The following is a 288,358-nucleotide window of genomic DNA, read 5'->3' on the forward strand; positions in this document are numbered from 1 at the left end:
TTGGGGAAAAAGTAAACAGTAAATAAAAATATTTTATATATATATAGGCCCGGTTTCACAAACAGGGCTTAGACTAAGCCAGGATTAGACCATAGATCAATTAGGACATTTAAGTAATTTTTATAAACATGCTTAGAAAAAAACATTACCGATGTGCATCTTAAAACTAAAAAGGCACTGATATATTTTTAAGATCAGTCAGTGCAAGTTTATTTCAGTGGAAACAGCTCAGACTTACATTTTAGTCTAGGACTAGTCTTAAGCCCTGTCTGTGAAACCAGGGGTTAGTCTCAACTACTGCAGTACTTTTCGTATTTCTGTTTACACCAGCGGCCCAATAATATTTGCATATAAGGGTGTGTCCCTTTTATATGCATAATTTAATCAATTACAGTGTTTGAATGTGTATGTATTTTAGACCAAATCCCACGGTTTCAAGCCAGTAGATGACATGTAAAGCTAGCTCAGATCCATTAGGTCCTGATTCTTAGTGTTATGTTGCTATGCATAAACACTTCTTAGCTGACAGTAATATCAGATAGGCTGCAGTTTGCTAAAACAAGAAAATTGTTGAAATACATTTATATGTGTTTTGTAATGTTACATGATTAAAATGTTTTGCAACATAACAGAGGGACGTTTACAAAAAGAGATACAAAGAGCAGAATTTTTATACTTTGTCTTGTATTGTTTGTTCTCTCTCAGGTGAGCTATTTTAACGTACTAACTGATTCATAAGAATGCCTGTTTGAACACCAAGGAGTGAGTATGGATTGATAATGGATTCCCAAAGGAAATACATTTTAGTAAAAAACAATCATAATTTCTTTTTCTGAAAACTGTATGCCATAATGTGCTCTAAATCTAATGTTTAACTGTTGTGGTTTAGTAATCATTAGATATTCCAAAGATATCTCAAATGCAGAGCAAAATGGATTGAAAGTAGATTAATGGCAAGTGAGTCCAATTCTTTCCAGGAAGTTTCATTAGTTTGTTCTAGATAACTAAGCATAAATGAACATCATAGTCTGAATCATTTATAGAATTTACAGGATTTCTTTCATGTTTAGGACATGTTTAAATCTTACTATATGGCACACATTTCTGCATTTAGAGAATCCTAGTAGAGAGTGATTTCTTTGGTAATTGGACTCGAGGGGAACTGTAGCCGGGAGCTGTCCACATGCATGTGGTGCTGAAACAAACTCTTATTTCTCACATAGAGAGACACTGGAGAAAGGCAACTGATACAGCGATACCTGCAGTGTTACTTTGTTTACATTACTTTTTTATTTTTATTTTGTTTGCCCGCAAACATTAAAGAGACTTCCCTTGTCTACAAATGACTGTTGTCAACCAGAGGAATGACCATATTCATATATAATGAATCTTTAATAGTAATGGTACCACTATTTTATTCAACGTTTCTTTGTTTTGTCTTCTGTGTGATCCATATAATAGATTTACATTTGGAAACTTTTACACCAGGACGTTTGTATCTCAGCAAACGTTTTGTCATTCAACAGGCAATATTTAAATATATATATTTATACATGATGTATGTAAAAGCCAAATGCATTTTACGTTAACACAAATAACCGTGTGTATACACGGTAGACTAAAATGTGCAGTTGAAGATGAAATATTTTACTTTGATTACTCGTAGCGTTGACCACTCATATCACATCATCGTTTGTGTAAATTAATCACGTGCCGGGGCTCATTCATCGTGACGTACTTTGCAAGTCGATTTACGAAGAGGGTGTAGCTCCGAGAGTTCATAATGTTTGGCTGGCAAGTCAGACGGAGAAAGCACCACAAGAACCGTCGCAAACTGCCTGACTGACGCGCACGAGACGAGAGCATGAGGAACAGCAGTCAGTGTGAACGCGAAGCAGCTCAGAGCGCGATGAGCCCAGCACACAACTCCACCCTGATGTTCGCGGTCCTCTTCATCTCCTTCATACCCATCACCACAAGTAAGTCTTCCACATACATCTCTCCTTTTACTTATTTAGTGATGTTAGAATAACTTAGTTGAAGAAGTTTGGTGGCCTAGTACTTTATCTCTCCAATTAGAAAGATTATTCAGTTGAGCAATTCTCTCCCCCCAAAACTAAACCATCTAAATGAATGCTTGTTCCCAGCAGCAACATGATGATGATAATTAAAATAATATAATATGAATGAACTCACTTTATTGAAAAATGTAGTCTTATAAGTTTATCTGCTAAAATGCTTTTTTTTATCATTATCATGCTTTTATATCTTTATATCTTTTTTAGCATCATAATCTTTTGTATATATATATATATGAAGAGTTCAAAAGCCTCTAAGTGCCATTTGAAATTTTCTTCTAGAATGATCTTTTTATAAAGCTTGCGTATTTAAGGTAAGTAATTTCACTTAAATGACAATTAATAGGTAATTTGCATTGCCATTTAAGTGAAATTACTGAACTTAATTATACGAGCTTGATAAAAATGATCATTCTAGAAGAAAATTTCAGATGGCACTTAGAGGCTTTTGCATCTGAACTCTTCATATATATATATATATATATATATATATATATATATATATATATATATATATAATTTACCAAATCAAGGGGATTTTTTACAGCTATACAGTTGTACAGAGAGGTACAGTGTTGTTATATTACTGAAGGATCAAAACAAGAGTCAGAATACTCTCGTATTTATTTAATATCTCAAACAGTGCTTTAAAAAACAACAACTGTTGCCTCAAAATAGTTGATAAAAGTTTGATAAATATGTGAAGCCAAGGAGGATGTTTTGATGTATATATATATATATATATATATATATATATATATATATATATATATATATATATATATATATATATATATATATATATACATACATACAATTATATAAACAAAATATATAAATCAAATTAAGAACAATTGACAGACTCTACTGTGACAAATTAAATAGATGGAATACAAATAAATATTGCTACAGGTATTAAAAAACAAGTGCTTTGCTGTCCTCATCTAAAACTTCTGTCTTTACCTTGCCTTTGGATTGACTGATTTCATTCTTGTATAGAATTTTGATCTATACTGAAGGCTTAGTTCTCAAACTTAGTTCTCTTGCTTATGGTTCACAACGTGCTGCATTAGTTTTTTAGTAGATATTGAGCAGGAATGCGTCATTGTGACGCATTAACTAAAGGGCTTGTTCTGTTAGGCAGGGCAGTGAATTCTGTTAAAGTGCATTCACTGTAAAAAAGATTATATGATCAATAAGTTATGAAAGCATGTTTTTACATTGCTTTAACACATCGAAATAGGTTAAGCAATTTTCAACTTTTTACTTTTTAAGGTATACAAGATTCAACTCTTTTTTTAAGTTTTAAGTTGAAATGACTTAAACATCCAAGTTGATTGTACATACAAATTTAAGGCAGCAACATTTTTTTTATTACAGCTTTGTTAGTTCGAGACCAATTATTAGAACAGTACAAATGTTGTATGTTTTTCAATAAACCTGGAAAATGATGCTGGAGTAAACAGTGTTATGTACCAGATTCATTTTGTTAATTATAATCATAACACCACAAGGATAAATATGATCATTTTCTTGATCATCTCCAAGCAATAAAGCATTCACTCTTTATACCAAGAGCTATTTACCGTCAAATTGGATTCAGTCATGTAACTGCTAATTATGATGTCACTGAGAAAAAAAAGTGTTATTGTACAGCAGAGAGCTTGACAATTTTGACAGCAGTGATGTCACAAGCATCTGAATAATATAATGGCAGTATAAGAAATGCCACGAGAGATGTTGTCAGATTAGACAAATGTGACTCATTCACTGATACACAGATAGAATTATGTCATCACAACTGATTGTTAAATGTCATAAGAGATGGATGAAAGTTTACAATAACAAACTTTTAACTGCACAAGTATTTTCTTTTTGGTACTGTATTGGTTTCTTCCCTAAACTACTACTGTTTTTTTTTTTTTTTTTTTTTTTTGACTAGGAATATGTAATTACAGCCTAATGATTAACCTATTCTAAGACTTAAATCAGACACAAATAAGACCACAAAATCAATCATGGAAAACACTTTTTGACAGCAATGGTTTATAAAGAAAATCCAGATTGAAAGACCCAAACAGTAGATCAATAAACAAACTCAATTAGACTCAACTAACTTAACAACTCAGCCAAATTAGAGCTTATTCCATTGAGGGAAGAGGGCAAAATCACCAAAACAAGAAAATCAACAAGCATGAGTATTAATTTCCGAACCAAACCTCACAAGGATTACAGATGATTGATTTCATTGGCAATTTTGTGATGCAACTGCAAGAAACCTCTTGACAATGAAGATTGCTTTAGAATATAGACAGGTAGATATCATAATAAGATTTGAGATTTACCAAATAATTGTGAGTCGTGATCAATTGAAACTCTGTAATCACTAAAAGTGGACAAAACCACAGTATGCTGTGTAGAACTCAATGTGTCAATATAACAATTATTTCTCTGTCATATTCCAATCAAAATTCATACAATGTTTTCATATGATTAAAATTAACTTTGCTTGTAACACTAAAAAGTAGTGGAATATATGTAATAATGATTTCTGCATAAATTGCAGGTGCTCCAGTGCTCTTGAATCCATCTTCAATAGAGCATGAGCAGTTACTAACCCAGGTGTGTATGATTTACTAAGTGTCAATACTTATGGGTCCTTTCCTTTTTACTCTTCCAACAAATCACTTATAATGCATCCAGTTATATAGAAATTTCCTCAGAGACAAAAGTTCATCACAAATGACTTATCCCATATTCGTTCAGTTTCAGTACATGTTAACTTAAGTGATGATTTCACCTCTGCTTTGTTTACATGTTCTAACTGTGTGTACATGAGCAATTACATGGGTAAAGCATGGGGATCTAGAGGCTGGGATATGAAAGCACAGAATAATATGTGTTTTGGGGCATTTGGAGAAATGATAAACAAAACATCAAAAAAAGAGATTAATTTAATTTTGATTAATATGAGATTAATTTAATAATGATTAATTTTGAGTTGGAACTTTTTATTAGTTCTTTGAATCTCGTTTATACAAGCTGCCAAATTGCAACTGCATTTTTGTCTTTTTCTTAGATAACTGATCTTTGCTCATTCTACCTCTACGCAGACCCATCCTTTAGAGTGAGTAATGGGGCCTTATCTTGCACCCAGCGCAAATGACTTTGTACACCGACGCATGTATAATTTCCCTCCACAGACGCATGTCGGTAAATTAGGGAATGAACTTGCGGTCCCGGGGGCGGTTCAGCGAAAAGAGGAGGCGTAGTTCCGGCGCAAACGTTCCCTGGCGCTATTTAGCAGTTTCAGAAAACAATTCTGTCACAGACCAGTCTAAAGTCAGTGGCGCGTTATTCAGATGCTATTTTAAGGGCGCATGCTTGGTCATAATGTAGCGTGTGCACAACGCGCATACACTTTGCCTCTCTCATCTACACAGATGCAGGCAGCAGTTCCCATTTTTGCAAACCATACATAATTACAAGGAAAGATATTACCACACGAGGGAAATCATTGTGGTGTCCATGAAGATTTGAAAAAAAGGCATAAAATCTAGCTTACACATTTACCCAAATAATTATACGCCTGTTTAACCGAAGCTAATTTGAGTGGGTTTCTCCGTCCCCATACAATGTCACTTCTCTGCTTTTTACGGCCCTGACGAGAACGTCGCTTTCCTCGGCTGTGAACCGCTCCTGGCGTGCGCTAATAGCAATCCGCCATGGAACAAGCACGTCTGCTTTTAAAGGGAATGTGAGATGTCGCTCTGATTGGTTTATTTCACGTTACACCCAAACCACACCTATGAGTAATGAAGCTACTTCAGACCAACCCATTTTAGATTTGCGTCGGGCGCAAGAGTCATTTATCCCGCCGGTATAAAAGCAACAGCGCACGAGATCCGCCCACAAAGTTACTTGCGTTTCCAGTTTGATACTTGCGTTTCAGATTGTTAAAATACCGCCCATTGAGTGTTGTTGCCATTTGCAATACAGCTACTTATGTGTGTGTTTTTGAAGCAAACCGTAAGTGAATTATGGTATGTTAAATTATAGAGACATATAAAAAACAGTCGGTTTACTACGCTGTGAACCCCCAATTAATTGTGCTCTTAACATTTCCTGTAGAAATTCACTTGAAAATGGACACTTCCAGCACATCATTTAGTTACTTGACTCATTTGGCTCAGGCTTAGACATTTAAACTGTCCATAATCCATTTTGTTTTCTTTTCTTTTAACCTTTGCCAGACATCTGATGTCCTGGAGGACCTGTGTTTCCTAATGCTGGGATCACTGCAAAAATCGAAGGTGAATTTTATTCATGCCCACACGGAATCAGCATGCATAAACTATGAAGATATTCTACACATCGCTGCCAACCTTTGCATGTTTGTTTATTAAAGAGGCCTAGTCTCAGCTACCAGCAAGCATGTAGCACTCTCCACTCTCGATGCATTTAATCCATTCCACAGATTTCCCCCGTAAAATCACTGCATTATATATATATATATATATATATATATATATATATATATATATATATATATATATATATATATATATATATATATATATATATATATATATATAAACATCCACAGATTTGGTCTGGGTCTCAGCTACTGAACCAATTTTAATGTATTCTAATACACACACAAAAAAATTAAAGTTATTTGTAAAGCCTGTAATTTATAGATTAATTTTTAATAATAGATTATGATTTTTTAATGTTTGCTTTTTGTATATGCAGGAGATCACAGCTCGAGAGATCAGCAAAAGGGTGAGCATGTGACATTTGAGGTCTAATTTGAGGTCGCTTTTTCAGACACATTCAATGCAATGACAATTCAATGACATCATAACATCATGATGTCTTTTTATGGATTATGGTGTTATTATTTATTTTATGAATGTTTTTCATGTTTTTGCTTGTTTTGATTTTGGTGTCTTTGTGTTTGCCTTTCTGTGTATATGTTCTGTGTTTGTGTATATGGTTTTGTATTTGTGTGTCTGTACATGTATCTATAGTTCTTATTTCATTACACTAAACCGAATGGTGCAGGATTTACAGATGGGACGGTAGGTTTCCTCAAGAGTTGTTTAGTGTCTGTTGCTTTCAGCACTCAGCCACTGTTGCTACGCTGCACTGTCTTCAGTAACACTCGACTGCAAATTGCAATCTGTGATTTAATACTCGGGAATTAAATAAAGCTCACGTAAATTAAATCAATTTTAGGCCACTGCACGGTTCCCTTTTGGGCCAATGTTGTGCAAAAGCTTAATCTTAGCTACATTCCCATAAAGGATAATGCACAGTCAATGCGAGAAATGAACTAAAATAAAATAAAATAACCAAAGTCTTACTTGCAAAAAACCTTGACTGGATGATCAGAACTTATTACACGGCTACACACCAAATAAATAAATGTGTGAAAATAAAATCTTGATTTTATTATTTTACCTATGTATTATCTTCAAAATGCTTCCACTAAGTCTAACCTATAGTATTCAGATGATTTACTCTTACTACATATAAATCTATCTACTCATTAGTTCCCATTGCATGCATTCAACCTCTGACATCATGATTCCTCCTTGATAGCATCCACACATAGGAAAAGAACATTAATTATCTCCTATATTATAATTTGCACTAGATTGACTTTTTTGGTGAATTAATATCTGAATTTTGGCTCAGACTCAAACCAGAAGAGAACCTGATTTTATCTTAACATTTTCCAAATTTAATTTACATGCAGTTTTGTGTTGATGCCATCAGAGGAACTATTTAGTTTCTTCCTACTGTCCATTCTTTGCATGTCCACCACATTACAGAAGCAATGTTTTGTGATGTGTTTCAAATATGGAATCAGGTGTACATATTCATAACATAATTGTTATGTAACACTCACAAACAGACAAAAAAACACTACCCCCTTATGTTGACATCATAACTTCACATTCCCCCACATGTGCTCTGGCATGGCCTGCATGCCTGTGATTTTACTGAACATCAGTGCACCATGTGTGCCAAATGAACACTGAGCCGCACTGAGGACAGATAAGTGCGCGAGAGAACGCACAAGAGTCCTCTCTGCGACCCCTGGCCAATCCCAGGAGCAGATGTTCATGGTTTTCATATCTCTCCACATCTGTCTTCATGATATCTCTCTATATATGTGTATGTGTCAGTCTTCTGTGTTGCACCCTCTTCTGGAGCTCATACCCCAGCTTGCCAGAAGAAGAAGCAGGAGAATGAAATTAAGTGTATGTATCCTGCATGCTTACCTTCATTCAAACTACATTAGCACTGTGAGTATGATCACTAAAATGACAACATGCAAGTTTTAGTTTTGGGTAAGTTCCAAGACACCAAATATATATATATATTCAAAAGTCAGTTTAAAGTTTATGAAATCTAGCTGTACTAAATATAAAAAAATAATAATTTTTTGTCCCCTAATTATCTATTTAAATAGTGCATAAGTTTATTATTATTATTATTATTATTATTATTATTACTGAGGAATTATGCTCTTGAGTTTTTTTTCCTTGTCTTGATACTAAATAGGGTCCATGACCATTAAATATTAAATTCTGTGGTAAATGCATGAATAGTTGATAAAAAACAATGTAACTTTAGAGGGATGTTCATGGAGACTGACTGAAGTGTCTGTTCCTCTCAATCCTCGGTGCTGCTTGATGAAAGGCCATATGCTGTTTGATAATATCTCATCACGACTTAGCTCTAGGGCTTCTCTTTTGACCATCAGTGATTGTTGATTTAATTAAGTGTTAAGTGTTAAAGTGTTAAGTGTTAATTATTATTAAAACAGACAGTGTGTGTATACACAACAAATGTGACAACCTCTCTCTTTCTCTGGTTGATGATGGAAACATTCATGTTGACATAAAAGTCAAACTACCTTATTCAATCCATATATATTTACATTACATTTACATTAATTCATTTAGCAGACACTTTTATCCAAAGCGGCTTACAAATTAGAACAATAGAAGCAGTTAAATTAACAATAGGACAACAATATGCAAGTGTTATGACCCTTTCCAGTTTAATCTAACGCAGTACATGTACTTTTTATATATATATATATATATATATATATATATATATATATATATATATATATATATGAATAGATATAGAATAGAATAAAATAGAATAGAATATATATGTTATCTTATATAATATTCGATAGAATAGAATAGATATATGTGGAACTTGTAAATATATTATCAGTTTTAATATATTAATTTATGTCATATACTATAAGAATTACACTTATGTTTCAAGGTTTAAGGATAATACGATTTTTGGAAGAATATCAAGGCTTAATTTATTTGTTAAAAAATACAGTAAAACAGTAGCCTGGCAAGCCAGACCTACATCAAGATGTTAGGTCTGGAAACTCACCACAGACACGGCTCACTCCGAGGGGCGGGATAAACGGCTGTCTTTCAAATTCCCTCTGCACGCAATAGGACAGCGCTTCAACCAACCAGAGCGTTTTCCCAACAGCGGAGCTTAGTTGATAGATTCAACTTTTGCCATATCTGGCCGGCAAAACGACGAACACATCTTCCTTTTTTTAAGAATGACTTAAGTGCCGTTCTTCGCTCTTTTCTCAAAGAAAAACTTAACTCCAAGTCCTCCAAAGTTGCGGCCAAAGCCGATTCGAAAGACCGTTGTTCGACAGCTGCAGCCGCCATTCTTTAGGCTTGTTCGACTTCATGTAGCTCTGCGCAGACCGATCGGCGGCTGACTTGAAGCAGTGCATGCCGGTTAGAAATTTTGTCCGACTTGATACAGCGCCGACGCCACGTGACTGTGACGTATGCCATCAAAGTACCGCGCGAGCAATTCGAGAGTAGCCGGAGAACTCAGCCAGCGCAACTTCTCAAGAGCGGCTGCACTGGGCTGCAGGAGGGCTGATGACGACACAGCTGTTCCACGATTGGCCGGATTCACCGCATGACAACGATCACGTGTGTTTCGTGTTTATTTCGAACACCTTTAGTTCCTCTAAAGCTCTCAAATCAGTTTATTATAACAGTGAAAACTCTTTTCGTGTCGTTGTCATGTTATATTGTGTCATGTTTTTTAAATTAAAACTGCTTAAAAAACGTAGACTCCACTTCATTGATATAGCTTATGTTGAACTTTATTCTTGTTCAAACAGACGCTGTGTGAAGCAGTACATAAAAGTATTGAATGAAAATGTCTCTGAAACATCTGCGTATTATTTGGCAAATATTGCATTTATTTCACTGCAGCTGTGGTAAAGTATGCGAACACCACGTGAGCGGTCACTACGGGAACCAGAAAGTGTCCGACTTCACGTCTCCGTTTGCAGCTCCTCTCCGCCTGCACGCGGCTACTCTCGCCGATCGGTTGCATCCAGCCGCAGCCGATGTCGAACACACCTTTTGTTTTCAAGTGGCAGCCGTTGCAACTCTCTGTCGTCACATGTTAAGCCCGCCCCGCCTGCTCTATACACGACGTGATTGGCCTGACCCAATCTGGGTTTTTGCTGCTAGAAGGTGTATTGAGAGTTGCTAGACTGTACTCTAGGCTGCGAAATACATTTTGCTGCCGCTAGGGTGCGTCTAGATTTCTAGGCTAGTAAAACAGTAATATTGTGAAAAAATTTTTTTTTCTATTTTAAAATAATTGTTATCTTTCAATATGGTTCACTCGCTTATGTGGAAAACCGAATACTGAGGCCTGATTGGTTCATGTCTGTGCACCTGTACAAACAAATGGCTTTTCAGCCCGCCTAAACGGGCAGGGCCGACAGCCTATTTAAAGGAGAACTCCGGTCAATTTTAACATTGAGCTCATTTTTTTGTAAATTTGGAGTGCTGTCAGTACAGAGAACAACGGAAAAAATCGGTGTTGCCTACACCGTGTTATCCTCTTTTTAAAATTTGCGTTTTAAACCTAAAGTTTTAAACCTTCTTTTAGCCTCTTAACATCCTTGATGTGTCAGTACAAGTGCCCAGCCATGTGAGTGATTCCTTTAGAATCAACATGCGGTGAATCTGACTGCAGTAGATGTGAAAGATATGAATAAAAATGATGTTATTTCAGCCAGCGCACATACCTGTATTTACATCCTGTTTTCGGTCGAAGTCCATAGTAATCGATTGTCGAGTTCGGGCACATGATCGTACGTACTAAACCTATGCACGTGAACTCGACAATCGATTACTGTGGACTTCGACCGAAAACAGGATGTAAATACAGGTATGTGCGCTGGCTGAATAAACATAATTTTTATTCATATCTTTCACATCTACTGCAGTCAGATTCACCCGTGATCACTCTGAAGGAATCACTCACATTAGCTGTGCACTTGTAATGACACATCAAGGATGTTACCCCATTGAAGTCAACAGGGTGCAAATTTCGAAAATAGGATAACACGGTGTAGGCAACACCGATTTTTGTCGTTGTTCTCTGTACTGACATCACTCCAAATTTACAAAAAAATTAGCTCAATGTTAAAGCGACCGGAGTTCTCCGTTAAGCGCTGAAAGCCATTTCAGAATTTCAGAATTTTTCTCCTTCAAGCTCGAAGATCATCTCCTCGTTGACTCCACAGAGAAGATAAATAGCCTTTCTATTCACCGTCGAATTAAGCCCCAGCATCGGATTAACGGCACTTCGCAGCTGCAGCTGATCCAACGCTTCTCCCCTGCGGCTATCTGGCGATAATCTCAAAGAGCAATTTTCCTTCTAAAAGAGCAAGTTACAGAGGCATTTGTTGCAAAATGTCACACCATGAATGTGGCTCATGCAGGGCTCCCCTGCTTCCCTCGGACGAGCACACCGAGTGCATCGCATGCCTGGGAGACGCCCAAGCCAAGGCTGCTCTCACTGAGACCAGCTGCTCGCACTGCGGGAGCATGAATCTCGCACTGTTGCACTCACGCATCGCTTTCTTTAAAGAGAGCGATCCTGCCTCGCACGCTCTCCCTTTCTCTTCCCCTCTCGAGCCGAGGCGAAAGAAGCCACGGGGTGGAGCAGCAGGGCTGTAGGGAGCTCACGTCGGCCCAGTGAGCATATACCTCGCCCTCCCTTCGCTTGTGTTCTTCACCTGCGATGACCAGCGCCCCTCATCTGGTGTGAGATGGTTTCAATTGGTTTTATTTGGCGGCGATTGTGATGACTCGATGTCTCTGGCTGCATCTGAAGAGGAGGACTGGGCGAACTCCAACGATGACTCCACCTCATCCGCCAACTAAGAAGACGAACTCAGCAGGACTCAGAGCTCATCTGTGTGCTTACCAAGGCCATTAACGAGTTGGGCTTCGATTGGTCGGCCTCCAGCCTCCAGCCGGCTCGATGAGTAGTTCCTGCAGCCGTGCGCCGCCAGTAGGCCCCCCGCCAGAGACCCCCCGCCAGAGACCAGCCCCGTTCTTCCTGGAAGTCCATAAAGAACTAACGAAATCAAGGCGTGCCCCCTATTCAGCACACATCCATTATTCTTCTTCAGCTGCCCTCACCATGGTTGATGGCGTGAAGGAAAAAGGTTATATTAAGCTTCCCCCGCTAGAAGAGGCCGTCGCTGCGCATCTCTGCCCACCCGCGGCCTGCGGCTGGAAGACTAAAGCTGCCCACCCGGCTAAGCCGTGCAGAGCGACATCTGCACTCGTGGCCAGAGCATATGCCATGAGTGACCAGGCTGGTTCCATTCTTCACACTACAGCTTCTCTGTGCCATGGAAGAGAGTGGTCCTGACCCGGCGGTCATGTCATGGACAATTTGGTGGTTCTCGAGCACCACCTTTGGTTAAACATAATGGAGGTCAAGGACGCTGACAAGACAGCCCTCCTGGACTCCCCTGTCTCTCCCTCGGGTTTGTTTGGTTCCACAGTCGACCATATTGCTGAGCATTTTACAACGGCACAGAAGACATCAAAAGCGATGCGCCACTTCCTGCCGGCAAGTTTCTCTGCTGCTACGAGTCGCCCTAAGTTGTCGACGAACTCAGCAGCATGCCAAGCCGGCTTCTACACATGCTCAGTCCCAGCAAAAGGTGGAACCAGAGGTGAAGAAGCGCTTCCATCCAGCTAACCGCTACCCATTTCCCAAGCACCAAGGACCCTGTCCTAAGCTAGTGCTGGACCCCGATCCGCCCAAGCATCCCTGAAGCCTCGGGCACAAGGAGGAGGAGGCTAAGTCCTGCCGAGGCTGGACCACCCCCAAAGCTTCTCTGTGTTCACCTCCCAAACCCTGTTCAGTTCCGGGAATTGGAGGCGTTGTGTTTGCTGTCAGTACTGGGTCCTCTCCACCAGTGGTATGTGCGCCCAGACCAGCCTCCATCTGTGAGCCTTCACATCTTTCCACGGTGGTCATGAACACGATCTCAGGGGCTAGGGTGCCTTCTACCAGGCCTCGCACCCAAAAATGGTCTATTTTTTCCAGCTGTTGCTCAGCTCGGAATGTAGACCCACTGTCTTGTGAGATCGCTTCTATTCTCTCATTCCTACAGGTGCTGTTGGATGGTGGACGCACCCCATCCACACTCAAGGTATACACGGCAGCTATTGCAGCGTACCACGCTCATATGTGATGCGGTCTGGGAAAACCCACCACATGGTGAAATTTTACCTATTACAGCTGCTTTCAAGCCCTTTCCAAATCTGTTTTTATGTCTTTCATTGTTTGTCTGTAACAAAAGTTATAGTTATCTTAAGTCGGCTGATCGCTATGGTTTTCAGGAACGGAATTTTGAGAAAAAACAGGTTTAATTAACACGTCCTGCTAGCTAGACGATTGCCGCTCTTTTTATTATTATTCATATCGCCTATCTGAGTAATCATCATAGATTAGGTATCATTCGAAAGCTTGCAAACTCAAAATTCATCTTGTGAAAACCGTTTTGAAATTGGACGATTGAGAGGCGAGCAAGATCTTTTTGAGAAGCGAGCAGCTACTTCAGACTCCGTTGTTCTCTTGTGCTCCACTCCGCATCTCACAATAAGGTTGGATAAAAAAACTAAAAAACAAACTTGCGTGCCATTGTTTACACAGGAATGGCGGGAAATGGACATTGATATACCTTTATTCTGTTATGTGGTTTATTTTGATAGGTGAACTGTCTTTGTAGTGTTAAGAGAAGGAGAGCTATGGGACCCTTTTCAGCTTGCCACTATAAATTGCTATTTTTCTGCACTAAACTAGTGAATTTTGCCAAGATATATTCAGAGATGATAGACAAGATGTTATAGAATACTAATTTAACGAAAACCCAATTTGGACCAAAAAAAACTCACATTCTATCTATTTTTAGATGAAAACGTACCAGCGTGACATCCGACAGGTTTTCCCAGATCGCATCACATGTAGCTGGCTAGTCGGTTGGGAAACACGACCTGGTGGTCAGATTTCTCAGGGGGACCAGGAAGCTAAACCCGCCTCACCCCAACACGCTTGCTTCCTGGAACCTGTCTATTGTCCTGAGGATACTTTGTTGCCCTCCGTTTGAGCTGCTCAGGACAGCCGACTTTCGACCTCTCTTGCTAAAGACCACCCTTCTGCTGGCTCTGGCATCGGTCAAGTGAATTGGTGATCTGCAGGCTCTTTCAGTAGATGATCCCTGCCTCAAGTTTGGGCCCAACGACAGTAAAGTTGTCCTTAGGCCCAGACGAGGCTATGTGCCTAAGAAGCTTTTTACAACCCTTTAGAGCACAAGTCATTTCACTCTGTGTTCTCCCCTCTGCTGAGGGCGAATAGATGCCACACCCACTTTGCCTGGTTCAGGCCTTTTGGGTGTACATTGAGTGTTCCTCAACTGCTACTTACAAAACAAAGACTATCCCACTGGATAGTGGGTGCAATAGCACCAGCTTACAAGTCATTGGACTTGCAGTGCCCTATCAGGGTGAGGGCCCACACCACCTGGGAAATGGCCTCTTCTTGGGCTTGGTCTAGCGGAGTGTTCCGGTTACTAATGTAACCTTGATTCCCTGGTTCCATTGCGTATCTTGCCATGCTACGGCACCTACGCACTAGTCAACGCTGCCACTTCACAGTTGAAAAATTCTGACAAAAATGGCTTTCAGCGCGACTTAAATAGGCAGTCGGCTCCACCCGTTTCTGTGGGCTGAAAAGCCTTTTGTCTGACGTGAACCAATCAGGCTTCAGTATTCAGAGAAAAAGCGGTAAGCGATAAGCGGAACCAAGGTTACATTGGTTACATCCAGTAACTGGAAAGTTTTCTATGAATATATTTTAAAAAGTAATTTATTAATATTTAATCAAAGCTGAATTTTCAGCATCATTCCTCTAGTCTTCAATGTCTAATTTGCTGATTTGCTGCTCAAGAAATATTTCTTATTATTATCAATGTTGAAAACAGTTGAGCTGCCTAATATTTTTGTGGAAACGTGATACATTCTGTTCAGGATTTTTTGACAATTAAATTAAATGTAATATATTTATTTATTATATTAATTTATTTTACATTCCCAATGTAAGGTTAAATATTTTTTATATTTAACTTTAAAAAATATATATATATATTTTTTTTAAGTATGCATTTCTACACGCTTGTACACATACACGGTTGCACGAGGCTGACATGTGCATGCATGAGTTTGAGTCCATCTAATTAAATGTACAGGATGTGAAATGGCTCAACCTTAGTTTGATTAACTGCTTCTGTCCATTTGAGAGGTAATTGTACGCTAAAAGTGTTATTGTGCTATAAGGGTAAAACACAAAACTGAACAAGAACAAATGATGACTGCCTCACTCTCACAAAGGAAATGGTCCTGATGGATTTTGTTGGGTAGATAAATTGTTTTTCCCTCTTACCAACACTGCCTTCATAAGACCTTTGATTCACCGTCGATTCAGTTAGAAACAGTTAAACAATGTTCAGTAGCAGCATCAGAAAGTGTGGTCTGATATTTGAGCATAACTACAGTATAACAATTCCTTCTGTGTGCAGGATGATCGTCAAGGGCCTGGACGGATCCAGAGCAGAGGATACTTCCTTTATCGGGTAGGGTAGGCCTACAGTATATATGACAGCTGTTTATTGTCCAACACAATAAGGAATATCTTATTTACTTTGATTTAGGTTTTGAGTTAAACCTCTTAACTGTCACCGTCTCGCAAGCGGGATGCTTGGCGCTCTTTTTTATTGCCTTTTTTCCCTATCACATATTTTAGTAATCATCATAAATTAGGTATCATTCGAAAGCTTATTTTTTTTTTTTTCTTCTCTGCAGCCACGAAATGGAAGAAGATCTGCTGAATATGTGTAAAACAACAAAGAATGGAAAAATCAGGTATTTCATGATGAACTGAGATAATCATTTAAAACTGCTTCAACAATACAGAAAAACAAATTCAGAAACTGTACATTTAAATATACAACAATACAATATACATTTTCATATACTGATATAGAACAGGGCATTGGTCTGCATTAGAGAGTGAGCTTAAACAAAAACATATTTGAGCTATACTAATGTCTCTGTATATTTAAAACTAAAATAAAAACAGTCTCTTCTTCATTAACAATTTCAGTAGGACCAGACCCCTTACCACAGATGTGATGATCCAGAGCCAGTCAACCTGAAACATCGCATAACTCGTTCCAAGAAAACACCCTCCTGTTAAATTGTGATGTTGAATGTACAGAATCCAAATAAAGTCTTTTATCTGTCCAAATGTCCTGTTTGTGTAACTGTGCTGTGCCTTTTGAATTAAAAGCATTATAAAATGTTTCCTCATCGTGCCAGTGTGATTTTGACCAAATTGACTGTACGTGTTTTTCCCACCAAAAACAAAGAAATAAAATCTTTTTTTTCTGTTCAGTTATTTCTTGAAAGCACTAGTGGGACTCTGGCTGCTCATTCCCTCTTTCTCTTGATGAATGTGTGTGTTTTTGTTATCGTGCTATCTACAACAATTAGTCAAAAAGCATTAATCAAACTTCACTTCCGATCACTTCCATTTTAATTAGATTTGACCATCCAAACAGCATGTTTCAAGAACTGCATCCTTTTTGATAAACGTCTCTTTTCAGTCCTTTATCGGTTTAGCTGAATCTTGCTCATGGTCTATTGTTCTCATAAATAATGTGTTTATTAAGATGTTGTCATACTGTGAGGACGAACAGGGGCCTGAAATAATGAAGTAGGTTACGTCATGGATCGTGACTGCATTTCCTTTAAGAAACTTGGGTGTGTAGATGTGGAAGATCACTTGACCGGTTCTAGACAGACCTGAGGGTACAACTCGAAACACATTAGTCCTGTAGTGGGTGTTTTGTATAGTGGGCTGGGTGTGAAAACGGAAGCTTTCTGGGTTGTGAAAAGACGTCGAACGCAATTAATCTGAGGGTATGAGAAAAATACACAAATGAAACACACACACAGAACCTGCTGAAGATCTCATTTGTCTAGTCTTGTTAAGAGCTAATTTGGGTTACAAACACAAACACTTCTGGTTTATTGGTGACCAATGACCCAGGAACTGAGATTACTTGCCCCCTCTGATATTTTTATGCCCTTGAGTAAGATATATTTTTATAATAGAAGATTAATTAGCTTAATTTACAATCTTATAATGAACCACTTTCTCCAACCTGCATTTTAAGTGTTTAATTTGCAGTATTTACCTGACAAATGACTGTAACCCATACATCTACAATCAAGATTATAAAGGAAAACAATTCTAGTGTTTTTAATTTCATTTTGTGCATGGTTGTATTTGCAAAATTTAATTATTAAACATGGCTAAAACAATAACTGAAACTAATTGTATTCTGCTGCCCTATGGACCCTTATAAAAAAAGAAGTGTGCTTAATTGCATCAAATGTGCACTTAGTGTACTTCAAATCTTAAAAGGTACTTTTTTTTGCAGATTAGATAATAATAATTATGAAATTAAAGGCCACTTAAGTGTACTTAAAGAGCATACACTTTGTAGAAATGTTCAATTAAAAGTTTTACTTCAAAGTACATTTCAAATCATTGTGTTTTAATCATTTTTGGCGTACTTTAAATACAGTGCTATGCATAAGTTTAGACACCCATGCTAAAGTTGACTAAAAAGAGGAGTAAAATATCATCTTTTGGAAATTGAATTTAATGCCTTAATTTAAAATTTTTGGAAAAATCCAACCTTTAAGGACACCAATTTTCTTTGTGAATGAATAATGTATCGTAAATAAATAAATGTTCTTCCTTAAAATACAGGGTGCATAAGTTTGGACACCCCTATGTTAAATTCCCATAGAGGCAGGCAGATTTTTATTTTTAAGTATTTTTTTTAGGATACTATGCATCCTGATAAAGTTCCCTTGGCCTTTGGAATTAAAATAGCCCCACATCATCACATAGCCTTCACCATACCTAGAGATTGGCATGGTTTTATTTCAGTTAGCCTAATAGCTAGTTTGATTTGCATTGAGAGATGATCCTATGGAAAGTACTCCATGCCAATCTCTAGGTATGGTGAAGGCTATGTGATGATGTGGGGCTATTTTAATTCCAAAGGCCAAGGGAACTTTATCAGGATGCATAGTATCCTGGATCCATGAAGTAACTGGCCTTTAAAAATAAAAATCTGCCTGCCTCTATGGGAATTTAACATAGGGGTGTCCAAACTTATGCACCCTGTATTTTAAGGAAGAACATTTATTTATTTACGATACATTATTCATTCACAAAGAAAATTGGTGTCCTTAAAGGTTGGATTTTTCCTAATTTTTTTAATTAAGGCATTAAGTTCAATTTCCAAAAGATGATTTTTTATTCCTCTTTTTAGTAAACTTTAGCATGGGTGTCTAAACTTATGCATAGCACTGTAAGTACACTTCACTGTAAAACAAAATTCTATTTTATTTTGAAATGGCTTATAGTCAAGTTGATTGTACTTTGAAAATTTTTTGTGTTGATTTGATGCCTTGACTAACGTGTAAAGTAACTACTTGATTATAGTAGCCTAGTGTGTTGTTCATCATTACATTTAAAGTTAATACATTTTCATTATTACAAATGTGTAATTACAAACATATTTATATAGGCTATATATGACACAATTTTCAATAGAAATGACATTAAAGTATTTCAGTTTACCATAATGCTTGTCATTCAGCAGTAGGCCTACACTTTAACCATATTTCAAAGACAATTGAAGTAGGCTAATTATGAAATTTCTTATAAAGTAGGCTACTACTTAAGTGGGTCAAACAACAACAACAACAACAACAACAACAACAACAACAACAACAACAACAACAACAACAACAACAAAACATTAATATTAAACATTTAAAATATAGGCTATAAAAAAAATAAAATAATTTAATTAACATGTTAATGTCCAAAAACATTGCATTCAGTTCGCACTTAAGTAGCCTATTCTTTAATGTATTTTTTAAGTAGGCCTATGAAAAATTGTTCTTCTACCACAGAAAAATAATAAAAGCATAATTAAAAGATTACAGATAATTTCTTGGTGAGAGTTCAACTATTAAATCTGAATTGTTCAGGTGCCCATTGTTTGCAGAACCACTGCATCCAAACCTCAGCAACTGAGCCCGCTCTCCCCTGGATAAGTTTGAGGCAAGAGTAAATTTATAGCGCAAAAATCAAGCCAACTCCACTTTAAGTTCAATATAATGAATTTAATATGATAACAGCACCACCGTGTGGTTATTTTGTCACTGCATTATAGTGGCTCGATGTCTGAAGCTTTGCGCCACTGGGTGTCACGAGATCTCCACTCATAGAAACAGTGCGTGACAAACAGTCAGATGTTTTTTTTTTTTTTTTTTTTTTTTTTTTTATTAAAATAAATACTATGTTTTCATTTTCCGTCATGAAAAAGTAGTGGGCTAAACAAGTTGATGTCTATCGTTACTATTTACAACAATAGCTGTAGGCCTAATAATCAGCCTATTGCTTTACACAAGTTTAGCATAGCTATTTTAAATCAGGTGTTTTCATCTTTTAGATGCCATGGACCCCCAAATATGATCATCCTCGAGTGAGGGCCCCTATTTAAAAGGCGTCCATCTTTTATAAACACTCAATTTACATAGCTTATATAAATATAAAAAATATTGAAAAATGTATAAATCTAAAATTATTTATATTAATCATTTTTATTTATTTTAATCTAATTAAATATATTTAATAGATTAATAACTAATACTTTTTAAACACTTTTTAAAAATTGAATCACGTTTTTATTTATTTATTTTAATCAAATTTATTTTAATATTAATCATCTTAATATTTATTTATTTATTTACCTCTCTAGACTTTTTCACGGACCCCCTGTCACTCATTTAAATAATAATTAGCAGAAAAAAAAAAAAAAAAAACATTGTGCAAATCATACGAATGAATAGGCCGATAATTTTTTTTTTCTTTTACCATAAATAATATAATTGTATGGTCTACATCAAGCTGAGTTAGATTTAAACACGAACAGTCAGACACTAATTTCCACACGTCTGTGCGTGCTGCTCTCGACCCCACTGATTTGTATGTCACTGAAGCATTTACATGTTTTCACTAAGAAAATTAGTATAGGCCTACTATGGACTTAATGCAAATCAAGTAAAGGTTTTTAAATCTTTAAAACAACAACATAGAAATTCCCTTGGTTCTCGTTTAAAATGAGCAATAGGCCAATTATAATTAATATATAATTGTACCTGGCTTCCATTAACAGATTCGCAGCATGTCGCGCACTCGCATCATCTTTCTATTGGACAAGACAAATGTCATTCAATACGTCGTGCACTAAAATTTTCGCGCGCGCTGTGCCACATTCAAGATTGGTTGACGTGCGTATTTGACCTAATTGGCATACGGCCAAGCGAGAGAGAGCGACACATGTGGGCCAAAGATTAGGAACGTTTGTATAACATAAAAATTCACACCAACACACAATCATTAAAAGATAGCAAGGTATTGTCTTTTTGAAATAGCCTAACTGAAATTTTAAAACCGCTACGGAAGCAGTGAAATGTAGGCTAATAACTTCAAACAGAAAGGCTAAACCGCTGCATGCATTTCGTGAAAGACCAAGCAATCGCTAAATATGATTTGATGCATTTTAGTGATACATTTCGTGTATACATTTTATAGTTGATTATTCCAAAGGCTGATTCATTTTTTCTTATTTTAGCCTATTTATGCGGTTTCTTATGTGTTAAAGCTCTTTTCTTCACTTTAAAACTCATAGATTATTAGTAGAATATAAAAAAATTAGGATTTTTTTCCAACTTTATTTATGGTTTGATTTTGTCAAATGTTAAAATGTATATATATATATATATATATATATAGGTTGGCAAAACCTAAAATGCATGATCAAATCTTAGTGTATATATTTTTTGTGCCTATTTCTATTATTTATTTATTTAAACTATTAAATGTTTCATTTTTATTATTTCTATAAAGGTGGACAGTTTTATCCTTTCTTTATCTGTTATAAATAGCTTAAGGCGTTTTAGGCACTCTATGATCTGCTTGGCTACATATTTTATGATTTAATTCCCTTGGCGCTAATTAACCTTTCTGTTTATTGTTTATGAAATGTCGGTTGTATGTTCCCAGTTGTGCCTATTTTTCATTTAATGTATGCAATGTATTTTTTAATTCGTGTATTTTTCGTCATTTCAATACAGAGTTTCTCCTTTCTCTGGGATTCGTTTTGGGAACTCCCCATGATCTGCTATATTTCTATATTTAATTTCCTTCCTGAATTACCTGTCCGTTTCTTGTTTATGAATTGTACTCTAATCTATACAATGACAAGTAATTAAAAAACTCGCATACAAACTCGAAGCCAGGTCTTGCTGTGTGTTGCCAGGTTGTGTGGGATTCAGCTTTGGTCCGTACTGCGCATGCGCGTGGGAAGCCTAGGGTAGGCCCTGCTGTTTTTCTAACTCTAGTTCAATCCTACACTGCCGTCTCAACCAAAACAAGGCGCAAGAAAATCCCCCTCCTGGACGGCAAATAACCGAGGTAAGGGCACATGCGGGTTTGAAAGATAGCATTATTTTGAGAAGGAGCAGTGGAGCTCTAGTGTCTTATTCGTGTCGGATTTGTTTCAAGCGTACTTGCGGTGAAAATACGGTGATGTGTTTGTTAATGCTTGCCTGGGAAGAATCCGAAGGCCCGGTGACCCACATTTGTTCTACCCTAGTGAGACAAGGGGAGTGTACGATGTTGCGCTGCCAAATGTTCGCAACCGATTTAAAGCCCGGACACCTCTTATGCATCGCATGATTTAGTCCCTGCAGACGCTGTATCTCTGTGGTTTCGCATTTTTAAACTTTGCTACTATATTTATCAGTTATGCACGCATAACCCCTGTTTATACTGATGATGACGCGCATTTGTCAGACTGTAAACTCGCGCTTCTCCAGGTCATATTTTAATCTGTATTTCAGTGAACCAAGGGCGTAGATTTGGTTTGAACATTGGGGGGGTTGAAGTTTGGGTTCTGCATATTTTTCATGTGATCATGGTATACATTTTGAGGGGGTTGTAATGCATAGATTTAAATATTGGGGGGGTTATCTCCCCCCTAACCCCCCCACAAATTACGCCCCTGCAGTGAACATATTGATCAAATAAATCGCTCTGAACGGTTAAATGAGTATTTAATTGATCGTGAATCGGCTGTTTATTGTAGTACCATGCAGTCGGACGCTTTCGCTGGGATTGCGACTCAGAGGATGGGAATTAAATCCAATTTAAGCTGACCATTTTATCGTGGCTCGAGCAGAGCAACCTGTAGCGAGCTCGGTTGAATATATATCCTTTTAGTAACAACAGCGTGGAATAACCAGCCACACACAGGATTAGTTAACATCTCGGAGACTTCGGTATTTATTTCAGCCTAGCATGTCGTTCGACTGTTGAACTATCATGCGTCCGGGGAGTGAAGCGACAAAAAACGGAAGATAGTACCGGTAATTAAATTGCATTGATTTAAACTGGTCGTAGTGCACATTTTGCGTGCATGTTTCTGTTAGGGCTTTGAGTTTTACGAGAATATAAAGGTAAAATCTAGATATCCACTGACAGCATTCAAGACAAGAGGTGTTTCGGTTTCTACGTGAAGGTGAATTAGGGTTATTTGGTGTTGAAGATGTAGGCTATCTCTTATGGACGGTCACGGTAGCCTAACATAGTGGAACTGATTACCCACGTTTCATTTTATACTTGGTGTATGACATGTCTATAAGCGAATATAATTTTTGTAACATAAAAGCGCCTTGCTGTGTGTCATAACGGCGCGTGCCTAAATGTCTAAAATGTTGTCTTGGTTGCCAGCTGTCTAGATTTGGTCTATTTCACTTATTTCCGCTCACAACTCTCACTAATGAACTGATTAATGATTTTTAAATTGAATTAAGCTTTTTCGACTTCCTCAGTTGTAATGTCTGTCATAGGCTACACGTTGATTGTGACGTCGTGAAATTAAGTCTTAGGCTAGTTCTTGAATATTAATTAGGTAGGCTAAAGCACAAAATGTATGCAATTGTAATGTAAAACCAAAAATTGCTGTTATGATATATAAATAAATAGTGATAAATAGCAGAATATTTGCACGTTGCTATTAAAATTAGATATTGCATTAAGCATAACCCTTGTTTATAGGATGAGGGGGTTATTCCTAATGTTATGTGACAGTGCAAATGGCCAGAAATGCATTTCTTAATTTAGTTGCTTTTTTTTCTTCCCAATGTAAAATAATTCTTATCATCTCATCACTGAGTAATTTAGATTTTTTTTTTTTTTGTTTTTTTTTTGTGTGACTTATTTCCCATATTTCCCACTGTTGGTCCTGGGATTTTGTAGATCAGTGGATACATCCATGGCTCAGTTAAAGACAAAATATGATTTACTGACCATTTTCCCTTTGAGTTCAAGAGGTTTGATGTTCTAATACTTCCTTATTTAACTTTTTATTTGAATAAATCAAAAGTGCCACTGTACGTCAGTGCTTATGAGCATGGACACAAATGCAATGTTAAAAATTGCATATTGCATCTGGATTTTAACATAAGATGTATATCCCACCTGGCACTGATTGCGCCTTTGTTTTTAGGTTAGCTCTGGATATGGCGTGTTAGTTTATCACCCAGCATTTCTTATCTAAAAAGCTTGTGTGTACACGTGAGTTATGAATAACACTCTGTAAATAAATGCAACGACCACATGATCCCAATAAAAAGAATCCCAGAAAACAGGTTGTTTTTCACCTTCACAATGTTGTTCAACAGTCATTCACTTTAAGACTGTGGTGGAGAAAGTGTTTTTCTTTGGTGTTATTTTCATGGTGGTGGCACGTTATTCCCCTTATTGCACCTTAGTAACCAAGCATACTACAATTTTTACTGTCATGAGAAATTAATATCAGATCTCCTTCAAACTGTGTAAGAGAAATGTATTTGTTATGCCAGTGGTGGCTAATACCAAGCACAGTTTCATTCTAGTAACTATTGTGTTTTGTGTGAAACTATGGGATGCCTTGTTGTTATGCTATTGAGAAAATCAAAAACCTGCTTCCTATGACTTTTTCAGTGACTTTTTGGTTTATTTGATTTGTTTGTACTGTATATCCCCATAAGAACCTTTACATTTTTCTAACAAGTTTAGTCAGTAATTGAACTGGTCATGAAGTTGGTGTCACTGAGGGCATTCAGAAACAAGTCACCTGCACTAACACCGCAGCAAAGTCATGCCCATCTGACTTAACAGGTTTGGCCGATATTACTTTTGGCAGCATGTGCAAATCTCTTATAACCTTGCACATTACTTTTATCATCTGCAAGTGTGTTCGCTTTGGCTGAATTGCTAGTTTACAAAACCAAACCAGTCTCTGGGTTTTGTTTTTATGTATTAAAGGTATGTCACTCAAAGTGTAAGGTCAAGAATATTAACAAGAAATAAATGAGGTGTGTGTGTGTGTGTTTTATGTTTAGTAAATAAACTGTAATTTAGGAAGGAAAGGCAGGAGGGCACAGGAGATGCAGCTCATTGAGTGCATAATTCGTATTAAGACCTTTCAATGGTTTGCCATACTGTACTGGATTCTTGTATCGTTTGACACTATTTGCTGATATTACTACTGTGGTTTTCAAGGATTCAAAGTGGTCTTTGAGGTGATTGGCTTACAAAAAAAAAAAAAGACCCAATAAGCAGCAAGATTGAGTTGATCAACTCATAACGACTTAAAGCGATCATTTACCCAATAAAATAATAATAAAAAAACACGAAAATATTGTCATCATTTACACACCCTTGTGTCGTTCCAGTGATTGTATAAGTCGTGTACTACTTAAAATGTTGTATTTGAGGTGAATTCCTCACAGAATTCCTCAAAATGGTCTTCTACAGTTTGAGAGCTGGTCTAGAACGATAGAAATCATTCACCATTCTTGATTATGTTTATAGTCTGAAGTCTGAAGAGGTAACTTGTAATCAAACCTAATTATTTAAAAAAAATATGAGTGTATAATTTGGCCTAAATGAAAGTAAAAAATTTTTGTTTATTAAAGAAGAAAATTACATTGAGAGCGCTTCACAAGTGGAAGTTTTGATCAGAATCATTTCTGTCACTCATTATGAAAAACTTCTCAAAGAAATGAGACTTTGTAAACCCTAACGCTCAAAATAATTAATTGGTTTGAGTAGGACAAACTTAAATTGAACTAATTAGTTCAGTCAAATTAATTTTTATGAGTATTTAGCACTTTCTTTTTCTTTCAAGTTCACAGAACTGATATATTTTAAGTAAACTAAACTGTTTCATTGTTTTGAGTTTTATGAAATGATTTATTTTAATTTAAACAAACTTAAGTTTAACTGAAACGGCTGGGATGTCGATTTCCCAGCATGCTTTGCTGATGGCACTTGAATGGGAGAATAAATGCTAAAATTAAGTGTAATATGTTTTTTTGTGCAAGATTAATGTTAAGTGGGAGATTTAGTAGTGATTGATGTTTTATTATGCTAATTTAGAAGAATTTCTGTTAATGTTGGTTTTAGGATAGTTACCATCATGGTGACAAGTGGTGCATGCGGCTTCATTTGAGAGCAAATAAAATCTTTATATTGTTGTACTCAATATCAAGTGCTGTATAACATACTAATGTTAGCATGATAACTTAATAGTATGTTAGCAAACTAGCTTGTTTAAACTATAAGTTAATACTAATGAAAGTGTTCACATTGAGATTGCATGAAGGTTTTAAGTTAAATGTATGAAATAGTGTACTCTGATTTTAATTGTTCTTAACTTGAATTTTTTAAGTACAAACTTAAAATCTTAAGTTCTGCTTACTTAAAACTTTGAATTTCAATACTTAAAAAAATTGAGGCAATCGATTGCCTTAAATTTTTTGAGTTCTGCGAACTTATTTGGGTTTACAGTGATAGGTAGTCCTGTACACAATGGCGATCAAAGTTTTCCTGTTGCATTATTGTTATAAATGCCCCCCAAATCATAGTTAATGTTTAGCTTTTGTGAGTAAGTCTTTATAATACAGGGAAAATTGTTATGGGTGATGAACTCTGTGGTTTGGGATATGGAGCCTGGGCATAAAAGCAACCATTGTAGTAGCAGAAGTAAACCAAAGCCATCCATACGGAGGGTCAGTGTGCCCTGGCAGGACTCTTAAAGCCTTGTTGTTCTGGTCAGTTGGTCTTGAGGCCAGGGTCATGCTTGCTGACGTCTAAGGAATATCTCATTGGTTAAATGTTCACACGTAAGGAATAATCTACAAACTGTTGTCTAAAACACTCTTGGGATATCATGTGATTTTGATTTTTTTTTTTTATCACGGTTTCCGCAAAAATATTATGCAGCACAATTGCTTTCAGCATTGATGATAAGAAATGTTTCTGGAATAAATTAAGGTTTAAAATGCATTAAAATACTAAAAAAACAAACAAACAAACAAACAGTTATTTAAAAATCAAATAAATGCACCCTTGATGAGTATGAGAGACTTATAAAATCTTACTGACCCCAAATTTTGAACGGTAGTTTATCTAGTGAGATGCTGTGGTTTGATTTCTCTTTTCCAAACCTGAAACATAAGTTCCTTAAAAATATAATCTTCTGGCCACCCAACAAGAGAACAAAAACAGATCTTGATGAACCTATTTGATCTGCAAAGATACGCAGCCGTGACACAATACCTTTCTGATCTTGTTGTCAGGTCTATTCAAACACACGATTCAGGCATTTGGTTAAATGTTTATGAAGCTGTTAATATCTGGACAGCACTGTGTTCAGTAATAAAATAGGAATGTATCAGAAAATGTAGTTTTACAGTAAGATTTGATTAACATTAGTTTATCATTAGGTATCATAAACTAGTAATGAACAATTTATTACTGCATTTTTTTAAAAATATGTTAATTTTAATTGTTCTTTCATTTTTTTATAGCTATTGATATACTTTTATAATTTGTATTTTTTTTCATGTTTGTTCTTAATACATTCATGTTAACCTATACAACTTATAATGGTAAATTTATTAATATGTGTTGAAATTTACATTACACTAGATGAATAAATGCTGTAAAGTATTGTCCAATACACATAATACAAGCTAACTAAGGTTTAAAAAGTTGCGGTGATTGGCTTGCAAAAAAAAGACCCAATAAGCACCAAGATTGAGTTGATCAACTCATAACAATGACTTAAAGGGATAGTTTACCCAATAAGAAAAAAATAAAAAAAGAACCTTAAAATGTATAGTGTTGCCAAAATGTCTGGAAATAGATTACAGGTTTTTTTTTTTATTATTGCTTACACACTAAAAGTGGTACACGAGGCCCACTCAGTGAAACCATTCACTCATCATGTTTTCAAAACTTTTTTCGGAAATAAATCATGTTTACCCTCTTGAATTTCTGTTTATAGTGTACATATACCTAATTTGATCATGTAGAAATCAAAACTCAATGTTGAAAATTTTCCCCCTTGCATTTCTGTTTATTTTGTAAATATATGCTGACTACATTCTACATATAAGTCATCACCTTTATTTCTATAGCTCTATACAATACAGATTGTTTCAAAGCAGCTCTAACAAGCCAATAGTGTCATTATTCAGCTCCGTTCAATAACTGTGGGGCAACCAATGGCAATAATAACATTACATATCTTATGTTTTTCCCTCTCTTTTCTGTCTTATCTTTATAATGTCTTTAGTCATTGTTCCTAAACTTACCTTGAAGCTTTTTTCTCTCTGTGCCTTCAGTTTATTTATAGTCGGATTTGTTTGTGTACTTTGGCCACTTGTTAACATTGTCAATTGTGTTGTATTAATGACATTTTTAAAACCATATGCTTGTGAGGTCATTAACCGGCAGCTCTCAGATGTTTTCTTTTCTTTTTGAGAATGATTTTGGGTCAAGAGGCCTTCTGAGCTCTTGTTCTCTAGCATGCCCGCCATTTCATAAGACTCTCTGAGATTGTCTTTCCTGCAGTGCCAACCAAATTACATTTGCTTCAGCCCACATAGATGCCAAACCCTCAAAGAAAAATTAACTTTCCATTTACAGATCTTCAAATGTCTAGTGTCCATGTCCTATCAACTTGTGTCAGTCAGAGAGCAAAGGGAGTGATAGTTTCCATTCAGCTTTTTGTGTTTTGATGACATGTGATAGTAACGCAGGAGGCTTGTTTTCCGTACGGCTTCCCATTCCCTGGCAGATGATGAGTTTAATTTCCGATCTGTTCAGAAAAGTAAAACTTCCACTCGCACTGTAATTTTATTGGGTGGTCCAGGGCAGGCTTTTCCACAATTATCCTACATTTCTCTCTCTGTGCTTTAAGGGATAAAACTGGAGTCGATATCGGTTCAGTTTGGCTGTCTCAGGGGGACGCTAAGACCCGATGCTGGTTACCAACCTTGTGGCCAGAGGGACATGTGACTGCATTGTGGGAGAGTGGGTTGGAGTGACGAGTCCTTTTGGATGCCCAGAGCTCTAAACATCCACCCACTCCACCAAACCCGCATGTATGCATGCCTCCATCTGCTCGCTCTGCGTTTCACATCGGACTCTGCTTCAGAAGACTGTGTTGTGTGTAAGATCAGAAGCATGTTATGCTTAAAGGCACCATGAAATCACAATTCTTATTTTTTATGGAATATTGCAGTATTTAATATAAATGATTTATCCATGCAAATCATTATTTATTTTTAATTCATGTCTCCTCGTAATCTGGAACCAAAATTACTTCTATGTTTTTTGGCATGTTTACAACCTGCCACTCACATGAGATCACAACAATAGCAAACGACAATGATCCAATCAATTCCCGATGGATAAAACCAAGTCCCGCCCTACATTTTTTTTCTTGTTCTAGAAGTTGTTTTCATATACGTCACAGGAGGGAAAAGGGCTGTTTCATGCCAATTTAAATGTTGACAATCAAGCCAGTTTTGTTTAAAAGTTGCGATGTAATTGAAGTAGCGATAAATCCTTTCTTTCGTATTGTGACTGACATCTGAGTGAAACGGATTATTGAAAAGAAAAAAAGAGTTTGGCTCGGACACTTCATCAATTGTTGATTAAGCCGGGGACACACTTAAAGACTGTAAGGCTGATTATGAATGTAATTTGATACGTCTGATCTTGCCCAAACGCGGTGTTCAAAGTCAGCGTTTAAAACCTGCTCCAGTCGTTAGTGTGTTCAGTTCAGTCTTAGCTTGTCGGTTAGTGTGTCCCCGGCATTAGATGGAGGCAGATCTGAATGCGAGCTTGCAGTTGATTGTAAGAAAGGCAGGTTTATGTGGCCAAATTGTGTGTCATAGTCTGTCAATGATTTCTTTCTTTTTAATTTTATATCTCGGTTACATTTGAATTATCTTCGTGTCAATGGCTCAATAAAGCAGTTCTATCTTTGCCATTCTGAATTTGATGTATGACTGCTTTTTTGGTTCCCTATAAGCAGTTGTTTGAATTATCAGATGCATGGAGTTGAATGCTGTAAACCAGTTGGCAAGGATCCATCACACAAAGCCTATATGCTTGTAAATCAAAGATGGTATATTGCAGAGGAATATGAGTCATGTTTTTATCCATTTGGGTCATTGTTGTTTTCCCATCTAGGGTTTGGCTTTTTGTCATTTGAAGACAAACATTTTTTTTTTGATTATGGGAATATTGCAAGCATTTAGCTTTCACACATATTGATGTTAGGAATTCATGAGCTGAAAATTAATTGTGAGTTACTTCCCTGTTGCTGTGAAGCTTAATTGCTGTGTGAGTGTAAACATGAGTTAAACCACCTGGGTCCATATAATAGCAGTGTTGTTACAATTAGCAAAGTCTTTAACTTAAAATTCACTTAAAAAGATATAAGTCGACTAGATGTTTACATTTTCAGTCAAATCAAGTTTATTTGAATGGAGCTTTTCAAAATATAGCTTTTAAAGCAGCTTTACAGAAATGTATGTCTCATTGTTTCTTAAGGCCCTAGTGAATAGCTTTAAACTATTTTTATTGACCGCTTTCACAGTAGTTGCTAAGCTATTGCTAATGTGTTCACAGAGGTTTCCTAGGCCATACATCTTGTTACAGTGTTGCTAGGTGGTTTCTGAGGTGTTGCGAGTGGTTGCTGGATAGTCACTAATTATGACTAAATGGCAAAAGGCCTGGTCTACATAGATTTTTTTTTTTCTGGTCAAGAAATGCCTACTTTAAAGATCAAACATACAGTTCTTTTTTACATGGGGTGTCTTCTAAAATAGATTGTACCACAATAATTGATGGGCATGGGGAAAAAAAACGTAAATAATAGCACAGTTATTATCTGGTGTTTTTAGTGTCTCAGAGCAACTCTGTTCGCAGCACATGCTGCTTCAAGCAAACTCGTCTCTGCATCTGCTCTGAGTTTGGGTCGCTTTGGAACGCAACATGTTCCAACTATCTTTCTATAATTGTAATGCGAAGCGCTTATAAACCTGCTATCGTCAACAAAAGAGAAACTTTAAAGGCTAATTCACACTGCATTGATGCCGGCCAACGGCAATGGAGATGTTTGTCGGATCAGTGTGTTACCCCTGTCTGCGTCAGTTGCCGTTTGTTGGCGCCTGTTTTTGATAAACTCGAAATCTTTAATTAAAAACGTTAACCTCCCCTCCACCTCAAAATGATGTTCTCTTCATGATGATGTTCTCTCGGTAGAGTTTGGGACTAAATATTCGCCACAACTGAACTGACTGCTAACCCGCATTTAGATCTGCCTTCATAGTTAGCAACACCCAACTTACTGCTATCCAATACATTCCAGAAGGACAAAATCCCGCCCTACATAATTTTTTTCACGTTTTTTGGGAAATGTCCTGCCCCTCCATAACTGCAAGTGTAAATATTGAGGATGGCGTCAATTTCAAAACCAATTCAAGCCCGATTCAGACCCTGACAATGTTAACGAACAAGAGGATCGTCCAGAACGGATTTCATGCATAGACTTTGCAAGCACTACAAGGTGCAAGCACTACAAGGTAATACAAACCTCAATCGGTAAAAAAAAAAGATAAACGGTGGGGTTATAATGTTCAGAAACGGTGTTTTAAATAAGTTCTAACCACTCTAAGTTTGTCAGCCTTAGGAAGGTCAAACAAATGAGTTTTGGAAAAAGCAGTGTCTCTTTGACACAGTGTCTTCTCTAATGCAGCTCAACCAGGCCTCGTCCCCCTTTTTGCTTATTCTGTGGGTGGGGATTATTTAAATGAGTACCATTGTGACTTTATAAGATCCAGAAAAATCGCATTGTAGCCCAAACAAGTCGTTTGTTGTAGTTCCTGGAAAGTGGATTCTGTTAAATAAAATATCTCCCTTTGGAGTGGACTTTGATCTTTGTAACCTTGCAGATCTTTTTATGCTCAAACAGCAACATTACAGACTAACTAAAGTTTAAAAAGTGAAAAAACATGATAGGACACCTTTAATGGCTCCCTGCTGTTTTCCACCAAAATAAAAGTTAAATGGTTTAATGATTGAAATTTGTAAGAAATTAAGTTAGCCATAAATATTTTATTTTACAGTAGTTCTGTAAAGTATTATTATTATTATTATTATTATTATTATTATATTTGTTATTTTGTAGTGAAATATGACAATAATAAACTTTCTCATTTACATTTTTTTAAATTATTATTATATAGTCGTGATAGTCTCAGTTATTGAGACATAGGCCTAATCACAAATTTTTTGTCCAAATTGTGCAGCCCTACAAACAAGCACAGCAAACCTGGAGCTTTTTTTTTTTTTAAATCTCATTTTAAACCACAATAATTTTTTATCAGAAAAATCACAATTAGATTTTTGCCTTGTTAACTTGTTAGTAAGTCCTTCAAACAAAACTCTGATGCCACTAATTTGGTAATCTGGCAAATTTAGTGATTATTTCATCCTCAAAAGTGCTGATTGTGTAAACCAGTTCAATTTACTCTCACCTTTTTTCTGTCCTTGTTACCGTCTCCCTAGGACAAATGGATTTTGTTGTAGTATTCGGATAAAAACTGAAAAAGGAATAAATGTACTTGGGGGTGAACCTGATCCTTCTGTTTTACCAGCCAGTTGTCAGCTCTTGTTCTTCAGCGCTAAGAATTCCCTTTTGGGTTGGACTCAATTTATGTTTAGAGGCAAAAGGAGTAACAGCAAGATGTTTGCATGGAGGGACAGTAATTTCTCAGTGCAACGGGAGCCCCATGATGTGTGTGTGTGTGTGTGTGTGTGTGTGTGTGTGTGTGTGTGTGTGTGTGTGTGTGTGTGTGAAGACTCAGAATGACCCAGATGTTTTAGTTGTGATTTCATCTCTAATCAGAACCTCTGGGACGTGTGGAGAAGCTAGCGGGTGGACGCAGAACTTTTCTTAGAACTAGACACAAGCTCTGTTCACTTACACAGCAGCACACCGCATATATAACCCGTGACCTGGTTTGTTGACATTTCGCTGCAGAAATAATAGTCAGCAAATTGTGATAGGACGCATTTAAATATTCTTAAAGCTAACATTCACAAACACCCAAAATCTCGCAGAGAGTGTGCTGTGGTTAAAGTTGCATGCATTCAAACAGTTTCTTTTGTTCTTTTTGCTGTTGATATAGTAATTTATTTCTAAATGTCAGAATAAGGTATTGGATACACCTGATGTAAGCTCACCTTAAGGAAAGAGTGCGTAACAATTTATTTTTGCCTTTGCAGGGTTGGATTGCCATTGCCATTGGATTGGAGTTACTTTGTTTGGAATTAAAACGCTCAATGACAATCTACAAGAGCCCTTCTGCAACTTTTCCAACCTAAAGAAGGTAAGGTGGAAAATGGTGAAATATTCTTTTAAAAACAGTTTGACAGTCCCTAAATGAAGGTAATTCAAAGACATTTGTTGTTTTTGGCCATTGCATCACGTCCATGGTATGTTAGAAAGAGTTCACGTGTCCTCTGTGAATGGCTTCTTAGTCATTTTGTGCTACCTTTATTTTGTTATTATGATATGACTGGCTGTGTGCTTATGATAGTGTTGTGATTTTCATGTTGACTGCACTCCAATATTGCTAAGGGTCTGACTCACTTAATAGCTTAATACCCTGCAAGCCCCAGAGATGAAACTACAAATGGCTGAACTGGAGATGGAGCATAGCGTTGATTTGAAAGGAGGATGTGTTATTCGGTTAGATATACACGGTTCGGCTTTGAACGAGAATGTCAACCATTCTTTAACTGAAGTGAAGAGCAAAAGAGTTTTATTTTTAATGTGTGATTAATCTAGGTCATTTTTTTAATCGATTGACAGCACTAATGTATATATGTTGCAAACAGTTGCTTAATATTTTTGTGGAAACCCTGATCTTTTTAAGGATACTTTAATGAACATTTAATAGAAAGCTAAAAAGAACAGCATTTATTTGAAATATGAATCTTTTGTAACAATGTTAAAGTCTTTTACTGTCACATTTGACCAATGTAATGCATTCTTGCTGTATAAAAATATGAATTACTTGATAAAGATATTGTACTGCACTGAAAAAAACAATAAGTAAAATTTACTTAATTTTTTTTGGCAAGTTTTTGCATGCATATTTTTTACGTAAATTTCACATATGGAATTAAGTAAACTCTACTAACCTAAGTTAAGTGAAAGTAACAAAGAAAATAAGTAATTTTAACCTGGCTAGTAAAAATGTTGAGTAATTTATATTTAGTTTAAGATTCCTTTTCTCTCAAACAATATAACATTGAACACTAGTATCAGGAAGGTTGAGTCATTTTACCTAATTTTATAACGTTGATATTTACGCTTTCATTTCTACAATATACTTGAATTAAGTACTAATATAGATTTTACTTAGTTTTTTTAATTAAATTTTTCATATAAAAAAAAAAAAAAATTCTGTAGTATTTACTTCACCACTAAATAATTATCAGTGTGACTTCAGACTTTATCAGTAGTACCAAACATTCCTCTGGCATAAAAAAATAAAATAATAATAATAATATTATATACTTATGTAAAAGATTTTTTAGTGTAAACTTAGTGAATTAAAGTAAAAAATTAAAGTAAAGTACATGTATGGATGATGTTACATTTAAAAAAAATAATATTTGGTTATAGCCAATTGAAAATTGTCCATATGCAAACGAGTATCCATTTGTATCCATTGTACAAATTTTAATTGATTGCACACAATTAACTTAAAACTGTGACAAAATGTACAAGAATTATTACATTCGTCCATTTAATAAGTTAAATCAAACATACAGCAGAAATGTATTTTTTTTTTGGAGTGTACCAGTCAAAAGGATCAAACTTGCCTGCATTACAAACCTCATGAAAGAACTGAAATCATTGTGGTTAACAAACTTAATTCAGCAACATGCTTTACAAGGAAACATTGTAAAGGTCCATTTACATCCCAGTGCTGCTGCAGTGGGAATGCTTTTCTCATTATTATTCAAATTTCGCACAGCTTTTTTGTTTTTGTATTGTTTTTTCAGACCTGCAGTGTAATTTGCATGAAGATGCCATGCTTGCATTTGTAAGTGATGTGTATTGCACTTAGCACTGCTTCTGTATTTTCATGTGGATTGATGTGGCTGCAGGCTACAGTCCTGATTTGGGATTCGGAACTGAGAAAAAAAAACTTCCCTGGAGATCCCACATACACACACAGTTTCCTGTGATCTCAGTGTCTAGGCTTCAGCCCATCTCACGTCACACTTATTTTTGTGTTTTTCTCTCACTAAGAGAAAAAGGGGTGATTGTGCACTCGGGAAAAGTGAGGAATTGGAGAGGCCGTATGACTCGGCAGAAATCGACTGCAGCGTGTCGTTTTTGAAGCAACAACACTGTACTTTAGCTCTGAGGATGGCATGGCTTTGCTGACGTCAGCCCTTCATGTCTGTGGCAAGCCTGTCAGCTGTATGCTAATTTTATATTCTGGCCACTAAAGACCTGCAGGATATTTACACATAATGTAAGTTTAGCCTGGGTTGGGTATACAGTATGCTAATGTTTCTCTGAACGGTTCTGACCACTGTGTGGGAAAACAAAGGCTTTTTACTCTACAGTTTCCTTCATTTTTATCGGGAAACTGATGAGAAATTCTGAAGATTTGACAAATATTCCTAAATATTTGGTAATAAAAAGCACACAAAAGATTTTTTTCACCTAACAATTAAATTAAGAGCTAAAAGAAGACTGTAGTATATATAGAAAATAAATAAATAACCCGGGGCAATAAGAGCTAATCACACTCCTATAGAACCAGTTCACACAACTTTTTTGTGTGGGGTTCCGGGTTCCCGACATTCTTCAAAATGTCTTCTTTTGTGTTCAGCAGAAGAAAGAAAGTCATACAGGTTTGGAACAACTCGAGGGTGATTAAAATGATTTACAGAATTTTCATTTTTGGGTGAACTATCCCTTTAATGTCTGAAAGTATAAGCCGTATGAGTAAATGTAAATGTTCAGATTCAGTGTATTGGTTCACTGTCTCATTTTTGTGATTCTGCTCCCTGTATGTGTATTTCCTTGCATGTAAAGAATAAAATAAGTATTTTAGAGCTCTTTAGCAGGAGACTGATATCATTTTTTTTAATTTGGAGTATTTTTTTGGTTTTGGAAAAACTTGGATAAACAACATTTTAATCAAGCTCAGTAGTCTTGGATCCTCAAGTTTTTACTACTTTGAAATTTCAGTTAGTTAAGATATTCACTTGCATTTCTTTAGCTCTTTTTGCATAATTTAATTATTAATCATTTAATTACACATTTTAATTGAAGTACTTAACGTTTGTTTCATTTAGTTGATGCTCTTTCCCAAAGCAACTTTTAAATGAGGAATGCTTTTGCCTGTGTTTTTGCTTTCATGTTTTATGCTGAAATTCTGAAATTTTGTTCCTTTGAGCCATTTCCGTTATGAAACTAGGTCGCGTTTTTGAGAAAAGTCTAATTCGGAAGATTTGACTGGAGATAAAACTGCTTGATTCTGCTAGTGATTGTTTTATTCTTAATTATTAATAACATAAAGCGACTAGTAGCTGAATCAAGCAGTTTTCTTTCCATTCAGATCTTGTGTGTGTTTTTGTAGGATGTTATATGGTGTGTGTGTGTACATACCATAGTTATATTATAGTTAATCCTGAGAAAAGTGCGAGGAGAACATAATGGATTACAACTGTAAAGCTGGTGCTTGTAAATCTTTATGATGTTTGTTTTCAAGCGTTTGTGCTGGCAAATTGTGCATCAATCATTATTTTGCTTGATTTTTGATGTCTTAAATATGCCAGTTATAAATGATTAGTGGATTATTCGGCTCCCCTTGATGCCTATTGTTTATGTATTTGCATGATTGTGCAGTTTTTGTGTGTCATTCAGGCGTAACAGGTGAGCAAGGGAGAGGAAATAGGATGTTTGTCTGCGTTTGACCTGTGGACACAATCAGCCGCCTTTAGACTGGGAGAGGTTGGCTATAACAATATACAGAAGCAAACAGGTACACACGTGAGGCCTTTAACCTGAATCACACAATGACTATGTTATTTTAGTATTTATGTACTATTAAAGTATCAAATTGATATATTTTTTATTTTTATTGTTAGTTTTCATTTTCATTTTATTTGAAGGTTTAGTCATTTTAGTACTTAAACATACTTATTTCAGTTGGTTGCGAAGACATTTCTTATTTTTAAAAGGGAACTGTGACAATCCGTAAACATTAAAATTCTCACTTATTTTCAAAAGTATAGGCACAAGACTAGCCTGGCAAGCCAGACCTACATCAAGATGTTAGGTCTGGAAACTCACCATAGTCACGGCTCAATCCGAGGGGCGGGATAAACGGCTGTCTTTCAAATTCCCTCTGCACGCAATAGGACAGCGCTTCAACCAACCAGAGCGTTTTCCCAACAGCGGAGCTTAGTTGATAGATTCAACTTTTGCCATATCTGGCCGGCAAAACGACGAACACATCTTCCTTTTTTTAAGAATGTCTTAAGTGCCGTTCTTTGCTCTTTTCTCAAAGAAAAAATTAACTCCAAGTCCTCCAGAGTCGCGGCCAAAGCCGATTCGAAAGACCGTTGTTCTCCATCAGCAGCCGTCATTCTTTGTTTTCAAGTAGCAGCCAGGTAACCGTCACAACTCTGTCGTGTATGTTAAGCCCGCCCCCGCCTACTCTATACACAACGTGATTGGCCTGACCCAATCTGGGTTTTTGCAGCGAGAAGGTTTATTGAGAGTTGCTAGACGTACCTGGCTGCGAAATACATTTTGCTGCCGCTAGGGTGCGTCTAGATTTCTAGGCTAGCACAAGACATAAGAGTTAACATGATTTTAGTGTGAAAAAAAAACAAAAAACGCTTAAATATTCATGTAAAAGCATTTCTGAAATTATAAGCCTGGCATTTTTTTAAATCCTTCAGAAAAATGGCCCAATCACTTCCATTATAGGTGCCTCACCATAACCTTAATTTTCTAAAACTTCTACAGCTTTCTACAATGCTCCACATTTACGAATAAATTTTTAAGATCCAAAGTTGTTGTTGTTGTTAACATTAGTTAATGCACTGTGAACTAACATAAACATGGATATTTTTATTAACTAACATTAACAAAGATTGATAAATTCATTGTTATTCCATGTTAGTTAATGCATTAACTAATGTTAACAAATGAACCCTTATTGTAAAGAATTATCAGATAATTTTTTGGGGGCAATCAATATAATGCCTCAAATGCTGCTGGTTGAGCTGATTCATGTACTAAACTAGGAATATTCCTTTACTATTTTTGTTTTGTTGATTTAACAATACATTCGTTAGTTGATCTACCTGAAAAGTGTAAACTTTGTGACAATATCAAATCATTGCCATTTTCGAGTATCACAACCAGCTCAACGCTTCATTGCTCAACCAATGGTGTGAGATTGGAGCGGGACTATCTCTTTGACCGACCAATGGCAGATGGGGGGAATGTTCGGGAAACCTGTTTTCGATTCTGTTTTGGAGGCATTAGCTTTCCTTAGTATGCCGGTCCATATGTTCATAGAGGTGAATAAATCTATCACCTGCACAAACAGACCCAGATTTTCTTTGTAAGTTCTAGCAAATCTGTTTTAATGAACAATTTTGACATCTTTAGAAGTCACCTTATTTTGCCTCTAATCCTCCTTCCATTCTCCCGTGCTCTCTGCCTCCCTCTGGCTGGGATCATGGCTGACCCACTTGGCGTCAGTGCCAGCGGCTGGCTCCTCGCCGTTCCTCTGAAAGACCAGACCAACAGCCGCAGCAACTTCACCGTGGGGCCTCCTGCCAGTGGCGGTGTGAGACCCTGCCAGTGGAAAGCAGTATTGCTCAGACATTTTCCTGTCTGCAGACTGCTGGACATTCACACTAACAAAGGGCGCTTTTGTGAGATCCAGGCACAGGGGCTTGAGGTTGACTGCAAGCCCACAGAAGGGACTCTAACCCTGGGAAATCAGGGTGTGGTGTAATAAAGTGTCCTGGAGGAAACAAAAATGACCTTTACTTGGTGATTATCGGCACAGAGATAAGAGATGGCCACGAGTACATGGACATAACTACAATAATTGATAATGAAAAACACATCCCAACTTATTTTTGTTGAGATTGAAAACGTTTCAGCAAAAAGTCCAGCATCTATACACAGTGTATGGAGCCTTATTTAATTATATTTTTAATTAAATTTGATTTTTTTTTATTCATTTTATTATGATTTTTTTTTTTTTGGCATAGTAGTACATGAAAATAACAAAAATGCTTGATAATGAAAAAGACATCCCAACTTGTTTTTAATAAGCTTGAAAACGTTTCAGCAAAAAGTCTAGCATCTATACACAGTCAAATGGAGCCTGATTTTATTATTATTTTTTTAATTTATTTTTTTGTGGCATCGTACTTTGCAATTCGGATGGGTTAGAGCCTGGGGAGTGGCAATTTGTGTCTGAACAGAAGACACAAGTCTTCACTATCTTTAAGATGCAATGTTCAAAGATGTGCATATGATGCATAGACCAAAAATAGTGCATCGAGAAAGTTTTTTTTGGTAAGCCTGTATTGATGCATTGACAGCATTAAAGTATCAATAGCTAACACACCAATAAGCCAATAACTATTTTCATGGCGATTAACGTGATAAATAGGTGCACGCGGAGGCTCTGCCTTCTTTCACGTGGAAATCTTTTCCGCTTAATCACAATCCGTGGAGATCAGACTTGACCCACGAATGAAAACATTCTGGAGAGCTGCTTTAGGTAGATAATGAGGTTGTACTTCAGATGAAATGAGACACTGACACTGTTTATGGTAAAGCTGCTTGATTTTAAGCAATCTTATCGTATAAAGTGCTCTAAATAAACGTGACATGACTTTGCAGAGCTCGTGCAAATTTATTGCAAACCACATTGCCATATATCCAGATGCTTTTTCTTATGCTTTATTTAAAAGAATGCTTGTTGTTTTCTCAAATTTGTTGTTTGCTTATTTTGTTATTGAGAGGAAAGTGCACAGCACATATTTACATATCTAAACGCTGCTCTCAGCAGTTTGAGCGCCGTCAGATGTTCGATAACAGTATATCGCGGATTCGAACTTTGTTTTACCGCAAGACGAAGAACGAAAAAGAACTTTGCCGTGAGTATATCGGGGCGTTAAATAATGACAGAATTTTCATTTTTAAGGGTTATTTAAGGCTTTTTATCTTTGTCTTACCTATACGTGATAATGTGGTTAGTTAAAGGAGAACTCCGGTCAATTTTAACATTGAGCTAATTTTTTTTTGTAAATTTGGAGTGCTGTCAATACAGAGAACAACGACAAAAATCGTTGTTGCCTACACCGTGTTATCCTCTTTTTAAAATTTGCACCCTGTTGACTTCAATGGGGCAATATTTAATAAAGATATGAATAAAAATTATGTTATTTCAGCCAGCGCACATACCTGTATTTACTTCCTGTTTTCGGTCGAAGTCCATAGTAATCGATTGTCGAGTTCACGCGCGTGATCATAGGTAACTAAACCTATGCGTGTGAACTCGACAATCGATTACTATGGACTTCGACCGAAAAACAGGAAGAAAATACAGGTAAGTGCGCTGCCTGAAATAACATAATTTTTATTAATATCTTTCACATCTACTGCTGTCAGATTCACCCGTGATCACTCTAAAGGAATCACTCACATTGGCTGTGCACTTGTAATGACACATCAAGGATGTTAAGAGGCTAAAAGCAGGTTTAAAACTTGCCCCATTGAAGTCAACAGGGTGCAAATTTTAAAAAGAGGATAACATGGTGTAGGCAACACCGATTTTTGTCGTTGTTCTCTGTACTGACAGCACTCCAAATTTACAAAAAAATGAGCTCAATGTTAAAATTGACCGGAGTTCTGCTTTAAAAAACAATTTATTTGCCTTCAGCATTTTTTTTCTGCAACCCAATCAGAAGAGACATGTGACCCATTAATATTTCTTATTTATTGAATGCAGTGTGGAAAAGTTGTGCAGAGGTTTCTGGGAATGACAGTGAATTTTTTATGGCTGAAGTGTTGGCACTGTTTATATAAACACCTCTCTGCTGTGTTTGGATTTTAGAGAACTCATTAAATAGATGTGTTTACTGCTTGCATCTACTGAACCATCTGATTACTTTACTGTCACCCTGATATGTCTGTTTGTGTGTGTGTATTTATGGCTGTGGGACCAATAGTAAGCGTGATTCCCCACCATCAAATGTACTGTTAGTTTGTTTCTGCTTAAACTGTGTCATTTCTCTTGTGTGCATTATTTGGGCATGATGAGCATTATTTGATTTAGATTTTTGAACATTTTTTTTTTTGGGATTGTACAGTATGTAAATGTTTTGTCACTAAACTAGACTAAAATTGGTTTGTGTTTGGGTCCTCACTTCCCAGTGTGTGCATCTAAGCCATGGCTGGTTTTAAATGTCGGCCGTGGTTGCTTATGGACTGATCGTCATGGTTACGGTGTTACAGTCATCCCCGCTCCCGCCCTGTGAGAGCGTTCGACAGAGACGGCAATCCCAGCCTGTCTCTGAAGTGCCACTTTTGCTCTGTCATAATCACCATCTCAACCACCAACCACACCCATCAACATGTTAGTGGAAACTGTCGATATGAAAGCTTCATATATTTCCTATAGGGGTGAGAATCTTTATGCACCTCATGATTCCATTTGATCTTGATTCACAATCTGATTCCAAATGCAATTCTCGGTGCATCTCAAGTTTTCAGCAACAGTGAGGGGATACATAATTTTTGCAGAAATTTGGCTTCTTGCTAATTTTGTGTAAAGATTCTACATTAAATTGTGTTTGCTCTGACTAGCCACTTTAGATAAAAATACAGGGGTATAATAATTAAAATGATTTAATATCAAAATGATTTAACGCCCCAGAACTACGAAGGTCTTACATTTCATACAGTTGATTGGTGATGAACATGAATGCAGGACAACAACTTGCTGTGTGATGTAGCCTATAGATTGCAGATAGAATAACCCTAAAATTCAAGATATCAGGGCAAACATGCCCCTGTATGAGTCTTTGTCTCCTATTTATATCATACAGTTTAGCAATATCACACGATTGCAAATGTGATATTGATTTTATACAACAGTTCAATAAATAAAGTTAATATTGTGTTCTTTTAGATATATATCGTCTGTTTTTACACGATTTTTACACCTTTAAAGTCAGACCAGAACTGTTGTGTCTCCAAGCAGCACACAGCAGTGTTCGTTTCATTTTTCGTTTCTGAAAGAATCTGCGTTTTGAACGAATCAGTCGGGTGAACCAATGATTCAGTTGCCAATTTATAAAGAGAGCCATTTACTCAGACTATTTATATAGAAAGACGGTTCACTCCTATTACTTATGAATGGGAGAAACTGCAACGCACAATATGGCGGAATACTTAAAAAATAAATACGGCCTTCCAAATAAAAAAGTCATTGCGCATAGGACTGCACAGGCGCATTGGCTGGTCTAGCCTAAAAAGTACGCTTTTTAACGCTATTTGAGCATAAGAAACAACATTTATGGGACAGTTCATGTCAGATTTTGTTGCAGATTTGAAATATGTTATTTAATTGTGAGCTCTGCAAGCAGTTTTTGAGATTTCAGGATTCCCCTTCAAGTAGATATGGCTTGATCTTGGATGCCTGAAATAGCTGCCCGGAGGTGTTGCAAATATGGCTGCCGAGTAAACAGACTTTCTTTAGGGGGGGTCTTTTTAAAGAATTGAATGAATGAATTAATTAATTGACTCAATAACTTAATGACTTAATCAACCTATACTGGCAGTTTTAGTTTCTTATTTAGAGTATCATTTCATTAAAAATAATTGGGTATAGTTTGCCCGGAAATTAAAATTCTGTTTATTCTTACCCTCATGTCGTTTCAAACCTGTATGACCTGTATGTCTTTCTTTTGCAGAACATACTTTTTTTTTTTTTTTTTTGCTCTATAATAGGGTTGCAAAGGGGCAGAAAGTTTCCGGTAAATTTCCATGGGAAATTAAGCTGGGGAATTTGGAACATTTTAAAAAATTTACACATTTAAACTTGTTTTTATTATTCAGTTTGGGTAAAAGTACTATATGGTGTTTTATAAAAAATAAATAAAAATAAATGAGTAAACCAGTCAGAATATACAGTATAAGCTTTCTTTAAGTTTAATTTTAATTAACTTTTAATTTCCCACACCAGGAGTAATTTGTATAGTTCCATTTTATAGCGATTATCTGTTCAAATTTTTTTTCTATGTTCTATGCAAAATGTTCTATTAAAGACAAGATAGATAATAAATATTTGTGGTACTGTAAAGTGGTTAAAAAAAAAAATCTGAATCGGTTAAAATCGGTATCGGCAGGTCAAACACAATGAAAAATCGGAAATCGGAATCGGGCAAGAAAATTGTAATCGGTGCATGTCTAGTAGCTAGCATCTGCCTTATGTGGTAAATAAAGTTATGCTAGCTTATTTAGCATCTAACTTATCAGCTTGCTATCTACTAGATGAATACATTTGTATGTGATATTTGCAATTTAAACATTTAATAAATGTATTTCCCCATAATATCATCAGAACTTACTTCACTTTGTTTAGTCCACAGGCTCAAATGTGTGCCTTCAATAGTCTTGTGCTTTGGGCTTCTGTACATGGAATGGCATGGATATTCAAGTGTATTTGAATGGCATCTGTTTGTTTTAGTCAAGATTATGCTAAAATATACTTTCCTCAACTATATTTAAGTTTCCTAAGAAGAGCCAACCTTCAACTTTGAAAATTCCCAGTTTATTCCCGTTTATTCCCATAAATTCCTGTTAATTCCCTTAAATTCCCATTAATTCCCATGGAAAGTTTCCATCTTTGAAAATTCCCAGAATTTTGCAACCCTACTCTTTAATTATATCTAAATAACAATTCAGATGCAGCTCCTGGAAAAAAAAATCATGGCCATTGTAGCCTAAAAATTGTATGATAAATTCTGTTGAATAAAAAAAAAAAAAATGTTCTAAAGCTACTTTTTGTAATGTCTGTTTAATGCTTTTCTAATTTAACACAATAATGATTTCAAAAGATCATTTGGGGCCAAATTTGATGATGATTGATTGATTTATTAACCGGCATATCATAAAAGATTAAAAGACTCAAAACTCAAAAGTTTTATTTAATTTATTTGATTTGATCATTTGAATAATGTATGTGTTTAACAGTCTTAGGTTTACTACTAAGAGTTGGCTCACAAAAGAGAAGAGTTCTTCTCCACTTAAATAAATACCATCCATTTCAGTTCATGTTCTCTTGCCATTTTCTAAAAGATGTGCAGAGGTGTGACATGTGAATGGAGTTGTGAGTGAGTGAGTGAGTGAGTGAGAAATCCTGCCTTTCTAGACTTAAATGGGAGGAATGTAATTTTAGGTTGATAAGGAGAAATATGGCTTACATACTGCTCTGTATTGACAATTTAACCAATGTTATCTTAACGGTAACTACACCTAAAGATAACACGATGTCCCTAGAAAAGAACAATTGCATGTTTTCAGGGAAAATGGTGTTGACGTGGAATGTATAAAGGTAAGAGGAGAGCAATGCTATAAATGGAAACCTCTTCATACCTTTGCATGGGAATCACTGCGCTGCAGATTTGGCCATAAGAGTTTCCCTTATGATTTTCAGTGCACATTAATTCTTTTTCAGCTGTGGTCATATTTTTGTGAGGATAAGTATACATTTAACCAATATCTGTGTTTCAGCTGGTTGCGTGTTGTATTTTTGTGATTTATCCAGGTAGAAATAAATAGCGAAGAACCTCTCTTGAAGAGCGTTTCTAGACGATTGTGTAGATTGCCGCATGAGTAATGGAGAAAATGCTGAGAGAGAGAATATGAGAGGGAAACTCTGCTATGGAGGAATTCAGTACATCTATTTTTACCCCGCTTGGTGAGAGTGGTTGCTATGGCATTGCCGATGGACACCGTTTGTCATGCCGGCGTCTCCGTGCGTGCAGAGCTGCACCGAAGATCCATGCTGGAGTGACTCACATCCTCAGAGCTTTACTGACCTACATCTTAGAGAACACACGCACGCAAACACACAGCGAGCCTGTAGAGACTCGATCTGACTGAGAGAGTGAGAATGTGTGTAGGCACCTTGCATGAATTTATTAAAAATGGAAAGCAGACTGTGCGGTGAAAAAAAATGAATGTGGACAGGAACGGAACAGGAAAAGCCATGTTTGGTTATCTCGACTGTATGGATACAGTTAGTAATGGTGGTGATTAAGTTGAAATTAGACATTTTTTCAGAGAGTTTAAAGAAAAACTTAGATTTGAATGTAATTTGACTAATCATTTAACCAAAAATGTCTTTGTGAATTTGAAACATTTCATTTACATTTTTGTGCATTTGGATAGACGCTTTTATCCAAAGAGACTTGAATTGTATTCAAGAATACATTTTATCAGTTCATGAATTTCCTAGAAATTGAATCCATGAGCTTTACATTGCTTGCGCCATGCTCTGTTGAGTTGCAGGAATATGCCACCTGTGGTGTAAACTAAACTAAAACTAAAACTATAATAAACATTTTAAGTAAAACTGAATAAAAAAATAGATAGATAGATAGATAGATAGATAGATAGATAGATAGATAGATAGATAGATAGATAGATAGATAGATAGATAGATAGATAGATAGATAGATAGATAGATAGATAGATAGATAGATAGATAGATAGATAGATAGATATTAATGAAATTAATGAAAATTATAAATTAATTAATGTTCCCTCATCAACTTGACATAAAACTGAAATAAAACAATTTAGAAATATTTTCAAAATGCAAAAGCTAATAAAAATGTCAAAAGCACATAACAATATTAAAATCAAATGAAAATGGAAAATATATAAATAAGAACTAATTCAAAATATGAATAGAGATGAATAGAGATAAATGATTCAATTTAGGGATGCACCGATATGAAATTTTTTACTGATACTGATAACTGATAATCTTTATATTTGAAAGCGATAACCTATAGATTGGCCGATAACTCTATCTCTAAATTTAAATCCAAACTTTGGTATAAATTTTGATAAAAACAAAAGGCCACTAAAAGCCACGTCTTACGCACTTCAACATAAATCAAACATATACAGTACAGTAGCCTAGTTTGAACCAGTGTACATTTTAAAATTAATTTTACACTCCTATGGCCAACTTTCTTTATCAAAAAAAAGAAAAGAAAAAATCTGTTGCCTTACAAAGAAATAAAATAATGCCTAAATAATGCAGACAAATCATTTGACATCATTACTTGCATATAAAGAATCAAAATGCATGTGTCATAGACTCATAAATAAATTGGATTAGCTTCCGCACAGATTTCGATATACATCACTGTATATGTGTATATATACAGTGATGTATATCGAAATAGGTACAGTACGTTTTTTCCCATACAAATAAATCATGATCATATAATGAAAATGAATGCTGACCACAGAGAGCAGCTTGGACATAAATATCTCCTTTATGTTTTACACAAGAAAAAACACGAGGATGAGTAAATAATGACAGAATACATTTTTTTGAGTGAGTTGTCCCTTTAAGAGCTAAAATAAAAAGCAAATGGCGGCGCAGTGGAATCCTTACACGCAATTACACAGTTGAAATATATATCGTCCATCTGTGACTGTTTTAATACGGTAATTCAAGATAATGCGCTATTGTGTGAAAATATTCAAGAAATAGGGCGGTTTATAGTGTACAGAGCACCTAAGGGTAGTTGTGGGTGTGTGTGTGATATAAAAGAGACCTCATTTGTTTGAGTGAGAGAGCGGAGGAAGAATTTGTTTGTTTGTCGTGCTTGTTATCTGGCTTTAACCTAGTGCTTTAGGCAGATCTGGTTTGGCTGACTTTGGTCCAATAGGTAAATGTCACTGTCGCAGGAGAAGCCTGAAAGATGTGGTTTTGTTAGCCTGTTTCCTTCTGCAATTTCTTCCTTTCTTGTTCGCTTTTTATTCTGCTTGCTGTTGGTTAGCCAAGAGTTTGTAGACTCTGCGTCTGATTGGCTGGAAACTCCTTTTATTTCTACCTCAGCATATGATTGGCTGCTGTTTGTCAGTGGTGAGCTACTCCTGATTTCCTGATTTGCTGGTGGTGAGTGTGTGGTGACTCAGCCTGCCGCATGATTGGCTGCAGCTGCCTGTTGAGCTGTGCTTAAGTCGCAGTAGAAGAGAGGAACAGTGAGCGAGCGAAGCAAAAGTAGGTCACTAGGTCAGCAGGTCAGTGAAGCATCTACTGACATCACAGTTACAAAACCATTGCTCAGCCTACTGTTAACGCCACAACCGCTCTGCAAGAAATGCTGGGGACTGCCTTACTTCCTATTTCTTCTGCTCTTTCGCTTTTATGTCTTGTTTTATCCTTTTTCACCATGATGTTGTTTTTTTCACAAGCCTTCCCCCTCATTTTTTTCTTCTTGCATGCCTTCTTATCCCTTTTTCTCTCGTACCCTCTTTCATGGCTTTACATGCCTTGCTTTTTCTTGCGAAATTCACTCCATATTTAGGTGAACAGAAAATATTTGACTCTATCCATACTTCTTTTTCCAGTTCTTCATCGCCTCTCCACATGTGCCCTTCTCTTGTTTTTCCCAGAATACTCCCTGTCCCTCTCCCTTTCTGTGTTCTCCCCCATTCTAAGAAATCCTTTGGATATCTATTTTTGTATGTGCAAATGACATGTTTTATGTGTTAAGGAAATATCTGTGGCACAGAGTCGGAGGATTCCTCTTCCTTATTTCCCCTGTAGTTTAGCAATTGTTTTCATATTGGAATCCAACTCCACCATCATTTTAAGTTATTGTGACTCATATCTGGAAAGCATCTAAATGCCAGATATCTTTATTTCACAGCCCACAAACATCAAAAAGATTTCAATGAAAACTGTCGGGATTTTTTGTGTGCCTTGTCAAACAATCCTGAATCCAATTTTGAGCATTCCTGTCATAATTTGGAACCGATCCTAAATGATCCTAATGGAATCCAAAATGATCCCCCTGGATTAACTGAAATTCCCATAGGATATATATATATATTTTGTCCTCTATGTATTAGTAGTCTTTGTAGAGTAAAAACTCTACTTTTATTGTTTTGGAATCATGTATTACTCAGGACAGTTATATTTATACTCCTTTTGATATTCTACAAGGATATTTTATTATATTGCTGCTCATAATAGTCGTGAATGTGTTCTAGAAAATGTGATTTTTATGTTGTAATCCTGTTAGAAAATTCCCATTTTGGTTTTGTTTGTGTTCATTTGTTTTTAATTCTTTCTTAGAACTCCATGTACATTGTATTGGAATAATGTTTCGCTTTGGACAGTTAAAGGAAATCTCAAGAGGAGCTGTGGGTGTTTTAAAATTATGAAGGATTTATTTTAAATCCCTTTTGATGTTCTACAGGGATATTTTATGCTATTGGTTTCATAATAGTCCTACTGGGAATATGTGCTGGAAAGATCTAGTTTTATTTTGTGTTTATTTGGAATCCTATACACCAACTTACAAAATATGTTCACCAAGGCTGCATATTTGATCAAAAATACAGTAAAATCATTACAGTTTAAAACAGCTGTTTTCCCCTTGTGAGGGCAAAGCTGAATTTACAGCATCATTACTCCAGTCATTAGTGTCACATGATCCTTCAGAAAGCATTCTAATATGCAGATCTGCTGCTCAAGAAACATTTCTTATTATTATCAATGTTGAAAACAGTTGTGGTGCTTAATAATGTTGGGGAAATCATGTTACTTTTCTTCAGGATCCTTGATGTACAAAAGTATTCATTTGTTATGGTATTTCGTACCATAATTCCATGTTCTGCTTTAATTTAATTTAATTGTTTTTCTTCATTTACACACTGTAATTTAGTATTCTATTAGTTTGTGTCTTATGTTTCTTGTTTGCGGTTGTTTGTGTCGGCTTTGTTTTTCTATTCCTAAATGTTGCAGGAGTGGCTGAATTGGGTGTGATCTGAGTCGGTATGCCGTTCTTTATTTTGTTTTTGTGTGTTATCTGGGTCAGTAGTCACATGTTGTGATCAGTAGGGGGACATAGCTGGTGTGCAGCGTGCCGTGACCGGAGCTCCAGACCTGCATGTGACACTCATAGTAAAACTGAGACCTTGAAAGTGACATTTCCAATTATTACCAGTGTTATCAGTAGCACACTTGTCAAACACCTCCGAGGAGGACCATGGACCATAGTGCATTATAGCGATCATCATGAGTTAGTGTGTCTCCACTGCATCTGTGCATTTGAGCTAAAGGAATGTGGCTATGTTAGCAGCTAATTAAACTCATCCAACCAACTAAATAAACCTCCTTCCCAGAGGTTTCATTGTTGTCAACCCAGCTTTATAGAATTTGATGAGACTTATATACAAACCATTCAAATGCAATTAGTAAATTTATATCTAGATATCTTTAATTACATTTCTGGTGTAAATTTGTTTGACATTTGTTGTACAATATTTCTTTTGGAAGCCGGATTTAATAGGCAGTTGGGTCATTCTTTGTTTGAGGTGGCAAGTGGTGTCCCTCTACTTTGCAACTGTCGAAATAAACTTTAAATGGCAATAAATCATAACGAGTTTGCATATTGGTATGATCTAAGGTTAAAAGAATTTGTGAACTCTTAAAAGTTGAATTTTTGTTTTAAAATATAATTAAGTTGGAGAGATTTCACGTGTAATAAAATCTGCCTGTTCCCAGTATACATCAAAGAGTTATCCTGGGCTTTAATTGCAATACACAAATAAAGGGGTTATATTGTGGATATAGATTTTGTTTACCATGTACAATTTAATGAAATTGTAAAAAATGTTGCAAAATTCCAGACAGTTTCATGTTTTAGAGTCTGTGATGTTACCTGGGTGGTGCACACGTATTTGACTAAAATTATAAATCAAGATGTCACATGACACAACACAATTTAAATTGTGCAATTCAAACATAGCCATACATTTTATTATAAAAAATTACAGTCATTTTGTTTTTCAAATCTTGTCTCTCATCACTCCAATTGAAGCATGACCCAGTTGCATGTGCTTTTTTTTCTTCTTCTTTGAGCTCATAAGAATCTGTGGGTGTGTTTAGGTATGCGTGTCCGTTCTGCGTGTGAATGTCATACGAAAATGAACTGACGCCACTCCAGAACTGTTGCTCAATCTGTGTGGTAGCTGATAAGTCACGCTAACTTCTAGCATTACGCCATACTCTTTGCTGTTATCCTTTTTATAGACCATTGAAATGCCCATAAAGTACAAGCTTGTAAACAAGAACAACTGACTGTTTCTGACAGGGGGACAAATACAGTAATGGGTTCTATCATTATGCTGTATTTGAGCACTAATGGGAGGTGAGGTGTTGTGTGACTGACTGACAGAAGGCTTTTCTCTGCAGTATGCAAAAAAGAAATATCTTTAAGAGTGTCTTGTGTTGGGAGCTTTCACACTAGAGAGGACTCTGCGTCTGTTTGACGTCAGAGCTCGTTTCATTTGGTTGGTGTGAAAGTGGTTTTCTGAATCTGAAGTTGGGTGAGCACTAGCGAATCATAAAGGTGCAAAGGCTTGGAAAGGTGGTCTGAGGTTTATGGGAAGCAATCCCAGATTATATATTTTTTTACACTGAATTTTTTTTACATTTTTTTTTATTGTATTTTTTGTATTTTTTATTATTTCATTTTCACTGTGCTTTTCGTGCTTCATATTGCATTTTATTTGTAGTTTCTAATTATTTGTATTTTTCTGTTTGATCTATTTGATTAAAAAAATTGCCTTTTTAATGTTTGATCTTGACTATTTTTGTGTTTCTTTACAGTAACCATCTTGGCCAGGACATTCTTGTAAAAACATATTTTAAAAGATTCTTAATAATAATAATATGCAGAGTTGTTAGCTAGTTACAGTGTTTAACAGCTGCTGCAGTTTTTCTTAGTGATGGTTTCTTAGTACGTATCACCCAAATAATTTGGACCCAAATTATTCAGTGTAAAAAGAGACTTGTGGCGGAAACAGGATCGAATCAAACTCTGGTTCAGACTAGACAATCAAACCATGCATGAAAATAGCCTAAATGTTAAGTATTTGAGAGAATTAGCCAAAATACAGTCTGTAACCTGTATTCTGATAGTAGTAATCTTGAAAAGCACATGCACTTTGACCCAACTTTTATCACAAACCTAATGCTTATTAAAGAACTGAACTGGGTCAAGGCGGCTACTTTTGTTTGTGAAGTTGTGTAAATTTTTACTTGAACGTCACATGCTTTTTTTTTTTTTTTTGCATAATGAAGTTTATAATAAAGAGAACAGGATGCTGTCGTCTCTATTCAGAAGATGCTCATTGATTACTGCAGTCTGCCTGTTCAAGACATGGAAACCTAATATGAGTGATGTGAAGGCAATACCGCACCACCACTGCTATATATAGACTGCCCTCAGGGGTGTGTGCCTTTGACACATGCACTTCCCTGGACACGTCTTCCAGCTTGTCAACGTACTACAGCTTCTTCTCGTCTCACCCAGCTCACTCTCACGGCTTCTTTCATGCTGGGTGATTTCCATAGAGAACGAATGCCTGTTCTCATTTTACCAGAGTTGTATACAGGAGTACAAAGAGTTATGCACTCCCACATGAAGGGAGGCACTCATACATTTTATTTATTTAATACATTTATAATTTTTTATTATTATTATTATTATTATTATTATCATTTTGATATTTTATATATATATATGTGTGTGTGTGTGTGTGTGTGTGTGTGTGTGTGTGTGTGTGTGTGTGTGTGTGTGTGTGTATATGTATATGTGTATGTGTGTGTGTGTGTGTGTGTCATTTGTTATATCATTTTTTATATATTTGATGTTTTTAATTTAATTTAATTTTATATCTTATTTTTATTTTATTTTATCCTTTTAATTTTTTTTTTTCATGCAAACAACAAAAGGACACATTTAAAAGAGAACAACATTACAAACCTATATGCATGCTTCTTCTGTGGAACACAAGCAACGATTTTTTTTATTTTTTCCCCCTTCGTACAATGAAAGTAAATGTAAAGTAAATTAAGTAAATTATTTCTAGGTGAACTATCAATTTTTTTTTTATTTTTTTTTTAGCATGTGAATGTGAATGACTACTGTGATTAGTACAGTGCACATCAGACTGCAGTCAACTGGTAATGACAGTGAATTCTGTATGTTCTTATGAACGTTTGAACTTCGGCTCTGCTTTTACTGTATTAAGTGTTTATCTTTGGTGGAGAAAGTCTTGCCAAGTCGTCTATCAAGCTTGGCAGTACATCACAACATCTGTGGCCTTGCAAAATATCCTGCAGGGTTAGGCTGAATAGTTTATTTTGGGATGGACAGAACTGTTAGTCCAGGGTGAAATGTTAAATGTCAGTTCATCATTTAGGGTATAGCGGTAATTATGCTTTTCTCCTCTGCGTTGTTTACCAGTTTAACTTTCAAGGTCATGACTCTTCCTAGGCTTACTGAGTCAAAGTGATGTTTTTATCTTGAAACCTGAACGCCTAGTTTTATGAAATCAGATGTTTTTATTTAATGTTATTTTGGTTATAAACTCCTTAGCACCAGTTATACTAATGTATTAGTAGTTCCTCTAATGTAATTGAAGCAGTTTTCTCAGGAGCCTGATGTTTATATGACTAATTTCTGTTTCTGTTTCAGATTTAAGAGCAGATTTACCGTGGTTCAGGAGCGTTGCTGCTATTACAGAAATAATGACATGAGTGAGTGTATTTCTTCCCAAATTATTTCATAAATTACAATTCAGTCTTTAAAATCACAACATATTTTATTTCTTGCCAGCTATGCTTGCATATTTATTCACAATGGAACGATTTAAAATTTAATTTTGGCTTTTTTATTTCATGTCTGGACAGTTATTTCATGTGACATATATTTTCTTAAATTAAGCATCATCTCTTCTAAACCTAAAATGATTTAAGGAATATATATTTAACATGCTACCTTCATTACATACAGTATAAAATGTGTAATCATAATGCAGATTGTTTCTGGTTTTTCTTAGGTAGAGCTAACATGTGGTGCTTCCAGTCTCACACCCGACTGAAAGCACATACACCCCACAGGGACCCACAGCAGGCCTTTCTACCTTGACCTCAGAATCCTCTGATTGACCCTGCACACGAAAACATTCATATTCACACGCACCTTCTGTCTTGCCCACCGATTGTCCTCATCCTACATCCTGTGGCAAGCTTCTCTCTTCCTTCCTTAGAGCAAGCACGCCTGAAGGTTAGTTTGCTTTTGAATGAATTACCGTATTTAGTTGTTGTTTATTCCACATGGGTCATTGTTGCATTTTAATTGAATAACTTCGTGGACGCTTTTATATAAAATAAATTACAAATGAGGAAAAACACAAGCAATTCATCTTACAAGAGATGCTCATATCAGGAGCAGCAATATTGTAACCACATTAGTGAAAAATAAGGACGTCAAAAGTACCAGAACTTCACTACAAGGTAGTGTATTAGTAAAATAAAAAAAGTATTAGTGAAAAAAAAAAAAAGATTGGCATAGTAAAACAAAATACTATGCCATTCTTTCTGCTGTATAAACACAGTCATTTTGTCTTATGTTAAAGTCGGCATAGAAAGGAAGTTTCATCTTTTTTCCTTATTGTGACGTATATATTCGAGTGAAACAGCTTCTTGTTCTCAAGGAAAAATTTTGGTCGGGACTTGATTTTGAGTGACAGGTTGTCCCGCCCTCACGCCAGAAAACATGTCATCAGAGAAAAGAAGAGATCATGTTGCTGCAAGAGGGAGAAGTTATTTTGATTAAAGATTACAAGGGGATTTTTTAAAAAAAATGCCGTGCACTGATACATTATTTATAATAAATACTGCAATATTTCATAAAAAAAATAAGAATTGTCCATTTTGATTTTAAACAGATGTAAAAAAAACCACACAAAAAAACAGATGTGTGTCAAAGTATGAGATCTTTACATTTACACCTTGCAGTCTAAATGCAACTTAATAGATCTTGTTTTTTTTTATTTTTTATTATGAATGTTTTCTAATTAATTCTGAGACTTTTATGCTGTTAGATACCTGAAAAATGTCAAGCATTATCTACTTTGTCTTTATTCAATTGTGTTTCTTGAAAAACTGGAAGCACTTACTACTACATTTAATTTTTGCAGTAGTAAATAACTGGTATTTGTATTGACTGCTGAATGTTTGGTATCATGACATCCCTAATAAAACAGTAGAAGTAGAGAAGATTTTTTTAAAATGTATTTTAAGGAGTTCCTTTTAAATAAACACATTTAAATTGCATTAAATAAAAAAAAATGTGTTGTTGTCATTTTGTTACCCAGGTTAATGTACAAATGTCTACCTCACGCTTAAAGATCCTCTCTCTACAACTGCGACCCTGAACACACTACAAAAATGACCTCCAGCATAGACCGGTAAGTCCTTGGTCGACCCCAAACCATCCTTTAAAGAATCGATTAAAGGGATAGTTCACCCAAAAATGAAACTTCTGTCATCATTTACTCTCCCTAAAGTTGTTCCAAACCTGTATGAGTTTCTTTCTTCTGCTGAACACAGAAGAAGTTATTTAGAAGAATATGGGTAACCAAACAGTTGATGCTCCCCATAGTATTTTTTGTCAATAGGGCCCATAAACTGTTTGGTTACCCATATTCTTCAAAATATCATCTTTTGTGTTCAACAGAAGAAAGAAATTCATCAATTTGAGGGTAAATGATAAAATAATTTGTATTTTTGGGTGAACTATCCCTTTAACAATAGTCAAAATCTACAAAAAACATGTATCAGAAAAACACAGAACATCTATAAAATGGCTAATAAACATCTCCAATTATTATTTTCATTCAAACCAAGACAGTTCCTGCCCTGCACCGCATAACAGCATCTTTTGCCTGACACCGTTACCATGGTTACAGTTACGGTGCAGCAGAGATGAAGCGCTCCTATTAAACAATCTTAATATCCATGTTCGTAAACAGCTTTCCTTCCCTCTAAAATGCAAATGTAACACACCCATGGCCGGTTGCTATAGAGACAGCAGTGAATGGAATGACATTAAACATGCCCACTCTGGCCGGCGTCGAAGCACCCGGCTTTTTTCTAACTGGTCGAGCCTGTTGAGTGACAGTGAGATGGGCCGTTGTGTGGCAGCGGTGTGGAATTTTTCAGGCTAATCTCTGGATTACCGCCACGCTGAATAGAGCAGCAGCTCCATTTTCCTCTCTCAAAGGTTTCCTGGTGAAGTAACTGGAGATGGCACCTACGGTCGAAAACAGAGACTTAAAACCATCACCATATGGCGCTTAAACAATCTGTATTTTCTTACCTTATTCAGTGAAATCCTCTCGTCTCTCAGACCCTCGTGAGCTCTAAGTGGCCCTTCACACAGGACACGTTCTAGGCAGAACACTGGGGGATTTCATATGCATTTTACACAGTCGGTTTAACTTGTACGTATTTTGCTCATGGTTTGTGTTGATTGATTTGAGTGAGAGGAAAAAAAGGCAACATGTGAGAATGAAGCCCCACACCTCTGACATGGGATAAGAAGTAGTTGTTTTTATTTTCCAATTTTTGTTTATTTGTTATTCTTAACAATTTTGAATATTTGATGTTCAGCATACTGAGTTGCATCTTTATTACATGCATTGCATGTTAATATAATTACAATAGAACTAATAGCAATGTATAAGCTGCTTAAGAAAATAATTGCATATTAAATATTTATTTTAGTAGTTTATTTCGTTTATCATAATGTAGAAATTACAAACTAATATACACGTATTATTAATTATTATTTAGCTAATATTATATCTGATGCCAGATAAATAACACAATAAATGTGCTCTTTGCTGTTTATTTTTATTTATCAGATTTCATGCGTTTTCAAATCCAGATGTCCAATATCCCGGTACTGGATAATAAATATTATATGATTCCGCTCAATCGAAAGAAGTTATTGCATTTTGATATTTAATATGCAGCAGTTAACATTATTCTTAATATAATATATAAAAAAAACATACCCCACTGGAGCTATTAATTCTTTTTTTAATTATGGTAAATCTTTCATTTTCGTGATAGCGCTTTTTGTTAACTTTGGTAACACATTACAATAGGTTTCATTTGTTAACGTTAGTTAATGTATTAAATAACATGAATTAACAATGGGCAATACATTTGTTACTGTATATTAATCTTTGTTAATGTTATAAAAATACAACTGTTCATTGTTTGTTCATGTTAGTTAACAGTGCATTAACTAATATTGACTAATAAAGCTTTAGATTTTTATAATGTAGTAGTAAATGTTGAAATTGACATAAACTAAGATTAATAAATGCTGTAGAAGTGCAGTTCATTATTAGTTCATGTTGACTAATTTCCATCCATCCATCCATCCATCTTCTACCGCTTATCCGGGGCCGGGTCGCGGGGGCAGCAGTCTAAGCAGGGATGCCCAGACTTCCCTCTCCCCAGACACTTCCTCCAGCTCTTCCGGGGGGACACCGAGGCGTTCCCAGGCCAGCCGGGAGACATAGTCTCTCCAGCGTGTCCTAGGTCTTCCCCGGGGTCTCCTCCCGGTGGGACATGCCCGGAACACCTTCCCGGGAAGGCGTCCAGGAGGCATCCGGAAAAGATGCCCGAGCCACCTCAACTGACCCCTCTCGATGTGGAGGAGCAGCGGCTCTACTCTGAGCTCCTCCCGAGTGACCGAGCTTCTCACCCTATCTCTAAGGGATCGCCCAGCCACCCTGCGGAGAAAGCTAATTTCGGCCGCTTGTATCCGGGATCTTGTCCTTTCGGTCATGACCCACAGCTCATGACCATAGGTGAGAGTAGGAACGTAGATTGACTGGTAAATCGAGAGCTTCGCCTTGCGGCTCATCTCCTCCTTCACCACGACAGACCGGTACAGGGACCGCATTACTGCAGAAGCTGCACCGATCCGCCTGTCAATCTCCCGTTCAATCCTTCCCTCACTCGTGAACAAGACCCCAAGATACTTGAACTCCTCCACTTGAGGCAGGGACTCTCCACCAACCTGAAGCGGGCAAACCACCCTTTTCCGACTGAGAACCATGGCCTCGGATTTGGAGGTGCTGATTTTCATCCCAGCCGCTTCACACTCGGCTGCAAACCGTCCCAGTGCATGCTGGAGGTCCTGGTTTGATGAGGCCAACACGACAACATCATCCGCAAAGAGCAGAGATGAAATCATGTGGTCCCCAAACCTGACCCCCTCCGGCCCCTGGCTGCGCCTAGAAATTCTGTCCATAAAAATTATGAACAGAACCGGCGACAAAGGGCAGCCCTGCCGGAGTCCAACACGCACCGGGAACAAGTCTGACTTACTGCTGGCAATACGAACCAATCTCCTGCTCCGGTCGTACAGGGACCGGATAGCCCTTAGCAAAGGGCCCCGGACCCCATACTCCCGGAGCACCCTCCACAGGCTGCCGCGAGGGACACAGTCGAATGCCTTCTCCAAATCCACAAAGCACATGTGGATTGGTTGGGCAAACTCCCATGAGCCCTCCAGCACCCTGTAGAGGGTATAGAGCTGGTCCAGTGTTCCACGACCGGGACGAAAACCACACTGTTCCTCCTGTATCCGAGGTTCTACTATCGGCCGGATTCTCCTCCAGTACCCTGGCATAGACTTTCCCAGGGAGGCTGAGAAGTGCAGCCCGGGTGGTTGTGGAGGCAAAAACTCGGGCCTGGGAGGAGTTCGGTGAGGCCATGGAGAAGGACTATCGGTTGGCCTCGAAGAGATTCTGGCAAACCGTCCGGCGCCTCAGGAGGGGGAAGCAGTGCCCTACCAATGCTGTTTACAGTGGAGGTGGGCAGCTGTTGACCTCGACTGGGGATATCGCCGGACGGTGGAAGGAATACTTCGAGGATCTCCTCAATCCCGCCGTCACGTCTTCCATTGAGGAAGCAGAGGCTGAGGGCTCGGAGGCGGACTCGTCCGTCACCCAAGCTGAAGTCACCGAGGTAGTCAAGAAACTCCTCGGTGGCAAGGCACCGGGGGTGGATGAGATCCGCCCTGAGTACCTCAAGTCTCTGGATGTTGTAGGGCTGTCTTGGCTGACACGCCTCTGCAACATCGCGTGGCGGTCGGGGACAGTACCTTTGGACTGGCAGACCGGGGTGGTGGTCCCTCTTTTCAAGAAGGGGGATCGGAGGGTGTGCTCCAACTATAGGGGGATCACACTAATTTAGTTTATTAATTTAGTTTACTAATATCAACTAATGAAACCTAAAGTGTTACCTTAACTTTTTTAATGTGGTAAGCTGTTATGCACTCATATTCGCTCATCCTGAAGTGATGGGACTGGTCCTGCTGTACAGTTAAGCCTAAGTGAAAAAGTGCAAACGGATACATTTAGAATTCACCATGCAGTGACATCTATCATGATTGAATTTGTTAACGTCTACACATTTTACCCTCTATGACGTTGGGACACGTCACAGTTTGTTAGTCAAGGTTCTCTGGTTTTTATCTGTCATTAATTCTCAAGCCGTTCATGTCACATCTCATGTTGTAGAGTTTATGTCAGGTTTAAGTTTTAAATATGCTAAAATATAAATATGCACATAAGTGGGGCAAGTAAAACATAAAAGTAAAGCAACACATGTCAGATTAAATTTGACTAAAAACTTCAGCATTACTTGTTTAACATCCAGCGGGCTCGATGATGTACATTCCAGCATTATGACACATTTTCTTGTTGATACAACCAAATTTGTTCAGACATGGTTCTTTGGGATGTCTGATGAAGTTAATGATGATTTTTTTTGAATGGTCATACCTGATATTTTTCTTCCGCACACGTATTTGACACTTTCCAAACACTGTCTGACAGAAACTTGGGTGAAATTCAGTCACAACTTCTTGTGATTGTCTAAACTGGCAAATGTTAGTTTTAAGGATTGTAATGTTTGCCAGGTCAAGCAATAGGACTTGAGTTTAAGTCAGGAGTCTCAAGTCCACATCTCTGATATCCACTGATAAACATTTCATCTAGCAAATCTAGGTCAAATGTGTGTTGAACAGTTCTGGGCTGCATTAAAAACTCTTGAGGAAAATTTACGATTAAGGTGAATACAGATAAAGTGGGACACTTAAGCTTTATTGAGAAATTATGTGTACGTTACTTACTTAATTTATTCCTGTGATAGCAAAGCTGAATTTTCAGCATCATTTTGTTTTTAACCCTAAACTTACGAACAGTGTTGTAAATGATGACAGCATTTTCATTTTTGGATGAACTATTATCTTAATTTGATCTTATTTTTATCTTTAATTTAAATGAGCATGGGGCATTGACATTGCCATTTGGATCTCATTTGAAAAACAATGTCCAATCAGGAAGTCCACTTTACGTGGCCAACACTGCTAAATTATGTTTTCCTTTTGGCTTCTAGTTAAATATTGGCTCTTAATATTTGCCAGTAATTTATGCCTTTTGGTAAACATGCAGCACTATAACACATACTCCTCTTTTTCCAGTCCTTAGCAAAATTTACATTTGATAATAAACATCATGGTTAATTGACCCTTCGCAAAGAACTTTGAAATAAACATGAATAAACATCAAGAATGTATGTTGTTTCAACCGCGGAAATACGTCAATACACACCATTTTTCAAGTTCAAGTCCACCGACGACAGTCTACTAACTCTCCTGTCTGGTTAGCTTGTCGGACACAATGGCGGATTCGGCGTTATGAAACTCCTGGCGAAGAGTGAATAGAGTGGTGCAGGTATGACAACACTTTGTAGGCCGATCGGCAGTTAGCATCACACTGGTTCCCTCTCCAAAAACCCAATAGGATTTTCCCATAGGCTTTTGGATTTTCTCTACAAACAAGCTCTGTGATCAACAAAAGTTTATGGTACTTGCACGTTTTGTCCATCAAGATAATTATCACAAATGAACACAACCTTTATGAATTTTGAAGCCTAAATGCAGTCGCCAGAAGTAAAAAGCTAAAGGTAGGCTATAACGACTTCAACGTCACCATCACTAAGCTTCCGACAACTCTTTCAGTTATCTAAAAAAAAAAAAAATTCACAGAAAGTTTGAGTTAGAATCGTTTATAAGAGCACAATTATAAGCATAACAAGGCTGTAAAATCGAACTTTTCAGCGTGATGACGTTTACTCTCCTCGACAGCCTCTCTAGTCTCATTTAGCCACTTGTTAGCCACCGCCCTTTTCAAGACATGTAACAGCTTCAAAAATAGTACTGATGTAGAATAAAACGTGAAACTGTCTTGAGCTTGTGTTCACCACAGACCTTATTTCAGCCATTTAACCAAAACCCCATAAAAAAACATAAAAAAAAAACATTGTGACTTCAAGACGATGGAACCAGAAGTGCTAAAATCCTAACTCGTTTCCGTGTTTTGGCCTACAAAGTGATGTCATTCCTGCACTCTACCACTCTATTCAGGGCACGTCGAGCCTCTGTGAATGCATTGTGATCAATGCTGTGCTTTGAAACTAGATCTCTGGCATCAGTTGACATCTTTATTGCATTGTTGTGGTCAACTGTTGGTGTGTTTGCTTTTCAGGCATCAGGAAGATAGCAGTTAAAACGGTCACTCTGTCTCTCTCACGACACAAACACTATTAAAGTTAATAATCAGCCATCCACATCCTCTAAGTGCGTGTTCGAGAGGGAACTGTGAAATTAATACACAAGCACTGCATTGTTTTTGTAGTATAAATGTAGGTCATCACATTTTTCTACTTCTAATTGGTCATATTAGCTTAATTTCAGTATACTTAAATGAGGTGCATGTTGAAAACAAGTCGTTCGAAGGGTAGTTGCCTAGTCGGATAGATTGTGTGTGAAAGAAAATGCCACACAATGAGCGTGCACAGTGACTAATGGACTTGTTTGTGTCTTCAAAACAATTACAGCTCTCCTCTCACTTTAATTTGTGTGTGTGTGTGTCCTGTCACTGTGTGGAGGGTCTTTTATATACAGCAACTTTAAGCCTAAAGACAGGTGTGGAATGAGGTCAGTCATGAGCCGATACACAATCTCTAATGCTGGCTGTGTGTCACGCACGAGGCTGTAGTGGCAGACGCAGTGACGCATTTGGAAGTGAACGATGAATGTTGAGTGTGTGGCTTTAAATGCAACCGAAGCATTCAATTGCAATTCATACATAATGTGATGGTCCTATGGCTCCAAGGCTGGAAACGTACTAAATGCATCTTATGTTCAACGAATATGTGTCCTCTCTTTTGTGATGGAAAGTAGCCAATCATGGTTTGTGGCTATGGTTTTACACTAATGTTCAAAAGTTTGGGGTCAGTAAGGATGTTTTTTAGAAAGAAATTAATAATTTCATTCAGCAAGGACACATTAAATTGATTGAAAGTGACAATAAAGACATTTATATTTCAGATCAATTCTGTTCTTTTCAGCTTTCAACATCAAAGAATCCTGAAAACAAGAAATGTTTCTTGAGCAGCAAATCGGCATATCAGAATGATGTCTGATGGATAATGTGACATTGAAGACTGAAGCAATGATGCTGAAAATTCAGCTCTGCCATCACAGGAATACGTTTCATTTTAAAATATATTAAAATAGAAAACCGTTATTTCCAATTGAAATCATTACTATATATTTTTTTATAAAATAAATGCAGCTTTAAAGGAGAACTCCGGTCAATTTTAACATTGAGCTCATTTTTTTGTACATTTGGAGTGCTGTCAATACGGAGAACAATGACAAAAATCGGTGTTGCCTACACCGAGTTATTCTATTTTAAAAATTTGCACCCTATTGACTTCAATGGGGCAAGTAGTAAGCCTGCTTTTTAGCCTCTTAACATCCTTGATGTGTCATTACAAGTGCACAGAAAATGTGAGTGATTCCTTCCGAGTGAACACGGGTGGATCTGACTGCAGTAGATGTTAGAGATATTAATAAAAATGAAGTTAATTCAGCCAGCGCTCATACCTCTGTTTACATCCTGTTTTCGGTGGAAGGCCATAGTAATCGATTGTCGAGTTCACGCGCGTGATCATAGGCACTAAACCTATGCGCGTGAACTCGACAATCGATTACTATGGCCTTCCACCGAAAACAGGATGTAAACAGAGGTATGAGCGCTGGCTGAATTAACTTCATTTTTATTAATATCTCTAACATTTACTGCAGTCAGATCCACCCGTGTTCACTCGGAAGGAATCACTCACATTTTCTGTGCACTTGTAATGACACTTAAAGGATGTTAAGAGGCTAAAAAGCAGGCTTACTACTTGCCCCATTGAAGTCAATAGGGTGCAAATTTTAAAAATAGAATAACTCGGTGTAGGCAACACCGATTTTTGTCGTTGTTCTCTGTATTGACAGCACTCCAAATGTACAAAAAAATGAGCTCAATGTTAAAATTGACCGGAGTTCTCCTTTAATGAGCATAAGAGACTTTTTTCAAAAACGTTAAGAAATCTTACCAAACCTAAAGTTTTGAATGGTAGTGCCGACTAAAACAAAGTGGCTATTTTTATTTTTAAATAAAAGACAAGGCATTTGTAAGCCGTTTGCAAGCCACTAATTAGAAAAATAAATCAATACAGGAAAAACTGCTCAGCAAGCCATTTTATGGGCTTTTTTTACACTTGTTTTTCTGTGTTCACAATGTAAACTGAAATTAGGTGAAAATAATTTAGCTTTTTCTGACTCTACTACTTGTACTTGTTTCACCAATGTTACTAATTGTTTCGTTTAAATTTTCTTAGTCAATCTTACCTCTTCGTATTATATGCGGCCACCATTTTAAGCACGTAGCTTTGTATTCACAGAGCTGATATAAATATTTTAGTTTGGCAGCCAAATGACGTCAGTGTATTTTTAGAATCACTATTAGATGTTAGACATTATTTGCATATTTTTTTCCTTTATTTTCTTTTTCTGTTTCCTGCAAAACTGCATATCTGTAATCTAAATTGAAAATGCAGTTTTCACATGCAGCAATAATATTGAATATATTATGTGGCATTGTTAGAGCAGTGGCTGCTTCCTCACTCAAACACACATTCACACACCCACAACCATTAATGCAAATGTACTGGGGCAAACTCTGGATTGTTTGTGTAAGAATGTTGGTAATGGACACCCAGCGGCAGAGCAAAATGCACATTGGTTTATTTACCCAGCCTGTTGTTTGCACTCATTAATTTGTAACTTTGCAAATACACAAACTCAAATTCACTTGTGTACACGCATCACTCTACCTAAACACAATAAATGAAAGGTCATTATGATCTCTTCAGTTCCAGAGATAGACACACATTTGAACACCTTGTGCAAAAGACCAATTATCTCAAAGCTGAAAAAGACAGAGTGACTGTTGTCGTGTTGAGATGACCTTTAAAAGATCATACATAAACTGTCATTTACTCACTCGACCTCATGTCTTCCCAAACCCATACTGTTACAAACTGTTCTCAGATCCTCTGCCATGACCAGCTGGTCTTGCTTTCTGTCTTGTGCTCACAAAGCAGCTGAGTCAGAGAACACTGGGTATCTAAATATATACTGACACACACACACACACACACACAGCGCCCCTACAGACCTTTATGTCCGCCTCTCACTGCCACCTCCACTGCTGACCTACTGCCTGTTTTATCAATGATTTATGTCCTGATCTGATTATGATGGAATATTGTGGGGCATCAAAAGAAATGGCTTAAACATTTTCTCGGTTTAGTCGTTTTGATATTTCCTCATTAACTCATCACTCATGTACCCACCATCATGTCCTTCCAAACCTGTATGATTGTTTTTTTTCCCAGTGAAACAGAAAAGAGGACATGTTGAAGATTGTTCTGGCTGCTCTTTTCCACACAATTACAATGAACAGGGACAGAAAGAATGTCAAGATAATGATTCAAGCATCAGCAACATTAAACTTAATAACTACCTTGCAAACATTAATAAACCATATTTAGGAGTTTATTGAGGCAAAAGTCGTAGTTAATAGTAAGCTAATAGTGAGAACTGGACCCTAATCTAAAGTGTGACCGATATTTTTAATAAAACATGATAGATTTTTGTCCCTCTAGTGACAGGCCATTCCACAAAAACATTGATGCTTCAAAAATTTCATAAAATTTCGTAGAAGATATCTAAGCATGTTTGAGCTTCTGATACCATATCTGATGTGCCCTATGAATTAGCGTTGATCAGTGTTTATATGTGAATAAAAGCCTAAATTAAATCTGTTCATCATATAAGTGATCATGTCTCTTCAGAAGACTTTGATTAAAAAGTAAGACCAACGTTTTGGTCTTATGGTAATAATTGGCAGAATATTCATTTTTTGGTGAATATTTGAACAATGAAAAATGATTTTAATTTCAGTCTGTTCCTCACACAGAGCTATCATATGACTTCTGAAGACTTATTGTGCCCTGTTTGAAATCTTGAAAGCTTTAGTTCCTCATTATTAATTTTTGGGGAACAATCCCACTAACATTGGGATGGGTGAAGAATGAAGCTGTCTTTGATGTAGCTAGGTAGAGCTCACTTTGGTCAAGCTGGTCTAACCGCTTTTACTATTGGTCTCATTTCAGGGATGACAGCAGTATCTTTGATGGGTTGATGGAAGAAGATGAGAAGGACAAAGCAAAAAGGTGATTATACAAACAAAACATTATTATTATGGTTGCTCAATGGGAATTTCTTTCTCTTAACCAAGGCAAACTTCTATTGTGATCCAACCCCTCATTCCATTATCTCATGGAAGAATGGATTAAGCATGATTCATTACAGTTTTTATGTAGACAAGTCCTTTTCCACGTTAGTATATCTAAAGTGGTTTTGTATCAGGAATAGAAACTTAAGTGTGACCTAGTTATGACTGTTTAGACCTGAGTGCACAGATTCACCCTCATCTTCTGTACACAATCACAGAACCGTGAAATGGTTTCTCTCAGCATTGCAAGATTTTTCTCAGATCAGATAGTGTCCCATTATCACTTCTAGGGGTAAATTGAAGAATTTATGATAATTAATAGGTAGTTACATGACGTGCAGTTTAGAGCTCAACTGTGACTTTGAAAGCTTCTGAAATACTAATGAAATTATGTCATTATCTTATTATCTTAAAGTCAACGATCGATTTCCACTGTGGAATTTTCCACCTCTTGTTTTTCCACCTACAGAGTATCTAGGAACAAGTCGGAAAAGAAGAGGCGAGACCAGTTCAATGTGCTCATCAAGGAACTGGGCACCATGTTGCCGGGAAACACCCGCAAGATGGACAAGTCTACCATCCTACAAAAGAGCATCGACTTCCTGCGCAAGCACAAAGGTTGCTGCAGTTTCATACCAATTATTAGTTACCAGATATTCCTCATGGAAGGATTGCTTTTGGTATTATTTTTGGGGATGAGACCATTTTTTGAAAGAGATTCAAAACTATAAAAACCCTGTATTACGGTGCTAATATTGATAAGTACATAATAATTATGCTCTATGAGTTCATTCTGTTATAAATAAAGTAAACATTTAATAATTAATCATACTAGTTTATTAACCTTATGAAAATAAGCTTGTATTGTAAAGTTTGTCCTCCTGTATTTGAAACCGAACTCTTGTTGTTTGTATTGTCTTACCATCAGAAATTGCTGCGCAGTCTGAGTCAAGTGAAATCCGTCAGGACTGGAAGCCGCCCTTCCTTAGCAATGAGGAGTTCACACAGCTGATGCTGGAGGTGAGGACTTTCTCTTACTGGTACACACACTTGCCTAAAGCCCCTACTCATGTGTATTAATTCAGTAAACGCTAAAACGACAGTATTATGGATATTCTTCATTGCTTTATTCTTTTAGGCGTTAGATGGCTTCTTTCTGGCCATCATGACGGACGGCAACATAATCTACGTCTCAGAAAGCGTTACGTCTTTATTAGAACATCTACCTGTGAGTATGAACACACTTCATTTATTCGATCAAAAATACTGTGAAACAGTCATATTGTGGAAATGTTATTACAATTTTAATATATTTAAAAATGTAATTTATTCTTGTGATGGCAAAGCTGGATTTTCAGCCTCGTTACTCGAGTCTTCAGTGTCACATGATTCTTCATAAATCATTGTAGTGTGTGTGAGATGTGAAGGCGTAGTATGGTAACCCATACTCGGAATTTGTCCTCTGCATTTAACCCATCTAAGATAGTGCACACACATTAGGAGCAGTGAGTAGTGAAGACACACACACTGCAAACCGTGGACATACACACCCGGAGCAGTGGGCAGCCATTCACTGCGGTGCCCGGGGAGCGATTGGGGGTATGGGAGCTATTGGTATTGACATGATGATTCGCCGCTCAAGAAATGTTTCTGATTGTCAGTGTTGAAAACAGTTGTGCTGCTTAATATTTATGTGTAAATAAATGTTTTGAGGATTCTTTGGTAAATACAAAGTTCAAAAGAACAGCATTTATTTGAAATAGAATTTTTGTAACATTAAATGCAAATGAGCAGTGACACAATGCGGCGACCACTAAAGGTTATGCAATTGTCCGTCACCTGATCAGTTATGAATACAATGGTTGATACAGAATGTTTGCTAGAAAAAAATAACTCTGCAACCTCCAGCAATTTAAACACTGTCCACGTGAATGCAGCTTTACTGTGCAAGTATGAGAGACACTGACAAAGTCTGTTGTTGTGTTTTCAGTCTGATCTTGTGGATCAGAATCTGTTGAATTTCCTCCCACTTGGTGAGCATTCGGAGGTGTATAAAGCCCTGTCCACACACATGCTGGAAGGAGAGACCCTCACCCCAGACTACCTAAAGAGTAAGAATCGCTCTCATACATGTTTATCATCTCCTCATGACCAAATCATTGGTTTCATTCTCATTCCGTTTCCTCTGTTCTCTCTTTCTCTCTGTTATTGTCTTATTTCTGAGACTAGACTATAGCTTATTAATGCTGTTTTCTTGTTTTGTTTTGTTTTGTTTGCTTCCCTGCAGCAAAGAACCAGTTAGAGTTCTGTTGTCACATGCTCCGGGGCACGATCGACCCGAAAGAGCCGCCCGTTTATGAGTATGTCAAGTTCATCGGAAACTTTAAGTCCCTCAACACTGGTGAGTGTCAGAACGAGCACCCGCGGCATCAGCAGAGTCTTTCATATGGATCCATTTATTGAATTACCCAGCCAAGTGCTTGATTGCTTGTGCTTCTTATGAAAGAAGATGGAGCAAGGATCATTATTTCAATAGGAAGTGTTGTGTAAAGCCAGTGTGCCAGAGAAACAGGCTTCTGACCCAGATTTTAAGACAGAAAGTTTACCATTTGTGGTTAGAGGTGTGTGTGTGTGTGTGTGTGTGTGTGTGTGTGTGTGTGTGTGTGTGTGTGTGTGTGTGTGTGTGTGTGTGTGTGTGTGTGTGTGTGTGTGTGTGTGTGTGTGTGTGTGTGTGTGTGTGTGTGTGTGTGTGTGTGTGTGTGTGTGTGTGTGTGTGTGTGTGTGTGTGTGTGTGTGTGTGTGTGTGTGTGTTTGTGTGTGTGTGTGTACAAATTTTTGTTGTTCTTGAAAACAGATAGCCTCGTCCTAAAATCACACCATTGGTGGAGACAATATTGGTTAAGATGATCAAACGAGAGTGTTGTTTCCCCACAGAGCCGCTGTGTTCACACTTTTTCCCCCAGGGGGAATCAACCTGGAATAAAAGTGGAATAAAGTCAACAATAAAGATAAGACAAAAAAGAACATCCACAATGACAATTAAATAATTTTAATTAAAATTTTCATAAGGTTTTATATTTTATGTTAAGAAATATGTTATATGCTTAATGCTTGACACAATAATAAATTTTTATACATTTTTTAAATCATGGAAAAACTTGTGTGTCACAGTTTAATGTGTTACTTTTGCTAAAATATTTTTATGAATTATTATCCTTCAGAAATGGTTCTAATTGACTGATTTGGTGATCAAGAAACATTTCTGATTATCAGTGTTGAAAAAGTTGTGCTCATTAATATTTTGAAGAGACCGATACTTTTTATTTTTATTTTATGTTAAAATTATTAAAATAATTTTTGTAACATTTTTAGATGTCTTGCTGAAAAAAAAATAGTATTTCTTTAAATATTTGTTTCTTAAATCTTACTGCCCCCAAACATTTGAATGGTAACTTGTCAGAGAGATACCATGACAGTTTTGTATATGTGCATGTGTGTGTGTGGGTGGCCTGGTAAACCTTAGATTTTTACTAGAACAAAATGTTCCCACAAAGATGGCAATATCCAAAATCCTTGTCCTTGTGGGGAATTTTTTTGGAAAACAGCTTATAAATCATAGTAAGTGAGGTTGTGAAAATGTAAAAATGCAGAAAGTTTTGTGTGATGAGTAGGTTTAGGGGTAGAGTTAGTGTAAGGGGATAGAATATACAGTTTGTATAGTATAAAAATTATTATGACTATGGAAAGTCCCCTTAAAACATGAAAACGTGTGTGTGCGCACATTTCCCATTTTAGTGAGAGTAAAATGAATGAATATGATAATGAAATATTGACTAAATGTAACAGACATTTTCATAAAAAAAAACATTAACTACATGTTAAAATGAACACTGCAGGAGCTTGCCGTTTTAAATACAAAAAGTGTTTGACGTTTCCTCACAGTTTGCTGCCCCCTAGTGATAGGCTGAAGAAAATAAGCTTACTGTTCATTATTTCTTTTAAAAAACTTCCATTTATAAAGATTCGCTTGTCTTTTTGTCCTTAGTGCCTAACTCAACACGTAACGGCTTTGAGGGAGTGATCCAGCGATCGCTGAGGCCCACTTTTGAAGACAGAGTGTGTTTCATAGCAACTGTGAGGTTAGCCAAACCTCAGTTTATCAAGGTGGGTTGAGCAAAAGCCGACTTGGCACCTTCTCATTGGTCCTGTGACTTCTAACGTTTGCCTGACAGACAGTGACAACCTCAGTGAGATCTGCTGTGTACATGCTCATCATGACAAAAGATGAATATGTGTGGGGGTGTGTTGATAGACACTGTACATGTTTGTGCAAGAATTAGCTTTGTTTGTGAAGACACTGATAAATGACCAGCATACAAAACACTCAGTGTGAGAAGTAGGTCACTTGGTTTCTGTTCTCGTTTTTTTGTCTGCTAGACGTGCTCATAAGTTCGAATGGTCCTGTTTATAATCTCTGTTTCGACAGGAAATGTGTACTGTAGAGGAGCCCAATGAGGAATTCACCTCCAGACACAGTTTAGAGTGGAAATTCCTCTTCTTGGACCACAGGTACAAACCTCATCTGTTCTCACGACTGGTTTTGTGTTGCTATGAGCTCATTGTCAAGAGCACGCATCACCTTCCCCCTCCAGTAATACTAAAGAGTACCTCTGCTAGTTTGTTGTTCCACTTAGGCCTTGCTTACACCGGATGTTAAGATCTGTCTCAGGTGATATGATCACTAGAGGTCAGACGAGGACAGGGTCTATGATTTCAGGACTAAATAACTATAGATAGATAGATAGATAGATAGATAGATAGATAGATAGATAGATAGATAGATAGATAGATAGATAGATAGATAGATAGATAGATAGATAGATAGATAGATAGATAGATAGATAGATACAATTAAACAAGGAAGGGAAGAAAATAATTAGGAAAGATGGAAGTAAGGAAGGAAATAAAAAAGAAAATGAGAAAGAAAGGAGAAAGAAGCAAATCATGTGACTGATCTTAACACGTGCGTGCTTTAAAGGTGTGTCTTTGAAGGTTTTTTGTTTTGTTTCCAAGCTGTGCGTAACCATCAATGTTTCAAACCCCATTTTTTTAGCACAATGGTTGATTGACAGTTGAGTTGGTGACAGATTAACATTGACACTACAATGCAGATCTTAATGCCAGGCGTAGTTAAGACAGTGCAGTGGTTCTCAATTAGGGGGCCTCGGCAAACTTTCAAAAGGGCCTCAAGATGACTTAAAATGATTTAAAACAAGACAAACCAAGCATTAAAATATGGCCAAGCAACTAAGAATCAAGTAAGGCATAATCTACGGCTTTAACCGATTTGAATGCACTACGTTTAGGCAAAGAACCACCCGACTCGAAGCACCGAGCCATGATTTATCCCGCTTATACCATGGTCATTTGCCAGCAATGACAACTTAAAGATGTTATTGATATTTGCAGCATAATAGTTGACTGGAAGGGTAAAAATGATGGTTAGTCAGTTACTGCTCTTTAGATGTAGCATTCTGCCTGCTTTGAATAAGACTAAAGTAAAGTACTGTGTATGATTACATTTATTTGAGTAAATGAATTAAAAAATGTATTTTTAATTAATTACAGAGAGAGAGAGAAAGATACCTTCCTCTATTAACAACAAAAATGAGTTTAATTACTTCAAAACCAGCAATGTTACGCCCTCATTGCTGAGAAATATAATGTAGCAATTCGGTAGCGAAGTTAACTTATTATTAAAGGTCGCAGGGCAGTTTCTGTGCTCCTGTATGTCTATGTGTGTGAGGCGCAGCATGATCTCCGAGTGACGTTTGCGTGCATGTTTCAATGTAAACAGCACATTAATGTTATAGAACGGTGCTAAAACTGACTTTGAACTACCCGTGGATTAAACGGTTTTATTGTACACCTTCCAGCCAATCAGAATAGAGTATTCAGAGAGACTAAAGTATATATGATATTTTTAATTCACCCTCGCAACAACTGTTTGTTTCCTTTGAAGAACCACACTATTTTGGAAAACCTTCAAAAAAGAGGTTGCCCATTTTAGGTACCCTAATTTTATTTTTATTTTATTAATGTAAATGTAACGTAAATTAATAAAATCATAAAATTTTTATAATGAATATACATTTTTCTAGTAATGCCAAGCTCTAAATAATACAAATTGTGAGTACAAAATATGTTTATAATTAAGTCTTTATAAATAAATCACTGTCCACGTGCAGCCTAATTTTTGTGTCTATGCAGACGGTGCGCATACAACAGCGTTCACTAGACAGCAAAGTCCACTAGATAGTGCGCACGCTCCGAACGAGTCTTTCCGTGCTCACGGCCAAAGGAGTATACTGGAGATGGAGGGGAACGCGGAAAACCAAGTATACCCAGGCCTTGATGCTTCCTTTTAAGATTTTTCTCAGTTTTTGGGCATGTGTTTATTGTACATGCTTACATTTAGTTAGCGTACAGTATATCTCAGAATTATCAAAAGCTCACATTCATCCCACAGGCTCAAAGACTTGTACATCTGGAATAGCATGAACATAATTTTCTCTATAAAATCTAATACTGTTATGCTTGGAAAGGTTTATACTGAATTTAGTCGAGTCGTTTTGGAATAATAGCTGCTGGCGCTGCTGCTACTCTATATATAGTTCAAATAAAGGAATCAGTTTAATCGGCACAGATGCTAGATATTAAAGCGATTGAATAAGATTTTCCACATTATCGGTTGTTTAGCAGAGGCTATTAACGCTTCAGATCTTTTTATCTCAAAACATTTGCATGTGACTCAAGGAATGCCTAAAAATCTGTTCAGTTTAGCATTTTCTCCTGTAAAACATCTTTACATTTCTAGTCAAAAAGTACAACTTGGCATTTGTGCTTTTTATTGTTTTATTTTATTTCACAAAAGAAGACACTGATAATATATATATATATTTTTTAAGATGGGGTGTCAGTATAATCTCAAAACAAATACCGGTGAATAAAAGATGAGTAATCAGATTAAAATCAATAAATTATCATATTTAAAACTTCATTACAATATTTACATTTCAATGTTAATCTTTCACAATGACACATTTACATGAACACAAATATATTTAAATGTAAATTAATAACTTTATTAACTGGGAAAATGACCATGTGCAGCTTCTTTGAAGTCTGAGATTTGACCTCGAAAATAATTTTACAATAATTATTTTAAAACATGTTTTTAACATTGATATCACCAATGACAAGAAATAAATGGTTCCAGGGTATTCATTAACAAGGGTATTAATGAAACTTATTTTGTTAGTTTTGTTCTAACAAAAAAAATTAAATACTTTGCACTAATGTTTAACCTGGAAAAAAAATTAATAAATAATTAAATGTCATAGAAGTGGTATACCGGATGAAGCGCACGATGAAGATGAAGGGTTTTTTTCAGGCACTTGACAAATTCAAATAATTTTGAAGGATTTTTTTTTTTCTGTGTTGTTGAAATGGGTACAACACAAAAGAGTCACACAGTTTCATATTATTTAACAAGCAGTTAGGTTATAGAATTATGTTTTTTATATAGAGTTTCTTGACTATTTGAAATCTTTTTCATGATTGATTCAGTGAACATGTTTTTGACCCTACTGAATACATGCATGCGGATGATGTGAAGTTGTTTGTGTTATGTTTTGCAGGGCTCCTCCCATCATAGGTTACCTACCCTTTGAGGTTCTGGGTACTTCAGGGTACGACTACTATCACGTGGATGACCTGGAGACTCTGGCCAAGTGCCATGAACACTGTGAGTTGAACTATTGTTTGTATTTGTGTGTACCTGTGTCTCCCTTCTTCTAAAGTTAGAAAATTATGTATGAATGACATTGTCTTGAGTTTTGATTTTGTACCAATAAGAGGTCTCTCTCTCTCTCTCTCTCTCTCTCTCTCTCTCTCTCTCTCTCTCTCTCTCTCTCTCTCTCTCGCTCTCTCTCTCTCTCTCTCTCTCTCTCTCTCTGCAGTGATGCAGTATGGTAAGGGCAAGTCGTGCTATTACCGTTTTCTGACTAAAGGTCAGCAGTGGATCTGGCTTCAGACTCACTACTATATCACCTACCACCAGTGGAACTCGCGGCCGGAGTTCATCGTCTGCACACACACTGTGGTCAGGTGAGACTTTCAGAATATGTAAAGTTTGATTGGATATCTACTAACAAGAAAGGAACAACTGTCATTTTGTGGTTTTACACTGAATCCTAACTAGGCACAGCACTATAAAGCGTAAAGCAGAACATGGTGCTACTGTTTATAGAGAATTTCTTAATTTTATTTATTTTTTGTCTTAGTTATGCTGAAGTGAGGGCTGAACAGCGCAGGGAGTTGGGCATTGAGGAATCGCCTCCTGAGATCTCAGCAGACAAGGTGAGACACTTTCAGTTCACTTCAGTTATGAGGCCAGTAGGTGCCGCGGTGCTCACCCTGTGGTATGTGTGGGTCCTGACCAAGCGGCAACCTTCCTGTCTTTCTCTTGAAACCAATAAGGAAGTGACTAAAACCGCAATTCATCGACTGGCCGCTAGAGACAGGCTGCAAAAGAGAGTCAATCCCATATACCCCCCCATCTTAAATTGCCCAACTTTACAGCAGAAAAAAATTTTTACAGCCTGGTGCAAAAAGTGGTTTTGGTCTAGTAAGCTAATTTTGCCCTTCATGACACTGTGAGTTTTTTTTTATAACTCATCCGTTTAAATTGTATTAAGCCTTAAAGTTCTGCATAATTAAGGGGCGTGGCCACTTGAGTGACAGGTGGATTGGCGCTGCTGTTTGTCTGCTGTTGGTTAACCGTCACGTCACCTCAACTAATCCCACCTTTTTGCCCATTTTCGTTTATCTGGGAGTGTCGTGCGGTGACTCGCTAACAAGTTTGCGACGGCCGGCTCCGCCCACTTTGGGCTTCAAAAATACTCTTCAGAAACCTACGGGTGATGTCATGGACACCTCGTCCATATTTTTTTACAGTCTATGGTCCTAACGCCCTTAGTATAGTGACGGGGACACTATACTGTCAAAAAGCACCGTCCTTCGATTGAGATGTTAAACCGAGGTCCCGACTCTCTGTGGTCCCAGGATGTCTTTCGAAAAAAGAACAGGGGTGTAACCTCGGCATCCTGTACAAATGTGCCCATTGGCCTCCGTCCATCATGGCCTCCTAACAATCATCATCCAGGTGGATGTTGCACATTGGTCTTTGGTCTATAAGACATTTATTTTGTTCCTGTTTTATTAATTATTTATTCAATTCTGAATTCCCATTCATCCACAAAATATAACAGACAAATATGAAAAATAATATTAATAAGTAAATATATTATACAAATTTACATTTATACATTTCATTTGGGACAGGGCTTAGATTAAGCCAGGATTAGGCCTTAGTTCAATTAGGGCATTTAAGTGGCTTTTATGAATGTGCCTTGGAAAAAAAAACATTACTGGTGTGCATCTAGAGACAAAACAATGGCACTGACATATTTTAAGATATGCCAATGCAAGTTCCTTTCAGTTAAAACAGCTCAAGCATGCATTTTAGTCTGGGACTAGGCTTAAGACTTGTCTGTGAAACGGGGGGTTGATATATTAATGTATTATTATATTTAACATGTATATGTTTGTGTGTGTGTGTGTGTGTGTGTGTGTGTGTGTGTGTGTGTGTGTGTGTGTGTGTGTGTGTGTGTGTGTGTGTGTGTGTGTGTGTGTGTGTGTGTGTGTGTGTTTGTATGTCTGTGTGTGTATATATATATTTTTTATTATATTAATAAAAAATGTCATTACCCTTTTTATTTTTAAGGGATGTTTTTCCCCATAATTATTTTCTGTGGTAAGCAACATTATTGCACAAATGTTGTTGATAGATCTTAACTTGTGTTGAACCCAGAACTATCCTTTAAAGGTGCTATAAGCGATGCCGGGAGTCGTAACTTCTTGTAGACATTCGAATTGTTGTCATACAAAACGGAGGCTAGCTAGACCCTCCCTCCTTCTCATCCCGTCTCCTCCCTCCTCCCCTCCCTTCCGGCATAAAGGAAAGTCAAAGTAGTCACTACAAACACAGTTAAGTTTTACTGATACTTCATTCAATGTGTAATGTCGCCAAGTTAGATAAATGCTTTTATATATTGCAGAACAGAATGCAGAAAAAGAGAAACATTATCTTAAAATCGTTTCGCCACCTGAGGATATAACTATAGCTCCCATACAAGGACGCAGTAATAGCATGATAAGGTTAGCTTCGCGTTTCCCAGTGAGCATAAACAACGGCGGCGGCGTAAACAAATTTAGTCAAAGTTGTCAATAGCTTATAAATGAACATTCAAATTCATAAACAGTGGATGAAAACAATCATTCACACAAATTGTCGCCCTACTGTGAATTTGCTTGATCATTTACAATAGAGATTGATCGTTAGAGCTAGAAACATACATGTATGTATTCACCAAGTTAACACTGACTGCATAGTTCTAGCTAATTTCATCCTTGTGTTGGTTTGGCGAACATGAACGTCAGTTTAGAAAGAAAAATGGATTTACCTGTTCAGCAAAAACAGAGCAACTGAATGTCGGATTGGAAGCCCTTCTGCCGGCGGAGTTCTCGCCACCTTTCAAAGGTTTTTCCGATTTAAATTCGGACTTCACGCGTTCCTTATCCTTGTCGCTCTTCTTTGCAATTTGTTCATCGGAACGTCGTCTCTTTGGTGTGTCGGCCATAATTCAAACTTCCCTCTTCATGCTTCTCTCTCCTCCACACCCCCTTCATGTGTACGCGCACTAACCCCCCAGACCCCGCCCTCAAATACTTCTTGCCAGTGATTGGCTGGAACTCTGTTTATTATGTTTCGTGGTGCGGGTGAGCCCAGTTTGTTTTTGTTGCCGTTTGTGGAGCCTGTGGTGTCTAGAGAGACCGCGTTTTTTTACAGCGTGTTCAGGGGACAGGCAGCTAGCGGATAGTGAGGAGATGTTTTCTGTATGTGACAAAAAATGTTTTGGCCTAAAAAACGTGTGACATCGCTTACAGCACCTTTAACCTCACTCCGTTTCACTCTGCTCAGTCTCAAGACTCCGGCTCGGAGTCCCAATTAAACACCTCCAGCCTGAAGGAGGCACTAGAGCGATTCGATCGCAGCCGCACACCCTCTGCCTCATCACGGAGCTCCCGAAAGTCCTCCACACACACCGCCGTCTCGGACCCCACATGTACGTATTCCATACCAAAGAGAGACAGTGTTGGTAAGCAACACAGCCACTGCATGTTAAGATGTTTACACATATTTCAGTAGTGTGACTGGCCCTTGTATGTTTGTGTGTCTGTAGCCACACAGACAAAGCTGCAGACAGACCATAGCACACCGCCCCGCCAATCAGTGTCTGCCATTGAGATGACATCACAGCGGAGGTCCTCCATTAGCAGTCAGGTTGGTACATGTCATCATCATCAGAAATACTGTGGAGCCGACACACAAAACCCAATTTAACATGGAAATAAACAAAAATTTTGGATTACAAAGTAAAAAGAAAATTTAAAAATAAAATGAAATTGTCACCCCTTATGTATGTGGGAGTTTTGACCTTGTGTGTCATCCCTCTTCAGTCGATGAGTTCTCAGAACACAGGACAGACAATGGCAACATCTCTTGTGTCTCAGCCTCAGCAGCCTCAACCACTTCAGCCCACTGTGCAGGTAATTCAACATATTACTGCATTCACTAGTATCACTCTTGCAAATCAGTGTTCGACTGATATGGGTCTTTCATTTCCTGGTGTCACTATAGCGAGTGCGGTGGTCGATGTATGTACATATCTAATGAACCTTTGACACGTAATCAATGAGGTGTACATTACTCTTTGGTCGTCCACTGACCCAGAGAAAGGGTCTGAATAAGCAGTTGAAACAGCTACTAAAGCAGTCTTTTCAACCACATTTTCACAATAAACAATGGTAAATAATGATAAATAATCACAGTATTAAAGTTTATAGTTTGCACGCTAATGTCAGTGGTGGTTAGGTTTGGGAATTAAAAATCAATTCCGGTTCTGGAATCAGATAATTGTTATAAAACAAAAAATTCGATTCAGCTTATCAGTTACTGTCTGCGCATTTTAATGTGGTTTTAAACCATTCAAGTGCAAGAAGACGCGAACGAGAACTCAATTTGGCACTCGCACGCTGTTTTCTGTGCTGGACACATCCAGAGCCTGTGCACAAAAAGCCACCTCTCATTTAGTGCACAATTCACAAATACTGAATTGAGTTCTCTTTCGCATCCTCTTGCGCTTGAATGGACAAATACACTCAAAATGATATGTCAAAATAGCCTCGTAAACACAGACGGTTATGTCTTAAGTGAACTTAAACAGTCGATGGGGAAAACGCATGTGTATATTGGATCCGTGCATTCGATCTTGTGACAGTAGCCTAATCAACATGCTGCCATCTGTGTCGTTAATGTTAATTAAAGAACAAAAGAAAAAAAATCAATTACTGATCTTGACTGAATAATTTTTGTAAGATTAAGGATTAATCTATTTTTTTTATAAAAAGAAAACCATGCAGTGTTATTTTACATTTGATTTCAATTTCTGAACTTTCAGTTGTATTTATTTGTGCTATTGCTAATTTGCTTATTTATTCTTATTGTATTACTGACTGTGTACTTGTCTTTAATACTGTTTGAAATTTATATTAGTTAGTTAATACTGTTTGAAATTTATATTAGTTAGTTTATTAGTTAGTCTAGTTTATTACTTGTTCTTTCGGCTGTTGATTTATTTATTTTTTTTCTTCATGGTATTCAGCTGCAACAGAATGTTTTGCAAAAATACAGAATAAATGTTTTATTTGATATCTAAATGTTTGACTTCTTTTTTATTTATTTTTTTACCATATTGGAATCAAAACTAGGAATCGATAAGAATCAGAATTGATAAGCAGAATCAGAATTGGAATTGTAACGCTAAAACACCCAACCCTAGTGTTAATCACCATAAATCATTTACAATTTACATTTACCAAGTGTAAATATACTCTACCATTTTTTTTTTTTAAGAAATATTTGTATTCAGCAAGGATGCATTCAATTAATCATATGCGACAGTAAATACATTTATAATGCTACAAAAGATTTCTGCTTCAAATAAATTCTCTTCTTTTGAACTTTCTATTTATCAAAGAATCTTGAAAAAATACGCATCACGGTTATTGTAAATTGTAATCATATAAACTCTTAAGGCCTATTCAAATTATTATTATATTATACCTGGTGCTGTTTATTGTTTTGTAGCCAGTTATCCAGTTTTCCACACAGATGGATGCAATGCAGCATCTTAAGGAGCAGCTGGAACAGCGAACACGCATGATTGAGGCTAACATCCACAGACAACAAGAAGAACTGCGGCAAATCCAGGACGAGCTGCAAAGGGTTCAAGGGCAGGGCTTACAGGTGAGAGCGTCTCCTAGCTTTTGTTTAAATGTGCACTCTCTGCCTCAAATTGACACCCTTGTGTTTGGGTATGTAGATGTTCCTACAGCCAGGAGGCGGCAGTCTCAGCCTCGGCTCAGTACAGCTGACGCAGGGATCGTCCGTGCAGCAAGGGGGCGCTCTGTCCATGCAGGGGGCGGTGGTGCCGGCGGGGAGCCTACAAAGCGGCCTGCAATCCACACACACGGGGACACAACACGCTGTCACACAGCATCCTCAGCAGGCTCTGCCACAGCAACAGAACCTTCTCAGAGATCAGAGCTCCACCCTAACTCAGGTGATCGAGAAGAATAGTACTGTAAGCTTTGACAATTTTTCATAAAAAAGTGAAACTGTCAGAGTACAAAAAAATTGTACTAGACATTCATATTTACTCGTAAAATTTTAAGATCATGCATATGCACTCATCAAAACAATGTTTTTCCAAAAAAAAAAATTGTTTTAATTTTACCAGAATTGAAATCCTTTAGGTAACACAAGTCATAATATGTTTCTATCTAAGTTTATATTAAATTCTATGTTCAGCATATTTAAATGCACATATGAAGTTTCAATGGAGATGACCATCACAGTACTTAATGACAGAAAAACTAATTTCAGTGCTGCATTACAAGGTTATTATCATTAACTAAAACTAAAACAAATATTTTATTTTCTGTTCATTTAAATAAAACTATGATAAAATATATAAATATTATATGTGTATTAGAAATGTTGTCTTGGCAAATAACTGAAAAAAAGTTACCCTAAATAAATAAAAACTAAATTAAACCTAAATAGTAAATAAATAAATAAAAATGACAAAAGCACATCAATTTATTAAAACTTAGACTATAATTAAACAGTTAATTAAAAAATTTATATAATTTTTTACATTTTAAATCCAAAAATATCAAAGACTGATCTGTAAACAAAGTCTGGTATGTTCAGATAAAACATCATCCCTCTATCAAATGCGAAAGTAAATATATAGTATTAGATTGTATGTACATCCTACTATAATCTAATATCAAGTCTTTCTATCTCTGTCTTTTCTTAGCAGTCTCAGAGGTCGTCTCACACATTGCAGTCTCCTCAGGGAGCACTGCCGGCATCTTTGTATAATACCATGATGATCTCTCAGCCGACGCAGGCCAATGTTGTGCAGATCGCCACAAGCCTGGCCCAGAACAGCAGCCCGAGCGGAGCCGCGGTGGCCACCTTCTCACAAGACCGGCAGATACGGTACATGTAGCACTATTACAAACACACACTGACACTTTGACTCATAAACATGAAGCGCACATATACGGTTAAATTTGCACATTAGAATACTAGACTAACTTAAGAGTATATATACATATATGACATTAACTTTTAACTTTTACCTTTTTTTCTGACTGGCCACAATTTTGAGGGGAAAAACTGACATATAGATAATTTTTATATTATCTCATTATTTGGAAACCGGTATATTAGTCTGCTGTCACTTTAAGACCTGACACACGCATCCATTATACTTTTACACATGCATTTTCTTTCTCAACTTTACGTTCACTTAAAACATAACTGGCTGTTTACATGAATACTCGCCAAGACCGGCATTTTGACATTATTTTGTGTGTATTTGACTGTTTAAGGTCAAAAAGCAGTGAAAAATCACTCAATTTAGTACTGAGAGGAGGCTTTATGTGCATGCACTTTGGGTGTTTCGGGAATGTGTAAAATTATGCGCGATACACAAATTCAGGCCCTGTAACACCAACAATATTCATCTGGAGCTAATGAAAAGTGTTTTAGGGGAGGCGGGTTTGTGTGTCAACTCGCTGTTAGAGAGATCATGAGAGAGTGAGAAAGCACAGCTGGTATCGTGTACCTATTCTGCGGAAATGAGTATTGGAAGCGTTTCAGATATTTCAGTATCAATATATATCCAAAAATCTATATTTTTGACAACAGTAGTTTATTCTTTCAGATGCCTTTTTAAAAGACTACAATTGAAAAATGTGTATATTATATATAAAATTCAACCTGCCAAAGAGGCTAGTAGGAGTGACTGCGTTACGTGTGTGTGTGTGTGTGTGTGTGTGTGTGTGTATATTTCTCCTTTGGAGGCTATAGAAACCTACTGGGTAATTTCTGATGAACAATAAAACATTCTGGGGGACCCCCGACCGTGTCGCAGTAAAACTGGTCCCAACATTTGAAAAGAAACTTCTAACTAAGATCCTGTCCTCCTGCCTCACACAGGTTCCCTGCTGCCCAACAGCTCCTCACTAAGCTAGTAACTGGCCCAATGGCGTGTGGTGCAGTTATGGTGCCTACCACCATGTTTATGGGGCAGGTGGTGACTGCCTTTGCCCCGCAGCAGGGCCAGCCTCAAACAATCAGCATCACCCAGCAGCCGCCTGCACAGACGCCGGAGCAGCAGGCTCAGACGCAGTCACAGACGACTACAGCAACAGCCCAACAGCAAGGACAGGCCCAGGCTCAGCTCGCCCAGCAGCAAACACAATTCCTACAGGTACCACGCAGAGAACTGAGAACCTCTTAGCATCGATGACTCCTTCACTGTAGCATATGTTTGGTCAGCTTACTGATTAAACTGACTGTTTACTGAGTACAGCTTACAGATATAGTTCAGCCATAAATGTAAACCATTTACTGTCATCAGTTACTCACCCTCACTTCACAAAAAGTGAAATTTGGAAGAATGTGTTGGTTGTTTTTTCCAGACAGTTGCGATGAATGAGGACTTGGATGCGAAAGCACTGTAGAAACAATCAAAAGTGGATCACATGACACATTCCTATTCATTCAAGAGAGGAGTAGTGATGTCTGATTTGTGAAAGAATCATTCTTTGGAGTCAGATCTTTTAAAGGAACCTAATAATGTGGTTCACAAAAGCGGTGTGAAAGATTCTTTCACAAATCAGACAATACTACCTTTTTTATTAGTCACCAATCACAATGTAATCAAAATTCACTCATTTTTTCTATTGAATGTTGCAGTTTTAATGATGAATGATTTGTCAGAGCACATCATTCTTTAAAAAAAAAATATATATATGCCTCTGTAATCTTTACTCTTTAAAAAGTTACCAGCCAGCTCCACCATTATTGATCATTTTCACAAATTTCATGGCCCTCAGAATGTTTTGTTGTATGAATATCTGAACATACAATATATCAAATGAAGAACAGAGACTCTGATTTTAAAAAAACAACAAAAAACATCAAACAACTTCATACATTCTTTTTTTATCAACACTTGAATGCGGGTAAGTTTCATAAAAAAAGCAACATTTTGAATAAAAAGCTGAGAAAATAACATTTTTGTCAAAGACTATGTATGGATCGGATTCAGAATGATGATTAAAACATATTGAATAGATCACGTCCATCAACACCCCCAAAGCTTCACAGTCCTATACCTCTTTGTGGGTTCGATATTTCATTTAGTAATGTTAGGTAGATGCGTAAGAGCACCCCTACCTTATAACAGTGAAAACATGGATTGCTGGAAAAATCTGTCTGTGGCAAGGAAGCGTTGTTTCATAAATGATGGAAAATTCTATCAATGGCAGGAAATCATTGTGTCATTAATGATAGGAAATTCTATCAATGACAGGGAAAGAGTCATTGAAAAAAAATGAATGTCCCCCTCGCTATGTCATCTCTTCTCTTATCACCGGCAATCGTCCATTTAGTTTCTGGATCACTTCAAGGATCAATTCCAGATGGACAAACATATCAATTCCAAATGGACAATATCATGTCCCGTCCTAATTTTCTTTTTTCGTGATGTATATCACGATAGTGAAGTAAACCTCGGGCACAATTTTGTTTCAAATTGACTTGAACTTTGATGAAAATGGAGAGCTGGGGTGGCTGACAAGATTTTTAGTGAATAATGACCTAAATCTCTGTCTGTTCCACACATGTATGGCTTATATGGCTCTAGAAGACTTGGAATACAGCAAACATGTTCAGCAGACTACTTTTATGGTGCTTTTTGTATCTTGATTTGAAGCTTAAAAATTGACTGAAAGCCTATTTATTCCAAAAATGTTTAAAATCTTATTTTAAAAAGAGATGAAAATTTTTGAGAGAGCTATTCCTTAAAGGGCACCTATTATGTCCCTCTTCACAAGATGTAAAATAAGTCTCTGATGTCCCCAGAGTGTGAATGTGCTCAAAATAGTTTTAGTTCAAAATATTTTCATTTCATTTTTTACAGCATGTTTAAATTGTCACTTTTTGGGGCTGAGAAAAATGCGCCGTTTTAGTTTGTATCCCTTTAAATGCAAATGAGCTGCAGCTCTCGGCGCAGAGGGCGGAGCCTCACGAGCTCGCTCTCAGTCAGGACAATCTCATCTCACAGAATGAACATCAAAACAGAAACCCTCAGTAGCGGTGTTCATTTCTAGGCTAAAACTGCAGTGTCAGTCAACAGTCGTGGGAGGGGCTTGTGCAAAAGTACGTCACATTGGCGCGAATCTGAGAACGGGTTGTTCTGAAACAGTGCTTATGATTTATGGGGACTAAAAAAAACTGGGTGGATTTTTATCATTATAGGGTGGTTGTGTACACACACTGCCAACGCACATTTATGTTCAAACACCATGTAAAAGTGAATTTTGCATAATAGGTGCCCTTTAAGATAAGCACGTTTTGCTTATATATTCAGCTGAGCACTTTTTTGATTCAAAATATATTTATTCATATTTCATAATGGTACATTATCACTAGTCTTGTTTTTTGTTTTTTTGTCTTATCGTGTTATCAGTAGGATTTGAATATCGCTACCACATGTATATTTATGTTGTGCGTTTCCTCCTGCAGGCCCCTCGGCTTTTGCATGGCAACCAGTCTACCCAGCTGATCCTTCAGGCAGCGTTTCCTCTGCAGCAGCAAGGCACCTTTGCAGCTGCAACACAACAGCAGCAGCAACTGCAACAGCAGCAGCAACAGCTGCAGCAGCAGCATCAACAACAACAGCAGCAGCTGCAGCAACAACATCAACAACAGCAGCAGCAGCTGCAGCAACAACAGCAGCAACAGCTGCAACAGCAACAGCAGCAGCAGCAGCAGCTACAGCAGCAACTGGCAGCTCATCGCTCAGACAGCATGACGGACCGCTCCAACGCGCCACCTCAGTAGCTGACCGCACGTCAGGGACACAACCAAATCTCCACTGAGCAGTCTTGCATGCTGGGGGGCTTCTGAGGGGGGTGTTTGAAGCTAAAAAAATAACAGTATTTGTACTGTACCCTCTCAGATACCCTTCCACTGCTTATAGGTGAAGGGCCAGACCTAAATGGGCGTCGTTTTTTCACCCCATGCCCTATTCTACCTATAGGCAGTTGATCAACGGCTGCTTGCACTGAATTCTGGGAGAGGTCCGACCACGAACGCCGAACTTATCTGCTGGCTGGCAAAGGGAGCAGCGGCGCCTGGTTTTCCGCAAGCTGTCGCCATCACATCCCCTTCGTCTCGTATGCCCAGTGTGTGCCGTCATCCCTCTTTCACAGGTTTAATTTATGCAGAACGAGTGCTTCGAGACTTCGAAGAAGTCCCGCAGGACAAACAGCACCTCTCTCTTTCTCTCCCTCTTTCCTCCTCATTTTACTTGTCGAAGTAATTATGGGTCAGAAAATATTTTTAAGAATGTCGTGTGGATTCCACTTTTATTGTACAGTTCACCTGTAAAATAATGTGTAAATATATGGACAAAAGGAAAGAGAAACTAATATTTTATATGATGCATGAGATGAAAAGCGTAGTCTGTTATTTGTAGCTTTGAATATACTTTTTTTTCTAATATTCAAAGGAAAAAAAAGCTAAACTTAATACACATAATGGCTGATCTCTTCACAGACTTCCTTTTTCCAGTGGGATGGGGGTGAGTGTGTGTATGTGCTTGCGCACGTGTTCGTATGTATGTGTGTCTGCCAAGCAGGCAATGCTGGATCCTCAGATTGTGTCACAGTTTGTTAAAAAACGAACTTCATATTTTTAGTAAAACTGTTAAAGGAACAGGCAATCTTTAGATGTTTTGCATCTTATGCAGTAACACCTTAGTAATTGCAAAATATAGATATGAATATTTTAGAGAGATGTTTTACATTTGTAAATACTGTAAAGAGAAGGCTTCAGATTTAGTATATCTTGCAGTTAGTCAAAAATATTGAAATGGGGCTTTGACTGTTTAGCGCAGAATCATCACAGCTGGAACTCACGTAACTCTTACGGTACTCTGCTAAACTGGAACTGACGCTTAAAACAGCAGGGTTATGATGGGGAAAAATATATTCACATAGCGTGTTTGATCTTAAACAATACAGGTAAATGAGCTTAAGGCTAAGCCATAGCTTCATCTAGTTTTACAATGGTTTACATGGTTGCTAACACTGTTATATAGTGTTTTCGGTATTATTCACTATGTAGGTTTGAATAACCATAAGTATAAACAACCAAACCTGTTTATCATTTAGAGATTTTCACATATTTGCACAGCTTTAATGCAGGAGTTCTTTCACTTGCCTTTTCGGGTTTCCGCTCATCGTCAAACGATGACATTTCAATGATAACGACTTGACTTTGCAAACTTCTTCCGTACTGATAGACACTCTTGAAAATCAGGAATGTATAGGTTCCCTAGTACCTCTGTAATGCTGACATAGTCACTAGCAACCTCTAGCTCTTTGCCCAAAGCACAGAACACAAGCCTAGGGTTGACAATCTGATTCTGTTTATTGACCCCAGTGGTGTTACAATTAAAATATGCCAGATTGTAGTTGATTAATTTGATATTTAAACTGTTTAACTGTGTCTTCAGGATCTTGAGATTTATATTTATGCATTTTTTGACAAGACAGTCATTGTTAGAATTGCAGTCTCCTCAAAGTTGCTCGATAAGACATTAGCACTTAGGCATCAGCACTTAGCCATCATGAATGTTCAGAAGTAAAAGTTATGTTTTCCTGTAGGGTCAACATAAATTAAAATTATATAAATAAATAATAATATATTTAATTTGTCACCAAAAAAATTTATAGTTTTTATTTTTTTAATAACATATTGACATATTTTTGGTCTCACTTTATATTGTGTTTTTAACTACTATTCACTCATTTTTAAATGAACAATATAAAACAAGGAACTTATTTGTGTACCTACATGTTTTACATTGCACTTGTATTTAAAAAGAAATGCATGCATGTAATTACAGCTGTAGTTAATTTCTGTAATTATATCTATGATTACACTGTTGACCCTTCCCTTACCACTTAACCCAAAATTTAAATTAACCATAGTACCAAACCAGTCTCTAACCTTTCCCGTATCTCTCCTCAATAGCAGAAAAAAATACAACATAAACACAATAAGTACATTTTACAATAAACATTTTGGTAACACTTTATTTTACAGTGTCATTGTTACATACTGCGTATTTACTTTTGTAATAACTATAAATAATGCAGAATTACATGCAACTAAACCAAACCCTAACCCTATAGTAAGTACATGTACACTGTAAACCAAAAAAAATTGTTTCAACTTAAAATAGTAAGTGTTCGTACTGCATTACATTTTTAAGTTTAGTCAACTCAAATATCCAAGTTGTCACTTACACATACTTCACATTTCAAGTTGACTAAAATTACAATTTATGGCAGCACAAACACTTACTTTTTTTTACTGTGTAGTTACTTACTTTTACTCAGTACTTAAATGCATAATTACAGTGTAACAAAGACACCTTAAAATAAAGTGTTACCAAAATTAGTAGTTAAATGCATCTAATATAAAGTGTGACCATTTCATATTGTAAAAGCTGAGAGTAGCAGGTAGCAAAGTTTTGACAGTTGTATTGCTCTTGTGAGACAAGACCATGTTATTGTTTTAACGTCACATTTTAGTGCACTAATGAGCAATATTGCCTTTTAAAGGTTAGTACAAGTAGACAGTTTCATTCCAATATTTTCCATATCAGAAGTGCCAGTCTGAATGTTCAGTTTGTGTGGGATGTTGAAGCCTCCCACCCGGAGTGCTGGTCCAATCGCTGTTCATTTTGCAGTATCTATCCACCCGATAGAATATCCCAAGTTGTCTATGATAATGCAGTAATCAAACTCATCCTTTTGTTCGTTTACTCTTCGAGTCGCTCCTATAGTATATGGCGGTCATTAATGTGTTGGTTATGGTTTTTGTGGTCATGTACATTTCAGTGCCACAGACATTTTGTGACCGAAAAGCATGGCTAGAATGAGCAAGGCGAGATTATTGATTGAATGTAACTGTCACTTAGCTTTATAGTAACTTTTAAAGAGGATTATATATAAAAAAAAAAATAGATGTTCTTATTTTTCTACAGCAAGGTCAGAACAGAGAATTTATGCAGATAGGCTATAGTTGATGTATAAAACAACTGTTATACACCTTTTGCACGGAAAGTGAACAGAATATCAAGCTTACTCCACATTGTAACCTCAAATGAAGGATTTTAACAAACTGTGACACACTGGAGGACCAGTTGAACTTTCTCCCCACAATGCAGTTGGATTCAGGAAGTGGTTATTTTAAGGTCTTTGTCCGAGTAAGAGAGGCCATTGATTTATGCTACCGACTCCTACTTATGTCTTGGAGTATTTGAAGGTAATACGTTCAAAAAATAAAAAGTCTGGGTCACAAATGACCTTCTGATGCATAGTGAATCCTCTCGCACTGGCATCAGATGTCAGTTGTTGACACATGCAATGATGTTTTGGAGTACAAGGGGTTGTTTTTCTGTTTTCTGCACTGATTTGTATTATGTCAGCCCTAAGGTAACAGAGAAATACTACAGCTTCCTCAGGTTGGTTCAGAATAATCAAACCCAACATCAATCTTGCCCCTTCTTTCTATTCCTCACTTGGTCTTGTGATAGTGACCTATTCAATAACACAGATTCTTCTGCATTTACCATAACGAGCCACAAAAAAAACAGGATCTGTCATAATGGTTGCCCTCTATGTACCTCTGGATTGTCTGTGGTGCTCAATGCAACTTCATGTCAGCTGGCGTTTAGTAATGAACCCAAAGAGCTGTGAGGAAAGATGAGAGAACATGCCGAAATCCTGTTGAATTTGCTTTTGAAACGTTAAAAAGCGTCCAGTGGAAAAGGAGGTGGTGAACCATGTTAAATGTTCTGTAGTTCTGATGTACGCACTAGAAGTTCTGAATGTCTATCAGTGTTCTCTTGCTATCATTTAATCTTTGTACGTGTGATGTTCTTTGCTGAGCACTCGTGTTTGGCTCATGAAATCTATCTGGTCAGTACACGTTAATACAGGGGAAATATAGGAAATTATTTAAATATACCTATAAATAGGTTTAAACTTTCTCCATTTGTTAGGTTTCATCAAATTTCAGAGCTCCATCGGGGGCTACCAGAGCATAGCTCTGTTTTCCTAAACTCAATTTTTAAAATAAGAAATCTGTAATCTCAGAAATCAGTGTGCTGTATTGGGTTCATTTTGTGAGCCAGGCAATTCTTACATTTAACAAAGAAATAATGGAACCTTTTTAAACGAACAGTGCCGTTTACTCCCCTTATTCAATTTTGAAAATAAAATGATAAAAAAATAAATAAATGCATTGTCGACTGTTTTTATTCATTTCTTTTTGGTCTGGTAGTTTTCCCTCTAATAAGTGTCATAAATAAGATTTTTCCAGTGACTCTTTTTTTTGCAGGTCACATTGTTACCCCAGAAGGTGGCGACGAGTGATTCTCTTGCCAATGAATTCAACCAAATTCAACTCAACCAAAAACATTATTGATTCATAGTTACTTCACACTGTCCGCCGCAGCGTGTTCCTCGAGACGACAATTGATGCTGCTTTGGCTTTGTTTGAAACTATTTTTGTGTTGGGAAAACAGCCAAAGTAACATCGTATTTAAGTTATTCAATATTAACTTCTTATTGAACTTGTATAAAAGCAATAATCACATCCGCAATCAAGATTACTTGCGGCCTCGAGGTTTGAGCCTACCCCCGAATCACAGTGCTGTGCCGAGTTTACGATGCTGATGGGACAATTTGCTAAATTATGGGTACCACCATGAAACTATGTATGAATGTACTATAACAGGTTTAAGACACGATTGTAAACGTTCCCGAAAGTTCTGCCGTTACAGCGCAGTAACCCCACTCCACACACACACACACCTTAACTAGGCTAGCCTATATCACGTAAAACACCCCCATATGTATAAATAATTATAATACTGAGGTGCAGCAGTACTGATGGTCTCGTCTCTGGAATCAGTGTCAACTGTAGTCTTTCTTTAGAACGCTTGTATTCGGTTAGACTAGTGAGAGGTAGTTCCAGGACCCCTTTGCCATAGAGGCTGATGTTAGTGGCACATCAAGGGCCAATTTTTTACGTATGAAGTGATTGTTCGCTACATCTTCTCCACAACTGTTAATAGGACTTCATATACGGTGAGTAGCCATATTGCCCGGGGAAGGAGTCCAAACTGTAGGTGTTGAGAAGGCAGCTTGGCCAGAATTGGCTGATGTCTGATGCACCCTTTTCTTTTGGAATTAGCACGCCGCCAGCCCTTTGCCAAGCCATGGGTATATTTTGCTTATATATACCATACTACCCTCAGAAAGCATAGGACATCTCTGTTAGGCCCTGGAGCAGATTCTGCTCTTGCCTCTTTCCATTTAGTTGGGCTAGTGTCCAGATTGAATTCAATGGATGTTTTCCAGGTTTCTCCAGTTGGTTGATGGTTTTAAAGTTCTGCTTTTTTCCTTTTCAAAAAGGTCTTTGACAAACTTGAAAGAGTCTTGAAACGTGTTCTTTCTTCTTGCAGTTTCCTTAAGTTCTCTGCCTTTTGCAAAGTCGCCAGACAGATTTTAATATCCTTTTGGAGTGGCTTGAGACCTTCTCGCTCAGCGTCAGAGGCTCTTTTCCACTGTTTTTTAATCTGTCTCCTCTTTTTGACTCGCCTCTCGATCTCTTGCTGCCTTCTGGACTTGGCTGGTGCCCATCCTTTCAAGCTTTTACGCTGCTGTGCCTACTTGTTGCTCCAAGATTTGAGTTAGGTCACAAATGATTGTTTCCCATTCTTTTTTGGGACATTTCACACCAGGTTTGCGGCCTTCAATCTTTTTCTCCTTGGATGTTTTTGTGGTTGCGTGGGCTCCTCCACCAGTATTTCTGTGCTTGTAGCTCTCTCTAGTAACAGGGGTGCTGATGCTCTGCGAACTTTGGTTTGTATCCCGTCGCTGTGCTTCACACAACCAATATGACCTGTTGCCTCGTAAGAAGTACTGGTCAATGTGAGGCCCTTGTCTCTGGTCTCTCAAGCTCCCTTTTCTCCCTTGATGGATCATCAAGCCCTTCTTCTGATGTTATTTTCTCCCAACCACAAATGCACACCTGGAGCTTGCTGCCATCGTGAATGTCTTGTGTGATGTGCTCTCCTTGTCTGTAGATGCTTCCATACCTGGGTCTGTAACAGTGTTATCAATCAGTGAGCCATCTTGCTCTCGCAGGCTCTAAGGGGAATTTTCTTTTGACTTTTTGTAGCATTTAGTGGGTGTCTCCAACTAACTGAACTAGCGTTGAACAAACATATTGAAAAATGACTGTATACAGTTGCCTATATTTAATAGTTTGTGAAGATATTAAATCAGAAAATGTTAAATATATGTTAAATAGTTTTATCTATCATATGTTGATGTTCTGATATTTGTTTTATTTTTGTAATGGTTTTTTTGTAAAGTCATAATTTTGCATTGCCGTTTGTTATTTGCAGATATTACGATTTACTAGTATTTTTCAGTGTTTTTTTTTTTGTGTGAATTGTATTAAAGGATCAGTAAACCATAATTACTATTATATTGTCTCATCTTTTAGTTCATGAACAATAGCAAGTGAAATTCAAGTATTTTGCCACTGACTGAACTAGGAACTTTCCATATTCTATGGAAGCTTGTTAAAATAAAACATTTTAAAAGATAATTGCGACTTTTTATCTCACATTTGCGAGTTTACATCTCGCAATTCTGACTTTTCTCATAATTGCGAGATATAAAGTCAGAATTGCGTGAAATAAAGTCGCATTTGCGTGTTATAAAGTCAGAATTGCGAGATATAAAGTCAGAATTGCGTGTTATAAAGTCAGAATTCTGACTTTTTTCTCTCGCAATTGCGAGTTTATATCTCGCAATTCTGACATATTTTCTCACAATTGAGATATAAAGTCCAAATCTAACTAAAAAAGAATTATATTCTGATTTTTTTTTTACCTCAGAATAGTTTATCCCACAATTCTGACTTTATAACACGCAATTGCGACTTTCGTGCAATTCTGACTTTATTTCTCAGAATTGCGACTTTATATCTCGCAATTGTGACTTTATTTCTCAGAATTGCGATTCTCGCAATTCTGAGAAAAAAAGTCACAATTCTGACTTGATATATCGCAATTGTGAGAAAAAAAGTCGCATTTATTATTATTTATTTATTATTCAGTGGCGGAAACAAGCTTCCATAATATTCCTTAAAATTTGAATATAATAAATTTTTAGTGTTCCCAAAACTTTTTTCGACACTTAAGCCAATTTAACGTTTATGTATCTGCATTATATGCAGTGATGGGAATAACGGCGTTATAAATAAACGGCGTTACTAACGGCGTTATTTTTGTCAGTAACGAGTAATCAAACTAATTACTGTTTCCTCCGTTACAACGCCGTTGCCGTTACTGTCAATAAAAATGCGGCGTTACTATCCACAACTTTCCTGCGAGTCTTAATGGGCGTCGCCATGACACTCGATACTTCCTGTTGCCGGTATCTCAGTTCCGGTTTAGCCTAACGCTTAATAAAAATAGCACACAGGGGATACTCGCGTCGCGGTACAAACGGGTGAAACTGATTACTGACAAGTAGTAATGCTGACAGATAAGCAATGGCTCCTTGTGGCTCAACGTGTAACGTTGTCAGGTGTACAAACAACACGCGAAAACTGAAGGATTTAATGAATGGGAGTTGTTTCCAATATAAACGGACCCTCTACGCAGAAAGAGTGTTTCTTGTAACGCTATAGTACAACTGTATATATTTTTAAGTGGTATGTTTATTGTTTTCAATAATTTGAAAATTAATTCGAGAATTAACTTGAATGTGCAGCAATTTGTACAGATAGAGAGTATGTAGGCCTAGGCTACTATATTTGTTGTAGCCATTAAATACCATTTAGTTTCATATTTGTTCAAATATTATAATGTCATTTTTTCCATCTATGTTGATTATGAAAAGTGAACACCATGATAGGATGCATCGGGAGACATAGTGGGGTCAGACATGAGAAATATAGCCTATCTTAAGAAAGCTTTAAATGTCTTTAAACGAAACACTCTCTGATTATGTAATCCAAGATGCATTTCTCTCTAGGTTATAGGCGCGTTCACTACGGAGATGGCGATCGTCAACTTCATCTTTGCAGCAGACACTGACAGAAAACACTACAGACAACACATTAAAAATCAATGCACGCGTGTCTCTGGATTTACAAATGCACATCTTGCTTATTGCACGCACACTCGGCACACATATGATGTCGAAATAACGAGATATTGTGTTGAAATAACATTATTAATAATAATAAATCTTTAATAATATTTGATTGAATGCCGAATGTTGTGCTTGTGCAATTTAATACAATTAATACTTTAATTGTGATCATTAAAATAATTGAATATTAAATATTAAGTGGCCAATTTTTGCTAATTTATTAAAAGTATTTATATGTAATATATCTAGCACCCCCTCAGCACACGTTAAAAAAATATCTGGCGCCACCCCTGGTTATAACGGCCCACGTATTAAAAATGATTGGGTCAAAATTGGGCTCGGGCTCATAATTACAGTTAATGTGTCGGGCTGGCTCGGACACAACGGGCTCAGGTAGGGTCGAGCTTGATTTTTTTGGGCCCGATCTAAGCTCTACTCCTCATTATCCAAGCAAGTTGTTTGTGCTTGTTGAGGCTCTATGATAGCGGTATCTTCAGGCTAACGTAAACCGGAAGTTCGTTACCGGCTTGTTCTACGTTGCCATAGAGATCACGGGAAAGGTCAGAGTTCGGGAAAGTCGTGGATAATTGAGCTCACTGAAGCGGTTTTCATCCGAGTAGGCTCTCTCTAAGCCAGCGCGCTCGACAGTGCGCGAGAGAGACTGAGTGTGTCCACGTGCTCGACAGTGCGAGAGAGAGACCGTTATCCGAGAAAGCGCTCGACAGTGCGCGAGAGAGACCGAGTGTGTCCGAGAAAGCGCTCGACAGTGCGCGAGAGAGACCGAGTGTGTCTGAGAAAGCGCTCGACAGTGCGCGAGAGAGACCGAGTGTGCCCGAGAAAGCGCTCGACAGTGCGCGAGAGAGACCGAGTGTGTCCGAGAACGCGCTCGACAGTGCGCGACAGAGACCGAATGTGTCCGAACAACGAGCATAAATACTTGAATACTTTACTTTATAAATAAATTACACATTTCAGCATTAGAATAATCTCTGTAGCATATTGGTATCATATGCAATGTTTTAATTAGTTTATATAGCCTAACATAAACTCCAAAATAACCTGCAGGGAACGTTCAAACATGGCTATTTGTTTGACCGGTTGTTAACACGACTAGAATTTGGCTAACCTCTGATGATGACGTTCTCTGTAGGTTATAAAAATAAAGCCCCAAAAGATTATATTTTATTATTATTATTTATGTTGGTACATTGTTCAGTATTATATTGAGAGCACTTTTTGTTAAACTTAATATTGTGAGGAAGAAAATACTTCAAGTAGGCAATACAGTCTACCAGTTGTAAAGGTGTGTGAGTTTTATCATTTTAATGATATGCACTAGTGTATGTGTAAGAAGGCTATATTTTCTATGACAATTTATTTATTTTTGGTACATTTCTTAAGAAGCATGTTCTATTTAGTGTCTATTTAATTCATTTAACATTTCATATTGGGGTATCCAAGAAATTTCTTATATTTACACTTTTTTTTTTTTTTTTTAAGTAACGCAATAGTTACTTTACCCGGTAATTAGTTACTTTTGTAATGATGTAATTCAGTTACTAACGCAGTTACTTTTTGTGAGAAGTAACTAGTAACTATAACTAATTACTTTTTTTAAGTAACTTGCCCAACACTGATTATATGGCATCAAAACGAGGTATTTGTGGAAACATAGCACGTTTCTTAAGATTTTGATGTATGAAGCAATAGATATATTGTTCAAAATTAAGACAAACTCACTTACTGCTTGTCAAATACTTTGGAACATGTGTATGTGATGGAACTACACCGGTGGTTATTCTGCTAGTAAACCTGTGTGAACTTGATGGCCACAAAAATTTAATAATTAAAAAGGGGGCTCAAAAAATTTTGTTCTGAGAAAAACTCAAGTATCATTTGTATACAGATGCCACATGGTTTGATATTTTCCATCTAATGCAAATAATTTCATACAATTTGACATGTGACAAAGTAATTACCCAAAAACTATTTGAGAGTACATTTGTTAACATCTTAGAAAAATGTACTTTATAACCTTGTAAGTATTTACATCTGCTCCTTGGTTTAATAGTGTTCATATTGTAAAAAAAAAAACAAAAAAAAAACACATGAGACTGACCTTTTAATTTAATATTTACAGGAATAACAGTTTTGTAGTTTCTCTAAAGCTCAGCACAATTTTTAACCACTGTCAAATATTGACAAAGTCACCCTGAAAATATTACAAAAAAAGAAAGAAAAAACCCAAACTCCTCCTCGACTGAAAAAATTCTTCAACCATGACAAAATATCAACATCTGTGCTCCGTACTAGAATAAATAAAAACGTGTGAGGAAAAGGGCAGACTTCTGAAATTATAATTATAGTTATTTCCTATAGTTACAATTCCTTGACAAAGAGACTGCAAACTATTTCCTGTGTGCCTCTTCCATGGGAGTCTGTGACAACATGACTGTTCTTAACACTTCATGACCAGTGACACAAAGGGGAGGAGTGATCACCAGTGCATTTAGGAGTGCACAATGATGACCAGTAAATACCATGGCCGAGTTTAAAGGCCACATGTGATGATGTAATCAGAACCCACATCATTTCATACTACATTTCAAGCCTTTGGTAATATGGTATGAAAGAATACAAGGACAACTCATCAACAGGCAGTTTACACTCCAGGCAGTTCCTAAAGAATAGTTCAGTGTTCGATTCAGAACTGTAGTTTGTCATTGATGAAGGAATCATGACTGTTATATCGCTGAGGCTCTTATCCACTGAGACGTGTGTAGACAACACAAGATGTCATAGGGAAGGGTGAAGGTGCTCGTCTTGATCTGGTTGTAGTTTTACAGCTGTTGTAGTCGAGTAAGACTGAACTTAAATAAAATAGACTGGACCCAGGCCAGCATCTATCCATAATGCACTGCTCAAACAGAGGTAAAACAATATAGAATCAAGATTCATTATGTGTTATTTAAAATGTTACTATGTGCAACGACAAACTTCTGGCAAGTTCAAGTAAACTGTTAGGTGGCATACTGGAGAAATATAAGGATCACCTAAAAACTGAGTAATGTCTGGTTGAAAGAAAAGCGAGGAGGAATTAAGCAAAAAAACCTAAATGCTCATTAAGACATGAGCAGTAAATTGTTTTTCATTCATTCACTCACTCACACAAGAGAGATTCACTCAAACAAACAAATTAACAAGCAAGCCATCCGCAGTCTTTGCGTAGTCTCACTCTGTTCCACTTCTTCGGTGTTGTACTGTGGTGACTATGTACAAAATTAAACCAAGAGTTACTTCATCCATCAGAATCCAGAATCGGGCTTGATAAAGAGGGCGGAGAACGCGAAGGCGAGGAATACGATCCCACCAATGATTGTAACTGTAGGCATGACATAAAAGGAAATATCAGCAAATAAATCTGGATATAGATCATTTCTCATGCAAGCCTACAGAACATTAAGTACTGTAGTAAATGACTCAATCTCACCGGTTCTCACAGAGATCTTCTGAGCCACCATCCTTCCACCGATAACAGCCAGTCCTGTGCACAGACAGTGTCCCAATGTTCCCCCAACTGCTACTCCAAATGGATTCTGCAGCACAAAACCAGCCAGTTATTCACAGGAAACACCTCTAAAGTGATTTGCTAGCTGCTAAAAATGAGCAATACAAAGTGCTGGATTATTACAGTCATCCTACAGGACTTTACTGAGCTATTAAATGAGATGTAAATCTAGTGTACGTTTTAATATTTAGACCAGGGGTCTCATTTATAAAACTGTGCGTAGGAGCCTTACTAAAAGTGTACGTGCGCCCGAAAGCCAAAAATGGCGTACGCAAAAAAATATTCGGATTTATAAAACCGTTCAAACGCCAGAACCTGCGCAGAATTCACTTTAGAAATCCCAGTCAACGGAAGATTGTGCGCACGTGCGTCTCCTCCCCGAAATAACCATATATGGAGCTTACAACGCCTAGTTTTACTATGCAGATCCTCATCTGCATATCATTTGCATATGATTATTCATCCACGTGATAATGTTTAACGGTACAAGACACATTACATTAATAAAAATCAATTAGTAGTAGTTACATTAGTAGTAGTTAATTACAAGTAGTTGCTTATCCTTGCCTTGTTTTTGAATACATAAATCAAATAGTGTAATATACATTTCAGAGAAAGTTTTTCTCAATCTTTTCCACTGGCCGAATTGTATTTTTAATTGATATTTTTAATGGAAACAGATAGGCCTTGGGCATTATTTGCACAAAACTATTTTATCAGACAAACTGGTATTACCATGATAAGCAATTATCTCTGTGGTTAAAACATTAAAACACAGCATGCCAGAGGAAAAGTGTTCAAAAACACCACATCCACAACAAATATTTCAATTGACTGAATTTGAATATAAAAATGTTGTAACTTCTCAGTAATGATTTCATGTTTAAGTGCTTAACTCCATTAATTTGAATGGCATATTTAATCTAAATGTTTATATCATAAGTAAAACATAGTTTAAATAATTATTTTATTTATTTCAACTGTTATTTGCGTCAGTTTCACTAAACGGCCAACGCGCTCGCTGGCGCGGACATTTAAGAAGGGATGGATATTTGCTTCAAGTGACAGGCTTGGTGAGTGAAATTATATTTGTATTATCTTTCTGTATATGTTCAATTTTCTTTAGATTTTCTGTCTAAAAGTGACCAAAAAGACACTTAACTCATGAGGGGTTTTTTAATTCATGCACAATGCATTTTCATGGGCTTTAAGAATTTAGAAAATGGGTCTAATTTTGGCCTCTGTACAATACCTCTCTTGCAGCCAGAACAATGGTTGCAAGCTGAGATCGGTCACCCCATTCGGCGAGGAAGGTGAGGGTGAGTGCCTGAACGAATATGGGTGAGATCACATTGTGCCACTTCCTCTGAGGCAACAAGTTCGCCGTCGACCCCACTTCCACGTCGGGTGTGCCGTTTGCCAGCTTATAGCGCTGAAGCTGAGGGAGGAGAGGTCAGTCAGTCAATCAGAGGTCAGATAAGATGCTTCAAATATTCAGGTGGTGTTATATATAGCCATACCTGCGGACAAACACACTTCAGTTACAAAGCTGTTACCTCCTCATCTTTTTTCTTTATCTCAGCCTGGACCTCCTCCAGCTCCTCTTGCCCTTCATCAGCACTCATCCTCAGTCCCTCCCTCAGCATCCTCAACCCAAAGATGGCAAACAGCGCTGTCGAAATGTAGTAGGTGTAGATCCGTGGGATAATGGTGGTGGCATAACCAAACAGGACTAATGGGAAGACAAACAGAAAAATAGGTCATTCATGCACTGAGAGGATTTTATAAAAGACACACGGTAGATCAACACTCTTTTAATGCATTAGACATTAAGCAAATAAAAAAAAGCAGCCTAAGTGCTGAATTATGCGCTACTCTCTGTAAAACATTTAGATATAATATAAAGATATAATATTTAATTATATAAGACACTGATAAAGCTGGCTAGACAAAAAGAAGTCTGTCAGATCAGTATGCCATGATGATATTGTTTTGGATGGATGTAAATTTACTATGAAATTTGCATTATGAATGATATCCTGTAAATATCTCACAAGACTTTTACTGACACTATGCACTGCTAAGCTAGATGAGAAAGATATGAAAGACAAAAATAGGATTTAAAGAAGCACCGATACGACACATTTATCATATTAGTAAATAAGCTCCTCTCTAGTGTTTTTTTTTTTTTTACAGCTAAAGAACTGTGAACATTGGATAACTTTCCTGAGGTAAATGCAACGTTCAGTGACATTGTTCTCAAGCTGTTTTATTGATGTCTTTCCGTGGTTGAAACACTGATTGAGTGACTACATGATACATGCTACATTTCGGTAAGTTATATTGTATCTTTCAACATACCTTTTCATGTGCATTCGTTTATTATACGTCACGTCACATTTAAGGGTGCCAAAATACCATTTATTTTTTTACTTTAGTGATAAAACTGACAGAATTTGAAAGCTGAGACTTTGTTTCTTATCAGAAGTAACAAAGCTGTTTGCAGTTATTGGATGAGAGGCGCGTTACAAATAATGTTTGGTGTAGGGAAAAACCGTGGACCTGCCAACCCTGGCTTGAACTACAGGTGATTCAGACAGCTCTAAAGGGTGGGACAGGCGAAAAGTTAAGGAGGTGAGGGTATTTGATTTTGAAGTTCAATTTTATGTCAGATAACAGATTATACATATGTAATACACAAAAACGTTTTTTTTTTTCACTCTAAAGTCATGTGACACTAAAGGTCTTAGCATATCAACATTTGTAATGATTTAAAAACAAATTAAAGGTGCTTTGGAACAACTGTATTTCACCTACCTGACAGACATGTCATGAGTCCCAAAGCCAACATGGCTCCCACCAAAACAGTGAGGCGATTGTAGCGCATAGCCATGATTGCTGCGATGAAGAATGTCTTGTCTCCCAGTTCAGACACGATGATGACTGAGATGGCTGCCACAAAGGCATGAATAAAGCCCAGGTTTCCCTTATTGGGTTCATTGATGCTCACTGCCGGGCCGAGAGCGTGAGCGGTGGTTGCCTTCTGCAGCAGGACAGAAATTATGAAATTATAATAGGTCAATTAATAGTAACAACTGTCTAAGCAACATCATTTCTACAAAATATGGAACAACAGAAAATCTAACAACATTTAGAGATTTTTTTCCTTATTTTGTACGCCTCTCGCGGTTCAAACAAACAGGACTGGACAACCGCGTTCGACTTTACGTTGTGCGTCAAGTTCAAGAGTTAGCCTAACTCTTTTGGCGTAAATCGATTTGCCAGAAGCTAGTTATTTTAGTCGATAAAGTTTTAAATATGGATATTTTTCTAACACGAACGCATCGCTTCACTTCAGAAGACCTTTTTTTAACCCCCCAGAGCCGTTTCGAGCACTTTTATCATGAATAGATGCGCTTTGATGGACTTCCAATGTCAAACAGCCATTCACTCCCATTATCAAGCTTGGAAGTGCCAGGACATTTTTTTAATATAACTCAAATTACATTCGTCTGAAAGAAGAATGTCATATACACCTAGGATGGCTTCGGGGTGAGTAAATCATGGGCTAATTTTCATTTTTGGGTGAACTATCCCTTTAACATGTTAACAGCAGCAACATAACTAAAAACACTTACTACTAGGGATGTAACAATATATTTAGTCAATATATCACAATACAAAAATGCAACAATATGCATCGTGCATAGTGACAATATGTATTGAGTATAGTACACCCAAAATGTGCGTGAAAAAATTCAAGTTTTAGTGTCAGTACTACATTAAACTACTATGTATAACGTTGAATATAATGTATAATAATGCAATGGAAGAATATTTGTGGGTCCTGATAATGCCAAATGTCTTATGTTACCAGTAAAAAGTGGCCTACATTATTTTAAATATATCAGTGATAGAGTGACATCGTGACATTAGTCACATGTTACACCCCTACTTACAACATCAATGCAACTAGGTTCTTTAATTTGATCTGCTCTCATACCCTCAGAGGAAAAAGCTTAATTTCAATACCACAATGTGCCTCTGACTGATCAAATTGAACTGGTCCTGCACTTCATCTTTGAGAAGGGTGGGCAAACTCCTGGGGCTCCAACACTTCACATAAATAGATGAGTAGATTAGGAACTAGCGTTTTTTTTTTATGGTTACAAGTTACATGTAACGTTATATAAGTTACAAAAATATAAAAACGCACATTATCTACAGCAGAATATCCTGGATGATCCCTGCTTGACAAAATTACATTCATCCGTTTATTCCAGCCTAATAACCAAGTGAACAAATCGGTTAGCCAGTGTGCAAGTTAGTCAAACTAGTTTGAATGACACTCTTTAACGTTACCTAGCTAGTTTTAGCTCCAATCCTCATTGAATTGGACACATTTAAATAGTTTTAATAATCTTTATGTATGTTTCCTAGCAAAAAGGAAAATGTGTTCTTACGCACCTCCGCGGGCTGCTGCTCGTTAATGACTTTATTCTCTTCTTGAGTTGCTATAACTCGGGCTGAAAACAACACGACATTCAGTAGAACAAGGAAGCATTTAAACGTGCAACCGCCATGCCGCTCGCCGGCCCGGAGAGGCATCTTAAGGGATGGCTAATGCGGTTTCCTCTGTATTAATACTCTGCAAATTAAGCTAATAAAACCGCCAATTTATAAACATTAGCGTTTTGTCGTTACGATTTAGCTAGCCCACCGTGGTCATCATCTTCGCCGAGAGACTAACGCCAAAGGATAAGACAAAACTGTCGTGTGGAAACTGACTGTGATTGGTCAGTTGGGAGATAAACGTGTACGGGAGAGGCATACGTCACTAAAATCGAGTTAGAGTATTGGTTGAAACGTTGTCAGTCTTAATAACGTATGAAGAAACAAACACGTCATGTTAGGTAGAGTTGTAACGTAAAGGGAAATATGAGATTAGAAACTCCTCTCAAAAAACAAAAATAATTTATAGACTTGAGTTTGGCTTCTCATTGTTTCACGAATTTGCACATTTCTGAAATGTATTTATTAGCAGCTGAGTGGAAAAGCAGTGGATACTATTACTTAAAGTGAAAATATCTTTTCACACGAAGTTCAAAATAATGATGGACGATATTCACACAATCGGTGTAAATAGAAAGGAAAAGCAAAGGTGGGTAGCAGAAACATGTTATTGAATGTAATGTAAACTGAATCATAAACTAGTGAAATCTTCAAATATATGTAAAATACCCATTTTTTATCGTATTTTATAATTGTTAACCTTTCTGTATTTGCAAATGTTTTCTCGTAAAAATTAAAATAAAGTGAATGTCATCGATTCATCAATAGAATTAGACAGAAAAAAAATGTAATGGACTCGATCTTGTTCTTTGGGGTAGGATCCACTTCCATTTTGAGTAATTTGCTGACAGCAGCAGTTGTCAATCTCCTTCTGAGGTCAGTCTGTCAGGATAACGGTCCATTTCGCTCTTGTTGCCCTGCATGTTTCTTACACATTAAACATGCATGAACCATGTATCAGCTGTTCCCATTTTTAGAGAGCGCAACTGAGATCAGCTATATTTTCATTAAGCTAGTAGTTTATTTATTCATTAGGTACATATTTTCGTATAAAATGCATAAATCACAGTACAAAGGGTATAAACGCTTTGCGTTGACGTGGATATGTCTCAAACTTGCTTTTGTAGTAATCATGGCAGAGCTGTGCAGCCAGTGCCTGGTTATAGAGTACATACAGTATCACCAGCCACCAGGTTAATGAACAGCAGCCACAACAAACACTCATGGCAACATAAATCAGAAGCTCAGCCAGGTAATGTGGACAAGAGACCAGCTCAAACCAGCCCCCACATGGCATCTTGTGGGCCAGAGTCTTTACTTTACCTGTATTGCATAGAGAGAATAAAGATTAAATTTTTGTAAAAAATAATAATAATAATAAAAAAAATTATATATAATTTAAACAGACTCCAGTGGCTTCTTACCTGAGTTGTCAGTCCTCATCTTGGCCAGCAGTGAGAGGGACCAGTGCTGGAGGAGTGATGCCCCAATGAAAAGAAGAGTCCCGATTACATGATACCATGTGAGCTGTTTAAAGAGAGGAACAGCCCCTGACATTGCAGAGAGACACAAATAGTAAAGTTCAGGGCAATATCCAGATAAATCTGGGCTTCTATATTAAAATTTTTTTTGTCAATTTAGCATGAATTAGGTTAGGAGTTTGCAATTTAAAGTTGCATTTTAGTAAAAAACTAAACAAAAAACAATATGAAGTTTTGATAGAATCTTAAATAGGAACTTTACATACCTGATTGTGGCAAAGAGGCATTTAAACACAAGACAGTTAGTCCAAGTAGGACATAGTAGCCCAAACCAAATGCGTACTGGACTATATGGATCACACCATTAGAGAATACGCTGACAAACAGGCACTCCAATAGCCGTCTAAAGGAATGGACCCATAGTAGCACTTGTAAAAGCAGAATGGACAAATGTAACTCTGAAAATAACACATAATTAAGCATGTGAATATTCATTGGATGGTAAATGGAAAGTAACAGATCAAATTAAATAGATATTCGTGAGAAATAAATAATAATATTAAAAATATAGGGTCTCCCTTAAAAAGTGTACACAGCTTTCAGAATTTTTCTCTGATTGTATTTAATTTTTTTAATGGCATAGTTGGTTACTACATTATTGCGGTTTTAATATAGTAACATGCTGGTCACCATGTTTTAAAAAAGTAAGATAAAGTGAAAAAAATTGTTGAAGTACCGTTCCAAGCATCTCTTGGTCTGCCAGTCAAACAACAAAGCGCGTCAATCAGCCAATCAGGGAGTGTCTCACTCATGACGACAGAACGTATGGTGAACAGTAGGAGCAGCCCATTCCACATGACAGACACCGCGTAAAAATGAATGAAACACCTAAAGAAAACATAAGAGAAAATGTTTCCTGCACAGTCGTCTTGGCGTGCTCAAACCACGATATCTGGGGAATATACAGAACTTTAATTAATCCAAAATCACCTCTTTGATACGTCAAAAACGAGCTGCCTGCTTGGGCGCTTGATGGGTTCCTTAGTTTTTCCATATCGGATTAAATCCTGAAACACGTCCTCGAGCCTGTTAGGCAGTTTCAACGAAAATTTATAAAGGCAAAAGGCTACTATAAAACATAGTGCTAACAAAAACCATATAATATTAACTATTGCTATTGTATGCATCGCAGCAGCACCATACTTCCGTCCTCTCGTGTAATTGTTCCGAAGGAAACAAATACTTGATATTTTAGGTTCCACTGACAGAAATTTGCTGGTAGACCCCACGCTCTATGGTCAGGTAATGTTCCAGGCCATCTGGCATGATTAACACGCTTAAAAGAAACATTACTGCATAGCTCTCTATACAAAATCTTTTCATATTCTTAAAATATATGAAAATGAATGTTTATTAAAACAAGCTTTCGATGATTATATTCCCCACTGTGGATCAGAAAACTGGAGAAAAAGAATCAGAACATCTTGATACTGATAGTGAAAACATTACATGATACTATAAGTTTATAAACGAGACGGGGTTTAAGACAGGAGTAGGCCTTGATCTAGATAGAATAGTTAATCATGGTTTTAAAAAATGGCTTTCTGAAATACAGCTGTGGAATCAAAGAAAATGAATGCCTGGAAATCTATTTGTAATTATTTCAATGCAAATGAACAAGAACAAGAACAATACTTCATGCAAGAAATAACCTGGACGAAGTCTAGAGCTACTCCAGGGCTAAATTGAGGTTTAAATCAAGAGGCAGGTTTAACTTCTGATTAATGTTGTGTTTCAAAGAAGACATGCATATGTAAAAATCATGGTAGGCCTATCAGTGGCGTATCCAGGACATTTTTACTGGGGTGGCCAAGATGGGACACAAAACTTGAGTGGGGTGGCCATATATAGCCTACTATAAAGTAATGTTATGAAAACCCTTAAACTCTTATGAACAATAGAGGATTTTAATAATAGTAACAAAGTGCAAACTTTATTTTTAAATAATGGTACTATTTCATAAAATGTAAGATACAGTCACAGGCCTATTTAGGAAATGTGTTTACTATAGTCTGTTATTAATTACCGTAGTGGGAATATGATTTAGGCTACTCAATTAACTTGTCCATTAACTTGTCTGAAAATGCACTTGTGTTTATCTGCAAAAAGGTTCACATACACTAGATTGCAGCCTAGGCTACTTTTAATGTAAATATAATGTTAGTCGTTTGTTTTTCAATTCATAACACATGTGGACAATATGGAGTGAGCTGTAGTCTCTGTCTTATATATTCTTAAATTCTGTCTTATATTTTTTATTATTTATTGTTTTAACAATTTTTATATTTATTATGCACTGGCCGTAGAGCATTGCAATTTCATTGTATACTTGATATACATTGACAATAAAGATTCTTACTTAGATTCTTACTTACTTTTTAAAGTCTACATTAGAGACCTGCGCAGGACGGATTTCTCCCTTAATAATTCCTAAAAAGCTGACATCTCAGTTCATCGTGATCTCACAAATCTCTGTTATTATCAATGAAACTGGCTGCATAATGAATCTTTCATAATATATACACTTTGTTTGCTATAATCAGATGATTTGCCAGTAGCCTATGCAGAAATCAGCACTGAACAAAAAGTCCATTTTGAGCGGTGAGGGGATTCTATCTTAAATGTCTCTGATTGGCCACTGCGTTCAAGAAATCAACACATATGTCTGTGATTGGCTACATTGTTGCAAATGCAAACATGTTATACATAGAGACTCTGGCCTGTAAATCGTTTCTATTTTGTCTTAGTTGTTCTTGTTGCTTTTGTGCAACAGATGAATGACAATTTATTTGTTTTTAGATGTTCAGTTTATAGATAATTCTATTTTGCGGGAGTCCCGCGAATCGTTTTACTCTCCCGCAACCAGCACACACGAGTGCATTACCGCCCGTGCCCGCACTCGGCCATCAGATCTATATTCCCGAGCCGCACTCTGCTGCTTTGGGTCCCGACCATACCTCTCAATCGACTGATTCCAGCGATTTTATTGTTGTTGTATTGTTGCAACTGTGTGACCGTCACCGTCCTCTTGTTTCACGGACTAGCAGCAGCAGGTGCACCGTGCAGCGCACGTACTTTCATCTCATAAGTCACCTGACCTGCATGGCCAAACGTCCGCTGAGCAGAAATCAGCTCTCAAAGTCTCAGTTTGACCGTTACTGTGTTAGTTAAAAAATGTAAACTGGCCCTAAATCAGTTGATCAGCTGTCATCATTGATTGGCAACATTTCTCATTTCTTGGGTTGACGAACTTGACCAACTACCTATCAGATCTGGGGTGGCCACAGGGGTGGCCAATGAGCTTTCAGGGGTGGCCCCGGCCACCCCAGGCCACCCCCTAGAATCGCCACTGAGGCCTATATAGATATGCGTATGTATATGTATATTGATCTTAATTGGCATAGTCCAAGCAATCCACGTGTCTTCTCTGAAACACAACATTAATCTGAAGTTTAACCCATCTCCTGTAGGTTTAATTTAAACCTTATGTGGATAACTGGAGCTCTAATATTCCTCTGGGAAATCAGTTTATTAAACTCTGGACTAGACTAAGTCTAGGGCTATTTAAAACCACGACAGAGAAAGCAGATTTCGGTTAATCTGGTTTAAAAGGCTATTTTAGTCTATGTTTACTCTCTGGGTCACCGAATCGGCCCGTACAAATAGGCTACTACAATTTGAAATTCTACATTATGAACACAAGGGGGCAGCAGGCAAAATATATTTTGTCAGTAGGCCCACTCTTAGAAAATAATTGGTTCACTGGATACATTTTTTAGATAATGTTTTTCTATCATCTACTCCCATACATAAAAGCTTTTTAGTCACAATTATGTTTTGATAAGGGAGCAAAATCACTACTAACATATACAAAGACAATCCGACATCTCAAGTAAAATATGTCATTTTCTGAGGACGTATCTAGTGCTTGTGGATGTTTTGTTTTGATTCACAATAGTCTGAGCACATATCTATAGAGGTAAACTGGTAGTTTAAATGCCGGAAATATGTCAGGATGTCTACTACAAAGTATACAACTTCCTTACTTGAGTGAAAGCACAGATACTACTGGTCAAATATTACTTCGTTACAAGTTAAAGTTGTAAAGACTGATTTTTACTTAAGTAAAAGTACAGAAGTACTTGTTTTTAAAAGTACTTAAGTATCAGAAGTAAAAAGTAAATGTCAATGCATTGTTTTATTATTGCTGTATGTAATACTTACAGTACCTTATGCCTCTGAGTCTATGCCTGCCTTCCTACCCTCATATCAATATCAAATTTATTTCTAGAACACAGTTCCAGTAGTGGGATTGAATGTGAGATTGTATAAGTGCACTCAATAACGTCCACAATGGTTTCGGACACCCAAATGGCTGTTCCCTTAAACAGTGCCCTATTCAAAGTTTTTTGGTTTTTAGTATGAATATGTTAGCCTTACTGTTATCTATAAGCTAGTGTGCTCCAAAACAATGACAAAATTCGCATTTCGAAGACCAAACCCAATGTTGAAAATGAAAATCAAGTTGATGTCAGAATCCAATGTCAGATTGACATTAACGTCAATCTGACATTGGATTCTGAATCAACTTTACCAGTTTACCTCCAACGTTGGACAGACGTTGTAGTGTGGTTGAAAATGAAAATCGGGTTGACAACCCGACATCGGGTTCTGACGTCAATCTGATTTCACCCCGACCAAAATGCAATCCCTGCAACCAAAATCATCCCGACTGACGTTACAACTTTCTACTCAAGAGCCTTGACAGAAATGTAGTGGGGTAAAAAGTACGATAGTTGTCTTTCAAATGTAGTGAAGTTAAAGTAAAAAGTTTTCAGAAAAAAATAATACTCAAGTAAAGTACAGATACTCAAAAAGTGTACTTAAGTACATTAAATGTACTTTGTTACTGTCCACCTCTGAAAATAATCTATATCATAGTGCCATAGAAATATGATATGAGTGGTCCAGTGACACAACTTGACAATTGATGTACAATCCCAGTCTTATTTTGTACTTTCATGACCCATCCAATAAATAATAGTATTTGTGATTTTAAAAAAACTGGTCACCAATACTTCATATGTATTACACCTGCAAAAATGTGTGTGTGTGTGTGTGTGTGTATGTATGACTCATTATCTTTTAACTTTAATAGGGTTGTGATTTATAACAGGAAGTAAAGCAATAACCAGACGAGACAATATGCGTTTGTCTGTTTGTTTGCACAGTTTGCCAGCAATGCAAGGAAACCTCATTCCCCACTTGAGCCATTAACTATATGTGTGTTCAGTCAATAAAAGTGTGTGTGTGTGTGTGTGTGTGTGTGTGTGTGTGTGTGTGTGTGTGTGTGTGTGAAAGAGAACAAACCAAAACCTCTGAAATATTTGACGCAGGATGATCATAGAAAAGACCGTGTTTCCTATCTGAGGATGTGTGCAGTGTTTCCTGCCCCCTCCCGACTCTTCCTCACTGTACATAGTGCTGGACCCTATTAAGATCCCTTCTGACACTCGTTGTCTCTTCTCTCCTCTTTACATTCTTCTGTCCCCCTGCCTATCCACTCATGTCATATCACTATGGCACTATGAGATCAGAGATGTCCAAACTCGGTCCTGTAGAGTTTAGCTCCACCTTGCCTCAAACACACCTGCCCGGAAGTTTCTTGTATGCCTAAAAGACCTTGATCAGCTGGTTCAGGTGTGTTTAGTGGAGCTGAACTCTGCAGAACAGTGGCCCTCTATGAGCAGGGTTGGACACCTGCTATAGGTACTTTCTTATAATTTGATAGTAGACATTCTGACATATTAGTAAGCCACCATTTAACTCCATGTCGCCCAGAGGACAGCTTAAGTACATGCACAGTTTACCACAAACACAGAACACATAAAAAACAGGGAAAACAGTGACAGCTTTCTTCTCTTTTTGTGCTGTACAGTCATATTTTTACATTGACACAGACAGTTTCTTAAACTCAGTTATATTATTGACTTTGCTGTTCTGTTTGAAGACATATAAATGAGCCCCCTGTTTTTCACCGCAGTTGCTTTTAGCTTAGTGCCACAGTATACACGCAGCTTTCTCTCCCCGTCACCGGTCTCGAGAACTGGTCTGTACCACGGCGGGAGTTGAACATGGACGATCTTCGTTTTCTATCTTCGATCTTCGATTTCACGTCCTATGACAAATTGCATCCCGTATTGATTCAACACACACAGGTATAACTCTTACTCTGGCATGCACACTCTCCAAAAACTAGCATGTTCACATAGTCGCATGAGCCACATGTTAAACCACTTTCTCTTAATCTCCAAAACCACATTTATATGACATTTCAGAATGCCGCTTTCTCCAAAAACCCTGAATAAGCCATTTTTATTAGAGCACATGAATTTGGTAGGTATTATTGTGCATTTATATGATTCAATAGGGATTTAAAGCGCTATATGGTTAGATTGAGATCTCTTTATTGTCTTGTTCTGGTTGACTGAATATCTTCATTTTTCATGGCTTTCTCTGTGTTTTCTTTTCCAGTAACTAGCGCTGATGACAGAGCAGGAACTGGCACACCTTGACCGGGCCCATTGGGATGTGGTAGGCAATAGAGAATTCAATTATTGCATCATGGTTAAACCCCCCACCACAACATTTTTCAATGTTTTGCTCTTTCTTCTATCTAACAAACCAACACAAAGAGTTCCCTTTGAGGGCTTTTCCATGCCTACTGTTAGCACGAGTCCAAAAGATAGGAAGTGCTTTCTTTTTCCTGATCCCCTGCTCAGAGGGGGAAGTGTTTTTGGTTGCTTCGACACCCAGCAGAAATGACCAGGACAGGAAACATGTGGTGGTTGGAGACTCAAACTCTAACCCTTTTGATCAAACCCCCAAATGAACAACCAAGACCCATAATGCATCAGTTCACAGTCCCTGCAACAACAACAATCAAAAAGAGACTAAATGAGCATGCCAAAGTGTAAAGTTGCTGCTTCTAAAGTATCAGACAAACCAGACATCAGATTTTTTTTTTCAGACAAGGTAATTTCATGCATATACCTATCAGTGAAACCCCTTTTTGGAACCTTTATTTTAAAGAGTGTCTTCATAATTAAGTCTCCCATTACATATGCACAAACTTATCACACCATAAATTGTGTAACCACTGTAAACAACCAACACTTGACCCAAGACTTGATATTGTCCGTCACTTATACGCAACACATGGCCTTAGTGCATTGTTTGCCTGGAGATGTCCTGTGTCATACGGCTTACTGTTACACAACAAAAGGTAACCCCCCTCCTTATCCAGTTTTATCCTTTGGATCCACCCATATCCCACAGGCAGATTCTCTGGGACATTCTATCTCAGCTTGCTGGAAAAACAAGGGAGGTTACCAGTATTCTGCCAGCCTCCTTACCTCCAGAGACGGGGGAACAGAAATACTGTTAATGATTGTCCTGTAACACTTTACAGTACAGGAAACATGGCCACACAGATTGTTTACAGACAATGGAATGGTCAAAGTGTCTTCCTCGGCAAAATTAATCTGCTAGTCGTTTACACATAAGCCAAAATGTAGCATTTCTTTCACTAAATTATTCAGAAGGCGGTCCAGGTGGAGATATTCATTGAGTTATGTATTTAGAAATATACAGAATCTATTCTAATCCTGATTATTAAAAAAAAAATACTCAAAAGGTGCCATTCTGATACAAGAATCAGTTCCTATTACTTCTGTTTGACTGAGATCAGTAAAAAAATGTCAATAAAAAAGGAATTTCTGTCAGAAACCAAAATGGTCTTTGGCCCCTCTACTTTTAAAATACATCTTTTTAACGTCTTTTAATTAAAAAAAAAATGTTTTACTTAAGAATGCTTACTTTTTTAAACTAAAAATCAAACACTTGATTTCATACAAAATCAAAAACTAAGAAAATAGTTAAATTTGTCATAAAAATAACTGTCATATACATTTTCATAAAAAAAATCTGACTTAAAGTGCTAGGGTGATCTCCCGTTACCCCAGATTGGCCTTGCCCAAACCTGGGACAGCATCCCGTCCACCAAGTTTGGTGGTAACTTCTGAGCATCACTCAAAATCCCTTGCACTTGAATAGTTTGTGTTTTTGGTTAAAGAATGTGAATTTAGGATGACATAAATACTTGTCATCCAGAATTAATAGATGTTTTAGCTCTGTGTGTTTTTGATTATATTTGTGTTACGTCAAGTCACCGTTAGAGTGATTATTTCAATTTAAATAGGCTTTATATATCTTTTGCTAGAGTAATGCCTACTACAATCTATTAAATTTGCTCAACTGACTAAACACAATGTTAGCCAATTTATTGGAAGGTTCTGCTAAACAAAGAAAGTTCCTCATGACTATTAGCCTATGTCATGTTAATGCTCAACTCAGCTTAACTTAAAATGGAACCCATGGATCCACAAGTAAAAATCTCTTATTTAGTACAACTTTAGATTTTTTGTGTCCTAAGATGCACATAAGATATGCACAGTTTTAAAAAAATTGGACTGCAAAATAAGTATGTAACTTTCAAGATTAAAATAGAAATTGATCAAATTAAATTAAAAGTATTTCCATATTCCTTTAACACTTTTAAAGAAAACACTTAATTCTCCATTAAAAAAAAAAAAAAAAAAAAATCCATCCAACTTTCTTTGGACCATGATGATTAAACCTTAATTGAGGGGTTAGAACCCTCAACCCACCGTATTCTCACCCCGGCATGAAAGGCATTTGTTTAGAGGAAATTGTGCATTTTCCATATCTTCACTTCTTGATTGAGTTAGGTCCCCTATCGTAATTGATCTCTGATAAAGTGATTTAGACTGTTCTGAAGGTCTATGTTCTTGGGACCTTCGGCCTCTGGAGTCTATGGATATTAAAAGGACGGTCATATATTTGATAAGCACATGTTGCGCGCGCTCCTCCCTCGTCTTCCTCCCAATCAGCGCACTTTAGTCACGCGCACATCTAGCGCACGAACCCATCAGTGAGCGCGCAACAGGTCTCAATCAGGGGGAAAACTCAGAACAGCACAAGGATTTCTTTTCCTTTAAGGATTTTAAAAACCTATCTTAAAGTGCACAACTGTGTCGTATAATCGTGATGAGGAGTTAAGGAGTCTGAATTTTGGTTTCATGCCGGGACGTTCCAGCGTTTCTGTCGGGCGATGGCAAAGACATCTTATGTGCTTTCTCTCGTCGACATCCTCTTAACCATCAACTTGGTTATAGGTATGACATAAACATCTAATTAAATACACAAATGCTCACGTCATCATTACCTTTCTCACCATTACATTCAACTCATTGTTAATTGGCAATTGAACGCACTGTTTGCAGTTGCTGAGTTTCAGCTCATGTAGGCTATAGTATAGGCATAATTATGCATCATAAAATCTCGTATTAAAATGTTAAGTGTAGGCCTACACCTGTTGTTGATTTGAAACAACTGTAGCTATGATTTTTATCATTTTCCCCCGTAATTGTATCTGTAGTAAATAGTAGATATTTTTAGAATAGCCTACTAAAAAAAATTAAATGCTCCTTCTATAGGCCTAAATTGTAAAGTGATTCATACTTTTTATTTATTAAAAAAAAGGTAATTCATAGGCTATATGCTATTTTTTAACTATTCAAAAAATATTTGCGACAGATAAAATTATGGGAATAAGCATCCACAGAATTCCATTAACAAATTTTAACATTTGTTTTATTATTCTAATAGGTTATATACAGTTTTATGTTGCCTTTATGTTGTTTAGTTATAGCTTTATTTTAGTGTTGTGTTTTTCGAATGGTGTTTTGTGTTTGTTTGGGTAACATATGTGCTCTGCCTATTGGTTACAGTTGTAGAAGTCAGTTTAGGTAAAATGTAAGTCATCATGTGGCTTTACATAATTTAATCAATGTTATTGTCAGTACATGTATTATGAATTACTTATGCAGTACTTGAAACATTGTTGCTGTATTGTTGCTTTTTTAAGTAAAGAGCCGGAGCTTAAATCTATACCCCAGATTTAGGAGCTAATATTAGGCTATGTAACAAAAAATAAATGTAAAATAGTAACAGAGTTGTTTCAGTAGCCCTTATAATATGTTTTTTTTATATATATTTTTTTATGAGATCTAGTGAGAGATTTTTGCTTTTAGAAAAGTTAAAAATAAAACTTCCTATTCTTTCTTGCCCTTATCTTGTAATTCCTTCAGTTCACTCTTATTCATCAGATACAATTAAGCCTTTGCCGCCATTGTTGTTTCGAATGTTTTCAGTGTCTGGCCATTTGATGTTAAAACAAACAGTTGAATAAGTAAGTCTCCATGGAGTGCATGTATTTTAGCATGATTGTGTGTGTCCATAAGAGTGTGTGTTCCCAGTTCTAGTTCCTCTGGAGCAGGAATCCCACCTCAGGTTTTGGTGCGTGGGGCCATTTAGCCTGGCCCCGGCCCATCTGCCCAGGCTTCCTGTTTTGACACATCCAGGCCTCTGTGCTGCACTTGCAGCTCCAGTGGAAAAATATCCCAGGGTCCCACATCACACTGCTCTATGCCATTCTGTGCTGTTCTACACGTCTACATCCCTTACTGTATATCCAATGTAAAACCAGGCCAAGCAACGGACAGGCATTCATGGTCCTCACCGCTCTTGTGCTCTCCTGATTGACTATGTGAATCCATGCTTATGCACAGAGACAAGCCGTGGTTTGACTGTTAGTTTGAGTGGCTGACCAGCACAATTTATTCTTTGACTGCACTTTTTTCAGACATATATTTTTTGTGGTTTGTTGATAATGAAGCTGCAGATTTAGCCTGATGGTCGAGCTAAAGCTGTCAAAATGGCTCACACAGTCACTTTATGTGTGTTACAAGCATAAAGATAAAAAGAGAAAAGGGAGTCGCTTTTAGATGAAGATGGAGATTAAGTTTGTTAATAAACTAAATTGTTCTGGGATTAATATTAACCATGTTAAAAGCACTAGGGAGATCCTAGGAAGGGTGCATGTTGTGCTCCTCTTAAAGTTTATTTAGTCTTGATGTTAATGTGATGTATTATAGCCATATTCTCAGTGGTTTATTGCTCTGAGGATGGCGGTCCTAGTGTCCAGTGTTTAGTTTTAATGTGAAATATTGTTATATGTTGTCTAGATTAAAATTTACACTGGATGTTTTGTGTCTTTCTTGGTTTAAGTTGGTTTAATAAAATAAAATAAGATAAACAGCAGAAATCTGGTAAAATTTGTTTCTTTATTGCACTTCGTATATTTTTCATGAGTAAAAAAACATTTCATCCAAACTAAAGTTATTTGCATTAGTAATAAATTAGACCAGTCAGTGTAAGAGTAAATGAATATCTTATTCACTAAAGTCCTGATTTAAATCACCCAGTGATTTTAATTGTACGCGAGTATATGCATGTGATTATCAGCAGCTTATTCTTAAACAAAGCATTCTGGATGTATTTTTTCTTTTTCTTGTAGCGATAGAGCTCAAGTTTGAGCCGGATCCTCCAACCTTAAACGTCACTGAGAAAACTCTCAAAATCAATGCTTCAAATACACTGGAGATCACGTGCAGGTAAGCGTTGCTTCTGGAGAAGAGCAGTTCTGTCTGTACTTTTTTCTCATAAGCTGGGAAACTTTTGTTAACTATTTGATATTTGATGGTAAAAACAAAAAGTAAAGAATGTCATTTTTGTTAGAATACATTTCTGACAATAGTCTTTTCTACCTCTTACACAGGGGGCGGCAGATCCTGGAGTGGTCTACACCTCACAACCGATCCCGTTCTGAAAGCCGGCTCACCACATCAGACTGTAGTGGCGATGGACTATTCTGTAGCACTTTAACGCTATCCAAAGCAGTAGCCAATGAGACGGGAGAGTACCGCTGCTTCTATAAAAGCCTGCCTATAGAAGATGGGAAGACTTCTGTAGCTGTATATGTCTTCATACAAGGTATGATTTTCGTGTGTAATCTCGTTGGACAAATTTTCAACAAAAGATGAGCACATTTTTCACAGTGTTCCCACTCTCTCTCACACTGTCTTCCAGAGAGAATGGGAGAGAAAGTGGGAATGTTACAAAAATGTGTTCAACGCATACTTCCTTTGTTGTTTTCAGGATAACCTTCTGACCTCCTCATTCTTCATAACCTTTTCACTCTAGTGGCACCACCACATTTTACTTCCCCTTTTGACCTGTAAACTGTTTGTCCAGACAGACAAAATATATAGGAATTGGTTTGTTTTAAGTTGCTTGTTTTTAAGTGTTGGTTAGTGTAACTGTGGTTGTGTGCGAACTTGCACTGCATTTCATACCTATTCACATATGATAATCAGGTTTCATAACTGTTTGTTAGTAGTGTCATATCTCTTATACTATCAAAAGAGTGTATTTAGTATAGAGATATGTCAAATTATACTAGATTATGGCAACTTCATCTTTTCTGCGTGTGGTTTGTAAATATCTGGTTGTTGGTTAAGTATAAATACCAGACATGCCTATGTTTTTAGATTATCGGACGCCATTTGTCCGAATGGCTCAAGATATTGATGTGGTGTTCATTCGGGAGGGAGAACAAGTGGTCATTCCCTGTCTGGTCTCTGTGGAGAACCTAAATGTCACACTGTATACAGTGAGTATTTCAACACACACATACCCTACACTGTAAAAAAGTGGGGAGCTCTTTCCATTTGATATAACCCTAGATTTTGTTTTGTCGGTGTAATTTAATGTATTTAGGATGATTCAGTAATGTTAAATAATATTTGTTAAAAACTTAAAAACCATTTAGATGTTGTTATGTTGTGTACATAACTTTGAGTGAGTTCAGCAAAGATCATCCATATCACACAAACTACATTATTGTTCACAAGTTTGGGTTCTGTAAGATGTTTTAATGTTTTTGAAAGAAGTCTCTTATGCTGCAAGGCTGCATTTATTTGATACAATAAGCAGTAATATTGTGAAATAATAATACAATTTAAAATAACTGTTTTCTATTTTAATAAATTTTAAAATGTAATTTATTCCTGTGATGGCAAAGCTGAATTAGAATCATTACTCTAGTCTTCAGTGTCACATGATCCTTCAGGAATCATTCTAATATGCTGATTTGCTGCTCAAGAAACTCAATTATAATCAATGTTGAAAACTGTTGTGCTGCTTAATATGTTTGTGGAAACCATGATGCAACGGTGCCAAGGTTTTGCGTCCTTACTGAAGCCAGGGTAGTCTAGCAACTCTCCGTTGACTTTCGGAGCTGTAAAAACCTAAATTGGGTCAGGCCAATCACATCGTGTATAGAGGAGGTGGGGCGGGCTTAACATAATGACGACAGAGTTGCGACGGTTCCCTGCTACTTGAAAACAAAGAATGGCTGCTGCTGGCGAACAGTCTTTCGAATCGGCTTTGGCCGCGACTCTGGAGGACTTGGAGTAAAGTTTTTTCTTTGAGAAAAGAGCAAAGAACGGCACTTAAGTCATTCTTAAAAAAGGAAGATGTGTTCGTAGTTTTGCCAGCCAGATTCAAAAGTTGAATCTATCAACTAACGTTAGCTCCGCTGTTGGGAAAACGCTCTGGTTGGTTGAAGCGCTGTCCTATTGCGTGCAGAGTGAATTTGAAAGACAGCCGTTTATCCCACCCCTCGGATTGAGCCGTGTCTATGGTGAATGGCCAGACATAACATCTTGATGTAGGTCTGGCTTGCCAGGCTAGAATAAAAGTACTTTTTTCCTTAAAAAAGAATCTTACTGACCCCAAACTTTTGAACAGTAGTGAACATTGTGAAAATGGCTTTTTATGGGAGGTTTTTTGTTTTCTTTTTCAAAATGATTTAAGTGTAGCTATATGTATACTGTAGGTCTTTTCTGTTGACTTCAGATCCATATATATATATGAAATGTATGACTATAAAATATTTAGTGCTTACTCATCAAGATCCCTGTGTTGTGTGATTCGCTGCCGGTGATATGATGTGAAGAATGTTTGTGGTGTCTGCCCAACAGAAGTATCCAGTAAAAGAACTGACCACTGATGGGATAGAGGTCATCTGGGATAGCAAGAAGGGTTTTATCCTGCCTAGTCATGAGGTCAGCTATGCTGGCGTGGTCTACTGCCAAACCATTATTCGAAACGAGACCTATCAGTCCTCACCTTACATTATGGCTGTTGTAGGTAAGCAAAAAAAAAAAGTTCATTTGGGCAGGTGAATGTTGCTTGAAGTACAGCATGAGGCTTGTACATCTAACCTATCATTTATTTCAGTTTTGCTAGCATGTCAGAAATTGATCAAACTTTTGTTTTTGTGGAGGCGAGATTGCATGTTTCAGAATCATTTGTTGAGACTGTTGAACAGTCTGGTGTGAGATCAGCTGCCCTGGTCTCAAGAGAACAATGCTCCACCCGGCACGTCCCTTACACCCCTTCCCTCTTCCGCAGGATACAAGATCCATGACCTCACCCTGAGTCCAGCTCATGAGAGGCTGACGGTAGGGGAGAGGCTAATGTTGAACTGCACTGCTCACACTGAGCTCAATGTGGGAATCGACTTTCAGTGGACCTTCCCACATGAGAAGGTCAGTGACTTAGAGAAATGTTCAATACAAGTTAACCTCAGTCGGCACCATTTGTGGCATAATCATGATAAAAAAAAAAAAGAGCTAGACCAGCCCCTGTTTTTTTACTTGTCCCCTTCCTGTTCTCTACTTAAGTTTCACAATGTCCGGCGATGGAAAAACAGCCAGAAACAGTCTAAACAAAAATTTCTGCTATGTCTGTATTGACTTGTATTGACCAAAAACATCTTTTAAAATGTATCATCAGCCAATCTTCTGTGTGACTGTCAATAGCCGCATTTCCATTACCGTTCAAATTGCGCAAATTGAAATTGCGAATTGAAAATACGCCCAATGGTAACACATCAATTTAGCAAAAACTCGCATTTATCGCAAAAACGTTTTTACGCTCGCATGAGGTGGTTTTTCAGGCAATTCGAAAAAGAAATATTTCTCAAAAATGCAATGGAAACAGTTTTTGGGCATTTGCATGTCACCTGACGTAGATGACGCGGTGTGTTTGGACAGAATACGAGACAGAGTTCTTTATTAAATTCATAAAAGACAAAAGAATTACAGGAATAATGGATTCTAAACCTCAAATAAATGCCACCATCAAGACCTCGAAGCAGATATGAGGGAGAAACACTCAGAAACACCTCATATGTGCCGCTCACAAGTATAATAAGGGTCGTTCCTTACCATTAATGCTTTGAAAATACACATACATCTCCTTTGATTAATAATAATGGATAGTGCAGTGGCTGGGAAACCTACCAACGTCCGTTGCCATGGTTTTTGGAATGATTTTACTTATCATTAATATCATTATCATTACTTATCAATGATTTTACTTAGCGAGAGGAAAAAATAAAGTTTTAGTCACATAACATCGGTTAATGGAAACGCCGTCATTTCAAAATAGTTTTTTGTCGACATTTAGAAAAAATCGCAAAAGTTTTGCGCAAATCTGTAATGGAAACGCGCCTAATATCTGGCTACTTAGTAGGGGTTACACAGACTAGTCGACTTTAAGTCGACTCTAGTTGCTGATCGTGGCCTATAGAGGGCCGGCGCATCAGAATAAGAAATATTTGAAGTCCACTTTAATGCTCCGTTTCCAACAGTTAAAATGACAAATAAATGCATACTCCGAGAGCGCTCCACAAGACATGTTTGATTATACACCTGGATGCTCAAAATTGATCAGGTGAATTTAATCACCATTTTAAACTAATGCGCTGAAGCTTTGTAACACCCAGCGTGTGCACACGGAAACATTCAGTAGCGGAGAAATGTATTGTCAACACTGTGATTTATCAGTAAAATAGCATATATTTCTTAGTAACTAAAACCCACAGCTTCACTATTAGTAGAAACGCTGCCAGGTAGATTTAATTCAAACACAATAGTTCTCTCACTAATGCTGTGATAAAAGACTAGACGACGTTAACTCGATTTTTATCACATAAATGTTAGTCTCGCGTAGCCAGACCTCCAGACTGACGGCTGAAGGTCTGGAATTCATAGCAGCTTTCTTTGGCCAAGGCCCGCCCATAAGGCCGTTTGACAGTTCGTTTCGTTCAGCGTCACGTTTCGGGGCGTGGAAATGTCCCCACAACAACAGACCGGCGTGCAACAAGTCAGTCAGCATAGAAAATCAAAGAAGGAGAAGAAAACAAGCAGTAAGTCATTGATCTGTTCGTGCACGTATACTACGTTTAGCTGATCTTGATAAATGCTCATTGTCACTCATGTAAACACAACAGTTTTTCTTCCGCAATCACACGTCTGCGCTTTGTTTCCCGGCTGACCGAAAATAAACGCGACACTCGCGCCCCCCGGAAATCCGATAAAATTCAACCAATCAGATGACGACTTCGACATTCCTGAAGTGTTTCCAGTTAAGTGTACCATATGCATCAGACGTTTAGCCAACGTTCCGTGGGCGTGACGTCTGAGGCTGAGACTACATAAATGTTGACTTTTGTTTGACTCAACCCCTACTACTTAGTTATGCTGACATGTATGTTTTACTGAAGACACTTGAAGCATAAACTCAATTCAGTTCAAATCCATCCAGCCCAGACCAGTTCAGCTGATTTTGTTGAAATGCAGTTTCATAAATAACATCATGCATTTCTCTGGTGGATTTAAGTCATCTCTCTCACCTCCTGCAGAGAAGTGTCAACAGCTCAATGCCAAAGTCACGCTATGAGACCAGGTCCTACAAGAAGAAGCTGTGGAACTCCTTAGAACTGTCCAATACGCTCATTGTAGAGAATGTGACCATAAATGACACAGGAGAGTATATATGTACAGCCTCTAGTGGTCAGAAGCCAAAGATTGCCCGAGCATCCCTCATCGTCTATGGTATGTACTTTTAGGAATAACCACTTAGCAACAAAAAAAAGCATTATATAATTTCAAACATCAGTGTTGCTGGCACACCAAGGCCAGTTATAAGTTGCTGGCATATGGTTGCATAAAGACCATATGTTTTACAATACGAATAATACAAAATACAATGTTTTAATAGCATTTGCTCTAACATATCGATTGATATTTCAGAGAAACCATTTATAGCGCTCAGTGATCAGTTGTTGCAGACTGTGGACGCACATGCTGGCCAGGAAGAGGCAAAAATCTTGGTTAAATATTATGCTTATCCAGAGCCTTCTGTCAAGTGGTAAGTGGAGTGTTACTTGTGTGTATGTACGTGTGTGTGTGTGTGTGTGTGTGTGTACTCTATATATATACATAGTGCCTATAAAGAATAGATTAGAACTGTCTGTGCTAGTCAGACTGAACTTGCATTAAGCTTTCTTTCGCTCTTGACCATCCAGGTATAAGAATGATCAGCTGATAGTGTGGAAGGATGAGTACAGGATGAAGCCTAACAGAGGATCTCTCACTATATATGGTGTTACAGAGAAGGATGCTGGGAATTATACTGTTGTCTTAACAAATAAGATTACCAAGGAGGAGCAGAAAAGAACATTTCAACTATTGGTTCATGGTAATGAACATCTCTTCTCTTCTCTTCTCTTCTCTTCTCTTCTCTTCTCTTCTCTTCTCTTCTCTTCTCTTCTCTTCTCTTCTCTTCTCTTCTCTTCTCTTCTCTTCTCTTCTCTTCTCTTCTCTTCTCTTCTCTTCTCTTCTCTTCTCTTCTCTTCTCTTCTCTTCTCTTCTCTTCTCTTCTCTTCTCTTCTCTTCTCTTCTCTTCTCTTCTCTTCTCGACTTGACTAACTTGTGGGTTTATATGTTCAGTTCACCCTAAGATCTTCGAGAAGGAAGTGCCGCTGGATCGTGATGTCCATATGTACGGCAGTAGTCCTACACTCAGATGCACTGTTAGCGGAGGATCCAGCCCTGTCACAATAAAATGGCAGTGGATGCCCAGAGAGGACTGCCCAAACAGATTTCAGTAAGTCATATGCCACATGATTTGATGCTGTCTTCTTGTTTTGATTCAAATGTAACCTTTATAATACAGCTAAGAATTTAGACTGTCAAAAAAAGTTTTGTCAGATAATGTTAGATAAATCTGCTTCATGTGGTAACATCTAAATTAACTGGTCAAAATATTACTGAATATAACTCAATTAACATGACTAAATTAGGTTAGACAAATGAAAGTTATGGTAACACTTTATAATAATGGTCCGTCATTAATAAGTAACTATGCAGGAAGTAATGAAGGACTAATGAGTAGTTCTACATTAACACCTCAGCTACTACTATTAACTAATATGGAAACAATATTAACTAATTAGTAAGTAATATCGAATTTAGGACTAAGATAGTTCCTTATTAGGTAATCAATAATTACTGAATGAGATTGGCATCATTAAGAACTAATAAGTAATTATGACAACTTATAAAGAATTACTAATTAATTACTAATCACAACATTATCGTGTCTGAGACGTTAGCAATTTTTTTTTTTTTTACCTTCAACGTGGTCAAAATTCATCACTACTTACTCAAGTGTTACCTAGTCCCTCTTCAAGGACTTCTTGTGATCTGGACCATTATTTTAAAGTGAAACATGTTTTTCACTTTAAAATAATGGTCCAGATCACTAGTAGTTCCTGTATAGTGACTAGGTAACACTTGATAAATGGTGATGTATTTTATGAATATTTTCATAGTAAAAATGATGACTGAACGTCTCAGACACACGATAATGTTTTTTATAATTTGTCAGTTAGTTAATAGTTATTAATGAAGCTAATCTCATTAAGTTATTATTGATTACCTAATAAGGAATAATCTCCTAAATTTTATATTACTTACTGATTAGTTAAGCTTTTTTCTTTATTAGTTAATAGTAGTAGTTGAAGTGTTAATGTAGAACTACTCATTAGTCCTTCATTCATTCCTGCATAGTTACTTATTATTGACGGACCATTATTATAAAGTGTTACCAAAGTTATTTTAAGGTTATAAAGTATGTAAAAAATTATCCCTAAGATATCAGTTACACATCACATCACATTTTACAGTGGATGTAATTTTTAAAAATAAGTTTTACCAACATATTATTTTTTGCTTCAATGCAAAGTGCTCATTTCATCTTTAATCACATTGTATTATATTATAATATCTAATATAATCTAATATTATCTTGAATGCCAAATTGTTTGTGATATTCCTCATTTGTACTTTCCTTGATGAAATGCAATCCAAATGCTGAAACACGTAGATCTCAACAAAAACTGAATTTCCATGGCCCCAAAAAACATTTACCTGTAGCAAAACCTGTCATTCAGAAAAAAAGCTAGAAAGAAAGCTAGAAATTAAAAGTTTCTTCCTGCACTCTAAAAAATGCTGGGTTGTTTTAACCCAATTTTGGGTCAAATATGGACTAACCCAACATTGGGTTAAAAATGCAATTTAAAAATGGACAAACCCAGGCGTTGTGTTAAATTTTTAAATTGCATTTTTAACCCAATGTTTGGGTTAGTCCATATTTGACCCAAAATTGGATTAAAACAACCCAGCATTTTTTAGAGTGTGTATTTGTATGGGAAAGTCATTTACCTTGTTTAGGTTGATGACAATATCGTTAGTCATTGTTTTTGCTGACAAAATATGCACTGAATAAAAATGTTTGCAGGTGCTGATTTGCTCAGTGCTTTGACATATTTGTGTGGTTGGATTATCTATTAATTCCAATAGAAGACATATATGAACAGTGCTAGCATATTTGTCCCTGGTGTTCAGTGCAATCCATTCATCATGATGTGTTCTAATTGGGCATTCATCCGGAAACAACTGTTGTGATTGGGCCAAAAAGAGAGGACTTAGAAATCAGCTACTGTGAGTTTTGGTTGACTTGTGACTTTGATTGGCAGCCTGAATACACAGAACATCACTTCCAAGGATGTTGTGATCATGCAATGAGTGTTCAGGGCCAGGCATTACACGAGCCTTATCTTCAGATTGCAGCCTCACCTACTTCCGTAGTCCTCATCACAGCTTCCTGTTGTTCTAAAAGCAGACACATTCAAAACCTGTGTCCTTGATCAGACATGAAAATAGCACAATGTCTGTCACTGTATCCTACAAACAAGAGTTAAACCATCTTTCATTGCAGCTTTTATGTGACCTATTTTTGTGTTTCTTTTTGGCAACACTTTCTTTTAAGGTGACATTGTTACATGTTACTACAACCCTAACTGTAATGCTGTAGTAAGTACATGTAGTTAATTAATATTTCTCAGTACTTATTTACTGTAAGTACTTATTTACCAGATCCCCCCCCCCATCTCTTTTTTTCCTTTTTCCTCTCATCTTCCATGGCTAACCTACATGAGGTGCTGATGTCAAACCCAAGTCTAAAGCCGAAGTCTGTTTATTGACATGGCATATAATATTCCTATTGCTCATCATAAATATGTGTGGCAGAAGTGGAATTACTGTACAGTAGATCTGAGAACAGTTATGGGATGGTCTAAATTTAGACCGTTAATAATAGATGCATTGTTGTTTAGGATCCAGTTGAATGTTTTCCCGTTTTTCCTGTTCCTGCTGGAGATGTGTAGATAAATAGATGTTTATTTTTTGTTTTCTCTTTTGAGATATGGATCCTCAATTGTAAAATGTTAATATAAAATGCTCGTTTTTCCATAATTATAAGTTTTTGTATTGTAACATTTATTTATTTTATTACACTTTTTTTTGTGGAAGTGGTCATACATTTTTTTTTTCAGAATCCTTTAATGAATAAAAAGTCTTTATTGTCACTTTTGATAAATGTAATGCATCCTTGCTGAATAATTTTTTTTTAAATCTTAGTGACCCCAAAACTTTTGAATGGTAGTATTTACATTTATGCATTTAAGAGATCATTTTATCCAAAGTGACTTACATTAGAAGACCATTAAGCAATTCTTCACAGAGCCAACAATATTGATACTACACTATTCAATAATGTGCAATATTTTAAATGTGTTTTGCAGACCTGGAAAACATGAACATTTACAAAGTATTTCAAAATATAATAATAAATATAGCTGCGAGCAGCGATTACGGGCCCAAGCCGGTGGCACCGCAACCCCGGTGCCTTTAGGGTGGCGGTGCCGCCGGCTTTGGCCCTTTATCGCTGCTTGCAGCTATATATATATATATATATATATATATATATATATATATATATATATATATATATACATACATATATATATTTATTTATTTATTCATTCATTCATTCATTTTTTTTTATTATTATTATTATTATTTTTTTATTCAGATTTTATGATACACTCAAAATATTCCACAACAAATCCTTTAAATTTAATGTAAAAGTAAAAATGAAAGTAAGCAGTGTTGGGCTCACGTAACCCTCTCATCAGAATCAAAATGTTTCAACATTTGCGATGTATTTGGATGCTAAACTATTCTTTATTATAGGCTTTGTTCTTCACTCGTGTTCCAATATTGATGGAAAAAATCATCCTCTTCACATGCGCAAAAATTTGCTTGGAAACATCACAGTGGAGCGAGGGGTGCTTACTGTGAATGTACGAATTGTACTACTGACTATTTAGAGCAGTGTAATTTTTATATGTTAGGTTGACTATTTTATTATTATATTTTATTAAGGCTATAATGAACAGGCTGCGATGTCAAGATTGTAATGCTGGAGTGTGTGTGTGTGTGTTTGTGTGTTCATGTTTTTCTATCCCGGTGGGGACTTTAACCTGAATGCACACAGACTCATGGGGACTCGTGTCACAGTGGGGACCTAAATAGAGGTCCCCATGGGTAAACAAGATTATAAATCATACAGAATGAGTTTTTTTGGAAATGTAAAAATGCAGAAAGTTTTATGGGATAGGTAGGTTTAGGGGTAGGGTTAGTGTGAGGAGATAGAATATACAGTTTGTACAGTATAAAAACCATTAAGTCCATGGAGAGTACCCACAAAGATAGTAAACCGTGTGTGTGTGTGTGTGTGTGTGTGTGTGGCGTGGGCGCGATTGAACAGTAGACACATAAAAACATACTCCATCATTATACAGGACGACATTCAGACTGCAAAGTGTTAACTTATATTTGTGTACAGTTGCAATAAAACACAAAATTGTGCTTTTGTAAAATAATTTCAAGCAATCCACCCCCCGAAAGGCGCTAATTTTAAAATGAAACTAAAATGCTCATGGCTGCACGGGCATTCATAACGGTGCACGTCCACGGCGAGGAACGAGCAGAACAATTTTTATATGTTAGGTTGACTATTTTATTATTATATTTTATTAAGGCTATAATGAACAGGCTGCGATGTCAAGATTGTAATGCTGGAGTGTGTGTGTGTGTGTGTGTGTGTGTGTGTGTGTGTGTGTGTGTGTGTGTGTTCATGTTTTTCTATCCCGGTGGGGACTTTAACCTGAATGCACACAGACTCATGGGGACTCGTGTCACAGTGGGGACCTAAATAGAGGTCCCCATGGGTAAACAAGATTATAAATCATACAGAATGAGTTTTTTTGGAAATGTAAAAATGCAGAAAGTTTTATGGGATAGGTAGGTTTAGGGGTAGGGTTAGTGTGAGGAGATAGAATATACAGTTTGTACAGTATAAAAACCATTAAGTCCATGGAGAGTACCCACAAAGATAGTAAACCGTGTGTGTGTGTGTGTGGCGTGGGCGCGATTGAACAGTAGACGCATAAAAACATACTCCATCATTATACAGGACGACATTCAAACTGCAAAGTGTTAACTTATATTTGTGTACAGTTGCAATAAAACACAAAATTGTGCTTTTGTAAAATAATTTCAAGCAATCCACCCCCCGAAAGGCGCTAATTTTAAAATGAAACTAAAATGCTCATGGCTGCACGGGCATTCATAACGGTGCACGTCCACGGCGAGGAACGAGCAGAACAGAGTGAACGTTTTTCAGTTAATTCCTACTTCCATAGGAATTCATTTGAAACGCTCGCTCAACCAATATAAATGTCAGTGCGGACGAACATATTTTACTTTAGTTTTTAAGTTAGCGATTAAAAAGCCCCCAGCGGTGTCACACGTCAGTTAACCGGTGGTAAAATATTCTAACCATCACATACCTAGTATATTTATATATAGATATAATAGGCCTACCTGATTTTGAACACAAGAGGGCAGTATAGCACTATGTTTGACTTTATTTATGTATTGTTTAGACTAAACAACCATTCTGGCAGTTTTTAAACTTAAAATTCATTCTTAAATTGAAAAAAAAGAATAAAATGTTTAGTTGTGATGTTTGTATACTTTTATATAGAAATAAATGGTATATAATTACATTTTTAGAAAATTTGAGGCTTTTAGTTTTTCCTTTTTGGACATTACTTTAATCCCTCGCCATAGCAAAACCGTTTGAGATATTTATAATCCGTTCACAATTTAGCATATTTAATGTATTTTCATCATGTTGAAAAAGTTTGGTGGGAATAAAATAAATAGTTTAAGAGGAGTGGCTAAAAATTCATAGGCTGATTTTGCAAAAAAATCCACATTCAGACCAAAATATCTGACTTCCTTTTGCTCTGAGCTAATGAATGTAAATTAGAAAGTTGTCCGGCTTGATGAGAACAATATAAATTTTTTTTTTTTTTACTGTATTTAAAACTAACTTTTGTCAAAAGCATGTTGAAAGTGACACACTTCCTGCTGCCAGTTGGTGGCGCTATAACTTTGACTCACAATAGTCACATCCATCTGATCGGCCTCATACCACGAACACACTGCTGAAGTTTCATCAAGATCAGTTGATGTATGCAGAAGTTATAACACTTCGTGTCTCTCTTTTCTCGCCATAAATTCGTTTCCTCACCACGGCCAAACCGTTCAAGATATCAAAAATCCGTCCGCAATTTAGCATCCTCAATGTCTTTACTTCATGCTGACTGAGTTTGGAGGTGATTGAATGAATTCTCTAGGAGGAGTACATCACATTCCACAGCAAGCGTTTTCCAAACAACCCATAATAGCTGACTTCCTGTTGGGCTGGCGTGAAACTTGTCAGAAGGAAAGTTGTTCGGCCCGACGAAATCTATATGTGTACCGAGTTTCATATTACTTCATGCAAGCGTTTTTGATATATGGACCAAGTTTTCAGACCCTGTTCAAGAGGGCGCTGTTGAGCCCCCCTGCCACGCCCGTTTCTGAAACTTTTCACATGTCTACTGGCTAATACGTGTTATGTGTCTGTCGAGTTTCATCCAATTTCAAGCATGTTAAGAGTCTCAAACGCATCCGAAAAGAATATTAAAACTTGATGCGTTGCCACGGCAACAGTATCTAAGATATCAATAATCCTTTCACAGGTCTACATCTGCCCTGTGTTTACATTATACACATAAAGTTTGAAGCAAATCGGGTAAAATTAAGAGGGTGACTTCAAAGCATTTTGAAAGTGACACACTTCCTGCTGCCAGTTGGTGGCGCTATAACTTTGACTCACAATAGTCACATCCATGTGATCGGCCTGTTACAACGAACACACTGCTGAAGTTTCATCAAGATCAGTTAATGTATGCAGAAGTTATAACACACTTCCTGTGTCCCATTATTCGCCATAAATTCGTTTCCTCGCCACGGCCAAACCGTTCGAGATATCAAAAATCCGTTCGCAAGAATTCATCCTCAATGTCTTGACTTTATTCTCACCAAGTTTGGTGGCGATCGGATGAAATCCCTAGGAGGAGTATTTCACATTCCATTGTATGCGTTTTCCAAACAACGTATAATACCCGACTTCCTGTTGGGCTTTTGTAAAACTTAGAGCACGAAAGTTGTTCGGCCCGATGAGATCTATATGTGTACTGAGTTTCATATTATTACATGCAAGCGTGTTTGATTTATGGACCAAGTTTTCGGACCCCATTCCAGGGGGGGCTGTCGAGCCCCCCTGCCACGCCCCAGTACCAGCTTCAGCCCGGCCCTGATGGCCGCAGGTTCTGACGTGTGTGCAAAATTTCAAGAGTTTTTGAGCATGTTAAGGGCCCCAAAAGTGGCAAAAAGGCAAAAAAAAAAATAATGAAGAAAAAAAAAAAAATAATAATCCTTACGGAAACAATAGGGCCTTCGCCCTTTCAGGGCTTGGGCCCTAATAATTGTATATTATTATTGTTGTGACAAAAAAAATCTAAATAATAAATAACTTTTAATGTTTTATCTTTTACTCTCAGACCAAAGTCAGACCAGAGTGTGGTGAACTGTGACAAGTGGAGGGAGATATCAAACAACACAGGGAAGAATCCCATCATCAGCCCCACATCTGTCATTGAACGCTCTCTGAAGGTAAACCAGTACTGTGCTGTGTTTAGCTCAGCCTTCGAACGTGCAAAGAAAGTCAATTATATACAGTTGGTTCGTAATGTCTGAGACTGGGATTCAAAATCTAATTTAAACCTGGTAATAAACCTGAAAAAAAGATGTAAAGGAAACATTTAAAGGAAATATTTAAGATCCATGCACTATTTCTAGGTCACTAATCAAATAAGCAAATGTATTCTGCTTTGTACAGAGAGTCAGATGTATTTGCTTCTGTTGAAGCTCAATATGCTCTTTGGAAATACTTAAATCATGCTGCAAAACATGATCGTCAGGTTTTATTCAAACTTGTTGAGTTTACGCAGCTCGAGTACAGCTGTCATCAAAGCATAAAGACAAACCAAATACGAAGACATTTCAAAATGATGTATGAAATTATTGTTTTTAATCAATTTTCAGATTTTTAATGAAAATGCAAAAGGGGTCCGAGACTTTTGGACCCCACTGAATTAGTGGTTAATCTTGGTGAATCTGGTTATAATTATATTTTTAAAATAATCCACTGCCTGTTCTCACATAGACCATCAGCTCATTGAAGATCCAGAAAGCAGTTGATCATGCCCTCTACAGGTGCCTTGCCACCAATAAGATGGGAGAAGAAGAGCGAGTCATTGTATTTCAAGTAACTCGTGAGTGCTTCCAAACCAGAGACAATCTCCACTGTACATCCCAATTGAACCTATTGCAATTGAAGTGATAAAATAGGAACTTTTCGTTATTTTTGTCATCTTCACAGGTTGCCTCAACCTAAGCGTGCTCCCCTCCAGCAGCCCTATTGAGGGAGAGGACGTGGTAATTCGCTGTGTAGCCGACCAACTGCTGTACTCTAACTTACGTTGGTTTCGGGTAACAAACGTAGCCAACCCCGATGCCCTTCCAGCGGCCGTGCATTGTGATACCCTCACCCTGTTACCTTTTCACCAGCCCAATGTCACCATATCAGGCCTGCAGGGCACCAATGCAACGCTGGACCTGCCCATACCCAATGCCACTTTGATGGACCAAGGCCTGTACGCTTGCCAAGTGGAAAACGTGCGCACCAGTGAGAGAACCTGCTTGCTTCACAACCTCAAGCTCAGAGGTTAGTCGATAGCTTTACATAGAGTTCAGGAAACGTCACTATTTGTGTAATTTAATTAGTTCGGTGATGAAATTACACACTTAATGGACTATATTTAATTCCTGCTTGCTTCAGTTTGGTTGTTCAGATGGGATATATTGCAGAAATCATGTGCAAGCTTGAATGTGCATCAGTTTATATCTTTCCGCAGCTCTTGAGATGTCAAGAATTGTGACCAATCTGACTAACCAGAGAGTGAATGTGAGTGACTCTACCACTCTAGAGTGTGAGGTGACCGGCACACCAACCCCTACTGTAGTTTGGACTAAAGACAACCAGACCGTCATGGAGGGATCAGGTGCGCAAAATAAAACATCTGTAGATGTACAAAAAAAATGCTAGGTGTAAGAATAAACTACCCTCTCTATATCCTCAGTATTGTCCTGAAGAGTTGGACAATTCTCTTAAGGCTGGAATACACTACACAGAATTTTTGCCCCAATTTGCAGTGCTATTATAATGCATATAAATAAAAACTAAAATAACACTGTGGATGAGTCGACACTAGTTGGCGAAGGCCAGAGCCAGTCTGCAGATTTTGAACAGTCGGAGATTTCACAGAAAATCACGTATTGTATGATGGGTAGACACTATTTTTAATCTTCAGTCTATGAATCCATACAGTTGGAGGATATCAAACATGTTTGATCTTTTGTTAGGATTTTAAACACATTGTTTTCATTTGTCATGCATCTCCTTACACTCAGGCGCATGTTTCTGTGTGAGTTCGCTGTGTTAGGGATGACTTTAAAGTCTGATAGTGTGATCTTCAGCCTTTTTTTAGTGTATGATGCCCAGTTTTTCTCTGTAACCATTTACAAAATCGATAAGTGTATGATCCTTAGAGTTTTAAAATCTGTTCATACATGTAGTGTATTCCATCATTTAGTTTGCTTCTCAGATCTGTTTCACATGTTGAAGGCAAATCTGATTTAAAATACAGTTTTAGTTTGACCACAGTCAATTATTCGTTTATTGTTAAGTTACACTGAATCTCATCATAAAATCAGTTTGGTGTTAATGTGTGCTTTACAGAAAAAAAATTATCGTCTGAAACTGTCTCTAAGGGGTGACTATTTTAGTGACTTTTCATGCTTTTCTGTTGTCAGGTGTGATTCTGAAGAGGTCAAATCGTGTCTTGACAATCCAACGGGTGAAAAAAGAGGACAGTGGTCTTTACATATGTACAGCCTGTAACCAGCTGGGCTGTGACTATGACGAGGCTCATATCACTGTGGATGGTGAGTCTGTAGACAAAGCTCACTGCTTGATTTATTTTATTTTTTTATTTTTGAAGATAGGGCAGTTAGGACATTTTTTCTGTAAAGTTGTGCAGAATTTTATTATAATTTATTTTTGGAATATTACAATTGCCCTGTGCCCTATGTCTAACACTAATAGATCTTGATATTATGATTTAGTCTTTATCTTTACAAATATATAAATGGTAGTAATTTTTGCCACATATACACTACTGTTCAAAAGATTTTTTAAATGTTTTTGCAAGAGGTCTCTCATGCTCACTAAACATCCATTCACACAGAAAGTTTTACATTCCACTGCGCTGCTTTTCCATTGTTTTTCTATGTAAGCATGTAGATGCGTTTGACCATTGCGCCCGTGTCTTGCATCTTGTGTAGCATCTCACGCATGAAACACCATTCTAAGAAACGGTTCAACTTTTAAAAAACACGTCTCAAGAGTGCATTTTTTTCCCATTCCACTGAACTGCGACTCGCGTTTTTAACCACAAAAACGTGTTCTATGTAAATGGTCCTTAAGGCTGCATTTATTTGCTAAAAAAACAGTAAAACAGTAATATTAAATAGTATGAAAATAACTGTTTTCTATTTTAACATATTTTAAAATGTAATTTATTTCTGTGATGGCAAAGCAGAATTTTCAGCATCATTACTCCAGTCTTCAATGTCACATGATCCTTCAGAAATCATTGTAATATGCTGATTTGCTGCTCAATAAACATTTATTATTATCATCATTGTTGAAAACAGTTGTGCTGCTTAATATTTTTATGGAAACAGTGCTACATTTCCCCCCCTTGGGATTCTTTGATGAATTGAAAGGTTAAAAAAAAAACATTTATTTGAAATTGAAATCTTTTGTAACGTTACAAGTGTTACTTTTGATCAATTTTGATAAAAAAAAGTATTAACTTCTTAATATATATATATATATATATATATATATATATATATATATATATATATATATATATATATATATATATATATATATATATATATATATATATATTATTGACCCCCAAACTTTTAAATGGTAGTGCAAATGTTTCTTATACCAAAACATGGCAGGTAGAGATTCATAGTAGTTTGTCAGTTTTGAAGGGAGGTGTGAAGGTAGCCAAACTATTAAAGATCCCATTTTAAGAGGAGACGTTCAGAGACGTGTCATGGGTGTGAGGCAAGCTCAGTCTCCCACTGACTTTTATCCTCATTGAGATTTTGTTTCAATCAAGACCCTGTGGCAAAAATAGCTCTCTTTTTAGTCTGTCAGGAAGGGGGCTCTGTTAGTGTACATCCTTTAGGGAGTGCTAAAAGAAAACAAAGCAAAATCCCAGAAGACAAAAGAGAGAGACGCCTCTCTCTCTCTCTCTCTCTCTCTCTCTCTCTCTCTCTCTCTCTCTCTCTCTCTCTCTCTCTCTCTCTCTCTCTCTCCCTCTCCCTCTCTCTCTCTCTCTCTCTCTCATATACATATATGTATATGTAAACATTTGAAGTCGATCAAAACCTTTCATCAAAGTTGTACATGAATTGTACATGTCTTAGGACAACTTTGATGAACTTTTTTGATCCACTTCAAATGTTGACTATTGTATATATATACACTTCAACACACGGTATGGTATGGTTCCGTCTCTTGCCTCACGCACATAGAGGACAGAGAGCACAGAGGCACACAAATAACAGAGACATACTCCATGTGTACGTGACAACTCTCTCGCCATCACTCTTTCTCATTGTCACTGCAAATGCGACTGTCAGACGGCAGTCATATTCACTAACAGCACCGTTCCCACAAGGAGAAAGAAAGAGTAAAAGAGAGGAAGGGAGAGAGAAATAAACTAAATAATCTACATGTAATGATTGATTGACCAGTTGCATGTTCTAGTATAGAAAAGAACATGATACTTTTTATCTAACGTGAATCGGTTCGTACTGGTGGACTTTGGCTTCATGTTGCTGTTCGCTCCTCAGGCTTATTTTGATTGGATGTAATATCAGGTCAGCAAACAATTCACATTCTTTGCTCCTGGAGCCATCATACACGCCCAACAGCATACAAATATTTCCTGTAAACTAGGTTTGTCCAAGCAATTCCAGCCTTTCTTCGCTCTTAATATAAAACTAAGAAGCATTTTTCCAGTTTCTCTCCAAAATAAAATATTTATCTGGTTAAATCATCTGGTTAAATACAATTTTTCTAATTATTTTTTTGCCCAATTAGTATCAAACCGGCACACAAATATGCCAATTCATGTCATATATTCGCTATTAATATTTATTCAAATATCTGTCTGTCTGTCGATGGGTCAGTCTAGTCCGTCCGTCTAAAGTTCTATCTATCGGTGTTCGTTCTATTTATCATTCTATTTAGGTTATTTTGGTTAAATCTTTTTTTTAAATGTCTTTGTGTGTCATCTTTGTTTGTGATCCCACAGGTGCAGAAGATAATATGAACGTGGAATTGATCATGCCTATTGGTGCCGTTGTCATCGCCATGTTCCTCTGGCTCCTCATCGTCTTTGTCATCCGCAACAGGAAGCGGGTAACATTCCATCAATTTCCCTTTTCCTTGTTTTCTCCCACTCTCTCATTTACACGCACAGGCGCTCTCTCCGCTCTCCTCTGACTGATCAGATCTGACTACCCTGACTTGGCTTACGCCATCTCTATTGTATGCTCTGCCCGCATTTTGCTGCGATGCATCACGTACACCAGCCAGCCATGGGCCCCAGTGCCCACTGTACCCCAGCCTTAATTCTGCCTCTGAGTATGATAGTGGCTTCCAGTAACTCATTAGTGGGTGTCTTCATAATGAGGGCTTGATTCTAGGAGACTCAAACAGGACAGAGTTTCATTCAGACAAGCTCTTTCTCCCCTTTCGACCTCCATTTCCATTCCATTTTGTCATCCATCCTTCCCTCTTCCCTCTCTCACAGCCTAATGATGGAGATCTGAAAACTGGCTACCTGTCAATCATTCTGGACGATGATATGCCAATGGATGAGCACTGTGAGAGACTGACATATGATGCAATCAAGTGGGAATTCCCACGTGATAGACTGAAGCTAGGTGAGACTTGGCTCAATCTGAGAAATAAAACAATAAAAAACAAGCCCAAAATAAATTAAATCAAATTGGCCTAGATCGACCCTGAATGGCTTTTCAGTAGTTTTGATTAAAAAACATGGTTTTCATGCTGCAGTTAGAAATACTCTGTCTCCATTTAACTTTTTTAACTTTTCATTAGCCTACATTACCATAAAAAGCAAGATTCATACTACTGGACCAATGTATACTGTATGTAACAGACTTAAGTGATATGTTTTTATTTATCTATATTTACAGTATCTGTATATCCATGCATTTAATTTTGAATGATCGTTTGTTTAAATATGTAAATATATGCATTATGTAGCATAACGGGGTTAAAATGTTGTGGAACAATTTATGCATGTTTTTTTTCTTTGGTATGGGGAGAGGAGCATATCATAACTTGCCTTGAATCACTATCCGATTTTAGGATTTCAACATCTTTAAAGATCCAATTTAACCCCTGCAAACAGCTAAAATCTTTGTACATAAATGTTACTATATATATATATATATATATATATATATATATATATATATATATATATATATATATATATATAGACGTAAGTGTTCACAAATGAATAATACCATATTTTTTAGGAGAGCCGCTGGGCAGAGGGGCATTTGGTCAAGTTGTGGAGGCAATCGCATATGGTATTGAGAAGGCCACCACCAGCACTACAGTAGCAGTGAAGATGCTCAAGGGTATGAGGCATCTGTTGGCTGGCCTTAAACTGGCTTCAAATATCTTCCATTTAACACAACTGACTGCAGTATTCTCAATCTCCGACAGAGGGCGCTACCTCCAGTGAGTACCATGCTCTGATGTCTGAGCTGAAGATCCTCATCCATATTGGTCACCATCTCAATGTGGTCAACCTTCTAGGAGCCTGCACTAAACAAGGGGGTGAGTTTCCCTTTTAAATTTCCCCTCAGATATTGACAGAAATTACTTCTGTAATCTTCCCTTTCCTGTGAAGTTTGTTGCAGGCACGTTCTGTTCAGGAAGTGTGTAAATGTGTATGGGTGACAAAATGTGTAGTCATAGTAAGAAATGTGTCAAAAAAGTGGTTGTGCATTGTGAGAACAACACAATGTGCCCACATTAAAGGCCTCTTTTTCCTCTCTCTCTCTCTCTTTCTTACTCATTCAGGACCCTTGATGGTGATTGTAGAATACTGTAAAAACGGAAACCTCTCCAGCTATTTAAAAAGCAAACGAGGAGAGTACAGTCCCTACAAGGTAAATTCCATCATAACTTTGTGTAACTTGTAAAATCAAGCTGTGATGTAGTTTCAAAGATTTCAGTTCTTCCTTTTAACAATGTCTTCTGATGTGGCCAGATTGATTCAAGAGCCTTATGGAAGACATTGAGCGTGCTTGGCATGGCCTTTAAATGTTGTTCAAGGTTAAAGGTGTTATGAAGGGGTTGCTACTTTACCCTGACAGCCTACTAATTTACCAACTAGCCTAACAGCAGCGGAAAACTGATCCACACGTGTCTTGTTTCCTCAGAAGCGGATGCCACGGATGCCGTGCAGGAGGGAGGCAGAGCCGGAAGAGGATTTACATGAGGGAGATCTGGGTCTGGGAACCAGCACTCGACTGGACATCTGCACCGGCACCGCAGTGTGCACCAAGATGGGAGAACAGACCTCCACGACCCAGCTGCAGGATGAACTAGGTACAGAATATTAGTTTGTTGGATACACTGTACTGTCTTCAGACTCTTAAGTTTATGGACTCGCAGCTACTAAAGCCAAAGATGGCGCATTTAACAAAGTTATGGAAACTATATCAAATGTTTTAATTTGTATTGTTACCACATGAATTAAATTTTTTAAGTTACATTACAAAACCTTTTTTATTGTACTGTATGTGACATGAAATACATTTGGGTGTGACATGCTGTGCTTCTTCTAAAACGTATTTAACAGCAAAATAAAAAAAGTTAAGATAAATTAATAAACTGCGTAATTATTTTATTATTGATTGATAGTTATTCTAATTATTAAGTAGCTTTGATGAGCTTGTTACTACGAAACTACATGGAAATTTGTACTTTTAATTTAATTTGTCACACTGCAAATTAAAAAAGACATTAAAGATAAATTGAACTCCAAAATAAGTAAATAAATAAACAGCATAATTATTTATTATTATTAATAAAAATAAAATTCTAATTATTAGTTCGCTTTAATGAGCTCATATTATTTGAGAAAATAGGATTATTTGTACTTTTAAAATTAATTTGTCACACTGCAAATTAATAAAGATATTAAAAATAAGATTGACACAAAAAATAAACAACATAATTATTTATTATTAATAATATTTTTTTCTAATTATTACTTTGTACTTTTAAAACAAAATGTTCACACTGTAAATTAAGAAAAGATATTTAAATAGAATGAACTTGAAAGTAATTAATAATAAAAATAAACCAAATAAACTATTATTATTATAACTATTAAGCAGATTCAATAAGCTCATTATTTGAGAAACTGTATATTTTTACTCCCAGAATCAAGCCCTCATTTACACTGTGAAATTAAATGTAATTAAATTAATGAATAAAAAAAGATGTTTACAGGACCTAAGATGTATATGTGTCATCTGCTCATGTACAGAGAGTTCAGACTGGGATCACCTGACAATGGAGGATCTCATCAGCTATAGCTTTCAGGTGGCCAAAGGCATGGAGTTCCTAGCCTCTCGCAAGGTAAAACTGAAACACACAACCAGGGCCTACTTGTGTGTATATAGAGTACATTGATCTTGAGCATTTACTAATCATTGAAGAGAATTGCTTGAGTCATACTGCTACTTTGTGTTTGTAGTGTATCCACCGGGACTTGGCAGCCAGAAACATCCTACTTTCTGAGAACAACGTGGTGAAGATATGTGACTTTGGGCTGGCCAGAGACGTCTATAAAGACCCCGATTACGTCCGTAAAGGAGATGTGAGGATGATTGATTTCCTTTTTCTATTGTTGAATGATTAACATTAAGGACAGGCCTAAATGAGGCTGCTGTCACTTTAAGACCTTATGCATGGATCCAATATAAGGATAATTTCACCCTGTTTACTTCACTTTAAACTGACTGTGTTTACATGAAATCTCACCAAGACGGGTATTTTGACACATAAATGTGTGTATTTGACCGCTCAAGTGCAAAAAGCCGCGAAAGTGAACTGAATTCAGCACTCACGTGCGCCACGGAAAGCCGCCTATCAGTACCAAATTCGGTTCTCAGTCGTGGTTTATTGTGTTTATTTAAAAAATTCATCATTAAGCATGTCCCACTCTTTCTCCTCATTCATCCATGTTTCTTTGCTGCTCTATCGCATTTAAGCAGTCCTGCGCTACATGGATATATTTACACAGATAAACTATTGATTGACATCGTCATATCACCCAGCCCTACTCCGCCTCCCCTGACATGCTCTTGGCGCGCCCCACACTTTGATAACCCCTGCAATAGACCAACTTACACTTGAGCATTTCCTTTCTGTCATCGCAGGCTCGTCTTCCTCTCAAGTGGATGGCTCCTGAAACCATTTTTGACCGCGTGTACACCACGCAGAGTGATGTTTGGTCTTTTGGCGTGCTGCTCTGGGAGATCTTCTCACTTGGTAACACAATAGTGATATTAACATAATATTATCACATCGCTTACTAGACAACATATACCTACTCTAGTTAGCTGACATGTTCTGATGGCCCGTCTCTTTTGGTGCAGGTGCGTCTCCATACCCAGGTGTGTGCATTGATGAGTCTTTCTGTAGGCGACTAAAGGAGGGAACCAGAATGAGAGCTCCGGATTACGCCACACCTGAGATGTAAATACACTTCACAGTTTTAGTATTGATGTAAAATTGAAGATCTTTGAAAATTATCTTTGACGACTGTGGATCTAGATTTTTGTAGTTCTGGCGATGCAGTCGAACAGAAAATGGGCGCAAGAAGTACCTAACATTTTGTTTCATTCTTTTGGAGATACAGAAGTATTTTCATACTGTTTTTTGTGAAAACATGTCAAATTCTTCCAGATACCAGACCATGCAAGACTGTTGGCTTGATCGACCTAAAGACAGGCCAACCTTTACTCAGTTAGTGGAGCATCTGGGTAATCTGCTACAGGCTAGCGCTCAACAGGTGAGACTTGACTCCAAGTGTTTTGCTTTTGTTTGTTTTTTTGTCTAGTTTATGTTTTTAGGAATCAGTAATATAAGTATTTCGTCAAAGCAAAAAAAAAAAAAAGAATAATTTATGTATGTATATATAGTCAGTATTTTTGTCTTGTTTTCCAGTAAAAATATCTAAACATCCTTAAACCAACATATATTTACATGCGAAGTGCATTTAGATAATATATTAATACTAGTTTTTTTTTTTAATAAATTGAATTGTTATTTTCCTTACTCCTTTGGAAAAGCCTCAATGGAGACTCAGACAGTGTTATTTTAGTATTATTTATATACTATTGTAGTATTTATCAATATTTTGAATTGGCTTTTAATTTTTATTTAGATTTTTAATTTAATTTTACCCTTAAATTATAATTTTTTTAGTTTTAGTACTTTTTTAATACCTGAACTTACACTTATTTCAGTTAGTTGCCACAGTTAGTAGTAACATTATTCATTTTTCATTTATTTATATATATATATATATAGAGAGAGAGAGAGAGATTTTTATTTTTTATTATTATTATTATTTTTTTTTTTTTTTGCATTAAGGCATTTTTTTTATGATAGGACAGTAAGTGAAGTGGGAGAGAGAGTGGGGGACGGGATTGGGAAAGGTCCATGAGCCACGACTTGAACTCAGGTTGCCCGAAGTGCCACAGCGCTATATGTTGGCGCGTTATGTTACCATAATATCTTATGCAGTTTCTCACGTGTTTCAACTTAGGATGATTCGATTTTTTTACTGGAAAACAAGACAAAAATATGTTTAAGAAAGTTAAGAAAGTGGCTTTTCCACATAAGTCAAGTTAAGTCAAGTCAACTTTATTTATATAGCGCTTTTCACAATACAGATTGTATCAAAGCAGCTTCACAGTATTAAATAAAATAGTACATCAGTGTTTGTTTCTAGTGTAAAACGTCCACGTTTGGTAACGCTGATCAATAGTATTGTTGATTGATTAATTAAATTAAGTATCCCCAACTGAGCAAGCCAAAGGCAACAGTGGCAAGGAACCGAAAAAATCCATCAGGTGACCTAATGGAGAGAAAAAAAAAACTTGGGAGAACCCAGGCTCAGTCGGGGGCCAGTTCTCCTCTGGCGTTTATGAACTAGAGACCGGATTTAACTGTAAGATTAAAAATATTATATGAATGCCTGGCTGAAGAGATGCGTCTTTAATCTAGTTTTAAACTGGGAGAGCGAGTCTGAGCAACGAACAGTATCAGGAAGGCTATTCCAGAGTTTTGGAGCTAAATGTGAAAATGATCTCCCTCCTCTGGTTGATCTGGATATCCTAGGTATGACCAAAAGCCTTGAATTTAGTGATCTTAAAGAGCGCGATGGATTATAGGGCGAAAGAAGATCCGTTAAATAAACTGGAGCTAAGCCGTTTAGGGCTTTATAAGTCAGTAGCAATACCTTGTAATTAATACGGAACTTTATAGGCAACCAATGTAGTGATGATAAAATTGGTGTTATATGTTCAAATTTTCTTGATCTAGTAAGAACTCTAGCGGCGGCATTTTGGACTAACTGTAGCTTGTTTATTGAGGATGCAGGACAACCAGCTAATAAAGCATTACAGTAATCTAGTCTCGAGGTCATGAACGCATGAACTAACTTTCTGCATCAGAAACAGATAGCATATTACGTAGCTTAGCAATGTTTCTAAGGTGGAAAAATGCAGTTTTTGTAACATATGAAATATGATTTTCAAAAGACAGGTTGCAGTCAAGTATAACACCCAGGTCTTTTACTGTGTAGAGGATAAAGTAACAGGACATCCTACTATGTTAAAGTTGTATTGTGAGAGGTTTTGTGGGCGGTTTTTTGAACCGATAAGTATTACCTCTGTCTTGTCTGGATTTAATAAAAGAAAATTGCGCGTCATCCAATCTTTTATATCTTTAACACACTCTGTCAATTTGGATAATTTAGCGTTTTCATCCGGCCGTGATGAAATATATATTTGAGTGTCATCAGCATAACAATGGAAACTAATTCGATGTTTCCTTATAATATTTCCAAGTGGCAGCATATATATTGAGAATAATAGAGGGCCTAACACAGATCCTTGCGGCACTCCATAGTTTACTGGAGTTATGATAAATTTTTCTCCATTTAAATAGACAAAATGGTATCGGTCAGATAGGTATGATCTGAACCAGCTTAATGCTTGTCCTTGAACACCAGTATAATTTTGTAGTCGATCTAAGAGTATTGTGTGATCTATAGTATCGAACGCAGCACTAAGATCAAGTAAAACTAGTATTGAGATACAGCCTTGGTCAGAAGCTAAGAGTAAATCATTTGTGATTTTAACGAGCGCAGTTTCAGTGCTATGGTGCGGCCTGAAACCAGACTGAAACTTTTCATAGATGTCATTTTCTTGTAAGAAAGAGCCTAGTTGGGCGGACACAACTTTTTCTAGTATTTTAGACATAAAAGGAAGATTTGAAATGGGTCTATAATTTGCTAGGTTATTTGGGTCTAATTGTGGTTTCTTAATGAGTGGTTTTATAACTGCCAGTTTAAATGTTCTTGGAACATGACCTAAAGATAAAGATGAGTTAATAATATTGAGGAGAGCTCTTCCACTACAGGTAACACTTCTTTCAGTAGTTTAGTTGGTATGGGATCTAATAAACATGTTGTTGTTTTAGAGGAAGTGATAAGTTTATTTAACTCTATTTGTTCTATAGTTGTAAAGCACTGTAATTGTTCTTGCGGGGTGATAATCGAGGCTGAGTTATAAGGCGCGATTGAGGATTGAACGTTTGCAATTGTGGTTCTGATGTTTTCTATTTTCTCAGGGAAAAATTCATGAAATCATTACTACTAAACTGTAACGGAATATTTTGTTCAGGTAACGCTTGTTTATTTGTTAGTCTAGCCACGGTGTTAAATAAAAACCTAGGATTGTTTTGGTTATTTTCTATTAGTTTGCGGAGGTGCTCAGCCCTGGCTACTTTTATGGCCTTTTTATAACGTGACGTACTGTCTTTCCAAGCGATTCTAAAAACCTCTAAATTAGTTTGTTTCCATTTACGCTCTAAATTACGGGTTTCTCTCTTTAGAACACGCGTAGTATTGTTGTACCATGGTGCTTTAATTTTCTCTCTGACCTTTTGATTATCTACGTGTATGTTAAAATCTCCAACAATTAATGCTTTATCGACATTGACCAATAGGTCTGAGAGAAAATCTGCAAATTCTTTTAGGAAATCAGTGTAAGGCCCTGGCGGTCTATATACGGTAGCCAAGGCTAAAGATAATAGGGATGTTTCTCTAGCATCTAAGAGCGTAACATTTAGTACAAGTACTTCAAATGAAATAAACTTATAACTCGTTTTCTGAGTAACACTAAGAAAATCTCTATAGATTGTTGCAATACCGCCACCACGACCAATCAGACGGGGCTCATGCTTATAGGAGTATCCTGATGGAGTAGACTCATTTAGACCGAAATAATCATTTGGTTTAAGCCAGGTTTCAGTAAGGCAAAGTACATCAATGCTATTATCTGTGACTATTTCATTTACAATAACTGCCTTAGGTGTGAGTGATCTAATGTTTAGAAGACCTAGCTTTAGAAAATGTTTTTGTTTACTAATAGCAACATTTTCTGTTTTAATAACAATTAGATTTTTCCTAGATCCTGCAGTAGATTTATTATTTGATCGCACTAAATGAGGAATAGACACAATTTCTATGCAATGTTCTACACTAGTATTTATATCAGTTAATTTGGTGCAGCAGAGACTATGATTTGGACTTTTGGTTACTAGTCAAAAGGTATTTAACATTTTGGAGATGTTATCTGACAGAAGATCCGATCCGAATCTGTTTGGGTGTAAGCCATCAGCACGGAAAAGCCTAGGACGCTCCCAAAACAGATTCCAATTATTTACAAAGAGCAGTTTCTGCTCATTGCACCATGACGTTAACCATTCATTTAGCGCGAATAATCTACTAAACTTGTCATGTCCTAGACGGTACGTGGGAAGCGGTCCTGACACAATGATCGTTAAATCAGGCGATGTGTTGCGTACCATATCGATCAGATTCCTGAAGTCTTTTTTCAGAACTTCCGTCTGGCGCAGCCTGATGTCGTTCACTCCCGCGTGCAGGACCACAGTTCCGACGCGCACGTCACCATTCAGAATCTCGGGTACGTGAGCAGCGATTTCAGAAACACGAGCGCCAGGAAAGCAGTGACTGTGCACCTTACTTTTACCTAATGTAGCGTGGACGTGCCGAACGATGGAATCGCCGATGATCACAGCATCGCGTTCTGTTTCACGAAGAAAGGGAGAAGCGGTTTTGTGTGGATAACTCGAAAACCGGGAGGGTCGGAGAGGGTCTTGGTCTAGACCTGACTCGCGTCTTCCGCTGCGGAACTATCCAGGCTTCGTGGTGGCGTGTTGGAGCCGGAGTGAACGAGACCATGGCTGATCGCGACCTCGGCGCTCGGGACCGATGCTGAGTAACGCACGGAGTAGACGAGGTCGGAATCAGCGGGTTAGTAACGTTAATCACTGATTTGTGTGCATCGGCGCGTGATGTTTCAAGAGCTAACGTTAACCGCCGGTCTATCAGTTCGGCTTGTCTCACTAAAAGGTCGTGGATCTGTTTCTCAACAGCTTCCAGCTCAGACTGCACCGCGTGCAGCTCAAATGTGTCCTCACCTGCACCAAAAGGTAGACTACTTACATCTGATATATTCGCCATTTTAACAGATGGACAGTAAGTTAGCAACGACGCTACCAGTGATGCTATCAATATTAATACTAATTTATGACTGAAGTCTTGGATATAATCCGTTTTTTTTTTTTGTGGTACGGGTGTAGAGTAGACGCACGATAGGCGAAAAATGTTTGTAAGTGAGTGTTGAGAAGACGCGTTCAGCCGTGATCCACGGACGTAACCTATAGAGCTGGTAAGTCCCGCCCCTTCCGCTAATCCCCCTTGACCTCTAGGTTGAAAAATCGTCAATGCAAGTGAATGGAAGAAAATAATTATTTTCTGGTCCCGTTTGAATTTTGCCATGAATGTGAACATATGTTGTCTGTGAATTTTTTATATAACTTTTCGTGTAAAGAATGCTACAATTTAGCGGGTAGAAGTTTGATACGGTTAGACTTTGTGTGAGAGCACTTTGTGGACTACAACTCTTCGCTGCTTTCGACGCGTTTGAAACGTCAACACCACTAGCACACGGACACTAGCTCACGGATCCCGCTAAACATGGCTGTGTCTTTGGTGCACTTCACTGCCTTCTTTCAGGGAGAGAACAAAATCGTTGAGGTTGGTGAAAACCACAGGTAAGTCAACTTTATGGGGTGACGTCACATAGGCGACATGTAGTCTTTCTCGTTATGTCTTTTCCACAACTGCTAGCCGAAGAATCATACCATATACTGTCAAACTCGTAACATGAAAAGTTATATAAAAAATTCACAGACAACATATGTTCACATTCATGGCACAATTCAAACGGGACCAGAAAATAATTATTTTCTCCCATTCACTTGCACTGACGATTTTTTAACCTAGAGGTCCACTTGGGGTTTTACGGATGGGCGGGACTTACCAGCTCTATTAGAGTATCCAGCATTGGATCACTAATAGGCTTGAGACGTGTCTGCTCAACAGTCCGCGTTGTAACTATGAGGTTTGAGCAGTAGTGCTTCTCAGTGAGGAAAAGTAGAAAATGTTTGTTGTAAGTAAGTTTAAAGAGTAAAATCAAGAATTATAAATCAAATCGATGGAGCTCCAAAGACAACAACGCGTTCAGACGCGACGCATGCGCATTCGACAACAGGAAGTCGAAAAAAGTGCACATAAAGGAACATGATCCCATTTTTCATGTGACAAGTTGAATTATTTGACTATTTATAATTAATTGAATTATTATTTGTTTCCTGTGTTTAAGGATGGAAAGGACTACATCCCTCTGACAAATGGAGAGATGGAAGAAGAATCATCTAAAAGAACACGCTATGCAGGCAGCACAGAGGCGCAGCTCCACTATGACAATGCTCCAGCTCTGGGGTTAGTTACAGTAACTATTTGGTCTGGTGTTTTTGAGCTGTTGTTGGCATCATAGACCTAAAATTAATCAGATTGAATTATATACTTAGAAGTACTCATACTTATCCCTACCCGAGTTGACTTATGTTGTGTCCACACTACATTCAAGAACTGACAATTGAGGATATATCTTGTTTAATCTCTCCTTTGACAAACTAATGCAACAGTGGTCCCACCCGTGCCTCTCCTGACAGGTTCCCACATCAGATGGACAGTTGTGGTGTGCCAATAAGTATGATGACTTTTGTGGACATTCCCCTGGAGCACACTGCTGTAATGGTAAATAAACTCTGTGTACTAGCATCTGGACATGATCCATAAACATTTATTGTAGAAAGGACAAGCTTTGCTGCTACAAAAAAAAAAATTATATATATATATATATATATATATATATATATATATATATATATATATATATATATATAATTTTTTTTTTTTTTTTTTTTTGTAGCAGCAAAGCTTGTCCTTTCTATTTATGCACAGACACATTTTATATATATATATATATATATATATATATATATATATATATATATTACTGCCTTGACCTGACTGTATAAACACACTAAAGTTACAAGGATCCATTCAGAATTACTTAACACATGACAAATCAAAACATAATACGAAAATGTGTGTGGAAACAATGCACTGAATGTAGTGAAATGTGTCTGTGCATAAATACGATGTGCGATCACTGAATTGAGAGCACAGGTTCTTGGTTTGTTTGTGCATCAATATAACAGACTTGCGCGTGCATGCTGTTTTTGTTTTGACGTCTGTATTTCACATCGCGAGAATACACAGAATATGATGTATATATATATATATATATATATATATATATATATATATATATATATATATATATATATATATATAAAACATTTTTTTAAATATTATATTATATTATATTATATTAAATATGTTTTAAATATTTTTATTTCAGTAAAACCATTTAGATGTTACTATATGAAACAAAATAGAGGTTATCTGATACAACTTTTACAGAGTGTTCTTGCATCCCAAAAATCCCATTTATGATGATGAAAACAGTCAATTTTGTATGATCTTCCATTCCTATAGAATGGTCACATGGACTGTGGGGTGGGCTTATCACGTGAGCAGATGAAAGCTTTGGATAGGCATGTGCAGAGACCACCCAATTTCAGGTGACAATTCATCCTGATCTCAGTACAGTCACAAATGAGGACAATTCCACAGTCATATAAACATGTTCATGCTTTTATCCACAGCCCACTACTGCGGTGCAAGAGTAAGGAGTCTTTAGCTTCTGAATCGTCCAATCAGACCAGCGGTTATCAGTCTGGTTACCACTCTGATGATGCTGAAGCCCCGATATACGCCAACGAAGAGATGATCCTGAAGAGAGACATTCGGAAGAAACCTCCACTGCCCAAGAGGAACGACAAGTTCAGTGCAGAGGTCCGTTATAGTGCACCTCCAGTTTAACATCTATAAAGCTTCAAACAGTCTTCCTTAATATGATATTCAAAACTGTAATGTAATAGTCCAGCCAAAAATGAAAATTCAGACAGAATTTTCTCACACTCAGAAGACTTTCTTTCTTTAGTTATTTATAATAGAATGTCCAAGCTGCACTTTTCCATAAATGAAATGAATGGTGACCACTACAAAATATTCATGAAGTAACAACTTAAAGGGAAGGTTCACCCAAGAATGACAATTCTGTCATTAATTACTCAACCTCATGTTGTTCCAAACCCGAAAAGACTTTCGTTCATCTTCGGAACAGAAAGATCTTTTTGATGAAATCCGAGAGCTTTCTGTTCCTCCATTGACAGTCCACGCAACTACCACTTTGACGCTTTAAAAAGTTCACAAAGAGATTGTAAAAATAATCTATATGAATCAAGTTTAATCCAAATGTTCTGAAGAGACATGATCATTTTATATGATGAACAGATTTAACTTAGGTATTTATTCACATACATACATTGATCAAACAGGAGCTCAACCGAACCTGCTTGATGCGCAATAACAAACCTAATTGGTTCTTGCAGAAGCTCAAACGTGCAGCGTAACACGAGAATGAACCTCGTTGTTTCTCACACATCAAGTGAACATGCTTGAGCTTCCGTTTACCACAACTGATATGTGAGTTGATGAATGTTTCTATGTGAATAAAAGCCTAAATTCAATCTGTTCATCATATAAAGCGATTGTGTCTCTTCAGAAAATTTGGACTAAACCTCTCAATTCATGTGGATTACTTTTACGATCTCTTTATGAGATCTTCGTTCTTGTTCCCAAGGTGAACGAAAGCCAGTTTTGGGTGAAAACCCTTTAAAACTCACAAAAAAAAACAGTCGAATGGCTTCAGAAGATAATACGGGACGTATGGGCTAAAAAAAAAGAAGCATTTTTATGATGCTTTTAAGATGTTTTTGTTCATTTCACTTTCGTAGTCTGGTAGAATTTCTTTGAAAAACACAAAATGAAGGTAAATGATGACTTTTCTTTGTTTGTTTTTTTTCTGGTGAACAATCCTTACATTCTCATGCAACAGAGCAGCCAATTTCCCTACCTAAAATGAGTAGCAACCTTTTCTTTTCTTTTTTTTATCCCATATTAGGCATTTCCTGCCATTACTCATAATGACTCTAGTATGGCAAACCACATGATTGCATGATCCAAAAACAACAAACCGTTTAATTGGCCCTCGAGCTTCAGTTGAGGGGCACCGTTATCACTTCTTTCGTAATTGTATGCCTAAAAGAATCACTGACTCTGTTAACTGTTTCTTTTATCATACTCACTATAATGAAATAAATGTAATATATTGTGTTGGAACAGACTGTTTTGGAGCAGATAAGATGTATGTTTTAGGTTTATTCTTCTAAATGTCAGGGGAGTTTGGCGAGCGAGAAAGCCTTAGCAATACAATCATGTTTACACAGACTGCGGAGCAAGAGTGGTCTCTCAGTGTGTCCACGCCACTTCCCGACCAGAGGCATGCCCTCTTCCTAGCGCACAGGAAATAGCAACTGGAATGTTAGACAATTGAGTGTGTGAATGTTTTCCATTTTTTGTCTTCATCTTTTGCATTGTCTTAAAACGAATCGTGACCAGACTTGTTCTCCCCCAAGCAACAAACAGCCTGTCTGATTTTTTTTTTAAGCTTTGTTTCTTGGTTGGCCTTTTGATTGTACAGTTTATAATGAGGGCCTTCTTTGTCTTTGTAAGAAAAATGTCAGTATTACTATTTAGTTACACGTCCATTAATGTTATTAGTTTTTTTTTAAATAAACACTCTTGCCAGTTAAAATCAACATTTATGTGTGTTTCGATGTTTTGTGACCCCTCTCTTCCTCTATCTGTTTCTCAGTGACCCTGACAAGACAATGCATTCATATCTCCATTTATTTTCCACGCTATTTGTGTGTCTGAGAGAACGGGACAATGCACGCTAGCCTGTGAACTGGACTTACTTTTTTCTACATGCGTGTGCATTGTGGCTTTCATGCATTTTTATTTTTGTGTATGTGTGGATGTGAACAAACGGGCCTGAGGAAACAATGCTCACGCAGCCTTGGGTGTTTTCCTAGGAGTGCAGGTTTCAAAATGGCTGCCCAGAATAGCATGCACAAGGCCATCAAAGCATAGTGAGCTCTGTGCTCTGGGCCTGACTTTTCATCCAGCTATTGTTTGTGCTTATTATTGTATTAATGATAATGAAAAACTAGGTCAGGATTCATGTGCCTCTCCCATAGTGTAAACAAACTTATGAAAACAAGTGAAAATGCTTCTTTATAAGATCAAATAATAATATTTAGTTGTGAAATGTTTCATGTAAAAAAATTATATGAATTTCACTTCCATAATGATGATGTTCTACAGCATGATTTGAGATTTTTTAAAAGAGCAACTTGAACTTTAGTGAAATCAAGAACATAGTATTACTCACATGATCAATTATCACAAATGTGAATTGTAACCTAGGAATAGTACAGAATATTTATAATTTATATTTCAATATTTAATTCCACAAATAACATTTTTAATGCCCCCCCCCCTGGTATAAATTAAATGTTTCTGAATTTAAGACCACAGTCTATATTTTGTAATGAGAATTATTTAGATGCTCAATGTCCCTAAAACATGCCTCTGTGCGAAGTTTATATCTGGTGTTTGTGTAACTGGACTGGAGGTTGTAACCCTGCCCTGATCCCCACTGTGTGAGGAAGCTGTGCTTACATTAACGTACTCTTAACTGGTGCCTGCAACTCCTGAGAACCTCAACATCAAAGGACTAACCACAATCCCGCTGCCAAACACTGGCACACTCAAGTAGGCTACATGTGATTTTACAGTGGTTGCCCTGAACCATGCACATGTTTTATGGGGACTTTCCATAGACAATGATTTTTATACTGTACAAACTGTATATTCTGTCCCCTTACCCTGCCCCTAAACCTATCCATCCCAGAAAACTTTCTGCATTTTTTCATTTTCAAAAAACATCACTTACTCTGATTTATAAGCTGTTTTCCTCATGGGGACTTTCAGATACTGACATCTTTGTGAGTACATTTTTCCTCACTATGTAGAGTATACCTGAACAGGCTATTACTATTATTGAAATAGTTGGAGATGATCAAAAATGGAAACTATCTTTATCTTTCATGATAAAAGGTATCCTTCTAAGCTGCAGGAAGTCAATCTCATTTCCTTTGGAATGGGGGGAATTGGAAATGTCCTGCAATGATCTGCCAAGCCAGGAAATATCTTTAAACACAAACTCTGGCACACGTGGATATTTCTGGAAATTTCTGGATGTGGACATGCGCGCGTACACACACACACACACACACACACACACACACACACACACACACACACACACACACAAACAACCCCCAATATACAAAACACTGGAACAATTTGAGAGCTCTGACAATGGGCACCAAAGTAGTCACCCTATAATAAAAAAATAAAAAGTGTAGTTAATGGAGATGAATTCCTCTATAGCACAGTACCTTGTATCCTCCATTACTCTCATTCCTTTGAGTTTTGAAATACACTATAAATATTACCCAAAACAAACTGACCCACCTCCTTAATATTTGTGATCCATATGATCAACATGATCTTATTTTTCATATATTCACCAGCACTTTCGCTTGGAGCAATAAATCCATGCACCCAAGTTCTGCCGCCACCTGGTGGTATATTGGGTGAGTGAAGTTGGGTGATGACAGGTCCAGGAGCAGTCCTGTCCAAAAACTGCACAAATAAATTTAAATAAATAGCCTCAATAAATAATTTATATACTAAACGTTTTAATATTAAATATGATGTAAATAAATATGATTAACCTATATGGCAACAGACTATAGCCTACATTAGCCACGCCCTTACTTTTCTAACTTAGCCTAGTGATCAGAGTTGCCAAATCCTCTTATAACACGCGACTTATTCTTCTTTTTTCGGTAAGTCTTCTATAGGCTATACTCACAGCTAACAGGTCAAGTAAAATATAATTAATATATATAGGCTAGTGCATATATTTAGCGAAAGAGTTCATTTCTCTGGAGAACCAAGCTGAATATGGACACTGAAATGATTTGCCTGAGGTAACTAAAATGTAATGTTATGTGATAATGTTTACAAGCTGTTTTATTGATGTATTTCCGCCGTTGAAACACTGATTGAGCGATTGTACGAGATACATTTCAGTAATTAATCTTTCAGCATACCTTCAGATGTTCATTCATGTTAATTAGGAAGAGATGATCGCGTACCGCGTTTACTGCCGCTCATCTGCCACTCCACATCAAAGAGCGTTAAAACGGCAATTTTTTGTTTGAATTTCGTGATAAAATGTACAGAATTTGAAAGATGACACTTTGGTTCTTATCTTATTATTAAGTATCAAAACGCAGAGCTTATTGCGATTATTGGTGGTTAATGGTGGCTACAAGGCCGTATTCGTCATGTAGCCTACACACAAGACAGGCCTACCGAAAATTACAATTTAATCAAATGTCAAGCAAGAAAAAAATAATTTTGACATAAGGTAAATTGAGGTCAACCTCAACAATGTGCAGGGCTCCTTCTGTAGCCTACGCCAGCTATCATCGCGTTTTTACGGTTCGGTTTACTTTGAATATCGTTATGCGGTGCCCCTATAATTTATGAATATTGGGCTTGTTTTGAAGCTGTGGTTGCTTCCTTAATTGCTTACTTGTCTTGTGAGGGTTGGCAGCACTGTAAGTAAGCTGGTACAGGTCTCGAATAAACAACATCTGCAAAGTTACAATGCTCAAAGTTCAAAGCAAAGGAAGATATTTGCTATTAAAGAAATCGCTTGGTAAGGACTACAACAAATAGCTCGTTGGAACTACACAACATTCCTTCTGGGTTAGTGACATCACCAACCCTAAAATTTACATAAACCCCGCCCCCGGAACACGATGATTATCAAGACAGAATATGCTAATCAATGACTAGAAGATAACTACACATAAACTACATAAATGCATCAACTAACCATTCAGAAACATCCTGTTGCATTCTACATGTTGTCACTTCTTCTCGAGTCTCTCCATCATTGTCTGAATCTGGTTTGTACATAAAAGGCTAAAAGTTTTTGAAATTTTCAGTGCATGTCTGTGTGAGGTGCAAGTTGTTGAAGCTCTGCCCCCTGTGCTGGGAGCAGCAGCTCATTTGCATTTAAAGGAACAGACACAAAACGGTGCGTTTTTGCTCACCCTCAAAAAGTGACAATTTTAACATGCTATATCAAAATATCTGTGCGGTATTTTGAGCTAAAACTTCACATACACACTCTGGGGACATCAAAGACTTATTTTACATCTTGTGACAATGGCATTATACCACCCCTTTAAATCAGGGGTGCCCAATCCTGTACCTGGATATATACTGTCTTGCAGTGATCCAACACAGATTACTATCTGTCTGTATTATCAAGAGTTCCTGAAGATCTTAATTAGTGGGTTCAGGTGTGTTTCATAGGGTTGGAGCTGAACTCTGGAAGGTAGATCTCCAGGACCAGGATTAGGCACCCACGATTTAAATGAAAGGAAAAATTAAACCTTGAAAATTAAAAAATCGACTACAAGAGAGTTTATAAATCTATAAAAAAATAAATAAATGAAGAGGACGATAATAGAAGTGACAAAAATCATATCTGATGATGACATTCCTTCTCATTTGCGGTGTATTCTTTGATGACTGCAGAGTCCAATCCTTGATCCACAAATGTTGGTCATATAAAGTCTGAGTTTGTATGGGCAGGCATGGTTGTATGTCTCTCTATTCTTTTTTTGTTGTTTTCTTATTTCTGTCAGATTCCAGCTGCACTATTCCTGTGTGGCAGAGCTGCTTCCAGGTGGTACGGTTTGCTGCTGATTCTTCCAGGCATGAGGGGTTCATTTGTTATTTTCTTAGTGATGTTTTTAGTTGGTCTTTGTACCGCTTTTTCTGACCCCCTGATGAAGCTGACCATAGAGGATTTGTCATGGCAGACGATCTTGAGGCAGCCTAATAACATGCCCAAGCCAGCGTAGTTAATGTTCAGTGACCGTTTCCTCCATGCTCTTGCAGTTTGTCCTAGCAAGTACTTCAGAATGTGGTACATGGTCATAGCATGATGTGATCCCCAAGATTCGCTGCAAGCACCTTATATGGAAACGCTCCAGCAACCTTAGGTGGTGGCTGTATATGACCTAGGCTTCACAGCTGAAAAGAAGAGTGGTGATGCAGACAGCTTTATAGATAGTAACTTAAGCGCACAATTGAAGGTGCTTATTTTGAAAGACCTTACGTAGAAGTTTGCCAAAGGCTGCATAGCCTTGCTTTATCTCATTTTTAATTTCGTAATCAAGATAATGCAGTCCTCTGATACAATGCTGCCTAGATACTTAAGATGGTACTATTGTAAGTGCGTTGTTCTTTGGTAAAAACAGTAATGTTGGAGGTGGAGGGTTGAGCCTCCTTTGGCATATCACTTCAGTTCACTTCAGTCAGCTATAGGTCTTCAGAGTAGCAGCAAGGATAATTTTTATTATCCTTTTATTATCCACAAGCACGCAGTTATCAGCATACTGCAAACTCAAGGTGGCAGCCTGGAACCTTCAAATATTAAAGAGGTGTCCATCAAACCTGAAGTCAATGGCTGCTTTCAAGTTTATCATGCAGAAGCTTTGTGATACAGGAAGTGAATGTTAAGAAGTACAGGTGCCAGCACTCATACTTTTCTTACCCCAGTACATACTCTAAAAGAATCCGACTCCTGACTACTTTTGGTCACACGAGCTACCATTCCTTCATGGAACTGTGACAAGATGTTACAAAAAAAATTTGGGCAGCTCAGTGTCGAATGCTTTGGAGAGATTGACAAAAGCCATGAAAAGGTCTCACTGTGAAAATTGTCCACTGTACTATCTTCCTGAAACCACACTGCGATTCTGGCAACAGATGTTCAGGATCTCCACAAGCCTACACAGCATGATTTTTGCCAGGATCTTATCTGCAACACCTAGGAGCGAGATAGATTTTTCACCCTTGTTTTTATTTAAAGTGACAATGTTTGCAATGCATCCCTCCATTGTTGAGGGACACAGTCCTGTTCCCAGACCTGCAGAATGTATTAATGAATCATCTTGATATGAAGGTACCCTGTTTAAGGAGCTCTGGTGAGATGCTGTCATTCCCAGGGGCCTTATTAATTTTAAGGGAGTTGATAGCTGCTAGCACCTCTAGAAAACATGAAAGTATAGAATGAAATTCATTTATGACATAACCAAGATAGTTTTTTTTTTTTTTTTTTTTTTTTTTTAAGACATTTATAATATTATAAACTGGGCCACAGGGGCAGTCATAATACTTTCTCTCAAGTTTTGAGAATTCGAGAATTCAGGCGGGCGTGCCTGTGTCTATGCGGGTTTGTTGTGACTCCTTGTGCATCTGAATCATCTTGACAGTCTGTAGAAGAGCTGATGGTGGCTTCAGATGAACTTAACAGTGAGTTCTGGGCTGACCGAGATCTGGCCATGCATTTTCATTTGAAAGCATAGCGAGGGCTTTTAACTTCTGTTTCTTTTTTAAATTTTAATCCTTGTCAAAGTTTCTCTCATATGCACTTTGTGTAGGCTATATGCAGAAAAATATTACCATATGAGCATGGACGAGTTCAATCATGAAACATGCATTGTCATCTGCTATTAATTAAAAGGGCGTGTTCAACATGTTGCAATGAAGTCATGATTGATTTATTGAGCTACATTATAGAATTTTACTCAAATTATTCAATTTCTTTTATGTCCTTAAAGAGATCGTTAAGCTGAAAATGAAAATTCTGTCATCATTTACACGCCCTTATGTCATACCAAACCTGTATCTCTCTTCTGCTGAACACAAAAGAAGATAGCCTATTTTGAAAAAATGTTGACAACAAGTTTCGGTGACCATTAACATCCATGATATGAAAAACATTTTTTTTTAATATTCCACAGATGTCTTCCAGGTTTAAAATTACATGAGGTTGAGTAAATGATGACAGCATTTTCATTTTTGGCTGAACTATCCCTTTAAAAGCATAAAAGAAAATGAATAATTTGGTTAAAATTCTAAAATGTAGCCTAACAAATCATTCATGAGTTCAACATAAGGTTTCAAACACAAGGTTTAACAATTTTGGCATTAAAAATCACTGCTGCTGTTAGCAATTATGCCTATGCAATTCATGTCAATGTATTTCATTTCTTGCATTCAAGACAGCTATGACAATGAAAGACTTGGACATGACATGCCTCAGGGCTCAACATGGATGTTACTGTTAACAGGCCAAACCCTGCTTTCTTTCACATGCTTTCCTCTTCAAATTAGGTGGAAACAAATGAGTGAATACATTTATGAAGGAAAGCAGATAGGAACATGTGTAAGTGATGATAGCTGTATCTTGACGAAATAAACAAAAACGATGCTGGGTAGTCCATGTATGCCTAAGTTTCAACCTGTTATCAGATGCCAAGATGGATGCATAGCTCAGCCTGGGCAGCAACCGAACGTCCTGCAGCCTCTAGAGGGAGTATGTATCTCACTTTCCACAGCAGGCTTCTTTACTCCAATCAAATTCTGTGCATGAACTAGTCTTGCTCCTAAATTCTTCAAATATGAGGGACAACATTAGCACAGAAGATGACACACCAACACCTTTAGGCAAAGTTTGTAAGACGCTATAAAACACACAAAAGAGTATTGCTATTGGATTGCTATTCACATCAGGAACAGAAACTTTTGAATGCATTACGATATAAATCATAATTTTCCCCAAAAGCAATATTCTTTTATCCACTTTAAGAGACTGACAGCTGCCCTGAGGACATCTGTAAAACTCTCTGGGAAATATGTAGACATCAGTAGAGAGATAGACACAATTTAAAGCTTTAACCTGTTCAATATGCCTAATCCAACAGTGGCTCACCAGATTAAACTCTGAAATAGACAAGTCTGCAGATGATTATCACCATGAATTATTAGAGGCTTCCCTTGTTTGGCCATATTAACATAAAAGCATGCAAATTCATTTCCATCCCAAAGTAGCATTTGTACATTAACAGGACTCAAACATCTTTCAAATATTCCTGAATTCTTCACTTCGTATGTAATGCTTGAGGAATATCATTCACAACTGCACCTTGACTCAGCTGTGTTATGGTTACACATTGTGCCTGTGTTTAGAGTGTAGCCTAGTGTAAAAAGGTGATGTTTTGAAGAGTTTAAGATGGTATCGCTTTGTCGGCTTCTTTATTGTCAAAACCACGTCATGGAGGAAACTGAAAAACATTCTTTTAATGTTACTTTTTCCACCCACAAATGATTTCGAGCTGAATTTAATACTATAGGCCTATTTTTGAAAATATGTTTAATCTATGCTCACATCATACAACTCCAGTTGGGAGTTGTAAGTCAACTCCAACTTAAAGGGTTAGCCTAGTTCACCCAAAAATGAAAATTTTGTCATTAATTACTCACCCTTCGTTCATCAGAAGACCTTTGTTCATCTTCGGAACGCAAATTAAGATATTTTTGATGAAATCCGAGAGTCCCCCCATAGACTGCAACGTAATCACCACTTTCAAGGCCCAGAAAGGTAGTGAATTGGGTAGGTAGAATTGGAAAGGTAGTGGTTAATGTTATGAAGCGACGAGAATACTTTGTGTGTGCAAACGTTATTCAACAATTTCTTCTCTTCCGTGTCAGTCTCTGATGCTGTTCACGTTGTAAACACAGCACTTCCGGGTTCTACGTCAGAATGCTGGCTCAGTATTGGCCGGCTCCTGCATCAGCAGCACATGCATGCATGGTGGTGGTTACGTGAACAGTGCGGAGACTGACACGGAAGAAATTAAATCATTGAATAAAGTCATATTTTACTCTATGGTAGAGTTGTCAAAAGTACCGACTTCTGTACCAAGTTGGTACTGAAATTTAAAAAATGTGACGATACCAGCAATTCCCTCTAGCATTTTGAGGTTTGAGGTTGAGCATTCAAAGGGTTAGTTCATCCAAAAATTCAAATTATCTCATAATTTTACCTTCAAGCCGTTTATGACTTCAAGCTGTATATGACTCTTCTTTCAGCCAAACAATGGATCTTCCAAGCTTTACAATGGGAGTGAATGGTACCTTAGATTTTGAAGCCCAAAAAAGTGCATTCATCCATCATAAAAGTAATCCATATGGCTCCAGGGTGTTAATAAAGGCCTTCTGAAGTGAAGCAATGTGTTTTTGTAGAAAAAAAAAATCATATTTATTACTTTATAAACTATTATCAGTGGCTTCCGGTAACAGTCTAGTTCCAGCGGAAGAGTGACCTTCCAGTGTGAGTTGTGTTGCTTCACCTCCATTCATAAACCCTTTCCCATGGCCTCATGGAATATAGTCAAGTGTTCTTTGGCACTTCAGAATCTCGCGGGAAGTAGTTTTCGAATACTATGTTTTCGGACATACTACTCTGTTGGCATACTGTTTTTCGCATACTATATTGTAGGGAAGTATAGGATTTCGTATTCAGCACTTTCAAAACAGACAAGACTGTCAGGGCAGGACCCTGACAAAAACCTTTAAATCTAACAGATGTATAAGGAATATGTTCCATCCATCACGCCAGACTTTAATTAAAATAATCAGTCACTGATATGGAAATATTAATTTATGTGATGGAAAAAAGCAGAAACAGTATCTCAATAGTTACAATCTTTTAGCCGAAGACATGATGCAAAGAGGATACATTTCAAATGAGATCCTGACATTAATGTTTGTTAGGACTGCATGAATCATGAAATAATTGAATAAATCTCAAAAGCTGAACTGGAAAAGATATTAAATTGGGAATGCTACATAGAGCAGTGGACAAATGGTTTCACATAAATACAGGGTTTTATCTTTTAATGGGCTATTACTCATTGCAATGTTTTGGTGATGTTTTTAATTAAGTCTGATTGGGACCCTCTGTCCACATTTTAGTTTCAAAAGCACTGTTTAAAAAAAAATTAAAACAAGTATTTTGATATCAATAAATGATAATCAACAGCTTGTTTTGGCCAATATTGATAAACAATCATTTTAATTTTAACACTTTTAACAACTACTATAATTAGCTAGCTAATTTATTAAAACAAAAACTTAACAAAACATAGTTGTCATTAATCTTATAATCAATGCATATAATGGTAAGTTTGCACGACAACAATGTACTAAAAATGGAAACGTTCTTTCTTTGCGTTTTTCGCATACAGACGACAACGTTGGCTAAGCAAATCCCGTTCACACGAATCCGCGGTAAAAACGCTGTATTATGCTGCAGGCCAGTAGTTGGTGATTTCACTTTGTAAAGAAAAACTACGCACTTATAGACTGAACACGTAATACGCATGCACATGACGTCACCGTTTTCACAAATTCACGTTTGTCATGTAAATGACTGGCCAAAATGCATAAAAAGTTGGCCCCTAAGTGTTCTTACCTCAAAACTTCTTTCTAATTTGCTGATTAATTAGAAGACAATAATGGGTAAATTACTTATTAGCTGCCATCCAATACAATGTTTACCTCAAATAAAAATGACTAGATTTTGATTTCAGATCTCCTTTATATAGCCTATAGTAAACACAATGACATCACATCACAATGAATATCTGTCACAATACTAAACTAATTAGGTTCCCTATAAACAATTAGTGTTATTCCAGCTATCAGCAGCTGTGATCTAGGGATTACCTCAATCAGACTGATGCAATTATGCTCCACAAACAATACAAATCCACAGGTTATGGTAAGTGCAGTGAGTTGGACAGGATGTGTCCTCTCTCTCTCTCTTTGCTTCAGGAGTGTGTTGCCACAGCTGGTTTGAGGAGGTCTGTAGGGAGTGATAAGGCTGGTTAGTGATAAGATTCAAATCTTGAGTATGATGTCATACATCTGAATAAGGGTTTAGAGAGCTGGAGAGAGTTGCTGGATTTCAGGATGTTTGTTTTTAATTCATAAATGTAGAGTCTCTCTCCCTGGGGACAAACGGACATAGTGAATGGATCTTATACCTGTGTGTGTGTGTGTGTGTGTGCGCACACAGTAGTGAGTGCCTGTACAGTGCCTCTCCAGCTGTACAGGAAGGGGGTTAGCTCTCAGGTTGTCAATTCCACGAGTGTGAGTCTCCCACGTCACATTCCACTCATCCACACAGCTGTGTTTGAGAAAAACAATCTCGAACGGAAAAGACAAGCAAACTAATGAAGAGACAATAGCCCTCCTCCAGCTCCGCTCATATGCATACACACTCTTTTGACCTTCTGTGTGGACAATTGAGTAAATCCCCCTGTTTTATTCAGGCCCACTGAATTTACTAGGCATTAGACCGTGAACAGACATAAAAACCCATTTCTGATGTGTGTATTTCAGCATTTTCTGTGTGTTAGTCATGGCCTGGAATTGTGAAACCATTGTTAGTGTGTGAAAGGTGTTGGTGAGGTAATCTTTGCCGAGCACAATTTATTTGTCATTAAGACTAATCACATATGTGGGTTAACTGTTAGCAGACATAAAAAGAGCTTATTGTTTGAGAAAGACATTTTTACAATGTGTGCAAGTTGTGAGTACAGAAACTGACTCTATTTGAGCTTGAATGGACTGGATAACAATAAGATTTTATTTGTTCTGCATTTACAAAGCAGGATGTGACAGCTAGGAATTTGAATATGAAGTGAGCGTGAGACTGTTATACTGATTTCTTTGGATTAGCTTTGTTATGGATGAACAAGTAAATTTTTAATGACAAGAACAAGGGCCACGGAGATTTCAAGGGAAATTAGACATCCATAGACTGTAACCCTGCAATTTACGTGAAAAGAAATGTCTTTTCACTGGTTGAAGCATTAACAATGTGTGTTTTTCTTCCGATGTTTTTTTTTTTTGTGTGTGTGCTCATGTGTTAGCGTCTGTGATGGTGGACCGCTTTGGGTTGTGAGCATGTGAATAGATTGTAGAGGAAGGAAAGTTGATTTCCTTGTCCTGTGCGGATCCAGAGAAACAGGATGTTTGTATGGTGTCCACAAGAATACTTAGTGATATGATAAAACGTGACACTCTTCTTCTGAGTGTGCCAGATGAGTCTTCAATCTACTGTATGTAGCCAGGATGCCCTGGAGGATGTTTTCTGTGCGTGTGTATTTTCTTTATCTCGTTTGAAGAATGCAATTTATGCTAGAAACAAACGTCATGGTGGCTTATTGACTTAGTGTCCAATTGCATGAATGAGATACTGTTGGCCCTCCAAAACATGTATGGGGAAAAAACTTAAGGTTCAATACTGTAACGTTTAACCAAAAAACAAAAAACAAACACTGACCTGCTCAAACAAACTGCTGCCCCTCAGACATTCTACAGACTATAAGTAACTTTGCAAGTACAGTACATGTCAACTTATTCTGCTAATCCTAACTCTAACCTAACAGTCTACTAGAGTTAGTTGACATTTAGGTGAAAATTAAAGAGAGTTAGATAAATGTAGTAAAGTTATTTAGTGGAATGTGTAAAAAGGGGACTATTGAAGTGTAACCAAAAATGTTATGCTATTATTCAAATGTATATTATTGATTTATGCAAATGTATTCCCTTAGGTAAAATATCATTTAAATTATAACGTGTAACAATGCATTACTGAAATGTGTGTAACCCTTTTTGAGTTATCAGTGCTCAATTGTTGGCTTTTCATGAAGTGCTAGTCTAATGTTGTCTGTATGCAACATTAATTGAATGTCCATTAATCAATCAGTCGACAGGCAGAAATATGAAATAAAAAATGTACTACTGTCAACATTGAGACCTTTAATAGAAAAGAAATCTAAAAGTTAAGATTTTTTTTTTTTAAGCAGGACCTACTGAATCAGAACAACAGCAATCATTTGGTTGAGTTTGGCTAACCAATGACAGACAAAGGGAATGTTCTAGAAACCTGTTTTCCTAATTCCTATAGATCATTATTTTTGTAATGTGCTTGGTTTCACTATTGACACATACATTACACACTCCCCCTGTAGTCAATAATTATATCCCTTAAAACTCATCTTTAATCACCAAAATTACATATTTAAACATTTTTTCCTGTAAAAAAAATGTCCTAATGCCTTAAAATAGCTTGAATGTAACTACACTCTAACTTCATGAATATGCAAATTAGCCCCGCCTCCACTCACTCTCAGCAGCTCAGAATACCTGATCCACTCGCTCAACTTTACTGTAGTAAACGCTGCAAAACGGTATCACTCTTTACAACGTTGGAAACATAATGATAATTAACATGATTAGCCTTTTGCTTTACTAAGTTATCAAAAAGCTAATAATGTGTTGCTAATGTTACACAAACCATGTTCCCGTTCGCCGTCTCAGCCTGCCTTCTAAAACATCAGTATCCTTAGAAATGCTTTGAATATCATTGACCGGCTAACCAAAACATCATATAGGGCCTACATAATTCACCCATATCGCTAAATGTATCCTATTTTTCATATCAACAGAAAAATATACCGAGATAACTTGGACTCCCTGATTCACAGCAGTTAATGATATGCTAAAGCCCGCCCGCACGTTGACGTGATTGGATACAAGGTAGTTTGTGTTGTAAGAAACACTGGCGATTTTCTTTGGTTCACTGCAGTTTTAAGGAGAAAATACTCAACAATGGTGTTGAATAATGAATTTGCACATGATTTATCTTAAAGCATATTAAAAAAACACCACGGAGACATATTTAAACATTAAAAACTTGATTTTCACCACAGGGGTACTTTTAAGTGAAAAAAAAATCATTATACAAACATTTAGGCTGAATATTTGAGGAATCTGTTTGAAAATTGCTATCAGCTGTAATGTAGAAAAATATGCAAAACATAAAATCAGTGCCTGCTGTCACAATGTACTCATACAAATATTTTTCTTGAATTTTAAATTGGTGTATGCAAATGCCAAAAAAGATGCGCATGCCGAATAGATCTCTTGCAGCACAGGCTGAGTTTCCTGATAAAGTGGCAAATCACGCTCTTTAGATCATCAACTTACCTTGTACATTATTGAATAGTGCCGTAACACCTGATTCTCAACGAGCTCTTTATTTAGCAGAACCTATGTGCGTCATCACACGATCTGTCAATTCAAGAGGTGCAGAAAAAAGGCCAAACTTTAGCCAATATCTCTGCAATCTGTGAAAATACTACCAAACAAAGATATTTCAAATGATCTGCCCCCACCCCCCAGAACTCCTCTGATTAAAGCTTGTCTATACAGAAACAAATTTTGTTGGTTAGATGTTTATTTCTCAACATTGTGTAGTGTCAAAAGAAGGGTCGAATTCATAAATAGTCTTATATAGGATCTTAACATGGAAACTTGTGAATAAATTACCTTAAAAATGAGAGGACTGAATATGATGAAGCATGGCAGCACTTGTACACAGTTTTTGTGCCTGAAAGCTTTCCAAGTGGTCTCTGGAGTTCCAGAGAACATTCCTAACTGAATCCTGTTTTAATAACATGGCCTCTAAGTGCTCAGAAAACAACTTCCTTTTTACCCATGTCATATTGGAAAAACCTGGAAGGTGGATGCCCTCAGCATGAAAACTAATAATGAAAGAGATCCCATGGTCTCAGCTGAAAGAAAAGAAAATATTTTTTAAGTTAACTAAAGTAACTATAACACAGATTCAAGGAGTCAATTTGCAAAGAAAATGGAAAATAGTATTTGAGTAAACAAACGTAAGTTCACATGGTTTCTTTGAGAGTTCTTTTTCTTTTTCTAATGAGAGTGGGAAAAAAATCAATGTGAGTGAACAAGACTGAACACACTGTGGCAAACTTATTGTTCAGCTGAATCCATGTTAATGACGAAACAATTGTCATTCTGGGGCCTAGAAAAAGACACAAAGACAGGAAATATAAACAGTTAGAACTTGAAAACTTTTTCATTTGAAAAAGTACAGCAGAGTATAAAATGATTTTGTAATTCAGCATGTTTTTTTCCCCCTTTTGTTTGCCTAGACATATTTGCTGAAACTATTTCTATGGAGTAATTATTTATTTTAAAGAGGTCATGTCATGAGGAATCAAAATGTCCCTTCTGCTGGGTTCTTAATGTACTTTGAACAAATACTCCCGGTCTAAAAATAATTGAATGAATCATTTTTTAATCATTTAAATTAAAACCAAGCTACTAAAATCACCCAATCAGAACTTCTGCAACTATCTGATGCCACACAGATGTTTTGTTTTATAAAATCCTAGATTGTTTGATCTTCCCAATTTTTGGTAATATATTTAAGCCTGAATTGTTTTATGCATCTGTCACAATGCGACACATTTGCCATTGATGTATGGGGCAGTTAAAAGAAGCCTGTGCTTTTTAGCTTCTGTATGAAAGCTGAAATGAGAATGTGCTGTTCGCATTTCACATACGAGCAATACATTTCTTAAAGGCATAGCAGAGTTTGAAATTAAGGGCCTGCAAAAGGGAGAAACAGTACATGCGAAACAACGAAAGTGACAGTATAAGTGTAAAATGTATTTATAGTGATGTTTTTTATAACTTGATAAGACTCTTGAAAGAGTTACATTCAGTCAAACTAAAATCTGAAGAAATAAAAAATACATTACAAATTAAGCATGTTAGAAACAGAAAAGACTGACAAACTATAATGGCTTCAAAAACTGAATTCAATCAGGAAAAGTTCAATGAGACTAATGTGATAGAAAGGCTAAATTATAAAAAAACAGAAACTCTGTATCTCTTGTACATTCTGTAAAAAAATTTCAGTGTGCTGTAGCATTTTAATGCTTGAAAGATCTTGTAAAACTTGTAAATATTATAATGACAAGTCAAGAAAGGGATCAATCTGAAGAAAATAATGGAGCTTTCGGTTAACAAATGATAAATGGGCGTGTAATTTTTTTACATGACATACTCACAAGCACTGAAAATGAAGCACAAACAGTCTTTGGAAAACTTTTTTTTACTGAGCTTTTGCTATGCATGCCCCATTGGAAAACAATGCAGTTATGCAGAACCATACAAGTACTCTGACACTTTCCATGATCATCCCTTTCAGTTCCTCCCTATACATCTGCACAGATCTTATAATAGTAGCCTGTCTTTGAGCTATGTGATATCTTGTGTAAACCTGCATGCAATTGATCATCACTTTGTTTTAGACTGCAGGAATGTGGCACCGGTATGGACTGAACAAGTTGTTTAAGACGCTGATTTTGAGGGCATTCTTAAGGCCAGTTCCTGTCAACATGGTGATCATTTTCCACTGACATGGCCATGCATGAATTACAGTCTGACCTGTCTAAGAGTTTTCTTTGTTCTGATTAAATACGATTTGTAGTGACACACAAAGTGGTGCTGCAGACCTGCGTTTAATCAGCGTGCGGAACCATAAATACCAGCTTATGCTTGATGCTGTTTTTGTCCTGCATGATGGAGGACATGGGCATACCATTACCATGCCTTCACCCAGACACCATCTGTGCATAGTATGGGAGCCCAGATGGGAGAAAATGTTTGTGTCCATCGCACTGTAAAAACACATGCTGATGGCACATCTAGTGCTTCTTTAGACATTTTGCTAAATGAAGTTTCCCAGTGTTGTTTACATGAGGCACAGAATATTTAACTGTGTAGTCTTCTACAAATGACGCAAGTGTCAGTGGCTGGTCAAACACAAGACAGCAGAACAAAGGAAATGGACGAGGACAACAAAAATGAAACCTAATAGGGTGTCCTTTGTGACCCCTCACACCTCTGTTGCATATTTAATGCGCAGATAGCTGATAGTCCCACACCCGGAATGTTCCAGGACCGAGTGCTTTTCTGATACGCTAAGATTCCAGTATGCTGAGCATCCAGCCTTTTGTTTTGAATGGTAAAATATTCATGCAGGGGAGTAAAAGAGTGATTAGATGCTGTATGAGCACATAAAGTGGGGTTTTGAGGCTAAGCCTTTTTTATTGTATCTGGCTTATTCCTACAGTGTATCGTTTGATTTCTGTAATGGTGTAGCGTGTTGTACGCAGTGCTTTGAAACATTATCCTTTTGTAACCAGTGGGTCCAGTGCATCATTACAACACTAACGTTCAAAATCTGCCTGAGCTCTTGTGTAAAGCTTTTTGTACTATAATAGCCTTTCAACAACTAAACAGCCAATTTAAATGTAAGAAAATAGGAAAATGAGCATGCACTGATGCATACATTTCTAATCTCAACCAATACTGATTAATTTAAAAATCTCTAATAATGACCAAAAACTGAAATGGTACTGATATACTGTGCATCCCAAAAACACACATAATACGGCAAAGACTTGCAGGTGACAATGGTTCACAGCTGTGTTGTAACTAAAGTATATTGGCTACCTTTCGATACACCGTCCAAACGTCCTCCTGCAATACGTCATTATAACCAATAATAAAGTCAAAGAGTCAGAAGTTCATTCACACCAATGATGGTGTGAGATCAGACAAGGCTGAAGTTATTGACATCACACCTTCACTTCCTGCCCATCGTTCTGTTTATGTTTTGCTGAGGTGAGTGTCATAAAGGAGTGGACTAATAGACACATGTTCTTAGTTTAGTTTTGTTGGGGTTAAATTAATTGAATTGGAGTTCTGAGCAAGCAGATTCTTAGAAGAGGAATAAGAGAATGTGTGTGTGTACGTGTGTGTGTGGAGACATGTATCCCTACCTCTGTTATTACCACACCACTGTTGGTGTTAGAGGAAGTTAACTGTATCAGAGATAAACCCAGCACACATTTCCCCACTCTACCTCATCTATCTCTCCATCCTCTTCACCTCTCTGCTGTGGTTTCTCAGCCAAGTATATATGTGTGTGTGTCATTGCTTAAGGTTGTTTGTGTGTGTGTGTGTGTGTGTGTGTGTGTGTGTGTGTGTGTGTGTGTGTGTGTGTGTGTGTGTGTGTGTGTGTGTGTGTGTGTGTGTGTGTGTGTGTGTGTGTGTCACTGTGGTGTATGGGTTGTACTGTTGTCGTGGACTGGCTTCATGGTGGCTCTTGTGGTAGATATGCTCTTCAGTATATATACACACACATCCAACACACACACTTCCTCAGCAGCTGGGAGAAAACAGGAAGTGGTATTTTCCCTACTATGGCCTCCCCTGCTTGTGACACACACAACGTAAATTAGAGAAACGTACGCATTAGGGAAGCACACAAGTAATCGTTCCAGTACTTGTTCTGCACCAACTAGATGTCACCTTAAAGACATTCGTTCCAATGAACTGCCGTACACAAGGCGACATCTAGTGTATATATCTATGCACCAGTCTGCGCACACGTCACACACCAGGATGCGCGTGCGCCCTCAGATCACTTGGACGTGGCTGTGTATAAGAGGTAAAAACTATATAAATACTGTTTGTTTTCTCACACAAACCGCTCGTTTCGTGTCTTAGGCCATCAATGTGAACTTACGATGGGGAATTGTTAAATTTGGACGATGGGGAATTGTTTTAATTTGGACTCTGTGTATCCTCTTTGAGACCGTGACCATAGACCTGCATTATATGACTGACAGAAAAGAACGGTTTGACCTAAAAATATCAAAATTGAAACTACTGCGGAAAAAAAGACACCTACATCTTGGATGCCCTTGAGGTAAGCTAAAACATACCAACATTTAATTTCAAAGTGAACTATCCCTTTAACCATCAGTCTTCTGTGTGATAAAGCACATCTCTGTGAGCAGACACTAGCTTGGAGAGAAAGGCTTGGAACTGCCTGTGTTTAAGTCCGTTTACTCTGATGAAGTTTATGCATGACAACACCACCTTCATAACAGATTCCCACTTCAGAACTTTGCAGCACAGTGCTTGCTGGTGAATCAGGCAGTGTACTTGTAAAGGGGGCGTGAGACCTCTTTCCTCCATTTCTCTATTCATGCGTCCTGTTAGTCCCCTCGACGCGCCAACCATACTAGGAGCCCCGTCAGTCGTGGTGCCGGCCAGCTTAGACCAGTCTAGATCCAACTCTCCTATCGTTTGGCACACTTTACCAAAAATATCCTCCCCTGTCGTAGTTACTTTGAGACTTTGTAGGGCTGCCAGCTCCTCGGACACTTCAAAGTTTGAGCTAACTCCACAAAGAAAAATTAGCAGCTGTGCTGTGTCCTGCACGTCATTGCTCTCATCCAGTGCTAATGCAAAAAAAATCGGATTCTTTCACTTTCTCCATCAGCTGGGCATATACATTATACCCCATTTCTTCAATTCGTCTGGTGATTGTACTTGTGGACAGACTCACTTAAGACATCTTTCTTATTGGGGCACACCTCCGCCGCAACAGCATTCATACATTTCTTGACGAACTCACTATCACTGAATGGCCTACCGCAGGTTGCAGTCAGTTTAGCTACCTTAAAGCTAGCTTGAATGGATGATTGGTTCAATTGGGTTTGCCGTACAAACCTATTCTGCTGAGCTGATAGTCCACTTTTTAGCTTCGACACTTTGTCTGCTCTCATTTGGCCTTGTAAGCTTGCATACTTGTCTCTGTGGCGGGTTTCATAGTCTCGGCGCAGATTGTATTCTTTGAACACAGACACGGCTTCTTGACAGATGAGACAAACAGCCATTTCTTTTCATTGAACAAAACAATAATCACGTATCTACTTTTGGTTAAATACCCTGCATTCTAAATCAACTTTTCTCTTTCCCAACTATTTGGCCATTTTGTTGTCACTTTAAATTTTCTTGCTGGATCGCGTGCACCCACTCGATCACGATGGAACGTTAATCTGGGTTAATCTAACAAATAATTTGGCTACTTTAAAAATTATTGTTAATATCTAAAGGAAATTTTAGTTTGAAAGCCAATATTTATTATCAAATACAGATATGATATGATTAAAACATATGTTTAAAATTTTATTTTCAAAATATTACTCTGCATGGCATTGTTCAGAGGGCCGGTCCAAATGTGGGGGCGGGCCGTACTTGGTCTAGACAGACAAATTGCTAGGTTAGAGTACTCGACTTTAAAATGACAGGAAATGCCCATCCCTTGTAATTATTCACACCCTAAACTCTTATACTTGCTTGCACATAAATGGTCGTTAGCATCCACCTCAATCTACCTTGAGCTCCCTGTATGTTCACACCACATTCTTTTGCCTGAGGCTGTCCTTCATCATTTAACTGCTCAAACACTGCCTGAGGCAACTCCACCCTGTTCATGCACCCTTAGACCTTCCTGTGAGCTTCTCCAGTGCAGTTAAACGGCTGGTAATCCACCACCAAAGGCAAAGGAGTTAATAACAGTCATTAAATCTTATTAAAGCATCAAGAAATATTTTTTGATTACCTGAGTACATTTGGACGAAACCAATGACTTGAAAATCACATAGCTTACATTACGTTGAAAACTAGGCAGATTTTTTGGATACCAGAAAGAAATGACTTGATTTCAGTGATTGTCAAGGTTCTATATTAATTTAAGATTACGGTGTTCCCAGATCCCATATTTCTTACATTTGGTTGAAGGTTGACTCCAACACAATAATGTTATTTAGGCTCAGATTTCACCATATCTCATGCCTGTATGTCAGCCTGTGCCTTCATACCCAAACAACAGCCAGGAGAAGGAGATTCTTTATCTACATAAAGTCAGAGCCATATCTGGAATCAGAAAAGTTTGTTGCTGTCCTGTCTGTTACAGCGTTCATCTCCTCTAAACATTTCATCAGTACAGACCTAACGAATGTGTAATTTAGTTTATGACTTTCTAACCTTAGAGTTAAAATGACAAGTTAATTGTTTAAAAAAAAATTAACTTGCTGAATATATTGATAATTAAAAAGTGTCTCAGTTTCTTTTGATTTTTGTTGTGTTTGTAAACAGCATCATCATCATCATATATAAGGTCATGTGATCTCAAAATGCAAAACAACTAGGTTCTCTTTCAGTCGCTCATGTTCAACGTAGTCGATGTGTTGACTGATTGGGATCGTGCTTAAAGGTGGTATCAGTGATTTCAGGCCCAAACATATTTTTATCACATTCATCTAATCTTTCCTAACGATCTGCTAGCTGCCCGCCCCATAAGCATGCCGTCAAAAAAACGCGTCTCTGTAGGCATCCTAGGCTCTGAGATCTGCACACAAAAACAAATGGTTTAGCCAAACACTCAAAATCAAAACAAATAGTGTTCCAACCAATCACCGACAGGGGGAGGGTGTTGTGAGGTTTTGAGCCAGCTTTTTCTTCAGCTCTGACTTCGCGTGCAGCCGTGCACAAGCACAAAACCTCACAACACCCTCCCCCTGTCGGTAATTGGTTGGAACACTATTTGTTTTGATTTTGAGTGTTTGGCTAAACCATTTGTTTTTGTGTGCAGATCTCAGAGCCTAGGCTGCCTACAGAGACGCGTTTTTTTGATAGCATGCTTATGGGGCGGGCAGCTAACAGATTAGATGAATGTGATAAAAATATTTTTGGGCCTGAAATCACTGATACCACCTTTAAGGAGCCTGTCATCTTCGAGTATTGTGAATTGCATCACACGCTCCAGTATTGTGAATTGGATGCACGCACCAGAGGTCTTTCGCTTCGGAGCCAATCGGATCTGTCTGAGTGTTGTGAGAATACAACGAGCGAGTGTGTCAGTGTTCTTCTGGAAGACTCTCCCAGTGCTGGTTTTGCTACAGCGAGTGCAGCGGTGAGCGCGAGCTATGGAAGCTCTCAACTGCTGTTTTAACAGCATTTACTTAAAGAGTGTTTGTTGATGGCCGGTTGAGGGCGAAAGTGGTGAGTGCTTCACTGAAAAGTGTTGCCGCGGTTGTTCCCCTTTGTGCTCCGGCACTGGTGACGGGTCCCATTTCCTGAAAGAGCAACACGGGTGTGTTTGCATCTTTTTCAAGATGCCATTCCATCCGTGCATTTCTGGGTGCGGTAGGGCTCTGTCACCCTCTGACGGTCACGATAGATGCATCACGTGTTTGGGCTTACAGCACGTTGAAGCAGCTCTCGTGGATGATTCATGTTCTCACTGTGGGAACATGGTCATCTCGGTGTTGAGATCGAGAATTGCCTTCGTTAAATGCGAAGGTGGGGTCCCCACTCCCATGTCTCGCTCTAGTGTTTCTGGGCTCTGGAGATGACGACTCAGCTCTACTGCCTTCCTCTAGGAGACCAGCTCTGCCCGAGCCAGATCCAGAGACTGTAAGTAGGCGGTAGGGCTCGTCTGGAATCCTCCACCGAGTCCCGAACCATCTCGGTTGGTTGATTGGTTTCTCGGGGTGGGGGGCTGAGAACCAGTACCAGTACCTTTCCTCCCTGAAGTGCATGAGGAGCTTACTAGGTCGTCGACGGCACCTTTCTCTGCCAGAAACCGCGTTAGTAGTTCCTCCCCCCTCACTACCCTTGATGGAGGAGTGCCGAAGGGTTACGAGGCTATCCCTCCAGTGGAGCGGTCTGTCGCGATGCAACTGTGTCCGGCGACTGCTATCTCATGGAAGGGGGATCCTCATCTCCCCTCTAAGGTCTGTAAGTTCTTGTCCGTCCTTACGGGCAAGGCTTACAAAGTCTGTGGGCAAGCCGCTTCTTCTCTGCATGCCATGGCGTTGCTTCAGGTCCACCAGGCCCAGGCACTCATGGATATGCACAAGGGTAGCCCAGACCGTGAGCTCATGGGTGAGCTCCGCCCTGCAACTGACTTCCCCCTCCGGGGCACAAAGGTTGCAGCTCATGCGATCGGTCTGGCAATGTCCACCTTAGTGGTCTAGGAGCGCCATCTCTGGCTCAACCTGGCGGATATGATGCAGACAAGGTTTGATTCCTGGATTCCCCCATTTCACAGGTTGGGCTATTCGGCGATGCAGTGGAGAACTTCGCCCAACAGTTTGCACACATTCAGCACATCTTGCCCCGGCGGCCCGCTGCCGCTTCCATGCCTGGGGCAGATCCTCCGCCTGCTTGTCGCCGAGGGCGTCCGTCTGCCTCTGCTCCCGCTGAGCCATCGCAGCAGCCTCCATCCAGGCCTCAGTGTGGACCTGGCCGCAGACGAGTCGCCCAGCCCACTCCAGGCGCTACAAAGCTAGATGGTAATCATAAGCGCAAGGTCACCGATCCACTCCCTCCACCCGGTGGAGGGCCGGGAGGAGTCTTTGTTTGTCTGTGTCTGTTCCGCCGCTGGCTCCCATAAGAGCGGGATCAGCGATACCTACATTTTCAAAGAAAGAGCAATTTCCTCTGTTCCTGGGTCCCAAGAGGGCCAGACTGGCGGTGTGCAACCCTGTAAAGCCTTGCACCCCTCAGCTACCTCTTGTATCGCCAGCCGGCAGTTGGGTGCGGTTCGAGGACCCAGTCACGCCTTCTCACGCACTCTCTGCTGCCATGTTGAGACAGGTAAGAGTTACACTACACGCTCCGGGCCACCTTCGGGCCTTCCGTGTTCTGGGTCCCTGTTCTCTACCTCGCTGCCTCACTCTTAGTACGTCTGTGGTACCCTTGGTCCCCATGCGTCGGTCCGTTGAAGCACTAGATGTTGCTCCCGACTGATCCAGCCAGTTCCTCTGTGCCAGCAGACTCGGCAAGACGATTCAGTTCACCCGGCGCCCGCCCATGTTCAGCGCTGTTCGTTACACTTCAGTGTTTCTGAAATTGCGTCTGTTGTGCGCGCGGTCATCACATTCCTACTGGCGAAGGATGCGAGAGCTGTCCCTCCAGCCGATATGAAGGCCGGCTTCTGAAAGTTGCCTGTACTTCATTGTACTCAAGAAAAGGTGAGTTACGACCATCTTGGATCTGTGTCTCTTGGTTCGGGCCCTTTTTCAAGCTCCCATTCAAGTTACAAACACAGAAACGCATTTCCAATGCTCCGTCCCCTAGATTGGTCTGCAGCATTCGACCTGAAGGACGAGTACTTCAGATCTCTACCCTTTCGCAACACAGGCCATGCCTGTGCTCTTGCGTTGAGGGGTCAAAGTCTCAGTACAAATGCAGTAACGGGGGTCTGGGCGAACCTCCCACTGCATTGGCATCCATTGCCTCGGGTTGTTAGCAGTTCACTTGCTTGATGCCGCTGCTCAGCAAGCCAGCACTGCTCAGTACAGCGACCGTTGCTCATACGCTTCCCTCGCATGTCACAACTCGCCCGCCACCTCCTCCTATGGAGTCAGAAGCTTCTGAGGTCGCTTCTTCCACTTTAAGTTCCAGCCTGCTCAATCGTGCCGCCCACGAGGCCTCACGACAGCCTGTAGCCAAGGAGAGTGGAGACTCATCCCCAGGCGGTCCAGCTGTTTTGGGATCACGTCGGGGCCGAACAGTTACATCTGTTGCCTCTCCAAACTCGTCCCCTTGCCAGTAGTTTACTCCCTGAAACACGGAGACACTGGCATACAGCTGACCCCAGGGCCTACGCAAAATGCATTTCCCCAGTAAACCTTCTTGCACAAGATTGTGCTAAGTCAGGAAGGAGAAGGAGCAGGAGCTCTTAGTTGCCTCGTAATGGCCCAACTGGACCTCGTTCCCCCGAACTTATGCTCCTCTCGACAGCCCCTCCTGACCCATTCCTCTGAGACATCTCAGGGATGGGGCACTGTTGGCACCCGCACCAGACCTCTGGAAACTCCATGTCTCGTTGCGGAGGTTCAGTTATCTACCTCAAAATGACCGTAGAAACTATCACTTCAGCAAGAGCTCCCTCTAAAAAGTGAGGTTTGCTTACGACCTGAAGTGGAACCTGTTTGTTGTTGGTGTTCTTCCCAAACGGAAGACCCCCGAAGGTGTTCGATCACTTCTGTGCTTCTTTCCTGCAAGATGGGTCGAAGCGAGGGCTGTCTCCCTCCACCCTCAAAGTGTATGTTGCCTATATATTAACGCACATCATGATGAAGTGGATCTAATCCTTAGGGAAGTACGACTTGATCGTCAGGTTCCTGAGGGGAGCAAGGAGACTGAATCCGCCTTGTGCCCCCTCTATACCTTCTTGGGACTTATCTCTGGTGATACCGCACTCAGAGACCTCCCTTTGAGTCACTGCAGGCAGCTAAGTTAAAAAATCCTATTTTTAAAGAAACAGTTCTCCTGCTTGCTTGCGTCTACCGAGAAGGTAGGGGACCTGCACACATTTTCGGTCAACGATTCATGCCTGGAATTCGAGCCGGCCAACTCTCACAATATCTGAGACCCCGGCCTGGATACGTGCCCAAGGTTCCTACCTCTCCCTTAAAGGAGAACTCCGGTCAATTTTAACATTGAGCTCATTTTTTTGTACATTTGGAGTGCTGTCAATACAGAGAACAACGACAAAAATCGGTGTTGCCTACACCGAGTTATTCTATTTTTAAAATTTGCACCCTGTTGACTTCAATAGGGCAAGTACTAAACCTGCTTTTAGCCTCTTAACATCCTTGATGTGTCATTACAAGTGCACAGAAAATGTGAGTGATTCGTTCTGAGTGAACACGAGTGAATCTGACTGCAGTAGATGTGAAAGAAATGTATAAAAATGATGTTATTTAAGCCAGCGCAAATACCTTTGTTTACATCCTGTTTTCGGGTGAAGTCCAAAGTAGTCGATTGCCGAGTTCACGCGCATAGGTTTAGTACCTATGATCACGCGCGTGAACTCGGCAATCGACTACTTTGGACTTCACCCGAAAACAGGATGTATGACACATCAAGGATGTTAAGAGGCTAAAAGCAGGTTTAGTACTTGCCCTATTGAAGTCAACAGGGTGCAAATTTTAAAAATAGAATAACTCGGTGTAGGCAACACCGATTTTTGTCGTTGTTCTCTGTATTGACAGCACTCCAAATGTATAAAAAATGAGCTCAATGTTAAAATTGACCGGAGTTCTCCTTTAAGACGGGACCAGGTGGTGAGCCTGCAAGTGCTGCCCCAGAGGAGGCAGACCCAGCCCTGGCTTTTCTCTGTTCCTTCCGCCTTGCAGGTATACAGGACAGAGTTCAAGCCTCAAGACCTCATCCAGCTCTTGTGTGTTACGGAAACCAGCAGAAGGGAAGGCTGTTTCCATGCATAGGTTGGCCCACTGCATAGTGGTTGTCATCACCTTGGTGTGTTATGCACCGTGCCCACCTGGGTGGTGAGCTCCTCCAAAGAGAGAGCGTAGCTCCTTCCTGGGCGTTGACTTAGAGTGCCTCGCTGACAGATTTTTTAGAGCTGCGGGCTGGTCGACATCAGCATATTTGTTAGGAAAATAGCCGGTTGCTTTCCTTGGGCTCCCTTCACAGCCAGCTTCACTGTTAACCCAGTTTGTAGTGTCGGCTTGCTGCGTCATTCCTCTGCTATGGACTGGATACGTGCGCCATTTTCTCCAGTTGAGTTCCCCTTAGGCCAGTGGTTCTCAAAGTGTGGGGCGCGCCCAAGGTTACTGCAGGGGGGGCGCGGGAGATCAGCAGAAAAAGAAAAAAAAACAGCTGCTACGTTACTACGGCGTTCAAGTGCGTGAAAGCGGTTAGCGCTCTGCCTTTATAAAGCGGCAATTACACTGAATCGTTCTTCTTCAGGCCGTTGGAACAAGCCCAACATATAAGTTGCTCACCATAGAAAAACACCTCTTCAGCGGACCAAATAACAAGCTGCTATTGTGAACGCGCCACTCCGCTGCTGTGTGCGTTCTGGTGACAAGACCAACAAGAAGCTGAGCTTGTGAGGCACTCTTCAAAGCTGCTATATATTGGCGCTTTTATATAGTATCCATCCAAAGCATCACTTAACTATTTAAATGTTGTTGTTTATTTAAATTAAAAGTTCAAGTTCTGGTCTGTTATTCTCTCTTACTGTTATGATTCAATGACATGACAAATTGAAACTATTTCTGTTTTTCATTGCACGTTTTTCAATGTAAAAAGATTTTTTTAAAGGTTTAAAGGGGGGCGCGACCAAAAACGTTTGAGAACCACTGCCTTAGCCGAACCCTGTTGAGTTCCTCCACACCCCTTCGGCATTGGACGTAGCAGAGCGTCCGATGCTAGGCCTACCACTCGTATGCAACTTGTGGAACTTGTGCTAGGCTGGGTCCATATGTTGTGATCCCTACAGCGATCCCATATGTGTATTCTTCCACGGTACGGCTCCCTCCGGCGAGCCTGTGTCTTCCCTTGGCAGAGCCTGCTCTGCCGTCACTGACCGGTTGTGTCTCCCCCCGTTACCGGTTGTGTCCTCCCCCCGGGAGGATCAGCAGGCTTTTGTCTAGGCACTGGAAGGTGGCAGCACTAGTGGCGTTTTAATAGGGATCCGGGGGATTAATAAAGGCCTTCTGAAGCAAAGCGATGCCTTTGTGTAAGAAAAATATCCATATTTAAAACTTTATCTATTAAAATAACTAGCTTCCGATAGACGTCCGTAGTGCAGAGGATAGAGCTAAACAAAACACCAGTCGCAAATTAGAAGTCTAAAACGATAATCTGTCGGAGGAGCTTGAGTTTTTTGCCCAGCCCTGTTTGTTAGAACCGCAAGAGGCGTAAAAGCTTACACTACTCCTACATCCTACGTCATACATTGTTTCAAGTGTTACTCTTTTGGCGCAAGTCGACTTGCGTAGGCCGTCTGCTGGAAGCTAGTTATTTTAGTCGATAAAGTTTTAAATATGGATATTTTTCTTACACGAACGCATCGCTTCACTTCAGAAGACCTTTATTAACCCCCCAGAGCCGTGTGGAGCAATTTTATCATGGTTGGATGCACTTTTAGTGACTTCAAAACAGCCATTCACTGCCATTATAAAGCTTGGAAGAGCCAGGACATTTTTTAATATAACATTGTATTCGTCTGAAAGAAGAATGTCATATACACCAAGGATGACTTGAGGTTGAGTAAATCATGGGGTAATTTTCATTTTTGGGTGAACTATCCCTTTAAGACTCCTCCTCTTTCCATCTCCACACTGCATTTCTTCATCTTCATTTTTCATCACTTCTTTCATAAACCCCTCCAGCCCTGCCACGTTCCCTGTCCTGCTCTGAGCACATTGAACAGGTCAAACTGTCAGCAATGCCACAAAAACCACAGGAAGGTGACGCTCATTAGAGAAACCACTCCGACTAAAGTGCACACTAAAAGTAGTTTTACAGCAACTTACAAAGACACATGGGATGTTTTTTCAATATATAATCATTTCAATATATTTTTCTAGCTAGAGTCAAAAGTTTTAAAATTCTTCACATTTCAAGGATTACAGTAGGGTTAGGCTACAGTGTATATGTGTCATGGAGATAAAGGAACTGCAAGACCACAGTTAGGGGGCTGTAATTAAGGATGGTCTGAGTGTCCTTTTTGAAAACTGTAATTATTTTTGCAATTCCTTTTAGTGGTGCCAATGGAAATTACACACTTCAGGTTTAAGTAAATATTATCCCTTCAACATCTGGAGGTCACTGCAGGTGTTTCTTGTCTCACAACAAAACTGTAATGTGTTGTAAATCTTTATTCACTCATTCCCTCTTTCTCTTTTGGCTGGGCAGTGAGTGAAGTCCTCAGGTGCTGCTGACTCACTGTATGTATATTTGGTCATCTTCAATAGTGGGAAATCCTTTGCTTCTTATCAGATATGTGAACAATAAACTCTGACTGTGCTGGGATTCACAAGCTCAGAGAGCTGTGAGTTGTCTTCAAGACAACACAGAGCACAAGTACCAGCTAAGATCTTTCAAAATATAAACAAAGCACTTCAACCAACTGTTAAGGGCTTCAAATAAACAATTTAACTGAACGATTTAAACAAAACTCGTGACATGGGTTCATGTCTGTGGCCCATTAGAAACAGATGTCCAGATCTGCATCAAAGCCAAAATCACAGTCCCTGTCTCAGACAACATGGTTTTAACATATTTTACAGCTCATTGGGCATAATCATATACGAGACATAATTTCTTCTGACAGTTGCATTTGCCGCAATCTGCAGAAACTATACTGCATGCTCCCCCAGATGGCTGACAATATGGCCCAAAATCATTTGGTTGAAGACTGTATTAGACACAGTTTGATAGCGTTTATTTCAAGAATATATTAAAATGGGACACACTGTTAAATTATTATTTATTTTTTTACATTTTTTTCTGCATTTATAAAGCAGGCAAATACCGTATATTTTCATGTTTAAAGAAGACCCATTTATACTGTTGAAAATAAGTAAATGTATATATATATATATATATATATATATATATATATATATATATAGTACCAGTCAAAAGTTTGGAAACATTACTATTTTTAATGTTTTTTAAAAGAAGTCTCTTATGCTCATCAAGCCTGCAGTTAAAAAAACAAACAAACAAAAAAAACAGTAATATTATGAAATATTATTACAATTTAAAATAATGGTTCTCTTTTTTAATATACTTTAAAATGTAATTTATTTTTGTGATGCAAAGCTGAATTTTCATCAGCAAGTACTCCAGTCTTTGGTGTCTTATGATCCTTCAGAAATCATTCTAATATGCTGATTTATGATCAATGTTGGAAACAGTTGTGCTGCTTAATATTTTTTTTATAACCTGAGATACTTTTTTCAGGATTATTTGATGAATAAAAAGTTAAAAAGAACTGTATTTATTTAGAATAGAAATCTTTTGTAACAATATACACTACCGTTCAAAAGTTTGGGAACAATAACTATTTTTTTTAAGAAATTAGTACTTTAATTCAACAAGGATGCGTTAAATTGATAAAAGGTGATGGTAACGATTTATATTGTTAGAAATGTTTTTATTTTGAATAAATGCTGTTTTTATGAATAAATGCTGTTAACGTTTTACTCATCAATGAATCCTGAAAAAAGTATTCCAAAAAAATATATTAAACAGCACAACTGTTTCCATCATTGATAATAACTGAGTATCAAATCATCATATTAGAATGATTTCTGAAGGATCACAAGACACCAAAGACTGGAGTACTTGCTGATGAAAATTCAGCTTTGCATTGCAAAAAAAAATTACATTTTAAAATATATTAAAAAAGAGAACCATTATTTTAAATTGTAATAATATTTCATAATATTACTGTTTTCTTTTTCTTTTTTTTTACTGCAGGCTTGATGAGCATAAGAGACTTCTTTCAAAAACATTAAAAATAGTAATGTTTCCAAACTTTTGACTGGTACTGTATATATATATATATATATATATATATATATATATATATATATATATATATATATATATACACTCATCATTAGCTAAACACTGAAGAGACATAAAATGATCAATTAATAAATTAATTATGATTTCAGAATAAAACAGTAACATTTCAAATAGGACATTTGTTTTTTTACGTATATGTTTTTTTTTTTACTTATTTTTACTTTTCAATGGACCCCCTTGAAGATCTTTCAAAACACATGTAGTCTATTTTCAACTGTAATTATTTAAAAAAAAAAAATCCTTTCCAAACATTTAGTTTTCAAAGTAATGTCTCACAGTGTTTTTACAAAATTGAAATTTATTTATGTATTTATTTTTTTAAAGAACACCAATAATATTGCTCCATGATGGCAAAAAAAACTTGAAGCTAATAATCTTAATAACTGCAAGATTCATAGTTTCAGTTATTTATTTACATACTGAAGTTACAAGAGCTACACACAGGATTTGCACATTTGTCTTCAAAGTAAAAACTGTAAAATAAATATACAATAAAATACATTAAACAATCTTTTCTGGGGCAAAACACCTTTCAATCATTTCAAAATGCATATGAGAACTGTAGTGACTATGCGGTTACAAATGGGATTCCTGGACCATCTGTGTTTATTTTCATGTGTTCCTCCTTTCATCAATAATGCAAACACTGAAAATACTGAAACAACAAGCAATGCTGAATATAATATAAATGGATTAAATATATAACCAACTGTACCTGGTGTGTGTCTGAAAACTGCACTTATGAATAAATGAATCAAGAGGCAAAATAATGACAGAAGATGATAACGTGAAATTACATGGAAGTGACAAACTGTAACATACAAAAATATATGCAGCACATGAGAGAACGTACCGTGATAACAAAACAAGAAGCAACATTTTGATTTACATATATATATATATATTATTTACATACAAGAAAAGAGCAAACAGTGATGGTATGTATGTACCAGGCTGAACATCGATTGCTTCAGCTCTATAATTCAGACAATCTGAAGTTCATTGACTATAGTCGTTCTATTGGAGGAACCCATCGGTGCTCTGGTATTTAACAGCAAATGACCTGCATTTACACATTCATACACGCTCACACAGACGCGCAAATGCAAGCAAAAGCCAGTGCACAACAGGAACAATGTCCCAGTGTGGCGAAAAGGAGCGGTGGAGATGGGATACGGGCTGAGTTGGATCTCCCCGGCTGAGTCTTTGTGGAAGTGAGACATCCGCCGGAGGAAGCAGCTGGACACAAAGAACAGAGGGAGACCTGGAAAACGAGCTACTGACTGAGTGCCCAGACTACTGATGTTTGCACAGCTATGAGTACTGCGGTTGGTGTCGACTCAATCATTCAGTACGTAGCTCATATTCAGACGAATACTCTGCCCTTTTTCCTTTTGGCAGTGGAATGAGAATCCTATTGGCTCATCTACAGTAAGTAACAGAAAGCCACTCTTTTTGCCCTAGGTCTGAAAGCCACCCGTCTATTGGCAGATCCTTCATTAGCTAATTCTACAGAGATCAAGAAGCCATTGGCACCCATTTCTACACAGCAGCAGCAGCTTTCTATTGGCTCAACCTTCAACAGCACGATTCTCATTGGCTAAAGAGCAGAGAAAACATTTCAGGCACAACAGTTGGTGTGGTAAGTAGAAGTAAGAGTAACTGAGTCAAGTCTGTAGGAAATGATAACCAGCGATTTCCACATACACAAGTAAACCAGAGCGACGATGCCATCTCAGAGCGGTCTCTCCTTGAAACTACCAGACCCCCACCTCACTTTTTATGCTCAAAATTAGACGCAACACAGAAACTGAGCAAAACCATTACAAATATACAAAAGAGAACTACTCTTCCAGTTTCATGAAAGATAAAATGTGGAATCACTCCCATTTTCTTCTGGAATAAAGAACAGAACCAATGCTACAGAAGCTACTGATCTTTTTTACAGTCCACCATTCTGGAACCACATCATACATAAAACTACTCAAAGAAGCATTTTCAGTTTGTTGAAACAAGCTATGTCTGTGCCATACACATGAAATAAGTATTTTATTTACCAAATATTTTCCTTAAAACACACAGGAGAAGAGGAAGAGACTGTTTAAAGTGATCCCTGAAAGAAACACTGTCTAAAAGTTCGATACGTCAAGCTTGAGTTACTGCTTGACTGGATCATTTTGCTGTCCCAAATTACATTTCTTGGAAAAGGAAAAGACGACTCAAGCCAATAATATAATACTGCTGTGGAATCAAAATATCGCTGAGTGTTTAAAGTAAACAATGAACTTTGATGAATTGCCTCTTCATGTCTCAACACCTTTCCTGACAGCGAACTGAAAAGTACCTTAATTTGGTCTATTTAAGCGTAAAATGTCTTACAGATTCAGCTGCCAACTGACAAAATACTATTCCAAATGCAACATGCATCAAGTAGCTTGTTTTTGGCTTGTGCAGCAACATGATCATGCTGTCAAAGTTATTGCTGCTTATACATATCATTTCCAAATAGTGTAGCCTTTTGTGTTTGATATTTGAATTTATGAATTTATTGGAAAGACCTGCAAAATAGTTGATAGTAAAATAAGTGGGATTTACTCTCACGCCAGGCTCTTTTACAACTGACAGTCGGACATGTTCAACACATGAGTGTTACAATATCTTAAAGGTGCGTTTTAATGCATTTTCGGCTAAACGATCACATCATATTTGAATGCCAAGACTTCAGAGATAGTTTGGGAAAGTCTAATTTCCAATTGTTTCATAGTGATCCATCATGATTTTACTAGTCTCTGACTTGAAACAGCCTGTTTGACTTCTGTCACTTGTAAAGACTTGACAATTAGCAAAATAAGCATTATTGTGTTTATATATCCCATATAATAAATCAAAGGGATTCTAAAAAAAAAAAAAAGTTCAGTCCTCCTGCAGACTCATACTGAAGATATAGTACCATGGGATGATACCAGCATGGATTATTAGCTGTCTCAAAAGTTTGATGTCCCACAATTCCAAAGAAATGAATACATGAAATGTAAAAGGAAAGCACACCATCACTGTCCTTTCTGGCAGGGGGGCTTATATACACAATCTGCGAGAAAGGTGAATGGAAAGAATACGACTGCTCTTGGACCCTAAAAGAGATTTTTGATCAGTGTTTTCCACCAAAGTCCTCATGCATGTCAGACAGCTACAATGACGCTTAGCTAAGGCGAAGGGTCTCAGTAGATGAATGGCATCTGTTAGAATGCCTGCTTTTTGCTTGGAATCAGATCTTCACACTGGAGGGTGATGTGAACCTGTCCCTTCCAAGAAGACATCATTGTTGGACAGCAGGGGCTGAGTGGCGGTACTGTGACTGCCTACTGAGTTTAGCCGCTGGACAGGAGAACTGGATTCCTCACGGGACCCCGGAGCAACAGGCAACCTGGAGCTGAAGTTTAAATAAATCTGAAGAAGAGAAAGGAGATGTGGTGTCCACCACAAAGAAAAGGACATTTAAAAAAAAAATCTACTGTCAAGTTCTGAGAAATGTACTATTTGTATTCACATCTGTTTTTTTGTAGAAATGAAAATGTTGTGTGGTATAAAGTGAGAAAAAAATAGGAACAAATATCATGACATTAATTAAAGGTGCAAAAGGTGATTCTCTACAGAAAAATTTTTTGGTTTATGCTGGTTGAAAATCTCCTCATATCCTGATAGCAAGATGTCTAAATGTATTTTTAGAAATATATATCATCCGTGGAAGGCGTAGGACCATAAAATGTTTGTTCGATCCGAATTAAACAATAGCATGTGCTCCGTCAGTCAACGTGTTTTTGCATGCCACGTATGCAATGACTCTGATGATGTATGATTTCTGCGTGAACAGGCTCAGGCATCATTGGCCATCAGCGCGTTTCACGTATGCTGTGCAGACAAAGCGAGAATGGACGGCAACCAGTTGTTTCTGTCCGTTATTGTAGTACTGTTACTCACTGTACTGTAAAGTTTTCTCACCGGTGAATGATACATGATATGATCCAATAACGTTGTCTCTGGTCGTCTCGCTTCTGGTCTGTGCGCGTTCATGTGTTTTGGCTGAGGCGTTGCTTCGGACTGCGATTTGCAGGGAGTATGCTAGCAGGCTAAAGTTAGCATTTCCCAGATCCCCTATTGCACCTTTAATGTTTTTAGGGAGTCGCACACCATGGCATTTCACAACCTGAACTAACCTTGCCTTATCATTAAAAGATCGAATTATTTCTGATATCTTATGACACTTTAACAGTCATGCGGGGGTCTTCACTATGATACCATTTTTATATGCTTCATGTGTTTGTTTGTTTTAAACAAATATTAACACAATTAATAAAGATTATATTGTAGCATTCTTTTAATGAGGCTTTTTTCTTCATTAGTATATCATATATAATATTGTATCTCTTTCTTTTTCGACTTTATGCTCCACCCTCCAAAAGACACATTTTAAATCAGGAATTAAAAACATGTTTATCATGTTTCAAATCATTGTATAAACTGCATTTTCAAAATACTTTTTCAAAAATTAATAGATTAAAAAAAAAACAAAAAAATAGCATCATGTCATTGATCCATGCATGTGTAACCCCTCAAGTTACACTTTTACAATGTTTTGTGTTCTAAAAATGAAAAAAATAAGAAAGACATACGTGTTTGGTGCTGTCTGAGATTTGCTGTTCGATTTTCTCCACTATCTTGCTAAATGAGGGTCTCTTGAAGGGGTCGGCATCCCAGCATGAGTGCATGATCTCGTACCTGAAACAACAACACAAGCGGCGCTGGTTTTATTGGGAATATTCCAAGGTTATTATAGTTTTGCATTTTTAAATGAGTTTTTATTTTAATATTATTTTCAAATTTCCTATCAATTTCAGTCTAGTTTTAATTAGTTTCATTAATGGTTTTCAGTTTTAGTTTAGTTTTTATATATTTAGTTTCAGTTTTAGTAATTATAGTTTAGCAGAGTTAACAGAACACTTCCAGTTAAAGACATTTAAGTTCAGCAAAGTTTAATGTTTGCAGTTTACAGTTAACTCTTGTGCAAACCTCTTAATAATAAAAATAAAAGAATTGCTTGAGATTGAACAAAGAACCAAACAAATGCAAAAATTAAAAAGTAGAAATTATTCATTCATACTCATTCATATTATAGATGAAATCAAACGTGGTGTATAAGAAAAAAACTAAAATGTTTATGATTATTATTTTATGGTTATTTCTATGATTAATCCTTTTAAATATTTTTCTGGTATTGACCCATTTATGCTTTTTGTCTACTGCATATTTGAATATACTCATAGCTATACTCATGTTCATATGTTCTATTCAGACCAGACTAAATGTTTACTTCTACTCTAAGTCTATTTGTGGGCTAGACATGCTATTTGTTTTTTTCTGTTTTCTGCTCAGTTTCTTCTATGTTCATTTCTTCCATGAACAGCGTCGGCCAATTGTGAGCCTACGTTCTGATGTACAACAGAGAAGCGCTACGCTGTTACACTACGCAAACTCACGTCAGAGGCCCACACAGAAGAAAATGAATAGTTGAAAGTCGTAAAGTCGTTATTTTTTTTTATTTTTTGCGCAAAAAAAGGATTCTCGTCGCTTGATAAACTTATGGTTGAGCCACTATAGTCACTTTGACTATTTTAAACATTGTCTTTACTAACTTTCTGGGCCGGCAAGTTTCGATCCCATAGAAGCCTGTGGAGGAGTGATCCAGCTCTCAGATTTAATCAAAAATATCTTAATTTGTGTTCCGCAGATGAACAAAAGTCTTACAGGGTTGGAACAAGTAATTAAGGGTGAGTAATTAATGACAGAATTTTCATTTTTGGGTGAACTAATCCTTTGAGGTATAGCTGTATTTTCATATGGTCTAGGCATGATGGAAATACTTATTTGGCCATTTCTGCTTCTTAGGGCTGGATCACACAGAAAGCGTTTTGTTTCATTTTAGTTTTTCATTTAAGTTGAAATTTCTATTTTATTTCAGTTTTCGATGTCTTAGTTTAAATTTTCGTTTACGAAAATAACCTGGAACATTGTTTTAGTGTGAAAATGTTGCCAATATCATATGTTTTTAACTGCATAAATATATTTTAACTAATTAAAGCTCAGTCTTACATTTCACTCGGGGAAAACTCTGGTGACTCCATTCGGTATCCTTCCTTGATCATCTTATAGAATTTAGAGTCCACAGGCATGCCCGGGTAAGGACTACTCCCTAAAGACGCACATTATTAATATTTGGATTAAAAGCAGTATATCATGCCAAGTCAAAATAATTATGAGATAAGTTTAACTTACCGAGGGAGAAGATCTCCCACAGCAGGATGCCATAAGACCAAACATCACTCTCAAAGGTGTACACACACTCAAAGATGCTCTCGGGGGACATCCACTTCACTGGAAGACGGGCCTGTGCAGAGAATATCCTCCTTAAATGCATTCCTTTCTTAACAACATAAGTAGAGCATGGAGGCATGCAGTACAACACACATTACTTGAAGGATTCAGTCTGTGACTACCACTGAAACAATTTACAATCAAAAGCTGTGCTTGGAAACCTCAATCATACAGTTTTGTTCTAGTTAGCAAGCGGTAGATTGACATTACCTGACTTGTTTGCGGAATAAATATACAAAAAGAATACGGACTCAAAGACTATCAACACTATAGTCCAAGTTTGCTTGACTGTTTGTTGCTTTGGGCTTCTTTTAGACCATGAATCCAGGATGCAAATGGAGTAGTAGAATATTATAGCAAAATTAGAACGCTTTATGCAAATTCTGGAAAATCAATCAACTGTCTTAAAATTGCAGAAATTACCCCTTTCCCGGCTTGTTTTGCATCAACCTCTTGCCATTGTAAGACATTGGGTAATTCACGCCTAGTACATGTCTCAACATGACAAAAAGCTCTTGTATTTTAAACTGAACATTGTCATTTTGCTTTAGCAGGGATATGTTCGCTGTAAGCTATTTGGATAAAGCACATCCAACACTCACAGAATAGACTTAAGAAGAGGGTTTGACAATGTTGGATGACAGCCATTAGCAGTGCATCAAAGCAAAGTAAAAGCATCCAATTGTAAGGAAGTGTCTTATTTACGGATTAGGCCTACACATTCTTTTTTCCACAGCTTTTCATGATTATGTATAGTTAAGCTCTGGTTCCTAAATGTCAAGCATCACTTAAGAAAACTATGATCTGTTCTTGACTATTCACTTAATCCGATAATTAGTATACAGTGTGACATGCAAGACCTAGTGGGAAAATCTACAAATAAAATAAAGTTAAGGTTAAAGTTGTTTATATGTCACATGTAATGACAGTTTATACTTACATTGCCCTTAACAACATAGTTTGAGTCAGTAGTGATGTCTCGGGCTAGTCCAAAGTCACAGATCTTGGCCACTCGGCCTTGGGTGAGGAGAATGTTTCTGGCTGCCAGGTCTCGGTGAATACACTGCACAAACACACATACAATAAACACACATGATGAAATACTAGCCATCATACATACTAATGTATTATGTATTAAAGCAGGGATAGTACAAGGGATAGAGACAGACCACTTATACTGTAGAAAAATGAATGGGAGAAACTGGCCATATTAATGGATGTTTGAGCAAAAGAAGCTAAATTTACGATACAACTGTGGTTACGATACAACTATTGCCTGTTATCTGCATAGAATTTAGTGTCCTGGAGGCACTAACAAAATGACCACCAAGTGGACTGGCTTCCCTTGTAAAGGTTTTGCTTAATATTGCTTTCATATGTCAGGACTGTCACATATTTACAATAACAGTGTCAATATTCAAAACCTCATTAGCAAAAAAGTGTTGAAAATACCATATTCTAAGTTAGCGTTGAGGTGCTGAAATGAATTCACTGACAGAAAACTCACATGCCCTCTTAACAGCGGGACTAATTTAGTTTCCTTCCACTAAATTGAATACTGGACCTACTGACCAGGTGGGGAAATGTGATATTTCTCGGCATGACCCTCTGTGAATGAGTGTGTGCATGTGCTTGACAACTTGTGTGCATTTGTGCATGACTTTGTGTAACCCAATCTAGGACTGGGCAGAGGTAATGGAATGTGAGCCAATGGCATTGTAGAGGAAAAGAGAGATCTGCAGTATGGGATTACTGCAAACACTCGGAATATAAAACTCAACATCCGTCAGAAAGAACAAAACACTTACGTTCTTGGATGCCAGAAAATCCATCCCTTTGGCTACTTGGTAGGAGAAGCTAAGAAGATCCTCAGTGTCCAGAGTCAAGCCATCTTCCTGCAGAATCTCACTGACGGCATCCGTATCGCTGTATGAATCACCTAAAGGGGTGACAAATTCTGTTAAGAACAGACAAGAAGGGACGAGATAAGATGAGACGAGAAAAGAAGGTACAAGGTGAGACGAGACGAGACGAGAACAGACAAGAATAGAAGACAAGGCACATGACAAAACAAGATAAAGTGAGACAAGAAAAGAAATGAGATGACATGAGAAGAGACAGGGCAAGAAGAGAAGGCATGAGACAAGAGGAGGTGAGACAAGAAGAGATGATATGAGATCACAAGGCACAAGACCAAGGGATGAGATGACATGAGAGGAGATGAGAAGACAACCGACAAGAAGGGACATAACAAGATGAGAGAAAAAAATAAGAGACGAAGAAGATAAGAAAAGAGAAGACATAAGAAGAGACAGAAGGTGAGATGAGACGAGAAAAGGGGATGAGATGAGATAAGATAAAAGAACAGATCAGAAAAGAAGATAACAGACAAGAAAAGAGAAAGGAAGGAGAATAGATGAGACATAAGGGACAAGACAATGTGAGAGTCATGAGACAAAAAGAGAAGAGACCAGAAAGAAGAAACAAAAGGAAAGAAAAAGAAAAGGCATGACAAGAGAAGAGAAGACATAGGACAAGATGAAATGAGACAAGAAGAGATTAGATGACATGAAAAGAGATGACAAGAAAACAGGAAAGAAAAGATATGAGAAGACACAAGACATCGATCCAACCTTTATTAAGTGATCTTCTGTTTTCTGAGGACAGAATTCCCAATACAGAGGGCTTCATGGTCATGTATCCATTCCTGCTCTCACTGTGATCAAACATTAACTTTTTAGTGAACCTAAAAGCAGTTCACACTTTCACATTTGCTTTGATCATGGCTTTCCTAACTAACTACCAGTTGCATTGATCATACTTACTTTGGTTGTGGTTGCAGCATGATGTTTCTATAGTAAGAGTCTTCTCCCAGTGTAGAGAAGTAGAAGGATTCTCTCCTTTTGCGCAGGAAGTTCAACAGGTCACCAAAACAGCAGTACTCCGTTATGACTAGCGTTGGACCTGTGCGACAGACCATTTCAGTAATGAAGAACAACACTATACACACAAACCTGGAAAAATAATACCTAGCCTTAGCCTCTCACCTCCTATAGTGCAGGCCCCTAGCAGGTTGACAATGTTAATATGGTTGCCAAGATAACTAAGCACCTTTAGCTCAGACATCAAAGCCTCTTTCTCAGTGGCATGGGCACTTGCTGCGGGAAAAAAGACCAAGACAAATAAAAGCATTAATAAAACAACAACAAAAAAATAAAAATAAATCAATTCTTAGAACAATTTTGGTTATTGTTCTAAGAACATTCTTTTTATGTGTTATTGTTTAAAACCATAAATCAACATTATTCCCAGATTGTTCAAGGAACCAAAAATTGTGGGTTACTGGAAATGCTTAACCTCCTTTCTTCAAATCATGCATGTTTGTGTACTTTCTGGTGTGTCATTACACACTGCCTTATTTGCTTAAATAAACATGCTGGGTAAACACGCCTTGGTGTTACTGTGCTACTCGTATTTTAAGATTATGAACATGGTCTCTGTTGCTTTTCACTCACGTTTGAGCATCTTCACTGCTACAGTCATCACAGTGTCTGCTTTGGACATCCCATAAGCAGTGGCCTCCACCACCTTTCCAAATGCTCCAGATCCTAGAGTTTTTCCTGGGGATGCAGGAAAGCAAAACTGATTCAGAAAATGGATACAGCGTGAACGGATCAATTTCACTTTTCCCTGATAAAGTTGTTTACAATCAATGGATCAGCCTGGAAACTGGTCCAAAGCCAGTTTTCAGCTGGAACATTAACTTGTTTTTGAACCAAGGAGGTGTGGCTTGTGGGGAAGCGTGATATGCTAGATCCTGTTGGATCCTGTTTGTTGACGGATACAGCTATTCCTTCATGGGGAAGATATGATCACAAGGCTAGCTATCAGTGTCAATAAACCATGGATCAGTCAATGAAAAGCAGCAAGTTTTGTAAAATTCAAAAGGATTTTATGCTTTTTGGTGCATTTAACCTTGTAAACATTTCCAATCATAACGTATAAACAAAATAAATTTTCCAAAGTAGAAAGATTATTTGGAATATGATTTACGAGGCCCAACAAGTCAACGCAGACCGATTCAGGAACTTCACTCACCAAAACGCAGCTTATCTCTGGGAAACTCCCACTGGTGGTCGTATGGAAGCTGAGTAGGGTCAATGTACACGTAGCTATTTCCATGAATACCTTCTATGACTTTCCACTGTATTTGGTATTTAGGTTTCTGTTGGAGACAGAAATGAGAGAGGGAGAGAGAGAAAGAAAGAGGGATGGGGGAAGAAGTAAGTAATGAGCGACGTTTTCAGACAAGCATAAACAACCTTTTAGAACTAGTTACTGCAAGTGTAATAAGATGCTCTGATAGACAAAAGTAAACAGAGTCCACTAATAAAAGTTTAGTGTAAATGCACATAAATTATTCAAACCCAAATTTGGACAGTAATTTGGTGTTTGTGCGTGTGTGTGTGTACATATATAGCCAATAGCTCCCCTATGCAACAGTGCGAAACTGCACGGTGAAGCATCAGGTCTTATGACATGCTAAGTAAATATTCTTTTTACATGAGTGTTTATTGTTTCAGAGTTTCCCTGAAGTGCGAGAGGGCTGCCAGGTGTGACAAGTAAATTGCATTGAATTTGAGGATAAAGCTTAATATTTAATAAACATAAACAAGTTACGCTATAGAATAACAATAGGTTACAATATTTATTACTATAATAGGGTGAGAAGTAAAACACCTCAGTGAGTCAGCATGCATGAGTTGGAAGACTAGCTATATGTAATGAATGACACTATACCTGCATGTATTTGTAGGACAGCACAATCAGGATGAGAACAAGGATAACGGCTGCGGCAACAAAACCGATGAGCAACGGTGTGAAGAGTTCATGAGGAACAGTGTTCTCTGTGAAGATTAAAGCATTCAGCAGCCATTAGAAACATATGTACTCCATCAACAGCAAAACACAAATGTGCTCCTTTTAATTATAGGGATGCACCAATATTTAAAATTCTGGATGATATGATATAAACATACTAGAAACAATTAAAGATACTTGTGCAATACTGATAACCAATATGTTGCCAATATATTGTGCATCCCTACTTTTAACTCATAATGGATATCATTTAGTGTTATCATTAAAATGATTTCAATTAATATTAATCACATTAATAATGTAATATAGTATTAATGTAATCATGTTTTTAAATGTATTAAGTGTAATTTTGTCATTTTATACAAAACTTGAATGTTTTTATTGTGATTTTGATTGCAAATCAGATTGGAACCAGTTGGGAATCCCTGCTCTAGACAGTGTGTTTGCGTAAAGAAGGCAATCTGTTATAGGCACCGACGGATAATCAATATACATGGCTCATCCCTGAGGATCAATTCTGTTAGCACAAAAAAACAAAAACAAAAAAACAGTAGATCTGATGCTTGTCTTGGGACTTGAGCCAGAGGATTAATAATGGAAATAAAAAATGATTATTGCACTAAGTACAGACGTTGAAACAAAACCACAATAGGCTATTTACACTGTTGGAATACCTGTATAACAATACATTCCCATCAAAAATAATGTACCTAAACAGTGGAATTATGTCCTAAGTGCTTGCATTTAAAGAGGTGTGAATAATTCTCACTAATGAATTGAGGTAAAACTCTTTTTGTGACTCGATTTTCTTTCACATTTTGAAACTATAGCTGTGTGTGTGTGTTTTTTGCAATGTGTGTGTATGTGTTCATGTGTGTTGTGTTATTGTTTTTCTGCGTTGTTCTGAGCGGTGTAGTAAGCTCTTAAGCTATAAGAAGCTTTCTCTCCATTTCAAGTCAAAGAATGCAGACTCTGCAGTAAGTAATCCTGTGTAAACCTGCCACTGGCTTTTACAGTCCTCTTCTGCTCCCTCTCTCTATCTCTCTCTCTCCCTCCATCCTTCCCCGTCCATCCATCTATCATCCCACTGCATCCAAGCATACCATCAAGCCCTACCACAAACCAAAACACACCATAACAAAACACTTTTTTTTTTGCATCTCGTTCAGCTGAGGTCGAACAGTTTTAACAGTCTAGCCTAAGGCTCATTGTCCCACTGGTTTTCCTGGATCTGCTGCAGCCTAAACCTTGAGAGTCTTAACCAGTTCTCACATCCTGAGGCAGCTGGACTCAATTCATGCTCTCAAACCCTTAAAATCTCCAGTCCCAACTCCTGATGGACTCTACAAAAAGGTCAACGTTCAACTAGAGGTTTTTTAACCTTCCAGCTAATTTAGTTGAGAAAATGCAAAAACAGGCAATGTAGTCAACAACTTTCACCAAAAATTGTACCAGACACAAACTACGCTTGATGTGGATGACCTTTTGTTAACTATTCTGTCTTTAAAAATAATACCAGCAGTAACTGGGGTGGAAAAACTTGGTGTTTTGCAACAAACCCAAACGTAACCCCCCAAAACCCTTGAGATAATCCCCAACAGTTGGTGATGCTAGGTTTACAATGGAAACAAGATTAGGGATAAAACTCTGCACCTCTGTTTATATAATAGTCTGCATATCTCTTATCCAAAAAGTCTGCCTACACAGGTTGAGCTGGAGCAGAAGTGGTGACCTGCGAGTTGGCAGCTGGTTTAGATTTCCTTAAAAAGATGCAGCCAGCAGATAAAGCACAGCTGGAGTGAACGTGAGGAGATGAGAGTTTCCTCTCGTTTGGTTGTTTAACCATTCCTGGGAAACCAGAAGCACCTGGGTCGAGGTCTCTGAGTCTCATTCCACTTCCTGGTTTTCTATGATGTGCATAAGTATAAGATAAAGACTAAACATTGGGACACTGATGACGAGTGAGGTCAAGGTTCTTCATCTTCATTGTAGGTGTACAGTGCCATTATGAAATATGCGCTATATTCTGTATTTCCTTTTAATGAGCAGAACAGATCATATACATATAATATTCAAAGGTTTTGGGTAAGAATATATATAGCAGCACAACTGTTTTCATCATTGCTAAAAAATAAGAAATGTTTCTTGAGCTCCAAATCAGCATATTCAAATGATTTGAGTAATGAGTAAATGAGTAACGAAGCGGAACATCCATCGTTGTCATGAATAAATGAATTACATACTAAAAATATATTAAAATAGAAAACAGTTATTTTAAATTGTAAAAGTATTTCACAATGCTACTGTTTTTAATGTTTTTTATTTGATCAAATAAATGCAGATTTGGTGAGCATAATAAAATTACCCCAAACTTTTGAACAATAGTGTACAAAAGGGCATACTTTAAAACAGATTAAATAAAAGCACAAAATGATTAAAATATAAATATTCATACCTCACTGCAAATGAAAAAAATAAAATAAAATGTGTGGTCATTTATCTTCTTCTAAAGGCCAGTTCACACCAAGAACGATAACTATAACGATAATTATATTAGTGTCCACACCAGCGGACGATATCATTCTGTTTATGTTAAGCGCGTTCTTGTCTGTCAACTTAAATGCTCGAGCTCAGGATTCTGATTGGCTCTCAATGTTTTTATCATTCGTCAGCTGAATAAAATCGTTCTGAAAGTGATTCATTTCTCTGTGCAATTATCGTTATAGCTGTGGTGTGAACTCTGCTATTCTTTCATTTTGAAAAAGATTTTTAGAACTATTTCTTTATCGTTATCTTTACAGTTATCGTCCTTGGTGTGAACGGGCCTCAACACTACTTCATGTATAATATTTAAAGTTTGCAGGATTGTTTTCTTTTCATGCACATTAGAAATATACTGTGGGACTGTGGACTGACTCCCTGGCCAGTGCAAAGACTACTTAACTAGGGAGAGGACTGAGACACACCTTCAGAGTCAACGATGGAAGACAACCCAAAAACAAACAAGTCAACAAAATTAACAGAATAGTTTACTACTAGCACACCAAAGCAAAGACACACACCCAGACCTGTGACAAATGAGCAAAACCTATACAGGCCACACTGGGACAGTATGCGTGTAGGCCTATGTGATATGCAAAGGTCCAACAAAGAAGCAGTGTCTGAATTCATAAAATCAAATCTCAGATATATTCAGGTAAATAAAAAAACACCTTCAATGTGCCCTAACTCTCAGAAGTTGCATAAATCAGTCAACCAGATTATATGAAAGTGCTTTCCAGTTTTTTGAGTAGTATGGATCAGAGGGTCAGCAAACAGACTGTAGTGGGAGTCGTCTGAGGCTGAAACTCAGTAATTACAAACAAGAGTCTTCAGTCAATGTCTGAAGGGGTGTGTATGTGTGTGTGTGTGTGTGTGATTTGGGAAGTTATTTGCTCACCGCTGATGGAAAAAAGAGTGTACACGATTTCCCCATTGGCAGATGCCACACATTCAAGGGTGGCATAATTGTTCTTGGTTATGTTTAGACGGCTCTCCACTGCGCCTTTCCCAAAGGGAGGACTTGTCATGGTGACAGTGACAACATCCTCCTCCTCCTGAGTGGCATTCAGCAAATTAGAGCACCTGAGGAAGCATGCAACACAGTTGTAAATTCTTGATCTTGCACTTCTCAAGAACATATAATTACTTCATAGAACTGTTTCCCAGAAACACTGCATAAAAGGAACTATTGAAAAAAAAGGTCTTTCGTGCACAGTCCTAAACATGTTTTAAAAAAAAGCTCATAACCCTAATATACAAGATAATATTCAGTACTTTTTTCATAGCCTTTAAAGCAGCGTTTCGTTATTTATTATTTTTATTTTTAGTATTATTATATTATATATTTAACTATTCATTTTCAGTTCATTTGTTTTAGTAAATTTGTCATTTGTATTAGTTTTTATTTATATTTAAATATTATTTTAGGATTTCTTTAGTTTTTATTTATATCCAGTCAGTTTAGTAATTTTAATGATTCGACTTATTTCAGTTAGTTGCAGAATTTCTTAAGTTCGGTTTAATTTTTCATGTAATATTTATATTTTAGTTAAATTAAACTTTATTTCAATTTTTTTTTTTTAAGTTTTCCTTAACGATAATAACCCTGCTTTAAAGTCAAATTAACTGCCCATTGCAACCCATTTTATATTTTGAGGAAATATTCCAAAGCCGAACATTTTCCTTTGAAAAATGCACCCATGAATTGTTCACACTAACACCAGGAGCATATGGGGTCAATTTTCGTTTCATGTAGATCTTAAGATCAAATGTTAAGCACCATTGCATATCAAGAGACACAACTTTTTAAGCTCTAAGGATAATGATAAGCATCTCTGGCTGCATTCAGGGTCTATGATGGATTTTTACAGATATGTGTGAAATTGCTTCTTGCTTAAGAATGCAAAATAACAAGCTGTGAAGTGACAGACCTCGAGGGCTCTTTTAAAAAAAAACCAACAACAACAACATCAGAGTAGAATGCAACGCCGTCAAGTGCTTTGATTTATTTGCTTCATTTTTGTACAATTCTTTTGTCTCTCTCCGCTTGAGTTCAAAGGTAGCTTTTAATATAAAGGCAGAACAAATCATCTCAACTGGTTTACATTTCTTATTAATCTCTTTCTTGTTGAGTGATATTGTTCATTACTTTATTTAACATGGTGGAAACCTCTCATTATGTTTCTCAACAGTGGAATGCCTGTTTGCTGAGAAAACCACAAAACGGTGACAGATAAAGCAAGCATCACACAAACAAGATCAAAAGATAAATTGCACTGCATGTTTATATGCTCAAATTGAAGCAGGTCATCTTATCCTGATCGCATTTGATCACCATGAGGAATTGATTGGATAAGCTTGTGACTAAGTCTGTGCTAAGGTGTTCTGTCAACACTGTTTCTATCCAAGAATAAACAGCCCCATGGGAGCGGCTTGTTCCCATGTTGTCAGGTGTTGTCACATGACTGATAGCAACCAATCGCTTTTGTGAAGTCGCAATCATGACAGAGTCAAATTGCTTATCCCCATCAATAATAGGCTAAAGCTTTGTTGTCCAATCATCAAACATCAAGTTAACGGTAAGTGGCTAATCCACGCTGTGTCACAATGTACCCTTGGAGAAGCTAATAATATTAGCTTCTCCAAGGGTTAACACTGCTCAAGAGTTAACACTGCTCAAGGGAGGTACCGCTAATTTTGGAAACCAACTTTGGAAGCCCATTGTAGGAAATTGTGGGTGTATTCGAAACAAAACAAAAATGTAGAAAGCCACACACCTGGAATGGGGTTGGTCACAGTAATACCACTTGATCTGAGGAGTGGGGTAACCCTCTGCAGCACAGCGCACCTGTCCATCAATCGGCCCCTCATAGGACACAATCTGTGGTTTACCTAACAGTCAAAGATTAATTCAGGGTCAGTTTTACAATTCTGGTTCGTGGGATGGATGTTTGTACAGCTGTCTCATTTGCGATTACTTTCTAAAATATAGAAAAATTGACCTAAAATGCCAGATATTAAATATTTTACTGTTTTAAATGTAGGTCGAATGGGAGACCTGTTTGACGAAAAATGATATCCGTTTATAATGGGTGATCAATAATTCTAATTGAAAAGAAAATGATTGATGATACATGATAATGATAAAAGGTATTATTTGCAGTCTTGAAGGCCAGTCTTTTCATATCTGTTTTTACATGGCCTCTACTATTGTTAGTGGGCTTTAAGACAGGGTCTTACCTAGACAATTAACTTATTTTACCCAGCACAATGTCCAAGAAATATGACTGATTATTACTGAACAAGAACACACACAAAAAGTCATATTCACATATGTTCTATACTCTTTTCTGGCAAGTGAAAAGTGCAAATATTTGCCATTTGCATTCAATTTTTTCACTCACTTATGACATGGACTTCGAAAGTTTGATGAACAGTTGTGTCTCGGTTTGAGCATGAAAATGTGTAAACTCCGCTTTCTGACACCTTGAGACGCACTAGTTTCAGCTCGCTGGTGTAACTGTTAAATAAAGAGAGAAAAAAACATGAATTACTTAAAGTATCTTTCAGTTCATTGAATTAATGGAATAAAATGTGGATTTTGCACAATATGTGGGTTGCACTGGTATTAAAAATCTGGTCGATACTGATGAGCCAATAATTATTTTCATGTTATGGCTGATAACCTATAAACCTATAAAAAATGTTGCAAGTGAATGTAGGCTTCACAACATTATAATGCACCGTATAAAAAAATATTGATACTGAGAGATTTGCTAAAGATGAAACATGCTTTTAAATTATTAGTGTTTTTAAAAATGAATTATAACTGAGTTACATGATGGCAAAGGTGATCTAAATTTAAAAACACAGCACAATTAAATGCACAACATCGATGAATATTTCCAATAATAATATAAAACTAATATTGTCCAGATAACTGATATGGTACCAATATGATGCACATCCCTAACAATTGCTACATATGAAAAACAAGAAATGTCAGGAGTAAAAAACATTACAAAATCATACCTATTCCCTTGTAACCCTCTGGTAATGACATGATCAGTAGTATTGGTTAGTTTTACACCTCTGTAGCTCCAGGAAAACGTATGAGGTTTCGGGTAAGCTTCCATTACCACACGCAGGGACAGACTTTCTCCAGCGCGCACTCTCTTAGTGCTGTTATTCACACTTGTTAGGTTAATAAAGCCTTTTTCTACACACACAAACACATAAAACATAATTTTAACCTTTGAAACAGTCTCAACAAAAAGTCTCATGATTGTTTGGTAATTTATGTCACAGTGTCCTTGTTACAAGTGTTACATGTACTTACTGTAGTAATAACTGTAAATTATGCATAACTACATGCAAATAACCTAATTCAAACGCTAACTCTAATTACATAGTAAGCACATGTTGTTAATTATTATTACTCAGTACTTAAAATATGTAGTTAGACTGTAACAAGGACCTTAAAATAGAGTGCCACCCATAGTTTTTAAAATTGAAAATGGTGTTTGAAACAACGGAGACCTACCATAGATGTCGACCCAGACCGGCTTTGCACTGGTCCCTTTTTCGTTCATGGCCTCACAGTTGTAACTCCCTGCATCCTGCATCGTCACAGACCCCAGGCTGAGGATGGCGGTCCTCACGTGAGAAATAGGCTCAGTCAGGAGACGCGAGGTCAGCTGCACTGACGGTTGCTTGGCACATGCAGAAAAAAAACAGACACAAAGCTGATTGGGCAACTCTGGAGAGATGAGGCATAGACCTTGTCTTGAGTAAAGTGCTTGTGGTTGTCTATATGTGTAGGTGTGGCTGTTTTTATAATCTTTATATGAAACAAAGTGTGTTATTCATCTCTCAAATATCAGTCTCTGATGCCAGTTTAGTCTCAATGCAAGACTGAGGACCTGTCCATCCATCCGTCTATCCATCTCTTCCAAATTTTCTCAAAACTTTTAAACAAGGTTTTAAACAACATTCAAAGTTTTTCATATTTAAAAATGTCTGTTGAATTTGAGTTAGTTTTAATTCTACATCCTGTTTGCTACCTCAATTCAAAATTCAAGACTTAAACTGGAATTTAAATTCACTTCTGAATGACACACAACAGCAGAGTTGTTACAACTGTGTAAACATGATCATTTAGAATTTTGAGGTGTACCTTGAACCAATTAAGGTCCAATTTGTCTCTGGGCATAATATCAAGAACAAACACTCACACTCAGTCTACAAACACATTAGCACATTAAGTAGGTTAACTGGGACGTGCACCCATACCTACTGTATGCTTTTCTATAAGTATACTTTTCGTAAACATTGGTTTTACTTGATTGATTGAAGCGGTTGATGTGTTTACAATAATAAAGCCTGCAGTATGTACTGTATACATGTGTGTGTTATGGTCATGAAGAGTGTCACAGTGTGCTCAGGTAAATAGGTGAGAGCCAGTTAGTTTTTGTCTTACCACTCCCCGTGGAGCCTTCCACTTGATTGTGATGTCGCTGTTGACATTTGAGGTGGAGCAGGATAGGGAGAGCTTTTCCCCCTGGGTGAGCAGCACTCTTTGAGGCTGACCCAGTGTGATCTGAGGAGGCGCGCCTGGAACTAAAAGCAAAGAAGTATGATGCATTGTATCTAAGCAGCAGGAATATGTGGGAAAGGAAGAACAAGTATAGTGGGGTGACATGGACATGCACGTGTCTGGTGTCTGTCTGTGTCCACTTGTTAGTGTATTTGGACTGGCAATCAATTACATTTTTAATCAAACTAATTATATGATATGGTGATTAATGAATCAGTTAGTTTTTGAAAGAGGTCTCACCAAGACTGCATTTATTTGATCAAAAACAGAGTAAAAACAGTAATATTATAAAATATTATTATAATTGAAAACTTTCAGTGTCTTCAGTGTCATATGATCCTTCAGAAATCGTTATAATATGCTGATTTGCTGCTCAAGAAACATTTCTTATTATTATCAATGTTGAAAACATTTTTTGTGGAAACTGGGATCCATTTGTTTGGATTCTTTGATGAATAGAAAGTTCAATATTAAGTTCAATATAAAGTTGAATAATAGTACAATATTAATGTCTTTAAAAAAATCTGATTGATGCCAAACTTTGAATGGTAATGTGCGTATAATCTGATTTGAACGCAGGAGCATATCCTGCATGAATGGTTCCGTACTCATTCTCTGCTGCCCATTCTTGGGAAGATGGCATTTCAAGCTTGAATTAATTTGCATTGGGGTTTTTTATTCATTATTGACAGCCCTCTAAATTGACAGCCCTTATATTTATAAATGCCTCTCTTTCTTTTCTCACCAAGACGGACATTAAGTTGATATTGTCCGGATTTAACCGCGGCGCCTTCTAGAGTCCCGACGCAGACGTAACATCCCTCAAAGTCCTTCCTAACAGCATCCAACACCACGCCCGTCTCAATGCTGAATGAATATCGCAGGTTGTTGGGAAGGGGCTGTCCGTCACATTTCTCCAGGTGCAACTCCGTCATATTTGGGTCTGTGGCCAAGCATGGGATCATGGCCGCGTCTCCTTCTCCCGCAACAATGTCAAACACGATGCTCCTCCTGAAGAGATTTTCAGGATCTGCTGAGAGGAAGGCTAAATCAAAAACCAATGAAACACAACCAATGGGGCTTAGATCATGACATTACTGCTCAGAGAAAGAGAAAGAGTGTCACAAATAGAGTGAAAGTGAAAACTACCCTCCATCATACCTAATAAACAAATAAAAATAACCAACATCTGCAGTGTTAACATTTGTAAAATCATGTAAATCTGTCCACTTCCAAAACTGCCAGGGATCAATTTGAAGATTCTATTATATGGGATTATAAGAACATGCATGAAATAACACATGGCATAGATGTATATATATTAAAGGCCATGTAGGTAACAGGTGAATACAGAGAGTTGATTGTGGGTATTTAGGGCCCCTAAAGTGTGTTTTTGGCACAATATGGAACCACACAGGAAGATGAGAGATGCTGGAGTGTGCGTCATAGAAAGAGAGGGAGAGCGAGAGAGAAAGACAAAGATGAAGCACGAAAAGTGTTAGAAAGTACTACAAGATCATGCAAACACATGTAACGTTGCAGACACATTACCTATACAGTATGTATATTACTATACAGTATCTAATCACACATATACTGTTTCCAACAGGCTTGTACAAACAAAAAATGTACAGTAGCTGCACTCACACGAAGGTATAACAAGACAAGGTACACACATAGAGGGTTCCTCATTAATTCTTTAAATACTGACATGTCACTCAGCCCAGACAATTTACTACACCCAATTAAGATACTCCCGAATGCAAAAGGCTGACTTACCTTTTACATACACATAGATGGAGCTCTTTTCACCAGACAGCTCATGGCATGAATATTTGCCCATGTGTTGAGGGCCTGCTTTGCTCACTTTAAGAACTGTTAGTTGACCCTGCCTTTGTTCCTCCTTCAGGGTTCGCGTGGGACGGTCTTCTCGCATCCAGCGCACTGAACTGTTGCTCTGGCAGCGCAAGCTGAAGTCGCCGTTCAGTGGTACTGTAAGCCGGGGTCCTTCTGGGGTGATCGTGGGCCTGGACCTGCCTGAGAGGAAACAAGAATGTGAACATGGCACACAGCTGGAAGATAAAGACGTTTAACATTTAATAAACTTGCAAGAGGATAGATTATTTCTAAAGTAAACATGACAAGTTATGAAGCTCTGCAGACTTCATTGTATTTTGTCAAATGCATTTAACTCTCCAGTATACTATGGTAGGTCTACTGATTTTGCAAAAAAAAAAAAAAAACAGCAACATTGATAAACAGAATATACCAAGCACATACACATTTATACACACATACAAATCATATCCCTCTCAAGTAAGTTGCATAAATGACAGTTAATGGTGTGAAATAGACAGTTTCACAACTTAACAATCCAAAAAAGTATGTCTTCTGAGTTCCTCTCGTTCTAATTTCTCTAGAAATGGTAATTTGACATTAGACAATTCTACAAAAGTCTACAAGGGGAGGTTTTTTTATGGCTAATTATTGGTTGGTACAGCATCATTCTCCATTCAAAGTGCTGTGTTGCCTTACACAGCTACAAGGCTATAAAGCAACAGATTAGTGTTTTAAACCAACAAAAGAGTCATTGTCCTCCCCTCCCCGTATGACTGGGAGAATGGTTAAAATATACAACGAAAAGGGGGGAAAAAAGTAAGGTTTTAAGTAAAGGTTTGAAAATAATCAAACCGAAAAACCCTTGTAGCATGACAGTAAAATACATTATTGGAGATAAGCAAACATTTGGGGAAAAAAGGCTGCAGTAGAAAATAGAAAGGGGTTCCATTTTGAATATACATCCAGGTCCAAACATTATTAATCTCGCATCCTATCATCTTTATCAAGCATCATTACCTGTGAGTGAAAATTCAGTTCCTTTACATCACCTCTTTTTTAACAACTCATAATGGTGTCGTAATGGCGTAATCAAGATAAAAGCTCTCTTTGCATGGTTTAAATATTTACCAGAGAAACGGTTGGGTTCTATGTGTGTGCGTGACCAATTTGTCTTGTTATTGTTTAAGGCTTTTCTTTCATGCAGTGATTCTTATTTGTCATTTTGATGTTGACAGTGTTCACTGGAGAAAACAAGTCAACATTAACAGTTGTTCTGTTAGGTTTTTCTGTGGAAAAGCACCTGACTTTGCAGACGCCGTTTTCGTGGCATAGAGTTACAGTTTGCATCAGGGAAAGCTACTCATCAGGCTAAACCACAGTTCACGTTTTTATCATGTTATCTCATTTTAGCCTGAAGCAACTATGTAAGCAACATTGCCCCCAACCCCCTGTCCCTCATGTTATCAGAGAAAAAAAAAAAAAAAAAAAAGGTTATTATAAACAAGAAAGAATGAAGGAGATGCAAATATGTCACATTTGCTTATTTGGACACATTTTGAAGACATTACCATTGACAATCGTGAATGGCATGAATATTGGCATAAGGCACTCGTGATTGCCTTAATTTGCCTATATCCATCAAAACTACAGAAACCAGTTTCCAGGAACCAAGAGTACACATTATTATTACTACATAATCTTTGAGTATCCATGCAATCCTTTACCTGCCAAACAGATGTTTACTTGCACTTTTGCCCTTTGTTCACTGCTTACTCTTGCTCCCTTTATTTTTATTATTAAGTATTTGTTATTTATATATTTTAATATAAGCACATACATACAGACACACTTATATATATTATCACTAAAATAAGAGGGAAATGATAGGTGAATAATACTGATGTAGAAGCACCTAATGTGGTTGTAAGTATAACTAAACTTCACATAAGCTGTAAACTGTCCCTCAAATCTGATTGGTTGATTTGAACGTTGTTCCAGGATCAGCAAAGATGTTGATCCAGGAACATGATGTACTTGGTGAAATCACGTTGACCATAAAGGTCTGTGCATGTTCTCTGCTCACACTTTTATTATTAAATATATATTTGTATACATTTTTAAGAAATTGTATACTGTAAAAAAAGATTATTGGAGTAGGCTATGTTTTACAAGAAAATAAATTGTAGTTGTTCTATTTAAAAATCGAATTGTTTCAAAGTAAATCCTACACTAATTTATTTTCCAATGTATATATTAGATAAAAGTACTATAATTTATATCTGGCTGTAGTTTCGTAATTTACGTTACCACCGTCAGCCACAAGGGGCAGTCGCCCGAACATAGCACGACCACCTGCATTCAGACACCCACCAGAAAATTGACTTCTGGTTGTAATTTCTATATTTCAAACAGTGTACAGTAGGCCTATGCCTATATCAGAGCACTCTACTGTTAACTTGCCAATGGATATTTCCATGTAAATGGTTTTCTCATGGCTGTTTGTTTGAAGGAACCCGATGCAAAATAGTCACTTGAGCACTGAAGCCCTCTGGCGTTACAAAGTTGATCTTCAGATTCATGCCAAAACCACAGCAAAAGTTAACCGCATGTGTTCAGTATTGTCCACGCTCACTTTAAACCTGGTCATTTGAATTCATTGAGATGTTTCATAATAAGACTTGGGTTTACATAACCGGGTTTCTCAGTGACGGTGGATTTCAAATTAGTGAACATTAGGCTACAGATGAAAAAAAAAAGGAAAGCTAGCCTGTATGTTCCTTTTTTGAAAACTTGAATGTATCACAAAAACAAAAAAAACAAAAAAAATATTTATTCTTTATTTTCTAAAATCTTTATTACAGCAGCTGAAAGGACAAAAAGCGGTATCTTTTCCAAGCACGAGTTTTCCAAGGATAGCCTACAGGTCTGAACACGTGATGCGCAATGGTCAGTTAACAGATGCAGTCCAGATAATCATCTTTTTTTATCTGACCACCACAAAAGACCATCTGATATGACCATGAGGTGCAGCATTCGCAGGCAAAGAAAAAGTCAAGCTGCAGCATGCAAAACAACTTCTCTCTGGCTTTTGGAATTGACGATCATTTAGCTACATGTAACAGTATCCATGCTGATAGGATGAGATAAAAATTAACTGCAAATGAAAACCCATATTAAAGCACCTTTAAAAAACTGTAACCTACCTGTTCCAACAAATTAACCGCACAGAGTCTTTTCAGCGCGACAATTAAGCGCGCGACAAAATTATAAAGATGTCTTCAACATAAGCGTGACGTGAATCTCTAATTAAGTATATATAAAAAAAAAACACGACTCTAACGATCCTAACGTAACGTGCTCGAGCTGCCACTGTTGCTATGGCTACCTCCTCAGATGAAGTTTGCCGCTTTTTGGTTACGAAAAAGTTGCTATGCATTAAATATGTAGGCTATAACGTGTGGTCTATAAAGTTTAATATTCTGTAAGACCCGCATTTTTTCTAAACCTTTTGGGGGGCTCGGGGCTTGCTTAGCGGAGTCAAGCCACCCACGTTCTTACCAAGCAGTTATGCTATCTTAACTATATAAAGTTAATAATATCAAAGTGCAACTTTGTTCAGCGTTAACACTCCTTCACATCGCTCGCTAATTATAGTCTACCTGAAACAAGCATCGTATTCCTACACTTGACGCGAAGACGGGCACGCGCGAGCCTGAGAGATGAATAATTGAGAGCAGCGCGCGAGGATCGGCTTTACTTTACATTCTCACCTGCGCTCCGGATCGGTATCTTATTTCAATGATCCCGTAACCTCTTAAATTGACGGTATGTAGAGCCTCCACACGGCAAGTGAAGAGGATATGATTCACTGGGCTTATCAGTGGGAATTCTCGTGCGTTAGAATGTTTAATGTTCAGTTTTCAACTGGAGAGAGGAGTTCTGCACTGACAGAAGGTGGACCGAAGTGCGAAAGCTCCTTATGGACAGTGATATTCATCATGAGGGAAAACAAGAGAGCACACATGGGGTCGTTTAGTGATAACAGCCAAAATTGTGATTCTATAAAGAACCATACATCTAGATCAGTTAATAGTAAAAAGCAACAGGTCCATACATTATTCTCTGAATGATCGCATATCCGTTTTGTTTTGAGTTATAGCCATAAAGAATAATTCAACAAGGCTACAGCAAGTGCATACATCCCTAGTCTTCAATGAACAACTTTCTGGAATCTTTCCTCTAAACTTGGAAAGCAATGTGAAATCATAAAGGACCAATAAATGATAAAACTCATCCTACCTGGTTGGATGATTAACTGCAACAAAACAGTAAACAGAACGCAGTGATATTCCATTGTTATAATTCCATCTATCTCATGTGTGTTGGTAGCTCGATAATACCGCGGAACGGTCGCCAGCCGAGCGATCACTCCCGTCTTAAAGGGCCAGCGTTGTTTTCTACCTTGTACTCTGCGCGCGGGTCATGCGGAACGACGAGCGAACATGGGCGGGGACAGTGAGGTAACATCAACAGTAATAGCACTAGTCATACCTGAGACACACAAAAGAGGTTACTAGTGCCACAGGGTGACACGTGGCTTGTCAGAAGAAACTCTGAATTGTCCATTACAAACTATGATAACTATGGAAAGGGGTTATCTAATTAATTTATCAGGCATCCTTCAAATTCAATAAAAGCTCATCTGTGACTGATAAGGCTGATCTGGCAATGCTAAATTCATAACACAAACGAAAACATTTAAACTACAGACCAGCATGGATTGTTATCAGAGCCGAAAAAATCCATCAGTTGCATTTTAATCAGCTGAAATAAAGGGTTGCTTAACAATTGTTTTACAAAACAAAATGACACATTATCTTATCTCAGGCAAGCCATATTATTTACAGCATGAAGTGACAGGTGACTCATTTAGAGAGGTTGTATATAGGCTATGTCAATTCTTTTTCATAAAACATGTTGATTTATTTCACAGTTATCACTAAATGTGACAAACATGGCTACATTTATGAATGTTGGAACCATCGAGATGAGTCTCATCCTCTCTTCCTACTTTCATTTTGCCTGAGAATAAAGAGAAATGAAGAAATTAGGCATAACTGGATATAACGATTGCATTGTTTTATGCGTTTGTTTGTCATTCATGTCTGTGACAAGCTCTATATCTCTCTTGCTTTAGATGCTCTAATAAAGCCAAGCTTGTGACCCAAGACATTGTGATCACTGTGACACCCCTGACCTCCCTTTCACCCCATGTACCCCATTTCTCCATGACTCTCTAGTCATTTTTAATTAAAAGAAAAAGTTGTCTTTTCTGTATTCCCATTCTTCCATATATCTTGTGATTTGACATCATTCCAGCCTCTGAGATAAACACATTCGTTGTTTTCTTTTAGAATCAATACTAAATCTGAAATAAAACTGCTGAACAAGTTCGACAAGCCACATAAAACCTTTAGGGAAGTCAAATGTATTGACTTTGGATGATTCTTGAATTTTACTGACAATTGCATTTCAACAGAAAAAACATAAAAACAAGTTGCATGACAATTTTTTTTTTTTAAAACCATAAGGACTGCTAGGAAATATGTAGATGATATGGCACAAACAGTTATTTAAGTCAGGGTAGAATGAACAGAAAGAAGTTGAACAGAAGTTTGTTTCAAATACAAAATGAGTGTATGCTCAAAAACATTGCACTTTAAAACTGATAACTGTACAGGTCAGATCTCCTGTACTAGCAAGAGCCCAGACCTGGTGGGAGAATTATTTATTTATTTTTTATGACTAGCAATAGGAAATAACCTAGTAACAGAAACCGTCCACTTTCTGTGTCAGCAAAGAAAAACTTCCTGATTAATTATATAGCCTACTTTAATACCATTGCAATTTAAAATATTTAATCTCTTTAAATTTGCACATTAAGACAGCTGCAAATTTTTTTACTATTGCATAGAAAATCTATCACTACACCAAGTTCTCTAATTTTCATTATGAACAACCCAAGTTAAGGTATAACAACCCCAAGCTATTTACATGTGGGCATATCATTACTCTAAACCAGTCACCATACTTTATCGAAACCAAATATTTACCTTTCTTCCTCTTCACAAAAAATCACATGAATCCAAGGCTATGTGTACAAATGTAAATTACTGATCTCCCCCTCCTTTCCCCTGCATTTGCTTATATTTTAATCAAACTGCAATTCGTTTTTTTTTTTTTTCGTTTTTTTAAATAAGTGCATTTGGAAAATAGGTCAGTCTCAGAATATTAATGTGCTCTCTTTTCAACACATACTCCTCTGCCATCCTTTCATTTTCCTTTTTTGAATAATATATACTGTAAAAAAGAGAGAAAGAAAGAAACTCTGATTCTGCTGAATTGTAATATCCAATTATTTAAATTTTGCTAGTCATTTTAAGCTCATCTTGGTAGAGGAGTACAAAAATGAAACTTCAATGGCCCTATTTTAACGATCTAATGCATGGTCGCGCAGGGCGCAAGTGCAGTTAGGGCGTGTCCGAATCCACTTTTATTAGTTTAACAACAGGAAAAATGGTCGGCGCGTCCAGCTCATGGTCTAAAAGAGTTGTCCCTATTCTATAAATGAGTAGGCTAATGGGCGTGTTTTGGGCGTAACCAGGGGTTACAGTGGGCGGAACGGTCCAAACTGCGTTCCGGCACCAGATAAATTATTAAATAAATATCAATGATAGCGCGATGGTAGGCTATTGTTAAAAAAATGTCGCGTGCACCGTCAAATTGCAGCCAGCCTGGTCCTCCTTCTGGAGGAGACCTTCCGCATCAAATCAAAACGTAATTTCACAAACACGATTCCCGACGTTATGTTCTCAGTCACGGTTATCCTGTCTGATTTATCCTGTCAGCTGGAACCGGGAACACTTCCCATAAATCCTGATGTACTCGTTACATCATAAGAAGAATGGCAGGCTACTAATTTTAGTGTCTTTGTTTATCCCGAGGTTTTCCCGCAGCCAGCCGGATCCAGGCCGTATCCAGATCTGATGAAGGACCTTCGCCTGGACCCGATGACAACGCAGTGCTGAAGTGCCAACTAGTCTCTCCCTATGGAGGATCCCTTTACCACTCTACAGATAAAGCGTTGTCGGGAAACTCAATTCGCGTATCTACCCCGAATTGATAAAATAAAATAAAATTCTGTATCAAAAATTATAAGGAAACACCAGTACTTTGTTTAGGCTTGGTTTGTAGGGAATTACAAACCTGCGTACATATATTCAAACTCACATAACTATAGAACCAATTCTTAATGCGCCTGTGAACGCCATCAGCGTTTCTCATAGGTTCGCGTTTAAAGTCTATGTAGAGAGAATTGTGTAGTCTTAGCGACCCCTAATTTAATAACAAATGATTGTTGCGACGGAAGCGAATCAAACTAACTTTAGCTGGAAAATAACTTTATTAAAGAACCGCTATAGCCAAAACAATACCATAAATATACGTTTATCTCTGTAAAGCTGCTTTGAAACAATCTACATTGTTAAAAGCGCTATATAAATGAAGATGACCTGACTTGACTTGACTTGATTTGAGTGCATCTAGATTCAAGTAGCCTATGCAGACAAAGTCCTTCCTCCCCTCCCCGCTGAACGCCAGCGATTACAAATGCGTGAAACGGACTCACGGTGGTTGAGCGCGGTAAAATTAGTTTTGGGTTCAATATTCGTCGGACATTTGTTTTCCCTTTCCACTGTTCTACAGGGTCGGCAGTCTTAAGATATCAATAGCAGGATTCGTTTTAACACTATGTAGGCTAACCATTGTAAATGGACACGAAATATTCATTCAAAATAACCTACGTGCGTTAATTCTGCATATTTATACCTGAGAATGCTTCGACGCGTTTCCACAGCGCCTGGAACACACCAAGCCGACGGTCGGTCGTCGGGCAGTTTTTGTGCATCGGCCGACTAAGTTTTCTCAGTGTTCTGCACAATCGGCTGAAATTTGACCTCGTCAGCCTTTGACCAACTACAGTAAACGTAGCCTATATTTTGCATTATTTAAAATGACTTTTAACATTTAAAAACAGACGTCTTCAAATTCCAAAGCTTGTAGAAGGTTCCTACTGATTCAGCTTTCCTGGTAGCCTTGAGTAAATTAACTTAAAATGATTCATAAAACATATAAATATCAGTTTAGCCTATGTTTCCTTTCTTCACTGACACAGACAGTATCATATCAGTCAAAGTTCAGCTTTAGGAGGAGAAGAAATCGCGCAGGATAAGGAGACTGAGAGAAAAAGAAAGATGGAGATGAGGAGAGAGCAGGTATTGAGAAATAATCTAATGCCCACTGGCATGGTTTTAGGTTTTTGACATGAAAATGACTGCGTCGGGCTGAATCTTGCAAAAAACACTCGCGTTGCGTTTTGCGCTGCGTTGCACCGGATGGGCCCCAGGACTGCAAAATGAGCCCACAAATATCTCTCTGCAATTTCTTCATGTGCATCCTTTATGCTTCACATGCAATCATTTCATTTTGCTCCACCTAAGTTTTCAGAAAAATCAGATAATATTCCAATTAAGGTGTACTGCTGTGTCAAACGAAGCAAACATAAGCAAAGCAGTCATTTTGGAGAATTCACATGGGCATGCTGTTACTTGTTTTAAAGGTTTAACTGAATGGTATCTAAACTAAAACCACACCATAAAAAAAGTGGGTTAGATGCAGCAGGCTTTATTAATACAACATATCTTTCAGGATCTGCTGGTGTCCAAGGGGCCTATGGCTTGTGCCTGGTCATGCTTGTCAAACCTCATGAGATGATTTCAAGCTCCTGGGCTCCCTGATTCATCTAATTCCCATGAACACAACGGCTGTATTTGCTTATGACTACCGTGTTGAACTGTAAGACAAAGCCTGACAGAAAAACTAGTCTGGGGGTTGAAGGGTAGTTAAGGTAAACATGTGATAGGAGTATGGATTTGCCTGTAGTTATATTTTCCCATAGAATGTTATCATTTATTGTGAAATGCTTTGCATCTGAAGTGATGTCTGCTAGCTTTAAGGAACACAAAAGGAGATATTAAAATGTCCAAGCTGCTCTTTTTTCCATTTAACCGCGATACAAAAAAGCATCATAAAAATGTAAGAAGTGGTCTGAAACCAAACCAAAAGTTCAGTCATTAATAACTCAAAATTGACAGCCGTGGTCACCATTCACTTTCACTGTATGGAAAAGAGCAGGTTGCACATAATACTATAAATGTCTCATTTTACTGAGAAAAAAAGAAAAAAAAAACTCTCTCTGCAGCTTTAGGTTTACTCTCAGGTTATCTATCTTAAAATGTTGTTCAAGAGCACACATCAGTTTGAAAGAAAGAAACTAACATAGCCTACAGCAAGGTTAAAGAGCACCTGTTTCAAAAGTCAGATGAGTCTCTGTATTTGTTGCAAACACAATTTTTTTGACCTGCAAGAAATGTGAGAAGTCGGCGAAGAGGTGCAGTTAAAAAGTGCATACAGATTTATCTTCCTCTCCATCTCTCTCAGCTATTTCAAGGTTTTTTTGATTATCAACAATATTAGTTAGATATTTCTGTTCTTCCAATGACAGTCCACGCAACTACCAACTACCACTCATAAAGAGATCGTAAAACTCGGATCGTAAAAAAGCGGTTTAGTCCGAATTTCCTGAAGAGACACGATTGCTTTTTGATGAACAGATTTAATTTAGGCTTTTATTTACAACCATTCATCAACTCACACATCTCACACAGTATGTTCGCTTGACGTGCAAGAAGCAATGAGGTTCATTCTCGTGTCACGCAGCACGTTTGGGCTTCCGCAAGAACCGATGAGGTTCATTCTCATTTTTTCTGGGACGATATGAGGGTGAGTAATCGGTGTATTTTTTTTACATTTTGGGGTGAACTAACCCTTTAATGCATTTTTAACTGCTACTCGCTACATTGCTTGTCAACTACAAAAAAGAATCTATATTAAGAATTATAAATGATATATTTATAGCCTATATATATTCATAATTCAACATAGTCATTTGAACATTGGTGCATTTAATAATAATAATATTGTTCCCAGTAGAGTTGTGGTGGCCTTCTTGGACTCGAACTGCAATTAAGAATGAACTCGGACACACTCGAGTGGACTCTGACGATATATAACGACATAAAATTAAGATGACAAGACATTAATAAACGTCTCACACTCAAACTCAGTTGTTCAAGGACTGGGACTCGACTGGGACTCAGCCAGTTGGACTCAGACCCAACACTAGTTCCCACCATTTTTTAAAAGAATTTACTCAAGTCTATATGCATTATGTGATTTTATCCTTTTCTTGTAATCGCTGCAACACACTAACTCTCATGGCTTATTACTGTATTAACATACAAATGGATGACATCCTACATTCTCAATAAAGTATAAAGGTAGAGCGTGCCAAACAATTATTTGTTTTTATAATATTAATTCCAGCTGTATGTATAATATTAACCATATTTTATTAAATAATAACCATCTACCTCTTATCACATAGTTCTAGAAGCCCTGGTCTCTCTCTCACGCATAGCCAATAAATGTGGTCAGGCGGTTAGCCTCAAGTGGAACTTGATATCCATCTAATTTAAATCAGATCACTTCAAACTATTAACCTCCTCAGAAAGTCCCATAAATATTCACTCATAACACCACTTATTGATCCACCACCCAAACTCTCGGACATTCAAAGTACAACATTTCACAACCCAGGGGAGGTGTTTCTTCTGTTTAGGTAATACTGATCTTCAGGCCACTTGCATACTTTGCAGATAATGTTTCATGATAAAAGGCGCCATACTTTATGATCCATTTAAGACAACATTTAAGTGGCATCACAAGAGAGTGCAATAAAAAACTGAATAGACAGCTTCCTTGTGCGATGTGACCAAATTTAAAAAAAGTGGTTGTTGAGTTCCCTGAATGCAAGCAATAATCCCCCATGTCTTTCCGCCTCATACATTCACACACCCCTCCAGTCTCGGACAGAGGCCCCTCTGTATGTGCTTACGGAGCCACCCCACACCATGCGTGTCCGAGGGCCATGCACAGAAAGAAAAACTATTTTTATGTCGGCTAATAACTCTCTATCCAATGACACATGACTATGAAACAGATGTGTGTGTGAACTCACATAAGAGTGTGTGTTGCCTCTTTGTGCTATCTAGATCATAATCACACTCATTTATCCCTCATACTGTATATAAATACATTCCATAACACACACATTGACTACTTCGACAACGTTTTATTTATTATGATTATTAAAGGACAGTAAAGAACTTAAAGGAAATTGGGAGGAGAAAAAGCGACAATGGGATTGGGAAATGATCCAGGATTTAAACCCAGATCTTCATGAGCATGACAGCCCTACACACTTCCGGTCAACATTTTGGAATACGTTTTTGAAAGAAGTCTTTTATGCTCACCAAGGCTGCAGCATATATTTGACCAAAAATACAGTAAAAAAATTAAATGTTGTGAAATATTATTACAATTAAAATAACTGTTTTCTATTTGAATATATTTTAAAATGTAATTTATTCCTGTGTAATTTTCAGCATCATTACTCCAGTCTTCAGTGTCACATGATCCTTTATAAATCATTCTATGCTGATTTTGCTGCAGTTATCAATTATTTAATTAGGCCAAACATTTGAATGGTAGTGTATCAGTTTCCACAAAAATATTAAGCAGCACAACTGTTTTCAACATTGATAATAATCAGAAATGTTTCTTGATCAGCAAATCAGCATATTAAAATGATTTCTGAAGGATCGTGTGACACTGAAGACTGGAGTAATGATGCTGAAAATTCCGCTTAGTTACTTTAATATAAAAAAAGTTATTTTATATTTGACAATGTTGCTTTATACTGTATTTTGATCAAACAAATACAGACTTGGTAAGCATAAGAAACTTTTTTTCAAAAATATTAAAACATTAGAATTATTGCAAACTTTTTACCGGTATAGCATATAAGCACCAATTTTTTCAGTGTTATCACTAGCTGTCTAAAATGGAAGACCAGACTTCCAGAGCTTGTTAGGGTTTGGCCTGTTGGGTTAGGGCTTCTCTTTTAGCCCAGCACATGTGATACAGTGAAGATTTTCCTTTGGGCAAGCCTCCTGCCTGCTTCTGTCCACGAGGCAGATGGCATGAAGACTCCTCTTTGTTTACACCCTCTGTCCAAATTGGGGTCAAGATATTTGTGCTCCCCTCTCTCTGTGTGTCAACTTTTAAACAAGCGTATAAGATTTAGCAGACTACACTCTTAATAACAAGATTTTAACCACAGTATTATAATCAGCAAAACATTGTGAATACCCATGAGTCTATATACACTTTTTTTAGGACATTTAGGATTAGCCTGGTTAATTATCCTAGCAATATAAAATAAGCCAAACACACTTTGCAATGGTATCCTTCTCTTTCTGTAAAAGTGCATCAATGTCATGTATTTATATCTGCCTATTTTAAAAGATTTAGGCCAAATTATAGGCCTATCTCAAATCTGCCCTTTCTTGCTAAGGTTTTGGAACGTGTTGTTGTGGCACAACTCCACTCACACTTGTCATCCAACAAGCTTTTCGAACCTTTTCAGTCTGGGTTAAGAAAGGGACACAGTACAGAGACAGCCAATCTGAAACAGAAACAACAAATCTGAAATTGGACAAGTCCGCCATGGTGTTCATCAGGGATCTGTCCTGGGTCCCATATTGTTTAATGTTTATTTGCTTCCTTTGGGGCAAATAATTAGGAAATAATGGTTTGGGGTATCACTTTTATGCTGATGATACTCAACTTTACATCAGCTCCAAATATGATCCTACTGTCACCTCTAAAATTCTCTCGGAGTGTGTGCAGGAAATAAAAACGTGGATGCACCATAATTTTTTAAAATTGAATTCTTCCAAGACAGAGATTCTACTCACTGGCACACCTGCGGCTACTCACAGAGAGAGAAATTTTAATTAGATTATGGATGATAGTGTTTTATTTCCAACTTCTTATGCTTGTAACCTTGGTGTGATCTTTGACGCTCACCTAACACTAGACTCACATATTAAGAATATTACAAAATCTGTATTCCATCATCTCAGAAACATTGCAAGAATTAGGCCCTATCTTAATCTACCTGAAAGGTTTATTCATGCATTTGTTACTTCCAGGATTGATTATTGTAATGCACTATTTGTTGGTTTACCTGCTAAATCTATAAAACGGTTGCAGTACATCCAGAATTCAGCAGTATGTGTGCTTTATAGCTTGTGTTGGATTCCTGTTCAGTCGCGTAATGCTTTTAAAACTCTCACACTAACATACTGTACAAAGCTATGCAGAAAATAGTCCCTTCTTACATCTGTGACTTAATCAGCCTGTACGCGCCTTCCCGTTCCCTTCGGTCTACTGATTCACTTACTCTTCAGCAGCCTCCCTGTAGATTACAATCTATGGGGGTGAGAGCTTTCTCTGTTGCTGCACCCAGGTTATAGAATCCACTTCTCTTATTGTAAGAGATGCTCCCACATTAGCCAGTTTCAAGAAGTTGATAAAAACTCATCTTTTTAAAATTGCTTATATAGTCATGATTAGTATTTTACTGTGTAGTACTGTAATGATTATTTTTGTATTACTCTTGTACTTCTGTATTTTATTTGCTTTTACTGTCTGTAGCGCTTTGGGTTTTAGAAAAGCGCATTATAAATAAAATGTATTATTATTATTATTACACACTTACACTGTATAATTTGGCACATGACAACCCATTTAACTGTTAATTTTCAGTATTTGAGTCTCGTTTTGCAGTACATCTATGTATTCCATCAAAACATTCTTCTTCAAGAAATATTCACTTGAGAAGCAGGAAAAATAACTTATTTCCTTTGAATTCAGTTTATTTTTCTTACACCATTTGCAGATTTTTCCTGTTTTAAGCTAAAACACTTTACAGAGTTTCCAGTCCCTGTTTTTTATGACTAATCTAATCAGGAATTGACAATTGTTTACAGTAAGAATATTATACAGTACCTGTACGCTGGGTAGATTTCAAATGTTTATGTTAGATACTCAACATAATATGATTTCTCATTTTAACCATTGGTCATGCAATTTTTTTTAGCACTTCCTCCAATTTTATATCTATTGCTAGCTTGTGATACAGTTCTGTGTTTATTTTGGTAGTTATAAAGTTGTCACCATGTTCCTGATGAGGGCAGTTAACATGTCAGGCCAGCTGTGAGAGAGAGGAAGTTTAGTTTCACATGCTCTTACAGTACATCTGTATTTGGAAGAGGTGTCAATAGCATTCAATATAGTTCCATAATTAGGTCACTTGTGTTGGGGTCAAACTTCACAACCTTCGATTGTGAACAAAGACGGCTGTTTGGCATATGAAATATCACTAAAGAACAAGAAGTCTGACCGAGGAAGCGCTCTAAGCTATTATTTTCTTTTCCAGAGGTGTGACAACCTGTTGCCAAAAAACAAAGTATTAGGTACATGTTTAACATTCTTCATGAATATAGTGTTTGATAAGGAACCCACCATTAAATAAAATATTTTCAGTGCTTTTCTTTGGTCTTCTTATTCTGAAACCTATTCACAGACCTCACTTATGGTGCATTTTGACATTTGGCTGATGTATTCAAAGCAAACTTATGGAAGTCAAATAGGTGCGAACAGCTTTTATAATCCATATAAATGATTAAAAAAAAGTTGTAACACTTTACATTCATTCATTCATTCATTTACTGTTAGTTCATGATATCTAATGCATTAACTAATCAATGTTAACGAGCTGAACCTCATTGTAAAGTGTTACTGAGGAGTATTTAGTAAGTTAGTCTTGTCTCAATGCAACACTTACTGTAATATCCTAAAATATGAATTTCCTATTTCTCTAGTCTGCAGTAAAACAAATCTAACCTCTAGACAATTTTGAGGGCTGCATTAACAACCAGCTCTGAATTGGCTGCGGTGGTGTGGTAGTTTTATCACAAGCCCAACTTTGATGAATGATGCCATTACGTTGTCCCAAACAATAAGGGAGGCTAAATGTGAAAAGAGCTGCTGGGGGTCGATCGGTTAAGAGCTTCCAGCTCATCAGTGCATCGATTTTCCATCCTCACTCACAGTTGTATTTAAATGAACATCAGCAGGGGTGTTCATGACAGTCTTTCATGATTGCTCGTGCATCATATCATGATGACAGAACAGCGAGAACTGGATCTTCAAATCACCTCATAGGCTTTGTGTTTTTCAGTCACCAAAGAAATGTCAAAAGAGCTTTGTTTTAAAGACACAAGAAGAATGACAGGTACCATCCCACTTTATTGGAATTAATCATTTACTCAAACCCTATACTCAAGGCCACATCAAATATTGTTTCAAACAGGTTTACAACTCTAACCCATCTGCCATTAGTCAAAAAACAGATAAGCTGTGTCCCAAATGATTTTTTCGCTTTGCCAAAAAACTTTGCCTTCTGGTTTAGGAATACTGTGTATTTAGACATACTACTCATTTTCCATACTATATTTCACACACTAAACATGCAAGGATAGTCCCACCCCAAACTCACGCCATTGGTTGAGCTAATGGTGCTGTGTCCGTCTGGTTGGGATGCTTGAACTAACAGAATAATGTGCTGAAAGAGCCTCAGAGCCACAGTGTAACTATTTTCAGGCAAATCAGCCTACGAAAATCTTCACACATAATGACTGATGAGCCCGATCATTTTCAACACCCTCAGTTATTCATGCATTTAGCAAAACTAGCTACAAGCACAGATTTAAACATAGAGCTGTGTGATAGCGCAATCCTTGCTTCCTTTGATTGTGTTTCCTTTCCAATGTGACCAAACTCTCCTATTTTCACAATTGCCATTCCTGTCAGTTCCCATACATGGGGGCGCAGAAAACAATTTCTCTGTTGTAAAACTGTCATGGTGATCTTTATGAGAAATGGCATTCTCTCAACACCATGCTGAGTTTCTTTATCTGGCTTCAGTCAGACAGGGATGTCATTTCAAAACATGTCTACAAGCTACATATGCTCAAGATGTGTAAATCTGACACGCATTCCTCAAAATAATATGACTACGCTAAATGTTTTGACATTAAATTGGCCAAACCTAAAATGAATTAGCAAATCAGATTTTCTCCTTATTTAAATAAGGATATGAAAAGAATATAAAAAGCACTTTCCTTCATAACACATCTGAAATTGCTTTGCAGGGTGGAGATTCATTCCGTAACTAAGAAATATTGAGCATATCTGGCTAGTGAGGCAGTTTCAGATAAGCAGAACTGATTTGTTAAAGCTAGACTAAAAGTTTTGAAACTGGAATATGTAGAGAAGCAGTTTAAAGAAAAGCTAAGAGAAAAAAAAATCTCAAAAATGTTCAAACGCCTCAAAATATTTTGCAAAGAAGTAAAAGGCCAAAAAGGGGAAACAGAGGTCAACAGTTTGAAAAGTGACCGAAGACTGAAGGTTTGTTGTCTGAGATATATGAAAGAAAAGAGGATGCGAAGGATAGAGCAAAACTGCAAGCTCATCTCAGCACAGGCAGATTCTAAAGCACCAGCATTGCTGCAGCAGCATTATTGCTTGGCTTTGAGCATAGAAACTACTGAATCTCTAAGCTATAGATGCCATTTTGCCAGTCTAATGCTAAACGGTTTAAACAGCTGCAACCATATAGTGTGCAAAATCATTTGTTTCTAGCTGTAACATTTACCAGAAAAGTGAAAAATGAAAAAAGAAAAAATGATGTTGGGGATTGTGCATCAAATGTGTAGATTAATTAGGGTAACATCAGTCTTTTATACAGAGCAAATATTGCTTAGACAGCGAGGTGAAAGATAGAAAAGAATATGTATACATTTTCAACATATTTAGACATTTTTAGGTGCATTTTTGCCTATATTGGGATAGGATAGTGTTTGAAGGAGCTAGGAATTGAACACTAGAAAAAATAAAGCAAATCTCAACTGCATGATGTTGCAAAATGTAAACTATATTAACACACAGCAATATATAAAGTTGGATATATGTATATCCAACTTTATCCACATACATACAGTCCACTAAAGCATATAAATACTACTGATAAATACCCTTCTAGTACTGGATTAGTACTGCCTTTATTTTTCATGGTATATATTCAACAAGATGGTGGAAACATTCTTCAGAGATTTTGGTCCATATGGACATGATCGCCTCACTGCAGATTTGTCAGCTGCACATTCATAATGTGAATTTCCCGTTCTTTATATGTGAAGGTGCTTTATTGGACTGAGATCTGGTGACTGTGGAGGCCATTTGAGTTTAGTGAACTAATTGTCATGTTCAAGAAACCAGTTTGAGATGATTTGAGCTTTGTGACATGGTGCGTTATCCTGCTGGAAGTAGCCATCAGAGGATGGGCACACTATGGTTATAAAGGGATGGACATGGTCAGCAACAAAACTCAGGTAGGCTGTGGCGTTTAAACAATGCTCAATTGGTAGTCTACTAAGGGGCCCAAAGTGTGCCAAGAAAATATGCATTGTGCCTGAAGCATTGATACAAGGCAGCATGCTTTCATCTCGCCAAATTCTGGCCCTATCTGAATGTCGCAGCGGAAATCGAGACTCATCAGATCAGACAACGTTTTTTCCAATCTTCTATTGTTTCTATTGCTTTAAGGTTCGACATGTTGTGTGTTCAGAGATTCTCTTCTGCAGACCTCGGTTGTAACGAGTGGTTATTTGAGTTACTATTAGCTTTTCAGCTTGAACCAGTCTGGCCATTCTCCTTTAACCTCTGGCATCAACAAGGCATTTTTGCCCACAGAACTGGCGCTCACTGGATATTTTCTCTTTTTTGGTCCATTCTTTGTAAACCCTAGAGATGGTTGTGCGTGACAATCCCAGTAGATCAGCAGTTTCTGAAATACTCAGATCCAGCCGTCTGGCACCAACAACCATGCCAAGTTCAAAGTCTCTTAAATCACCTTTCTTCCTCATTCTGATGCAGTTTGAACTTAAGCAAATTGTCTAACGCCTAAATGCATTGAGTTGCTGTCATGTGATCGGCTGATTAGATATTTGCGTTAATGAGCAGTTAAACAGGTGTACCTGATAAAGTATATATTATTCCACAGCTCTAATCTGCTATATGGGACTATAAAGTTTTGAATATTTTAAGATATTATAAACATTAACATCATAACCAGACATGACTCGGGCCACCCTTACCGCTTCCATGCCACATGATTCACTAGCTCAAACAGAACTGAAGAGTCACTGTCTCAAGTAAAATTGTTAACATAGGCTACAAAATGCAGACCACAAAAGACACACACACACACACACACACACACACACGCACACAGACAAACAGTTCTACAGTATACTGTAGTCCTCCACTAAGACTCCAGGGCTGGCATCCTCTGCCTTCAGCTTCAATCTGTGAGAACTCACATGATAACACACACACACACACACACACACACACACACACACACACACACACACACACACACACACACACACACACACAGATAAACTATACAGAATTGGGGGGGGGGGGGGGCTCAGGTCAACATCCTAGTATGAAACAATAAACAGCAATCTTTGAGCAGTGCAAACCTAGACTCCAGCTATTGCACGGCAGGGCTTGCGAAGCAAAAAGCCTGTCTTCTATGTAGTACTGCGAATACAAGCTCTCTAAATTTAAAGGCTTTCTCCTTTCCCTGAAACCACACAGATGCAAGATGGATGTGAAAGGATTATTTGTTGTTGTTTTCTATGATTACTGTATTTCTTTTAAATGCAAAAGCTATGAAATAAAAAAAAAATAATTAATAGCATTTATTAATCTTATTTAAGGTCAATTCCAAAATATAGATAGCATATATGCAACATAAATTATCAATGAACAATCGTATATTTCTAAATTAACCTTAATTAATAAATGCCCTAAGAAAATTGTCAGTTGTTAGTTCATGATAATGAATGCAATAATTATTGAAGAATGCTAATGCATAACTTGTTGGACTTTGTTATCCATATCAGTGGGGTCTCTAGGACCCCAAAACATAATAACGTTAATCGCATTAGAACATGAGGGTTCGCATAAGCACATATTTAGGTATGTGTATAATACCGTTCAAAATTTCAAAAGTCTATTCTGCTCACCATTGCTGCATTTATCTGATGGAAAAGACAGGTGTTTGATGGTAAAAGTGTGAAAAATTATTACAGCTTAATATAACTGTTTTCTAATTTATTCTTGAGAAGGCATGAGCTGAATTTGAAGTTGCCATTACTCCAGTCTTCAGTGTCACATGATCCTTCAGAAATCATTCTAATTTGTTAATATGAAGTTTAAAATAACAGCATTTCTTTAAAATAGAAATAGCCTATTGTAAATGTCTGTACTGTAACTTTTTATTAATTTGCCATTCACTATTGCATAGTGTATATCAGTAAAAGAAGCTGACCGACCATCTGTTAACATCTGGTTGTCCTTGACCTCATACAGTATGTACAGCACAGAAAAAGGGATGGGAAGGAGATAGAAACAAAAGCAGGGAAGTGCTGATTAGTCCTTTCCAAGATATTTAAATTGCATATAACTGATTAGCATTTTCTATAATTGTATGAAGGCATCTACAAAACAAATGCTGAGAGTAACAACCCCCCTCATTTCATTGTCAGCATTAAAACAATGAGAATAATGCTGGTTTGAAAGAAAAAAAAGTCTCATGGAGCTTTTTCACGGGTTTTAGTGGGTGTTGGCTTAAAGAAGAGACGAGGTTATGAGGACAATATGTGAGTTTTAGTAAAATAAAAAGAACATAAATAAAAAGAAAGAAATGAGGAAACATGAGAAGATTGTATTTTATTTTCTAGGAACAAAACTCTAATTTGACTTTTGCATGAGGAATTTGTTCTTCATGATGTCACTGTTGAACAGATGTTGACCTCATCGAATGCGGTCAGCTAGTTGTAGACAATTGACCCCTTGACATTAAATATTTGTAGGATAATATACATTGACCTTCATAGCTGTCCCAGGGTGGAGGTCTATTCGTTTTTCTAGTGTGGAAAGTGTTCTTGTGAGGACACTTTGGGAAAGGTTAAGATCACTTCTTGCTCAATATAATTGGCTGGTTTGATGCATTGCCATTATGCACTTTTGGAAATATTGTATTTTAAAAGTAATTTTTATTAGATTTCCTGAAAAAAAAAAAAAAAAAAAAAACCTAGCCTAAATAATTCAAATATACTTTGAAAAATATATTTAAATCAATTACACTCACATAAAGACACCTGTCATATCAGTAGTAAAAGCTGTTTTATTTACATGAAGTGGGTAACATGTTGAAATCATGATTTTGATTTTTTTGATTAAGATCATTTATTTAAATTATTATATGATCATTAAATGATTCTTACTTTATTGGGGGGGATCCCCAATCTTCATTCTATATTAAACAAAACCAAAGGAATGATTAACCTGAGTGAATTTGACTGTTGTTTACTGTGTTGTCAAGTTGTCACAGTGGCCAAATGTTGACATTTTTTGTCTGTCAATGTATCTATATCAATACATTTGAATAAAAAAAAATAAAAAAAACCTTTGCAAAATTTGTGAGATTCAAAAGTGAATTATTTTACTGTCTCCCTGTATGTGTGAGAAAGAGAAAGGATGTTTGTTTCTCAGCTTAAACTTTGCCTGTAGCACATTCACATGATAGAGAAAAGCTTGATCTTAGATCATAAGACCCAATAGTCCATTTATTAGTCAGTCTACCTACTTTTTTGCTAAATTACAGCACAAAAAAAGAGAAAACACTAGGGTATTTGTGTGCATGTGTTTTGTACTCATTGCATGTGTACATAATGCCAGCCTCCAAGTTGTTTTACTTGTACTTAAGGCAGTTGATTTGTTCAACCAGGATGTCTAAAGACCAGATGACAACCTGCTGAAAACTGGACAAACATTCCTTACCTGTCAACACATCGTATTGTGGCTGGATTAATGTGGAAAAAAAGTTTAATAATGTTTACTGAGCAATTATGGATTAATAGTATCAAGCAACAAGTCTGACACATAATGGCTCGTCATTTACTGGCAAATACCTCCAATAATGATGTATGAATAAAAAGTATATATGCCTACTGGAAAATATAATAAAATATATGTGAACGATAATGACATTATTAAATGTATGTGAGTGCAAATGTACAAATACCAGTTAGGCCAGTTATTTTAGGCTATACAGTTACTGGTAATGTGTTCTTATCTGTTAGCATAATCTGCAACATTAAGAAAAAAGTAACAAAATATCTCATGGGACATGGTGTCATGGTAATAGCTACTATCTTTTTAGGACATGTTCTATGGTAAAAAACTGGTAAAACAACAACAACAACAACATTTTTAAAGTAGGCTATATCTTGGAGAAACATTTAAATACTCAAATAGACTGAATATAGTATTCATTCAACCATTTTGTCATCTTATAGGCCTACAGTACTTTTTTCCTGAGGGAATTGTGGTAGTACAGTTAGGCCTACAACTTAAATTCTTAAGCCTAAATACTTAAGCATATGCACACAGATAAGACAGCGTATAAAGGGAAGGGCTGTTTTTCCCGCGCAGCTTTGGTCAGTTTTCAATTTGTATTTTGTTGTGGCTGTTATTGTCTGAGTGATAAATCAATCAAGGTATCACTTACAGAAATGGCGTTTTAATCTAGATGCGATACCCTGTTCAAACAACAAGAGCGGTCTGAGCACCGGGCCATGGAGACGGGCTGGTAATGAGAGACGGGCTCCGGGGAGGTTGCGGGGTCCAAAGACGACACAGCACAAAAGCCCGTCCAAACTCTCTCTGAGCGATATTCTCTCGACCGAGCCAAGCGATGAGAGGTGATGAGAGAGCAGCGCTATTAAAGCAGAGATTCAGTTACACCTGAAAGACTGAGAGATTACTAATGTGATTATCCTTCACATGCATCTGCAGCCAAATACATCATAAATCCAATTCTACCCCGCTGCGTTCGCATAAAGTACAACAACAAACCAATATCTCATTTCACTTCATTGCTCTCCACGGATTGAGTTAAATCGCATGCTCTTTGATATGCCTTACGCTTGCAGGCCTTCTTCTATTTGAATCAATAGGTCCAAAATGTTCCAGCTGAGATTGTTTGCTTTTGTAGTTTTTAATATTTACATGACAGAACTGGCAAATGTCTCATGTATAAATGACAGGTCAGCTTAGTGACCAAAAGCAGCCTACCTATGGCAGGTCAAACGTGAAGTTAAGACCTGCTGAACTCACTTGTTCACCCATTCATGCAAACTTTTTGAACTTAGCACAACCCGTGCTTAATTTTCAGTGATGATGTCATTCTAAGGCAGGTCTGGGCCGGGAAGACAGGATGATTGTTGAACGATGGAGTAATTAGGTAGGAGTATTTCTCTATCTGTCATCATATTGTGAGAAAACAGTAAGATTATACACACACATCTATCATTTTTCTCCCCACATTAATGAGAGATGCATAGACCTAGGTGGGGCAAATATGACTCTTTTTGAGTACAGCTGTTATAGGCTACTATTTGTTGATGTATTTGAGGGAAGTTTGATTCCTCCATCTAATCACATTTGGAACAAGAAAACAAGATATATTTAAAAGCAATTTGACTGCTTTGGTGAATCGTAATTATAACATAAGGGCCCTATCTTACACTCGGCGCAATGCAGCGCCAAGCACTACGCAAGTGTTTTTTATAGTTTCAGTCCGACGCAGTTATCATTTTCATGTCCTGCGCCTCATTGTTTAAATAGCAAATGCATTTGCGCCCATCAAGGTTATTATAGGTTTGCATTTTTAAATTAGTTTTTATTTTAATATCATTTTCAAATTTCCTATAAATTCCAGTTTAGTTTTAGTTAGTTTTATTAATGGTTTTGTTAGTTTTAGTTTAGTTTTTATTTTGTGAACACATTTCTATTTAGTTTTTATAGTTTCAGTTTTAGTTTTAGTAATTATAGTTTAGCAGAGTTAACAGAACACTTCCAGTTAAAGACATTTAATTTCAGCAAAGTTTAATGTTTGCAGTTTACATTTAACTCTTGTGCAAACCTCTTAATAATAAAAATAAAATAAAATCTTGTTAAACGTGGTGTATAAGAAAAAGAAAAAGATATGCGTATGATTATTATGATTATTCTTTAAGTTTATTTCTATGATTAATCCTTTCAAACATTATTCTTGTATTGATCCATTTATGCTTTTTGTTTAAAATCATATACTCATAGTTATACACATATTCAAATGTTCTCTTCAGATCAGACATTTAGTATACTTCTACTCTGACAATATACGTCTATTTCTGGGCTATAGACATGCTATTTGTTTTTTCCGTTTTCTGCTCAGTGTGGTATCTTGTCTAATATGTGTGGTATAGGCTTGTTTAGGCTAGTTTCACATGAGATGGTTATCTTCCCTGGAGTAAGTATACAGCTGTATTTGCATGAGGTGGAAATAGCCTACTTATTTTGGGCCTTTCTGCTTCTTAGGACTGGTTCACAAGCGGGTTTGCTTTGAAAAACGGAAAAAAGACGCGGGCACAGTGGGGGAAAAGCGCAAGGTCTCAAGATTCAAGAACTTTATTTGCCATTTGTGCTTGCACACATAGGAAGGAACTCTTGTGCGGTTGTTGCTCAGAGAGTCAAGTCAAGTTTAAAAAGACACACAAGGAAGACATAAATCTATCTATAAAACATATACATTGTAAATTGCACAAAATCCGTTAAAAGTGTAAATTTGCATTGTGAATTGCACAAGTATATTGCATATTGCACAGGCCCCAGAGACAACATAATATAATATGATATATTTTAGTGCAAAGTTGCGTTAGAAAATAAATAAAATGCACAGGTAGGCTATATTGCACAGGCCATGGAGACAGTAGTTCATTTTGTTTTGGCCAAGAGTCTCACTGTGGCTGGGAAAAAGCTCTTATAAAAGCGTGTTCTATTTGTGACAATGCTGCATGTCCGCTCATCTGTACCTGATATGTACAGTTTTTGTGTGTGAGCAGGGAGTGAGCTGGATGTAGTGTGTCTCTGATAATTCTCTCTGCTCTTTTCTGACAGCGCTGTGTGTAGATTGAGTCCATGGAGGGGAGTTCTGTTCTAATAATTCCAATAGTCTCGATACGCGTCTTTTAAAAGTTGAACTTATTTTAACTTGAGTGCTGCTTTTTTAGAGCGTCGCGTCATGCACGTGATGCTGCAGAAGACGCGAGACTCATACATTGAAAAATAAAGTAGCGCAGTGGAATGGAAAAAAAGTGTTTTAGTTAGTTTTTCAGTAACTGTGGTTAGTTTCTTTCATTTAGTTTTAGTTTTTCATTAATGTTGAAATTTCTATTTTATTTCAGTTTACGAAAATGTTTTTTGACCAATAGTTTTAGTCTTAGTTTAAGTTTTCGTTTACGAAAATAACCTTGGCGCCCATTTGAGCGCCCATGGGCGTGCTGGTCTGAAAACGAGGTGTGTTCTGGCACATTGTTGGCCCGTTGCTATTTTGAGGCAACAGAAATAGACTGCGACCAGCTGAAACCTGGTCTAAAGTCAGTCAATGGCACAATATATTTGTTTTTGCTATTTAATGAGCGCGCGTTAGTGCAACATTACACAGCGTGCACTCTGCTTATTAAACACACAGGGACATACAGCAGCACACAAACATGCCAAATATTTAAAATAAAAGGATTACAATGTAAAAGATTATTATTGTGTACATAAAGATATGGTGGAATCCGGCTTGTCCCGTAGATGGTCTGCTTGCGCACTTTTACCTCGCGCACGAGCAGATCCATTTGGGCTCTGGAGACGCGTTCAGTCTTTCCACTATCAAATTCCGTCATATAGCCTAATAGCGAATCTGCAATGGCGCGAGCACAACTGGCATTTAAAGAGAATGGGAGATGAGACTCTGGTTTAACGCACGTAAATCCCAAAACACACCCATTAGGTTACTTAGTATAAGAAGACCATGCGCCTGCCACGCCAACCATTTTTCCCGTCCTTAAACTAGCAAAAGTGGATTCGGACAGCTCTAAGTGAACTTGCGCCGTGCGCTTTAGACCATGCGCTTAGATAGTTAAAATATTGCCCACAATCTCATAATTATGAGAGGGGAAAAACATGTTATGTAAAATTATAGTTAGGAGATAAAGGCCTAGGTTTCACAGACAGGGCTAAATTTAAGCCAGGATTAGGCTCTAGTTCAAATAGGGCATTTAAGTAGCTTTTTTAAACATGCCTTAGAAAAAAAAAACGTTACCGGTGTGCATCTTTTACAGGGGTCGTATAATGATACATGCACTTTTACAAGTTGATTGTAGCCTACTGAAATGGGTGTTGGCAGTGCCTGTACACAACCATCATAAAATGATAAAAATCCATCCAGTGTTTTTTTTTTAATCTTCTTATATGTTTTCCCCTCTCTCAAATCTGCAGTTCGATTTTGTGACGTTACAAATCGACGCCCTCCCACGATTGTTGATTCTTCACGCGGACGGCGCGGTCATTGTTGATATGTCTGTGAGCAGAATGGCGTATAAGCGATTGTGGTGTTCCGTTCTTGGGTGTAATAAGGAACACAGCAGTCATTTTGATGTTCCTAAATCCGCTGAAGATGCAGTGGCTGAGTTTGTTTTTGAAGGGAATATTCCCCACGATCTACGTCAATGCTTTCATGTTTGCGCACAAACGAGGGTCAGTAACGTTATAAAGCTGGTTTTGCTAAGAAGCTGCTCCTGAAAAAAGGATGGTACCAACTATTCGTGTTCCTGCTGCACCTCCAGAAGAACTGAAGTGAGTGTAACATTTTATTAACCTTTATATTAATATTTGTATTAATCTTTGCAAATCGCTTGCTGCACGCTTCACGATGAATGCGGCTATTTTTACACTCAGGGTACATTATGGCATGTTTTCTATGTATGACGTTCTCAGTATAATTCATAATCCCATGTTTATAATAAACAACGCGTTATGGTTATTGTGTTAAATTGTGTTACAAACGGTGTATGCACAGAACAGAGGGGCGGGGTGAGCAAAGCTCATTATCATTTAAAGACACATGCACTTAAATGGCGTGCTGAAAACAGAGCTGTTTTTGACCAGGTAAAATTAATGTTTTCTTACAATACTGAGAATTTTTAAAGTATATAACAGACTTTTAATTTAGACCCTAAAGAATCATATTAGCTTGGACAAAAATGGCATTATATGACCCCTTTAAGTCAGTGCAAGTTGCTTTCAGTTGAAACAGCTCAAACATGCATGGTAGTCTAGGACTAGGCTTTAGGCCTTGTCGATGAAACAAGAATTAATATATGACAAAAAAAAATGTATCTAATAAGTATGACTTTGTGTCAATTGTTTCTAACGTCCAAGTTTTGACTATTTTATAATTATGACTTTTGTCATGGTATAGAGAGAAGCAGAGAGGTAAGAAGTTCAAAACAAAGTTTTACTGAACAGAGGCATGGAGTGGAACAGCAGAGGTGACTGTTGAGTATGTACTGAAGAATCTGAACTGGATGAGAGGAACTTAGCTGAACAATAATCTTGATCTCTTGTTAGCAGATGATGACTGTGGATACAGCAGGCTGATGGCTGGAGACGGAAGACAGGAAGCAGGTGATCGGAGATGAAGCTCTGGTGAGGAATCTTCGAGGTAGGTAGAGTCTGTGAGATCAAGCTGGGACGAGACCAGACAAGGAAGTGAAGGGGAAGTGTCTCTTTATAGTGTGAGTTGATGAAGTCACTTTTATTTATATATAGTGCTTTATTCAATACAGATTTGATAAACAGGAAAATACTGTTCAATGATGCAAATTTCATCAATTATGAAACAAATTAATATTCTGCTGTATAGCATCACTGAAAAGACAATAGTGTCATCATTCAGCTCTACTGGATAGAGCTACAAATCAGAGTTCAAATCAGCTCTACAGTAGACAGTATCTATAGACTTTGTCAAAAATATCATACTAATCAAATTGTCGTTATTATGATTTACCAAAGCATGATTTTTTTATTATTATTATTTTTAAACAAATCTCCATCTGTTTCTGAATCATTTCTGCACTCTCCCTCTCACACACTCTTGCCGTTCTGTTTACACGATCTTTCGTAGCTTCTCTTTTGCATAGAACTGTCTGATACTATGCAACTTTGCAGTTTGCATATGTACACACACACACACACACACACACACTCACACACAAGTTTGCTGGAAGCACCACCCATTCCCTGGAAGGCAGAAGCAGAATGTTATTTTCATATTACACCAGATAAAGACCATTTCAGTGACTTTGACTCTGTCCTGCACTGACCCTCAGAAAACCTTCAGTAGCCTACTCCTGATGTTTCAGAACGTACATGGCACTGATATTCAAAACATTAAAATATGAGTGCTTTAAAATAAATAAATAGGCTAACTAAATAACTAAGTAAATAAATGCCGCTAAATTATAAAAAATAGAACAATTGGAATTAATTAATGAGCCATGCAAAGGATTTTTAGTGCATTTTTTCTTCTTCATGTCTCTCACATTCTGTATATCGCATTTTTTGCATTTGTTTCTCTTCTGTGAGATCTGGATGTCTGTTCACATAAAAAATATTTGGCGAGTAAGGTTATTTGGTTGGTATAGTATGTATAGCCAATTGATACTATAAAATATACTATACTTGTATATAGCCTATATACTTCATGGTATATAGCTACTAAAATCTTCCACAGAATTGGTAGGAATTGGTAAACAACTGGTAGAAATTGCTAAACATATTAAACTAGCCTTAGTACTAAAAGTAAATAGCCTATACCGTATATTTAAGCCCTAAAGTTAAAGTGAGGAAAATGTTAGGATCATACTTTCAGTGTACTTTTCAGTGCTAAACCAAGTCACAATGTAAAAAAGTGATTAAGGCTGAAATCAAAATAGTTTTTTTTGAACACCCACACGGGTCCCTTCAGAAACCAGCGTCATCAGCAATCATTTATGGAGCGTTCCAGTCTAAATTGTGTGCAAGAGCTTGCTGTGAAGGGTCCTTCCCTATGACCTTTACAAGAGTGCAGCCACTGGACACTTTCCACTAGACTAGACCTTGAAACACTTCCATAATTCACCTCACAGGCTAAACACTTGAAATAAAATGTGCTTGCACAAAATAATGAAGCAATAAAATATGTTTACATAATAATAAACACATTGTAAACTCTCTAATGTCGTCTGCACCTTGGTTGTATACAGCAACATTTTCTGGGCCTCTTCAGAGATGTCCTTTAAAAGGGGGTTTTCCCAAATAGGGGATGACTACTTTGAAATCATTGTGCCTTTAAATAAACAACGTTTTACAGCACCCATTTCACATTTATCAAAAACCCTCTCTCGTTCTCTTCCCTAATCCATATATTTGCATATCCTGTTGTTGTAAAACCAGAAACTCACTCGATGTTTAACGAGGTAAGACGAAGGCGGTTCCACAAGAATTCCAGCTGTAACAATATTTAAAAAAAAAAAAAAAAAAAAAAAAAAAAAAAAAAAAAATAGGCAAAGGACAGACAAACAGTACCGCCACACTCACAGATGATGTCATTGCGCACTCTAGTGGCCATATGGCATCACTACAACATCATTCTTCAGTAGAAATCTACATAGAATTCGCATAATTTGTAGGGGAGACACTTCTTACTCCAGTGAATATTTATCAGGATAGATTTATTTTATTGATAGTCAATGAATAGTCTTTTTATTAATTTCATTTCTATTGCTTTGTATTATTATTTGTATATATATATATATATATATATATATATATATATATATATATATATATATATATATATATAAATAATGGCTATTGCTTGGTCCGAATGTACGCCAGGCTTTATTGTGCTATAGCAATATTCCAGATATTCGATTTTTTATTTATATGAGATAATCAATCAAATACTCTAGTTGTGTAAATCTGGTTGGAAACTCTTGCATCAGTTATTTATAATCAGAGCAAGATCTCAAAAATACCATTTAAAGCTAGAAATGCTCAACTACAGAGTCAATTAAACCTCATTTATTGAAATATAAATCTTTTGAATGTACATGGTCATAATGCATATTATAGCAAAAGAATAACATCTGTTAAAGGGAATAACTACCTAGCATTACGCGTATTGTACCATAGAATATACTTCATACCTCTCCTTTGTTTCCCCTCTTCCTGCAAAACAACATTCACTCCACTGTCTCTTTAGGAATCATTTTTCAGCTTAGACACATTTTCAACATCTACACACACTCACACACACACACACACACACACACACACACACACACACACACACACAAAAAAAAAAAGCAGAATAATGAAATGCTATAACATATTCAAAAGAAGAGTTTTAAAAAGTGCAACAGTTTTTTATATATATATATATCTCCTCCTGACGTGCCACAGTAGAGGGTGAAGATGGGGGCAGGCAGTGATATGCTGAAGTCCTGTTATACAATGATACACACTTACAACAAACAGTGATGTATAACATCAAAGTAAAGAAAATCTGAACGACATGTCTCTAAGATGCTTCAAGACTACAGGATTTGGCTATGTGATTTTATCTACACTGTGATTTCTTGGTGGGGGTGGGGGGTGGGGGGGGGGGGGGGTTGGGTGAACACAAATCTTCACGAGGACTTCGAACTAGCACTTGATGGCATGATTATCTCTATTTCCATTTGGTTGAATGCTCATAAAATCCACCTGACAGGTACAACTTGGAGCAGAATCAGAGAAAACTGAAAAAGGTACCGACTTTCAAACATAAGCAAGTGATTTCACTAATTCACAGAGTCTTTCCTCATGACTATACTGCAGTACAAGCTTCAAAGACTAGGTAAAAGCCCCAAAAGATGCCGTGAAACTCTTTGAGATAAGCCATTTCATTTGGATCATCTTTTTTTAAAAGATTAGGTTTGAATATCAGTAATGCCTCAGACTAACATAATAGTTACAAAATCAGAAATTTCTTTGCTTCAGTTAGGTAAAAACTTTGGCCACACATAAAGATGTTATAAATAGTGACATATCAGCAACTTATAAAGGTTGAAGTTATAAAAATACAATGCGACTCACAGGTCAAAACACAGTTGCCATTTTCTTCATTTAGGACTGCATAAATTCCGAACCCAGTATTCACAAATAATATATCCCTTCTATCCAAATAGTACAAAAATAAAATTCAAACTGCCACACTTATTGAGACATTGACGATATATGATCAGTTACATTAAACCTATATGTCAGTTGGTGTACTGCTCCTCAAATTACATAAGGTTCTGTAAAAATGTGGGACAGGCAAAAAACAAAACAGGCCTGATTCAAAATAGTTGAATGTTGACTCAGTTATGCTGGTGATTATAGTGGTTTTTTAGTAGCTCAGATGGATTCATCTGAAAGGTAGCAGTTGTGAAACCACTCAGGTCACTGAAATGCTTTTAAATGACATGCTTATATTGCTGATCGGAATGCCCGTCAAAATACAGATCATATAATTCACTGACACGCACAAACAAACACATTACAAACATACAGAAATGATATACAGACACAAATATCTTCTCCACTTCCCCTACATTGGTCTTAGCTCCATAAGAGTCACTTAACCACTTAGAGAGCCTCATCAAGAGCGCTCATAAAGTCCTGTGGTGCACAGCTCATTCCTCCAGACCTGTAGAGGGCGATGTCTAATCCAAAAACATCAATGACATTCACGCATCAAAGTTTTTTTTTCTTCTTCTGAAGGCTCCAATAGAGTGTAGTGAGGAAAATATGATTGAAGGATGCAGGGAGAGATCCATGAACTTGTAATGGATCAGAGTAAAATTTGTCTGTCTCTCTCTCTTTGTATCTTTCTCTTACAGGAAACTGTCCTCCACCAGGTCTCCTGAGTCTAAGCACATCTCGTCCAGCAAGGTGATGTCCTCCAGGGTCTCTCCTTCACGCTTGGTCATGGAGCTACTAGAGCCTGTCTCTATTGCGCTTTCATCCGACGTCTGAGAGCTACAGAGAAAAAGAGAGGAGAGTTTAGTCATTCATATTGTACTGGAAAGTTTCTAAATATGTCATATGACATTTTGTTGAAATGCAAAAAGAAAAAAGTAGGGATACACCGATATGAAAATGTTGGCCGATATCGTTAACCGATAATTCTTTAAATTTGAAAGCCAATAACCGATATATTGGCCGATAAATCTAAATCCTAATTTTTATATAATTTTTGAGAGCTTGATTAAACAAAAGTCTCACCATTGAAAGCCATGTCTCAAGCACTTCAACATAAATCAAACTAGTCTGAACCTGAGTAAGTTTTAAAATGAATTAACTTTAATGAAGGCCAACTTTCCTTACCAAAAAAAAATTAATTCCAATCATATTCAAGCAATTCAAAACCATCATGGATGCGAACAGTGCGCATCTGAAGTGTCTAATATTTTATTTATCGGCTTTAAGATATCGGCCAAATATTCTCATCGGGCCGATAACAATAACATTAAAAATGAACATATTTCGGCCAATACCGATATGGTGGCCAATACATTGTGCAGAAAAAAGAACAATTTATACTATGAGATTGTCAATAGCAATTTTTTTTGTGTCACGTGAACCTTCAGAAATCATTCTAATATGCTGATTTGGTGCTCAAAAAATATTTCTTATTATTATCAATGTTGAAAACAGTTGTGCTGCTTAATATTATTTTGGAAATGGTGATAAAAAAAATTCCAGGTTTTTTTTTTTTTTTTTTGGAGAAATAGAAAGTTCAAAAGAACAGCATTTATGTTAGAGATCTTTTGTAACATTTAATTAATTTCGGACATACACAACAGTTCAAAAGTTTGAGGTCAGTAAGATTTAAAAAAAAAAAAAGAAGAAGAAATTAATACTTTTATTCACTAAGGATGCATTAAATTGATCAAAAGTGCAATTTAATGCATCCTTAGTGAATAAAAGTATTAATTTCTTTGGAATCATCAATCTAACCTAATGCCCCTAAGTGAGAATATAATGTAATTTGTAGGCTACCTGTGCCGGTTCCTCTTGCTGTAGTCTTCATTTGACATCGGGTCGAGGTCCGGCAGAGGAATGATGTAACCGCTGTCAGAGCTGAGTCTTTGTTCATCAAAGCCGCTCTCGCGGTCCTTTAGTTTGCCCTGGTTCTTGTAGAGCACGCCCATGTACGCATCATCATTGTCAATACACTGCACCCGAGTCACAGCGGGGTGATCGCTCTTCAGGAAGTCATGATTCACGCGTTCATAACACTGCACACCAAGAAAAGTAATGAATAACATGTAAAAAATCATATTAAAATGATGTAATATAAAAAAATGATACAAATAAAACATAAAAGTACAACTGAAAGAGTATTACAGCAATAACAAACTAGTTTATTGAATAGGATTTATGTGACATGAATATTGTAGTTAATCTCAAATTAAGCTTGCCGTTCTCTTATAATGCGTCGTACTGAAGGAAATGAGGGAGAAATTGAATCATTTCTGGATGTTGTAAATAGCACTTCAACGCCACCATAAACACTGAAGTTCTGCCCCATTTCTCCAAGCGTTCTGTGGTTACTTGAGGGCTTACAGGCCAATTTACGAACCGCATTTCCCACCACACCCCTGCCCAAGGTGCTATAACAGGAGCTAGTTATTCCCTGGGCCATGTGACTCTGGGAAGCAGAGTTTTGAAGTACCACGTGTGGCGTCTGTTTAATAGAACAATTATGGCTAGCTGGCGGATGCTAACTGTATGCTCCTGGTCATTAGCACTGCTGGGTTTCGCCTTGCTGGGGCGTTAGCCAGCTGGAGCGCTGGTGTGCTAATCTCTGTTAGTGGTCTGGCAGTTTTGCCAATGATGACATAGACATAGCCAAGGCCTCAAAGCCCAGTTTGACACACTGCATTTAAGCTACAGGAAGTGGGAAGCCATTTCCACCATACTTTTATCTGGGCCATTTATTAGGGCATGGTGGGACATGTTATTATAGTTTTTTTTTAAATTCTATATTATAGTTTTCAATTTTAGTTTAATTTTAGATAGTTTAATGGAGCATAAATACAGTAGATAGCATTTATTTCATTATTTATTTTTTGGAAATTGTAAATTGCTATTTAATTTAGTTTCAGGTTAGATTTCATCCCTTATAACATTATTAATTAGTGTGGTGTCGTAAATGTTAAATTAACTCTACCCTAAACATCTCATTTACAAGGCTATGGTTGTTATTTTTTGTATATATCAATCAGATACCCCCTTCTTGTCTTATTTGGTGGTTCTTTTTGGCAAAATACATGGTTCAGATGTCTTGGAAGAGATTAATAACAACATCAGATATTTTTATTAATTTTTATTTTATAATTTTTTTTTTTCAAAATCATTGTTATTTTAGTTAAGAATAAATATATATTTCTAAAATATATATTTTTTTCAATTATATTATAATAATAGCACAAATATTTTAGTTAGTTTTAGTTAAGTTAAATATAAATGACTGAGAAATATTCTCTCCTAAAAATGATTTCATCCTAAATAAAACATTCGAGAGTGATAAATCTCAATCAGGTGTCCGTGTTGCAGGCTTACCCTCTTATATCCTGAGGGCAGCAGAGAGGCCACCGTATCACTCAGGCAGTGGAAAGACGGTCTCTTCTCTGGTTCACTGTTCCAACACTTCATCATAAGCTCATAGCTGCACATAGACAAACAACAGCAAATATCAGATATCTGCGGCAACCACAGCCAAGCAGAGCAAAGTAGTCACGCAAACTTCGAGATGGAACGTACACTTCACTGGAAGCATGCTCGGGTTTCGCCATTCGGTATCCACTCTTGATCTTGTTGTAGAAGCTGGAATCCACAACCATACCTGGATAAGGCGTCCCTCCTACAGAAACGACAAAACCACATTATATACTGTGCATTTGTCATTTGTAAAGTCTGTAAATAAATGCAAAAAAATAAAAAAATCTATGGTCATATTAATCATACCAAGAGAGAAGATCTCCCATAATAAGATGCCATAAGACCAGACGTCACTGAGTGTAGTGTACAGGTTATCAAAAATGCTCTCAGGGGCCATCCACTTCACTGGAAGAAAAGTCTGCGTGTGAGAGACAAAAAGAGGAAGTATTAGAAGGCGATTGTTCCAGCTCTTTTTGCCAAAATAGGGCATGTCAAAACACTGAAAATATCCATAATCTCAGATGATTAATCAAAAACACCACATAAGGACTAAAACAACCACTCACACTTCCTTTGGAGACATAGTTGTTATCGTGCATGATGTCTCTGGCCAGCCCAAAGTCACAGATCTTCACTATCTTGCCTTGAGACAGCAGGACATTACGTGCAGCCAAGTCTCTATGTACACACTGTGTGAAACAGGGACAAATAGAAGTAAACAAGAGAGTGTGTTTGGTACAGAGAGATTGAGTTCCGGTTTAGTGGGTTGTATTATATAGAAAATAATTTATTTGAGATAGAACATATTTATTTATATACTTAACACAGTCTTGTAGACATTTGTCATGTACCCTTACAGCCCCATCAAAAGGCTCAAACATTTGTTTTTCTCTTTATACTATACTGATATTATATTCTATATAATTTAGCATTATGTTAAGACATTTTTAAACCACAAAAGGATAAAGTGCCACACAAATTTTTAAATGCCACACATTATATTATTTCTTTGAAAATGATTTATCAGGATTTCTTTTAATTCTAAGCAGTTTTATAAATCGGTTTTATTTGAACTATTTTTTCAAACTTTCCTCAACTCTCTGTCTTTCTTCAAGGGTGGTCTAGAAAGTCCAGCTTTGTGAGACGAGATTTAGTAAACCCTCTGTTGCCGAATTTTAAACAAGAGGTTTAATTAATAGTTGCTTCAACATAACATGAAATGATAGCAGCATAGATTTTACTGAGAGGTTTCAGTTTACCAGGGAAGTTCTGCAAACCCTCAATCCCATGTATTTTAACTATAAAGCCACAGTGCATACAAGCAACCATTTTCTCAAATATAGAAACCTGCCATCAAGTCACCTCCTCCACAAAAACATCCAGAATCACTATAATGTCATGTCTCAATGTTATGTCTAAACTGCATAAGAAAGATCAAAAGTGTTTTGAAGCAAAGGTTTACAGACTAAACTGACAGAGGCAGTTATCCTGCAAAAACAGGATTTAACTTACATTCTTAGAAGCCAAGAACTCCATCCCTCGAGCCACCTGATAGGTGAAACTGAGGAGGTCCACTGTCGTCAGGCCTTCATTGGTGTCATCTGAGAGAAGGTTCTCAACTTCACCGTCTGTTATCCACACAAACATTTTAAATTAGAACTGTATGCTCAAAATGATTTTGTGTATGTGTAAAGTCTGAGGAATGGCAGGCAGATGGATGCATTAAGACGTTTGCGCCACAATTACCATCTGTAATTGCAGGGTGCACGGACTGTAGTGACATGGGTGGACCTCTCTGCTATCACTAGCTAAACATCAGTGTGTGTGTGTGTGTGTGTGTGTGTGTGTGTGTGTGTGTGTGTTTCCTACAACAACCAGCCAAGCCAAACCAGACCACAACATGCCAAACCAACCGGAGTACGTGCAGTAAACGAGGGATAGACAGAAAAATAAAGTGCCAAAAGAATTCAGAAGGATTAAGAATGAGAAAACAGAACAGGAAAAGGAAAGAGGTGGAGATGTGATTTATACTTAAAGGCATAGTTCAACCAAAAATAAATACTCTGTCATTATTTATTCACCCTCATGTTGTTCCAAACCTGTATGACATTCTTTTTTCCGTACAACACACAGGGAGAAAATGGTTTTTCATGCTATTTTCAATGCAATTTCAACGAATTAGAGCTTTCAAAGTTTTTAAAGTCATACAATAGCTTTGTAAATTTGTCTGTATTCTAAAATGTATGATGTTTTTCCACTGTTAATATTGTCATGCGCTTCAGCTCTGCTTGGTAAGAGTTAATGATTCGGGAATAATCATTCATGGAGTAAGATCTTTTCAATGAATCAGTTGGTCGGACTAATCCAGTTCCTCACACAAAGCTCGGATATGACTTCAGAAGACTTGCAATAGTCATACATATATGTACAAATATCTAGTGCAATAGCACACAAGTCAGTCTTTATGATACTGTTATGGTCATTTGGAATAGACACATAACCAACATATATTTAGAAAGCCAACACTTAAGAGTTTACAGTTCAAGACTGAGTTATTAATATGGAGAAGTAGAAGATCAAACATAAAAACAATAACAAATATTAAGAATATATTTTTTAAATGTATAAAAATATTACGTGGATGTGGTATAACAACTTATAACCAAAATTAAAGTGAAGCCACAAATCTGCTCATGCTTCATTTCAAATATGAGGATTATATCTCTAAAACTATTAATTTTATGAAGCATTTTCTAAGACCATGTTATGTGGGTTTTTAGTGAAGGCTGAGAAGATGTTAATACATTATTTTATTGCCCTGTAAACATCTACTTGCAGTCTATTTTCTATTGCCTGGCAAGGAGAACTGCGCCATTCACGTTCTATTGTTTTCCCTCGACAAACCTTCCACACCTCTGCGGGTATGAGAGGTAATCTTCATTATTCTTTTATCATATTCTTTTGTTTGTATTCAGCCATAATTAGCTTTTATTCTGGAATTACATGGCTTGCCTTGTAAGCTTGAAAGCTTCAGTTCTCATTCATTGTTCTTGGATGGGGAAAAAGGCAGAGTCTTTAAAATATCTGCTTTTGTGTTCCACAGAGGAATGAAAGTCATGTTGGTTTGAAACAACATGAGAGTGAGGGTTAGTAAATGATGACTGAATATTAATTTTTGGGTGATGAGTTCTCTTACCAATTGACTGTCTGTAAGTGGGAGGATGGTCATAGTCTGATCTCTGGATGGGAGAGTATTTTGAAGCTTCGCTCATTTCCAGCATGGGGACGTATTGCATGGTGTCTGCTTGCTTCATGTCCATATAATCACCTTTCCCCTCAAAAGACAGGATGACGTAGCTGCACACACACATAAATACAGAAAAAATAAGTCTGGGGAGAACATAATGCTGTGTAAGGTCACTCTAGCCAAATGAAAACACTCACACTATCTGTAGTTGGCCATGCTACTGATGTGTACTATAAGTGAAAGTGTAGAGATTAGATCACCAATCTTCTCAATGTGGGTCACAACATACGGCCAGTAACCACCTGAGTTTTCTTTTAAAGGTGACAAACTTCACTTTTGTTTAGTTTCAAAACCTTGTGAGCATAATGCTGCCTCCAAAGATACCTATTTTTTTGACAAATTAAGGCAGCACTGCATATATTCTGCTCAAATGCTTAAGAGTCAATTCTTGGGTCATAATTGCAGTGATTATTATGTTTCTATGTTTGCCAACAGTTCCTCTAACCCTAACTGATGGAGTCTAGCTTTTCATTTCTTTAACAACCATATATGAAAACACATCCATATTCCAGGATGACAATGTCAAGATTCATCAGGCTCAAATTGTGATAGAATGGTTGGGAGGGAGAATAAAGCATAATTTTCACACATGAATTGGCACCTCTGAGTCCAGACCTTAAATTCCTTAAAAGTCTTTGGGATGTGCTGGAGTAGACTTTACAGAGTGCTTGACTCTTGCATTGTCAATACAAGACCTTGACCAAAAATGTATGCACTTCTTCAGTAGGTGTCTGCTGTATATCTGCGTTTTATTCAGCTACAGCGATCACTGGACGTCTTTGTATTAGGGATTTCCTGGAACTTATTACTCATGAGTCTTTCAGTCCTCCGGCGTTGAGTATGAATGAAACATAAATTACACGTGAGAGTTTAGCACTCCATAATGCTCACATCGTCCTATTTGGGGTCAAATAGAAGAAGAAAATATGCTGTCTAAAGATATTTTAAGTGAACATATGCTAATCCACAAATTTTTATCCAAATGAGCACAATTTTGGTCTAAAAGCTCAGAGGGATGTAAAAAAACACAGAAAGGAGTCAGCAGTTAAAGGTGGTATCAGTGATTTCAGGCCCAAAAATATTTTTATCACATTCATCTAATCTTTCCTAACGATCCGCTAGCTGCCCACCCCATAAGCATGCCGTCAAAAAACCACATCTCTATAGGCTCTGTAGTGTTTGGCTAAACCATTTGTTTTTGTGTGCAGATCTCAGAGCCTAGGCTGCCAACAGAGACGCGTTTTTTTTGACGGCATGCTTATGGGGCGGGCAGCTAGCAGATCGTTAGGAAAGATTAGATGAATGTGATAAAAATATTTTGGGCCTGAAATCACTGATACCACCTTTAACAGGTTAATGAAACATTTCTGATTAATGAGTCATTTTTGCTGAATCCAAAAAAACGTCCATACTGGCGAGCTAACTTTCTTGGAGTGTGGGTATAGAGTGTCTCTGTAATATCCAACGACATGCTTTTACACGGCAGTAGCCGTGTAAACTGCTTGCGTTTTATAACAGGTGGCAACCAGTGTTAAGGTGCAATACCGCCACCTACTGTACGTTGGGATGTTAACCAGAGACTGGCACTGGATAATTGATGCGCCAAATTATCATACGTGTGCTATTCATTTGAAATATCACGGTTATCGTCAATACCGGTATATCACGACACCCCAACTCTACCTCTTTACTTGTCTTTTATCTCTCTCCTCTCATAAATGACTTCACTTACCCAATTAGACTGCAATCCTGACACCCCTAATCTTCAATCAGATTAAAGAGCTAAACAAAAACAATTCCTAACATCACGTTTTGACCTAAAAACTACATTTTTATTATGCAGCAAATCACATCTTTCGTGCGGGTATGTGCGCTGGCTGACCTCCTGCTGCTCTCATCGGCTGGGTTGATGCCAAAGATGTCTAGATCTTTCTTGCCCTTTTCCGTGTGGCGGCTGAGAAAACCATCTCTGTTCTTATGCAGGTAATTCACCAGGTCTCCATAGAAACAATACTCTGTGATAATGTAGATTGGTCCTGAAAGGAGAAATGGACAAAAAGAAAGAAAAGGAGAAGGACCGAGAGCAGTGTTAATAAAACTGGTCTAATATTTTCAGAGACTTGTAAAATGTCTAAAAGCAGGAGGTTAAAGTTCTACATTGCACTTAACTCCGCCTGTTAAAACGCCACACAATAAAAACCCACAAACCAAGAAAACACCACCCTTGAGACGTTGTGCATTTTGTATGTTTGTGCATTTTCACCTGATTTGGTGCACGCTCCCAGAAGATTGACGATGTTTAGGTGAGGGCCCAGGTGGGTCATAATTTTCAGCTCTGACATCAAAGCCTGTTTCTCACTGGAGCGTGCTGTCGCTGAGGAAGCAATCATATTGCCAATTATATTACCATATTCCCAACCAAAATTTGCTTTTAATAATCATAATCATCATAACTCATAAATGAGATATTGCTGTGTTTATTATCCTGCTTGTAAAAAAATACTCTCCCACCAGATATTTTATATATGCAAATCAGAACTACTAGTCAAACTTCAATTAACTCACGTTTAAGCATTTTTACAGCCACTTTCATCACAGGTTGAGAACGACTGAGTCCGTAAGCAGTGCCCTCCACCACTTTCCCAAACGCTCCTGAGCCCAGGACACGACCTGCAACACACACACACACACAAACTTTTAACTCGTTTGCATAACCAGAGGATGCCACAGTCCACAGAAACATTATCTAGTGTAAGAGAGCATGCAAACACAAAGCGCTTTCTGTAACATTCAGTATTACCACAGTGGTTTCCTGTGCAAGACCATTTTGGATGTTTGAGTCAAAAACCTCAATCAGTCTGCACAGTCACCACACAGATCACCTAAATATAATCTGTGCAGTAGATTGTGATGATGTCAGATTACAAAACCACAATCCCATCAAGCACACGACCACAACAAAATGTCACTTAAAGATGGCTGAACCACACTGAATCCACAAGACAAGACCACGGTGGACTGATTCACTACAACTGCGACTCACCCAGAACAAGGCTATCTCGAGAGAACTCCCAGCGGGAATCATATGGAAGCTGCATGGGATCGACATAGATGTATTCGTGACCGTCCGGACTGACCGATTCAATCACACGCCATCTGATCTCATAACGTGGTTTCTGTAACACAGGTGCAGAAGGAGAGAGTGATTCGCATGTGGTCAGGAACAGAGCTTACAGATACTGGAGGACAGTCAGGCTGTTCCACACTCAGGTTGAGAGGTGAGAAGTGTCATTCACACACAAACAATGTGACATGTTCAATTTACAATCTCATTTCAGCCCTCACAGAAGCTAATATGACTGTTGATGCATTGTCTATTCAAACCTCAAACCTGAATGTAAGAGAGTGGGGATTTGTGAATATGTGCATCAGTGTGAATATCTGAATAGGTATGTTAGTGGATGAATGTGTGAGTGATTGTATAAAGAGACTGAGCAAATGAGCAAAAAAAGTTTGGGTTAGTGAGATTCTTAATGTTTTTGCTCTTATGCTCACCAGTGGTACATTGATTTGATCAAAAATACAGTAAAACCGTAATATTGTGAAACATTATTACAATGTTGAATCTACATTAGAAAGTAATTTATTCCTGTGATGGCAAAGCTGAATTTTCAGTCTTCAGTGTCACATGATCCTTCAGAAATCATTATAATATTCTAATACTATGTTCTTATTATTATCAATTTTAAGCAGTTGTGCTGCTTAATATTTTTGTGTAAACCGTAATACATTTTTCTTCAGGATTCTTTGATGGATAGAAAGTTCAAAAGAACAGTCTTTATTTGAAACATAAATCTTTACTCTGTACTGTCACTTATTATCAATGTAATGTAAATTTCTTAAAAGATTTTTACAGACACCAAACTATTGATTGGTAGTGTATGAATGAATGAATAAGCATTTAAAAGGGTGAGTGCGTGAATGGTTGAGTCACCGAGTCAGTGTAAGTAAATGAGTAAATGGGCAAGTGATTGATTGAGTAAATAAATGAGTGAGTGAATGAGTGAGTGAGTGGATGAATGAGTGAGTACCTGTTTCCAGATAATGACCAGCACAATGAGTGAGATGACGACAATGACCAGCAACACCAGAACAGCAGCAGCCACAGTGAGCTCTGAGTGCGGACCTGAACAAACCAGCAGCAATGAGGAGGTGGAGGGTGGAAATATGAAAGGATATGGTACAAAATTGATCTATGAAAACTGCCGAAACAAAACTATTTGTGCTTTTCCTTGTGCTAAAGCTAAAATAATGTACCTAATAATGTCATCATACAAGTCTAAATATTTTGAACTGCATCACTTTTGTATGCTGTGTTAATCAAGATGCCCAGTGTGAGCAATTCATTTAAGCTGTAACTTAGTGAAGCGAAACCCCTGCCAACAGAAACTAGTGTAAACACATATGGATTTGTTTCTAAACGCAGTTGACGGTCCACCTGAGAAATCTATCACAGGAAAATGACATGGGGAGCCTGACAAGACAGGCACGAAATGAGGCTAACAGATGTTAGGACTACTACAAGTAGCATTTGCTGAGTTTAAAGCGCCATGATGAACAGATAATCACACACAAACAGAGATCTTTCCTCGCAATGAATGAAATTTCAACAAACAAAACTTATTCTCAGTGCAAATCTACTCCCAGGAATTCATCCCTAAATAAACTGTACACCTGTGATTCAAATTAGTTTCAAATCAGCTTGAAACTTTGTTTACCCTTTGAATGCATGACAAACAGTGACACTAAGAGATTTAAAGCACTTCAGATGAATGGATTGGTTTAAAAAATCAACTTTGTGGCTGTTAAAATTTAAAAAAGCAGTCTTTGTAGAGACAAGAACAGGCTTCTTACCATTTGACACAAGTTTAACCTCCCGTGAAACAACACCCATGTCATTTCTGGCCGTGCAGCGCACAGCAATCGTGCTTTCAAGATGGTGGAAAATGATGTGACTCTCAATGTGGTTGTCCACATCCATTTGCAGTTCCACAGTGAAGTCCGTAGAGTTGATCGGAAGCGGTATCCACTGGGAGGAATCGTTGGCACAGCTGGTGAAAGAAAGAAAAGTGAGGTCAGCATGTCATTATGGTGCGTTAACTTTAAACTCTAGGGATGTGACTGTGTCACCAGTTTGGACTGCTTTTATAGAAGGAAAGAGTGAGAAATGATGATCAGATGAAGGAAGACAGAAATACCTGTATTCCAATACCTGTAGGGTAACAGAGCGAAACAAGAAGGAAGACTGCTTACTGTTTAATGTTTTTGCAGATATACCAGTCCACGTCAGGAACAGGGGAGCCGCCAACAGTACACACAACTTCCTGACCTGCAGCAGAGCCATGGTGGATGTCCATCAGGTCCACAATCACAGGGGGAACTGGAAGAGGAGACAGAGTTTTACTTTCCTTGCCAACATTTTAGTGGCCCCACCACAATCTTTTTGGCAACAAAACGAAATTCATACTTTTAATCAGCAAGCATGCATCAAAATAATCAAAAGTGACAGTAAATACATTTATAATGTTACAAAGTATTTATATTTCAAGTACATTATGAATAGGCAGCAAATGGAATGGATTTGTAGTATACTTACTGTATTTTAAATATATTTAGTTTTTTTCACAAGGGAAGAAAAGCTATGACTTCATAAACTTTTATTTAAACAATTATGCTGTGCAAAGAATTATTGATTTGTTTGATGTTTCAGGAAACAGGTTTCATGACATTAGTTTCCATTTAATAACTTGTGAATCCTTGAGCTTTTATTTTTGAGCCTTGAATTATGGTTAAATGGTTATTTAATACAAAGATCTCTTGATTTCATCTGTCAATTTCAAAAGCTAATTTTTAACCTAATTAACTACAATTAAATGTGAAAACTTGAGTAACATTTTTAAACATTATTTACTTTAACATGGTGTAATTATTTTCAGTAATTTCTCTGTTTTGAACACAAGAAACATAAGAAATCCAGCACTTGTACTGTAAGTACATGTAGCTACAGATTGCTTGACAAAGATCCTCCAGTTGACAGCAAGAAAAACATAAGCAAATATATGTAAAGAGTGCTGAAGAAAGATATAGAGGTGCATCGAGATAAACCAACAGCAAGCAGAGGCAAAAGCAAACACATGTAAATGTAGGTAAACAAAGGAGTGACAGAAACAAAAAAAAAGGTCCCACCTTTAACCTGAAGGTAGAAATTGTAGCTGGTAGTCAGGCTGCCTATTTCTGCCCTGACTGTATAGTTCCCGCTGTCCTCTGCTTTAGCCCTGATCAGGGTCAACACACCCTGGTACCTGAACAAACCACACAACAGCTTTAAATCAACACTTTTAAAATATTTAAGCACATATACAATTTATAAGTACAGCAATTTTAGTCACTTGTAAATACAGAAGATGTAAGCATGCCACAGTGCTCAGATGAGGTTGGTGAGGTGGAAGTTGTGGTCACCTGGTCTCGCTGATATTCAGGAGGCTGGCGCTGATCTCTACAGCAACGTCTCCCAGGACGGAGCCGTCCTTTAACCATGTGACTTTGGGGGCGGGTAAAGACTCTATGTCCACCCTGAACTCTCGCACCTCGTCCAGGCTAGTGGTCTCCACTGGACCAATCAATGGATTTATGTGAACAAACTCATGATCTGTGCATAAGGACAGATTAGGAATGCAAATTAATCACTGTCACGTATGCATATGTGTGAATCTGCCTTAAACATTAAAAATCATGTGTATTTTATAGCGTGTGTCTGTGGGAGTGTATATGTGATCTCTGTACCATAGACTGTAATTGTGAGCTGTTTGGTTTGGCTCTCGTTGCTGTTAATGTTAGTGATGGAGCAGGCGTAGACGCCGCTGTCTTTCGGTGAGGCATTAGTCACTCTCAGAGTATAATGGATCTCAAGATCTCGCTCACTCTCCTTTACGGTCTTTACTCCTCGATCCGCCTGAGAGAGAATGACAGAGGCAGAATATAAATGTATGTAAAAATATAATTTGTTATATTTTGTTTTATTTTATCTAGGTTAAACAAGATTTGTGGGAAGGTGAAGTATATATATATATATATATATATATTTTATTTTATTTATTTATTTTTTTTTTGAGCTGTTTATCTCACCAGTTTCCCAGGGTATTTCCAGTGATCCTCCAACATCATACTGCCTCTGGCCACACAGTCAACAGTGATTGTCTCACCGGCCAGCAGAGCCTTCTTCTCTGCTCGTAGCTCGACTCTCAAATCAGACCCTCCTGAGAAACAATATAATAAAGTCAAATTCACTTGGTTTAATGCATGGCAGGGGAAGAAACATGATTCATTGTCTCCTGAAAAAGGGCAGAAACATTTAACCAAAACATATATACATATTGAATATGGCAATTTTAATGTATTTGGTCTCTGCAGACTCAGAGTAGAAGCCTACTTGGACTAGATCTGCTACACTGCTGCTGCTACTGATTATTGTTGCAAGTATGGACTTGCTACTGCTAAAATATACACATACACACTGCTGTGAGCATGTTAGATCTGCTGCTTCTGCATTAATAGAAACACATAATTCCTGTAGCAGATCTAGGCAGGTGGAGCTGGGGGAGGTAGGAGGTTTTCAGAGGAACTCTGATAGCGCTCCAGGACTAGCTTACAACAAACAATAAACCAGACTATTTAAATGTTGAGGAAGCAATCTCACTGGCTGCAGTATCAGCAGAGGCCAGTCATCTTGTGCCATGCGGTAACGATGTGATTGCTTGAAGATTGCATGTAAAGGACCAATCAGCCTGCACCTAGAGTTTCATGACTGAACTAGATATTTAGATTAAACATTCTTGAACCTTGCAAGAAAAAAAATGAGTGTAAGATAAATTAAGTTGTTTTTAAGGAGACTATATAAACACTTAAAGCATTTAATTTAATTTAATTTAATTAAAAAAACACAATTCAATTTTTGTCTTATGTTTATTCCAGTAAAAAAAAAGTTGATATATATACTGTATATATATATATATATATATATATATATATATATATATATATATATATATATATATATATATACACACAAAAACCTTAGAAAAATACAATTAAAATATTCCTCTTTTCCAATTTTGCTTCTCAAGTAAAATCTTGTTTTGAAATGATTTGGATTAAGAATATGTCGATTTTTAAAAACTCTAATAAAATAAACTGACCTGTCCAGCCGTGAACGATGTACTGTATGCTGTCATGCTTCTGTCCTTTCATGAGGGCCCTGCAGACATACGTGCCAGCGTTGAAGAGGCCAACGAAACCTCTCTTACTGTCATAGGCACTGTCCAGAACCTGATTGGTCTCAATGTGAATCAGAGAGACGCTGGCGCTGGGGTCTGTCACACGGCAGGGAATCTCCATTTCATCATGACTCAACACATGGTTTTCAAAAGGTGTCATGGATGGTGCAAAAGGTGTTTGTGGATCTGTGTGCGTTGATGGATCAAAATGTTTGAAGGGAAGAAATTCAACGTCAGTTCGCCAACAACTTCACTACAACAATTCGGCTTGTACAATAAGAGCGGTGGAAAGAAAAATCACTAGCTACCTGGCACATAGATGTAGATGGTGGTCTCCTCAGTGTTGTTGCTGTCATAGCTGCAGCTGTATTCTCCTGTGTGAGCAGCTGTCGCATTGCCAACAGTCACAGTAGAGATGAAGAGTCCTTTCTTTTCAGAGTCGGTCTGATCATGAAGATAAACAGGGCTGTGCCAAATGAGCTCGGCCTGACCTCGACATGTGAGTCTGAAAGTTGAGTGGAGAGACACCTCCATGCTCTCCCTCTGGGGCCACATCACTGGAGCCAGCACTGTTTGTGGCAGCTCTGGGTGTATGGCTGTACAAAAGAAAAACATTGATCATGACATGAACAAGTATTTGATTTTCTCATACACATCTCATGCACACCAATGCTTTAGATTTGGGTTTCTGAATCAATCCAGGCACTTCATATATAGATCGGCTGTTTTATATAATCATACCTTCAACCAGCAGTTTGAATGAAAATTTTGAAGTCCCGGAGCCAGTCGACGCAACAACCTCATAGATGCCACTGTCCTCCTCTATGGGATGGCGGAAGACCAGAATATTCTCATACCTTCATAAGAAAAAAAAGACATAATCATTACAGTTATTTGAGCGGTATTATGAAACTGGTGACAAAGCTTTGTTAACAAAGGTTAATGTATTAGGTATTATGAACTAACAATAAATACAGCATTTATCAATCTAACTCAATGTTAATTTGTACATATATAAATATATTTATAATATTTCGAGTTGCATGAATATTTAAAAATCAACCTTAAGCTGAAATAAAATTCTGTAAAACAATTTTTGGTTAATGTTTTTAAATATAAAAAGTTTTAAAGTATTTATTAATTTTTATATATTTTTTTAAATGTATAAAAAATACTTTTTTCAGCATTTATTTATTTATTTAGGTTAATAAAAAGTGTTCCCATAAAACCTTCGTGATATCTTATCAAAGAAATACATTCATATATTATAATATATTTCATAGAAATATTATCAGTAATAGAGATTATTAAAATATTGTGTATTTTGTCAGCAATTTTGTGAAATTCTACCTGAGGCCACCCAGATGAGTGGTCTTGGTGGAGATGTAGCTGTCATCCAGCTGAAGGCCATCTTTAAACCACCTGACCTTTGGCTCAGGGTCAGCATCAATGTAAATGGTGAACTCTTTTTCCTCCAGAAGAGACGCAACCTCCGCTGGCCCAATACCATTAGATATTACTTCCACAAAAGAGCTCTCTAAGGAAGGACGCAAAGAAAGAAAGAAAGAAAGAAAGAAAGAAAGAAAGAAAGAAAGAAAGAAAAAGAAAGAAAGAAAGAACATTGATTGATTGTCTACCCCACATCTGTTCATCCCATCTCCGTTTACTGGTTTTAATGGTGAAAGCAGAGGTGTGCAGAATCTAAGTGAGAAAGGGAAGTACATACCATGGACTGTGATCCACACGCTGCTGGACTTGGTTTGTCCAGTGGCCTGGTTAGTTACAGAACACTCATAGCGTCCAGTGTCTGCCACAGAGGATTTTGGGATGTTGAGGATGTACTGAACCTTGTCAGGGAAAACTAACTTTATCGGAACAGCCTCTCTGGCCTGAATAGTGAGAGAACGAGGAGAGAAAATAAAGAGCGATATTACACACATTGTGTTTACTGTGCACATGTGGAATGATGATGCTATTTAACCTACTCCATTTTTATATCAGTCTTTTCTTTGCAAAGATGTACTTTAGCCTCAGTAACACATATTCTCTTCCAGGACGAGTCTGTACCCATATTTCAGTGCAGCCTGGTGGAGATAAATCAGCTCTACACAAGTCTTTTAAAGGGCTGCAATCAGGCAAGCGCAGCAAACTCATCATAAACAACCCCAGCAGAACCAGCACAGCTCCAGACCAGACAAGGACTTGGAACTTCTCTACACTATTCCACACTGCTTTCAAAAACCAATGTCTCTTATTTTAAAGATAATGCTTCTGACAGACTCATTTAAAACAAACATGAATGGTGAGCTACATCACAATGAAATATAAACACATCTTTCCAACAAACACACAAAAACTAACTAACTTATTTTGATTTGGAACTCACTTTCACCACCAAGTAAACAACTTTTACATTTTCAAAAAACATCACTTAAGATGATTCATAAGCTGTTTTTCTGACAGGGACCAAAAAATGTCCCCACAAGGACAAGGATTTCAGATATTGCCATCTTTTTTGGGGACATTTTGTCCCCATAATGTAGGGTTTACCAGCCACACACACACACTTACTAACTAACTAACATTTTTTTTTTTCCTGGAACTCTCATTCATCATCAAATACAAAGTAAATGACAACTAAATAAATAACTATCAAACAAACACATTTTGATTAGGAACTCACATTAATCATCAAACACAAAAATATTACAAACTAAAAAAAACTATCAGGCATCTTTTATATTAGGAAAATTCTTCCTTAAAAAAATCCTTCCATATTTATATGAATAAAAATGATGTTATTTCAGCCAGCGCACATACCTGTATTTTCTTCCTGTTTTCGGTCGAAGTCCATAGTAATCGATTGTCGAGTTCACGCGCGTGATCATAGGTAACTAAACCTATGCGTGTGAACTCGACAATCGATTACTATGGGCTTCGACCGAAAACAGGAAGAAAATACAGGTATGTGCGCTGGCTGAAATAACATCATTTTTATTAATATCTTTCACATCTACTGCAGTCAGATTCAACCGTGATCACTCTGAAGGAATCACTCACATTAGCTGTGCACTTGTAATGACACATCAAGGATGTTAAGAGGCTAAAAGCATGTTTAAAACTTGCCCCATTGAAGTCAAACAGGGTGCAAATTTTTAAAAAGAGGATAACATGGTGTAGGCAACACCGATTTTGCCATTGTTTTCTGTATTGACAGCCCTCTAAATTTACAAAAAAAAAATGAGCTCAATGTTAAAATTGACCGGAGTTCTCCTTTAAACATGCACAGTTTTCTATATTCCCACACACATGTGGATTCACAAGACCAGTAAGAAACACACATGTCCTGAACACTCACAGGATGTGCAGGTCATAGGTCAAAGTACACAGTAAATTAGTGTCATTCCTTTCCTTTGAGGTTTCTACCTTCACTTTTTAAGATTAAATGTTTGCATTCTCTCCTACTGTAACATAAAGAGTAAAGGAATACTACACCAGAAAACACCTCTGCATCACATCAGAAGTCTTCAATTCTAGAGTTTCAGAGGACCCAGTTTTGCATATATTAGGGAAGTACAAAACAGAGAGGGAATGAGAGAGAGAGAGAAAAAACGATTCTTAGTTGAGGTTCTTGCCTGTTTTTGGGGATGCAGCCACTTCTGGTGGAAAGCCTTTCCAGGAGGAGTCTCACAGGTGAGATTGACAGCATCCCCCTCTTTCACATCCTCCATACTGGCTCTTAGCTGTATGCTGAAGCCCTGCTGTTCATCCTCATTCACATGCTGTTCATCATCGCCGTCGTCATCTTCAATACAATCAAAATCATTCAATAAATGAACAATGTTGTTATAAAACTCATTTTTGCTTACTAGTCTTCTATTAATGATAAAAACATGTGTGAGTGAAAAGGACTTAAACTTAGTCCAAGACCAATGCAGAAACACCCAATCACTTTATCAATCATTTCGATTTATTCCTGTATAAATTCCTTACGCAGTGGCTTTCGACAGCCACTAAATGTTCTTCTCATGAGTAACGCGCGGTGTGTGACGATCTAAAATGAAACAAGTGTGTGTAAGCATCTCACACCTGCAGCCCACCCCAACTCAAAATGTCATCATCTCTTCGTCAACAAGAATTTGTAATCTCCCTTGGTACTCATGTAATGTCAAAGCTATGACCTAATGTTTCACTTTATGGCCCATTATTCAGAAATTTTAATAAAAGATAACACTTTATTCCAATAGTCCACTTTAGACATTCTACTAATTATAAGTAACTTTGCAACTAGATGTAAATGATCAGTCATTAGAGTAGACTTGTCTGCTTAATATCTGCTAACGCTTTATTTTGGTGTTCCCCAACAGACATTCTACTGACTGTAAGTAACTTTTGCAAGTACATGTCAACTTACTGTACTTAATTACAGTCTACTAATACTCTAATTAGAGGGTGAACGTGATTTCACCAAATACAACATGCTCCTGGATCAACTTCTTTGTTGATCCTGGAAAACATTCCAATCAACCAATCAGATTTGAGGGACAAGTTTACAGTTTATGTCAAGTTAAGGCTTTCACTCTGATTTTAGGGAAATGTTATGGGTAGGGTTATAGAGGTAGTGATAGGGTTAGGACAAAATTTCAATACAGGGAATGTTGCTCCAGGATCAATAAAAAAATGTCTTACTCGGCAAAATCACAGTGACCCTAATTAAGAGTTAGCTGACATAGTTGTAAATTAGAGAGAGATACATGAAGTTGCTAAGTTGCACTGTAAAAAAAAGTTGCTGCCTTAAATTTTTAAGTACAATCAACTTGGACGTTTAAGTCATTTCAACTTAAATTAAATCGAACTGACTTGAGTTGAATCGTATATAACCTATTAAAAAACTTAATGCGTTAAATGAGTTAAAGCAATGTAAAAAAATATGTTGTCATACCTTATTGATCATATAATTTTTTACAGTGTATTTATAGTTGGTAGAATGTCTAAAGTTGTAACCTAAACACTCTGAATGTTTAATTATTTGTTGTGCATTAATTACCTGTGTCATCTGTCACATTATAAACTCTGCTCCTCACTGCTTTGCCATTCACGCTCGTCTCGCAAACGTATTGACCTGGTGCTAACATGCCGAAAAAGCCGTTCTTGTGGTCGTAAAAAAGAGAAACCTCATCCCCACTCTGCAGGTCTCTGAGAATCACTTGAGAATGTGGGTTTGTAGCGAGGCATGGGATAGTCATGCCCATCTCATCTACCTCAACAGGTTCAGACACGAATGGAACCTCAGGATCTGTGGAACAAGAGGTGAGTCATTTTTACAAAAAACATAATGTGCTAATAATTTGTAAGCTATTCAGTAGTTGCGAACAATAACATACCTGAAACAAAAAGGTAGATATCAGCGAAGCTTTCAGGCTGATCCACATATTCGCAGACGTAGAGACGTGTGTTTAATGCCTCAACATCAGTGATCACCAAAGTGCTGTGATTAAACCCGGAATGCAATACGCTGTTGTCCGGTAATGGCTCGACCCATCTCACTCTGCTTTCTCCAGAGCATGTGATGTTGAACTCCGAATGAGGTGTCAGAATTAATTCATCTTCATCTGAATTAATGACCGGCCGAGGTTTTGAAACATCTGCAGGGAAATATTTAATGTATTCAATGAATTATACTGTAGCTTTTTAAATATATATATATATATATATAACCCTTTTTTTATATTAGTAAGATAAAAAATAAATAAAATAAGAAATAGCATTAATCAAAACTATTATATACATATTGTTTGTTTTGCTTTTTTCCACATACCTGAAAAAACCCCTAGTAAGACAATCCCCAAAACGAGATGTGTCTCCAGGAATCCCATGGTTACTTTGATTGTGCTCAGCTGAAAGGGGGGGAAAGATGTTACGATTTTAAATATTTGAAGAAAATATGAAAATTATACATATATATAACTTTTTTCCTCTTTTGTGTGTGTGTGTGTGTGTGTGTGTGTGTGTGTGTGTGTGTGTGTGTGTGTGTGTGTGTGTGTGTGTGTGTGTGTGTGTGTGTGTGTGTGTGTTTCAGTTCTGGGTTTGATCTCTTGTGGTTAATCCAGTGTAAAAGATGAACCTCTATTAGCTCAGGTAGTCTGAATCATCGGAAGTAGAAAGTTTTGGAAAGGTTCAGTGCCAAGACATAAAAGGTCTTTAAGAGTCTGGACGCTGTTCAGTCAAACTGACGCCAGACTCTTTGTCGGGGAGCGCTTGGATAGATCTGTTCAGCTTCAGCTGTTTGACCAGCAGGAGGAGACACAGTCCTACACATTTCCCCCGACAGACCACCGCAGCGAGTAGAATCAACAGATATGAGTTTTTTTTTTGTTTTTTGTTTTTTATGTTCCAAAAATTACAATTTTAACTTTTAAAATCCTAAACCATAAAACATAAGACCTAACAGCTCATATGGACACATCTCAGTGTTAACAATGGTTTATCTTTGTACTGCTTAATCTATGTGACTCTGAGCGGGGGTTATGAGTGGTTGACGGTTTCATGTATTTAAAATCTATATTTTATTCTCGGTCTAAATTAATATGCAATTAAATTTGGCCATCTGAAATAACAATTATATTCAAACGTTTTATGATCTATAAGACTAAAGTGCGTAAACGAGATTACAGTTCTGAAGCACAAATTGTTGCATTCTGTTTTTGTTCCTGTGATTTCCAAAGGTCCCGTCACTGGTCTTAAACGCTTGCCTTGCCGAGTTTCTAATCAGACATTCCACGCGCGCGTGTTTTATCTCTGTCTGTCTAATCCTCAGACCCCTGGGTTCCATCAGCGCTTCAGCACACAGCCAGTGTCACTCAATCTGAAGTGGTCAGCTCTGTTATTGCAAAACTTAATTATCCTAAAAAGTGCACCACCTATTTAATTGGTTCCTTGTAAAATAATAATAATAACAATGAAATCAAGGGAAATAATTGATGAAAGCATATCCAGTTCGTTAAAACTTTTGTGAAAAAATGATACCGCAAGGTCTACTTCACAGTGAAGGGGGGAAAAACTCTTTTTTCTTTTTTCTTTTTTTACAGCCCAGAGAAGACTGAAGCTCTGCCATTTGCTCATTTCAGCCTCACTCAAGCTAATTATCCTTGGTGAATCCGGGGGTGTTGAGTAAGACTGTAATTAGTCGACCCCTTTCTGTGCCGCAATTTGGGAATCAATTGGATTGCCGTGGGAATCAATTCTGGAATGGCAGACGGGTGCGCTTTTGGTACCGCTCATCTGTCCAGCGGTGTCTGAGCGCACTTTTCTCCGCGCACCCCCCATCACCAGGCGCCCACACACAGATGCGCAACTGGCTGCCAAACACACCCGATCCGCTGCGCTTGACACTCTCGGGCAACAGCTGAGCGAGGGGTGCCATCCAACACCCGGTTACTTCACGCGTAAAAACGATTTCCATGGGAATAAAAGAAAGCGGTCTAAAGATGGCCTGTGAGGTGAAGTATCATAGAGCAGTTGTAATCGCTGCAGAAAAAAATACTTTTTTTTCATCCAGTTACAGCCTTATTTTAGTCAAAGCAACATCTCCTTGGTCCTTGGTAAATACTACCTAAATTACATTAAGTTAATCCAGATGTGAGAGAAGTTCCCCATTCATGTAGATTCATCATCGACTGGAACTTTTGAAGGCGGCAAAGAAGTTTTTCTAAACTCCTCAGTCGTGCTTTGACTTCATCGCTCCGCAACAAATAAATATCCATCCCACTGACTAATCCAAAGAAGGGTATTCCAGAAAGGTCATGGGCATCCCATTTAAATATTGATGGGTAAACAAGGGTCAAAATCCAGTCTGAAATGTGTTTGCCATTAGATGCCTGTGCTGCGCCTCTCCAAGGGCTGAGACACCCCCAGCTGCGCGCCTGTGGCTCCAACTGGGATCCAGCACAACCAGGCTTTGACTTACGAGTGATAATGCGGTTCCTTGGGGGAAACAAGTATATATCCTCCTCGATGGTGTCCAGAATCAAAGTGGAAAAATCCGTTTATTTTTTCTGAGATGAAAACGAATGATTGACTTGTCCATTGTGAGCGTTAACATCCACTTATCATTTAAAAGTAAAATAATTCAGTGAGTTAATATAGGGCTAAAATATTTTTTTTGTTTTGTTTCTTTTTACTGGTCGTCTCAGAAATTGAGAAAACGAAGTAAATTAAAAATGCAATTGTTAAAAGAAGAAATAAAAGAACAGCTTTAATTAGTCTAATCCTGAGTAAGTGCAATTGTGCTCAAAGGTTTTTGAACGTCTGGTGGAAACTTTGCATGAAAGAAAATGCAAAAGAAACTAATTAAACTAATTGAAACATACAATACCTTTTTAATCCCTTTTGGTTGTTCCCTTTGATAAAAAAGAACAGCCAAAATGAATGGCAAAGCTCTTGTAAAATACTCTAATCAGCCCAAGGGTCCTCAGTTGTAAAGCAGTAGTAATCCTCTCCCTTGTGCTGTGCTCCTCCGTCCTGCACCACGGCCACTCACACAAATGCGCCTCTGCAAGAGCAACCTGTAATTGATTCAATGTTACAGTCCATCCTTCCCAGAGAACTAATCATCTGGCTCAAAGTAAATAACTCTCAGGAAACGGCCCCTCCTCTCTCCCGCTGCCCTAGGGCGTCCCTTCAAAATAAGAGTCCGTGTTTTCACACTGCAGCTCCGAAGAGGAGTCAGATTACTCCGTGCTCTGCAGTTCTGAAGGAGGTGCATGAAAAGAAGTTGAGCAGGGAAGAAAAGCACCATATGTTTTTTGTAAGTCTAAGAGGGGGCCCTTTTGGAATAAAGGGATCTTTTTTGGGGGGGACAATGCAGTCAAGTGACCCATTAAAAGTGTTTTTATAGAGGCTTAGGTAGGAAAGAAATCAAAGAATTGGGAATGCCCAATTACATTCAGTAACTCGATTAACCTTGTCATCACGCTTCATTCTTCATATTTAGCTTTTAGATGCTTGCGCTTTTCAGTGGTGGTTGCTGCTGCAGCTATTTGCACTTTCTTTTATTCATGTTGATTTAAGCTGACTTTCATTTGCGGTTGTTCTGTCATTTCTGCGACTTTTTTATTTTTATTTCTCATTTTATATTGACCAAATGGGATTCTCGGAGTGGTGGTTCACTATAGGTTATTTTTGTGACGAGTGCAGTGTTGTTGCGAAATGGGACATTCAGCAGAGAGAAATCACTAAATTGTGGGACCGTCATTGGCACGTGCTGACGCATCCAAGGGGGCGCTCTAACATAAGAAACAAAAGCAGTCATTCTCGGTCTCTCACTCGCTCTCACTTATTAGCCTACTTTTTTTTTTTAAATAAACCGCATCTAAGACATACTACTCATGAAATCTGAACTTTATATAGGGTTCGTTTGTATTCGAATGTGTAAAATTCCCTTAAAAACTAAAATGCCACCAATGCATCTCTTGTTTTTTGCCCTTCAGCTTTTCTTTAAGACATAGCAGGCTGCAAATAATGGCTCATTATGATTTGGTACTCAACATGTCCCCTTGCACTCGGTGGTTCGCAGCTCTCTGTGCAGATGACTGACCCGGACCCGGTATGTGGTGAGTGACGCCCCGGGGCAGGCTTGGCCCCCCTCTAGCCCTCTCCGTTCTTCCTGCAGCCGGTCCAGAGGAGCCCGAAGCCTTGCAGCTCACCCTCGCAGAGAAACACACATCTCCAGTTGCTCTGCACAATTATTTCCACATGTTCGTGTCGCCCGGCCGCACAAAAGAACAGAGTCCCTTGTTCTGGAAACAAAAGACTCTAATCTCTGAGACTAAAACTGAAGCCTTTAGAAATAGCGCGCGGGATACTTTGATCGGCTTTTTTAGTGCGAATCGTTTGAATGCACTGAAGTGAGCAAAATATTGCCAACAAATACGCGCAATTACGCATTGTTTACTTAAGATATCTGCATTAAAGGTATTAATCAACGAGCTTAAGCAGACATGCACCTATAGAGAGGTAAGCTATGTGATAATGAAAAGTTTATAAATGACTGAATATGATCTCAAAAGTGGCCTGAAAAGTTTTCAGATTGTGCTGTAATTTTTATTTGATAATAATGTTTAATGCAAATTGTAATTTTTATTTAATAAATGAGTTCCAAAACTACAAAACCATGACAATACCACAGGACTCATTAACAACAGAGAAAATCCAAGATAACATTACATATTCCATTCAGCGATAACGAGACTGCTGGTCGGAAATCCTCGATTCAGGTTTAGATAGAAGAATGTCCAGTATGGGACGAATGCGTGAGCGGGAGGGAGAATCTGTCTCAGCCACGGGACACCAGCAATTCAGTCCACCTCCTCACAGTAGGTCTGACGCCAAGATGAATAAATCGTTTCATACATATGCGCATACAGAGAGAGTAATTTCAGAGGTTTCGGTAGAGCTGAGTTTTTAACCTTTAATTTCTGAGAGAAGAAATGCGACGTGTTGAGTTTTTTTTAAAGCCTAGTCTATCTGCAGAGATATAACCACATGGTGGCGTAGATGTCCATCGGTGGGATAGCCTTACATCCATCTCTCTCCTGTCGTTTGTTCAATTCAGTAAGAGCGAGAGAAAGAGAGCGAATTAAAGCCCTCTGGGAGTAATCAAATTGAATCGAATAACAAACCACATCAAAACGAATGGCTTCAACCATATTAGCATAATAACTACTTATGAAGAAAGGGCGCAATAACGGCAAAGATTTGAGGTTTGACATTTTTACATACATAGCCTACTGTAGGCCTATATTGTTTGCAGAGAGAGAGAGAGAGAGAGAGAGAGAGAGAGAGAGAGAGAGAGAGAGAGAGAATGACAATGCTTCATGGTGTTCACAGTAAAGAGATGGAGGAAAAGAGTAGACTAATAACGTTTTAGTTGTACTTTCTACTATAGCGTTCTCAACTGACTTAACACAGATGCAAATAATTTAGACAATTCGGTTCAATGTCAACTTTTAAGGCAAATTTGCAAACTGTGAAAATATGCACAGATTTTTTTTTTTTTTTTTTTTTGCATTTATATTTGAATAGGATGTATCTGTGTATTTATATTATGAAGAACATAACTTTGTTTTTAAGAAGTTCGTTGGATGTTATAGTAAGCTTTAGAGAGATTAATTTGATCATTTTTATGATTTTAAAAAAAGAGAATTCTGGACTCGGACTCTAAATCTGTCACTTATTGTTTTCTGTGCATTGGTTCAAACAGATTTCAGTTCCGGTGAGCAGTAGATGGTGCTGATATGGAGCCAGACTCCTTGAATGGTCAGTTGTCACCGGGCTCGGTCTGTCGCGCTGTTTTCACACACGCGCTGTCCAGCGTGCTGAAGCTCGCAGCTTTTTTTCTTTATATCGGCTATATATTTGTGGGCGTGTGAGCGTGTGGCCGAGGCGGAGGCGGTACTGCTCTGCGCGGAGGAAATACTTTAAAATGAATAAAGGCTGACCTTGGACGCAGAAAACCGAGTCAGCACAGGCGTTTAGCCCAGGAAGAAATACCTTAAGAACATGCTTTTCCTAGGATGCCCTGAAATCCGAAATTTTCAAGCAAAAGTGAAACAATAATTTCATTATATATATATATATATATATATATATATATATATATATATATATATATATATATATATATATATTTTTTTTTTTTTTTTTTTTTTTTTTATCTGTAGCCTATGGCAGAATTATTGGGTGATGAAACTCCATATTGCCATATATTCTGCATATATAATCTGTTAAAATGTGTCCCTAATAATAACCCTCGTTTTGTCCAGATTTTCAAAAACTTGTGATTTTCTTTCCTAAAAGTCTCCGGTCTATTCCAAATCTTCAATCCTGCTGGTTTCAAAAGGATGCCAGGCAAGAATTGCAGAGTAATAGCTGTTTGTCTGCAAAGACCAATCTGCACTAATCTTGGTTTGCATTGTCAACAGGACAATGGTTCCGAGGACAAGCACCAAAATTCGTCAACTTCCGCCCATAATGGGCGCTATAACTGAAAAACGCTTGTAACTGCAACCTTTCTATCGAGGAAGTTGAATTTATGGTTTCTTTTGGAGTTTTTTTGTTGCATGTAGCCTACCAACATAACCATAGATAACATTTTGACAAATCAACAAAACTTCTTACAGCCATAAAATTCAACAGCCTTTTGTTGCACATGGCCACTAGCTTTTAGCATAATCTGTGATCAACAACTTCACATCTTTATGCAATGTCCCTACAGTTCCCTTCCATTGGGCCTCTTTTTTCAGGAAGTTAAGTATATACTGATTATTTGGCAAATATAAATAATTTTGATGTTTGAATGCTTTTTAATATAAAAATCAGATTGAAATTAAAGTCATATTTTTGACCTTGCAGTCTTGTTCTTGACTTATCAAACCTGTTTCTCTGTTCCTCTGCATTGTCTTTTGATGACCACCTGTTCTGAATCCACATTTTGAAATCTTGTTCAGTCAGGTTTAGTGTTACAGCCAGAATGCCTTTAAGGCTGTAAAATGAGGCTATAGGGCCAACTTGTTGAATAGAAACTCTTTCTCCAGTTCCAGAAGCTGAGGCTGTTTATTCGGTCTGGCTCCTCTTGTTGTCCTCGCAGAAATAATTTCCTAAAATGTAAACGTTCAAAGAATCACAATACATGTTTTACCAGCAAAGTTTCGGGAGGAGCACGTTCAGTTAATCAACTCAATTAGTGCGACAGGAGGTATATATACAGCAGACTTACCTCTGTCCCACAACGGTTTTCCAGCATCCCTCCACCACCCCATCTCCTCACTCCTAACTATTCCTATCCCAGCCTGGGATGGGGGTGGGCACTCTGGGTTCAGGCCAAATTCCGAGCTCGGAACCCTCTCTTCGGACAACACACCAAATACGCATACTCTTACTCCATCTGTTTGGTATGAGCTTGTGAATTGCTTAAAGAACAACATACAATTGATTACGATGATAAGCATTGATATGTTTCTCATAGACCTCAAGCCTGCTTTCCAACTTCAATATAATCAACAAATAAAGAACATCAGAGAGGAAGCTTAAGACATTTTATTAATGTATACTCCAAAAATTAAATACATCACGTGTGAACACATACCTATAGACCGTGTACTTGAGATCTTGAAATGGAAATGCCACCTGTTCCCCACACGGCTGTAAAGCAAAGAGCATGTGGGTTTTTTATCTCTCTGCCTATTATAAACAGTTCATAGTCAAGACAGCTTGCTTATATCCAGAATAGCCTATACTTGCAGTTCAGTTGATTCTAACTAAATTACTCGTCCGTCCGTCCGTCCGTCCGTCCGTCCGTCCGTCCGTCCATCCATCCGTCCATCCATCCATCTTTCTATATATCTATTCATCTTTCTATCTATCCATCCATCCATCCATCTTTCTATATATCTATTCATCTTTCTATCTATCCATCTTCCTATCCATCTATCTATCTATCTATCTATCTATCTATCTATCTATCTATCTATCTATCTATCTATCTATCTATCTATCTATCTATCTATCTATCTATCTATCTATCTATCTATCTATCTATCTATCTATCTATCTATCTATCTATCTATCTATCTATCTATCTGACCCTGATCCCCAATATCCCCTTATTTCCACCTGAATAAGTTGTCCAAAGTAATGAATAATATTCTATATTCTTATAATGGCCTATATTATCTCATTCAAAGCTGACCTCTTTTTACAACGGCTATACATTCTAATCCAGCAAAGCCACTAAGCACACTTGATAATATAGTGGGCACGCTCAGAGGCGCAACAATGGGACGCATTAAAGAGGAGCTGACACGTCTCAGAAAGGACCCATTCTAGAGAGCGCGACAAAAGCGCTCGGGACATATTGTGTGATGACCGAGTTCCCACTAAATTAAGTTACCATGGACAGCACTGATGGGACACGTGTCTAGAATTCGCAGTTCCAACATCTTTGAAACAATCGCTTTCGGACGGAAACTCAGAGAAGCCCAAACGATGTCCTCAAGTTCAAACGATGGTGAAAAACTCGACGAGAGTGTCACATCAACCACGTTTTTCATCATTGTACTTTGTAGTTTAAACTATTAAAGAAGCGACAACCCCGGTTTTGGAGGCATTCATTGCCCGAGTGCCCCACTTCTCTCAAGGCGAAAGCAGCTGCAAGCGCTTAAAAGGGGATTCTATTAATTGCTCTTTGTCATGCGTATAATTGGCCATTTTGCGACAGAGCGTAATCTTTTAAAAGCTGAGCTGTACTTTGTTTCCATTTTATATTTGATTTTAAGCATCGGATTCTCAAATATGGTACAAATATGGTACCATACAAGTGATATTACATGCCATAACACCAAATGAAAGCTTGCACCTTGCCTCACATCCCAAAATAGCTTAAAACAAGTTTATTCAGCTTGCAAAACAAAGTAACTGCCAATAAGTGACCTAATAAATTAAGTTTTAAAGGTCCCGTTCTTCGTGATCCCATGTTTCAAACTTTAGTTAGTGTGTAATGTTGTTGTTAGAGCATAAATAATATCTGTAAAATTATAAAGCTCAAAGTTCAATGCCAAGCCAGATATTTTATTTAACAGAAGTCGCCTACATCGAACGGCCCGTTTGGACTACATCCCTCTACTTCCTTCTTTAATGATGTCAGTAGAACAGTTTTTTGACTAACCTCCGCCCACAGGAATGCTCCCTCAACTCTACCGAAATTCGTTTATGTAGGCCTACTTGCGCACTTCTAATAACTTACTGTGTTACTCAGCTCTTACAGTGATTTTCTGAAGTAAAACTGACGCTTCATCTTTTGTGTGATGTACAATAAACTTTATTAAACTCATCAGTATATGTTTGATCATCATTCGGACCTGGTCCGAAACAGCAGACTTGTAGGCTATTAAATAATGGATACATACAAGCAGATGACAAATACGTTATAATAACCGTAATTAAACTACTAAACTATACCTGTTCCATCTCTATAGCACTCTGACTCTGTAGGCATTATTGTCCGACTCGAACTGAACACCGTTACTGAGAGTTTCTGATATTATCATCATTCCGTGAGATGAAATTGTCCTGAGAGACTGAGCGCAAGCTCATGAAGCTCCGCCCCCTGGGTCGTCCAGCAGCAGCTTATTTGCATTTAAAGGGCACACACTAAAACAGCGCGTTTTTCTGAGCCCCAAAAAATGACAATTTAAAAATGCTGTAAAAAATTATCTGTTGGGTATTTTGAGCTGAAACTTCACATACACACTCTGGGGACATCAGAGACTTATTTTACATCTTGTGAAAAGGGGCATAATACGGGACCTTTAATATCCGTTAAATATGAAGTAAAGTAAAAGTTATCAAAAATCCAAACTCAAAACTTAGGAAATTAGAGAAGTGACGAATCTGGGGTCAACCGTGTCACGTCTGAAAAACGAGAGTCAGTCCTGAAACAGCTGAAGACTCTTTTGTCGGGAGGTCTTTCTCTCTCACACACCTGCAAGGGTATAATTCGATTAATAAGAAATTCAATATATATTCATTAGGTGCCTTCCCTCGATAATATATGATCGCGAAGCGAGACGTGAATGGAGGCCATTTATCCCCACTCTGAAAGGACCTGCGTGGGACCAAAATTTCACCTGCTTCCCCTCTCAATTAGGAATGTATCCCAAACTCTGACGGAACACGAGTTAAATTAAGCGTTCGCTAATTTCCTATCACCCCTCCTACGTAATCCCTCAATTTTCAGAATGCCCCCTCAATTTGGCCCAAGTTGAAAGGTTCAAATAGTGCCTAATGAAACAGTGACTAAATCGTTTTCTCGCGCGCGGAGGAACCCTGTAGACGTCTCGTGAAAGGCCTTGAGCTCGCCGCCGTCGGGGGTCCGCCGGCTAAATGCGAGTTCCTGGCAGGACAATCTAACCTGTCAAAGCCTTTGGCCAGCCCTGCGTAGCTTTTTTCCCCCTCGTTCGTATTGAAGGAATTGCTACATAAGCAACCAACGTGGGACAAAAACTGCAATTAAACTCCTTTCGGATTAATTTAACAGGGGGACAACCGTCTCTTGAAAAGCGCACACAGAATAGGGTCGGCGTATAATTGACTATCACCTGGCTCGTGAGATAGAAAGTCTCTGCTATAGGCCTTTTGTGGCCTGTGCACTATAGGAGGGAATATATGAGGAGAACAGTGGAAATTAAGTGAAAATATATCTCATATAATGTTTAAATGGTACTTAAAGACCAAGTGAGCCCGTGCAGTTGAAGTGAAAGATCTGAACATCAAAAAACAACAACATACTGTAATTTGGTGATACAATTTTAAAATCAGATCATATACTGTATCTATAGACTTAAATGAGTTTCACATACATGAATTTACTTCAGGAGGCTTTTAAAGAAATAGTTTCCCTTGGGGCCAGAAGGCTTTGCAGTGTAGCCTATTATTAATAAAAACAAATGCTTTTATCTGACATTTGTTTTTACACTATGAGAGAAATACAAATGCAGAACTTCACGTATTGCAATATTTGTCCCTCAAAGTTCTATTCATGTCGAATATAAATGGATGAGGGTTGAACGGAGTTTTGTGAGTTATAGGCTAAAAATACGGTTCGCATCAAACCAAATTTTCTCTGGCTCTCTTTTTCCCAACACAACTTTTTACATCCTGGTCGTAATTCAATATGGATATGATAAACTATAGGCTATATAGTTAAATATATGCATTTAATTATAAATAAATGTGCACGTAATATTTGTATTTCATTAGAAGGTTTATGATGGTTTGAATTCCTGTCATATTTAAACAGGTGTCTTCCAATAGGACAAATAATACATCTCAGAACTGATTCGTAGTTTCAGGAGTGATTTATTTAAATAAATACAAATATACACATTTTTTAATAGGCACATAAAATCCAGGTGGGAAAAAGAAAATCACAGCTTCTCAGTAGTCTAGGACAGATTGGACAGTCTGCATATTTACAATATCACGTAGGGAGTCTTTTACAGTATCTTCTCCATTTGTCTAACATGTGTCCTTAAAAAGAACAGGGATGACAGAAACCAGTGGTCGTTTCAAGAACGTTTTCACTTAACAAACTGTAAAAAAGTTATTGACTTGCATCACTTGCATAACAACTATTATTTCACAGTTTGTCGTATAGATAAGACATAGCTGACTTGAGTGTCAGGGTAAAACAATATTTTGAGAGGGAAGAGGAAGGAATTGGCAGTGCTAAATCTCCATACACTTTGGGCTATTGAACGACGGAAGACAGTGTCCTATAAATTCAGTAGTTTCAACGGATCCGTATACTTTTTAATGTGTCATAAGGTACCAAACTTAAGTCTGTGATGTTCGTGACGCTTCTAGGTAGGTGAAGTCTCCTTCTCCTCTGTGGCCGACACAGGTGACAGGGATTCTTCGTCTTCTGAGCGCGGATAGTGTGAGTGGCTCCCCGAGCATTTGCATCCTGCATGCGCGCTCCGTGGCGTGCCTTTGCCTTCTTTCTTGTGTTTAACGCGGCGGTTCTGGAACCATATTTTCACCTGTTTCTCTGACAGATTTAGATATGTTGCTATTTCGATCCTGCGTAAGCGGGAGAGGTACATGTTGGATGAGAATTCGCGCTCCAACTCAAGCAGCTGAGTGCTGGTGAAGGCTGTGCGCATCCGTTTGCCGTTCTGTATGTGGCTGTTGTCAGACGCACCTATAGGGAAAAAAGCACACAAAAATATTAAAATCACGTCAATGCCTATTAACTTTGCAAAATAATTCATTTAATGCCGTTAACACGCCAGTTTGTTTATTTGAGATGTAAATGTGCTCAAACTGAAGATTCATTAGTTCATATATGGTTAAAAGATCAAGTAAATAAAAAGTAAAACAAAACAAAAAAGTAACATGCGTAAAGACTTTTGCATTCAATATATTATGTCAAATAGTCGAGCGCATAGGTAACAGGTGTAGTAGCATGCGCGTGCACCCACTCACCTAGAGACAGGCAGTGATACCTCCGAGGGTCAGTGACGCTGTAGCTTGTGGGCGTGCAGACAGGCGCGTGTCCGTGTCCCGGGTGCGCTAACGCGGAGCTCTGTTGGTGTGCTACCCTATGACAGAAAGCCGCATCACCGGCAGAGAAGCCCTGTCCTTTCAGGAGTGGGATTCCGCCGCGGGGAGAGTGGATATGCGAAGTTACGCACAGCGGACAGACACAGAAGTTGCCGGTCTTCCGGGACGGGCAAACGGGCGCAGTGACGCTCATCACGCCGGGAGAGTGCATGCCAATGGGAATGAGAAAGTCCTGCCCCGTGTGCTCCCTTAGAGCCGGGCGCGCGGGATCCTTGATAATCAAAGAGTCTACGTAGAAAGACCTCGACATGATTGCTCCTGTCTGCGTGAGATGCTGATGGTGTCAGTGATATACAACACTGATGGCGTTGCTCCAAGGACTTGCGCAGTACACAGTGGTCTTAACACTGTTCTAAAGCCCTCGGGAGCTGGCTTATGTTTGGTAGTTCAACAAAAGGGACCCCGGAGAGGGCCGGCCCTAACGTCACCCACGTGCGCTGCACGGCCTAGGGGCTTTAGTACCTCTGGTGTCCCGAGACACGTGATGCCCAGGCGAGCCTCCAATCAAATCTTTGCCCATACAGTCTTGTTAGCTCACAAGGTGGCACAACAGCTTTGGCGAGTACATATCAACAATTATTCCATTATACTCCCGGTCTAATAGATTCATATTTTGATTTACAGATGATGATGAAGAGAGGCCTAAATTCCTCACAAGCTGAGCTATACATTGTCTGTATGTGTCCAATTCAAATGGGGAATTACACCTCAGTTGTCAAATTATACAAATAAATAACACAAGGGATCAAGAAGTTACCAATCTTTCCTCTTTCTACTGTGATATGGGCTTATAATCTCTTGAAATGGCTACTGTTTTATCACTAACTTGACCTAACCTTAAACTTCATAGACAACGCAATAGAATAGATGATGTATCGACGGATTTCTATCTTTAAAACAAACCAACAAAAGGCTACACAAATTCGCAAAACAGATCCTTTATTTAATTGTATTTATTTGAGAAATTATAAACAAAAGGAAAGTTTATAGTAGCGAATAACTATAGGCTAATAATGAACTTCTGGGATTTGAATCTAATAAACAAACTGAATTTTCCAATAAAATGTACATCAAATGCAGTAATAATCTTATTGGTTCAAGTCTGTTTGGAAAGATTCGGGCCGGCAATTAAAGATTTATGATTCTCAGTGGAGTCTGGGCATTTGCAATTTGATAGCGATTAGGATTCAATTAGAAAGCGTTTATTGTAGAGGTTTTTGGAGTGGATAAACAGCCAGCTATTTCAGAAATGCGCTAATCCCTCATCTTGTGACAATAATTAGCAGGTTTGATCTCTCGACGGGTCAGCGGCGGGTTAAACTTCCACTTTCATCTGCGCGCGAACGCCTTTTACCTCCAGACGCTGCGCGCGCGAGCGAGCTCTGACGAGGTTAAGTCTCGCCAAAACGGTAGGTCTGGTTTTACTCTACCTTCAACTTCTTGCAGGAGAGACTTACCCTCGTCAAATCTTACAGTGAAAGCAATGCTGTCAATCTATATGAGCTCTTGTGCATGTAGGCTACAATTATCTCTGCGCACACTCAATTACAGGCCTGACACCTGAGCTTTTCAATAACATGCAAAACACAGTAAAATCAGCTCTCATTCGGGCCGGCTTTTATGGATGTTATGTTAAAACTGAAAGTCTACTAATGATGATTGAGGGCAAAGTTCAAGCGCTGTAATGACGATTTCATGTCAGCATTTAGCGCTAATATCACCAAGAGGAGGCTGGGTGCTTTGCTTTCATGGGCATTTAATTGCTGAAATCAGCGGCAACTCTCCTTCTTAAACGAGGTAGAATATGACTTTAAATGGGCTGAATTGGAGAGGCGAAAAAACAAACACATCTGTCATTCTGGCTGTAATTGGTGTAATGGTGGAAACGGCGTATGAGACATGAGAGAAGAGGGAGAGAGAGAGAGACAGAGAGAATGAATGATGAATGACAAGCCATGCGGAATGATTCGCGGCGTGCGCCCATCATACCGTCCAGTCTACAATATTATTATTATTTTTCTTTCTTTCCATAATTCTTCACGAAAATTTCATTGTCTATTAAGTAATCCCACAAATGAGAGCCTTTATGAGTCTGTAATGAGCTCTAATTGCCACGACTAGCCGGGCCACGTGGAAGGATTTAAGACTTAAGCTGTCGGGTACTGTGCACAGAGTGTTACCTAGCCATTACTTTCATAATTCAAGGGGAAAATTAGCCCATTTAAGGAAAAAATCCTTTGATTCCTTTCATTCTGCTCGGGGTGATAGGAATACATCTTTGTCTGCTTGGGTTAAGACAGAGAGCCTAACAAATGCGTAGCAAAGAGCTATTTTCAAAGAGAAAAGAGTGGCTGAATGACGTTAAAATTGCAGAAAAAATCTTATCAGTGTTTTTCTGTATCAAAAAACATTTTTTTTTTCAGTTGTTGCCTACTTTATAGTGTTGGCTAGTTGGGCCTATTTGAAGCCTGGGTACTGGCTTTATATTGCAGTGTTCATTAAGTAGCCTGCAGAGTAAAATAAATGATCAATACCCGTATTGTCCTCGTGTCATTTTTGATCCGTCTTCTGTAAAGAATACGCTACCATATCGTGTTTGGCACTAACCAAGTCATATGACATTGTCTAGAACATCTAAGAAGAAAATAAAAGCAAAACAATAAAATAAAAATGTTGTTCATAAAACTAAAAGGTGCTGCATCTGTGATCTTTATATTGTCAAATCATTTGAAGAACGACATTTTTGGCTTTGGCTTTTCAGTATTATAGCCTATTTTTTCATCAAAGATATTGCCCCTTATGTTTTCGATGCTACAGCAAAGGCCGTCTATAGGGTAAAATAATAATAATAATATTAATAATAATAATAATTAACCCCCTTGGATGTAATTTTCTCTTATTTTCTTATAAAAAACTATACACCATAAACACCTGTAATACATCTACAAATTATTTGGCATAAGAGGGGGTGGATGGATTTGTGGGTCCAAATTATGGAGTTTATTTTGTAAAATACTCATGAACTAATAGCTATAAAGTTCTGTATGAATAATAAAGAAGTTGTTATAAAACGTGAGGCATTGCGAATGGCAAAATCATTTAAATAAACTCGGGAAAAAAGACAGAGCCTGCTGAACTTGTGTTCCAAAATTCTTTAATATTCCATTACTCAACCTGTTGTTTGATCAATATTGATTAAAATGTTGTTGTTTTTTTTTGTTGTTGTTTTTTTGTTTTCTTCATATGGCCTATTTGGGTCCAGATGAAACACATTTTCATTGACACCTTAAACCAGACCTGTTGTACCTTGAATTTTAAATGGATTTCAATTCAAGGATCACAGTGCAATTATGTTAATGTGCAGTTACTGGGAGAAACTGCTTGCAAATATATATATATATATATATATATATATATATATATATATATATATATATATATATATATATATATATATATATATATATAAAATAAAAAAAATTACATTCAGGCCTACATCAAATATGTGGCTGTCTCTATAATGTGATATTGAAAATGAACACCGTTGTCAGCGTATTATGCCAAAAGCTCTCACCTTCAGTACCGTGCAATATTGGACTATAAGCGGTCCATAACTGCCGTATTGCATAAGTGTCATTAATTTGTGTCAACGCCTCCTCACAAAAGTTGCATTGTGGCGCAAGGGGCCAGCCTGCGGCCCATCCCGACTGATACAGTGGGTGATTCCCCCCATTCCCAGTAACCAAGCAACACACGGTGAATACTGAAAACTGAAAAGAAACACTCGGGTTTTCAATATAGTCTTCAATAGCAAGGGGAAAATGAACAATGATCCCGCAGACAACATAATGCGGCGCAGTGACTTTTCATTGCCAATTATCTCCTTCATCTGAATAGCAGCTGCAGGGCCTGCTCTTCATTTCATCGTTTGGGGGGCTGAGTGGGGGGCTTAAATTCAATTGCCTGTGTGTGTCAAAATCTAATTTATGTCTTAATGACGGATACGATTTTTATGAAAAGGAGTCGGAGCCACACACATAGGAATTTCTACAGCAATCTGCAACTGTTGCTTATTCCCAACGTTTTTCTTCGCGACTAAACGACAGGGTATATTTATTAAGAGAGTTTATCTTTCAATAAACACACAAAGAATGAGTGAGACTGAAAGAGAGGCCTCGTAAACAACGCGCAATTAGGAGAGGCCAGAAAAACAAGATAAATGCCGACAGATTCGGCGATGCTGAACTCAACGTTACCCACAGAACCTCCACTAACCTCATTAAAAAAATCCTCTCTCTCATCACCTTATTAGAGCGCACAACTCTTCCTAATAGCCAACAGTTCTTTCCGAACGACTAGACAAATATTCATGACTAAACCACAATGGGCGAGACGCAGGATCAAATAGCCCTTATGCCGATTGCGTTTCGCTTGACATGCTGAAATAAAATCTTGTAAATATGTATAAAGGCCTCACTCAAAGGGCCATTGAGATCTGCAGAGTTAGATCCAAGACACTCTTTTAAAATATGTACGTGGGATGTATACTAGACCTTTACTGGTCCGATATAAATAGGGCCACATTATAATACATCACATTTTGTCCATGTTTTTCCAATTGAATTCCAATGTAAATGTAAACAAATTCGCATTTAAGATATAGATTTTAAGTAATTGCAACTTTGAGAATGTTATTTTCATCAGTCAAATAGTTGAAATCCTTTTTTATGCAGTGACTTCATGTAGGCTATATCTTAAATCTTAGTCAAAATCATTTATTTATATGATGCAATTTAGAATCAATTATTAAAAATGTCTCAAATTTGTTTCCCGTTTGTCATGCACCTGAAAGAATATAATTATAGGAATTATAAAAATGAATGATATCAGAATATTGCAAGACATTAACAGTTTTTTAACATATTATATGTTTACTGTTTGAAAGTTTAATCAATTAAATTACCAATTCAGTTTACATCAACTCTTAAAAATGACATTTCATCTCATTCATTAGCACATTCATTGGTATTGTTATGAAATTATGTTTTTCATGGTCTTTTCTGGAGTTTAAGTTTTAAGTTAAGTTACACTGATGCGTTCACATGGAAATTACATCCTAACTATTGTAGATAATTGATCCTGTTAATATCTCTGTATAACACAACTTTTTTTAGTTTAGTTTAGTTTAGTTTAATAAATTCAATAATAATCATTACATAAATGCATACATATAAAATGCAAAAATGAATAACAGAACAGTGTAAGCTCACAATACCACACGAAAAGATAGGAAGGACAGTCCTTCTATTGTCAGAAGAAAAAAAATATAGAAAGTTAGCAGAACAGATTCAGAAGACACTGATGTTCATTTGTGTTCCCTATTCTGATGAGGGGTTCCTCTGTTCACTCTCTTGAGAGCAGATGCACAATTTATTGATTGGCTTGAGTGTAAAAGTGGTGTTTTTCTGTCAATTACAGTAATGTTTATCATGGCTCATTACCGCACATTGTTACGCATTTTTACACTCACAAATACACACCACTCTTCCAAGATTGCCCTCTTACTATAGGGAACACTAGTTGACTTTAATGACTACCGTCAACCCTTCCCTCTCTCACACACTCTTTCCCCCATCACTTTCTTTCTGGATGAACAGGGCACACATGTTATAAATGAGTTTATGCTGCCATTTTCTGATATAATCTGCTGTTCTCTTACTGTGTTAGTGATGAGGATGATTTTCAGAGATTAGTTTGAGAGTAGAGAGAATCCATGTCATGATATTGCCATAAATTGAGATCAGGCCATTCAGAGCCTATTTGGTCAAAGTTAGGGGCATCATTTCGGTTTGTCAGTCTCTGATTGTCATTACTTTCTTGCTTGTTTGTGTTATTTTTGGCACTGTTATAATGTTGCAAAATGCAAAATTTGTATTGCCAGCACCATCAAAACCCCTCAATCTTTTTAAAATGTGCTTTGAAAAAACTCTATTCCAGCCACTGTACATGCAAAACAAATACTTTAGTGTTTTTAATATTTAATAACATTTAAAATGTTAAATGTAATCTTGGGCAAATCTTATCTTCATAATGTACATTATACTACGGGGCTGTTGAATGCTTGAATATGATTGGTTGACAAAAGTTCTAAGGTGTGCAATTATTTTCAGAGAAACACATGGCTAAAGTAGTTCCAGGCAGGTCTTGACCGCATTACAGTTCCATATCACTTCGCCAAATGATTTCAGTGAAGGTCTTTACAGACTACAACAGAAAAAGAACCAAACCCCACAACGACACTGACCAAACAAATAAATATTACATGATAAAAACAACTAATTATTTTCATGGGTTTTTTTGCCACAAAATTACATTATGTTATGTATGGACAGCACATTCTCTTTCTCCCGCTCTTTCAAATGCACACACACTGGCACAGAAACGTGTTGTCAGGCTGCTCTGAAGATCTAATCAGTAAAATATTTTAACAACTTAAAAGCTACATGCCATTTCTCACTAGCGATGTAATAAAGGCACTGTTCTTGGAGTAGATAAACTTACAGTTGCGTAATTATGTTATTAGAGATGTTACTGCCGAACACTGTTGCTGAGAGATGCACTGACTCAGGTAATTCATTCTCTCTCTCTCTCTCTCGTACAAATTCCTACTAGGTGGCTAATTCGTACAAATTCATATGACCTCACTCTTACGAATTAGTAAGATTTTTGCTAAATCGTACATATTTTAGGACGTGCCCAATTCGTATGAATTCACAGGAATGACCTACGCCTGACCCCGCCCCTAAACCTAAACATCACGTGCAGAAAAATGTACGAATTCGTACGAATTAGCCACCTTTTAATCACTCGTGAGATCGTGAATTGGTTGTGAGAAAGCGTTGCAACTAGCAACAGAGGCTTGGGATTAGATAAATCTGAAATTAGTCCTACACACAAGAGCGTTTTAAGGACAAAAATCTGACAAATGTCTTAAAATACATCATCTGAACAATGATTTGAGGTGTGGTAATCGTAGTAGCCTACAGTATATGTGGAAAAATGGACTCTCTGGGCCGCTGAATTATGGAAAAATGTAACGGTCACATGTGTGCATTTTTCTAATAATTCAACAGCCCGTTGTCAATAAGCCTATTCCTTACTTAAAATGCATGAAATTCACTTGTAGCATTAAATACAACTGATTTGTGCGCGCGCATGTGTGTGTTGTCACGTGACCTACGGTGCGCTTGCGGCATTCTGAAAAGTTGAGATGTTTTTATCTCGATGCGGCGCGGACGTCGCTTCCATTATGAGCGCGCATACCGCGCGCCTACATTTGAAATAACGAACTTGCGCGCGCAAAAGACGCGATAGCTATGTGAACAGGCCCTTAGGCTACTTATGACAGAATTTTAATATTGAATATTTATCAGTTAAAAGCCATAACAAAATACAATAATTATTGGCTTAGAGGTGTCAGCCAGAATTGTAATGTTGGTGCATCCTACATTTTTTAAATAAGCAAAAAATAAAGTCTCAGACCATCATCATGCACACAAAAATTATGTAATCTCTGCAGTTGTCTAAACTGAAAAATTGATTGACTAAGACAAAAGTTTGCCAATCATATGATAAATAATCTTAGGAAACTGGCATCAAGTTTTACATGCACTCTCAGAAAAAAAAGGTACAATAGCTGTCACTGGGACAGTGACCTTTCAAAATCTTCTAATATGTGACATTTTTAGGTAGCCTACCTTTTGAAAGGGTGCCGCCCTATAGTCACAGCTATAGCTTTTTTTCTGAGAGTGTGCTGGGGAACCTCTTTTACTAAAAAAAAAAAAAAAATGAAATAATAATTAACCTAAAATGTCTTTGTACTCTCACTGCACCTTGCAAGATTACATATTTTCTAATAACCCCCCTGCACTGTTTTTCTTTACAAGCAAAGTTCTGCTCTGTTTGTACGTCTAATCCAGTTCCCAAGGTTAGTCGGGCCTATCATGCGTCAGTGGGTCGCACTGCTTATTGAGTCATTTGAGGTTCTCTGTGTTTACATAAACACCAGCCTACACTAGTAACCTGTGTGTTCTATAGGCGTCCCTTTGAAGCCAGGATAAGTAGTTCTGGAATGAATTGAGCTGTGCAGGATAATGTGCCAAATCCATGGTAAGTCACTAAAGTGCTTGTGTTTTTAGCATGTGTGCTCAATACAGAAACAATTACTCTAAGGCAGACATCTTAATGCCACATAGATTAGAGATTTTATCCCAGAGCTGTTGGTTTATTCATTTGATGCATTCTTGTTCCTGATTTTCCAAAACACATGGTTACATAAGGTTCACAAATAGGAATAGATGCAAATTTTGGAGATTGTTAGATACCAAAAGCAACTTTTATAACTCTAATGGAGCCTATTAAACAATAGAGGCATAATTGTATGGCATTTGGTTGAAACACCTGACTTAAAGAAAAAACAAGTTTGGTTTGGAATTTTCCTTCATTTAAACTAGAAATATTGTGGGTTCAATACAAGTTAAGGTCAGTCAAAAGCATTTGTGGCATAATGTTGATAACATCAAAAAATAATTTCAACTCGTCCCTTGCTTTCTTTAAAATAAGCAAATTTTTAGGTTGCAGTCAAGCATTTACAACAGAAGTAAATGGGGCAAATCCATAAACATTAAAATACTCACTTCTTCGGAAGTATACCCACAAGACAAAGAATATGCATGTTAACGTTTTTAGTGTGGAAAAAACAGCTTACTAACATTTTCTGTTACATATAATTTTACAACTTTGTTGAAAATGAAAATTATGAAAACATCTATACAGCTCAAATAATAGTCCCCCTTCAGTCAATAATTTTATCCCTTAAAACACATCTTTGACATCTTTCCTGTGAAAATAATTTTTTCATGCCTTAAAATAGCTTGAATGTAACTACAGCCTTGCTTCATCTAGTATAGCCTATACGCGAAACCATGAATGTATGTAAATTAGTGCTCGCCTCCACTAAATCGCCTCTACCTGATCCACTCGGTCAACTTTACTGTATAAACACTACACAATGCCAAAGTGGAAATACTGGTTTAATTCAGCCGTATATGTTTGAACCAGAAACCGATTCAGAAGAGGAAGAGCGAATTATACAGGCTCGTCTACAAATTGATTTATCAGAATGGTAATGCGTTTTATGTATTGCTCTCTACGTCAGACACATAACGGTAATTACTGTGATCAGCCTTTGGCTTTACTGTGTTATCAAACAGCTAATAATGTGTTGCTAATGTTACACAAACCATGTTCCCATTTGCCATCTCAGAGCCAGACAGCTGCCATCATAGAATTATGAAATTATTAATTCATGCATGTTTCCCTTTTTTAAGCATTTTAATTTTAAGTCAAAATGTCTTTACTCAATCTTCCAGTAAAATGCCAGACTTCTCAATCTCAATCTCAATTTATTTCTAAAGCACAATTAAAAACAACCACAGTTGACCAATGTGCTGTACAATGTTCTAAAACCAAAAAAAAAAGAAAAAAAATGAAAAAAAAAAAAAAATACGTTTTTAATTTAAAAAATTGATGTATGCCAGACTTGTCCAATCATTTAGTCTGCTTAAACCACACCCCTTTCTGTACATCTCTTGTTAATCTGCCTCCAGATGGACCAAAAAAATCTGTTGCTACGTCCATTACATCCTGACTTTAAAGATTCAATGTACAGGATTTACAATTTACCGTATTTTGATTGGATGTTCCTCATTTCAGTGTTTAACGGTTTACTTTTACCTTCCCTATAAGGCAAAAACCATTAATCTTTTGATCGATGTATAAACTGTTAGCAATGCACAAATTGCCAAAAGACTAATATTTAGAAAACACTTTAATCTCCCACTCTGTCTTTTTCCACTGCAACGTTCACCCACACTACACCTCAATACACGCAACCACACTGCGCTACAAGCATCCATTCAAGCCACGCTAAAATCGTAAGAACATCTAGCACTAAACAATCTGAATACTACTATAAAAGTTGTGATTGTTGTGGTGGCCCAATTAATTTGTGTAGGGTAAAGCACTCTACAATCTGGGGTGCACTTCACGTAGCTGGATGAAAAAAAGGACTAATTGAATTATCACAACTCTTTTGGGTCTCAAATACGAGCTTGAGGATAAGGAAGCCTTTTAATGCTGTATGGAAAGCTTCCAGCACTGTTTCAGCCACCTTGGGATAAGGTGTTTTCCCTGTGTCTCATTAATTGTGGCAGTTTTGTGCTTCCTTGTGTCATAAATAGCCCAGAGGACCTTAATGTTGTGCATGTACAGAGAGGAGTGGGCCGATCTGAAAGGGCTGTGCTGTGCTCCTCTCTCTCGCACTCTGTCCTGTTTAACTAGAGCTGAAGAGACTTTCAAGTGTGGCTACGTCTTTGTGTTGCCTTAGTCCATTTGTGTCTGTCTGTGTGCATGTGTGAGTGTTTTGGGGGTAGGGGGATGAAATTTGTATGCAAGCAACAGAGCTGTAGTCCCCCTCGTTCCCACTAGAATTTGTATCCCCTCACCTGCTCGTTGCAGCGACTCTAGTTCAAGCCAAGCAGAATGATGTGGATGAATGTGTGAAGGGTTCGCAGCACCTGCCGAAGTCTCCTCCATCTCCTTCATATTGCTCTCTTTAAGGTCTCTATAACAGATTCCTCTGTCTCTGATGTTTGTCTGACATATTCACAGTTTCATCCTCTGTGAGAGTGGCGTGTTTATTAGATTATGCGCAAATATATTTTTGTACCATGAGGATTATTATAGAATTTGTTTCTACTAAATACAATAAAAATACAGTTTAACATGCATATAAGATGTATATATACATATATGATATGTAGATGATATTTTATATAAGATACAACTTCCTATTAATATTAAAATTACTACTGCAAATAAATAAATAAATAAATACATTTTCTAAACTTACTACATTTCACGAGACAATCAAAAAGCCAGAAACATCAAAATCATGTAATTAATAATAATAATAAATGTATAAATAATAACTAATAATGAAATAGGATAACTTATTTTATTGTTATTATTATTATTACAATAAATACATATTTTTTTCTATCAATTAAAAAACACTTTCTAATGGTGGACGTACAAGAAACTTGCACCGCCAAGCTTTGAATGTTTCAGGAGACGGACACAAAAAGCCAGAAACAGCAAAATCAGGTAATAATAATAATAAAAATAACAACATTTTCCTATTTATGTATTCTTCAGACTGGCTTTTTATTTCTATAATTTATTAGAAGTATGTGTATTATGTGGAGAGACTTAAATAGTATTTGACTCGGGGAATGAAAAATAATTTACTTCTTACCATTTGTCTTGACTATAATCATGTGTGAAGTATTCATGGAAAAAAAAGTCAAATAAAATAGAAATCCAGAAAAAGAGAGCCTCATGACCACCTTGACCTTTGACCTTTGGCTTCTGACTTATGGCCCTCAGTGTTGTGTTAACTATCCTGATGACAGGAGCGGCTGAAAAGCAGAGGGAACTTTAACAGATTTATCCTGAGAGAGAGAAAATCACCCAGTGAGGAGATATTTTTCACCCAACGACAAGTGGATGGAAGAACGGGAGTGAAATATGGATAAATTATATCACAGACAGGGAGAAAGAGAGAGAGTGACAATGGAAGATGGAAATGGGGATATAAAATTTGAAAGACAGACACACAGAGAAGACTACAAATGCTGGGACGGGACACAGGAGGAAAATGCAGAAAGAAGACAAACTTTCAGAGTCAGCGAGAGTCCTGGTTAGAGCCAACGAGTGTCTCGGGCCGAATACACAGGCATTCAAAGGGGTCAACCCCATTGAGCCTCTAAAATGCTGTCATGATAATCCACGGCAAAGCCTTTTAAACAATCCTGGAATTTTTTACGCTTTCTCCACCCTTTTCTTTCCACCCCTGTTTTTTTCTCCCTCCCACCCCACGACCATCCTCAAATCTCTCTACCCCAGTATTCACAAAGTCATTAATGAGACATTCAAGGCTTTTTGAATCGGCCAGAGACATTGTGTGTCAAAGAGCGAGAGACAGAGCGAGAGAGCGCGTCAAAGAAAGGAAAAGGGGAGTAGAGAGGGAGAGCAAATAGTGGAGAGGGCCTAAATGTACTCCCAGCTGAAAGCAGTTAGATCATGTTCTTTTCATGGTCCGATTAGAATCAAATCGATCCCTCAGCACCACCACCCCCTCCAACCACACGCACACACACACACACACACACACACACACACACACACACTTCTCTAAGCAACTCCGAAGAGCTCTTCCAACAAGTACAAGCTGCAGCCAGACGTCCACCTGAATGGTAATCAAGTTGCCACGCTGAAATGTGTTTGTAAATGGGACATGGGTTAGTTAAAAAGAAAGAAACAAAAAGACAGAGATCGACTCAGAGAGCTGTGAAATGTTGGTCATTTCTACTTGATTGTGTCCAGAATTCCATATCTGTAATCAGCAAATGGTCTGACAATGATTGTTAAAGTTTTGTTTAGGGATGCACAATATACCGATACCATATCATTTATTGGTTGATATTTGAGTTTTCTTATTTATCGGTCAATATTGGATATTTTATCTTGCTGCTCATTTCCACTATTTTTACATTTAGATTACCTTTGCCACCATCTAACGCTCACTTATAATTTAACAAATATAATCTTTAGCAAATCTCAAAAAGGATATCCATGTATCCATGTTTTTTTTCTTTTTTCTTCTCATTTATTAGTTAAAGGTGACATATTACACCCCTTTTCACAAGATGTAATATAAATATAGGTGTCCCCAGAATGTGTCTGTGGAATTTCAGCTCAAAATACCTCCCAGATCATTGATTATAGCTTTTTGCTCCGTTTTTGTGTGTGTCCCTTTAAATGCAAATGAGCTGCTACTCCCCGCCCCCGTTCAGAAGATGGACGATCCTTTACACAAGCTTGGAATACGCCAGCAATAACAAAACACGCGAATATCAGTCAAATTTAAGAAATAACCAGTAGCGGAGTGCAGCCTTACTGCACCTGGACGTTTCTGAATGGTTAGTGGATAAATTTGTGGAGTTGTTGTGGAGTTACATTGATTCATCTGATCGACTTGCCATGTTTAACTTTTACACAAGTTGACACAATTCCCTGAGGTCTTTATAAGACAGCTGTGACATTTGTTGGTCAAATAGTGTTCTGTGCTCGTCTGTGCAACAACAACAGAACAGTTTGCATACTTTGCTCGAACTTTTGCCATTGCATTAGAACTGGTTACACTGTTATTGCTTGCGAAAACAAAATGGCGGTGCCATGGGTGGAAACATGCAGATTAAGGGGCGGTAATATTATAAAAAGATCCCCTTCCTACCTCAGAAGGGGAGCGAAATCTGATCGTCATGCTTGCAGAGAAAGGCTTACCAAATCTAAGTTACTGGGTTGTCACTTTTCTGGGTTGGTAGATGCACCGGTGACCCGATTATAGCACTTAAACACGGAAAAAGGCAGATTTTTAAGATATGTTCCCTTTAATATAAGTTAACGATAACATAGCCTACGTTTGGACATCATTCAAAGAAATATACATTGACTAAAAGTTTCATAAATTTTTTTTTGATAAAAGTTATACATTTTTTAGTAATTTTATTTATATTGCAAATGTATTGGTAACATAGCGATAACATAACGATAACATAGCCTACGTTTGGACACCATTCGAAGAAATATACATTGACTAAAAGTTTCATAAAAATTTTTTTGATAAAAGTTATAAATTTTTTAGTAATTTTATTTATATTGCAAATGTATTGGTTGGCGGTCATGATATGAAAAAATTGTAATTTGTTAATGACTTTTTTACTATATTGTTTTTTAATCAGTTAAACCTTTAAGTTCACCCAGGCGCTTGCGCAATTGTCAGCTATAGGCTGCTTTAGCTAGCTTCACAAATGCCTCTGTTTTGCAAGAAAAGTAGTTAAATTTTGGAACAGACACAATGGAGGACTGTGTAGTTGTTGTGTTGTACAATACAACTTCATGCTCTTAGATCTCAAGGCACAGATCTAAGAGCATGAAGTTGTATTGTTGGGTTGGTATTGCCTACAGGGTGATTTGTTCGAGTGGGTATTTTAGAAATGTATTGGAAAGATTTTGTGCACAAGTGTTTTTGTATCGTGGAAATTTCGTGCGCAAGTGGCATTGTGGTGGAGATATTTAGTCGGTTAGTAACTTGCCTGGGGTCTTTTTAATGAATAAGTTAGAATTGTGCGAGGGGTATTTAGTGTCATAGTACCAAGTGCTATTAGTCTCACTCAACCAATAGATGACACTAACACTCTCTTAGCAGCTGCAGACACTTCAGCGAGAGCATCTAGAGAGGGAGCATTCACGGAGGTACGCAGGCCGTTGATGAAGTTTGTATGAGCGAAAGAGGACGGGACACTGCCGATTTGTGACGGTGGGTTTTTTCTGCGAGAGTTGTTCGTACATGGGGAGGGTTCATGAGGATAGTTTGTAGTGCCGGTGACCTTTGTCTCTCATTTCTACACTTGCAGCTGGGCTGACGTCGGGCACCTCTGCGCTTTCATTCTTATTTAATGAAATATTCCAGGTTTGAGACAAGTTAAGATTTAGCGGAATACTGTTGATTACAACAACGACAAAAAGCAAAAATCTGGGTTACAGTAAGGTATTTACAATGGAAATGAGAAAACAGTAAACATTAAAATACTACTGTTTCAGTAGTACACTGAACATTTTTTGTCTTGTTTCCAGTCTAAATATCTAAAAATGATTAAAACAAGATGCAAAAATAAGTAAAATGGCGTAAGATATATTGTTTTCTGGGGGGGGGGGAATATTAAATGAAGTGAGTTTTTGCTTAAAGCAAGCAAAATGATTTGCCAGTGGGGTAAGAATAATTATTTTAATTAAAATGGAAGCAAGAGCATTTTTCTCACTCCATTGGCAGATCATTTTGCTTGTTTTAATTTATAATTTGACATTTAATTTAATTTAAATGATAATTTTCATTTTTCTTTTTTCTCCAGAAAACGAGCCATAATAGCTTGCATAATGCATAGTATCTTAATAGTGCATAGTATAATGCATAGTATCTTAATAATAGCATTATGTCTTTTTACTTGTCTAGTAAATGAATCTTGGTTTAAGAATTTGTAGATTTGGACAGGAAACAAGACAAAAATACCAAGTAAGAAAAACATTATTTATTAAAAGAATTTGCAGTGTATGGCCTCAATATGTAAATAATGTCTGTTAACATGACTTTGTTGTGTAAAAAAAAAAAAAAAAAAAAATCTTACTAACCTGTGTGCTCTCTATAAAGTTACATTAAACTTTACAACTTTGTTGCCATGAAAACAAAGCACTATAAACACTAAACCAACTGTACATGAAATTTGGGATTTATTTGGGAAAAAAAGCTAGGATATCATTTTTACACAGAAATTGCTAGTAAATTTCACAAATAATTACAAAGAAATGGCAAGAAACACTGAATTAATCATGACATTTTGAAGTAAAAAGACTGAAATAGCAGTTTCTTGTAAAACATACGCCAATAATCCTGTACAAGTACAATAATGATACAGTTTTAATAATCGTTCAAATTCTATGAGAATAGTGAGCTCCACACCACAACTAGAACAATAACAACATGGTTGGGATCACTATAAAGATCTTGAGCATTTAAAGCGGCAGACGATATAACTAGCACATTCTTATAATAAACATAATGTTTGCCGTAGTTATCTTTATCATTCTTTATGTGAACAAAAAGAAATGTATGTAAGTGCTTTTATAAAATGATTCGTCACATTTTTGCTTTTAAATCCTCCAAAAATTGGCCCCTCACTTCCATTGTCAGCGCTTAAAAAAAAAGAAAAGAAAAAAAGATATATATATTAGGGACGAGTGACTTTTTGTTGTGGTAATCAACAATATGTAAAATATGCTGTCAATTGAGCTGTTTTGCACCCAGATTATTCCTTTAAATCCAACTTAAGCTTTTCATGGTGCTAAAATAGCTCAAAAGTAGCTAAAAAGGTGGCAAATATCATTGGTCGGTTGATCTCTGAGGTTACTTTTTAACTGCTAGGCAGCTGCTCTGTAAGTGAGTGGGTGGGACCACCCTGCGGTCTGTTACATTGACACCTCTCTCTCCGTCTCTCCAGTCTTCCCCTTTTCACCTTTACGCTCGCATTCATTCACTTTGCAGCTGCATCACCCGAGCACTTTCTCTCAGTCGAACTCTCTCTCTCGCTCTCTCTCTCTCTGTCTGTATTTGTCTCATCCAGTCCAGAAGATGGATGGAAGAGGCTCTAAAACAGGCCAACAATAGTCGCTAGCGCAAGGTGAGCTCTTGCAGCTGTGCTAACTGGCTAGAATGAACGTCACAGTATGGCAACAGTATGCTTTTGTTCTGGCTCCCAGCCTGAAAAGGGCTATGGGGGGGTTTGCATGGCGCACTATCGCTGGGTCATTTTTCTCTCGGTGTGCCAGTACTACCCTTCTGCCCCTTCCTCGCTCCCTCCACAGCTGTGTGTGTGCGCTGGCGTTAGCGGGAGGAAATGCGAGGGCATGGGGATGATGGAATACGTGCGTGCGGCGGGCGGTTGGGGCCTGTTTTGGGCGCGTTTTCCCCGCCGCCCTATTAGAGGCTTGTTTATTGGCCTTGTGATGCCATTGTCCTGCGTGTTCAGGGGCGGCCACACTGCGTAATTGGCCGATTGGCCACGCTCTGCAGCGGCGGAGGTGATTTATAATGTGGCCTGAATGGGACTGACTTCATAACGTCACAGACTAACGCTGAATAAACGCCAGAGAAACGTTAATGAAAGGATGAAACGTCCACCGAGCCCTTTGTGTCGGTGTGAAATCGGCGATTGGGACAAAGAGAGTCGCTGGAGTCCCTTCTTTCTCCCTCAGTTTCTATTTTTCTCCACTTCTGCCTCTTTATTAATCTCTCTTTCTCTCCTTTTCTTCACTGTTTATCTACATCAGTCGTTCTCTTTTCTCCCTCTTTTACGCCTTGTCTCTCTCTCGCTGTTTTTCCATCTCTCTCTGTCTTGGCTAACCTCTGGCCCTTTTCTCTCTCCCTTTTTCTCTCCTTTCGCCTTTGTACTGTCTTTGTTAATGCCTCTGTAGATGAAGTTGTCGGCTCTCACTTATTCTCTCTTTCTCATTCAGTCTCCCTTGTTTTATCTTAATCTTTCAGTCTTTAGATAGGCCTTCTTAGCACCAGATTCCATTGGACAAGAGTGACGCCAGGAAATCTTCACCTGAACGCCACCACTTTTTCCATTAACCTAAATTTTGTTGCCCAACTTTTATCTACAAATGTGCACGTTTATAAAGCTAGTCTACACACTACCTGTACGCTTAACGTGCAAATTTATTTTTCATATTATTTAACTTCAGCTTGGCAGAGAGCATGGGAACACATTTTGCTACAGTAATTTAATGCAGCCTAGAAAATAATGGCCCAGAAACGCTCAGCTGGAAAATATGTGTTTTTCCCTTTTAAAAATATGATTCTAGTTCAACATTTCAGTCCACATGATTCCACTTCATCAATCAATGACATGTTAGTTCATCATTTAACAACATGATTCAAGCGATTGAAGTGAAATAATATCATCAAATTAATCTTCACTTATTGACATTAGATCTGGGATCTGATCTGTGCAGATGCAGATGCAGTGGAACAGAAAGAATCCAACGTGTTTCTTGATGAAGTTGCCTGAACGGGCTCATTACAGCCGAGGGTCAGCTGTGGGTATGTGTGTGGGCAGTTATAAAGCTAATGGCTTGCAGGGGGCAGGTTTTAATGACCTTCTAATTAAGTCTAACCCTCCCACCATTGACCAGATCATGTAGTGGAGGTTAAAGGTCATTTACATAGAGACTGGTAACCAGTGTCCACCACCAAACTAATTGAATTGGGAATAACAGAATATATCCTTCCTTTTCTTTCCACAGAGTATATTTTATCAATCTCCAATCAAAATAATGGATCTGCATTCTGTCTTGAGCAACACTGAACTAACTTCTGCTCAACAACAGCTGAAATGCATAATTTTTCTGTTATCACTGTGCAGCTGCTTTGAAACAATCTGTATTGTATAAAGCGCTGTTGTAGGTGACTTGCCTTGACTACAGGACATTTGCTGAACTGAATTTCCTGACTTATAACTGATGTGAATAATACCCAGATTTACCCTAATTTATATATATATATATATATATATATATATATATATATATATATATATATATATATATATATATATATATATATATATACACACACAGTGTATAGTGAAATTTAAAGTGATCAAAAAAAGGCAAAATATATGGGAAAAAGTATTATTAATAGAATAGAATATAATATAATATCAGGTGGATCAACTAATTTTGTACTTAATGCTCTTTAGTTTTCCGGAAATATTGCTGAAGATATACTTAAGTATATTTGATTGTGCTAAAGTGGAACTATTGCAAGTATATTTTAGGTTCACTTTAAATCTCTTGCATTTAAAGACTGATATTATACAGAGATCATATATCCTTACTAATAGTTGTATTAAAACACATTTTAAGGCTTAATATTAAGAAATATGCATTGTGCAATAAAGTAGTACTCCAAATAAAGTTTAATTATATTTATAGCCTCAAGTGAATGTCAGTAAATGTGTTAATGGATTTGTAGTATACTTAGTATGAAATAAATGTATTTTAAATACATTTTGGTATAGGTTTTTTTTTCACTAGGGGAATAATAATATATGATTTGATCTAATATAATATATACAAAACATAAAAAAATGGAAATAATATGAATGGTTTCTTGTATACAAGACTTATTACAGTATATAAGAAGTATAAAGTTATATACTGAAAAGTTAACAGTATAATTGTATATTAAAATGACTTTATATTATTTAGACAAAAAAAAAAAAAGAAGAGAACAATTATTGCTGACTTTCTCTTTTCCCTTGGGAGAGAGTTTCAGGGGTCTATCCTGTCCTCCCCCCTTACCCCCTAATGGGAGGGTGTTAATATAGTCGCTTTTCCCCTGGTGTTAAATAGGAACAGTTTCTCTTGTGTTAATTCTCCATTTTGTCGCTGTCTGTGTGCAAGACCTCTCAGTGTTCAGTCTCTTATTCTGCACTAAACGCTCAGCTACCCCCTCCCCTTTCTCTTTCCCTCTTTTCCCCTTTCTTTTCACACTCCCCTCTCCTTTCGTGAGGCCATCTAGATTATGTTGCTAAGGAGATTTTTTTTCGCCCTCTCTCTTTTTGCTTTTTTTCCACTGTTTTCCATTGATTTGGTGTTAATGCATTTTCAATGCCCCTCGGTGTGTGCTGGGGGAGTGGGGGGCACTGCGAGTGCAGTCTTCACACTCACTAGAGGAATTTTACTCTGAAGGGGTCGATGAAGGGGGGAACTGCCCAAAGAGAGCCACTCAAGTGAAAAATTAGGTGATTTTTACCAAGCATGGGAGCTGGCTCACTGAGACGCACACACACGCTCACCCACACAAACCGAGTAGCACGGTGACCACCCACTCCTCTTGTATTTTCTATCCTCTCTTCAGAAAACACTCACAGGTGGACTTGCGAGAGCTGCTATTCTCCTCGCTCGTGCCAGTAACACTGTATGTGGACATACCCATCACTCTTCAGGGGATCTGTCAGCTCCACTTGCTGCCCTGAAAATGAAAGGAAAGAAATTCTCACATTAAAGTAACAAATGAAAGTTCATTAACACTCGATACCAGGGGCATCATGAACCGTTTTTTTTTTTTTTTTTTTTTTTTGGAGTGATCGCCGGAGACAGGCAATTTTCCCCCATGACTGTAAAAGGAGTTTAAAGCTGATATCTAAAAGGATAATAAATAAAATGATAAATATCTCATGTTGGCATATAAATGCTAACACTCGTTGGTGGAGTTGTATTAACAATAATTTTGTAAAATGTGCACAAGAATGGCATGCTGGGGGGGGGGGGGGGGGGTGTTGAAAAATCCACTTGGGTCAAACATCTGAGGGGTCACATCCTCAGTTTAAATGGGTGTGACATTTCTTCTTAAATCTGATTGGTCATTCTCATTGTTCTCGGAATTCTGTCATTGACCAATCAGAATCAAGCAGACAAATCAGTGGTCAAATGTTTTTATATAATGGCTATTAAATTGTACAACTGACTGTTGTCCCAGACAGCCGATTACCTGCTTTGCTGTGATTGTTTCAGGCCTTGAATCATTCTGCAGGCTTTTTCTTCTCACTTAATAAAATTATTAATTTAGAACAATATCTATTTATTTTTTTGGTAAGCTATAATGTGACGAGTAGCATAACAGTCATATCATTATAAACCCCACAGAGGGATACAACGCCCTGTCAAGGCTTATTTTACGATAATAATTGGCTAAATGTACATAATCCCTTAACATGCCCCTGGATGTACAAAATCATCCCTTTATCAATTGAATTAGATCACTAAATTAGCCTAAATAGGATTAGCTGCCAATAAACCATTTACAAATTACATATGCATGAAGTGAATGCAATAACTTAAAGGGATAGTTCACCCAAAAATGAAAATTGTTGTTCCAAACCTGTATGAATTTCTTTCTTCTGCTGAACAGAAGAAAGTAACTGTAACAGTAACTGTTCGGTTACTGACATTCTTCTAAATATCTTCTTTTGTGTTTAACAGAACAAAGACATTTATTCAGGTTTGGAACAACTTGAGGGTGAGTAAAGGATTACAGAATTTTCATTTTTGGGTGAACTATCCCTTCAAAAAAGCTTGAATTACAATTACATGTTCCTGGCATCTTTTCAAACACACATCTCTCTGCTGTCCTTGTTTTTGTCCCCTCCATTGTCAGTTACTCTGTAATTTTTGGTTGCAGTTATGGTGTGAATGGTGACCTCAGTGGTTTTCTAGTTTCCCTTAGTGTGACATGAATTATGTTCTCTGTTTATTTTTTTTTTTTTTTTTTTGTATACATGTTTCTGTCTCTGCCTTCCTTCCTGTCTCCCACAAACAATGAAATGTTCTTCTCTTCCCAGATGTGCAGAAGATTTTAATCTTGCAGCCACTTTGTGGAGTCTCCTTCTTAATCAGCCAATCAGAGAGCAGCTAAATAAGGAACTGGCAGGAACTAGAGATGCCGACGCCCACTCCAGCTGCAGCCAACCTAAAGTCAGAGGTCATGACATGTCTGATTTTATATGATGAGATCTCCAAAATCTCCACATTTAGAATGCAGGAGGGAAGTTTCTGCTCATCTTGTGTGTGTTCAGGTTTGATCAGTCACTGCCGCTGTATAAATGTTACCAGAGCAGTGGGGGCACACATGACCTTGCATCATTAACCCAAAAACAAGAGAACAAGTACTGCTACAGCTGACAATCATTGCAATGACTTTGTCTAGAGGGCGTAGATAAATCTAGAACTCTGATTTATGCATGTCCAACTCTACTAAAGTCACCAGCAAGTCATATTGCACAGAAACATAACATTTAAAAAATAAATAAATAAATAAATGTGACTAATTATGAACATTGTTCCACTTACTGTACAGTTGATTAAGACTGTATAAGACTGTCCCCAATAAAAAAAAAAAAAAAAAAAAAAAAATTGTAGGTTATACATGTGCAAAGTTCATTGAGATGTACTGTACTCATTGAAATCATTTTGGTTGCATATGGTTTTAAAAAACTTTAAACCATTTTCAAAATACCTTTAATTTTTTACTATACAACAATCATGAATTATTAATTCATAAATAGAAATTTTCGGGGGAGTTGCACCACATGACATTTTACAAACTAAACTAACCTTCATTTGTCTTAAAAAGGTCATATTATTTGATGAGAGGCGAACTGATCTTGGCACACAGTCATGAGAGTCTGCAGGGCCCTCTCTAGTATGCTTGATTTTATGCTTGGTTGTTTTAAATAAATTAATAGTTAGTCCAAAAATATTTGCTCACTGATCCACATACTCTTACTTAAGTGCAAAAAGTATTCAAAAACTGTGTGACAAATTTAAAGTGAACTCTGGAATTTCCACCCATTTCTCACGTTTTCTGTGCAAATACTGTTTGAATAATCATGTTTACTGCATGTAAATACCATTAAGGTTTGTTGTTTACATTACTGAGTTAGAGTAAACATATTTTAGTCTGACTATTTCTCCTCCTCTTTTTTTAACAGCATGACTGCGCATACGAGTCTGTTCATGTACTCTACTCCGACGCATTTCTGATTCAGTCTTTTATGTTTATAATGAGAGTGTGTTAGAAAAATAGATTAGAGAGAGGCTCAGAGGAGCTGACAAGGCCAGCATTAATTATGCAGCTTTCGGAGAGTTTGTTTACTCATACGATAATAGATAATAACATTGTGAGAATGAGCCAGGAGAAAACTAGCCAACATACAGAACTCAATTGGAATTGCCTCAGAGATTCTGCACAATCACAATGGCTTTTATGATTAATTGTGTTTTACAAATAAAAATGGCGTCAATTCTGTGCGAACCGCCTCAGGGCTGAAGCTGCGTCACTGTGGGAAAATGATGGAAAAGCCATTAATGTTATTGACACACGTAAAAACCGTCAGACTCACACCTGTTTACTGTTGAATATATGTTGGGAATTGCTTACAAACACACTCGTACTCACTAATACCACCTGTTTGTTAGAGAGCACTCAAACGACGATGCCTGTGAGAACAAGCTCCGTTGTTTGATGGACAGAAAAAGAGAATCAGAGACACTATAGCATTCATCATCTATTTGATCCCTTGTGGGAAAAACCAGGGACTGAACAACAACAACAACAAAAAAGCCGTAAAACTGAGCTAATTTTTCTTTTTGTCCCTCATAGGATGGCCCATTCTTTCTTCTCCCTGGCTGGTACAAATTGGGCAACTGTGGACCTTTTCTCTTCAGAGCGAGATGTAGGATGCAGCAGGGCTGAGATCTCAGTCGGGCGTTGATGTGAAAAAAGTTAATCCCTCATTGGTGCCGATGTGACCCGAAAAAAATCGGCTTAAAGTGGCTCCGTTAAACTGGACACAGTTTTGCCATTCAAAGGCGGCACCATTCCCCCTCTCTTTCCTCTTGTCTACCCTCTCCCTCCTCTCTGCCACCCACACACACACCACCAGTAGTAGAGCATTAAGACAAATACATTCATAACCCTGTTTTATTAAAGACTTGGGGCCTCTGGGTGTTGTGTATGGGCCCTGGGGGGGCCGGTGCGACAGTGGGGCGATTAGGATAAGCCTTCCCATGAGGAACATGAACATGGCACAGCAGCCACTGGGCCCTAAGATGTCCGTTCCCCTCCCACCTCGAAACCTAATCCTCTATTTCATGCACATTAGTGCTGTGTAAACGCTCCCCCAGGCTGCCTTTACAGTGAGCTCTGCTTTAGAAGAGAGATGCGCTACTAAAGATGAAGAAAAGCAGTGGTGCAGACATATTTTTACAGGCACAAGAAAGTGAAGTGTGAAAAAATGACTTTAGATATGGTTTATGTAAAAAAAAATCTGTATAAAATTGGATGTTGACTGGTCCACCACTTGCATCAATCCTAAAAGTATGACCGATATGATAATTATTTTCATGTTGTGGTCGGTAATCGATAAATGGACAATATTAAAATTCTGTACAATTTTGACTAAATAAATAAATAATGTATTAATTAATAAATTAAATGACCAACTACCCTCAAAATAAAACGATAAAAACTCAAATCAATCATTTTAAATGCTACAAGTGAATTTAAGCATCACAGCATTATAATGTTGTATGAAAAGTGGATAGTCATTTTGAGATTTAACAGTGATATTGAATTATTAGTGTTTTTAAATATTAACTTTAAGTGAGTGTTAGATCACAGCAAGGTTAAAGGGTAAGTTAACCCCAAAATGAAATTTCTGTCATTAATTACCCTCATGTCTTCCCAAACCCGTAAGACCTTCGTTCATCTTCGGAACACAATGCGAGAGCTTTCTGTTCCTCCATAGACAGCAATTTAATGACCAGTTTCAAGGCCCAGAAAAGTATGACATTGTTAAAATAGTCCATGTGACTACAGTGATTCAACCTTAATTTTATAAAGCGACAAGAATAACCCCAAAAATTACGGCTTTATTCTTCCGTGTCAGTCTCTGATGCCGTTCACGTTGTAAACACAGCGCAGTGCTTCCAGGTTATACGTCAGAACGCTCATTGTTCACAGGTCTATGAAGGTCTATGGTCTACAGGTCTATGAAGGTCTATGGTCTACAGGTCTATGAAGGGACGGAAAGTTCTCGGATTTCATCAAAAATATCTTAATTTGTGTTCCGAATATGAGCGAAGGTCTTACGGGTTTGGAACGACACGAGGGTGAGTAATTAATGACAGAATCTAAATGAGAAATTAACATGCATAATTAAACATAAGGCAATAATGGTATCAATATAGTGTGCATGCCTAGTGTGCATTAATTTAGAGATCATTACCGTTATAAAAATTAACTTTAAGAGAACATTCTGACAGCGGAATTGCGCTTCAGGCGACCCGAGTTCGAGTCCCGGCTCGAGGTCCTTTCCTGACCCGGAAGACTCTCCAACTTCACTTACTGTCCTCTCTCAAATGGCACTATCTGAATAATGGCAAAAGGCGTTGAATAAATCTAAGAGAGAGCGCGTTAGATTACGGCAGATTATCTACATAACGATTTAATTCACAATATCGACTGACATGGTACTGATATATTGTGCATCTGTAAAAATGTTGATAATTGTGTCACGATTCATTCAAGTTTTCTTGATTAATGTCTTTGATATCTGTTCTCACTGTTCAATCTAACAGTCTTGTGGTTAAATTCTTTGATGCTGATTCACATTAAGGGTATGCAGAAGGAGGCCTGATATGTGTTTATGTGTGTTCATGCGTCTATATGTCTGCGTGAGAAAGGACTGTTTCTGATCAGTGTGTTTGAAATTAGTGTGTGGGCTTGTGTGATGTGTCCCAAATCATTAGTTCTGGCATGTGTGCATTAGAAGTTTGTCGCTCTATAGTAAAGATGAGGGTGTGCAGTCTCAATGTATGTGTCAGCATTTACGTTTTAAATATATGTGTGTGTACTCACTGCTGTTTTGTTGTGGTCTGAGATTCTCTTGAAGCTCAGGCCTTTGTGTTGTAGCTTTTTTAGTGTCTGAGCATTAGAAGAAAAAAAATTGGATTCACTTGGCTGACACAAGAGGCAAACCCCTCTTTAAAGCCACGTCAGAGGTGAAAAAACAAGAACCACAGTAAAAAGAAAAAAGTCTCAGTCCACAATTAAGACGATTTATGCTTCTCTTATCACTGTGAGAATAAACAGTGACAATCAGCACTTTGGTATGACCAATATGACTCAATGCGTACAGTTTGATCAGATGCACTTATATATATATACATACGTATGTACTATATATATATATATATATATATATATATATATATATATACACACACACACACTTGCCATTGACTTGGAAAAAGTGTCCCATTCAACCTGAATTATTTACTTTTTTGATGATGTGTGATTTCTTCCCAACACATATTCTGTTATCTTATGCAATGGCATTCATACAGTTAAGTGTGACTTTTAAGCGTATGAATACTTTTGGAGCCACTGTACCACAAAAGTGTCAATTGCCATTTTCATCAATATGAGTGCGGCCAGTCGGCCACGCCCACATAATTCTCATCTTGAATTAATTCACCCTTTTCAGTTGAACTGACAGTGATCTGATTCCTGGCCAACCTCCAGCTGTATGTGTGTGTAGCAGCAACAGAAGAAGAACGAGAGATCAGAGAGAAAGTGAATGTGTGAGTGTTCGGCCTGAGGCAGCGTGCCATAAAGTGAGATTAGCGGTCATAATCTGCTGAAGCATGTGTGTGTGTCTCTGTGGTGTGTGGCGGAGAGGTGAGTCTTATGGCCTCTGCTCGTTCACCCAGACAAACGTTAAATCTCCATTTACCCTACACCAAAAAACATGCCAGTAGACCACATACAAAAGCAACATGTGAGGCTCATTGTCTGAACTGTTTGAACCCACGGCTCCATTCCCCCTTTTTCCCCATGTGCTGTGAAATAAATCATACTCAAAATCCAAATTTGAATTCAAAGGCAACCCACTACAGCAAAGGGACACGTTCCCATATCGCAGACACTAGGCCCTTTGATATTTTTCTGACTGACTGATAACGTGTTGACTAGCATTGTGGGCTTTTTGTATTCAGGGCTTCTGTTATATTAAAATTAGAGGCTTGATATCTAATTACAACAACACTATACTGTAAATAGTTCACATCCCATTTATCTATCCGTTCTCACACCCAGCGAGACAATAATGTGCATAATTTCAGGCAAAAGAAATTAAAGAGAAAGGAAGGATCATTATGGAAAAGAGAGTGAGACTGCAAACGCATGCGGTCTTCCCAGACACAATGTAGACTGCTGTGTCAATTGAGACAGTTCGCAACATTAGATTACTTTAAACTGGGAGAGGACTGCCAAAAAATACTATATGAAGGTGAAGAGAGAAAGAGAAAGGGAGAGACTCTTGACCCTGACGTGGGGGGTGTTGGAGGGTAATTAAACAGAAAGAAAAGAAAAAGAGAGACTCAGAAAAGCATTATAGTGCACTCTGCTCATAAAGTCTACAAGTCCATTAATTATTGCCTCAAGAGGTTTTTTTCCCCCACAAAACAATTAAATGTGACGAATGGGTGCCTTAAATATAGTCCTCTATCCCTAGCATACGTTAAATTTAAAGTTAAATTTAAAGACAGATGATGACAATGAAGGGACTCAGTTTAGTGCGCAGTATCATCTACTTCCCACTGGAGTAAGTTCATTGTGTGGCACATACTGCCCCCTATCGGTGCACATGAGTAATGAACACTGGAATTAAATGAAGTAATAGGCTAAGTGGTAAGTAAGCATAGAAGCGTCGGTTCTTCTACTGGCTAATACACATACTGAGTCCAGCTTTACTGAACAAGAGACTACGTCGTCACAAACCATAGGCCTACTGTCATTTTCAGAGTCACATTTTGTAGCCTACAATTTACATAATTAAAATCTCATGACTATTCAGCCCATTCAAAATCTGTATAGTTAACACATCACACGAAGTTGTGTTTTAAGCTATAGACCTATTGTGAGGTTCATAGTGTCGGAAAGATGAGCCGTGGAGGATGTAACCTACAGAGACGACCTGCCGCGGTCACAATGCAGCTTTTGTCGCCTCAAAAACAATCCTCTTTCAGTTTCCTAAAATGAATGCTCATTGTATAGCTATAACATAGGCCTACCTTTGTTTTCGCGCAGCATCTCAAATGAACTCTCCTCACATAGGATACTGTTGAAATAGGCAGTTTTCAGAACAGCATATTTTTTGGGTATAAAAATGTACGAAGTAGTAGTTTGTGTGTGATCAATATTGTACAGCGCGATGAGTGAGAAAAACAGAGACGCTTCCACTGTGGAATGCCTAAAAATGCTAAAGTAGGCTAGC

The 288,358-nt window shown here is 37.6% G+C and overlaps 8 protein-coding genes across 17 annotated transcripts; 3 read left to right on the top strand and 5 right to left on the bottom strand.

Moving 5' to 3' along the window:
* Nucleotides 1–1,864: 1,864 nt before the first annotated feature.
* On the top strand, nt 1,865–16,384 carry nmu (neuromedin U; the record flags this gene model as incomplete). Its single annotated transcript, XM_081378387.1, has 7 exons — nt 1,865–1,979; nt 4,645–4,700; nt 5,158–5,205; nt 6,332–6,391; nt 6,834–6,863; nt 16,066–16,119; nt 16,349–16,384. 7 exons carry the CDS (start codon nt 1,865–1,867, stop codon nt 16,382–16,384), a joined length of 399 nt encoding a protein of 132 aa, XP_081234513.1.
* A 5,610-nt stretch (nt 16,385–21,994) lies between these two features.
* On the top strand, nt 21,995–88,150 carry clocka (clock circadian regulator a). 7 transcript variants are annotated; one of them, XM_081378527.1, is made up of 24 exons: nt 21,995–22,115; nt 33,339–33,442; nt 52,935–52,996; nt 53,299–53,525; nt 54,619–54,711; nt 64,907–64,966; nt 65,498–65,646; nt 65,957–66,048; nt 66,167–66,256; nt 67,019–67,139; nt 67,316–67,429; nt 69,074–69,192; nt 69,515–69,597; nt 72,729–72,835; nt 73,050–73,197; nt 73,374–73,449; nt 76,133–76,310; nt 76,395–76,495; nt 76,672–76,761; nt 78,362–78,520; nt 78,597–78,836; nt 79,599–79,783; nt 80,789–81,062; nt 83,384–88,150. In XM_081378527.1, the coding sequence occupies exons 5-24, from the start codon at nt 54,692–54,694 to the stop codon at nt 83,699–83,701; spliced, it is 2,724 nt and encodes a 907-aa protein (XP_081234653.1). In that variant the 5' UTR covers nt 21,995–22,115; nt 33,339–33,442; nt 52,935–52,996; nt 53,299–53,525; nt 54,619–54,691; the 3' UTR covers nt 83,702–88,150. The 7 variants fall into 7 exon arrangements, with proteins under 7 accessions (XP_081234653.1, XP_081234656.1, XP_081234657.1 ...); XM_081378530.1 differs by having other exon boundaries at nt 79,602–79,783; XM_081378531.1 differs by having other exon boundaries at nt 76,133–76,277.
* A 6,074-nt stretch (nt 88,151–94,224) lies between these two features.
* On the bottom strand, nt 94,225–100,538 carry tmem165 (transmembrane protein 165). Its single transcript, XM_081378302.1, has 6 exons — nt 100,151–100,538; nt 98,501–98,726; nt 97,240–97,415; nt 96,936–97,121; nt 95,606–95,711; nt 94,225–95,497 (listed from the first exon to the last, which is right to left on the bottom strand). The coding sequence occupies exons 1-6, from the start codon at nt 100,289–100,291 to the stop codon at nt 95,421–95,423; spliced, it is 912 nt and encodes a 303-aa protein (XP_081234428.1). The 5' UTR covers nt 100,292–100,538; the 3' UTR covers nt 94,225–95,420.
* A 252-nt stretch (nt 100,539–100,790) lies between these two features.
* Nucleotides 100,791–104,880, bottom strand: srd5a3 (steroid 5 alpha-reductase 3). 2 transcript variants are annotated; one of them, XM_081378303.1, is made up of 5 exons: nt 102,727–102,964; nt 102,473–102,624; nt 102,003–102,194; nt 101,680–101,805; nt 100,791–101,578 (listed from the first exon to the last, which is right to left on the bottom strand). In XM_081378303.1, exons 1-5 carry the CDS (start codon nt 102,921–102,923, stop codon nt 101,319–101,321), a joined length of 927 nt encoding a protein of 308 aa, XP_081234429.1. In that variant the 5' UTR covers nt 102,924–102,964; the 3' UTR covers nt 100,791–101,318. The 2 variants fall into 2 exon arrangements, with proteins under 2 accessions (XP_081234429.1, XP_081234430.1); XM_081378304.1 differs by lacking the exon at nt 102,727–102,964 and adding an exon at nt 104,754–104,880 and having other exon boundaries at nt 101,261–101,578.
* Nucleotides 104,881–110,784: 5,904 nt separating this feature from the next.
* On the top strand, nt 110,785–146,283 carry kdr (kinase insert domain receptor (a type III receptor tyrosine kinase)). 2 transcript variants are annotated; one of them, XM_081379602.1, is made up of 31 exons: nt 110,785–111,053; nt 113,297–113,393; nt 113,558–113,772; nt 114,330–114,451; nt 115,824–115,992; nt 116,257–116,393; nt 118,553–118,745; nt 118,944–119,061; nt 119,219–119,391; nt 119,643–119,799; nt 127,058–127,169; nt 127,723–127,831; nt 127,939–128,283; nt 128,474–128,620; nt 129,432–129,563; nt 132,023–132,129; nt 132,524–132,656; nt 133,281–133,385; nt 133,474–133,587; nt 133,834–133,922; nt 134,196–134,364; nt 135,311–135,402; nt 135,521–135,643; nt 136,206–136,317; nt 136,425–136,524; nt 136,735–136,840; nt 142,812–142,930; nt 143,164–143,248; nt 144,056–144,141; nt 144,226–144,415; nt 145,912–146,283. In XM_081379602.1, the coding sequence occupies exons 1-31, from the start codon at nt 110,990–110,992 to the stop codon at nt 145,993–145,995; spliced, it is 4,104 nt and encodes a 1,367-aa protein (XP_081235728.1). In that variant the 5' UTR covers nt 110,785–110,989; the 3' UTR covers nt 145,996–146,283. The 2 variants fall into 2 exon arrangements, with proteins under 2 accessions (XP_081235728.1, XP_081235729.1); XM_081379603.1 differs by lacking the exon at nt 145,912–146,283 and having other exon boundaries at nt 143,137–143,248; nt 144,226–144,581.
* A 29,782-nt stretch (nt 146,284–176,065) lies between these two features.
* kita (KIT proto-oncogene, receptor tyrosine kinase a) lies at nt 176,066–201,420 on the bottom strand. 2 transcript variants are annotated; one of them, XM_081378191.1, is made up of 21 exons: nt 201,297–201,420; nt 196,938–197,195; nt 195,904–196,188; nt 195,042–195,181; nt 194,106–194,274; nt 193,595–193,781; nt 192,967–193,082; nt 192,340–192,454; nt 190,461–190,645; nt 186,941–187,047; nt 186,239–186,365; nt 185,656–185,760; nt 185,188–185,298; nt 184,966–185,104; nt 184,774–184,856; nt 183,949–184,079; nt 183,081–183,203; nt 182,042–182,153; nt 181,859–181,958; nt 180,382–180,487; nt 176,066–179,158 (listed from the first exon to the last, which is right to left on the bottom strand). In XM_081378191.1, the coding sequence occupies exons 1-21, from the start codon at nt 201,349–201,351 to the stop codon at nt 178,985–178,987; spliced, it is 2,928 nt and encodes a 975-aa protein (XP_081234317.1). In that variant the 5' UTR covers nt 201,352–201,420; the 3' UTR covers nt 176,066–178,984. The 2 variants fall into 2 exon arrangements, with proteins under 2 accessions (XP_081234317.1, XP_081234316.1); XM_081378190.1 differs by having other exon boundaries at nt 195,904–196,203.
* A 24,788-nt stretch (nt 201,421–226,208) lies between these two features.
* pdgfra (platelet-derived growth factor receptor, alpha polypeptide) lies at nt 226,209–251,133 on the bottom strand. The gene is made up of 29 exons (XM_081379376.1): nt 250,909–251,133; nt 248,353–248,431; nt 247,919–248,179; nt 247,582–247,830; nt 246,170–246,339; nt 244,261–244,423; nt 243,885–244,071; nt 243,276–243,391; nt 242,843–243,130; nt 242,457–242,720; nt 241,387–241,517; nt 241,045–241,213; nt 240,721–240,910; nt 240,448–240,563; nt 239,515–239,641; nt 239,116–239,312; nt 238,293–238,387; nt 237,245–237,377; nt 236,767–236,871; nt 236,465–236,575; nt 236,084–236,237; nt 234,091–234,251; nt 232,407–232,522; nt 231,461–231,583; nt 231,201–231,312; nt 230,997–231,096; nt 230,796–230,901; nt 229,230–229,468; nt 226,209–228,206 (listed from the first exon to the last, which is right to left on the bottom strand). Exons 2-29 carry the CDS (start codon nt 248,408–248,410, stop codon nt 228,062–228,064), a joined length of 4,386 nt encoding a protein of 1,461 aa, XP_081235502.1. The 5' UTR covers nt 248,411–248,431; nt 250,909–251,133; the 3' UTR covers nt 226,209–228,061.
* Nucleotides 251,134–259,951: 8,818 nt separating this feature from the next.
* gsx2 (GS homeobox 2) lies at nt 259,952–260,964 on the bottom strand (the record flags this gene model as incomplete). Its single annotated transcript, XM_081378977.1, has 2 exons — nt 259,952–260,292; nt 260,577–260,964. 2 exons carry the CDS (start codon nt 260,962–260,964, stop codon nt 259,952–259,954), a joined length of 729 nt encoding a protein of 242 aa, XP_081235103.1.
* Between the last annotated feature and the right edge of the window lie 27,394 nt (nt 260,965–288,358).

This window comes from Scardinius erythrophthalmus (genome assembly GCF_964197995.2).
Source record: "Scardinius erythrophthalmus genome assembly, chromosome: 11".
NCBI classification, from domain to species: Eukaryota; Metazoa; Chordata; class Actinopteri; order Cypriniformes; family Leuciscidae; genus Scardinius; species Scardinius erythrophthalmus.

Bases quoted from the DNA above. Each gene is read 5' to 3' on its own strand.
- clocka (XM_081378527.1), top strand. From the start codon at position 54,692: ATGACCTCCAGCATAGACCG. The intron at 76,496-76,671 runs GTTGGTACATGT...ATCCCTCTTCAG, and splicing joins GGTCCTCCATTAGCAGTCAG to TCGATGAGTTCTCAGAACAC. The intron at 81,063-83,383 runs GTACCACGCAGA...TTCCTCCTGCAG, and splicing joins AGCAAACACAATTCCTACAG to GCCCCTCGGCTTTTGCATGG.
- tmem165 (XM_081378302.1), bottom strand. From the start codon at position 100,291: ATGCCTCTCCGGGCCGGCGAGCGGCATGGCGGTTGCACGTTTAAATGC. The intron at 98,727-100,150 runs GTGCGTAAGAAC...GTCCTGCTGCAG, and splicing joins ACGAGCAGCAGCCCGCGGAG to AAGGCAACCACCGCTCACGC. The intron at 95,712-96,935 runs GTATTGTACAGA...TTTGTGCTGCAG, and splicing joins TTGTTCTGGCTGCAAGAGAG to AATCCATTTGGAGTAGCAGT.
- srd5a3 (XM_081378303.1), bottom strand. From the start codon at position 102,923: ATGCATACAATAGCAATAGTTAATATTATATGGTTTTTGTTAGCACTA. The intron at 102,195-102,472 runs GTACTTCAACAA...TGTTATTTTCAG, and splicing joins ACCAAGAGATGCTTGGAACG to AGTTACATTTGTCCATTCTG. The intron at 101,579-101,679 runs GTAAGAAGCCAC...TATGCAATACAG, and splicing joins GATGAGGACTGACAACTCAG to GTAAAGTAAAGACTCTGGCC.
- kdr (XM_081379602.1), top strand. From the start codon at position 110,990: ATGGCAAAGACATCTTATGTGCTTTCTCTCGTCGACATCCTCTTAACC. The intron at 136,525-136,734 runs GTAAATACACTT...AAATTCTTCCAG, and splicing joins GATTACGCCACACCTGAGAT to ATACCAGACCATGCAAGACT. The intron at 143,249-144,055 runs GTAAATAAACTC...CCATTCCTATAG, and splicing joins TGGAGCACACTGCTGTAATG to AATGGTCACATGGACTGTGG.
- kita (XM_081378190.1), bottom strand. From the start codon at position 201,351: ATGGAATATCACTGCGTTCTGTTTACTGTTTTGTTGCAGTTAATCATC. The intron at 196,204-196,937 runs GTAAGTCAGCCT...TTTTTGATTTAG, and splicing joins CATCTATGTGTATGTAAAAG to CCTTCCTCTCAGCAGATCCT. The intron at 187,048-190,460 runs GTGAGCAAATAA...TAATCTTCACAG, and splicing joins CACTCTTTTTTCCATCAGCG to AGAACACTGTTCCTCATGAA.
- pdgfra (XM_081379376.1), bottom strand. From the start codon at position 248,410: ATGGGATTCCTGGAGACACATCTCGTTTTGGGGATTGTCTTACTAGGG. The intron at 248,180-248,352 runs GTATGTGGAAAA...ATTTCCCTGCAG, and splicing joins CTTACTAGGGGTTTTTTCAG to ATGTTTCAAAACCTCGGCCG. The intron at 236,576-236,766 runs GTGAGTTAATTG...TTGCTTCCTCAG, and splicing joins GGCTGTAAAAATGCTTAAAC to CGACAGCACGCTCCAGTGAG.